This window comes from Urocampus carinirostris, chromosome 17, assembly GCF_059441175.1.
Source record: "Urocampus carinirostris isolate Australia breed hairy pipefish chromosome 17, RoL_Ucar_1.0, whole genome shotgun sequence".
Taxonomy (NCBI): Eukaryota; Metazoa; Chordata; class Actinopteri; order Syngnathiformes; family Syngnathidae; genus Urocampus; species Urocampus carinirostris.
The window spans coordinates 2,934,900-3,150,588 of NC_142365.1; the positions used below are offsets into that span (position 1 = coordinate 2,934,900).

The 215,689-nt window shown below is 41.5% G+C and overlaps 5 protein-coding genes across 12 annotated transcripts; 2 read left to right on the top strand and 3 right to left on the bottom strand.

Moving 5' to 3' along the window:
- Window positions 1-2,843: 2,843 nt before the first annotated feature.
- sar1b (secretion associated, Ras related GTPase 1B) lies at window positions 2,844-14,161 on the top strand. Its single transcript, XM_088321287.1, has 7 exons — window positions 2,844-3,047; window positions 7,111-7,186; window positions 10,180-10,299; window positions 10,373-10,438; window positions 10,499-10,602; window positions 11,724-11,855; window positions 13,544-14,161. Exons 2-7 carry the CDS (start codon window positions 7,129-7,131, stop codon window positions 13,658-13,660), a joined length of 597 nt encoding a protein of 198 aa, XP_088177413.1. The 5' UTR covers window positions 2,844-3,047; window positions 7,111-7,128; the 3' UTR covers window positions 13,661-14,161.
- Window positions 14,162-16,834: 2,673 nt separating this feature from the next.
- On the bottom strand, window positions 16,835-49,877 carry emsy (EMSY transcriptional repressor, BRCA2 interacting). Of its 3 annotated transcripts, none has more exons than XM_088320568.1 (19): window positions 49,634-49,877; window positions 48,194-48,302; window positions 48,019-48,118; window positions 46,923-46,997; window positions 46,671-46,846; window positions 45,588-45,743; window positions 43,532-43,791; window positions 41,733-41,961; window positions 37,297-37,488; window positions 35,193-35,342; window positions 33,924-34,097; window positions 32,149-32,285; window positions 30,414-30,587; window positions 28,740-28,932; window positions 27,058-27,228; window positions 25,360-25,601; window positions 20,946-21,353; window positions 18,377-18,694; window positions 16,835-17,101 (listed from the first exon to the last, which is right to left on the bottom strand). In XM_088320568.1, exons 2-19 carry the CDS (start codon window positions 48,297-48,299, stop codon window positions 16,949-16,951), a joined length of 3,414 nt encoding a protein of 1,137 aa, XP_088176694.1. In that variant the 5' UTR covers window positions 48,300-48,302; window positions 49,634-49,877; the 3' UTR covers window positions 16,835-16,948. The 3 variants fall into 3 exon arrangements, with proteins under 3 accessions (XP_088176694.1, XP_088176692.1, XP_088176691.1); XM_088320566.1 differs by having other exon boundaries at window positions 18,377-18,697; window positions 27,058-27,225; window positions 49,634-49,876; XM_088320565.1 differs by having other exon boundaries at window positions 18,377-18,697; window positions 49,634-49,876.
- A 317-nt stretch (window positions 49,878-50,194) lies between these two features.
- arhgef12b (Rho guanine nucleotide exchange factor 12b) lies at window positions 50,195-135,064 on the top strand. 6 transcript variants are annotated; one of them, XM_088320564.1, is made up of 35 exons: window positions 50,195-50,728; window positions 66,085-66,176; window positions 69,094-69,192; window positions 72,179-72,228; window positions 74,178-74,235; window positions 74,310-74,518; window positions 76,539-76,634; window positions 81,795-81,893; window positions 83,075-83,185; window positions 84,732-84,830; window positions 86,925-86,967; window positions 88,471-88,576; window positions 88,665-88,796; window positions 93,022-93,054; window positions 93,117-93,231; window positions 93,307-93,412; window positions 97,836-98,039; window positions 102,739-102,892; window positions 113,557-113,723; window positions 113,808-113,954; window positions 115,576-115,661; window positions 119,375-119,500; window positions 119,568-119,682; window positions 121,688-121,788; window positions 121,854-121,931; window positions 123,421-123,496; window positions 125,319-125,471; window positions 125,547-125,634; window positions 125,705-125,779; window positions 127,279-127,346; window positions 128,896-129,177; window positions 129,238-129,357; window positions 130,835-130,995; window positions 134,256-134,319; window positions 134,388-135,064. In XM_088320564.1, the coding sequence occupies exons 1-35, from the start codon at window positions 50,697-50,699 to the stop codon at window positions 134,399-134,401; spliced, it is 3,759 nt and encodes a 1,252-aa protein (XP_088176690.1). In that variant the 5' UTR covers window positions 50,195-50,696; the 3' UTR covers window positions 134,402-135,064. The 6 variants fall into 6 exon arrangements, with proteins under 6 accessions (XP_088176690.1, XP_088176685.1, XP_088176687.1 ...); XM_088320559.1 differs by having other exon boundaries at window positions 134,256-135,064; XM_088320561.1 differs by having other exon boundaries at window positions 130,841-130,995; window positions 134,256-135,064.
- Window positions 135,065-147,305: 12,241 nt separating this feature from the next.
- Window positions 147,306-165,661, bottom strand: mpzl1l (myelin protein zero-like 1 like). Its single transcript, XM_088320947.1, has 6 exons — window positions 165,500-165,661; window positions 158,473-158,654; window positions 155,161-155,371; window positions 152,292-152,421; window positions 150,005-150,110; window positions 147,306-148,139 (listed from the first exon to the last, which is right to left on the bottom strand). Exons 1-6 carry the CDS (start codon window positions 165,561-165,563, stop codon window positions 148,044-148,046), a joined length of 789 nt encoding a protein of 262 aa, XP_088177073.1. The 5' UTR covers window positions 165,564-165,661; the 3' UTR covers window positions 147,306-148,043.
- Window positions 165,662-171,829: 6,168 nt separating this feature from the next.
- rabep1 (rabaptin, RAB GTPase binding effector protein 1) lies at window positions 171,830-206,559 on the bottom strand. Its single transcript, XM_088321449.1, has 17 exons — window positions 206,499-206,559; window positions 200,811-200,939; window positions 199,756-199,959; window positions 197,659-197,939; window positions 195,859-195,994; window positions 194,501-194,679; window positions 193,535-193,645; window positions 190,207-190,659; window positions 188,917-189,021; window positions 188,720-188,836; window positions 186,588-186,686; window positions 186,380-186,520; window positions 180,981-181,170; window positions 179,482-179,537; window positions 177,972-178,070; window positions 177,017-177,133; window positions 171,830-173,594 (listed from the first exon to the last, which is right to left on the bottom strand). Exons 1-17 carry the CDS (start codon window positions 206,542-206,544, stop codon window positions 173,493-173,495), a joined length of 2,565 nt encoding a protein of 854 aa, XP_088177575.1. The 5' UTR covers window positions 206,545-206,559; the 3' UTR covers window positions 171,830-173,492.
- Between the last annotated feature and the right edge of the window lie 9,130 nt (window positions 206,560-215,689).

Sequence of the window (215,689 nt, forward strand, 5' to 3'; positions counted from 1 at the left end):
ATGGCTCAGGAACTGAGTAACATTAGCAAAGTCATACTTATTGTTTTTTTTAACAACCATTAATCAAAGTCTATCCAATCAACACAACATTCTATGTAATTTAGAAATACATTAAAATAATCACAGTAAATTCTAGTACTTTAAGGTACAAAAAGTGATAATAGTATAAAAAAGAAATTTAAAAATAGCACAACTAAAGCCGGGCAGCACGGCGCCATGGTTAGCGCATGTGCGGCACACAAATGAGGTCGTGGGAACCTCCTAAGTGGGTTCAAATCCAGCTCGGCCTTACTGTGCGGAGTTTGTATGTTCTCCCCCGTGCTTGCGTGGGTTTCCTCCGGGCACTCCGGTTTCCTCCCACATTCCAAAAACATGCATTTCAGGTGAATTGGCCGGTCCAAATTGTCCCTAGGTGTGACTGAGCGAGTGAGTTGTCTGTCCCTGTGTGCCCTGCAATTGGCTGGCAACCAGTTCAGGGTGTCCCCTGCCCACTGCCTGATGATTGCTGGGATGGGCTCCAGCATCCCCGCGACCCTACTGAGGACAAGCGGTGCAGCTGATGAGATGAGACATCTAAAGCCCCAGTACATTTTTAACAAGCTCTACAGGCAAAACAACAAGCTAGTCCTGTGGTTAGCTGAAAGAACAATTCGTTTTCAAATATTTTTTGCTTTTAAGGCTCTTTGGGTCAAAAAAAGTTCTGGACCCCCGATCTAAATCATTCCATAAATCACAGGCGGCCCGCGGGCCAGATCAGGCCCGCTAGGGGATTGAATCCGGCCCGCGGGACAACACTCAGAGAAGCGCAAGAGAAAAACAAGCCGCAGGTTGAAATATGTCCACTTGATGTTACCAAAGCCAGGTGCCTCGAACAAAGACACTGTACTTGTATTGATTTCTCTCTCTCTCTCTCTCTCTTTCTTTTACACCCCTTTTCTCCCACTCTGTCTCTGTCTCTTTCACTTTCTGTGTCTCTCTTTTTCTCTTCCTTTGTTGCTCTTTGTCTCTTTCTCTCTCTGTGTCTTTTAACCTATTTTGCTCTAACTTCCTTTTTTCCTCTTCACTTTCTCTCTTCAAACCCTTCGCGCTTTCTTTTCTCTTTTCTCTCCTTCTCTTTCAATTTCTCTTTAGATTTCTTTCTTCCTCTCCCTTTCTTTTCCCCCTCTCTCACAACTTTTTATCTTTTGTTTCTCATGCTCTCTCCCTCTTTCTCTTTTCTTTCTTTGTCCCGTCCTCTTCTTTTCCCTCCCTCTTTCTCTTATTTCTTTATCCTTTTCTTTCTTTTTAATCTACTAGTCCGGCCCCCGACGGAATGTTTGTTCTATCGTGCGGCCCCTGAATTAAAATGAGTTTGACACCCCTGCCATGAATGAATACCTTTTCGGGTGGAACAATGGACCTCCTATATTGAACTTTGAAGTTATGGATTCCCCTGAGATAATGCGCATCTTCTCTGTGCACAAAGATCCATCCATTTCTTTTCAACAATAGGGTCACTGGAGCCCATCCCGGCTCTCTTCAGACAGTGGGCAGCGGAAATCCTCCCCTGATCTAGGCACACAGAGACAGACACTCATCCATACCTAGGGACACTTTGGAGCCAGCAATCCACCTGCCATGCACATCAATGAATTGTGGGACGAAGCCGGAGTGCCCGAAGGAAACCCGGACCGGCACGAGGAGAACATTCAAACTCCGTACAGGGAAGTTGGTAGCCCAATTTGAACCTGAGACATTTGAATCGTGGAACTGAAGCACGAACAGTTGTGCCGCCTTGTGGTAAAACAAATGTTCAATAGTTGGTGGGAGTTGGTGCTTGCTCGATTTGTATATTAATTATAGGAGTTTAGGTTTCATTCCATCTTCAAATTGTAACATGTTGGATTTTACAAACAGTGTGTGTGCGTATGTTCTTTAGATTGAAGGATTTTATACATTTGACTAGAAAGGATTTTATACAATACTCATAATGCAATGAAGATTTTCACTGAGTAGGCTTTAGTTCAATGACAGGTCAGGCTGTTCCAAATGCAAAATATTTTGTCTAGTTCTGATGATAACAGGACTCTGACGGAGGACGGCAGGCGTTGTTTTGAGAAACGCTTGCCGTTGTTTAGAGGAATTTAAAAAAAGTAGAAAAAAACACGGAAAAAAGAGGAAAAAGTTTGTGTTGCATTCAAATAATTTCCAATTATATCAAGTGAATCTTGTTGCTAACATTGTACTTCCACTAAAAAATGTGATCAAGTACAGTTCTGTATCTTACAACCGACTCAATAAGCCCGAAAAAATGTTAATATTATGCGACAAAATATATCAGGAAATAAAAAGAAATTGATATCTTGTGAAAGAATTTTAAGAACAAACAACGTTTGTAGGCCGTACTACCTTTGCAATCGTACATGAGTCAATTCATTCAAAAGAGAAAAATAATTTTGCATTGCCGGAAACTCAGCAAAATGTAATTTGATGTCAAATTTTGGACATGTTTGATAATTAATTATCTTGCCACACTTGGGATAATGGTTGCTCACTGTTGTTTCAAGCGTTGCTCACTGACTTTGTGTGAATGCTCAGACCCGTGGAAAATTAGGTTGTGAGTCATCATTTTATTCATATTTAGTTTCTTTTGTCTTTTATTAGCATATTTTGTATTGGAGTCATCCAAAAGTAATTGAAAGTAATCAAGTTAAAGTAACCCTAGCCAACCCTGCCCGTGTGCTAAAAAGTTTGGACACCCATGATAAACGCGACTGGACTACCATACGTCCTACATTTGAAACTTAATCAACAGATGGCGCTAGTCAGCTTTTGGAGTCTGTAAAAGTCCTTTCGAATTCACAGAAGAAGATCCAGAAGGAGCCATTGCGGTGTCGTGGCTCACTTAACAAAACACGAAAAAAAACGGGGGGGAGACGGGCGAGCGATCGGAAGAACCAGAGGGCGAGCTGGCTGTCAGCGGAATCTTTTCCATTTTACCCCAAGCAACATTTACATGAGCAGACGAGCCATCGTATCCGGCCAACCGAACCACGCCTGAAGACCGAGTAAGTTTCCCGGCGGCTGACGCGCACTTCGTCGGCTGTTTGAACGGCAAATTCCGCCATGGCGGTCGCTAATCATGCTAGGCTAGCAAAGCTAACGTCAAGTTTGGCTAACTTCGTTCTTTTTCATGTCACCGTAACTCGTTAAAAATGAAGGACCGTCCCCGAAAAAGCGCTTAGTTTGTTCAATATTCTCACCATGTCGATTTCTATCGTGTTAACTCGAGGCTAAGCGGGTTTTTTGGCGTCTTGAGGAATGGTCACCGTTGAAGAAAATGACACGTAACTAGTTAGCTTAATTGCTAGCTCGTATGACAGCAAATCTGCTTTATGTTGTTCTCCGATGCTCCTCTTTTTTTGTTTGTATATTTCATTTTATGATCATTCGTCTTGAAAACAGACTTTCCTACGCGTGACGTGGCGTGGATTACGTTCTACAACAACTATCGTAGATGGATTTATCCGGTTAAGCATTTTTCCCACACAGATGAAATCCGTTTCAGCCACTTGACGTGTTTATTGCTTTAAAAATGTCCTATTGAGTTTTTAAATGTACTTCTAAATGATGTCGTCTCAGTGCCGAAATGATTCAAGTTAAGTCAAATTTATCTATAAAGCCCTTGATCACAAAAATGTCTCTAAGGACTGCACAGGATTACAATGACACAATGACCTGATCTTAAACCAACATGCGGGTAAGGAGCAACTCAAAACCTCAGTGTGAGGATAGAGAAACCTTAAGAAGGGATCTCACAAGTGGTGTCCCCCTTTCAGGATGACCAGGGTGAATTACATTTAGCATTACAGTACACAAACATAGTAAAAAAAGATCTATCAACATGTCCAAGATATGCTAATTTTGTCGACATGGACAGTGTTGCATTTAAGTGATGTCCAGATTGAATTCACCAGTTTGATTTAGATTTGCTTACATTTCCTTGTAAACTACTATTGACGCTCCCACGTTTTTCCCACTTCCAGGCCATCATAATTTCGGCTCAGCATTGTGAAGAATCTTTTCCCAATTGTCTTACTTTGTTTAATAAGAAGAGCTTCAGCAAAGCAAATACCTGTACATGTTTTACCTGTCTCAATTAGACTGTATAACCACTTACCTTATAAATAAATACAAGTATCTGTTAAAGATTGCTCCACGTTTGCACTGCTGTGGTCCCTTATTTATGAATTGCAACTATAACTTTATCGAGTGCGGTACTTAATCCTTTAGATTTTTCTATTTTTCCAAGTCCATCCCGAAATGAACACAGCTGTTTACGGTTTGTGTGCATCGTAGATCCTTGCGTCACACACCGAACCCAAGCTGCCTTGGGTTCTCTATTTCTATCTTCTGTAATTGAACTCGTTTCTCTTTAAGCAATTACAGGCGCACGAATGAACTTGGGTTTACCTGTTTGTCACGGTTTATTGTGGTTATGTGATTAAGTGTGATACAAATAGAAATCAATATCCACCTCTTAGTCATTTGAAAAGCATGCTTGTCGTCAACTTTTAATTTAGATATGTACGGTAACAGCTGAATGGAATGGTACAATACACCAAACGGGCGGCGCAACAGCCTTTTTTTGTTCTGGATATACAATTTGTTCATAAATAGTTCCAGAAGCTGTTGAACATTCAAACTACTAAATCTGATTAAAAACCAAAAGCTAAGACATTACTTCAAACTTAAATCACAGTCTGTCACCATTGCCTAAACATGTGTCGGTACAACCAAACAATTTGATGTTGAATTTTGAGGATATTTTTATTCAAGCTTTAAATATCGCTAAAAACTATAGTGAGAAACTGTATATACAAGGGAGAGAAAAGTAATGAATCCCTCAGCTTTTTGCGCAACAACAAACTCTTCTTTTACGTTTTGGGATTAATTTGTTCTTTCTCCACAGCATTTATGTTCACTCTTGAAGTAGATACGAACTTTCTGTTTGGATTCATATGAGCTGTGACTGGCCTTATCACATTGCAAGCAATATTTAATCTTCTAGTGGATAACATTCGTTTTATAGTGAACTGTAGGCAGTCGTGTGGTTCTCCTATTACTCTTTTTGTGCCCAGAGATCAACCGCTGACCCGGTCAGTGTGTGGCACCGGGGGAAGCAAAAAAAAAAAGCCGTCCAGCATGGAATATTTGTTTTGTTTGTCCGGTCATTTAAGGAGTCGTCTCATTTGTTGCTCAGGCAGTTGAGTATTCACATTACGACATTCCATAGTTCTATTAAAACACCTATTAAACGTTTCTCTGCCCTTGATCCAAAAGCATTCAATTACATCTGGGAAGGACTCGTGAATCATATTTGTGATAGTCTTTTGTGCGAAAAATCGATGCGGTCGACCGAACGTCTCGACACCAAAATGACCGCCCGTATGCGTATCGTTTAAAGATCGACGGCGTGCAAATCCAAGTCATAGTATCTGCTGATCCTTTTTTTTTTTTTTTTTTTTCAACGCTTCCCCAAATAGAGCTCGGAGGCTTTCTCCTTGGCAGTCGTAAGCACACGTGATGTGACGCCGACTCCTCTTTGCGCCAATAACGAGAGCGAAAACGCTGAACGATGTGTAGCTCAGCTGGCGTTGACGTGGTGGCGACCTTTGGCTCTGTTGTACTTTAACCCCGGGATGTTACGTCACTGGGTAGAGGAGAGGTTGATGCTGGTTAAGCCGCCCGATGCTCCAGAACGGGATTCGTTAAGTCGCCCTGTCGCAGTGTTTTTGTGTGTTAAATATTTCCGATTCATATTTCGGACGTTCTTTAGTTAAACGGTGCGCGTGGTTTGAGGTGTCCTTAAAAAAGTTTAATACGTTTTCAATTGCTCTTCCCCCTGAGATCCGATCTGCAACCTCAGTGGAAATGTTTAAATCTAAGCTTAAAACACACTTCTACTTTATAGTATATGAATAACCTATATTTTTTGTTAACAAAATCTCTGTATTATTTGTAATTGCAACATCCATTGCAGCCTGGTCATCCTGAAAGGGGGATTACCACATGTGCGGTCCCTTCTCGAGGTTTCTTCATTTTCCTCATGTTGAGGTTTTTGAGTTTTTCCTTGCCCTCATGTTGGTTTCAGATCAGGGGATGGTGTAATCATAGTCTGAAATAATAGTCTGTGCAATAACCTGTGCAGCCCTTTGATACTCTTTGTGATTAAGGGTGTCACAAACAAAAATGACTTGACTTGACTATTAAGTATCAATGCCAGTCTGAGTTCAAAGAGCCCTTAGGCGTTTTCCCGCACTGCGCCTATCTGCTTTTATCTTACTTTTGGTAAAGCTGTTCGAGGAATGGAGTTTAGGGGAGTGCTCTGTAGTAACATCATGTTCGTTTTTGTCTGCATTTGTTAGCGTAGCGTTAAAATATTGAAAGTAAGAAAAGGCCTGTTTAAAGAGGAGTCGAAACCCCAATAAAGATGAAAAAGAAAGAGCGTAAGCATGTCTAAGAAATGCATGAGCATCATGAACGAGTTGACTAAGTCTGCCATGGTGACTTTTAGCCAGAAGATGGCGGCAGAGAGTTAAGAGTTCCAAATGATGTACCGCTCCTTTAACACTATTTCCCGTGTTTTTTTTTTTGCGCATAAGTCCGGTTTAAATGACACTTTGACTTTTTTATTTATATCAATAATCTCGATTAATTAATCGTTTCTGTATCACAAATTGGTTTCAAATATTGTCACATTTTTCAATTTTGATTTTACTTTTGTTTAGTAACATTGTTACCGGAGTGTCCTAAAACAAGCTTAACTTCAGATTCTATACTGACATAAAGCCTTGATTATTGCCACGCTTCCCGATCCAATATCACTAGAGAATTATATATTCTTTTGTTCGAAGTGTTAATTTATTTTTTGAACATGAACTGGGCACAACATTGTGTGGATTTGAAAACCGATAATGCTGTCAATTGGATCGGAACACCCCCTAAACTGTTAACTTCCAGGGACATTGTGTATTATTTTGCTACTCCTAGTGGTGAAAAATCCTCATTAAAAAAAAACAATATTGATTTATCTGTCCTTCTAATTTCCCAATGTGTTGCTTTTGACAGGATTGAACAGCTCCAGATATGTCATTCATATTTGACTGGATTTACAACGGGTTCAGTAGCGTACTACAGTTTTTAGGTGAGTAATTCGACACGCAGAAAAAGTTTCAAAGGTATTCCCAAATTTTTAAACATGCAAAAGGTTTGACCATAAAATGGATATAGTTTTAAACGATTCTACCAGATTTTGAAGACTGCGTGTCTCGTCTTCGTCATCCTGATTTGCGACGCAATATGAGGAAACCCAGCACCCTAGCAAGCGAGTTGCCATATCTTTTTACATATCATTTAGTCAAAGTGGTGACAAGTTTAAGTGAAGTTTGGGACCGATCGACGTAGGGTCTCGGCGGTCAAACGCGGTTAGGTCGTGTTACCGGGAACCGACGGCAAAAAGTGTCGACGGACGTAAAGCCGGTGTTATGCCGAGAAATGCACCCCTGCCGAAATTTGCGTCCTGTGACATTGGATCATTTGTACTAGAAAAAAATGACACCGTTGCTGTGACAATGTTTGGCACAGGGTGATCTGCTTATTCAAGTAAAATACAAAATACAATTATTGACGTGTTACGTCTCGTTTGGTGATGAGAAGAAATCAAACGCGTTCGTCTCCCGTTTATCTGTTGATTTGACAGTTCATTTCAGCATAATGTGAATGTGTTTAATTGCTGTTGAAAATGTAGACAACACATTTTTCGAACCTCATTGTTACAAAATGATATAATGAAATTGTGAATATGTTTAATTGCGGTTAAAAGTGTTGAGAAAAATTGTTCAAACCTCACATTGTTTATTTGCTGTTAAAAGTGTCAATAAAAATTGTTCAAACTAAAAATAAGCTTCATGGTAGAGTGCCTAACAGTTTCAATACGAGCGATTTGAGTAGAAAAAGGCAAAATAAACATGTTACCTGCTCAAAAGTGATTTATATACGGTGAGCATTACCGTTCGATTACATTCACAACAAATACAAAGAAGGAATGGTTTAAGTTGTATTACATTCACAACAAATGCAAGAAGTGGATCGGTTATATGTTCGCCATTACATTCTCGAAAAGTGATATAAAAGTGAGATAAAACGAGGTAAAAGTGGTTACAGTAGCTACGGGATGCAAATCTCGGCAGGGGTGCATTTCTCGGCATAACACCGGCCGGGAATGAACCCACCGCAGAAAACATAGAGACCGGTGCTAACGCCAGGCTAGCCGATCAAAAAATCCACCATGAGCCATCGGGCTAGCCGGGAACTAACAACGAAAAGTGGCAACAGCTATAGCGACAAATGCAAAGCCGGTCGGGAATACACCAAGGGACGGGACGATACAGGCGCCAAACAACAAATCCCTCGACAGCCCAGATGCTAACGGGGGAGCTAGCCTGACAAATTTAAATCGACCGCAACACACGCCTTGAAAAACACAAACGAAAAGCCGCAATTGCCTACATTTTAGGACCGGATTGTATGACAAAAAAAAGTATCACGATGAAACATTCGAACCTGACGTGTCCCTTCAATGATATCACAGCCCAGATCGGTTCGTTTCGAGACTCCGTTTGTGGAGTCCCCCAGGGCGTGGAATATTTTCCGATCTATTTGCAAAATTTTGGGGAGGAACACAACACGTTTTGCACTTCATTTAGAAAAAAAATTATCGTTCCAGAAAATGTCGAATGATTTGTTTATGCCGCTGCCGCACATGATGCTTCAACGCTAATCGACGGCGCGAAAGGGTCCGGCGTCCTCCGGCGAGTCGGCCAGAGGGCGATCCAGGTCGAGGATTCGGCGGTCCGTCCTGTTTTCCCGGTCACGCAAGTCGACTCGGCGCGGCGCTCGCCGCGCCGACTTAGAAACCGCGACGTGCTGACTCACAAGTCAAACACAAAAGGGTTTTTTCAGTGCAGCGTGCACACTGTCATCCCTCACCCCCCTTCCGACGTTACGCTCAAGGGAAAGTTTGTAAAGATTGTTGGAACATTGACGTCACCTTCATGCTTCTTGTTGTCCACGAAGTGGAACATGTCATTGGATTTTGGCTTAACGCCTTGAGGAATGTGCAGCTCTTCTTAATATCGTTGTTTTGTCTCTACTATAAAACGAAAAGGTCTTGCTTCCTCCGTCACGCTTTATTTGGTCTGGATACGTTCTGACGGAGGGCAGCGGTGGTTAGCGCGTGTGCGGCACAGTTCAGAGGTCATGAGATCGAACCTCCTGTGTGGAGTTTGCATGTTCTCCCTGTGCTTGCGTGGGTTTCCTCCAGGCACTACGGTTTCCTCCCACATTCCAAAAACATGCATTTCAGGTTAATTGGCCTAACCAAATTGTCCCAAGGTGGGAATGAGCAAGTGAGTTGTCTGTTCCTGTGTTCCCTGAGACCAGTTGAGGGTGTCCCCTGCCCACTGCCCCAAGATAGCTGGGATGGGCTCCAGCACTCCCGCGACCCTACTGAGGATAAGCGGTGCAGGTAATTAATGGATGGATGGATGGAGGTTGACGGTGAGCGAAAATATCCTGGTACATTGATGTCAAAAGGACCTTTTGAAAGATTAAGTCAAGTAAAAACAATAATATAAAGTTGTTTTTATTTTTGTATATTTCAGTGAATATCGTGAACTTTTATATTTTTGCTTCTGTCATGTTCCAAAGAGAGTTTGTGAAAAGTATAACATTTAAGAAAAATTCTACATTGAAACCAAAGAATAAACCTTTTTTTTTTTTTTACAGTTTCACAAACAATTGTACTCTGGTACAATGGTGTTGGATTTTCTCCAATCAATTCCTCCCTAAAATGCGACTCGTTCTGAAAAATTCTCTTTATCGGGCTACTAAAGCAAAATTCTGCCAAACTTAAATTGTTTTGGATACGCGTACTCTGCTCTGGATGTTACTGCTCGAGACACTCTGCAGAGATGGTATTCGCGTAAGATGCCTCACTCTGTCGGAAAAAACACGTCCGGCGACAATATACTGTCGACCGGTTCTACTATGGATTTTGTGGACCGACGGTTTCGGCCGCAGTCGAGCTGCGATTGGACGAAGCGGCCGAATCTTACATTCCGTCCTCTTCTTTTTTAGGACTGTACAAGAAGTCGGGCAAGCTGGTGTTCTTAGGCCTGGACAATGCCGGCAAAACCACGCTACTGCACATGCTCAAAGACGACAGACTGGGACAGCACGTGCCCACTTTACATCCCAGTCAGTAACGCACAAAATGACCAAAGTTCAAGTTGTCGCCTTAACCGACTCGGTTTTTGTCTCTTTCGCCCAGCCTCTGAAGAGTTGACGATCGCCGGCATGACCTTCACCACGTTCGACCTTGGAGGCCACGCGCAAGGTAGGTGGCGCCCGTTCTAAAAAGTGTCGCCGTGAAGCAATTTTGCGTGTATTTCGGCAGCGCGCCGAGTGTGGAAGCACTACCTCCCCGCCATCAACGGCATCGTTTTCCTGGTGGACTGCGCCGACGGCCTCCGACTGGCCGAATCCAAAGCCGAACTCGACGTGAGTCCCTGTATTCAAAGCGACCATCTCATTTTGCTTGAAAAGTAAATGTTAGCTTGATGCTAACCATCCAAGCTAAACTCTCCAGGCATGCTAACAAATTTGGCAACGGTGCTGCAGCAGTTGTTGTTTTTCTTTAGTTTTTTGTTTTTGTTTTTAATAAAAAGGGACAGTGGGTATTATTAAGCGCCTCCTATTGGTTAAAAAAATGCTTCATCTGTTTAATCAAGAAGACAACGCTTCCATCCATGCCAAATCCATGCTAGCATGTCACGGGCAGGGTTGGCTAGGGTTACTTTAACTGGATTACTTTCAATGACTTTTGGATTACTCCAAAACCAAATATGCTAATAAAGGACAAAAGAAATTAAATATGAATGACTAAATTTTGCGCATGCTTGGGGAGTAACGGAATACATGGAACGGCAAAAACGATGTCGGCAAGCTGTTCGGATTGATTTTCATTTTGTTTCTGTGGCATTTGATGTTCGTTTTGCCGGAGATCAAAGAGATCAAAGCCAGGAGAGAAAACTTACCACGTGTTGTGACTCATCATTTTATTCATATTTAGTTTCTTTTGTCTTTTATTAGCATATTTGGTATTGGAGTCATCCACAAGTAATCAAGTTAAAGTAACCCTACCCAACCCTGGTCACGGGAGGCGAAAATTGATATGAAAGATAATTGTGTGTGCAGCTGAAGAGGGAAGATAGAAAGAAAAAGAGAATGAGGGAAATAGAGAGAGATAAGAGACTGGGCATGAAAGTAAAAGCGAGAGGGAGAAAAAGATAGAAAGGCAAAGAGAAAGAAATCGCTGACAGTTGTCTATGGCGACATCAAGTGGACGTATTTAAAACAGCAGGTGGCTAGGTCCTGGAGAGGCGCACGTCCTGCATGTTTGAGGTTTCTCCGCTCCAATGCAGAAGATTCTGATCACCTGGATCGTTATCAAGCTCCCACAAAAAAAATGGCAAAACCTGTGTCGGAGCAGAGAAAGCTCCAAAACATGCGGGACCGGGTCGTTTACCCCCGGGCTATCCTATCGTGTCCCGTACCCCCGCCACCATCGCCGAACGGCATTTCCGGCTTTGAGTGAAACGTGCCGAATTTTGTCCGGGCAGGGTCTGATGACGGACGAAACCATCGGGAACGTTCCCATCCTCATCCTGGGCAACAAGATCGACCGGCCGGAGGCCATCAGCGAGGAGCGGCTCAGGGAAATGTTCGGATTGTACGGCCAGACCACGGGAAAGGTGAGACATGAAGCCGTCCCGGACGCTTTTCCTTTTTTCTTTGCGTTTTCCACAAAAACGAAACCGATTCGAAATAATAAAGTGGGCAGGACACGGAAACTGATTTGATGGTTCCAAAATAGGATTGGCGCCGGGGTAAAAAAAAAAAAAAAGAATCGTTGACCAAATTGTTCGAATGAGTTATCTGACCCCATTAACCAAACACAAGCTACAATCTCCCAACAATGCGCGCTTGTTTCTTGATGGAAAAGATGAACAAGAAAAGCCGACATTTTCACACGGGGGCGGATTTAATTTCATTAACAATTGAACTAAGTGAACTCCATCGAATACTGCCGAATTAGTCGAATTAGTGTTGTTGGAGTCTCTGGGAAACCCTCTCTTCGAGTTCTCTAGCTTTTCCTCTCGGCCCACGTCTTTCCGCAAGATGGTGTGCCGGCTCCTCCCATGGGTGTGCCCAACGTGAGCTCCACCACCTCGCCGCGATATCTGGAAAACTCAAATAGCACCGAGCGTTTCTCAAAACAATGCCTGCCGTCCTCCGTCAGAGTCCTGTTAAAATGTCAAAATATTCTGCATTCCGAACGGCGTGACCGGTTATCGGACTAAGGCCTACTGGGTGAAAATCTTCATTGCAGGCAATAAACGGAACTTGTATTCAATCGTATAAAATCCTTTATAGTCAAACGTATAAAATCCTTCATCTGGATTTAGGGTTCAAAAATAGGGTTTTGGTTCGTACTACAGTGGGAGTTAGGTGTAGGTTTAGGAACAAGGGTTTGAGCTCAACAATAGGGTTTGAAACGGAACGGAGGCTTCCAAAATAGCTTTATGAACAAGGGTCGGGCGAAACCTAGTTATGGCTAGGGGTTGGATGAAGTGAGAATAAGGTTGGGGCTTGAAGCAAAAGTTTAGATTTTTCTTCTTTTGATTCGTGTTCCTTGTCTTCTTTTTACGGTATTGGGTGAAAAAAAATGGAAAATTGCCTTTGAAAGTCCCTTTGAGGGTGTTCTTCAAAAGTTGAAAGTGAATGAATGAAAACTTTATTCGAACATCAAAATAAAAACAAAAACCCTAACTCAACCACAAATAATGTTACATAATATGTTCAAAAAGGGGTAGTCAGAAGCAAATGCTAATATTCCCTGCCCTTTCACCTTCCCTATTAAATACACCAATGATATAACAACAATTGTAATGATATTAATTATAACAGTTATGATATAAGAATAGCAACAATAACACAAAGTTAACTAAACGTGCTGTTCCCAATCTCTCATATAACTCATACCCCATTTTATTCGTCTCTGTATTTCCCCAGTCATGTTTTTTCTATTTAACATTGTTTGATCTCGTCTTGTAAATTGTTCCAAAGTTTGACTCTGCACACAGACACACACATCGTTTTCCTGGTGGCTCTCACCTTTGGGATTATGAATTCACTACAGCCCCTTAAGTTATTTTTTTTTCTCTATTGTATGTGTTAACGATACCTCGAGTTCCTTTTATTAGGGCGGGACAAATTCCCCAAAATCTTTTTTTTTTAAAGAGTTTCAGAGTCTAAGAAACGCACACACCTTTTGTGCTACTCTGCTGCCATCTACTGGCTTCGAGTCAGGATCGCAGCCTCGGCTTTTCCCGTGCTAGAATTTGACCATGAAAATGGTGTTTTTGTTTCGGCGCCACAGGGCAGCATCCCCATGAAGGAACTGAACACGAGACCCTTGGAGGTCTACATGTGCAGCGTGCTGAAGCGCCAAGGCTACGGCGAAGGCTTCCGCTGGCTTTCCCAGTACATCGACTGAAGGCGGCGCCCCCCAGCGCCACTTCACCGCAACTACAACAAACAGGAAGCGCGGCAGCAGGAAGACGACGACGACGACGACAACTCGGTCCCAATAGACTCCCAATTGGTTCTTTGGGTTCCGCACTTCCACACACACACACGCGGTTGTTTGTACCATCTTCTAGAGCGCAAAAAAAAACGGACCCGTTGCTTTCTTTTCCCCGTCCGTCCGCATCACCACCGAATCATGGCATTTCTATTCCATCATCCGCAGTTTTTTTGTTTTGTTTACTTTTAGGGCAATAAATTGAAAGGACCGCCTGCCTCAACCTGATATTTTGATACGGTCCTCAAGTAGCCCAAGAGCTTCTGGCGATGGCAAATGTATGAAATGTAGGCAAAAGACGCTACATGGATGTTGTTTCCTTCCCGTCTCACTATTATGCATGCTTTCTTCTGTTTCTGCGCTGACCACGCCCCCTTTTTAATCAATCACTGCGATTATAAAAGTAGAAAGGAACGTGTCTTTTTTTTTGGGGTTTGATTTTGAGGGGGGGGATACGGCGCACCCAATCTCAAAAGCAAGAATGAGAAAGAAATGTTTGCGATGGATAATGGCCTTTAAGATGAATTACAACCCATGAGGCTGCTGCTTTCTTTTGAGCAAATTTGACTTTTTGTGGGTTTTTTTTCAACTGGCATTAAAGGGACAGCGTGTATTTCCTAGAAAGAGAACTGCGCTATATATTATGGGAAGACTGAATTCTTAAAGACATTTCTCTGTGTGGTGCCAAATCAAGTTTTCCATTCATATCAAAATCCCTCTATTAGTAATAAAGGCATCCAAGGTTGAACTTAAAGCGCAGGTGGCCCGCGGGCCAGATCAGGCCCGCCAATGGTTTGAATCTGGGCCACAAGACAACAGTGGGAGAAGCGCAAGAGGAAAATGAGCTGTAGTTTTAAATATTACAGGATGTCACCAAAGCCAGTTAGCACTTACAATTGTGGTAGTATTTCTCTGACTCACTTTTTTATTTATTCCTCTATTTTTCTTTCCTCTGTTCACTCTCTATTTTCTCTTTCTCTCTAACTCTTTTTCTCTAAATTCTCTTTCTATTTTTCCCCCCTTTCTTTCCCTTTTTTGACCTGTAGTTTCACTTCTCTTATTCTTTTTCTCTCTATATTCATTTCCCCCTTCTACTCCATTCATATCTCTATTCTGCTCTCTTTTTCTCTCACTGTTACTCTGTCTCCCTATCTGTTTATCGCTCTCTTTACCTCTCTTTTTCTCCCCCTCTTTCTCTTAAACTTACTAGTCCGGCCCCCATGAGATTTTCTTTATAGCATTTGTGGCCCCCAGCTAAAACCAGTTTGACACCCTTGACTTAAAGGGATGGCGTGTAAAAAAATAAAAAAAAAATAGCAAAAAAAATACATGAACTATCCTAAAAAATTATTTTTGAAATGGTATAACATGAGCCTATCTCAAAGGGAACTTAAGTCGTTCGGTTCATTTTAGCTTGATGCTATCAAGCAAAGTTAGGGTGATGCTTTTCAATAGCTTAACAGTCATTTTTTTGAGTTTTTTCCTTGCCCTCATGTAGGTTTTAGATCAGGGGATGGTGAAATAGTCTGTAGTTTGTAATAATCTGTGGTCTGTGCAGCCCTTTGAGACTCCTTGTGATTAAGGGCGTCACAAATAAACATGACTTGACGTAATTTTAAAGGGACAATCTGTAGTATTAGCATGTCATTGAAAAAAAAACGGGACAAACTTTCTAATGAATATGAATTTTTCAAATACTTGTATCATTGGCATTTCTTTGACATAGTATGACTGACACTAAAAAAAACGAGAATCTGTAATTGACGATAAGAACAAAAAGGGCGTCGTGTATTCAGCGTGTTAAAAGCGTCGAATAAGCAAAAAAACATGATCTAAAGAGGTTTCTTTAAAAACATGCTCTTAAGTCAAGACATTTGTATTCGAAATGGACCTCACCTGCTGCTCAGAAGACCTTAAAAATGCCCGGCAAAAAGGATGAGGCGAAAGGCTTCCGTTTGCTCACAGAGTCCCCGATGTTTGTGGTGTTGGTTTAAGGTTGCGCAATGCAGCACCATCTAGTGGTCAAATATTTTGGTGACCCTTTAAATCCAACAGGAAAAAGAAAAGATCCAAAGTGAGGCAAAACACACTAGGTACATTTTCCTAGTACAGCGGTGAGTAACCAGATCTAAAGTAGTCTTGTTAGCACATATATATTGAAGGCTTTTATACATTTGACTATAAAGGATTTTATACAATCAAATACAAATTACATTTACAGGGACATTGCTTATCATTTAGCGTTTACTAGTGGTTAAAAATCTATTTTAATAACATGAATTTGAATAATAAGCAAAATGACATGAACTATCATATAAACGGGGCAGTACGGCGGCGCAGTGGTTAGCGCGTGTGCGGCACAGTTCTGAGGTCGTGAGATCAAACCTCCTGTGTGGAGTTTGCATGTTCCCTCTGTACTTGCGTTTCCGCAGGGCACTCTGGTTTCCTTCCACGTTCCAGAAACATAGATATCCACTAACTGGGCTGTGGTACGATGTCAGGGCAACCTGGTGGAAAATGTTTGCAGGAACGGCTGATAAGATAATCAGCACATCCGGACGCAGAAAGGCCCTGATGACGTAGAAACGCTCGCTGTTTTGAGTATTTCAGACATTGCGACGCCCAGGGGGGGACTTCCTTGGCACGCCCATGGGAGGAGTCGGCACGCCATTATGCTGGGAGAAGATGGCTAATAGGAGAGAGCTAAAGGACTTGAGAAGAGAGCTTCCCACAGACTCCAACGACACTAATTTGTCCGTTTTCAATGGAGTACACTTAGTTAAATTGTTAATTAAATCTGCCCCCATGTGGAAATGTCGGCTTTCCTGTTCATCTTTTCCCTCAAGAAACGAGCACTCATTGTTAGGTGAATGTAGCTTGTGTTTGGTTAATGAAGTCAGATAACTCATTCGAACAATTTGGTCAACGCTACATTTTGATATTTAATTCCCAACAATATATCTTTGTGTCCACATAGATACAAAAAAAAAATTCAATATCAGTCAGAACAGGAATAGAAATGTGTACATATACAGTTGCCGGTACGGCGAGGCGGACGAGCGTTTCCAACGACAAACGTCTTCAGAAGACTTTTCCAGCCGTTTATTTTGGGACATGAATTTTGTGGACAACTTGCAAAAAGGTAGAAAAATGAAGAGGACTTCCCGCCATTACAAAAAAAGTACACCGTCTCCCGCGCCGCTATTCGGGCGCGGGGGATCCGGCGCCGTCCGCGTCGGGCTCGCCGGGGACGCCGTCTCGGCCGCCGTAGTCGCCGATCTCCAGGAAGCCACTGGGCTCCACCACCGCGTCGGAGCGACTGGAGTCCGGCACGATGGAGTACTGGGGGATCACCTGAGGAGACCGCCAAAGTCACGCCAGCAAATAGCCGAGGAATATCGACACTCGTTAACGTCAATTCTGGGTGTTGAAGGATCTTATACAATTGACTATAAAGGATTTTATACAATTGAATACAAGTTACATTCATTGAGTTTAATGCAAGATTTTCACCGAGTGGGTTTTGGTTCAATGACAGGTCACGCTGTTCCAAATGCAGAATATTTAGACTAGGGAATTTTGATAAGAGGACTCTGACGGAGGACGGCAGGCGTTGTTTTGGGAACTAGGCCCCGATGACGTAGAAACGCTCGGCGTTGTCTTAAGAAGCCCCACGTTGGGCCTCCTTGGCACGCCCATGGGAGGAGCCGGCACACCATTATGCGGGGAGGAGATAGCCAAGAGGAGAGAGCTAATGGACTTGAGGAAAAAGGCTTCCCCGGGACTCCAACGTCACTAATTTGGCCGTTTTCGATGGAGTACACTTAGTTAAATTTTTAGGGAAATTAAATCCGCCCCCGTGTGAAAATGCACTCTCTCTCACCTCACTTTGTCTCTTTCTCCTGCTGACTCTTTCTGTCATTTCACTTCTCTTATTCTTTTTATCTTTCTTTTTTTTCCACTTTCTTTTTCTATCTATATCATTTTCCCCCTTTTCCATTCATATCTCTATTCTGCTCTCTCTTGTACTTGTATTAATTTCTCTCTCTCTCTCTCTCTCTCTCTCTCACCCTCTCTCTTTTTTCCACCCGTTTTCTCCCACTCTGTCTCTTTCACTCTCTGTGTCTCTCTTTTTCTCTTCCTTTGTTGCTTTTTGTCTTTCTCTCTGTCTTTTTAGCTTCTTTTGCTCTAACTTCCTTTTCTCTCTTTTCTCTTTTCTCTCTACCCTTCGTGCTTTCTTTTTTTTATCTCTTTTGTTTCTCACGCTCTCTTTTTCTTTCTCTTGAATCTACTCGTCCGGCCCCCGACAGAATGTTGGTTCTATCGTGTGGCCCCCGAGTTCAAATGAGTTGGACACCCCTGCTCTATAATCAACTCGTCCGTCCCCTTTGAGAGTTATTTTTCTACCGTGTGGCCCCCAGAGCCTGAATGAGTCCCCCGCTTTAGGGCCTGGTGGTGGCGCAAATCGGGGCCTTTTTGGCTCCTTACGCTCGTTGACAAATTTTCAAGGACCCCTCGGACGACGCGAGCCACCTTTCAGCGAACCCCTCGAGAAATGCGGAGATTTCCGTCTTTGAAAACAGGACATTGAAACTGGACCTAGCCATTTAGAAGAGGGCGCACGGGTACCTGGATGAGTTCCAGTCGCTCTTTGGCAAAGCGTCGGGCCGGCGCGCCGCCCCGCTCGCCCTCCAGGACCCGCGCCGGCTCGCCCGAAGACTCCACCAGCACGGCTTCGGCGCCGGCCTCGATCTGGGCCTCCATCATGGAGATCTTCAGGATGTCCGACACGGAAGCCTCCCGCTCCGCCGCCCCCGAGTCCGATCGGCCCGCCGGCTCGCCCTCGCCCCTCGGGATCGGCGAGGCGCGGGCAGCCCGCGCGGGAGGGAGGTGGTGGGCGCCGCCGAAGGTGATCTTGGTCACGGTGGCGCTCTGCGTGATGATTGGCTGCTGCAAAAAAAACAGGTTGCAGGGTTTGTAGGCAATGTTCCCTCCAAGAATTCTCAGCGCACAAGAAAATCTAGCCGACTCACAAAAATCAGGGCTCCAAATTGCTCATTAACAAGCGAATTAAGTCAAAGTTACAGTGCATGAAGATAAAAATACACGGGTTCCCCTGACGCTGTGTTCTAAATGCGGTATTTTGAAGTCGAGTCGAAGTAGAACGAAGTTGAGTAAAGTTAGTAGAGTTTGTCGAGAACCGGCTTCTTCGGCTCGGCTCACTAACAGGAACTGGCTCTTTTGGGTCCTAAACGGCTCTTCAGGTTGTTTTTTGCTTCTTTCATCCCTACACGACCAAATATTATGTCAAATTATGCACAAAATGACTTAAAGGAACGGGGGGGGAAATAGAACAAAAAATAAAAAAATACCAAAATGAAAAAAGTAGTGAAAAGCTGAGAAAAAAAACAAAGAGAAAAAGAAAGAAGCAAAAGAAAAAAGTAAATAGAGAACAAAAAGAAAAAAGTAACAGCTAGGAAAAATACATACTTTTTCCTATCTACGGTCTTTGTGTCAATGGGCTGCTATAAACTGACATGAATTCTGCCGTTCTGCTTGAACAATTGGCCACAGAAAAAACTCTAGGGTGCTGGGTCATCATGAAGTTCGACTACTGTCTGTATAAAAAGCCAAATGAAGACTCGTTTTAATGCTCCTAAATGTTATCGAACCATCTAACGTCACACAGCTTAAGAGTAATTGGGTCGTTTTCTTGTCTTTAAATTAATGGGGTGGCGTTCTCTCTCTCTCTCTCTCTCTGTCTCGACATCTATCTCTCTCTCTCTCGACATCAATCTCTCGACATCTCTCTCTCTCTCTCTCGACATCTATCTCTCGACATCTATCTCTCTCTCGACATCTATCTCTCGACATCTATCTCTCTCTCTCTCGACATCCATCTCTCAACATCTATCTCTCTCGACATCCATCTCTCTCGACATCCATCTCTCTCTCTCTCTGCATCTCTCTTGACATCTATCCCTCGACATCGATTTCTCTCTCCCTTTCTCGACATCTATCTCTCTCTCTCTCGACATCTCTCTCTCTCGACATCTAATTCTCTCTCTCTCGACATCTCTCTTTCTCTCTTGACATCTATCCCTCGACATCTATTTCTTTCTCCCTTTCTCGACATCTATCTCTCTCTCTCTCTCTCTCTCTCTCTCTCTCTCTCTCTCAACATCTCTCTCTCTCTCTCGACATCCATCTCTCAACATCTATCTCTCTCTCTCGACATCTATCTCTCTTGACATCCATCTCTCAACATCTATCTCTCTCTCTCTCTCGACATCTATCTCTCTTGACATCCATCTCTCAACATCTATCTCTCTCTCTCTCTCGACATCTATCTCTCTCTCGGCATCTCTCTCTCGACATCTATCCCTCGACATCGATTTCTCTCTCCCTTTCTCGACATCTATCTCTCTCTCTCTCGACATCTCTCTCTCTCGACATCTAATTCTCTCTCTCTCGACATCTCTCTTTCTCTCTTGACATCTATCCCTCGACATCTATTTCTTTCTCCCTTTCTCGACATCTATCTCTCTCTCTCTCTCTCTCTCTCTCTCTCTCTCTCTCAACATCTCTCTCTCTCTCTCGACATCCATCTCTCAACATCTATCTCTCTCTCTCGACATCTATCTCTCTTGACATCCATCTCTCAACATCTATCTCTCTCTCTCTCTCGACATCTATCTCTCTTGACATCCATCTCTCAACATCTATCTCTCTCTCTCTCTCGACATCTATCTCTCTCTCGGCATCTCTCTCTCGACATCTCTTTCTCTCTTGACATCTATCCCTCGACATCGATTTCTCTCTCCCTTTCTCGACATCTATCTCTCTCTCTCTCGACATCTCTCTTTCTCTCTTGACATCTATCCCTCGACATCTATTTCTCTCTCCCTTTCTCGACATCCATCTTTCTTGACATCTATCTCTCTCTCGACATCTCTCTCTCTTGACATCTATCCCTCGACATCGATTTCTCTCTCCCTTTCTCGACATCTCTCTCCCTCTCTTGACATCTCTCTCTCTCTCGACATCTATCCCTCGACATCTCTCCTTCTCTCGACATCTCTCTCTCTCTCTCGACATCTATCCCTCGACAACTCTCTCTCTCTCGACATCCCTCTCTCCCGCTCGACATCTCTCTCTCCCTTCTCTCTCGCTTGTATTGGGAAAGCGGAGGTTTCACCTGCGCCAGGGAGGTTTTGTCAGCGGCAGCGGAGACCGGGTGATGCGCCTGGAGCGGCGGCGGTTGGGAGGTGGGTGCGTGAAGCGGCCGGTGGTGCGAGGTGGGCGCCTGCTGCAGTTTGGGAAGCTGCGGCGTGACAGGCGAGGTGGCGCCCGCTTGAGGCTTGGCCGGACTCTGCTCCCGCAGTTTGGGGAGCTTCTTGGCCGGCGAGGACGAGAGCGGAGGAGGAGGAGGCTGAGCTTTGGTCCTCGGCGGAGGGGGCGGAGGCGCTCCATCGGTGCGCACCGGGGCTTGTTTGGGGGCGTCCGCCCGGCTGCCGGAGCGATAAAACAAGCCCGTCTGAGGGTCCAGCGTGTCTCCGTCCGGCTCGCTCGCCTCCGACCTGGACTCGCCTTTGCCTTCGGGAGGCTGCGAAACAAAAGAAGAAAAACCGTCTCTGAGGGATCCCGAATACGTCGGCTCGTTCGATCGTCCGCGTTCCAGTGTTTTCGTTTGCCTGCGTCCCTGCGTCCTAGACGCATCATTTTTGCTGGGGACGCATCGTCTCAAATCAACGTGCATCCCCAGGACGCAACCTTTTTTGACACCAAATTGTCATTATTACCCGATTACTTTTTTTAAACAGTGATTTACCGCACTCCAAACTTTTCGTCAGGCAGATCCGCCATTGTTGTTTTGGTCTCGCGGTTCCAGTTTTCTTCTGCACGCCGATCTCGGCCAATGAGATCTCGTTGTGTAGGGAAAGGAAGTGCGTCTTTTTTTAGAGAACCGGCTTTTTCGGCTCAACTCATCAAAGAGAGCTGGCTCTCCAACGGCTCACTTGCTTTGATGATTGATATTACGAGTTATGTTGTATAAAGAAGTTAAGAAAAAAAGGTAGAAGGAGAAAAAAAAAAACAGGTTTGTGGTTATCCCTTTAAATCGGTATACAGTAATCCCTCGGTTATCGCGGTTAATGGGGACCAAAACCACCCGCGAAAAGTAAAATTTCGCGAAGTAGAATATATATATATATATTTTTTTAAAATTTTATTATTATTATTTTTTAGATCCGTGAAGCTCTGAATGCGCGAACGTGGAACAGTTAAGTAGCGATGCCCCTTCAAAAATGCCTAAAATTTGTTTTTGTTTTTTTTCAATTATTTTATTTTTTTATTAGTATTTTTTAGACCCGCAAAGCTTTTAACCCGCGAACGTCGAACCGCGAGGTCCCACTGTATTACCAACAATAATTTGATGCAGAAAATGAATTAATGATTTGATGATTAAAACTGAATGAATATAAAGATTTTTATTATATATTTGTCGCCGATTTACAATTTCAACTTCGATAACACTCAATTTTGGGGACCCATAGATTTTTGAGCATGCGAGTCCCCGGGACCCATCACTTTTCACAGCTCAAATGAACATTTTCCGATGACCGATACGAGCAGGCCGACGACTGACTCCTTTGCTTCGAAATTGGGGTAAGAAAGCTTTAATCGTGCAAAAAACTTAAGTAGGGCCCTGAAACCTCTACCGTCATGTGGTATTCCTCTGTCGCTTCCAGAAGGCACAAACATTTGAAGTTTGTCTTCCTTTACAATAAACAGATGATCAGATTTGAAATTCACATGGGGAAATCCGATAAACCGGGTTCTCATTCGCAATGCTTCTCCGGTTACAGCCGTCCAGTCAACGAGCACGTACAATAAACAATAAGGCTACTATAGCACGCTATATAAAGCCTACTTGTGTACAAGTCGTCGTGCTCATGAATATGATAGCCTTTAGCGTTTTTTTTCGTCCTTACATTTTTCCTTTTTGCGTTTTATCATTATTTTTTTTCCCTTTTTTCTCTTTTTTAAAAACAAAATCTGCGTTTTTTACCTCTTTTTTACTTTGCAATAAATAGATCATCAGATTTGTCGTTTTAGTACCGTTTTTCTTTCATTTTTTTCTGTTTTATTTCCTCGTCCTTACGTTTTTCCTTTTGGCATTTATTTTATTATTATTATTTTAATTTTGTCCCTTTGAATCTATTTTCTTTCATTTTTTTCTTGTTTCTTTTGTTTTCTTTTGTTATCCTTTTTATACATTTTTTCCCTTTCTGTCTTCTTGGAAAAAAAAAATCTGCCTTTTTTCCCCCTCTACTTTCTTCCCTTTTGGATTATTTTTTTTCTTATTTCTTTCTTTTCTTTCTCTATAACTTTTTATTTTTTAAGAAAAATGCAGGCATAACATATTCCTCTGAATACAGTCAACCAAAGAACTCGGCCTGCACTGCGTTTTGAAGCGGTGCCCTCTCGGGACAGCCAGGGTGCCCGTGGGCTGCTTTCTGAAAATTGCTCATCAGTACTGGGTCAATGTGATTTTCTAGTACAATATTTTTTTTGTGAGGCCTACTTCCATTGATTAACCTGGATCTAACCTAGTAACAACACAAGATTAACATGATGAATTGTTATTTTCTAAAATGCATCTCTAACTGGATGTCCTTTGCTCTCTTTACTAACAAAAAGAAAAAGGTTGGAGACTCCTGCTTGAGATCCTTTCAATGGATTTCATCTTGTGGTTGAACACAACAAAAACGTAAATAGATCCCTTTGTTGGATTGAGAGGCCGCATACAAACTAAAGTATCTAAAAGCATTTCAATATTTAATAAAGGCAAATTCCTTTTAAACTACAATGCATTGTATTTATGATATTGTTCTCTAGTTCTGCCATACTTAACATATTGTGCAGAAGTCTAGGGGAATCATTACAAAGTTCACTACAGCCCCTTTTTTATCCTCCAAAAACGTGCATAGAACCATACACAGGGTAGGATATCAAGATCATACTCATATTTTATTCCTGCAGTCCAAATGATTAAAATTGGATGATTTTTCACTGCACAATTGTTATTTAAGGTCAACAAAAACATAGTGCCAGAAAACTTTAATAAATTATTCATTCGGAAAACAGAGAAATTATAATTTAAGGGGCTGTAGTGAATTCCTAATTCCAAAGGTGAGAACCACCAGGAAAAGCATGTGTGTTTCTGTGTGCGGAGTCAAACTTTGGAACGATTTACAAGACGAGATCAAATAATGTCCAACTACTCACGTGTTCGAATTAAAAAAAAAAAAAAAACCTTACTGGCGGAATACAGAGATGAAGAAAATGGGGTATGAGTGATTCGAGAGTAGTGCGTCTAGAACTATGGTTAACTTTGTGTTATTGTTGCTGTTGTTATATCATAACTGTTATTATTAATATCATTACAATTGTTGTTATATCATTGGTGTATTTGGTGGGGAAGATGAAGGGGTAGGGAATATAAGATCAAAGCGGCGCTGCCACGAGCGGCTGCCTTTTCCAGCAGCTGCCCTATTGTTTTATTGTCTGCTCCTATCTTCGGTGTTTTTCTTCCCGTTTTGACAACTACACTATGGATTACTTCTATCCTATGGACATGGGTTTTAGCGCACAAAAATGCGTTAATTCAAGGAATCAACTCCTTGCCCTGAAGAATTCTCGTACCGGCGTGATGATGGGGCCTATCGTGGAAGAAGAGCCGGAGCTAGCTAAGCGGCTAGCGGCGTTATAAGTCTTCGGTACTGTCCGTAATCATGGTAAATGCGAACTCACGACCAAATAAGATCATCGAGTGCTGGTGGAAAACATCGAAGCGCACGGGGAGCGCAGTTGCTGTGTTTTGCGGAAACGTGGCTCACGTTTAGCATTCCGGACGCTAACGTGTAGCCACCCGGAGCTACCCGGAGCTATCCGGCTTCAACGCCGCTATACAGAGACACGAAAGCCGGGGGGAATCGGGGAGGAGGCGGACTTGCTAACACGAGGTGGTGTATCCCTGGATTTTCACAAAGAAAAGATTTCCATCTGCCGCAGGGATGTCGAACTTTTGGACTAGCGTGACGTCATCCACTCCGCTACAAGCACCCCTAGGGCATCATGTTCATCTGTTAATAAACAACGGGGTAGACTGCTGGAAGTGTGAATTTCCCTACGGGGATGAATAAAGTATCTATCTATCTATAAGCATATGTTTCTTACTACCCCTTTTCAATCATATTATGTGATATTATTTTGTTGTTGAGTTATTGTTTTTGTTCTGTTTTTATTTTAATGTCCGAATAAAGTTTTCATTCAGATTCATTCAGGAGCCATAAAATAAGAACAAATGAAACATTTTTTTCACAGTGCGCCTTTTTCTCGACTTGCCTTGAATTTTGTGCTGATCGTTTAACCCCCTCGTTCCTGTCAAACGGTCTTTCAATCGCAATCCACCGAGTCGGAACGCAAACAAACAGGAGGGATTTATTCTGGCCCCAATTTGATTGTTTTTGCAGACGAGTGTATTGCGTCCGGTCAGCGAACGAGACAATAGCCGGTACCCGCGTCGGATTTGAAGGAGTCGTCCTCACCTTAACGTCGGTGTGCGTCACGGGGGTCGGAGGCGCGGCGGCGACAGTTTTGGGGGCGGAGGCCACGCGGCCGACGCTTTCCGGAGGAGTCGAGGAGGACGAAGACGTACCCGCCGCCGCCGCGTGGGACTCGGACGACGCCGGGCCGCTCTTTTTGTCCTGCGCCATCTGGATGGGGACAGCCATTTGGCTCAGGTCGATGTGGGGGTGCTGCCTGGGTTTGGACTCGCCCTTTTCCTTCGCTATATGAAAGCAGAGATTCGTTAATACATCAAATGGAGTGCATCTGAGTCGAATCCTGTTTATTTGTTTGGCCCTTCATCACAAAAACTGAACAGACCGCGAGTCGAGTCAAGTCGAGTCCTATTTATTTGTGACGCCCTTAATCACAAAGAGTCTCAAAAGGGCTGCACAGGTTATTGCAAACCACAGACTATTACAGACTATGATAACAGCATCCCCTGATCTAAAACCTACATAAGGGCAAGGAAAAACTCAAAAACCTCAACATGAGGAAAATGAAGAAACCTTGAGAAGGGACAGTCTCAAAGAGCTGCACAGACCAAAGAATATTGCAAACCACAGACTATTATTACAGACTTTGAACTCGGGGGCCACACGATAGAACAAACATTCTGTCGGGGGCCGGACTAGTCAATTAAAGAGAAGGAAAAAGAGAGATAAAGAAACAAGAGAAGGAGGGAAGGAAAAGGAGAGAGGGCGAGACAAAGAAAGAAAAAGAGAGAGGGAGAGAGCGTGAGAAACAAGAGATAAGACAGAAGAGGTGAGAGAGGGGGAAAGAAAGGAGATGAAGAAAGAAATCTAAAGAGAAATAGAAAGACAGAAAGAGAAAAGAAAGCGTGAAGGGTAGGAAGAGAGAAAGAGAAAAGAGAGAAAAGAGAAAAGAAAGCGTGAAGGGTAGGAAGAGAGAAAGGGAAAAGAGAGAAAAGGAAAAAAGGAAGTTGGAGCAAAAGAGGTTGAAAGACAGAGACAGAGACACAGAGAGAGACAGGGAGAGAGGGAGTGAAAAGGAGAGAGGGTGGGACAAAGAAAGAAAAAGAGAGGGAGGGAGAGAGCGTGAGAAACAAAAGATAAAAAGTCGTGAGAGAGGGAAAAGAAAGACAGAGGAAGAAAGAAATCTAAAGAGAAAGCGTGAAGGGTAGGAAGAGAGAAAGACAGAAGGAGAGAAAAGAAAACACAAAGGGTATGAAGAGAGAAAGAGAAAAGAGAGAAAAGGAAAAAAGGAAGTTAGAGCAAAAGAGGTTAAAAGACAGAGAGAGAAATAAATACAAGTACAGTGTCTTTGTCAGAGGCACCTGGCTTTGGCAACATCAAGTTGACATATTTTCTCTTGCGCTTCTCTGAGTGTTGTCTGGCGGGCCAGATTCAATCCCTTAGCGGGCCTGATCTGCCCCGCGGGCCACCTGTTTGACACCTGTGCCTTAGGGGGCGCCAAAATCGGAGACCCCCGATCGAGTGGAGTCTTAATCAGAAGGCAGGTCACATTCAAATTACACTGGTGTGGCCCTTACTCAAGGCTTCTTCTTTTCCTCAACCTCAGGGTTTGCAACTTTTTCCTCGCTTGCATGCGGGTGTCAGATCAGGGGGTGTTGCCCTTGCGGCCTGTGCAGTCTTCTGAGACTTTCTGTGATGGAGGGCGTCGCGGATAAAAATAAACGTGAGGCGTTTCGGGCTTACCCGAGGTCTGCTGCAGCTCGAGCAAGGCCTTCATGGTGGACGCCGCCGACGGAGTATCGGCCGGGCTGGCTTCCTGGTAAACGAGTGTCGGGGTTAACTCCGCCCCCATCTCCTGCTCCGTCCACTCCTGCTCTCGGGAGGACAGCGAATGCGGCACGGCCTGCGTGTCTGCTGAGGGAAACCCACATTCCAGGATTAAGACTTAAAGAGGTGACGCGGGACTCGAGAAATTTAGTCTCAAAGTCGAGACGTTGCTGGATGACGACAAAGCCTCATGACGATTGTCGTAAACAGCGAATGCATCGCGCTCATCTTCGCTCGGAGTAATCGCAACTTTGCTTACTGAGTTGTTTATGGAATTCTGAGACTCTGCTAAGTAAAACATGCCGTTGTGCACAGCGTGCGATTGTTTTTGGTCTTCCTTTCATGTTTTTCACCGCGTGTCTTGCGAGTCTATATTGTCCAGAGAGTTCCCCCGTCAGCACGCAGGCTTGCATCCCACGATTCCGCGGCGATCATTTGGCGTCGTTACGGCTGGGTTATCCCGGCCACTTACCGCACGCTTTTGGTCTCCCGTTTTTTCCACCGACGCGCCCCAGTGAACTCCTTTTAGCGGCCGGCTAGCCTGCAGTGTCCTAGCTGGGTTTCTTTTAACAGTTGGCCCCGATTCGGCTGCTCGCCATTTGTTGTACCATTGCTACACCTGCCTGCGATGCAATGCCTTCTCCACAAAAACTCGTAAAACTTAAAATGGCAATGGTGACTGGCTTACTAGAGCGCTGGTCTTCTTCACATGACATCACGACGAGACGGACTGTCTTCAAAACGCATTATCACAAAAAAAATTGGAATATACCAATGACGTATTAGATAGATAGATGTCTAGATAGATAGATGTCTAGATAGATAGATGTCTAGATAGAGATAGAGAGAGAGAGAGATATAGAGATCGATAGATGGATAGATGCTTTATTCATCCCCGCACTTCCGGCAGTATCCTTTGTTGTTTATTAACAGATTAAAAGGATGGCCTTGGGGCGGAGTGGATGACGTCACACGCTAGTCCAAAAGTTCGACGTCCCTGCAGCAGATGGAAATTTTTGTGCCCAGGGTTACACCACCTCGTGTTCACGGAGATAGCGTGTCCCCCTCTTCTCCTTTTCCCACAGGTTTTCGTGTCTCTGTCTGACAGCGCTGAAGCCGGGGAGCGCCGGGTAGCTCCGAAAAGCGCCAGGTAGCTGCACGTTAGCTAGACGTGAGCCACGTTTCCGTAAAACACAGCTAACAGCACTCCCTGTACGCTTTGAGGTTTTTCACCAGCACAGCCAGTTCGTCGGTCTTATTTGGTAGAGAGTTCACATTTACCCTGATTATGGACGGTACCGAAGGCTTATAACCCCGCTAGCCGCTTAGCCTTCACCTTAGCTCTGGCTCTGCAGCCACGATAGGGCCCCCTCATCACGCCGGCACGAGAATTCTTCAGGGCAAGGAGTTGATTTCTCGATTAAACGTCACAAAAAGTGCGAAATAACACGGAGCTGCTGGAAAGGCTGCCACTTGCGGCGCCGCCGCTTTGATCTTATACGATATACGATGAAAAAAAAAAAAGCCTAGTATTTTCTCACATTTTGTACGTCTTAGTATTCGTGTATTCCTTTAAAAGTAAGCAATTTCCTCCCCACCTTGCAATGTTTCCCCAGCTGAGCTGCCGGCTTCCGCGGCAGCGACCGACTCCTCCTTCGCCGAGCCGTCTTGAGCAGTCGGTGGACTGGTGTCGGCGGCCCGCGAGACCTGTTGCAGGGTCTCGCTGACCAGCTGCCGGGTCTGTTCGCTCAAGACCGCCGACTGGAAAACCGGCTTGGGCTTGATGAGAACCTGAACGGGGCACAGACGACATAGACGAGAAATTACTGGGGTTCGACCGAACCGGGGCCGATACCGACTATTAGCACTAAGAGGAGGCCGATAACTGGAATTAGGAGCAGATATTAATTTGCTGTCGCAGCTTGAAAATACATTTTCAATATTGCAAAAAGAAACAAAGACTACTAATTATAAATTCAAATGAAACGTTAATTGCTCTCTGAAACCTTTTACAGTACAATACAACTAACATAACTCATCTTCACTTAAACCGAAACCTAACACTGATAATAAATTAGGCTTTGCAGCAACTGGGATAAAAAGGTACATGCAAAATAGCTACCCGATTTTTTTCCCTAACAAAACTGTCAGTGCAACCAACGTGACTGAAATGTACTTAAAACAAAATGTCAGTCGACATTTCAACGGAGCTAGCAATTGAAAAGTGTGGGCGCTTCTGTTAGAGCCAGATTGACATATGTAATGGTACAAGCTAATAACTCCGCCTTCCACTTTAGCATGCTTTTCATATTCTCAATCAAAAACACACATGCCTGATTGACGACCTAATCTGCAAACACCAGAGCGGTGGTAGGGAAGGCCCAGCAGCGACTCCATTTCCTGAGAGTGCTCAGGAAAAATCATCTGAATTGTTTTAGCCCCTAACTATGCCTCTGAAGAAGGTCGGTACAAGCAGGACAGGTGAAAAAAATCGAACGCCGGTAATGCGTCAGTGGGTACGCTAGGGTGCCATGCTGAGCGGCGTACGGGTGTAGCTCGCTCTTTTCTTGACCAACTGTTATCGCATGCGGACGTGCTTCGTTTTGCTTTCGCTTTTAATATAGGTGTACGAAGTGTTTTAGCCCCTAATTATGCCTCCGAAGAAAGTCAGTGCAAGCAACAAAGTTGCTACAGGTGAAAAAAGAAAAGTAGTGCGTACAACTATTGCATTTAAGAAAGAAATAATAGCAAAATATGAAGGTGTGCGAGTGTCTGATCTTGCTAGGGAATACCCCACCGTCCACCCGCGCCTTCTGCTGACCACCACAAAGGTAAGAAATCCTATTCATAATTCTTTTCTTTATGCTTTTTCTTTTATTTTTACACGTTCGTGTTAGCGTAATCTTTCTTACAGAAGATTACGATAACACGAACGTATGATTAGCCCGGGTTAGCTTTGTTTACGTTAAACATTCAAGTTAAACATTCAGGGTGTTGGAACGGAGCCCAACATTGAGGGTGTTGGAATGGAGCCCCCTGTCCAATGAAGCGCTAGCCACTTGTTGTAGAGACCCAGGTGCTAAATGTCAAGAACCGAGGTTCCACTGTACTTGGCGGGTATGAATCCACGACGTCACGACAGGGTAAAATGATCAGAGTGTTGAAAGAATGCCAGGCTGAACAGTCATCCCACACACATTTTCACCAAATAGTCGATTCAGCCAAGACGGGTCAAGCGCTCCAAAAAACGGTTGCCCAAGCGAAAGACTGACCTGTGTCTTGCCCTGCTGGCCATAAACAATCTTGGTGGGGATGATCTTTGTGGCGGCAGACGGCGTTCCGGCGCTCAAGCCTTTGGGCTGCGTGACGATCATCTTGGTGATGGGCCTGCCCGTGGTAATGATGGCCGGTTTTGTTCCCTGGACGGCCTGCAGGCTCTTCTCGCCCTGATCGCACCAAAAAAAAGGCTTGTTGAAATGTCGCTAAAGATAATAGCACGCCCTTTTCGTGGCCAAAATCAAGCGCTTTCAAGGACAATTTTTCCAGTACCTTCGAATGAAGAAGCCCAGCGCCGATGACTCAAATAAAGTCACCGTCTTGCTGCTAGCACATACTTCTGAGCTGTTCCGATCTATGATCTTTTTGTGTCAACGGGCTGCTATAAACTGACATGAATTCTGCCGCTCTGCTTTAACACTGCACATGCAGCTTGAGTACGCCACATGGAAAGGGCTCTTTATAGGTGTTGGGTCATAATGATAGTCAATACAGAAGACAAAAAAAGACTGAATGGGGAAAAAAAAAGCAAAAAATTTAGGCAAATTTGGACTCATTTGAATGATGTTGATTGCTCCGTACCAGATAGAATTCAATCTTGGAGACTATTGATCTTTTGCGTTTTTTCCAGAGGATCCGTGTCTAAATTGGTTATAACGGAATTGTAAATAGTTTTTTGTTTTTGCATTTTATCATTTGTTTATAGCACTGAAGAGTTCATATTTTTCACTTGTATTCGATTGTTTTGCATTTTTAGGGCTTTCGTGCTGTTGTTCAACTCTAAATTTGTTCAGTGTGTAAAAAGATAAAATGGTTTTGGATTTGACAATGTTTTTGTAGAGTTGTGAATATTTCAATTTCATATATTTTAAGGGATCCCGTGCAAAACGTTTGAAATGCCTAATTACGAAATAATTGAGTGCTAATGTTTACTTATTATTGATATAACGTCATTAATAAATTTGAAATTTGAGGAGCCGTTCGAGAGCTGAGGGCGCACAAAGCCAAAAAAGCCGCATTTCTAAATAGAGCTGTGCTATTGGGTACGACCAGTAGGGGGCGGTGACACATAAAATAACAACACCATGAGGACAAGCCACCGGAGCAGGCGTGCCGGCGCCATTTTCCTCAGGGTTGGGTAGGGTTACTTTAACTGGATTACTTTCAATTACTTTTGGATGACTCCAATACCAAATATGCTAATAAAAGACAAAAGAAACTAAATATGAATCAAATGATGACTCACAACACGTGGTAAGCTTTCTCTCCTGGCTTTGATCTCTTTGATCTCCGGCAAAACTAACATCAAATGCGACAGAAACAAAATGAAAATCAATCCAAACAGCTTGCCAACATCATTTTTGCCGTTCCATGTATTCAGTTACCCCCCAGGCCTGCACAAAATTTAGTAATTTTATTCATATTTAGTTTCTTTTGTCTTTTATTAGCATATTTGGTATTGGAGTAATCCAAAAGTCATTGAAAGTAATCAAGTTAAAGTAACCCTACCCAACCCTGATTTTCATGCACATTTTCTTAATTTTTCTTCAATTAATGCTCGGTTTGACTGCCAAGAATCATGACAATGGCAACAATCTTAAGCATTTTCCTGTCCTTGAAAACACAACATTAAAATTCAAGCATTTTCAAGGATTTCAAGCACCCGTTGAGGCAATTTTTGTTCGTTTGGCGAGAAACGTTGAGAAAAGCTCTCCACGGCAATGGACTGACCGCCGCGTTGAGCAGTGTGGTGACCACGTTCTTGCCGGGCAGCCCTTGGATTGTGGCCCCTTTGCCGCTGGTTTTCTGGACCACGATCACGTTGGGTTTAGATGACATTGGGATCGTGGTGATCTTGGTTGTGGTGCCTGTGAACGAAACGCAAAAGGGTCCATTTATTGAGAAATATATATCCAAAAAACACCGGCGTCATGAACTATATCACTCGAGAAATCTTGAAAAATACAATATTTTGAATTGGTTTCTTTGGAATATTGTAACGCAGCTAGATAGACATTGGATATAGATTTTACGACGTTTTTCTTCTCAAAAAGCCATTGTTTTGTGGAGAAAGGGATTTGTGTATTTATGTATTGTTCTATGGGTTTGTTGTGGTTTCTCTTAACATTTAAAGAATCATTGCTATTTACAATGTTGTGTTTACGTTTGTTCGTGTTCTAAGGAAAACTACAAATAAAACATTGGAAATTTCAAGGACTATTTATGATGTTTGAAAACAATAACATACACACACTTTTTTCAATTAAAATACATTCAAGGCACACAGTCTTGGCATATATAAAATATTTTTAGCTGTTTCAAATGTCACTATATTTTTAGTTAGTTTTCTCTAGAAATAAAAAAAAAACTATCTTGAAATGAGCACAAAAGATCTGCCAGTAGAAGACATTTGTTTTTACTAGGTTCTGATTTTTCAGTCAAATCATAAATACATCAAATTAGCCAGAAGACTTTTCCTTTATAGGATTTCTTTTATCAATATTTTTACAGAGTAATCTTAAGAAGATTCATCAAACAAAATACGTTATCAAACATACTACATCATGAGCATAAACATATAACATACCTGTCAACCTGTACGTTTTTGCCGTACAAAGTACGTTTATTATGCATTTTAAGACGTGTACGACGTACAAGAAAATCCGTACGGAAAAAAAAAAAAGATGGGTACCATCCGGTATACACCGACTATCACGAAACGGCAAATCAATAAAGTCAAACGAGTTCGCCGCGGTAGCCTCTATCTCGGTATCGTTTTTTTTCGTTGCAAACAAAGCGAGCGGTTTGATGCTATTGTGCGCATGCGTCTGCATCATGCATCATTCTGTGGTAGTTGTGAAGTGAAAGGAAGTCTGTCTCTTTTTAGAGAACCAGCTTTTTTGGCTCCACTCATTAAAGAGAGACGGCTCTCCAACGGCTCACTTGCTTTAATGCATTATATTACGAATGATGATGTTGTATAAAGAAGTTAAGAAAAAAAGGAAGTATAAAAGGAGAAAATGAAAAAAGACAGGTTTGTGGTTATCCCTTGAATCAGTTTATTACCAACAATAATTTAATGCAGAAAACGAATTCATAATTTGAATAAGAAATATATTATTCAACGTAATTCTATTTGCATGTATTTTTTCCTTCCACAGTGAACGTCCAAGCTACTTAATTTTTGCATTTTTTTTAATAATAAACCTCATTCATGTCGAGCAACGCAGGATCTCACAACAAAATGTTAATGAACAATATATATATTGAAACACATGTACAATATAACATGTTAAATGACATAAATAAACACGTTTGAAAAAAAAAAAATGGTATAAGATGATTTTGTATTTTGTAAGGGAAAATACGACATTTTGTAAGGGCATGGAGCCCTGGAGCGCGACAGGTATGATATAATATAAAAAGACAAACAAATAGTAATCTGCAGCCAAATACTGTTCTGTATGTCTGATCATTGGAAGAAAGCAAATGCCCTTAAAACCTACCAGACACAATATTGCTGGTGATGATTTTGCCTCCTAACGTGGCCAAAGATTTGGGCACCACCGTGATGATGCTTCCGCTCGTGGTCTTGACGTAGGTGGCGCCGCCGGCCGAGGTGGAGATGCGAGCGCCGAGGTTGGGTGTGACGGCGGGCCGCGTGTACGTGGCCTGAGAGGCTGCGGGATGAGGGGAAGAAGCGCATTCCAATTAATACAGTGGAACCTCGGTTTTCGAACGCCTCTCAGTTCGAACAAATCTGAGTCCGACCAAAAATTGAGAAATTCTTGCTTCGCTGTTCGGTCAAAAGAATCGGAGTTCGAACGCCGGTAATGCGCGAGTGCGTACGCTAGGATGTGATGCTGAGCGGCGTACGGGTGTAGATGGCTCTTTTCGTTACCAACTGTTATCGCGTGCGGACGTGCTTCGTTTTGCTTTCGCTTTTAATATAGGTGTACCAAGTGTTTTAGCTCCTAATTATGCCTCTGAAGAAAGTCAGTGCAAGCAGCAAAGTTGCTACAGGTGAAAAAAGAAAAGTAGTGCGTACAACTATTGCATTTAAGAAAGAAATAATAGCCAAATATGAAGGAGGTGTGCGAGTGTCTGATCTTGCCTGCGCCTTCTGCTGACCACCACAAAGGTAAGAAATCCTATTCATAATTATTTTCTTTATCCTTTTTATTTTTTTATTTTTACACTTCCGTACGAAAGTACGCCAACACGAACGTACGATTAGCCTGGGTTAGCTTTGTTTACGTTAAACATTCAAGTTAAACATTCAAGGTGTTGGAACGGAGCCCCCTTTCCAATGAGACCCGGGTGCTAAATGACTTGTAAACGACCTGATTTTTTTATTTTTACACGTTCAGGTTAGCGTAATCTTTCGTACGGAAGATTACGATAACACGAACGTAAGATTAGCCTGGGTTAGCTTTAGTTTACGTTAAACATTCATGGTAAACATTCAGGGTGTTGGAACGGATTAAAACGATTTACATTATTTTTAATGGGAAAAATGATTTCGGTGATCGAACAAATCGTTTTTTTGAACAGGGTTCGGGAACGGATTATGGTAGAGAACAGAAGTTCCACTGTATAGTCAAAGCGTTAGCTTTCACAAAAGATACGTGGATTCGAGTCTTCCGAGAAGCATTTTCCACCAGGGAGGTGCCTACCCTCCCGACGGCAGAACAAATTCGTCTTACTTCCAGGCCTAATAGCGCAACTGTAATATTCCCCGAAGGATTTGTTGAGAAGCTATCGAGTGGCCAAACCTGTGGGCTGAGTGACCAGCTTGGTGGTCATGATGGCCCCGTTGCTGCTGACCACCATAATGGGTGAGGAGCTGCTGCTGGACAAAGCCACTGATGACGGCTTGGGCAAGATTTTGCTGGGCTGGACCTGCTGCGTGATGATCTTTACACCTGCAGACAAAATTCAAGTGAAAGGTTTATAATATCTCCTTTGGAAATTCACTTTTTTTTAAAAGGCTGTAAAAAATTATATATTGCCAGTTCTAATAAAAAACGTCTATTCATTTTTTTTGGACTTCATTGGAAATGTTGTCGCTGTTAAATGTCATTGCACTTGAGTTGCAGTTCACTACTTTTCATTGCATTATTGCACGACCTTGTATATAAGTTGGCTCATTCATCCTGTCATTCTTTTTATCTCGTTTTCCTTTTTTTAAAGGCGCAGTGCGTCATTTCGAGGGTCCCTAAAAACTTCAAAGTAGGATATTTTCTCTCTTAAATATGTGCCAATGATCCTCCCGAGTGCTTTTATCTTACTTTAAGCAAAGCTAATTGGGGTAGAACACATTTGGTAGGAGGAATGAGGGGTGGGAGGGGGCCGTCCCTGCAGGTTTGTTTTCGTATCCATTTGTTTGTGTAGCATGAAAATAGAGTAGGTAAAAACGAGAACTCTTCAAATACGGGCAGCGCGGCGGCGCAGTGGTGAGCGCGTGTGCGGCACAGTTCTGAGGTCATGAGATCTGACCTCCTGTGTGGAGTTTGCATGTTCTCCACGTGCTTGCGCGGGTTTCCTCCGGGCACTCCGGTTTCCTCCCACTTTCCAAAAACATGCATTTCAGGTGAATTGGCCGGTCCAAATTGTCCCTAGGTGTGAATGAGCGAGCGAGTTGTCTGTCCCTGTGTGCCCTGCGACTGGCTGGCAACCAGTTCAGGGTGTCCCCTGCCCACTGCCCGAAGATAGCTGGGATGGGCTCCAGCACCCCCGTGACCCTACTGAGGATAAGCGGTACAGATAATGGATGGATGGATGCTTCAAATACAGTCCAAATGCCAACCCAAACCAAGCACCTCTAAGAGACGCACGTCCTTTTTTTTATTTTTACGAGTCGTTAGGTGACCGACCCCCCCGAATTCCAACCCCTAATGCCGAGTGCCAAATAGCATAGCAGTAGGTACTAATGTTGTATGTCTTAGATCAGGGGTAGGGAACCTATGGCTCTTTTCATGAGTACATATGGCTCCGAAATAAACTGTAACTATTGCACATCTCTCTGTGGCGTTCCAAAGTCAAGTGATTTCATCCCGATTTTGGTCCATATAAAGCCGAAGCAACTTCATGCAGAAGTTCGATAGGAAACCATTCAAACTGATAAATAAAAACGCTGGCTTTGATTGGGTGAGCAGTACAGGTGGGCGGATCCCTGCACACAGCGCAAGGCATTTCCTTCTCTCTCTCTCGCTCGGTACATTCTACACCCAAAGTGAATATGACGATATGCTTATCGTTTGCAGTCATTTGTGACATTTTTACAAAAGAACTTTGCATGCGCATTGTTTTGAAACCGCTATTAAGGACAAATTTCATGGAAAAAAATTGCCTCAACACTCTTAACTGAAGGTGGAAGACAAATTGTAAATAGCATATTTACATTGATTTGGGACACAGGATTTGGTATTATTATTTCATAAATTTGATTAAATCATCAAACGACACACAGTGAAATAAAATGTGCTGAAGAATTAGCTTTTGTCTAGAGAGCGTGTTTGGCAGTTTTTTCAATTTTGTCTGAAAATATATGATGTGGCTCTCTCAATTTCTTTTGAAAACATTTTTTGCTTTTATGGCTCTTTGGGTCAAAAAGGTTCCTGACCCCTGTCTTAGAAAGAACTTTATCCAAGGATTGAACCTGTGACATAGGCTGCAATGGCGACACGAGCCAGGAGACGGCTGACGCGGGTTAAAATAAAACTCCAAATTCTGTACAGCTCCCTCAAGCCTTTATTGCCTGTTTATTTCGGAGTTCCATGTCTAATCTCGTTGCAAAGAATGTTCACTACGCTGTTATCAATGACAATTGGAAATGAAATGCTGAACTTTTAAAAACGGAAGAATAAAACACCTTACCAGACTCTTGCTTTATCTGAATAGTCGGTTTGGGTCCCGGCGAAGAGGCGGCCTGGCCGACGCCCGAAGCCCCCGCGGCCGACCCTTGCGGCTGCTTGGGGAAGGTGCCGAGGATCTGCGCGGGAGAGCCCAGCAGGGTTTTCGGCGAGGGCAACCGAGTCGAGGCCACCTTTACTCCCGCTGAGCCGCTGCCTGGATCACAAAATGATCGACGGTGGGATCGTTTCATGGTTTCCAGGTATTTTAAAGGTACAGTGGAACCTCGCTAGTTCGCGGTTCCACTTTTGCGGGTTCAGAGCTTCGCGGGTCTAAAAAATTATACCTTACCTTCTCAATAAAAGCATTTATTGACCTGACGCCATTGAGCGCGAGCTTATGTCAACTGAGGACACTGTGTGGACACTCTTATTGTGAAGGGGAGGGGGAGGCCCTGACACAATGCTTAGTCATGGTGAGTTACCGCTTCGTTGACCCCCCCCTTTAACTCCTCCCACCTCACCCCCTTCTTATGTGGCGCTCAGTTTATCATGGAGGAACTCGGCGACGCGACGTAAGTATATTCTCTTCTGTCACATTCCATCTCAAGTTTGACTTCATTATACCAAAAGCGAGTGGTTGTTTGTACTACCTAAACACGGCTAATTGTGTGCAGTTTCGTGTATTTGTTGTAAAAGCCGTTCGATGCCGCTAGCTAAAGTATGTCGTTATTGTCAGAAGGTAGCTCTTTCACTTTCATTAAAATGAACACAGACTATTTTTTTAACTGTTGTTTCCCAAAACGCTTCACACTCATCAAATGTCACATTTTCACTGTTTTTATTTTCAATATGTAACCGGTAGTGTTAACAAGCGAAATAAACTGCGATGGCTGCATGTGGTTGAGAGCGGTTAATACAATCATACTGAATGGTTCGTAGTGGTTTCGCCTCAGTCCTATTCAGTGTACATACAACATATTTTAGTTTTTTTTGTTATAACATGAATTTCACTCTCTCCAACCGTATTCTATATGGTGTACTGTATACAGGGGGGGTATACTGTATACGTTTTTTTAAGCATTTTTGAAGGGGCGCCGCTACTTCGCAGATTTTCAGTTTTCGCGGGTGGTCTTGGTCCCCATTAACTGCGATAACCGAGGGATTACTGTATTCCCAAAAATATATCTATTATTTCAATTAGGCACAGAACATGAAGTGTTCCTCCCCACAATTATGCAAGCGTGTTGCAAAATCTTCCATGCGTTGGCAGGACTCCAGAAAATGAGTCTCAAAGTAACCCCTCCGTCTTGTCTCCTGTAGAACTGTGACATCATTGAATGCACCCTACACTTTCAAAATGGCGGATCCAATGAACACAACACGTGAGGCCAGTATTTTCCAGACTTAAAGTTGCAGTTTTTTTCATGGTCTGGCGCTTGGTGAGACTTATATGTGAAATTATTAACACATTATGACATCATCCAGTTTTACCTTTTTGTTACCGGTACTGTATAATTTCACATGTTATTTTCACACTAAACCACAAGAGGGCGTTCTAAGCCTGTGTTGACAATTTCAACCTTGCCCCGGTGTGACTGGACATTTTAAGAACTGAAAGAAGTGCCTTACTGTCTTGAGTTGGAGGAGTTGTTCACCGGTAAGTGTCACAGAGGATGAAGATTTAATTGGATTTCGTGATTAGGGGTGAAGCTGATAATTTGGTAAGCAAGCTCTTTATGTTATCAGAATGTTATGAGTTATAAGAATAATATGAAACGTTACCGACGTACTGTATCCCAGAATATATGAGATATACACGTACGTTCTCTATTTTAGTTTTATTGTAAATTGCCTTTCTAAATGACACGGATGTTTTAGGTGTCGGCTTTTATCAAATTCACCCCCCCGCCCCAAAATGTGACTTATACTCCAGATGCGACTTACTGGATGCATGTTTTTTCCTTGTTAATGATCCATTCTTTGCCTGGTACGACTTACATACTCCTAAGAGACTTAAGTCCGGAAAATACGGCATATGGATTTGATCCAAAAATCATGTACAGTCATACCTCTACTTATGAATTAAATTCGTAAGTAGAGGGGCCTTTTCAATGTAAATTCGCAAATCCGTTCCAAGAAATAAAAAAGTATTTCTTTTTTTCTAATAAATCATCAAGAAGCATCAGAATATGAAACGAGTATTTGTTAAAATTACAATACCACACAAAAAAAACTAAAACAAGAGCCACACAATGTTAAAAAAAAAAAGAAAGAATAAAGGAAATAATACAAATATTCTCTTACTTTTTAACTGTTTACTGGTCCTCAGCAGTGTTTTTTGCGTCCCGTTTCTGTCTGCTTTTCCAGACTTTTGACAATCCCACGGCAATGCGCGAAGCAGACATCATAATGACCAATAGCCCGACCAGTCAAAACTTTTTCTGGGTGTTGAAGTTCCAGTTCCCTGAATCCTCAGAACAACCTCTTCATCTCATCGTTTGCAGGCGAGGCCTTTGGAAGGAGCCGTACATTTTAGCGCTTCCTTCTGTTTAATAATCGTGGCGATCGTAGATTTATTACGGCCATATATTTTGGCCACATCCCGAATACGCATCCCCTTTTCATTTTGTTCAATCATTTCCTGCTTGGTTGCAATGCCCCAAAAAACCCTTTTCAGTTTATTTTCTGCGCGGCTCACTTTTCCGAATGTCGTTCGTGGGGTCCATGGTGAATGCTTCGCATCGATAGCATATAGTAGAGTACGGTGCCGTTTACAGAGCGGGAATGGGACCGAGAGTGGCCACAAAGAATAAGCGGTAGACACAAGAGCACGACGGCGCTCACGCATAGAAATCGGGCTGCCAAGTGCGCCGAAAAGCAGCGCGCACGGTACTGGTCTGTTTATTTGTATCCTGAAAAAAAATGTGTTCCTCCAGGTCAGGGATCGGGAACCTATGGCTCGCGAGCTATATATGGCTCTTTCTAAGAGTACCTATGACTCAGACACAAATTTGATTCCATGAAAATTTTCTCCATTTCGTTCAAAACTTGAGCTACTAATCCTCTTCAATTACACGCAAAGCCAAACCAAAGCTGATTTATAAAGAAGTACTTCGCAGAATATATATGGCACGTTTTTCACTACAATTTACACTCAAGGTGTCACAAAAAAAAAAAAAAAACTCGTTTTGGCTGTACAACACTAAAGAATCCTTTATATAAAAGCTCACTATATAATCCGTGTTCAGTGTTCAGATATCTTATGATGAAATTCCACAGAACAAACTGTAAATACGCCAAAACACTGGAAGAGAATTTAAAGTTATTTGATTGGGTGAGTGGGAAGGATGGGTGAAGCTATCCCTCCCATCTCTCGCCCTACTCCGTCTGCGCCAAAGGTAAGCACATCAGGCTCCCCGTTTGGAGAATGTTGTGACGTTTTTACAAAATAACTGCTTGCATCTGGTTTTGAAACCAATATGTATGAAAAAAAAAAATGAGTTCAACCGATCTTGAGTAATTGCAAGAAAGAGACAAGTTTAAAGAGGTATGTTTGTTGATTTTGGGACACGGACTCTGGCATCATTCTCTTTTCATAAATGTTATCAAATCATCAAAAATAAATGTCCTGAAGACTAAGCTTTTGTCTGGGGCGCGGGTTTAGCAATTTAGTAAGTTTGTCTCATAATATATGATGTGGCTCTTTCCCAAAATAAAATTAAGACATTTTGCTTTTATGGCTCTTTGAGTCAAAAAGGTTCCCGACGCCTGCTCTAGGTCAATTTTTTACGCCCATTTTGCTCGCAACCTGAAAAATTCATAGACATGTGAAGTAGAAATATGGCTGTACTACTTTCTCACATTTAGCATGTTTGGGAGGACTTTAAGCATGAAATCTTAGCGCTGCGCCGAGCAAAGAACGTAACAGGTCTTTATTTGGAGCGTTAACTCTCTAAAGCGAAGCCAAATAAGGCCAGCCACATGGTTTTAGTGGCCCGCAAAATATCTGATGGTGATCCCAAGAGCCAAGAAGTGTTCCGCTGGTTCAAAAGCGTTCTCTATCCGGGCACCGGTGCTGTGGAATGCTCTCCCCCCTGAGATCCGATCTGCAACCTCAGTGGAAATGTTTAAATCTAAGCTTAAAACACACGTCTACTCTATAGTATATGAAAAACCTACACTTTTCGTGGACAATATATCTGTATTATTTGTGATTGCAACATCCTTTGCTGTCTGCTAATCCTGAAAGAGGGATGCTACATGTGTGGTCCCTTCTCAAGGTTTCTTCATTTTCCTCATGTTGAGGTTTTTGAGTTTTTCCTTGCCCTCATGTTGGTTCCAGATCAGGGGATGATGTCATAATAGTCTGAAAAATAGTCTGTGTAATAACCTGTGCAGCCCTTTGAGACTCTTTGTGATTAAGGGCTATACAAATAAAAATGACTTGACGGCACTTACACGTGGATGCGGTGGACATGACGGCAGACTGAGTGGAGGAGACCACGGTGGTGACAGCCGGCGCTGCCAAAGGGTTAGGGGTGGCCGCCGTAAAGACAACCGTCTGCTTCTGGGTTGGTGTGGCCAAGATGGCACTGGAGGTCAGCTTGGACACGCCTGGATTGTTGTGGGACTTGGACAGGATGTTGGGGACAAAATTGGAGCTTGGCGACGTTGTCACGATGATCACCTGACGAGGGGTCAACGGGAGGGGGTTCGATTAGATGTGTGAATATGTCAGGAGGAAGACTGTAAGGGTCGCTAGCTAGCCTGCTATCCTGAGTTTCTTTAAAGAGCGCTGTTTGTGCTTTTCGACCTCAGCTGCACAATATTGGTTTGACAGTCATTAGCAATGGTGTCGCATGGTATAGCTCCAGTGTTCTCGTTTGCCCGCGTCCCCGCGTCCTTGATGCATCATTTTTGCTGGGGACGCATAGTCTCAAATCAACGTGCGTCCCCGGGATGCAACCTTTTTGCCACAAAATTGTCATTATTACCCGATTACTTTTTTTAACAAAGATTTACTGCACTCCAAACTTTTCGTCAGGCAGATCCGCCATTGTTGTTTTGGTCTCGCGGTTCGAGTTTTCGTCTGCATGCCGATCTCGGCCAACGAGATCTCGTTCTGTAGTGAAAGGAATTCCGTCTTTTTTTAGAGAACCGGCTTTTTGGCTCAACTCATTAAAAAGAGCCGGCTCTCCAACGGCTCACTTGCTTTGATGATTGATAATACGAATTATGTTGTATAAAGAAGTTAAGAGCCCAATCAAATTTCAGTATATTGAATTCTGTGTCACCCCGACATTGTATGAGGAAATGTTGCCACGACTCAAGTGATTTGAAAATAAAAGTACGCTTTAAGAATCAATAAGTGAAGTGTACATACTATCTTAAACTTAAAATACGTAAACTATGGAAAAAGTGAAAGTGAAAAAGTCGGAATTCCGACTATAGTCGGAAAAATCACATCCCTGATTAATCTTGGTGTGGCACACTGATTTACAAGGACATTTGAAAGTGGCACCCCGCACCGAAAAGGCTGCTGACCCCTGGTATAGCTCTTTTTGTTCGCTTTCAACTGATTACTGGTCTCGTTCACTGTTTTTTTACGGTTTACTGCTATCCATAAAGGCTTCGTCACATGGTTAGGTCACGCGTGTGCAAAGGTTCAACTTCCTTTTAAATCTATCTATGTATCGACCTTGGTCATATCCTTCAAGTGGGGTGACCGACAGCAAGACAAACACATAAAATAACAAATAAAATAAAAGGGGGGAAAAAAATAGCAAAAAAAACACACAACATTTTTTGGACCATGGCCAACCCAATTGCCCAAACACCCAAACAAGTTAGGCACCTCGGCACCTAAGTTGGTCATGCTTTCGTCCCTCCAAATGAAACGGGACACCAAAAAGTGGCCATGTCACTCAGGTCAGGGTGACATAACACACTCTTCTGTCCGACAGCTTTCACTGGTTTACCCCTGCCGCATCATACGGGTGCCCAGCCCATCCTTAAGAACGCGTCTACAATCCCACTATCCTTTCACAACACCTTTTCACTCCTTTCTATCACCAACAAGAGCTCTAGCTTCCATTATATTATTTCGACCTCTTTCCTGCAGTGCACTCATAACACCATCCATCCACGTCAATGGCGGCCTTCCTCTTGGTCTCCTTCCATTTCCTTCTGCTTTGTAGATCCTAAATGAAATCTACCGTGTTCATATAAAGCGCAAGTTGGACAAACTAAACAAGGACCTTTTGCGTGGTGGTGCTGGTGGTCTGGATGGCGGGCTTGGTGAAAGTGATCTTGACGGGCGACAGATGCGGCGGGAGCGAGTTGGCGATGCTCTGCATGATGTTGCTCATCTTTGGGCTGCTCACCACCGGCGCCGCCACGTGCTTGACCACCGGGGGCGACGCCTTGGCCACTTCCTTCAGCGTCACCGGAGACGAGCCTGACGAGTTGGTGCGGCGCCTCTTGCGCGGCTTCTCGTCTTCGTCCGAGCAACTCACGCCTAAAGGAAGAAAAAGTGCATGGTACGCATACCTTCAACATATAATGGTCGCTTCGAGCCAAGTCCCGTATCTTCCGGTATAGAGGGCGCACCTAAAACCCCAATTTGTAAATAAATGCGCCTTACATACTGCAGAATACAGTGGGTAAGATTGGAAAACCCTTACCAAACTGTATGTAACATCCTACATGCTGACATTTCTTGTGTAAATTATAACTATAACCTTATCCTCCTTATTTTATAACCTTATCTTCTCTGTTCCTTTATCTTCTTGTTTTTTTTTACCTCACTGTGAATGTGTGACACTGGAGTGTCATACCCAATTTTGTTGTCACAATATGTTAACCCATTTTGTAACAATGAAAATAAAGGTATATTCTATTCTATTCTGAAATGCATACTGCAATTGTAAGAATACGTTACCGAAACATCACTAAAGTGCAAAACCTTGTATGCGGGAATCAAACCAGAGTCGCGGCAGTGAGAGTGCTGACACTTTATCAAAAAAGCCACTAGCGGTACAAATGACATGCGACAAGGCAGTAGACCAGGGGTCTGGAATTTTTTTTGACTCAAAGAGCCGTAAGAGCAAAATACTTTGATTTTTTTTTTCTTTTTTTTTCTTTAAAAAAATAAAAATAAAAAATAAAATAAACTTGTTCTTCGGTAAGTTTTATTTCACTGTGTGATGTTTGACAATTTAATAAAATGTAGGAAATAAGAAAAATGCAAGGGCCTGTGTCCCAATTGTCCACAAATATACCACTTCAAACTTGTCTCGCTTCCGCATTTACATAGGATATTTGAGGCTCATTTTGACCTCTTCCAGGTGCAAGCAGTTGTTTTGTGAAAGTGTCACAAAATCCTGCAAACAAAAATCCTGATGTATTTACTTTCGGTGCAGGCGGCGCAGGGTAAGTAACAGGAGGGCGTGCTTGCATAGCTCCACCTATCCCTACCGCTCACCCAGTCAAACTGCTTTTTGGGGTATTTACATTTTGTTGTATTCTACATGAACTTCCATATAAAAGGATTTCTGAGCAAATTACAGCCAAAACACATTTTTTTTTTGGTGTGACAACTTGACTGTAAACGGTAAATCTGCCCTATATATACACTGGACAGTCACATTTGTTTGGTAGTGCATTTTAATAAGCTTCGATCATTTCAGTTAGGGACAACAATTTTGTCTCCGGGCCCTAGGTACTCATGAAAAGAACCGTCGATGGCCCGCGAGCCATTGATGGCTGGTGTCAGACCCACATATTTGCTAGTGCATTTTGGTAGATTAAACAGTCTCTCCTCTTCTTCAGCAATGAATGTTAAGAGAATGGACACAACAGAAAGTCTTATACAAGCTCTTTTTAAAAATTTCATCTAAATATAGTCTTACACAAACTACTTTATGACTCCCGATTCAAGTGTGTGCGGTGCATGTTTGTATGTGACGCATAGGCTCCGAAACAGCCGAACTGATTTTCGTGAAAATAAACACAGTTGTACTTTAGGCCTCAGCGAGTGTCTTTATCTAGATTCGGTGTCATGCCCCCATTTTGTGTGTCATCTGTACCACCGGTGGCCTCATGGTAATGGGTTCGATTCCCATTGTTTTGCGATTTTAGTATGTACCTGTGTACAAGGAAGCTCTTAGCGTCATCTGGATTTCAGGCACCTTACGTATGAAAGGTATATGACAAAAGACTGTTTTTTGGGGGGTTTGCGCCTTGTGACCCGGTGCACCCAATATGCAGAAAGTACAGTTTACAAGTAGTTTTGGGTGAAATGGTTTGACTGACTTTTGACGTAGACGGTACTCCCGCTGGGAAGCACCACCACGCTAGACGAGGGGCTGGGCGGGCGCTGGGACTTTGTGGCCGTTCCCGTGGCGGCGCTGGTTGCCGTGGAAACGCTGGAGGTGCCCGTCGTGCTCGTGTAGGAATAACACACCACCACTGGAGGGAAGAGAGCCGTGTCACCACAAAAGACATTGGAGATTTGCTACTGGCTGCAGTCTTTGCAATGGAAACACTCTGGAGCCATGTGATGAAAACACAAAGGCTGAGCATAAAATAGAATTGGCAGGGGGATTTTTGAACGATAGAAACTCTACGAAACGACCTGGGAAATGCTTTATTTTTTTTAACTTTATTTGTCGCTTTAAGTAGACTGTGATACTGTACTTACTCTCTTCGGGAAGTGTTAAACAATCAGAAAGAGGAACACATTAAATGACGACAATCCGTGAAGCAGAGGTGAACTTTGTTATAGCGAGGGAGTACTGTACTACCAAACAGGGTTGGGTAGGGTTACTTTAACTTGATTACTTTCAGTTACTTTTGGATTACTCCAATACCAAATATGCTAAATCTGAATGAAATGATGACTCACAACACGTGGTAAGCTTTCTCTCCTGGCTTTGATCTCTTTGATCTCCGGCAAAACTAACATCAAATGCGCCAGAAACAAAATGAAAATAAATCCAAACAGCTTGCCAACATCATTTTTGCCGTTCCATGTGTTCCGTTACTCCCCAAGCCTGCGCAAAATTTAGTCATTTTATTCATATTTAGTTTCTTTTGTCTTTTATTAGCATATTTGGTATTGGAGTAATCCAAAAGTAATTGAAAGTAATCCAGTTAAAGTAACCCAACCCAACCCTGCTACCAAATTAAGGCAGATTGATTCCTTTTTTTAGAATCAAATATTCAAAATATGATCAGACTTTGCAAAAACATGTTTTCCCATTTTTCTCGTGTGACGGAGCGAACCAGTGAGTCCTAATTTCTGTTTCTTCACTGCCAATTTGACTTTGCCAAGCAGTCCCCTGGTCAGGACTTAATTCAGTACCTAGCATTTCCACGAGAAGGCGCCAAACTCACCCTCTTTATTCCCCGTCTCAGCCGGCAACGGCATGGACGCGTTTTGAGAAGCAGCCGCGCTGGCGACCGCGTTGGCCGTGGCGGTGAACGCCGTCTGTGGGATCAGCCTGGGCAAGAGCGGCACCAGCCGGCGGCCTTCGATAGACCACTCCGACGAGCTGTTCTGACCCGCCATGCTGCGGAGAGGGCACAGGTGAGCAGGACTCAAAGAGTTTAAGTGGAGAAGCTGCCTGCAATCGCTTAGTCACTCACTGGTACGCGATGGTGCAAAGACGCTCGTCATTGACGGCCCGCCTCACTTCGGCGCGGTGCCGCTCCGTTGAGATGCTGAGAGGAGGAAATCGAGTTACAGAATAAAATGGTGGTAAAATGTTGCGGGAGTGATATTTGCCCCATGCGTTCGTCACACAGGTGCAAATGTTTGAGAAGTTTGGTATAGGACGGAGTTCCGCGAGCCGCATGCTCCCTGCCGCTTTTCCAAAAATGTTTACAAATTGATTAAGATTGGGGAGTGTCATCTATTTTTGCGTGCTATGGTCTCTGTAATAAGACAAATGACCCAAACACCTAACCATTTCCAATGTTGTAAAAATGTGTAAATTACAAATGACATTTCTTCTAGGGCTGTCACTATGACACGAGAGGGAAGATCGGCTTGTAGGAGTTCTCAGGTGGGAAGTGACGGGTTTGACTGCAGCATTCTCACCGGTATCTCGTAAAAAACACAGGATAAAGGTTGTCACCTCGAACTCAGCTGAGGAGAACATTGTGACATGCAGTCGCAGCTCTCAGGCTTGCCTGGAAAACTTAGCTGCGATGCAACACATTTATCCTTCGCTTGTTTTTTCTCTGGAGCTGTGTAGGCCAAAGCCCCGCCAATTATTTAGGTTGCCGACCCCCGGTGTGGGAGAATCATCTCATCTCATTAGCTGCACCGCTTATCCTCAGTTGGGTTGCGGGGGTTCTGGAGCCCATCCCAGCAATCATCGGGCAGTGGGCAGGGGACACCATGAACTGGTTGCCAGTCAATCGCAGGGCACACAGGGACAGACAATTTGCTCGCTCATTCACACCTAGGGACAATTTGGACCGGCCAATCCACCTGAAATGCATGTCTTTGGAATGTGGGAGGAAACCAGAGTGCCCGGAGGAAACCCATGCAAGCACGGGGGGAACATACAAACTCCGCACAGTAAGTCCGGTAGCTGGATTTGAACCCACACAGGAGGTTCCCAAGACCTTAGAACTGTGCCGCACACGCGCTAACCACCCACCCCGCCGCCATGCTGCCCCCATAGGAGAATCAGTTCGCGTAAAAAGTTTTTTTTTAAAAATGAAATCAAAATACCCGAGCATTTTGCTAAGCTCTGCAAGCAGATCCTTCTTGTCCTTTGTTAGGTCTCCTTGAGCTCGGAGAGCACTGATAACGCCAGCGTACGCCTCCAACTCTGGATAGAGGGGAAGTTGAGTTGGATATTTTTTTTTACACATTTGATCATAGACCACAGGCGATTATCATTTACCCAGTTTGCGCAGTATCCTTCTGCATTCATCCCTACCCAGATCAAGGATGGTGGGCCAAACCACTGGCATGGTCCCAGTCAGCACTGGTTTCTCCAGCTGAATCATGAGCTTAAAACAAAACATGCATGTAAAACGGACAGAAATGGCAACATGGTCTTCTCCAAAATAAGATTTGATATCCGACTGCACACTCTAGCCTGCTTCTGCAGGACAAACTACATCAACGACGCTTTTATTAAAATAGTGCACATATGATGAGAGGTAAAAATACCGAGAAACAGAGCCACATTTATTCTCAAGTCACCAATGACACGACGGTCATATTGTTTTCTACATGTGTTTCTTGACTGTGTTCAAATATCAATTGCTTGGCAGCAGTGATGTTTATTGACCCTATTGACAAATTTGTCATTCTAAACCAGGCTGCATTTCCTACTTCTGTTTGATTTGGCAGGACACTTCGATTTGGTGCCATTACTACGGTACTCATGTCTATGTTTCTTGCACAATGTTTACTGCTCACCTTGCACAATGTTGACTATCTTTTTTTGCACTATGATGACTATTTTTGAACCAAATGCATATGTTGACTATTTCTTGCACTATGATGACTATTTTTGCACCATATGCATATTGCTCAAACCCTTACGATACCAAACTGTATGTAACATCCTACATGCCGACATTTCTTGCGTAAATTTTGTATAAATTATAACTATAGCCTTATCCTCCTTGTTTTATAACCTTATCTTCTCTGTTCCTTTATCTTCTTGTTTTTTTTAACTCACTGTGAATGTGTGAGACTGGAGTGTCATGCCCAATTTCGTTGTCACGATATGTTAACCCATTTTGTAACAACGACAATAAAGGTATATTCTATTCTATTAATCGTTTTTTACATTGATTTTAAGTCTGACAAGGTTAGAATTTTGCTGAACTGTTTCTTTATTAGGTAGTGACTTGCGTTCACAACCTCTGCACATCATTTGCATCCCGTTTGTCATCACGCAGCGAAACACGACTCGCCAATTGAGAAACCCTGCTGCATGACTTTAAATGGATACGTGTGTATTGAAATGTTCTCTCTAAAGGTGATCGCCTCCCTGCAGGCTCAAAATGATCTATCGTTTGACTCTATTCTATACTCCATCACCTACAGCGGCGACGCAAACACACCATAAGCGACATTTCAAACGTCTGTTTGCTTCTAAAACGAACTCGCAGAGAATAGCAGAAAATGGCTGTGGGTGATGGGTGTGTGCAGGCTGTCATTTTCTGACCATTTCCAGCCACAGAGGACACTTAAAACTCGCACAAAGGACAATGCATGGATATTATTGCAATAACGTAACTTTACATCATATGCACACAAAAACAGAGCTAAAATGACGGACGCTGGCTAAGCCAGTTCGCCGGTGTATAAGGGATTGTTATTTTACCTTCAGCAAGCCAACTCAAGGCCTCGGCAGCATTAAAAATGCGCAAATCCAAACACCCATAGTTGACGGCGACATTTTAACCAATCTATAACATAGCTGTGATAAACACAAATAAATAAAAGCGGAAAAACGTCCGGAAAATAAATTTAAAAGTCAAAACTGACGCCAATGTTTACGTTGTCTGCTAGCTGAGATTAGCCAAAAATGGAGAAGACTTGCTTCTTCGCGGGATTTTTTGTTTGATTTTGCCGGATGTGTTCTTCTCGGTTTTACTCGGTGCTGCCACCCAACGAAGAAATACAGCATTGCAAGTCTCATCGAAATCAAACACATGCGACCTTCAAATACATGGGCAAAACAACACCTGGAAACGTTTTTATTATGACTTACTGTGACTATTAAACTGTTTTGGATTATTTTAGTATTACTTCAATGTATCTTGACATCACAGGGCAACCTAAACGCAGTTTCGACTTATACATTGAGATTGTATCAATGCGTCCGCTGATTTACGATCAGCAATTGAACGCAGCATTTTCCCCAGCCGACGGGAAAGGAGCAGAGGGGAAAGAAAGCATTTCCTCCAAATTCGCCCCATGTCAAGTTTTTTTCAGGAAAAAAACACAGCACAGGAGATAGGACGCCAATTGCACGGGACGCGAAGGATAGTAACAAAATCGGAGATATTTGACACGGTTAAAGTTGAGCACAACTCTCCTCTTCACCCTTCCATCCATGACACCAGGGTGTCATGTCGGAACACTTTCCCACGGAAACTTAAAAAAAAGACAAACTACCCTTTCGGAGTAACAAGTGTTTTTTTTCGTCTTTTTCACCGAACAAAGTTTGTGTAAAATGGAACCCACTGCGAGGAAAAAGTTTCAAGAGGAGCGGCATTTGTGATTTTCCTCCCTTCTTCTTTCACCAGGAAACACTCCCTGAAAAGAATATAACGGAGTTTGGTCGGGTGCTTGAAAAAAGGCCCGATGATAGAAATGTTCTTTTAAAGTGATTTGTGAACATGTTCGGTTGAAAAGGAATTGGACAAAACACGGGAATCCCGATGAGTGGGACGCAGACGACGCTCACTGATAGGTAAGGTTCCGATTGACCGTCGTTGCATAATAATGAGCGAACTTTTATTTTTTTAAAATTGACCAATCGCGTTTTGATCCGTGACTGTAAGAAATCTATCTGGTTGAGATGCAGTTAATCCTGGAGTGTCAAACTCATTTTAACTCGGGGGGGCCACACCATAGAACAAACATTCTGTCGGGGGCCGGACTAGTAGATTAAATAGGGATAAAGAAATAAGAGAAAGAGGGAAAGAAAGGGAGAGAGGGCGGGACAAAGAAAGAAAAAGAGAGAGTGGGAGAGTGCCTGAGAAACAAAAGATAAAAAGTCGTGAAGAGGGGGAAAAGAAAGAGAGAGGAAGAAAGAAATCCAAAGAGAAATAGAAAGACAGAAGGAGAGAAAAGAGAAAAGAAAGTGCGAAGGGTATGAAGAGAGAAAAGGAAAAAAGGTAGTTAGAGCAAAAGAGGTTAAAAGACAGAGAGAGAGAGAAAGAGACAAAGGAAGAGAAAAAGAGAGAGTGAAAGAGACAGAGTAGGAGAAAAGGGATGGAAAAGAAAGAGAGAGAGAGAGAGAGAAATAAAAACAAGTACAGTGTCTTTGTGAGAGGCACCTGGCTTTGGCAACATCAAGTGGACCTATTTCAACCTGTAGCTTGTTTTTCTCTTGGGCTTCTCTGAGTGTTGTCTCGCGGGCCACCTCTTTGACACCTGCGAGTTAATCGATCGATCAATCGACGACTAAAAAGTTTAAAGTTCCGATATTTCTCTCTTAGGATGCCCAAATGAGTTCAAAGAACCCTTATGCCTTCTTTTCCACAGCGCCTATGTCCTATTATCTTACTTTTATCAGAGCTGTTCGGGGTGGAATACATTAGGTTCGAGGAACGGGGATGCTGGAGATTGACGTCACCCCCCCTTACCAGTGTAGCACATAAATGGTGAAACTAAGCAGATTCTAGTCGAGTCCAAACGCAAACCCAAGCCCCCCCGAAAGGATAAAAACAAGTTTATTTGGGCGTGTCTAAGACATGTACGTTCTCGCACGCGCATCACGTATGAGTCGACTGAGGCGACGATCGTGACTTCTTGTCATGACGATGACTGATGTTAGGAATGAAATATTAAAATGTACCGTTTACACAATTTTTCGAATGATTTATCTGACTCCATCAACCAAACACAACCTACATTCACCGAACAATGCGCGCTCGTTTCTTGATGGAAAAGATGGACGAGAGACCGGCATTTCCACACAGGGGGCAGATTTAATTTCTTAAACAATTTAACTAGTGAACTCCATCGAATATGGCCAAATCAGTGTCGCTCGAGTCTCTGTCAAGCCTCCTCTCTCGATTTACGCTTCCTTCTCTCGGCCCACGTTTTTCCCGCAAGCTGGTGTGCCGGCTCCTCCCACGGGCGTGCCAGGGAAGCGCCCACGCGGGCTCCATCACCTCGCCTCGATGTCTGGAAAAACTCAAAACAGCAGAGCGTTTATCAAAACAATGCCTGCCGTCCTTCGTCAGAGTCCTGTTATCAACAGAACTAAACAAAACAGTCCGCATTCGGATCAGCGGGACCTGTCATTGAACTTAGGCCTACTCGGTGAAAATCTTCATTGCACTCAATAAATATAACTTGTATTTAATCGTATAAAATCTTTTATAGTCCAATGTATGAAATCCTTCACTGATGACGCACATTCTTTGTTCCTCTTTGTCTCTTTCTCTTTTTGTCTTTCACCTTCTTTTGCTCTCTCTTCCTATTTTCCTTTTCTCTCCCTCTTTTCTCTCTCTCCCTCTCTTTCTCCCTCTCTCTCTCTCTCTCACTCTCTTTCTCATTCTTGCTTTCCCCTTCTCTCTTTCCCCCTTTTCTTTTCTCTCCTCTTTTCTATTTCTCTTTCGATGTCATTCTTTCTATTTCTTTCTCAGGGTTGGGTAGGGTTACTTTAACTGGATTACTTTCAATTACTTTTGGATTACTCCAATACCAAATATGTTAATAAAAGACAAAATAAACTAAATATGATATTTGTTTCTGTCGCATTTGATGTTAGTTTTGCCGGAGATCAAAGAGATCAAAGCCAGGAGAGAAAGCTTACCACGTGTTGTGAGTCATCATTTGATCCATATTTACTTTCTTTTGTCTTTTATTAGCATATTTGGTATTGGAGTCATCCAAAAGTCATTGAAAGTAATCCAGTTAAAGTAACCCTACCCAAATTATAATACTGGAGCAAAAATGTGTATAAAATATAGGTTGACACGTATGATTTGAATCGCTTATCAAAATGTTCGTTTACCAATTCCTACAGGAAGTATTAGAGCAGTGTTAAAATACCAGTAGCGTTGTTCCTGTTTTCTGGCAAATTTGGCGCGGTTTGGTTTGTAGCCCTTGAGCATGTTGGGAATTAAAATCAAAATGTACCGTTGACCAAATTGTTCGAATGAGTTATCTGACTCCATTAACAAAACACAACCAATCTATGCGCGCTCGTTTCTTGGGGGAAAAGATGAACAGGAAGTCGACATTTTCACACGGGGGCAGATTTAATTTCATTAACAATTTAACTAAGTGTACTCCATCGAAAACGGCCGAATTAGCGATGTTGGCGTCTGAGGGAAGCCTTTTTCTCAAGTCCTGTAGATTTCTCCTATTGGCCATCTTCTCTCCGCATAATGGCGTGCCGACTCCTCCCATGGGCGTGCCAAGAAAGCCCCCCCTGGGCTTCACCATCTCGTAGAAGAGTGTCGCAATGTCTGGAATACTCAAAACAACACAGAGCGTTTCTACCTCATCAGGGCCTTTCTGCGTCTGGATGTGCTGATTATCTTATCAGCCGTACGTCCCGTTCCCGCCGTTCCTGTAAACAATATTTTTGTACTAGGGTGCCCCGACCTCGCACCACAGCCCAGCCAGTGAATATCTTTTTCATCAAATGTACGGTAATTTGTATTCGATCATATAAAATCCTTTTATAGTACATACATTCATCCATCCATTATCTGCACCACTTATCCTCAGAAAGGTTGCGGAGGTGCTGGAGCCCAACCCAGCCATCCTCGGGCAGTGGGCAGGGGACACCCTCAACTGCTTGCCAGCCAGTCGCAGAGCACACAGGGACAGACAATTCGCTCGCTTACTCACACCTAGGGACAATTTGGACCGGCCAATTCACCTGACATGCATGTTTTTGTAATGTGGGAGGAAACCCACGCAAGCACAGGGAGAACATGCAAACTCCGCACAGGAAGGTTGGTAGCTGGATTTGAACCCATGACCTCAGAACTGTGCCGCACACGTGCTAACCACCGCGCCACCGTGCTGCCCCCCTTTTTATAGTCAAATGAATAAAATCCTTCAAGGACCAGAGCCATTTCCTATGGTGTGTCTTGGGCAATTACAGCCTGGTGGCCAGGTAAAAAAGTTTTGATCCAGAAAACCTGGCCCTTAAATTGGTGTGTGCCAAAAGCTCCTCGAAAGCTAATTTTCTGGTTTGTTCCCTACCAGGCTGAGAACTTTTTTTCCATGTGGAAAAAAAGACCGAATTAAAATCACACATGATGCGGCGAAGCATCAGAAACAATCGTCTTACTTCATTTCCTGAACTTATGCAACGATGGGTAACTTTTTCCTGCAAGTTCACACTGGAAATCACAAAAGAGCCTCGTGAATAGGAAAATATCACACAAGGAGGAATGGTTTTCTGTGTTTGCTAGATTTTTAGCATATCGGGATTCTCTCTATTACAGTAATCCCCCGCTTTTCGCGGTTAATAGGTACCAAGACCACCCGCGAAAACTGAAAATCCGCGAAGTAGCGGCGGCCCTTCAAAAATGCTTAAAAAAACGTATACAGGTATACAGTATACCCCCCTGTATACAGTACACCATATAGAATATGGGTAAAGAGAGAGAGAGTGAAATTCATGTTATAACCAAAAAAAAAACCTGAAAAATATTTTGTATGTACACGGAATAGGACTGAGGCGAAACCACTAAGAACCATTCAGTATGATTGTATGAACCGCTCTCAACCACATGCAGCCATCGCCGTTTATTTCGCTTGTTAACACTACCGGTTACATATTGAAAATAAAAACGGTGAAAATGTGACATTTGATGAGTGTTTGTGAAGCGTTTTGGGAAACAAGAGTTCAAAAAATGCTCTGTGTTCATTTTAATGAAAGTGAAAGAGCTACCTTCTGACAATAACGACATACTTTAGCTAGCGGCATCGAACGGCTTTTACAACAAATACACGAAACTGCACACAATTAGCTGTGTTTAGGTAATACAAACAACCACTCGCTTTTGGTATAATGAAGTCAAACTTGAGATGAAATGTGACAGAAGAGAATATACTTACGTCGCGTCGCCGAGTTCCTCCATGATAAACTGAGCGCCACATAAGAAGGGGGTGAGGTGGGAGGAGTTGAAGGAGAGGGAGGGGTGAGCGAAGCGGCAATGAATAAGCATTGTGTCAGGGCCTCCCCCTCCCCTTCACAATAAGAGTGTCCACACCGTGTCCTCAGTTGACATAAGCTCACGCTCAATGGCGTCAAGTCAATAAATGCTTTTATTGAGAAGGTAAGATATTTTATAGACCCGCGAAGCTCTGAACCCGCAAAAGTGGAACCGCCAACTAGCGAGGTTCCACTGTATACATCTGAATTAATAGATCTGACTGAGAGCGCTAAGCTACGCCCACCATAGTTACGGTATCCATGTATTACACGGCGAGCAAATAGGGCGGCCAAAACAACAGTCGCTATTCCTGATAGTATAGCTGTATAATTTCTTCCTTATTATGCAAACCTAAAAGATAGTAGAAAAGGGTCTCAATCAATGTTCCCTCTAAGCTGCGCGCGTGCGCAATCGCGCACTGCCCGCACATTCTCAAGAAAATCTAGCCAGCTCACAAAAATCAGGGCTCGAAATTGCTAATTAAGAAGCGAATTAAGTCAAAGTTACAGTGCATGAAGGTAAAAATACACAGGTTCCCCTGACGTTGTGTCCTAAATGCGGTATTTTGAAGTCGAGTCCAAGTACAACGAAGTTGAGTAACGTTAGTAGAGTTCGTCGAGAACCGTCTTCTTCGGCGCGGCTCACTGAAAGGAAACCGGCTCTTTCTGGTCCTAAACGGCTCTTCAGGTTATTTTTGCTTCTTTCATCCTTATATGACGAAATATTAAGTAAAATTGTGCACAAAATGACTTAAAGAAAGGGGAGGAAATAGAACAAAAAAAGAAAAAAAATACAAAAATGAAAAAGTAGTGCAAAGCTGCAAAAAAAGAAACAAAAGGAAGAGAAAGAAGAAGGAAAAATTCAGAAAAAAAGCCAGAAAAAAAAGAAAAGAAAGAAACAAAGGAAAAAAGTTAAGAGAGAACAAAAAGAAAAAAGGAACAGCTAGGAAAAAATAAACGCGATGAGATTTTTTTTAAAGGAATTAAAAAAAAATAGAAAAAAAACTGAAAAAAAGAAAAAGTTTGTGTTGCATTCAAATCATTTCCAATGATACCAAGTCAATCTTGTTGCCAAAATTGTACTTCCACTAAAAAAATGTGATTAAATACAGTTGTGTATCTTGCAACCAACTAAATAAGCCCCCAAAAATGTTAATATTATGCGACAAAAGATACCAGAAAAAAAAAATGAAAATCTTGTCAAATAGTTGTTGTAAAAACGTTTGTAGGCCGTAAAACTTTTGCAATAATACATGAGTCAATTCATTCAAAAGTGATTTTTTTTGCATTGCTGGAAACTCAGCAAAATGTAATGTAATGTCAAGTTTTGGACATGTTTGATCATGACTCAGTTGCCACACTTGGGATTGCTGTTGCTCACTGTTGTTTCAAGCGTTGCTCACTGACTTTGTGTGAACGCTCAGACCCGTTAGGAAAATTACAGGGAACAATTGGTCTCAATTATTATATACAGAGTTCTATTCATGTCATCAAGGTGTCCATAGACGCTAATAACCTTTTAAGGGTGGATACAAAATGTTGGCCATCTAGGACACAGGTGTCAAAGAGGCGCCCGCGGGCCGGATCAGGCCCGCTAAGGGATTGAATCCGGCCCGCGAGACAAAGCCGAGGGAAGCGCAAGAGAAAAACAAGCTGCAGGTTGGAATATGTCCACTTGATCTTGCCAAAGCCAGGTGCCTCAAACAAAGACACTCTACTTGTATTTCTTTATTTCTCTCTCTTTCACTCTCTCTCTCGTCCTCCCTTTTCTCTCACCTTCTATCCCTCTCTCTTTCACTCGCTCTGTCTCTCTTTTTCTTTCTTTCTTCCTCTTCTTCTCTTTCTCTATCTGTTTCTTTTTACCTTATTTGGCTCTCCCTTCCTTTTATTCCCCCTTTTCTGTCTTTTCTCTCCCTCTCTTGCATCAACCTCCTCTTTCTCCCCTTCTCTCTTACCTCCTTCTCTCTTTCTCTCTTTCTATTTCTGTTTGGATTTCTTTTTCTCTCTCTTTCTTTTCCCCTTTCTCACTATTTCTCTTTTTATCTCTTCTTTAACGTTCTCTGTTTCTCGCTCTCCTTTATCCCTCTCTCTCTTTCTCCCTTTCTCTCTTGCTTTGTCCCACCCTCTCTCTTGTTCTCTCCCTCTCTTTCTCTTATTTCGTTCTCTCTTTTTCTTTCTCCTCAATCTACTAGTCTTTCTTTCTTTAGTTGTTTCCTTTTTCTTTCTTTGTTTCTGTATGTCTTTCTTTCTTTCTTTACATCTTTTCTTTTCATTCTTCCAATTTTCTTTCTTTCTTTCTTTCTTTCTTTCTTTCTTTCTTTCTTTCTTTCTTTCTTTCTTTCTTTCTTTCTTTCTTTCTTTCTTTCTTTCTTTCTTTCTTTCTTTCTTTCTTTCTTTCTTTCTTTCTTTCTTTCTTTCTTTCTTTCCTTTTCATTCTTCCTACCTCATTAGTCTGGCGCCTGAGAGAATGTTTGTTCTACCTTGTGGCCCCCGAGTAAAAATGAGTTTGACACCCCTGCCATACATTGTGTGTGATACAAAAAGCGGCAGGGCTGTTGTCTTCCTCACGTTCTGATTGGCTGAAAACAGCGCTGTTGAATCTATTCATTGATTGCTACTTATTAGGGGGGTGCGATACTGGAAGTTTTGGTATCGATCCATTGCAAATCAATACAGGGTAGTATCGATTGTGTTGGGAATTAAGTATCCAAATGTACCGTTTACCAAATCGTTCGAATGAGTTATCAGACTCCATTAACCAAACACAACCTACGTTCACACATCAATTTATGCGCGCTCGTTTCTTGAGGGAAAAGATGGACAAGAATAGCCGACATTTTCACATGGGGGCAGATTTCATTTCATAAACAATTTAACTAAGTGTACTCCATTGAAAACGGCCGAATTAGCGACGTTTGAGTCTCTGGGAAGCCTTTTTCTCAAGTCCTTTAGCTTTCTCCTATTGGCCATCTTCTCCCCGCATAATGGAATGCCGACTCCTCCCATGGGCGTGCCAAGGAAGCCCCCCCTGGGCGTCGCAATGTCTGGAATACTCAAAACAACACCGAAAGTTTCTACGTCATCTGGATGTGCTGATTATCTTATCAGCCCTACGTCCCGTTCCCGCCATTCCTGTAAACAACATTTTCCACCAGGGTGCCCTGACCTGGCACCACAGCCCAGCCAGTGAATATCTTCTGCTTCCTTCTCTCACGTCTTTCCGCAAGATGGTGTGCCGGCTCCTCCCATGGGCGTCCCAACGAAGCCCCCTGGGCTCCACCATCTCGAAGAAGAGCGTCCCTATGTCTGTGGTTCCTCAAAACAATGGAGCGCGTTTATCAAAACAATGCCTGCCGTCCTCCGTCATCTGGGCCCCTCCGCTTCTGGATGCGCTGATTATCTTATCAGCCCCACGTCAGCTCCCGCCATTCCTGTAAAACAACATTTCCTATCAGGCCAGGGCGCCCTGAACTTTCACTGCTCATTGAACTTAAGCCTATTCGGTGAAAATCTTCATTGCACTCAATAAATGTACCGTATTTTCGGCACTATAAGGCGCACCGGGTTATAGGGCGCACCCCCAAAAAATAGTTTTTGGTCCTATATTTTCCATACATAAGGCGCACCGGATTATAAGGCGCTACAATGGGAACGTCGACAAAACAGTAGTTCAGTCAAATTTATTACCCCCTTAACATTCCGAAAGCTTGCAAAGAAGCAAATACTTGTCGTAGACACGTGCGGATGCGGTGTCCGTACGATGTCACCAAACAAACATTTCTTAGTTTCCATTTTATTTTTTGCTGGCAACTGTGTGGACAGCAAAGTAAGAATTTGATTGTGCAGGGAAACGGGGTTCTTTACTGTGCATATGACAATAAACACTTTCAATTGAATTGAGTTTCAAAATAGACTCATCACAGAAACATCAAGATCGTTCCAAAACAAGATGCCGGGAAAATATAAAGCCGCAGTAGCTCACCTAAGTTCTCTTGCAGCCGTCACGTTCAATAATGATACGTAACCATGGTCTTCTTACAACCGTGAGTGTAGTAAATCCAGGAGAGTCAAATATTTACAAATACAGAATAGTAAAAAATGTTTTCTCTATGCCGTTTAGTGCAACCCAACATGTTTTTCGGCCAATAGCAGGCTTTGTTTTGCCCCTTTAGCCTATGCGAGCTTGTAAATGATAAAAAAGATCCGCCCCCTTTACCTCCGAATAACTTTAGCCAATAGTGACTGATTCAAATGATGATTGACACATTGGTTAGGAAATGAAACGCCGGTATATAAATCCGAGCATACACCGCGGACGACTTCGCTTTCGGGGGAAAATCGAGTCGGCGGCTGCTTGCCTTAGTTGCAAGACTTTGCGACTTAATATTGATCCGTATATAAGGCGCACTGTATTATAAGGCGCATGGTCAGCTTTTGAAAAAAATAAAGGCTTTTAGGTGCGCCTTATAGTGCGGGAAATACGGTAACTTGTATTCAATCGTATAAAATCTTTTATAGTCAAATGTATAAAATCCTTCAGGCCTTAAAGTGTTTTGCAAGGATAAGAGTGAGAGCTTTTTTCTGAACAGTGCGCTTTGCAGCCATGACAGATGTCGATTTAGCCTTTTGGTTGAATTTCCTGTCTTGGCATTGCCCCCCAAAACACCAAGTACGCAGTTCATTCTTTCGTTGGCAAAAGCAGATCCATGAACACACCGTTCCATGTTTTTCCCACCTCAACTCTTTCTACTCTGTGTGCATTTCACGCGGACATTCTTTTTTTTTCCACATGATTCTGAAGTTTGGCCTCATTTGGTGTTCTATTATCTGAAGCAGGAAGAACAGGAAAAGGTTGAGTTGCCCGGCAACGCCACTGCCAACTTCTCTCTCCCCCACTTCCGAACGTTTCTCAGAGAGAAGAATCCACTCCGGGGAATGCTGCTGCGCATTACTAACATCTGGGCATGGGGAGGAAAGTCACCCATTACAATTACTTTCTCATCATAAAAACAAAATTATTTACCGTAAATTCCGGACTATAAGCCGCTATTTTTTTCCCCAAACTTTCAACCCTGCGGCTTATTCAGTGATGTGGCCAATTTATGTCATTTTTCCAACGGCCGGCGGCGGCGCTCGAGTACAAAAGTTAAGATTTAGACCGGTGGAATATATGCGCTGAGGAAGACTGCAACTTCTTGGCTTGTGCATACAGTGGAACCTGGGTTCTCGACCATAATCCGTTCCAGAACCCTGTTCGAAAACCGATTTGTTCGATCACTGAAGTCATTTTTCCCATTAAAAATAATGTAAATTGTTTTAATCCGTTCCAACACCCTGAATGTTTACCATGAATGTAAACATGAAGCTAACCCCGGCTAATTGTACGTTCGTGTTATTGCAATCTTCCGTACGAAAGATTACGCTAACATGAACGTGTAAAAATAAAACAAAGGGCTAAAACACTTCGTACACCTATATTAAAAGCGAAAGCAAAATGAAGCACGTTGTATTATTATCATTAAAGCTTTGAAAACTCTCTCGGTGTACCGTCTTTCTTTGTAAATATGTGTAACCATGTATGATATGTATTTGCAACTGTATATTTTTGTAATGTATTTATTTCAGACACTTATTCTGATATATTTTGCACGGGCAAATGAAAAAAAAGGGGCGAAACAAACGAGGGGTGACGGGAAGTGGGGTAAAGGTGAGACCTGTTTGTGGACGCGGCGGACAATAGTGGATATATATTCTACCCACCCTTACCTTTGGAAATATACACTTTTTTCCTTGGATTACTTTCAACGGGACCCGGACTCTACAGGTCTGCATCAAACCTTAAGTACCGGCATCATTTTCTGCTCATTTTGCCGGCTGTGATTTTTGGACTGTGTACTTTAATGAAGGACATTCAGTTTCAATCGCGGGACTTAAAGTCGGGTTTGGGTTGATTTTGTGTTTGTGTTACATTTTTTTTAATGTGGGCGCATGCGGCTTATATACAGGTGCGGCTTGTGTAAGTACAAAATCGGTTTTCCTCATAAAATTTGGTGGGTGCTAGCAATACACAAGGGGACCAGAGGGCGCAAGCCTGCCAAAGTTTGGGAACCATTGGGCTAAAGCAGGGATGTCAAAGTCAATTGCACAAGGGGCCAAAATTCAAAACACACTTAAGGTCGCGGGCCAACCAGGATAAACATTTATTGAACACACTTAAATTGAATGTTTTTGGAACATAAATATGAATAAAAACAGACAAGAATATTACATTTAAACCTTAAATCACTTATACAGTATTTATTATTTCGCTGTAAATAAAAATATCTTGTTAAATTACAACTTAGAACTTAAACAACTTAACATTAAAAAAACATTCAAATTCCTTTGCTCCTATGTCAATGTATATATTAAAAAAAACTTCAATATCCCAAAAGATTTTGCTCTCCTTAATATATCTCCTATCAAAAGTAGAAATATGAAAATGCTACACAAATTATTTTGTAAAAATGTCACAAGATTCTGAGAACTGGGAGCCTGATGTGCTTACCTTTGGCGCAGACGGAGTAGGGCGAGGGATGGGAGGGAGTGCTTGCACTTTCTGCATAGCTCCACCCATCCCTCCCACTCACCCAATCAAATAACTTGAAGTTCTCTTCTGGTGTTTTGGCGTATTTACAATTTGTTCCGGTGGATTCATCAAAAAGTATCTGAACACTGAACACGGATTATATAGTGAGCTTTTATATAAAGGATTCTTTAGCCAAAACGAGTTTTTTATGTGTGACACCTTGACTGTAAATTGTAGTGAAAACGTGCCCGATATACTCTGAAAAGTACTGCTTTGACAATAAGATTGGTTTGGCTTTGCGTGTATCTGAACAGGAATAAAAACACATGTTTTGAACGAAATGGAGAAAATTTGCATGCAATTAAATTTGTCTCTGAGCCACAGGTACTCTTAGAAAGAGCCATATCTGGCTCGCGAGCCATAGGTTCCCCACCCCTGGTATATAGTATAGTATACGTCATATATGAAGGAATAGGTACAGTGACTAAAACGTCAGGATATGATGTCCAGGGATGAGACGGCGTTGTTCATATTGACGGGCCATTAATAACAATAATGTCTAATGGTCTTGCGGGCCGGAAGTGGCCCGCGGGCCGGGAGTTTGACACATGTGGGCTAAAGCAACAGCTTTATTGACACTTATTTGATGCTACAAGGGCTGCAAAACTTATAATAGAGTTATAATTGACATGCTAACAACGGTCAGTGGTGCCAATTTCTAACACATGAGGGTTAAATATGAATTTTGACTTTTCTACCAATAGAAGATTTCACAATGTTTTGAAGTTAAGTCAAACCTTTGGTTTTTTTCACTGCACAATATAATTCCTCGTACTTATTTTTGTCCGAGTGGGAACCGGTCACGTGGGAGTGGAGCGCAGACCCCCTTGCCTTCTTATCATCGAAACGCTGCACGCTGCCGAGTAATTGACGAGATTTGGCGAACGTGACGTACCTTCTAAAAATAGTACGCGCAAAAGCAGAATAAACAAATGCTCAGCCCAGGGTCCTTGTTCTTGTTTGATGGAGAGTTGGGATAGAAAGTCAAGTCAAGTCATTTTTATTTGTGACGCCCTTAATCACAAAGAGTCTCAAAGGGCTGCACAGGTTATTACACAGACTATTATTTCAGACTATTATTACACCATGCCCTGATCTGAAACCAACATGAGGGCAAGGAAAAACTTAAAAACCTCAACATGAGGCAAATGAAGAAACCTTGAGAAGGGACAGTCTCGAAGGGCTGCACAGACCACAGATTATTACAAACTATGGACTATTATGAGACCATCCCCTGATCTGGAACCAACATGAGGGCAAGGAGAAACTCAAAAACCTCAACATGAGGAAAATGACGAAACCTTGAGAAGGGAGCGCACATGTGGTCATCCCCCTTTCAGGATGACCAGCCCAAAATGGATGTTGCAATTACAAACAGTACAGAGATATTGTCAACCAAAAATATAGTTTATTCATGAGCTATAGAGTAGAAGTGTGTTTTAAGCTTAGATTTAAACATTTGAATCCGGCCCGCGAGACAACACTCAGAGAAGCGCAAGAGAAAAACAAGCTGCAGGTTGAAATATGTCAACTTGATGTTGCCAAAGCCACAAAGACACTGTACTTGTATTTCTCTCTCTCTCTCTCTCTCTCTCTCTCTCTCTCTCTCTCTCTCTCTCTCTCTCTCTCTCTCTCTCTCTCTCTCTCTCTCTCTCTCTCTCTCTCTCTCTCTCTCTCTCTCTCTCTCTCTCTCTCTCTCTCTCTCTCTTTTCCACCCCTTTTCTCCCACTCTGTCTCCGTCTCCTTCACTCTCTGTGTCTCTCTTTTTCTCTTCCTTTGTTGCTCTTTGTCTCTTTCTCTCTCTGTGTCTTTTCACCTCTTTTGCTCTAACTTTCCTTTTCTCTCTTTTCTCTTTCTCTCTCCCTACCCTTTGCGGTTTCTTTTCTCTTTTCTCTCCTTCTGTCTTTCTATTTCTCTTTGGATTTCTTTCTTCCTCTCCCTTCCTTTTCCCGCTCTCTCACGACTTTTTATTTTTTGTTTCTCACGCTCCCTCCCTCTCTCTCTTTTTCTTTCTTTGTTCCGCCCTCTCTCCTTTTCCCTCCCTCTTTCTCTTATTTCTTTATCTCTTTTTCTTACTTTTAAATCTACTAGTCCGGCCCCCGACAGAATGTTTGTTCTATGGTGTGGCCCCCGAGTTAAAATGAGTTTGACACCCCTGTCTTAGATCATAAATAGGACCAAGTATGTGCTAGCAGCAAAATAGGGACTTTATTTTAATTATCAAAGCCAGCAACAACAAAAACGTTGTTATGATAGGTGCTGGATTCTTTCATTTGAAGGTACTGGAAAGATAGAAAGATTGGCCTTGAAAGAGTTTGCAAAGCGCTTGAATTTGGCCTTGAAAAGGGTGTACAGACCCTGAGCTAAGCGAAATGGGCAGGGTTGGGTAGGGTTACTTTAATTGGATTACTTTCAATGACTTTTGGATTACTCCAATACCAAATATGCTAATAAAAGACAAAAGAAACTCTCATCTCATCTCATTAGCTGCACCGCTTATCCTCAGTAGGGTCGCGGGGGTGCTGGAGCCCATCCCAGCAATCATCGGGCAGTGGGCAGGGGACCGAAAAGAAACTAAATATGAATAAAATGACTCAATTTCGTGCAGGCTTGGGGAGTAACGGAATACACGGAACAGCAAAAATGATGTCGGCAAGCTGTTTGGATTTATTTTCATTTTGTTTCTGTCGCATTTGATATTCGTTTTGCCGGAGATCAAAGAGATCAAAGCCAGGAGAGAAAGCTTACCACGTGTTGTGAGTCATCATTTTATTCATATTTAGTTCCTTTTGTCTTTTATTAGCATATTTGGTATTGGAGTCATCCAAAAGTCATTGAAAGTAAATCCAGTTAAAGTAACCCTACCCAACCCTGCGAGTCTTTCTTCCCTCTCTATTACTATTTCTCTTTTTATATCTTGTTTCTCACGTTCTCTCTCTCTTTTTTTCTCTCTCTCCCTCCCTTTTCCTCTCACTCTCTATCTCTGTCTCTTTCACTCTCTCTGTCTCTTCTTTTTCTCTTTGTTCCTCTTTGTCTCTTTCTCTTTTTGTCTTTTACCTTCTTTTGCTGTCTCTTCCTATTCTCCTTTTCTCTCTCTCTTTTCTCTCTCTCGCTCTCTCTCTCACTCTCTTTTTCACACTTTCCCCTTCTCTCTTTCCCCTTTTCTTTTCTCTTTTTCTCTTTTCTATTTCTCTTTCGGTGTCATTCTTTCTAGTTCTTTCTCAGGGTTGGGTTGGGTTACTTTAACTGGATTACTTTCATTGACTTTTGGATTACTCCAATACCAAATATGCTAATAAAAGACAAAAGGAACTAAATATGAGTAAGATTACTCAATTTTGTGCAGGCTCGGGGAGTAATGGAATACACGGAACGGCAAAAACGATGTCGGCAAGCTGTTTGGATTGATTTTCATTTTGTTTCTGTCGCATTTGATGTTCGTTTTGCCAGAGATCAAAGCCAGGAGAGAAAGCTTACCACGTGTTGTGAGTCATCATTGTATTCCTATTGAGTTTCTTTTGTCTTTTATTAGCATATTTGGTATTGGAGTCATCCAAAAGTCATTGAAAGTAATCCAGTTAAAGTAACCCTACCCAACCCTGGAAATGGGTAATCTGTTTCTTAAGCACTTGTGCACCTCCTCCACTTCTTTCCCAGCCTTGTTTTGCATTCAGGACCGTTGCCCAAAAAGCTTCCTCCTCCCGCTGTCCCTGGCTTTTCCGGGAATGCGGCCCCCTTTCGAGACCCCCGCCTCTTCCCCTGTGACGTGGTGACCATTGTTAAAAAGGTCGGGCCCCCATTGTCTCTGCGGTCCAAACAAAGCCCCCCGATGGTGGTCAACGCTTACTATTCATACGCAAAACGTTTTTGTCATTAAAGGGACATTGTGTATTGTGTTGCGCCCCCTGGTGGCCAATGTTCCCTGTAATTTTGCAGGGGTCTGAGCGTTCACACAAAGTCGGTGAGCTTGAAACAACAATGAGCAACGGCAATCCCAAGTGTGGCAACTAAGTCATTATCAAACATGTCCGAAACTTGACATCAAGTTACATTTTGCCGATTTTTTTTCTTTTACCTTTTTTTGAATGTATTTTTTTTTCTTTCATGTTCCATTTTTTTCTCCGTTATTCTTCCCGTTTTCCCTTTCATGACTTTCCTTTTTTTTCTCTCTTTTTTTCCTTCATTTTTTATTTTTGAATCCTTAGTTCCCTTTACTTTTTCAAAGAATGAATATAATGAACCTTGTATGATGTATTTCTGAGATTTCCCAATGCTTTTACGTCCCCAGGACCCCAAATTTTCTCAACAAGGAGCCTCCGGACAGGAAGCCGAAGAGCGACAAATGCCTTGCGGAGCTCCAAAACGAGTTCGACCCCACTGGTGAGAAAGCTGCAAGCCAAATCTACTCTCCTCTCCCTGCTTTCGACTCGTTTCCGATCCCGACCACGTTTTTTGCTCTCCTGTCCCGGTTACTGACCCGTTTTCCATTCCCGACACCGCCATTGCTCGCCATGGAAGTCCCACTTCCGTGTTCAGCGATCACCGGATCGTGGGGGTAACCTTTTCCTTTTCCTCCAATAAAACAAGTGGGTCCTGTCTCCGTTCTGGTCCTGACATAAACAATATCATAAGATAACAATCAGATTGTACATAAACACTCAAAAAAAATCTACGTAAACACGCACAAAATCGTATGTAAATACATACAAAAACGTACGTAAACATGCACGAAAACGTACAATAATACACGGGAAAACGTACGTAAACACGGACAAAAACGTACGTAAGTACACAGGAAGACATACGTAAACACGCACCAAAACGTATGTGTATACACACAAAAACGTTCGTAAACATGCACAAAAATGTACATTAATACACGGGAAAACGTACGTAAACACGGACAAAAACGTACGTAAACACGGACAAAAACGTACGTAAGTACACAGGGAGACGTACATAAACATGCACAAAAACGTATGTATATACACACGAAATCGTACAAAAACATGCACGAAAACATGCATGAAAACGTACAATAATACACAGGAAAACGTATGTAAACACAGACAAAAACGTACGTAAGAACACAGGAAGACGTAGGTAAACATGTACGAAAACGTATGTATATACACACAAAAACGTTCGTAAACATGCACAAAAACGTACGTAAGAACACAGGAAAACGTTCGGAAACACGGACAAAAATGTATGTAAGTACACAGGAAGACGTACAAAAACATGCACGAAAACGTATGTATATACACACGAAATCGTACGTAAACATGCACGAAAACATGCACGAAAACGTACAATAATACATGGGGAAACGTACGTAAACACGGACAAAAACGTACGTAAGTACACAGGAAGACCTACGTAAACATCCACGAAAACGTATGTATGTACACACGAAAACGTACGTAAACATGCACGAAAACGTACAATAATACACGGGAAAACGTACGTAAACACGGACAAAAACGTACGTAAGAACACAGGAAGACGTGCGTAAACATGCACAAAAACGTACAATAATACACGGGAAAACGTACGTAAGCACGGACAAAAATGTATGTAAGTACACAGTAAGACGTACATAAACATGCACGAAAACGTATGTATATACACACAAAATCGTACGTAAACATGCACGAAAACGTACAATAATACACAGGAAAACGTACGTAAACACAGACAAAAACGTACGTAAGTACACAGGAAGACGTACGTAATCATCCACGAAAACGTATGTATATACACACAAAAACGTACATAAACATGCACAAAAACGTACAATAATACACGGGAAAACATACGTAAACACGGACAAAAACGTATGTAAGTACACAGGGAGACGTACATAAACATGCACGAAAACGTATGTATATACACACGAAATCGTACGTAAACATGCACAAAAACGTACAATAATACACGGGAAAACGTACGTAAACACGGACAAAAACGTACGTGAGTACACAGGAAGACGTACGTAAACATTCACGAAAACGTATGTATATACACACAAAAACGTACGTAAACATGCACAAAAACGTACAATAATACACGGGAAAACGTACGTAAACTCGGACCGTGTGCCCTGCTGGCAACCAGTTCAGGGTGTCCCCTGCCCACTGCCCGATGATTGCTGGGATGGCCTCCAGCACCCCCGCGACCCTACTGAGGATAAGCGGTGCAGCTAATGAGATGAGATGAGATATTTTTTGCACACTAAAAAGAAAACAAGTTCTGTGATTTTTGCATCGATCCAAGGAGAACCCAATTATAAGGCGCACCTTCGAATTTCTGATGGATTTGTTTTTTTTTTTAAGCGTGGCTTACTGTATAGGAAATACAGTAAAGTCCTTTTTAACCTGTATTTATGGGGTTGTTTTTTTCTTGTTTTATTATACAATAAAAATATGACTCTAGAAAAATGAAAAAATAGAACAATTCAAGAACTTGTGATGATTTATATTCAAGGTTCGATCGTTCGATTGTTTGCGAGTCGGACAAGATTTTTCCTTTTATAAAATGTTCAAAATAATAATGATAATACTATATATACGGTATACATCCATCCATCCATCCATTATCTGGACTGCTTATCCTCAGTAGGGTCGCGGGGGTGCTGGAGCCCATCCCAGCCATCTCCGGGCAATGGGCAGGGGACACCCTGAACTGGTCTCAGGGCACACAGGGACAGACAATTCGCTCGCTCATTCACACCTAGGGAGAATTTGATTTTGGTTAGGCCAATCAACCTGACATGCATGTTTTTGGAACGTGGGAGTAAACCGGAGTGCCTGGAGGAAACCCACGCAAGCACGGGAAGAACATGCAAACCCCGCACAGAAAGGTTTGATTTGAACCCATGACCTCAGAATTGTGCCGCACACGCGCTATATATTGTAGGCAGAAAAGAAGCAAGTCTCGTAATTTTGGCAGTGATCCACTTTTAAAGGAACATTTACAAATTTACTTAACCACTGCATTGAAGTACTAACACACCCAAAGGGCTTAATACAGAGCCTTGTGGAACGCCATCACCCCCATGATAAATGTTGCTACTTTCGGAAGTCCATTTCGCCGTAGGGTACGCTTAGAGAGGAACTTTATCGCAACACTCAAAAAAGGGAACCTGCTAATTTTCGAAACCCTTTCTGTCGCAAACTCTCGATCCGCCGCTTCCCGTGTCCACAATGTTGCGGCCAAATGTGAAATATTAGCGCGCTTATCAAGGCCGGCATTCGGTGGTGCTCAAGATTGTCTGCCGTGTGTGCGTTCATGCTAGGCCTGGTCCAGCGCTGCGTGATCATCCAGAGGGATGAAAACGGATTCGGGCTGACGGTGAGCGGAGACAACCCCGTGTTTGTGCAGCTGGTCAAGGAAGGTGAGGGTCTTCGAAGAGCAATGTTCCCTGTAATTTTCCTTGGGTCTGAGCGTTCACACAAAGTCGGTGAGCAACGCTTGAAACAACAGTGAGCAACGGCAATCCCAAGTGTGGCAACCAAGTCATTATCAAACATGTCCAAAACTTGACATCATGTTACATTTTGCTGAGTTTCCGGGAATGCAAAAAAAAAATTTCACTTTTGAATGAATTGACTCATGTACGATTGCAAAGGTTGTACGTCCTACAAACTTCTTCTTCACAAGATTTTCATTTCTTTTTTTTCTTGGTATCTTGGTATCATAATACTAACATTTTGGGGGGCTTATTGAGTCGGTTGCACGATACAGAACTGTGTTTTATCACATTTTTGAGTGGAAGTACAATGTTGGCAACAAGATTCACTTGATATAATTGGAAATGATTTGAATGCAACACAAACTTTTTCTTCTTTTTCCCTGTGTTTTTCAATTTTTTTGAATTCCTTTAAAAAAAATCTCATTGTGTTTATTTTTTCCTAGCTGTTACTTTTTTCTTTTTGTTCTCTATTTACTTTTTTTCCCTTGTTTTTTTCTTTTCTTTTTTTCTTTTTTTTCTGAATTTTTCCTTCTTTTTTCTCTCCCTTTTGTTTCTTTTTTTCTCAGCTTTTCACGACTTTTTCATTTTGGTATTTTTTTCTTTTTTGTTCTTTCTTTAAGTCATTTTGTGCACAATTTTACATAATATTTGGTCGTGTAGGGATTAAAGAAGCAAAAACAACCTGATGAGCCGTTCGGGACCCGAAAGAGCCGGTTCTTTTTAGTGAGCCAAGCCGGTTCTCGAAAAACTCTACTGACTTTACTCAACTTCGTTCTACTTTGACCTTGACTTCCAAATACCGCATTTAGAACACAGCGTCAGGGGAACCCGTGTATTTTGACCTTCATGCACTGTAACTTTGACTTAATTCGCTTCTTAATTAGTAATTTCGAGCCCTGATTTTTGTGAGCTGGCTAGATTTTCTTGTGCGCTGAGAATGTGCGGGAATGTGCTTAGAGGGAACATTGCCGATGACACACGTGCAACGTCGCCGAAACTCGCAACTAACGATTTTCTTCATCGGCCACGGATCGCTCGATTATTTCTTCCAATCATCGACGAATCGGATACCTTGAAGACATTTCATTTCTACCTCCTTATTCAAATATTGAAGTTTTGAACGGATAGAAAAACAGTGCACAAAACAACAGGAGATACCATAATATAAAACAATTATATAAAATACCATTCATTTGACTTCATCTGTAGTATTTTTTCATCCACAACAAAGATATCAAAATGTTGTTAGGAATTAAATATATTAAAAATGTAGCGTTTACCAAATTGTTCGAGTTAGTTATCTGACGCCATTAACCAAACATAACCAACCTTCAACAATGCACGCTCGTTTCTTGATGGAAATTATGGACAAGAGACCGGCATTTCCACACGGGGGCAGATTTAATTTCTTAAACAATTTAACCTCTCTTGATCTCCCGCTTCTCCTCTCTCGGCCCACGTTTTTTCCGCAAGCTGGTGTGCCGGCTTCTCCCATGGGCGTGCCAGGAAAGCCCCCACGTGGGCTCCACAGCTCCACCACCTCGCCTCGATGTCTGGAAAAACTCAAAACAACTTCTCCAAACAATGCCTGCCGTCCTGCCTCAGTCTTGTTATCAACAGAACTAGACAAAACAATCCGCATTCGGATCAGCGTGACCTGTCATTCAACTTAAGCCTACTCGGTGAAAATCTTCATTGCGCTGAATAAATGTAACTTGTATTTAATCGCATAAAATCCTTTATAGTAAAATGTATAAAATCCTTCATTACACACAAAAATGTACGTAAACATGCACAATAATGTACGCAAACACGTACAAAAACATACGTAACTCCACAAAATGTACGTAAACATATAAAACATGTAATTACACACAAAAGTGTACATTAACACACTCAATAATGTACTTAAACAGATACAACTTATGTTTCTTTTTGTGAAAAGACAGACAAGAGACCGGCATTTCCACACGGGGGCAGATTTAATTTCTTAAACCAATTAACTAAGTGAATTCCATCGAATTAGCCGAATTATCGTCGCCCGATTCTTCGTCGAGCCTCTCTCTCGATTGTCCCTCTCGATCGATTTTCTCCGATCTTCTGAAGTTCTTCTCTCGACCCACGTCTCTCTCCCAAGCTGGCGTGTCGGCTCCTCCCATGAGCGGGCCAGGAACGTCCATGTGGGCTCTACTTCGTCGCCTCGATGTCTGGACCCCTGCGTCACGAAGGCCCCTCTTGCGCTGTAAAGCCCTGATTATCATATCAGCCCTTGTCCCAGTTCCCAATGACCTGCCCCACTGCTCAGCCAGTGAATATCTTTTGCATTAAATGTAATTTGTATTTGATCGTACAAAATCCTTTGTAGTCAAATGTATGAAATCCTTCAATGTAAACCCACTTTTTTGAGTATGATACACATTCTGAATATGAAAATGATGTATAATATACTTAACAATCTGAACCCTGAGTCAAACATGTCTTCATTATTATTTTTCTTTTATTCTCTTGACTTATTTTATGTTATGTTAGGTTAGGTTCTAGCACTTTCTGTTCTGTTCTGTCGCCTTAAAAATGGTTAACTTTGTTTCATGATGAAACGGTCAAACAATACAAAGTTAAAACTTTCATGCCTATTTTGATTGTAATGATGCAATGTTCAATAAAAAAATTATAAATGGTCTTGGCGCCCTCTGCTGGACCCAAGTAGTGCTACAACTCTCAGCTTCATAACGGAATTGTGTGCACTTTAATGTTACATATTTAGGGGCTCATAAATCACTTCATACATCAAATCAGCGATGTCATTTGTTGTCAACGCTTTTAATAATCAAAATGGATTTTATTGATGAGTTGTTGCAGCCCTACTTGCAGGCGTAAAGAGTCTTTCATACTTATTGTCCTGTCGTAGATGGAGCCGCAATGCGAGCAGGCGTCCAAAGTGGTGACAGGATCATTAAGGTAAGTAAGTGTTTGGTAACGCTCGCAAAAAGAAATTCTTACCTCTTCGGAAGAAAATTCTGTTATTTTAAAGGGACACTGTGAAACTTTGGAGCATTAAATGCCGCTGTAGCCTGTTGTGCTGCCAAAAACGAAGAAAAATAGAAAGAGATTATTTTTCTTGTCATTTTTTTCTTCCCGGCCCTTTTGAAGGTTTTCAGGTTTTGGGACACTATTTGTGACTCTGCAAAAAAAAGATTCACATTGGATTTTTTCTTTTGATGGTACTGGATAAATTGGAAAATTGGCTTTAAATTTCTTAAAGTGCTTGATTTTTGCCATGAAAAAGGTATGCCAACCCGGATTTATGTTCAGGGTTGGGTAGGGTTACTTTAACTGGATTACTTTCAATGACTTTTGGATGACTCCAATACCAAATATGCTAAGAAAAGACAAAAGAAACTCAATATGAATAAAATGACTCAATTTTGTGCAGGCTTGGGGAGTAACGGCAAAAATGATGTTGGCAAGCTATTTGGATTGATTTTCATTTTGTTTCTGTCGCATTTGATGTTCGTTTTGCCGGAGATCAAAGAGATCAAAGCCAGGAGAGAAAGCTTACCACGTGTTGTGAGTCATCATTTTATTCATATTTAGTTTCTTTTGTATTTTATTAGCATATTTGGTATTGGAGTCATCCAAAAGTCATTGAAAGTAATCTAGTTAAAGTAACCCTACCCAACCCTGCTGAATAGCTATAAATATTGCCCGACTCACAATTATTTGAGAAGTGAAAGGGCCTAGAATGGAGCCCTGTGTTACTCCATAATACCGCTATGTGCAAATTCAATTTACCAAATTTTCTGTGCTATAATGTAAACCAGAAATGTGGTCAATAAAATGGGAAATACATAAATACAACAAAATAAGATTCAGATTCAGATTTACTTTATTGTCATTCTTGTACAGATGTATACAGAACGAAATGTCGATACATCTGACCCGCACAGTTTCCTTGAATGTACAGATATAAATAAAATGTTGTATTGAGTTGGAGTATTGAAGTACTAATAATATACTAAATAATTATAGCTATGTATAGTATGATACAGTAGTGCAAAGAGTGCGAGAGGAGCAGCTCACCAGATGTGCAAAATGGGCAGTCAGGTAAACAAATATGCAAAATGTTTAACTTTTTTTATAGGAATCAATTCATTTTGGTTGTGAAACAGTATTTTTCTATTTTTTACGTTTTTTTTTAATATATTTTATTTTATATTTTCTTATTTTATAGTTTTTTTTTTCATCCAAACTCACTCTTACTGTAGTTTTAATTCCATGCGCATTATAGTCCGCTGAGATTTTATTTTATTTTTATTTTTTTTCGAAAATGATGTTAAGAAGTTTTTAGTTGCGTAGACACTCAAAATGGCAGACCGGCGGTGCAGTGGTCAGCGCGTGTGCGGCACAGTTCTAAGGTCTTGGGAACCTCCTGTGTGGGTTCAAATCCAGCTACCGGACTTCCTGTGCGGAGTTTGTATGTTCTCCCCGTGCTTGCGTGGGTTTCCTCCGGGTACTCCGGTTTCCTCCCACATTCCAAAAAACATGCAGGTTAATTGGCCGGTCCAAATTGTCCCTGTGTGAATGAGCGAGTTGTCTGTCCCTGTGTGCCCTGCAATTGGCTGGCAACCAGTTCAGGGTGTCCCCTGCCCACTGCCCGATGATTGCTGGGATGGGCTCCAGCACCCCCGCGACCCTACTGAGGATAAGCGGTGCAGCTAATCAGATGAGAGGCACTCAAAATAAGGAGTCAAAACATCAATGGATTCCAAAGTGGCAAGGAAAACGGTTTAATGAAATCTCCTAGGTTAGAAAAGCAGATCCGTCCGAAAGGATGTAGATATCAAAGAACAGCGACACGAATGGGCACTATAGTTGACGCATCCTATGCGATCTCCTATTTCTTTTAGGTGAACGGGACGTTAGTCACGCATTCAAACCACACGGAGGTCGTAAAGCTGATCAAATGTAAGTACTTGCGTGTGTCGCGTTCCAACTGTTCCGTCATTTCCTTTTGATATCCAACGGATGTCCGATCTCAGCCGGGTCCTACGTGGCACTCACCGTGCTGGGCAGACCCCCGGGTCTTCCTCACGTCCACTTGGAGGAAGATGACGACGAAGACACGGTAGACGAAGAAGAAGAAGACGGCGACAGTGACCGATCTCTGCGAAATTCCCCGGGCGGAAAGCGACGCGGCAGCGCCCCCTGGATCCCTGAAACGCACTCACCTGCTTCTCAGCTCGACAGGGTAAGCGCACGATGTTGGGAATAAAGCGCTGTGTTACTGTGTTTAATTTTGTGTCACTTGCAAGTGAAACCATCACATACAACTGTAAAAATGAGTAAACGATGTAAACACTGATGCATTATAGGTCATGTAGTCTTTTTGTTATGACGCACAAGACATTACATAGAGAGAGGGACCGGATATATGACTTCATATTGTTTTACTGTTGACTTTTGTTGTGGGTAAAATATTTGAAGTGCAGTTGCCTATTTCTACTTGACCAGTTGTCTCAGGTCGTGAGAGTTATTTTTTACACCGTAGTATGAAATGCATTCAGGTATTTACTCGGTTACCTTTTGGAAAAAGTATTGAGTCACTAAAACTTAATACTTTTTGAAAGTAACGTGCCCAACACTGGTGATGACCAATCGGTCGAATTATTTAATGTCTTAGGACAATGCTTGTACATAACACAACCCTACGCTACTGTTCAAAAGTTATGGGTCACTTTGAAATGTCCTCCTTACATTGCAACTGTCATACATGACGATTTTGTCATGCAATATCTACTCGGGTGTACGGAAGCCCAAGTGTGCCATCATTGACATTTGACATATTTTCCATTATTCTTTCTACATGGTTCGTTTGGGTGCTTGAAATCCTTGAAAATGTTTGAATTTTAATGTTGTGTTTTCAATGATTGGAAAGTGCTTGAATTTTGTGTGAGGTGCTTGTAAGTGCTTGAAATTAGTGCCATATTTCACAAGAAGTCTGCTTAAAAATCACGCCGACACTGCTCTCTGGGGGCCATCGCGTTTCTTCCATCGTGAATAACGGCTGCTGGCATTTGTATGTCTGGCATTGTCATGCTAAGCATCATCACCCCCACATCCCCTTCACGTGGCGGAATTCATGTCAGTTCATAAAAATGAACTTTTAATTATTATAAACTCTTTATAATTTTTATTAACAAAGTCAGTGTTCTGGTTTGCCCGCGTCCCTGCGTCCTAGACGAATCATTTTTACTGGGGACAGATAGTGTCGAATCAACCTGCGTCCCCGGTACGCAACTTTATTGACAGAAAATTGTCATTATTACCCGATTTTTTTTTAACAAAGATTTACCGCACTCCAAACTTTTCGTCAGGTAGATCCGGCAGATGTTGTTTTGGTCTCGCGGTCCGAGGTTTCGTCTGCACGCGGATCTCCAGTTGTGTGGTGAAAAGTCCGTCTCTTTTTAGAGACCCGGCTTTTTCGGCTCAACTCATTCAAGAGAGCCGGCTCTCAAATGGCTCACTTGCTTTGATGCATTATATTACGAATGATGATGTTGTATCAAGAAGTTAAGAAAAAGAGGAAGTATAAAAGGAGAACATGAAAAAAGACAGGTTTGTGGTTATCCCTTTAATCAATAATTGAATGCAGAAAATGAATTCATAATTTGAATAAGAAAATTCTACTTAATTCTATTTGCATGTATTTTTTCCTTCTACAGTGAACGTCCAAGCGACTTCATTTTTGAACTTTTTTATAATAAACCTCATTCATGTCGAGCAACTCAGTATCTCACAACAAAATGTTCATTAACAATATGCCCTGCGATTGGCTGGCAACCAGTTCAGGGTGTCCCCTGCCCACTGCACGGAGATGGCTGGGATGGGCTCCAGCCCCCCCGCGACCCTAATGAGGATAAGCGGTACAGCTAATGAGATGAGATGAGATAACAAAACACATGTACAATATAACGTGTTAAACTACATAAATAAACACGTTGAAAAAAAAATATGGTGTAAGATTTGCTCAGGTATGCTCGGGTCAACATTTGAACTTAAATGCGCTGAAACATTTGATTTTGTCTGGAGAGCGGGTTTGGCGCTTTTGTCAAATATTCTCAATAGAAATCAATCTTTTGAAGGTATCGTCTCGGCAACCCATGCGTAACAATCAACTCTCGATTGAAAATTTGATCCGTATGTACTGATGAAAAGAGGTTACAACCCCTATATACTCTGAAATACGAGTTAACAATACTACTTTACAGGATGAATCAACAAACACTGAAACTGAAGAAGTGGACGGAACCATTTCATCACCCGCTGATGACAACAGTGAGGGGCTAAGTTGCAACAGGACTCAGGTTAGCATTTAGATTTATTTTTTCACCGTTTTTTTTTTTTTTAGTTCAATAAGAAAAAAAAATCGAATTGGGCACTGTCAGGTATGTTAAAAATCTTTTTTTTTTCTCCTAACATGAGAAAACCTTTGAACTTACTTAAAATTCATTTTCTTATTTTAGCATAAAAACATTCTGAAATCAGAGTGAAATAACAAAACCAATACTTAAAATAACCAAAAATGTTTGTGATGATTTTTAAGATTTTTCATCTTGCTGTGCTCTTATTATTTTAACGTACAGAATTTATTTTTTCTTACGTCAAATTATTTCCGGTGGGAAAATCTATGAATTCCCAAATATTTAAAAAAAGAAAACATTATTATATTATATTTATTTGTATAGACAGATGTGAATGGCGAAGGATAGTTAATAATGACTGATGGATGCATATGATACGGAAGGGGTAAACCAGCCCTTGTTATGCTGTAGGCTCAATGTTCGGTGTCAGGTTGGGAAGAGCGAAGTGGAACGAATGTAATGTAATAGTGTGTGTGAGAGTGTATAGTAGTGTGTGTGTGTGTGTTGGAGTATAGTAGTATATCTGTATATCATTTTCGTATTTTACCATAAAACACTCTGAAATCAGAGTGAAATAACAAAACCAATACTTAAAATAAGCAAAAATGTTTGTGATGATTTTTAAGATTTTTCATCTTGCTATGCTCTTATTATTCTAACGTACAGAATTTATTTTTTCTTACGTCAAATTATTTTTGGTGGGAAAATCTATGAATTCCCGAATATTAAAAAAAAAGATTATTAATTTTTTACTTATTTGTATAGACATATGTTAATGCCGAAGGATAGTTAATAATGACTGATGGATGCATATGATACGGAAGGGGTAAACCAGCCCTTGATATGCTGTAGGCTTAATGTTCGGTGTCAGGTTGGGAATAGCGAAGTGGAACGAATGTAATGTAATAGCGTGTGTGAGAGTGTATAGTAGTGTGTGTGTGTGTGTGTGTGTGTGTGTGTTGGAGTATAGTAGTATATCTGTATATCATTTGCGTATTTTACCATAAAACACTCTGAAATCAGAATGAAATAACAAAACCAATACTTAAAATAAGCAAAAATGTTTGTGATGATTTTTAAGATTTTTCATCTCACTGTGCTCTTATTATTTTAACGTACAGAATTTATTTTTTCTTACGTCAAATTATTTTCGCTGGGAAAATCTATGAATTCCCAAATATTAAAAAAATATATATTATATGAGCGAGAGAATGTCATTTTATTTATTTGTATAGACAGATGTGAATGTTAACATCCATGAGTACTTCCGCGAATATGAGTGCGTCGCGTGTCAACCTTTGTCTACCATCACGATATAAAAAAGAGGAAGTGAGCGTGTACCTGCTGCTCTTTAGTAACAATGTCCCGAGTACTCTAGATCACTGGTGTCAAACAGGCGGCCCGCGGGCCAGATCAGGCCCGCTGAGGGATTGAATCCGGCCCGCGAAACAACACTCAGAGAAGCGCAAGAGAAAAACAAGCTGCAGGTTGAAATATGTCAACTCACAAAGACACTGTACTTGTATTTATTTCTGTCTCTCTCTGTCTCTCTCTCTCTCTCTCTTTTCCACCCCTTTCTCCCACTCTTTCTCTGTCTCTTTCACTCTCTGTGTCTCTCGTTTTCTCTTCCTTTGTTGCTCTTTGTCTCTTTCGCTCTCTGTCTTTTAACCTCTTTTGCTCTAACTTCCTTTTTTCCTTTTCTCTCTTTTCTCTTTCTCTCTTCCTACCCTTTGCGCTTTCTTTTCTCTTTTCTCTCCTGTCTTTCTATTTCTCTCTGGATTTCTTTCTTCCTCTCCCTTTCTTTTCCCCCCTCTCACAACCTTTTATCTCTTTTTTATCTCACGCTCTCTCCCTCTTTCTCTTATTCCTTTATCTCTCTATTTCTTTTTTTCGGCCCCCGACAGAATGTTTGTTGTATCGTGTGGCCCCTGAGTTCAAATGAGTTTGACACCCCTGCTCTAGATGGTCTTGAAATAAGCATGCTTCTGCTTTGAAAAATCCCCCAGAATTCCCCCAAACTAGACTAAACAATCCACTTAGCTTAATTGTTGCGTCCCGTCTGTGTTTGGATTAGCCGAGGAGGGCCGAGACCGCACCCGTCCTAGTATTTTATTTCCCTAGTACTACTATTCCATAGTCGCATTTTCTTTGTATTTCGGTCGTATTTCCGTAGTTTGTTTGAAGTATTTCTATAGTAATTTTGTTGTATATCTATAGTTTTTTATTGCTGTAGTTTTATTTCTGTAGTATTTCCAATGTTTGTATCATCTTAGTATTTCTGTAGTATTTCCGTAGTATGTTTGTAGTTATTTATTCCCCCAAAAAAAAGTGTTTATCTGTAGACGTCCCATCTGTGTTTGGATTAGCCAAGGAGGGCCGAGACCGCACTCGTCCTAGTATTTTAGGTAGTATCGCTGTAGATTTATTTCAAAAGTATATCCCTAGTACTACTATTCCATAGTTACATTTTCTTTGTATTTCTGTCGTAAATCCATAGTTTGTTTGAAGTATTTCTATAGTAATTTTTTTGTATATCTTTAGCTTTTTATTGCTGTAGTTTTATTTCTGTAGTATTTCCAATGTTTGTATCATCTTAGTATTTCTGTAGTATTTCCTTAGTATGTTTGTAGTTATTTATTCTAAAAAAAAAAAGTGTTTATCTGTAGACGTCCCATCTGTGTTTGGATTAGCCGAGGAGGGCCGAGACCGCACCCGTCCTAGTATTTTAGGTAGTATCGCTGTAGCTTTATTTCAAAAGCATTTGCCTAGTACTACTATTCCTTAGTCGCATTTTCTTTGTATTTCGGTCGTATTTCCGTAGTTTGTTTGAAGTATTTCTATAGTATTTGTGTTGTATATCTATAGTTTTTTATTGCTGTAGTTTTATTTCTGTAGTATTTCCAATGTTTGCATTATTTTGTATCTTGTTTGTATCAAGTAATATTTCCGTAGTATGTTTGTAGTTATTTATGCTAAAAAAAAAGTGTTTATCTGTAGTATTTGGATAGATAGATAGATAGATAGATAGATACTTTATTCATCCCAGCAGGGGAATTCACATTTCCAGCAGCATCCCTGTGCTAAGAAACAATACAATAATAAAGCAAAAAGAATACAATATACAAATACCCAATGTGACGTGCTAATACCCACTGTAGCGTGTTCTATAAAGTATCTAGATAGTGCTACACAGAATACATATTGTAATAAAATTCGGTAATATGCAATGTAGGGGGTGTGGTTTAATGTGGGCCTTTACTCCGCCGGGTGGAGTTAAAGAGCCTCATGGCATGAGGAAGAAAAGATCTCTTCAGTCTGTCCGTAATACAAGACTGTGACAGCAGTCTGTCGCTGAAGCTGCTCTTCTGTAGCAGTATTTTTAGTAGTATTACTGTAGTTTTATTTCTTTTTATAAATGAAAAAAAGTAAAAACATGCAAAAGATCAGCAGCCTCTACGATTAAAAGATTGAAGGCACTCTACTTTGGAGCAATCGATGTCATTAAAATGAGTCCATATTCATTTTTCTACTTTTATACATACAGTACTTTCTTTCTTTATTTTGTCTTCCGAATGAAACTCCGTGATTACACCTCTAGAGTCCTTTTCAGGTTTGTAAACGAGTGTGACATTGAGGCGGAATGGCAGAATTCATGTCAGTTTCTAGCAGCCCATTGACACCAAAAGATCATAGATTGTCATGTCCTGCACGGTTGTCATGGCGCCCAGCTGGCCCCGCCCCTTGACACCGACTGACCTGCATTTCCTGCCAGATCGTTGTTTACCTTTGTTGAAAACTTGTTAATACCTGTTTATTCTTGTTGTGCTTGCTGGACTTTGTTGCACTTCGGTGTAACATTCTGAGAGATTCCTGCAAGTTCTGTTTAATCCTGTTAAATGCCTAGTCTGTAATTTTGCCTGCATTGGAGCCTGCTTTGTTTTGTTTTTGGTCCGTTTGTGTGTTGGACAACTTTTCTTTCTCAATTAAAGTGACAGATCGTCTACGTAAATGAGTTCCAACTTCCTGCTCCCCGACCCGTTTCAAGACAGTCCCGTTCCGTGACATAGATAGGACCAGCGCAAAATAGCAAAAGGCATTCGCTAGCAGCAAAATAGACTTTGTGTTAGTCATCAAAGTCAACACCAAAAAAACCTTTCTTTTCATCAATGCTAGATTTCTCCCTTTGAACGGACTGGAAAATGGACAAACTGGCATTTAAGACGGTGTACGAACCATGTATATTCCATACCTGTCTACCTGTACATTTTTGCCGTAAAAAGTAGGTTTATTATGCATTTTAAGACGTGTACGACGTACAAAAAAATCCGTACGGAAAAAAAAAATGATGGGTACCATCCGGTATACACCGACTATCACCAAACGGCAAATCAATCAATTCAAATGAGTTTGCCGCGGTAGCCTCTATCTCATCAATTCAGACGAGTTTGCCGCGGTAGCCTCTATCTCATCAAGTCAAACCAGTTCGCCGCGGTAGCCTCTATCTCGGTACCGTTTTTTTTCGTTGCAAACGAAGCGAGCGGTTTGATGCTACTGTGCGCATGCGTCAGCCGCCTGGGGATTTCCCATCATGCATCATTCCGTGGTAGTTGTGTAGTGAAAGGAAGTCCGTCTCTTTTTAGAGAACCGGCTTTTTCGGCTCAACTCATTCGAGAGAGCCGGCTCTCAAATGGCTCACTTGCTTTGATGGATTATATGACGAATTATGATGTTGTATAAAGAAGTTAAGAAAAAAGGAAGTATAAAAGGAGAAAATGAAAAAAGACAGGTTTGTGGTAATCCCTTTAATCAGTATATTACCAACAATAATTGAATGCAGAAAATGAATTCATAATTTGAATAAGAAAATGTATTATTCTACTTGATTCTATTTGCATGTATTTTTTCCTACTACAGTGAACGTCCAAGCGACTTCATTTTTGAACTTTTTTGATAATAAACCTCATTCATGTCGAGCAACTCCGTATCTCACAACAAAATATGAATTAACAATATATATGATTTAACGAAACACATGTACAACATAAGATGTTAAACGACATAAATAAACTCTTAAATGGAGCAATCTTTTCAATGTACACTCAGGAGCCGGGCGGTGTGTCTGTTGCGGGTAGCCCGCCGTACCTTTTAAACCCTCAGATTATCGGCGCGGAAGACGATTACTTTGACTCTCAGCAGGAGCAGGTACAGTACTTCATTACCAAGGTTGGGTAGGGTTACTTTAACTGGATTACTTTCAATGACTTTTGGATTACTCCAATACCAAATATGCTAATAAAAGACAAAATTTAGTGCAGGCTTGGGGAGTAACGGAGTACATGGAACGGCAAAAATGATGTCGGCAAGCTGTTTGGATTTATTTTCATTTTGTTTCTGTTGCATTTTATATTCGTTTTGCCGGAGATCAAAGAGATCAAAGCCAGGAGAGAAAGCTTACCACGTGTTGTGAGTCATCATTTGATTCATATTTAATTTATTTTGTCTTCTATTAGCATATTTGGTATTGGAGTAATCCAAAAGCAATTGAAAGTAATCAAGTTAAAGTAACCCTACCTAACCCTGCGAGTCTTTCTTCCCTCTCTATTACTATTTCTCTTTTTATATCTTGTTTCTCACGTTCTCTCTCTCTCTTTTTCTCTCTCTCCCTCCCTTTTTCTCCCACTCTGTCTCTGTCTCTTTCACTCTCTCTGTCTCTTCTTTTTCTCTTTGTTCCTCTTTGTCTCTTTCTCTTTTAGTCTTTTACCTTCTTTTGCTCTCTCTTCCTATTTTCCTTCTCTCTCTCTTTTCTCTCTCTCTCTCTCTCTCTCTCTCTCTCTCACTCTCTCTCACTCTCTTTCTCATTCTTGCTTTCCCCTTCTCTCTTTCCCCCTTTTCTTTTCTCTCCTTCTCTTTTCTATTTCTCTTTCGACGTCATTCTTTCTAGTTCTTTCTCAGGGTTGGGTAGGGTTACTTTAACTGGATTACTTTCAATGACTTTTGGATTACTCCAATACAAAATATGCAAATACAAGACAAAAGAAACTAAATATAAATAAAATGACTCGATTTTGTGCAGGCTTGGGGAGTAACGGAATACATGGAACGTCAAAAATGATGTTGGCAAACTGTTTGGATTGATTTTCATTTTGTTTCTGTCGCATTTAATGTTCGTTTTGCCGGAGATCAAAGCCAGTAGAGGAAGCTTACCACGTGTTGTGAGTCATCATTTGATTCCTATTTACTTTCTTTTGTCTTTTATCAGCATATTTGGTATTGGAGTCATCCAAAAGTCATCGAAAGTAATCAAGTTAAAGTAACCCTACCCAACCCTGTTCATGGCATTGTGTATATATATATATTTTTTAAACACGACTGTCTTTTTTTAGATCAACGGTCAGTGCAGCTGCTTCCAGAGCATGGACTCTCTCAAGTGTCGGCCCGCCCACCTCGCCGTCTTTCTTCATCACGTGGTTTCCCAGTTCGATCCCGCTCCTCTGGTACCGACGCCGGGATCGACCGTGGAATCGTTCATTGCCGTAGACCTGTTTTCACGTCATTTAGGTTTTTTGCGCGTTGCAGAAAAACATTCTTAGCCCAGTGTTCTGGTTTGCCGGCGTCCCTGCGTCCTAGACGCATGATTTTTGCTGGGGACGCATAGTCTCAAATCAACGTGCGTCCCCGGGACGCAAATTTTTTGACACCAAATTGTCATTATCATTTTTTAACAAAGATTTTCCGCACTCTACTAAACTTTTCGTCAGGCAGATCAGACCATTGTTGTTTTGGTCTCGCGGTTCGAGTTTTCATCTGCACGCCGATCTCGAGTTGTGTAGTGAAAAGTCAGTCTCTTTTTAGAGAACCGGCTTTTTCGGCTCAACTCATTAAAGAGCCGGCTCTCCAACGGCTCACTTGCTTTAATGCATTATATTAAGAATGATGATGTTGTATAAAGAAGTTAAGAAAAAAAGGAAGTATAAAAGGAGAAAATGAAAAAAGGTGATCCCTTTAATCAGTATATTACCAACAATAATTTGATGCGGAAAATGAATTAATAATTTGATGATTAAAACTGAATGAATATATAGATCTTTATTATATATTTGTCACCGATTTACAATTTCAACCTCGATAAGACTAAATTTTGGGGAGCCATATATCTCTGTTGGGACCCATAGATTTTTGAGCATGCGAGTCCCCGGGACCCATCACTTTTCAGAGGCAAAATGAACACTGTTAGCCCCTTGCAAATGCTAAGCGGTCTGCATTTCTGTAGCGCTTTTCAAGTCACCGAAGGCGCCTCGGGACCGAGAGATCCCAGGTTGGATTCCCGGCTCCTCTGAGACACTGAACCCCTACTGCCCTCGATAAGCTGCCGTCGCTATCTGTTTGTGAGCGTGTGAATAGTGTTGGGAATTAAATATTAAAATGTATCGTTTACCAAATTGTTCGAATGAGTTATCTGACTCCATTAACCAAACGCAACCTGCATTCACCCAACAATGCGCGCTCATTTCTTGATGGAAAAGATGGACAGGAAAAGCCGACATTTTCACACGGGGGCAGATTTAATTTCATAATTAATTTAAGTGTACTCCATCGAAATTAGTCGAATTTTGGCTCCACCACTTCGCCTCGATGTCTGGAAAACTCATAACAGCATAGCGTTTATCAAAACAATGCCTGCCGTCCTCCGTCATCAGAGCCTTTTCTGCGTCTGGATGCGCTGTTATCTTATCAGTCTTACTTATAACCCCGCCAGTGAATATCTTTGGGATTAAAGGTAATTTGTATTCGACCGTACAAAATCCTTTATAGTCAAATGTATAAAATCCTTCAATGGGTAAATGTGAAGCACATTGAAAAGCGCTTTAGGAGCTCTTAGGTGACTTGAAAAGCACTCTCTAAATGCAGACCATTTTCCAGTTTAGCATTTAATAACATTTCTGAATGCAGGCGGGAAAAAACGTCCGTCTTTTGCTCCGAACGAGTTCAAAAATCCCGAAAAGTCAATGTTACTTTCCCATTTTTCTCATTTGTTTTTAGCTTTGTTTTTTGTACGCGGATATTCACAAACAAAGCAGCTCCAAAGAAAGCCGGCGATTCTTCATGGAATTTCACTCTCTGTTTGTGGAGCGAACGGCGGTGAGATATTTTTATTTGATTCATATCTTATTTCTTTTATCGTTTTCGTTCTTAAAGGGGCAGTGTGGGGCAGGACCCGTCATTCTACCCTAATAACAAGCTGTGGCCCAAGTCAAGAAACAAATTAATCAATAAGGGGAATGTGTTGTTTAAACCAGTGATATATATACCTTATATATATATATATATATGTAAATATATATTCACCTTTTTTCCACCTTTAAAAAATAAAGACTAGTGTTAGAATTAAATATCAAAATGTACCGTTTACCAAATTGTTCGAATTATTTGTCTGACTTCATTAACCAAGCACAACTTACAACTTATTTATGCACGCTCGTTTCTTGAGGGAAAAGATGAACAGGAAAGCCGACATTTCCACACGGGGGCAGATTTCCCTAACAATTGAACTAAGTGTACTCCATCAAAAACGGCCGAATTGGTGACGTTGGAGTCGCTGGGAAGCCTTCTTCTCAAGTCCTTTAGCTTTCTCCTATTGGCCAACTTCTCCCCGCATAATGGCATGCCGACTCCTCCCATGGGCGTGCCAAGGAAGCCCCCTGGGCTTCACCCAGATGTCTGGGGTACTCAAAACAACACTGAGCGTTTCTACGTCATCAGGGCCTTTCTGCGTCAATAGCGTCTGGATGTGCTGATTATCTTATCACCCCATACGTCCCGTTCCCGCCGTTCCTGTAAACAACATTTTCCACCAGGGTGCCCTGACCTCGCACCACAACCCAGTCAGTGAATATCTTTTGCATTAAATGCAATTTGTATTCAATCGTATAAAATCCTTTATAGTCAAATGTATAAAATCCTTCACTAGCAAAACCGACTTCAATCACCTTAGATACTCTCATATAAGCCTACATCAAGCATTGGCGGCCCCCTAAAACTGCTTTGAAATAGCCAGAAATTCTATATATTGGTAGAGCATGGACCTAAACACAGATAATTATTCAAATAAGGATGAATATACTAGTCAAAGCCAAAAATATGACCTTTCCAACCATAAGTTTTATTCTTTGATACAATCGTTATAGTCACAGTTTTCCATTTTACCTTCCCTTTTTCACAAATGTTCTGGGAAAAAAGAAAAATAAACAACAAAATCACAATAAAATGAGATGCGGTCCCTCTCAAATGCGCCGCTTGACTGAACTGGTGGAAGAGATCGGGCAAGACATTATCACCGTCTGCTGTTAAGGATTGTAATCGACCCTCTGTTTTTTTTCTTCTTCTTAGCATTATTTTGCGAAGAAAAAGGCCCGTCGTCCATTAAAAATGGGTCTGCGACCTACTTTTGGGTCTTGACCCACCAATTAAGAACAGGGTTGGGTAGGGTTACTTGAACTGGATTACTTTCAATGACTTTAGGATTACTCCAATACCAAATATGCTCATAAAAGACAAAATAAACTCAATAGGAATCAAATGATGACTCACAACACGTGGTAAGCTTTCTCTCCTGGCTTTGATCTCTTTGATCTCCGGCAAAACTCCCCAAGCCTGCACAAAATGGAGTCATTTTATTCCTATTTAGTTTCTTTTGTCTTTTATTAGCATATTTGGTATTGGAGTCATCCAAAAGTCATTGAAAGTAATCCAGTTCAAGTAACCTTACCCAACCCTGATTAAGAAACACCTATGTCATACAACCAAAAACAAGTGCCTAAAAAGGAATAATACAAACTACGGAAACTCAAAGTAACCAAATTTCTTTATTTTGCTTCTTATTTCTCATCTCATCTCATCAGCCGTACCGCTTATCCTCATTAGGGTCGCGGGGGGGCTGGAGCCCATCCCAGCCATCTCCGGGCAGTGGGCAGGGGACACCCTGAACTGGTTGCCAGCCATTTGACCTCGCCTTTTCAGGACTTTTGGGTTCCCGTAGCAGCAAGCTGGCGAACAATTATGTCGGATCCCTTGACTTGAGGCTCTTGTTATGGATCTTGTTTTGGATCGAATGAATCCAATTTCTGCTATTTGCGTTTTTGTTTCGGCATTTTTCTGACGATGGTCACAAAAGGATTTTTCTCATCGTTTTTTGTCTTGAAATTTGAATTTTGTTTTGGTACGCTTGTTTTTCAGAATCTGAAAGTTCCTGTGCCAGAAACGATGGCGGCCGAACTCGGTAAGAACGTTTTCGACGGTCATTTTGTGTTGTTTGGTTCGACGCAGATAAGCTTCAAAATGAAGCCGATGGACGAATCCACTCCGTGTTATGGCCTTTCAAACGTCAGCCAAAAAGTGGGAAAGAATGGATACATTTGGGCAGTGTGCCCTCTAAACTGCGCACAAGAAAATCTAGCCGACTCACAAAAATCAGGGCTCCAAATTGCTAATTAAGAAGTGACTTAAGTCAAAGGTACAGTGCATGAAGGTCAAAATACACGGGTTCCCCTGACGCTGTGTTGTAAATGCGGTATTTGGAAGTCAAGGTCGAAGTCGAACGAAGTTGAGTAAAGTCAGTAGAGTTTTTCGAGAACCGGCTTCTTCGGCCCAGCTCACTAAAAAGAACCGGCTCTTTCGGTTGTTTTTGCTTCTTTCATCCCTACATGACCAAATATTATGTAAAATTGGGCACAAAGTGACTAAAAGGAAGGGGGGAAATAGAACAAAAAAGAAAAAAATACCAAAAATGTAAAAGAAATGAAAAGCTGGGAAAAAAAGAAACAAAAGGAAGAGAAAAAAGAAGGAAAAATTCAGAAAAAAGTCAGAAAAAAAAAGAAAGAGACAAAGGAAAAAAAGTAAATAGAGAACAAAAAGAAAAAAGTAACAGCTCGGAAAAAATAAACACAATGGGATCTTTTTAAAGGAATTAAAAGAAAACGGAAAAAAACTGGGAAAAATAAGAAAAAGTTTGTGTTGCATTCAAATCATTTCCATCTATACCAAGTCAATCTTGTTGCCAACATTGTACTTCCACTAAAAAATGTGATTAAATACCGTTGTGTATCGTGCAACCGACTAAATAAGTCTCTGGGAAGCCTTCTCTGAAATCCTCTCGCTTCTCCTCTCGGCCCACTTCTTTCCGCAAGATGGTGTTCCGGCTCCTCCCATGAGCGTGCCAATGAAGCCCAACGTGAGCTCCACCACCTCGCCACAATGTCTGGAAAACTCAAAACAGCACTGAGCGTTTCTCAAAACAATGCCTGCTGTCCTCCGTCATCAGGGCCTTTCTGCGTCTTCGGATGTGCTGATTATCTTATCAGCCTTACGTCCCGTTTCCACCTTTCCTGTAAACAATATTTCCTACCAGGGTGCCCTGAACCTTCACTGCTCATTGAATAAAGGCACATTCAGTAAATAACTACAGCATTGCACTCAATAAATGTAACTTGTATTCAATCGTATGAAATCCTTTATAGTCAAATGTATAAAATCCTTCAACACTTACAGTAAAATCAGGTTTAATAAGCGATTTTCTACATTGTCTGAAAATTCTAAAAAACATTTTGTACTGTTCGGCATCTCCGGCGTCAACAGTTCCCTAAAACCTAATGTTTTCGCTTCCATCCGGAGCGGACGGCGACATTTCGTGCACATTCGTAATCCTTTTCCTAGGGTTTCGCGGGCGTTCTCCGGCCAAACCTATTTTGAGACGACGTCGCAGACGTGTTTGTGTCCCGTGCAGAGAAACGGCGGCTGGAGTTGATCCCGGAAGAGGTCTGCAAGCGGTACGCGCAAACCTTACAGGACTGGCTGATGCCGGACCTGCACAGGAACCTGGAGGACTTCAGGTAAAGAAACAAACGTAACACGTTACCACGGTGGCATCACCGCCCCCTTGTGGTAACGCCCCTCTGGTTTTGTCTCGGGCCTCGGCAGACAGAAGCGCAGCATGGGCCTGACCCTGGCTGAGGACGAGCTGTCCAAACTGGACCCAGGGAAAGACACGCTGGCCTGGGAGAGGGAATGCTCCTGCGCAGAACCCATTCTCTCCAAGATCGAGGACATCCTGTGAGACTTTTTTGTCCCTCCTCCTAATGAATGACACTCTATCCCGTTACTTCCCTTTCCTCTTCATTCGCTCCTTACTCTAGCGAGGAGATCAAGACCTTCCCGAGTATTTTCTTGTGTGCGTGCGCTCCAACGAGGGTCTATTGCCGGGGGCGTTGCGTTTTTCAGGATAAAAGCCCTCATTTTAAAAATCCTTTTTTTATACAAAACAAGCTCTAAAAATGAAAAATATCGAGAATTCATATGAACTTCAATCGATCAGAAGACTATGAATGAATGAAAATAAAAAACAGAACAAAAACAATAACTCAACACCAAAAATATTACATAATATTTTCGAAAAAGGGGTAGTAAGAAGTAAGTGCTTATATTCCTTACCCCTTCATCTTCCCCACCTAATACACCAATGATATAACAGCAATAGTAATAATAATAACAGGTATGATATAAGAATAGCAACAATAACACAAAGTTAACTAGATGCATTACAGTATTCCCAATCTCTCGTATCACTCATACCCCATTTTCTTCATCTCTGTATTCCGCCAGGAATGTTTTTTTTTTGTATTTAAATTAGAACATGTGAATTCCAAAATTTGACTCCGCACACAGACACACACACACTTTTCCTGGTGGTTCTCACCTTTGGGATTATACATTTACGACAACCCTTTAAGTCAGGGGTGTCAACCTCATTTTAACTCGGGGGCCACATGATAGAACAAACATTCTCTCGGGGGCCGGACTAGTAAATCAGAGAGAAAGGAAAAAAACAGAAAGAAATAAGAGAAAGAGAGGGAGAGAAAAAGACAGAGGGTGGCACAAAGAAAGAATGAAAGGGAGAGAAAAAGGGAGAAAAGAGAGAAAGCGAACAAGAGTGAACGTGAGAACAAGAGATAAAAAGAGAAATAGTGAGAGAGGGGGGAAGAAAGAGAGGTAGAAAGAAAGAAATCCAAAGACAAAAAGAAAGAGAGAAGGAGAGAAAAATATAGAAGGAGGGAAAGAGAGAAGGGAAAAGCAAGAGAGAGGGAGAGAGAGAAATGGAAAGCAGGGAGAGCAAAAGAATGTAGCAAGACACAGGAAGAGACAAAGAGGAACAAAGAAAGAGAAAAGGAGAGACATAGCGTGAAAGAGTGAGAGAAAAAGGTAGGAAAAGAGAGAGAGAGACAGAGAGAGAGAGAGAGAAAGAGAGAGAGAGACAAAGACAGACCGAGAGAGAGACAGAGACAGACAGACCGAGAGAGAGACTGAGACAGAGAGACCGAGACAGAGAGACAGACCGAGAGACAGAGAGAGAGACAGTCAGAGAGACAGAGAGACCGAGACACAGAGACAGAGACAGACCGAGAGAGAGACCGAGACAGAGAGACCGAGAGACAGACCGAGACAGACAGACAGACAGACCGAGACATAGAGACAGAGATAGAGAGAGAAAAAAAATACAAGTACAGCATCTTTATGAGAGGCACCTGGCTTTGGCACCATCAAGTGGACATATTTCAACCTGCAGCTCCTTTTTCTCTTGCACTTCCCTCAGCGTTGCCTCGCAGGCCGGATTCAATCCCTCAGTGGGCCTGATGCGGCCCGCGGGCCGCCTCTTTGACACCCCTGCTTTAAGTTATGGAGTGCACCTGGTCTACAGTTTAAATGAGTTTATAGTTGAATTTTACAGTGAATAGGATAACACTTCTGTCACCGAAATGATTCATTTAAAAAAAAAAAATCCTCGCTTCTACCTAGCCACGCCCCCTCGACAGGACTGACTCGCATGAATCTATTATGGGAAGGAAAAAAATAATTTGAGAAATTTAAGAGACAGAAAAAGGTGAGAGAGACAGAAAACATGAACAAAAAGTGAGAGAAATATAGAGAGAACGCAATTGACAGAAAGTGAGAAAAAAGGAGAGAGAAACACACAGAGAGAAAAAAGAGTAAAAAAGAGACCGAAAAAGAAAATTAAAGAAAGAAAGAAAGTGAGAAAGAGAGAGAAAGATCAAAAGAACTAGACAGAAGAAAAAGAGAGAACAAGAGTGAGCATTAAAAAGAGAGTGAGGAAGAGTGAGACAAAGTGAGAAAAAAAGAAGGAAAGAGCAAAAGAGAGATAGAAATAGTAAAAAATGAGAAAAAGCGGGAGAGAGAGAGGGTAAGAAGGAAAGAGAAAGAAAGAGAAAGTGAGAGAGAGAGAGAAAGAGAAAAACAAAGAGACCAAGACAGAGAAAGAAATCAATAGAGAAAAAAATGAAAGAGAGAGAGAGAAGATAACGAGGGAAAGAAAAAGTATGAGAAGGAAAGAGAAAAAAGAGAAAGCGAGAAAAGAAAAAGAGAGCAAAAAAGAGAAGGAAAAAAATGAGAAAAATGAAAGAGAGAGAGGGAGAGAAATACTACTACAGATGCTTTGCTATTTAAACTACTGCTCATTTTTCTTTTGCGCTTTGCTCAGTGTTGTGTAGCGGGCCGGATTAAAATCCTCGCCGGGCCTGATTCGGCCCACGGGCCTCCTGTTTGACACATGTGGTGTAGGGCGACCGAAAACGAGCGCTTCGACGCGCACAGGAGAATACAAACTACGGAGAATCAAAGTGACCAAACTGCACCATTTTGTTTGCCTAGCCTTTCACAAGTTTTTTTGTGTTTTGGGGTTACCCATAGCTTTGGAAGGTTAATGTTATCTAAAATATATGCACATTTTCAACCTATGAGTATTAATTAAAAAATGTATAATTATCTGATAATTCGTGTATTTTTGCTTAATGCTAAAATGAATATATATATATATATTTTTTTTTAATATATAAGGTTGTTTTTACCACTAGAAGGTGCTTACATACCTAATTGGTATAATGGCGGCGCCCTCTGTTGGCTGCGGCTGCATCGACTCGCTACAACGGGTCAGGTGTATCCACATTTCGTTCTGTGTACATTGTTACAAAGAATGACAATACAAAGGAAATTATTATTATTATTATTATTATTATTAATAATACACAATGTCCCTTTAAATGACTATAGAGGGCGCTATGTCAATGAAAAGGCAGGAGTGAGAGGTGGTTGAGGGAGGGAAGAATAAACGAGAGTTAAGTGCAGTACTCTTCCGACAGCATACTCCTTTCTTCTGCAAGTTAAACCCTACAGTATGTTCTTACGAGGTTATCGTTTTGAGCTCATCTAAATCAAAAAGGTTTGATGCAGACCTGCACAGTCCGGATCCCGTTGAAAATAATCCAAGGAAAAAAAAAGTATATTTCCAAAGGTAAGGGCGGGAAAAAAATATATCCACTATTGTCAGCTGTGTCCACAAACACGTCTCACCTTTACTCCACTTCCCGTCAGCCCCCGTTGTTTTCGCCCCTTCTTTTTGATTCGCCCGTGGAAAACATATCAGAATAAGTCTCTAAAATAAATACATTACAAAAATATACAGTTGGAAATACATAGTATACATGGTTACACATATTGACAAAGAAAGACGGTACACCGAGAGAGTTTTCAAAGCTTTAATAATAATATTATAACTTTCATCCCAAACCGTGCCTGTGAAGGGTAGCAAAACGCTACTAGCAACACGCTCGCAGAACAGTAAACGGGTCTGTTAAAATACATACCGTACTTGTAGAAATCACGGTAAACCGTGCTCATCTTCCTCCTTATAACTGACGTCATCAAAGTCGTCTTCCCCAGTATGGAAAAGAGATTTTGTCATATAGACGTCGTCCCACGCTCCCTTATTCAAAAACACGCTAGCAACACGCTCGCAAAGTAAAGTTTACGTGCAGTAGCTCTGTTTCCTTCTTTATCGGACTGCTCGATTGCTTTTAGCTTGAAAGCTGCGTCATGTGCCTTTCTTTTTGCAATTTGCATGGTGAGGATGTGTCTACGCTAATTTAATTTGTGCACAAGCTAAGAAGTTGCAGTCTTCCTCGACGCATATATTCCACCGGTCTAAATCTTTCCTTTTGTACTCGAGCGCCGCTGGCAGTCGTTTGAAAGATGACATAAATTGGCCGCATCACCGAATAAGCCGCAGGGTTGAAGGTTTGGGAAAAAAGTAGCGGCTTATAGTCCGGAATTTACGGTACATTCCCGATTCAGAGGCCAAAAAAGTAAAAGACAGAAGAGGAAGAAAAAAAACACAAAGTGGGAAGTAATGGGATTTGGCCTTCGTTCTAGCAAAGCAAAAAAATACCTCATCCCAAATCCAAATGTCAACACGAATGTTCCATTGCAGATTAACATCTCAACCCTTTGAGGAGGAAAAATGGTAAGGCCTTCTCTCCACACGGTACGCGTCTACTCTAGGATTCCATGTTTTTGTACACGTAGCCAAGCCATGCAGTACGTCATCCTCACGTACATGAAGCACCTCGGCGTCCGAGTGAAGGAACCTCGCGGCCTGGAGCAGAAACGAGCACGGATCAACTTCTTGCCTAAGATGAAGGTGCGTTGGAGATCTCCGCACCCGACGCGGAAGCTCTGAACCTAAACCGGGTTTTTCCATTGTTCTTGCAAGTAGAAGACCACCAAGGCCGACAAGGACGGCGAGGAGAAGGTTAAAAAACCTCGTTTTCCAAACATCTTGGTCCCTCCTCGCCGACTGAGCCGAGTGGACTCCACTTCAGGTCCAAATTAGTTGTATTTATTTGTATTCAGCCAGTACAAACCATGAACATGATATATACAAGAAATCATTTGACACGCGAACTCTCAATAAAGATACCGTATTTTCCGCACTATAAGGCGCACCCCGAAAAAATAGTTTTTGGTCCTATATTTGACATACATAAGACGCACCGGATTATAAGGCGCTACAATGGGAACGTGGACAAAACAGTCAGATGGTTCAGTCCAACTTATTACCCCCTTAACATTCCCAAAGCTTGCAAAGACGTGTCGAGAACACATGCGGATGCGGTGTCCGTACTATGTCACTCAAATGCATCGTTCCAAATATCATTCGGAAGGTTAAAGTCTTGGGATTCAAGAAATGCCAACCATTCCTTCGTTTCTATTTTCTTTTTCGCTCGCAACTTTGCTGCATATATGACAATAAATGCTTGGTATTGAGTTTAATTTAAAAATAGACACTCCATTCCATCCATTATCTGCACCGCTAATCACAGAAACATCAATTTCAGTCTGAAACAAGATACAGGGATAATATATATAGCCGGAGTAGCTCACCGAAGTCGTTGTGTTCATAATAATGTGCAGCCGTGGCCCTCTTACATCTGTGAGTTTAGTAAATCCAGGAGAATAAAATATTTACAAATACAAAATAGTAAAAAAGGCTTTCTGTATGCCGTCAGCCACGTGCTATACGCATTCATCTTTTTCAGCCAATTGCAGGCTTTGTTTTGCCGTTTAAGCCAATGCCAGCCTGTAAATGATAAAAAGGATCCGCCCCTTGACCTCCGAATAACTTTAGCCAATAGTGATCCATTCAAATGATGATTGACACATTGGTTAGCCAATGAAACGCCGGTAAATAAATCCCAGCATACACCGCGGACTACTTGGCGTTCGGGGGAAAATCTAGTCGGCGGCTGCAAGTTGGAAGACTTTGCGACTTAATATTGATTTATAAATAAGGCGCACTGTATTATAAGGCGCATGGTCAGCTTTTGAAAAAAATTAAGGCTTTCAGGTGCGCCTTATAGTGCGGAAAATACGGTAATATAATTGTCATGAAACGGAACGGGACTGTCTTGAAACGGGTCGGGAAGCAGGAAGTTGGAACTCATTTGCGTAGACGATCTGTCACTTTAATTGAGAAAGAAAAGTTGTCCGACACACAACCGGACCAAAAACAAAACAAAGCAGGCTCCAATGCAGGCAAAACTACAGACTAGGCATTTAACGGGATCAAACAGAACTTGCAGGAATCTCTCAGAAGTGCAACAAAGTCCAACAAGCACAACAAGAATAAACAGGTATCAAACAGGCATGAACAGGTTTTCAACAAGGGTAAACAACGATCTGGCCAAGGGCAGTTCCAAAAGGCGCGCTTAAGTACTCATAGGAGTAATCAGGAAATGCAGGTCAGCCGGTGTCAAGGGGCGGGGCCAGCTGGGCGCCATGACAACCGTGCAGGACATGACAATAATAGATGTAAAAGAATAGAGTAATAAAGATATTGCAGTATATAATACAAGGTAATTATATAGAATAGTTTAAAAAGAAAGAATATGTAAATAACAAGACTAGAGTAGAATAGGTCGGAGGAACGCCGTTGGCATATTAATACTATACATAATAACCTAATCATTTCTCGTTGAACATGCGAAGGCGGAAGGGTAAAAACTCTCTTTAAGACGTGTCGTCTTGCTCCTAATGGAGCGAAGACGGCGACCTGACGGCAGGTCATCAAAGTTCCTGTGAGCAGGGTGACTGTGATCGTCTATAATTTTTAGTGTCCGTTTTCTCGTTCGTTCGATGTAGATACTATGCAGGGATGGGAGGCCAGTACCTATTATTTCCTCTGCCGTCCTCACTTTGACAAATCTTTCTGATTGACGCGACCAAACCAAACTGTGATTGACGTCGTTAAAACGGATTCCATGATAGCACGATAAAAAATGACTAGAATGAATTGCCTGACATCGAATGATTTGAGTTGACGAAGGAAGTAGAGCTTTTGTCTGGCTGACTTTAGAATAGCAATAGAATTGACAGTCCATGTGAGGTCAGCTGACAAGTAAGTACCCAGAAACTTGAATGAATGGACCAGTTCCACCTCACTACCATTAATTGACAGTGGCACATGCGGGGGAGGCTTAGTACGGAAATCTATTATCATCTTAGTTTTACCTACATTCAATAACAGATTACTCTCATGACACCAGGTGGAAAGTGAATCAATTTCTGCTCGGTATTCAGTTTCGTCTCCATTTGAAATGAAAGGAAATTTAATGAAATGAAAATGATCTGCATTTCTATAGCGCTTTTCAAGTCAAGACTTCCCAAAGCGCTTTACAATGTGCTCCACATTTCCCAATAGCGGCCTTGCAGCCATGTAAGGCGCTAACCTGCTTATTGGGGATATTAGGGGTTCAGTGTCTTACCCAAGGACACTTCGACATGTAACACGGGCGAGCCGGGATTCAAACTGGGATCCCTTGATCCCAAGACGAGCGCTCTACCTCCTGAGCTACTGCCGCCCCAAAATATTGAAATAAAGCCAGTAACCGACTCCACTTCAGGTCCAAATTTGGCCTCTTAACACACTTAGACCTAGCGGTCTTAGGTCCACCCATATTACACATAGTAATTTCTGACAGGGACATTGTGTTTTCTTTTGTCGACTTCAAATAATAATAATAATAATAATTTCCTTTGTATTGTCATTCTTTGTAAGAACGAAATGTCGATACACCTGACCCGTTGTAGCGAGCCGATGTAGCCGCAGCCAACAGAGGGCGCCGCCATTTTTACCAATGTTATAAGTCTTAGGTATGACTCGGCCGAGGCGCGAACCAGCGACGGCATTAAAAAGTCTTGAATTGAACTTGTTGTAAGCTGTAGGAACCCTGCTGTGGTTCCCTTATACAAAGGGAAAGGTGGCTGGCAGGATTTTGATTGGAAGATAAGCGATAAGACAGAAAGCAGTATTTGGGGAGGAACAGTGTAGCTTTTGTTGGGAATTAATATCAAAATGTACCATTTACCAAATTGTTCGAATGAGTTATCTGACTCCATTAACCAAACACAACCTACATTCCTCCACCAATTTATGCGCGCTCGTTTCTGGAGGGAAAAGATGAACAAGACAGCCGACATTTTCACACGGGGGCAGATTTAATTTCTTTAACAATTTAACTAAGTGTACTACATCGAAAACGGCCAAATTAGTGTCCTTCGAGTCTCTGGGAAGCTCTCTTCTGAAGTCCTTTAGCTCTCTTCTTATTGGCCATCTTCTCCCTGCATAATGGCGTGCCGACTCCTCCCATGGGCGTGCCAAGGAAGCCCCCTGGGCTTCATCATCTCGTCGAAAAGCGTTGCGACGCCTGGAACAACCAAAACAACACCGAGCGTTTCTACGTCATCAGGGCCTTTCTTCCGCCTGGATGTGCTGATTATCTTATCAGCTTCCCGCTGTTCCTGTAAACAACATTTTCTACCAGGGTGCCCTGAATATCTTTTGCATTAAATGTAATTTGTATTCGATCGTATAAGATCCTTTATAGTCAAATGTATAAAATCATTCACTGTGAAACAAAATTGTGTGATGAGCAGGGTTGGGTAGGGTTACTTTAACTTGATTACTTTCCATTACTTTTTGGATTACTCCAATACCAAATATGCTAATAAAAGACAAAAGAAACTAAATATGAATAAAATGAGTAGATTTTGTGCAGGCTTGGGGAGTAACGGAATACATGGAACGGCAAAAATGATGTTGGCAAGCTGTTTGGATTGATTCTCACTTTGTTTCTGTCGCATTTGATGTTCGTTTTGCCGGAGATCAAAGAGATCAAAGCCAGGAGAGAAAGCTTACCACGTGTTGTGAGTCATTTTATTCCTATTTAGTTTCTTTTGTCTTTTTTGAGCATATTTGGTATTGGAGTCATCCAAAAGTAATTGAAAGTAATCAAGTTAAAGTAACCCTACCCAACCCTGGTGATGAGTAAATAAACTCGAGTGCCTTTTCATACGTCTTCTGCACCACTGACGGTATAGTAGTAATGTGAAGGCCTTTTCACGGCCATTACTCGGGTTCGATTCCCACCGCGTACAATGTTTCGCCACTTTATGTACTGTACACACTTCTAGTCAGGTACGCCTCATGTGCGATACAGGCCGAGTCATACCTAATTGCTAAAATGGCGGCGCCCTCTGTTGGCTGCGGCTGCATCGGCTCGCTACAACGGGTCAGGTGTATCGACATTTCGTTCTGTGTACATTGTTACAAAGAATGACAATACAAAGGAAATTATTATTATTATTATTATTATATATAACAAAATCATTGGATTTTTTTGGGGGGTGCGCCTTATAACCCAGTGTACTTTACAGTGCGGAAATACCTTTTAACTATGTCCACAGTCGGCAAAGCCACGGAGTGCAACAAGCAGCGATCCCCGAAGCCGCTCTCCCAATCCAGCCCCCCCGAGGTACACGACCCATCCTCTTCCAATTTCGGGCGCGGCCGTGGAAATCATCCCAGCGAGAGTTCGGATGTTACCAACGCCGTGCACGGCTTGCCCACCGTCACCGCGTGGGACGCCGGCGGGCACGACTCAGACAGCAGTAAGAAACGTCCGCCGTCCATGCCCGTTAACAGCGATAAACACCGTGGCGTCTTCACCGTGTAGACCAGGAGTCGGCAACCTCAGTGTTCCCTCTAAGCTGCGTGCGTGCGCAATCGCGCACTGCTCGTACATTCTTAGCGCACAAGAAAATCGAGCCAGCGCACAAAAATCAGGGCTCGAAATTACTAATTAAGAAGCGACTTAAGTCAAACTTACAGTGCATGAAGGTCAAAATACACGGGTTCCCCTGACGTTGTGTCCCAAATGCAATATTTTGAAGTCGAGTCCAAGTAGAACGAAGTTGAGTAAAGTTAGTAGAGTTTGTCGAGAACCGGCTTCTTCGGCTCGGCTCACTAAAAGGAACCGGCTCTTTTGGGTCCTCAACGGCTCTTCAGGTTGTTTTTGCTTCTTTCATCCCTATATGACCAAATGTTATGTAAAATTATGCACAACATGACTTAAAGGAAGGAGGGAATAGAACAAAAAAGAAAAAAATACCAAAATGAAAAAGTAGTGAAAAGCTGAGAAACAAAGAAACAAAAGGAAGAGAAAAAAAGAAGTAAAAATTTAGACAAAAAAAGCCAGAAAAAAAGAAAAGAAAGAAATGTAGGAAAAAAGTAAATAGAGAACAAAAAGAAAAAAGTAACAAAAAATAGAAAAAAAACACGGGAAAAAGAAGAAAGAGTTTGTGTTGCATTCAAATAAATTTAACAATTATATCAGGTGAATCTTGTTGCCAACATTGTACTTCCACTCAAAAATGTGATAAAACACAGTTCTGTATCTTACAACTGACTAAATAAGCCCCCCAAAATGTTATTATGATGCTACAAAATATATCTGGAAATAAAAAGAAATGGATATCTTGTGAAAGAATTGTAAGAACAAACGATGTTTGTAGGCCGTACAACCTTTGCAATCGTACATGAGTCAATTCATTCAAAAGAGAAAAATCATTTTGCATTGCCGGAAACTCAGAGAAATGTAACGTGATGTCAAGTTTTAGACATGTTTGATAATGACTTAGTTGCCACACTTGGGATTGCCGTTGCTCACTGTTGCTTCAAGCGTTGCTCACCGACTTGGACATTGGTCCCAACAGAGATCAATGGGTCCCCAAAATTTAGTGTCATCGCGGTTGAAATTGTAAATTGGTGATAAATATATAATCTAAATCTATATATTCATTCAGTTTTAATCATCAAATTATGAATTCATTTTCTGCAACAAATTATTGTTGGTGATATACCGATTAATGGGATAACCACAAACCTGTCTTCTTTTCATTTTCTCCTTTTATACTTCCCTTTTTTCTTAACTTCTTTATACAACATAATTCGTAATATCAATCATCAAAGCAAGTGAGCCGTTGGAGAGCCGGCTCTCTTTAACGAGTTGAGCCAAAAAAGCCGCTCATCTAAAAAGAGACGGACTTCCTTTCACTACGCAACTTGAATGCGTTTGACTTGATTGATTTGCCATTTGGTGATAGTCGGTGTATACCGGATGGTACCCATCATTGACAAATTTTTGTTTTTCCGTACAGATTTTCTCGTACGTCGTACACGTCTTAAAATGCATAATAAACGTACTTTGTACGGCAAAAACGTACAGCTTGACAGGTATGAATTTCTCCGCCGTTTTTTGTGCCGGAATTATTGCCGTCGTTATCACTTTCTGCATTAAGTTTCGACTTATTACTGACACCGATAAATGACCAATTTTGTGTTGATTTTCACCTAATACTAACAGTTTTTTCGGAGGCATACTTAACTTTCGCTCGACGACAAGCGCCACAACAATGACGTCATCTCGAAGCAACGAGATCTCGTTGGCCGAGATTGGCGAAAACTCGAACCGCGAGACCAAAACAACAATGGCGGATCTGCCTGACGAAAAGTTTGGAGTGCGGTAAATCTTTGTTAAAAAAAAAAAAATCGGGTAATAATGACAATTTTGTGGCAAAAAGGTTGCGTCCCGGGGACGCACGTTGATTTGAGACGATGCATCTGTCAGGTTTTCAATGTAAATCTCTTGATTTTCTGTCTCAAGGTAATTAGCTTGTTTTTATATTACTAAATATAAAAACAATGTTTCTCATACAAACACACACATAAAATAACGTTTCAACAATGAGTGTAATTATATCTCTTGTACTTTTATCAATCTTGTATTCTTTTATTTTGAAATCGTGTTCTTGTCTGTACTGATTTCCATGACGAAAATAAACCACTCCCCCTCTCTCTGTTCGGGACCTCAGCCAAGAACACAGGTGTCAAGCAGGCGGCCCGCGGGCCAGATCAGGCCCGCTAAGGGATTGAATCCGGCCCGCGAGACAACACTGAAAGAAGCGCAAGAGAAAAATGAGCTGCAGGTTGAAATATGTCAACTTGATGTTGCCAAAGCCAGGTGCCTCGAACAAAGACACTGTACTTGTATTTATTTCTCTCTCTCTTTCTCTCTTTTGCTCTCTCTCTCTCTCTTTTCCATCCCTTTTCTCCCACTCTCTGTCTCTGTCTCTTTCACTCTCTGTGTCTCTCTTTTTCTCTTCCTTTGTTGTTCTTCTCTCGCTGTGTCTTTTTCACTTATTTTGTTTTAACTTCCTTTTTTCCTTTTCTCTTTTTTCTTTTTCTCTCTTCCTACCCTTTGCGCTTTCTTTTCTCTTTTCTCTCCTTCTGTCTTTCTATTTCTCATTGGATTTCTTTACTCCTCACCCTTTCTTTTGCCCCTCTCTCACGACTTTTTATCTCTTGTTTCTCACGCTCTCTCCCTCTCTCTCTTTTTCTTTCTTTGTCCCGCCCTCTCTCCTTTCCCTTCCCTCTTTCTCTTATTTCTTTATCTCTCTTTTTCTTTCTCTTTAATCTACTAGTCCGGCCCCCGACAGAATGTTTGTTCTATCGTGTGGCCCCCGAGTTAAAATGAGTTTGACACCCCTGGCCAAGAAGGTCGTGAGTTTTTGCTGCCACCATCTTGTCGAATTAAACTATATATATGTATTTGATTTGGGGAAATCTGGCCACGAAATAGTCATAATAATGATTGACTTTAACAGCATCCCCAGCAAAAATGATGCGTCTTGGACGCAGGCAAACCAGAACACTGTAATAATGATTTTTCTAAAGTGCATTTTTACCTGAAATGTAGAAATTTTCAGTTGTGCGCCGTGTTATTTAGAGCAGTGGTGTCAAACTCATTTGAACTCGGGGGCCACACGATAGAACAAAAATTCTGTTGGGGCCCGGACTAGTAGATTCAAGAGAAGGGAAGAGAAAAGAAAGAAAGAGAGAGAATGAGAAAGAGAAAAAGAAAGAGAAAAAGAAAAAGATAGAGAAAGAGAGGAAGAAAGAAGAGAAAGAAAGAAAGAAAGAAGAGAAAGAAAGAAGCGAAAGAAAGAAAAGAAAGAAAAAGGAGAAAGAAAGAAGATAAAGAAAAGAAAAAAGAGAAAGAAAAGAAAGAAGAGAAAGAAAGAAGCGAAAGAAAGAGAAAGAAGAGAAAGAAAAGAAGAGAAAGAAAGAAAGAAAAGAATGAAAGAAGAGAAAGAAAGAAAAGAAAGAAAGAAGAGAAAGAAAAAGGAGAAAGAAAGAAGCGAAAGAAGAGAAAGAAAAGAAAAAACAAAGAGAAAGAAAGAAGAGAAAGAAAGTAGAGAAAGAAAGAAGAGAAAGAAAGTAGAGAAAGAAAGAAGAGAGAGACGAGAAAGAGAGAAAGAAAGAAGAGAAAGAAAGAGAAAGAAGAGAAAGAAAAGAAAGAAAAGAAGAGAAAGAAAGAAAATAACGAAAGAAGAGAAAGAAAGAAAAGAAAGAAAGAAGAGGAAGAAAGAAGATAAAGAATATAAAGAGAAGAAAAAGGAGAAAGAAAAGAAAGAAGAGAAAGAAAGAAGCGAAAGAAGAGAAAGAAAAGAAAAAACAAAGAGAAAGAAAGAAGAAAAAGAAAGAAGAGAAAGAAAGAAGACAGAGAAGAGAAAGAGAGAAAGAAAGAAGAGAAAGAAAGAGAAAGAAGAGAAAGAAAAGAAGAGAAAGAATGAAAGAAAAGAAAGAAAGAAGAGAAAGAAAAAGGAGAAAGAACGAAGATAAAGAAGATAAAGAAAAGAAAAAAGAGAAAGAAAAGAAAGAAGAGAAAGAAAGAAGAGAAAGAAAAGAAAAAACAAAGAGAAAGAAAGAAGAGAAAGAAAGAAGAGAAAGAAGAGAAAGAAAGAAGAGAAAGAAGAGAAAGGAAGAGAAAGAAGAGAAAGAAGAAAAAGGAAAGAGAAAGAAAGAAGAGAAAGAAAGAAAAGAAAGAAGAGAAAGAAAAGAAAGAAAAGAAAGAAAGAAGAGAAAGGAAGAAGAGAAAGGAAGAGAGAGAGAAATAAATACAAGTACAGTGCCTTTGTGAGAGGCACCTGGCTTTGTCAACATCATGTTGACATATTTCAACCTGCAGCTTGTTTTTCTCTTGCGCTTCTCTGAGTCTTTGACACCTGTGATTTAGAGGCTTTACGTTAGCGCTCCTCCTCCCTGCTTCGTGTGTCAGTGTGTGTTTGCGCAACGCCTCGCAAAGGAGAGATCCGTGTTTGAACCCAGCCAACGAAACACGAATGAACAATCGTGACAGCTCCTCGAGCTAAAACATCTGGTTCTTTCCAGCCAGCGTGGACAGACGAATGAAGCTTTGTGGTGAAGCTGATTTCCGCCTTCATGTTTTGTTTCTGATCCCTCCCGCAGACCTCTCACCGTTTTGCATGCGACCCGGACTCGGTGAAACGCCGGTGTCCGGAGAGCAGCAAGATGGCGTCTGCAGCCCCACTGTTACGCAGTTTGACTTCAGTCCTTCCGACGTGGAACACTTGCAGGAGGACGGAGATCACGACGCCTTCAGGTAGAAATCTGACATCTGGAGTGACCGCCGGTTTTGAGAAATCGCTCCAACCTTTTTCAAGAGTCAAGCTAGCACCTTTTCTTTTCTAATGAGCAATTTTGTTTCACGGTGAATGATTTTATACATTTGACTATAAAGGATCTTATACGATCGAATACAAATTACATTTAATGCAAAAGATATTCACTGTCAGGGCACCCAGGTAGTGGAGTTCGGCTTCCTAATTAGCTAAAAAGTAGCTTGATAGTTAGCTAGAAAAGTAAACGAGTTAAAAAAAAGAACTAGAAATGGAGCCCCCTAGCTAAAAGAGTAAAAAGCCATCTCGATAGCCTGATAAAATGCTAAAAAGGGCTACCTAGCTGGAAAGGAGGTCATCATTTAGCTTAATGACTAGCAAAAAGTCAAATATTGGCTAGATAGCATGCAAAACATGTCAAAAGCTAGCTATATAGCCTGTTAAAAAGGTTGGAAAATAGCTAGCTACAAAGCTAAAGAGGTAGCCTCACTGGCTGGGCTGTGGTGCGATGTCAGGGCACCCTTGTAGTGGAGTTCGGCTTCCTAATTAGCTAAAAAGTAGCTAGATAGTTAGCTAGAAAAGTAAACGAGTTAAAAAAAAGAACTAGAAATGGAGCCCCCTAGCTAAAAGAGTAAAAAGCCATCTCGATAGCCTGATAAAATGCTAAAAAGGGCTACCTAGCTGGAAAGGAGGTCATCATTTAGCTTAATGACTAGCAAAAAAGTCAAATATTGGCTAGATAGCATGCAAAACATGTCAAAAGCTAGCTATATAGCCTGTTAAAAAGGTTGGAAAATAGCTAGCTACAAAGCTAAAGAGGTAGCCTCACTGGCTGGGCTGTGGTGCGATGTCAGGGCACCCTTGTAGTGGAGTTCGGCTTCCTAATTAGCTAAAAAGTAGCTTGATAGTTAGCTAGAAAAGTAAACGAGTTAAAAAAAGAACTAGAAATGGAGCCCCCTAGCTAAAAGAGTAAAAAGCCATCTCGATAGCCTGATAAAATGCTAAAAAGGGCTACCTAGCTGGAAAGGAGGTCATCATTTAGCTTAATGACTAGCAAAAAAGTCAAATATTGGCTAGATAGCATGCAAAACATGTAAAAAGTTAGCTATATAGCCTGTTAAAAAGGTTGGAAAATAGCTAGCTACAAAGCTAAAGAGGTAGCCTCACTGGCTGGGCTGTGGTGCGATGTCAGGGCACCCTTGTAGTGGAGTTCGGCTTCCTAATTAGCTAAAAAGTAGCTAGATAGTTAGCTAGAAAAGTAAACGAGTTAAAAAAAAGAACTAGAAATGGAGCCCCCTAGCTAAAAGAGTAAAAAGTCATCTCGATAGCCTGATAAAATGCTAAAAAGGGCTACCTAGCTGGAAAGGAGGTCATCATTTAGCTTAATGACTAGCAAAAAAGTCAAATATTGGCTAGATAGCATGCAAAACATGTCAAAAGCTAGCTATATAGCCTGTTAAAAAGGTTGGAAAATAGCTAGCTACAAAGCTAAAGAGGTAGCCTCACTGGCTGGGCTGTGGTGCGATGTCAGGGCACCCTTGTAGTGGAGTTCGGCTTCCTAATTAGCTAAAAAGTAGCTTGATAGTTAGCTAGAAAAGTAAACGAGTTAAAAAAAAGAACTAGAAATGGAGCCCCCTAGCTAAAAGAGTAAAAAGCCATCTCGATAGCCTGATAAAATGCTAAAAAGGGCTACCTAGCTGGAAAGGAGGTCATCATTTAGCTTAATGACTAGCAAAAAAGTCAAATATTGGCTAGATAGCATGCAAAACATGTAAAAAGCTAGCTATATAGCCTGTTAAAAAGGTTGGAAAATAGCTAGCTACAAAGCTAAAGAGGTAGCCTCACTGGCTGGGCTGTGGTGCGATGTCAGGGCACCCTTGTAGTGGAGTTCGGCTTCCTAATTAGCTAAAAAGTAGCTAGATAGTTAGCTAGAAAAGTAAACGAGTTAAAAAAAAGAACTAGAAATGGAGCCCCCTAGCTAAAAGAGTAAAAAGCCATCTCGATAGCCTGATAAAATGCTAAAAAGGGCTACCTAGCTGGAAAGGAGGTCATCATTTAGCTTAATGACTAGCAAAAAAGTCAAATATTGGCTAGATAGCATGCAAAACATGTCAAAAGCTAGCTATATAGCCTGTTAAAAAGGTTGGAAAATAGCTAGCTACAAAGCTAAAGAGGTAGCCTCACTGGCTGGGCTGTGGTGCGATATCAGGGCACCCTTGTAGTGGAGTTCGGCTTCCTAATTAGCTAAAAAGTAGCTTGATAGTTAGCTAGAAAAGTAAACGAGTTAAAAAAAAGAACTAGAAATGGAGCCCCCTAGCTAAAAGAGTAAAAAGCCATCTCGATAGCCTGATAAAATGCTAAAAAGGGCTACCTAGCTGGAAAGGAGGTCATCATTTAGCTTAATGACTAGCAAAAAGTCAAATATTGGCTAGATAGCATGCAAAACATGTAAAAAGCTAGCTATATAGCCTGTTAAAAAGGTTGGAAAATAGCTAGCTACAAAGCTAAAGAGGTAGCCTCACTGGCTGGGCTGTGGTGCGATGTCAGGGCACCCTTGTAGTGGAGTTCGGCTTCCTAATTAGCTAAAAAGTAGCTTGATAGTTAGCTAGAAAAGTAAACGAGTTAAAAAAAAGAACTAGAAATGGAGCCCCCTAGCTAAAAGAGTAAAAAGCCATCTCGATAGCCTGATAAAATGCTAAAAAGGGCTACCTAGCTGGAAAGGAGGTCATAATTTAGCTTAATGACTAGCAAAAAAGTCAAATATTGGCTAGATAGCATGCAAAACATGTAAAAAGCTAGCTATATAGCCTGTTAAAAAGGTTGGAAAATAGCTAGCTACAAAGCTAAAGAGGTAGCCTCACTGGCTGGGCTGTGGTGCGATGTCAGGGCACCCTTGTAGTGGAGTTCGGCTTCCTAATTAGCTAAAAAGTAGCTAGATAGTTAGCTAGAAAAGTAAACGAGTTAAAAAAAAGAACTAGAAATGGAGCCCCCTAGCTAAAAGAGTAAAAAGCCATCTCGATAGCCTGATAAAATGCTAAAAAGGGCTACCTAGCTGGAAAGGAGGTCATCATTTAGCTTAATGACTAGCAAAAAAGTCAAATATTGGCTAGATAGCATGCAAAACATGTCAAAAGCTAGCTATATAGCCTGTTAAAAAGGTTGGAAAATAGCTAGCTACAAAGCTAAAGAGGTAGCCTCACTGGCTGGGCTGTGGTGCGATGTCAGGGCACCCTTGTAGTGGAGTTCGGCTTCCTAATTAGCTAAAAAGTAGCTTGATAGTTAGCTAGAAAAGTAAACGAGTTAAAAAAAAGAACTAGAAATGGAGCCCCCTAGCTAAAAGAGTAAAAAGCCATCTCGATAGCCTGATAAAATGCTAAAAAGGGCTACCTAGCTGGAAAGGAGGTCATCATTTAGCTTAATGACTAGCAAAAAGTCAAATATTGGCTAGATAGCATGCAAAACATGTAAAAAGCTAGCTATATAGCCTGTTAAAAAGGTTGGAAAATAGCTAGCTACAAAGCTAAAGAGGTAGCCTCACTGGCTGGGCTGTGGTGCGATGTCAGGGCACCCTTGTAGTGGAGTTCGGCTTCCTAATTAGCTAAAAAGTAGCTTGATAGTTAGCTAGAAAAGTAAACGAGTTAAAAAAAGAACTAGAAATGGAGCCCCCTAGCTAAAAGAGTAAAAAGCCATCTCGATAGCCTGATAAAATGCTAAAAAGGGCTACCTAGCTGGAAAGGAGGTCATCATTTAGCTTAATGACTAGCAAAAAAGTCAAATATTGGCTAGATAGCATGCAAAACATGTAAAAAGTTAGCTATATAGCCTGTTAAAAAGGTTGGAAAATAGCTAGCTACAAAGCTAAAGAGGTAGCCTCACTGGCTGGGCTGTGGTGCGATGTCAGGGCACCCTTGTAGTGGAGTTCGGCTTCCTAATTAGCTAAAAAGTAGCTAGATAGTTAGCTAGAAAAGTAAACGAGTTAAAAAAAAGAACTAGAAATGGAGCCCCCTAGCTAAAAGAGTAAAAAGTCATCTCGATAGCCTGATAAAATGCTAAAAAGGGCTACCTAGCTGGAAAGGAGGTCATCATTTAGCTTAATGACTAGCAAAAAAGTCAAATATTGGCTAGATAGCATGCAAAACATGTCAAAAGCTAGCTATATAGCCTGTTAAAAAGGTTGGAAAATAGCTAGCTACAAAGCTAAAGAGGTAGCCTCACTGGCTGGGCTGTGGTGCGATGTCAGGGCACCCTTGTAGTGGAGTTCGGCTTCCTAATTAGCTAAAAAGTAGCTTGATAGTTAGCTAGAAAAGTAAACGAGTTAAAAAAAAGAACTAGAAATGGAGCCCCCTAGCTAAAAGAGTAAAAAGCCATCTCGATAGCCTGATAAAATGCTAAAAAGGGCTACCTAGCTGGAAAGGAGGTCATCATTTAGCTTAATGACTAGCAAAAAAGTCAAATATTGGCTAGATAGCATGCAAAACATGTAAAAAGCTAGCTATATAGCCTGTTAAAAAGGTTGGAAAATAGCTAGCTACAAAGCTAAAGAGGTAGCCTCACTGGCTGGGCTGTGGTGCGATGTCAGGGCACCCTTGTAGTGGAGTTCGGCTTCCTAATTAGCTAAAAAGTAGCTAGATAGTTAGCTAGAAAAGTAAACGAGTTAAAAAAAAGAACTAGAAATGGAGCCCCCTAGCTAAAAGAGTAAAAAGCCATCTCGATAGCCTGATAAAATGCTAAAAAGGGCTACCTAGCTGGAAAGGAGGTCATCATTTAGCTTAATGACTAGCAAAAAAGTCAAATATTGGCTAGATAGCATGCAAAACATGTCAAAAGCTAGCTATATAGCCTGTTAAAAAGGTTGGAAAATAGCTAGCTACAAAGCTAAAGAGGTAGCCTCACTGGCTGGGCTGTGGTGCGATATCAGGGCACCCTTGTAGTGGAGTTCGGCTTCCTAATTAGCTAAAAAGTAGCTTGATAGTTAGCTAGAAAAGTAAACGAGTTAAAAAAAAGAACTAGAAATGGAGCCCCCTAGCTAAAAGAGTAAAAAGCCATCTCGATAGCCTGATAAAATGCTAAAAAGGGCTACCTAGCTGGAAAGGAGGTCATCATTTAGCTTAATGACTAGCAAAAAGTCAAATATTGGCTAGATAGCATGCAAAACATGTAAAAAGCTAGCTATATAGCCTGTTAAAAAGGTTGGAAAATAGCTAGCTACAAAGCTAAAGAGGTAGCCTCACTGGCTGGGCTGTGGTGCGATGTCAGGGCACCCTTGTAGTGGAGTTCGGCTTCCTAATTAGCTAAAAAGTAGCTTGATAGTTAGCTAGAAAAGTAAACGAGTTAAAAAAAAGAACTAGAAATGGAGCCCCCTAGCTAAAAGAGTAAAAAGCCATCTCGATAGCCTGATAAAATGCTAAAAAGGGCTACCTAGCTGGAAAGGAGGTCATAATTTAGCTTAATGACTAGCAAAAAAGTCAAATATTGGCTAGATAGCATGCAAAACATGTAAAAAGCTAGCTATATAGCCTGTTAAAAAGGTTGGAAAATAGCTAGCTACAAAGCTAAAGAGGTAGCCTCACTGGCTGGGCTGTGGTGCGATGTCAGGGCACCCTTGTAGTGGAGTTCGGCTTCCTAATTAGCTAAAAAGTAGCTAGATAGTTAGCTAGAAAAGTAAACGAGTTAAAAAAAAGAACTAGAAATGGAGCCCCCTAGCTAAAAGAGTAAAAAGCCATCTCGATAGCCTGATAAAATGCTAAAAAGGGCTACCTAGCTGGAAAGGAGGTCATCATTTAGCTTAATGACTAGCAAAAAAGTCAAATATTGGCTAGATAGCATGCAAAACATGTCAAAAGCTAGCTATATAGCCTGTTAAAAAGGTTGGAAAATAGCTAGCTACAAAGCTAAAGAGGTAGCCTCACTGGCTGGGCTGTGGTGCGATGTCAGGGCACCCTTGTAGTGGAGTTCGGCTTCCTAATTAGCTAAAAAGTAGCTTGATAGTTAGCTAGAAAAGTAAACGAGTTAAAAAAAAGAACTAGAAATGGAGCCCCCTAGCTAAAAGAGTAAAAAGCCATCTCGATAGCCTGATAAAATGCTAAAAAGGGCTACCTAGCTGGAAAGGAGGTCATCATTTAGCTTAATGACTAGCAAAAAAGTCAAATATTGGCTAGATAGCATGCAAAACATGTCAAAAGCTAGCTATATAGCCTGTTAAAAAGGTTGGAAAATAGCTAGCTACAAAGCTAAAGAGGTAGCCTCACTGGCTGGGCTGTGGTGCGATGTCAGGGCACCCTTGTAGTGGAGTTCGGCTTCCTAATTAGCTAAAAAGTAGCTTGATAGTTAGCTAGAAAAGTAAACGAGTTAAAAAAAAGAACTAGAAATGGAGCCCCCTAGCTAAAAGAGTAAAAAGCCATCTCGATAGCCTGATAAAATGCTAAAAAGGGCTACCTAGCTGGAAAGGAGGTCATCATTTAGCTTAATGACTAGCAAAAAAGTCAAATATTGGCTAGATAGCATGCAAAACATGTAAAAAGCTAGCTATATAGCCTGTTAAAAAGGTTGGAAAATAGCTAGCTACAAAGCTAAAGAGGTAGCCTCACTGGCTGGGCTGTGGTGCGATGTCAGGGCACCCTTGTAGTGGAGTTCGGCTTCCTAATTAGCTAAAAAGTAGCTAGATAGTTAGCTAGAAAAGTAAACGAGTTAAAAAAAAGAACTAGAAATGGAGCCCCCTAGCTAAAAGAGTAAAAAGTCATCTCGATAGCCTGATAAAATGCTAAAAAGGGCTACCTAGCTGGAAAGGAGGTCATCATTTAGCTTAATGACTAGCAAAAAAGTCAAATATTGGCTAGATAGCATGCAAAACATGTCAAAAGCTAGCTATATAGCCTGTTAAAAAGGTTGGAAAATAGCTAGCTACAAAGCTAAAGAGGTAGCCTCACTGGCTGGGCTGTGGTGCGATGTCAGGGCACCCTTGTAGTGGAGTTCGGCTTCCTAATTAGCTAAAAAGTAGCTTGATAGTTAGCTAGAAAAGTAAACGAGTTAAAAAAAAGAACTAGAAATGGAGCCCCCTAGCTAAAAGAGTAAAAAGCCATCTCGATAGCCTGATAAAATGCTAAAAAGGGCTACCTAGCTGGAAAGGAGGTCATCATTTAGCTTAATGACTAGCAAAAAAGTCAAATATTGGCTAGATAGCATGCAAAACATGTAAAAAGCTAGCTATATAGCCTGTTAAAAAGGTTGGAAAATAGCTAGCTACAAAGCTAAAGAGGTAGCCTCACTGGCTGGGCTGTGGTGCGATGTCAGGGCACCCTTGTAGTGGAGTTCGGCTTCCTAATTAGCTAAAAAGTAGCTAGATAGTTAGCTAGAAAAGTAAACGAGTTAAAAAAAAGAACTAGAAATGGAGCCCCCTAGCTAAAAGAGTAAAAAGCCATCTCGATAGCCTGATAAAATGCTAAAAAGGGCTACCTAGCTGGAAAGGAGGTCATCATTTAGCTTAATGACTAGCAAAAAAGTCAAATATTGGCTAGATAGCATGCAAAACATGTCAAAAGCTAGCTATATAGCCTGTTAAAAAGGTTGGAAAATAGCTAGCTACAAAGCTAAAGAGGTAGCCTCACTGGCTGGGCTGTGGTGCGATATCAGGGCACCCTTGTAGTGGAGTTCGGCTTCCTAATTAGCTAAAAAGTAGCTTGATAGTTAGCTAGAAAAGTAAACGAGTTAAAAAAAAGAACTAGAAATGGAGCCCCCTAGCTAAAAGAGTAAAAAGCCATCTCGATAGCCTGATAAAATGCTAAAAAGGGCTACCTAGCTGGAAAGGAGGTCATCATTTAGCTTAATGACTAGCAAAAAGTCAAATATTGGCTAGATAGCATGCAAAACATGTAAAAAGCTAGCTATATAGCCTGTTAAAAAGGTTGGAAAATAGCTAGCTACAAAGCTAAAGAGGTAGCCTCACTGGCTGGGCTGTGGTGCGATGTCAGGGCACCCTTGTAGTGGAGTTCGGCTTCCTAATTAGCTAAAAAGTAGCTTGATAGTTAGCTAGAAAAGTAAACGAGTTAAAAAAAAGAACTAGAAATGGAGCCCCCTAGCTAAAAGAGTAAAAAGCCATCTCGATAGCCTGATAAAATGCTAAAAAGGGCTACCTAGCTGGAAAGGAGGTCATAATTTAGCTTAATGACTAGCAAAAAAGTCAAATATTGGCTAGATAGCATGCAAAACATGTCAAAAGCTAGCTATATAGCCTGTTAAAAAGGTTGGAAAATAGCTAGCTACAAAGCTAAAGAGGTAGCCTCACTGGCTGGGCTGTGGTGCGATGTCAGGGCACCCTTGTAGTGGAGTTCGGCTTCCTAATTAGCTAAAAAGTAGCTTGATAGTTAGCTAGAAAAGTAAACGAGTTAAAAAAAAGAACTAGAAATGGAGCCCCCTAGCTAAAAGAGTAAAAAGCCATCTCGATAGCCTGATAAAATGCTAAAAAGGGCTACCTAGCTGGAAAGGAGGTCATAATTTAGCTTAATGACTAGCAAAAAAGTCAAATATTGGCTAGATAGCATGCAAAACATGTCAAAAGCTAGCTATATAGCCTGTTAAAAAGGTTGGAAAATAGCTAGCTACAAAGCTAAAGAGGTAGCCTCACTGGCTGGGCTGTGGTGCGATGTCAGGGCACCCTTGTAGTGGAGTTCGGCTTCCTAATTAGCTAAAAAGTAGCTTGATAGTTAGCTAGAAAAGTAAACGAGTTAAAAAAAAGAACTAGAAATGGAGCCCCCTAGCTAAAAGAGTAAAAAGCCATCTCGATAGCCTGATAAAATGCTAAAAAGGGCTACCTAGCTGGAAAGGAGGTCATCATTTAGCTTAATGACTAGCAAAAAAGTCAAATATTGGCTAGATAGCATGCAAAACATGTCAAAAGCTAGCTATATAGCCTGTTAAAAAGGTTGGAAAATAGCTAGCTACAAAGCTAAAGAGGTAGCCGGATAGTTAGCTTAAAAAAAAAACTGCCCTTTTTATGCTTGTTAGCTTAATAAAACCCATAGATTGAATTTAGTTTGTTTTATTTCCTGTCAAATAAATCCATAAAAAACTTTAATAAATACTGTTTAATACACAAATACATTCTCATTCTACTCTCTTAATTATCAATACTTGAATAGATTTTTGTGGGAGAATTTATTAAAATGGATTTCTAAAATAAGAGATGATCATGTTATCACTATGTTGTTACGAAGAAAAAAATGGTTTTACTCGAAAATCACAATGACCCAGCGCTGGTAAGCTATTTTCAGAACAGGTCTCAATGCATTTGACTCAGGTGCTTGAAATACTTGAAAATGCTTGAATTTTGATGTTGTGTTTGTAAGGTCAGGAAATTTCCGGGGGAAGTGCTTGAAAATGGTTTTAAATTCTTTCCGTTGCCGTTTTTCTCGGCAGTCTCTCGGGATAGACCGCACTTTTAATTGAAAACATTTTAAAAAGCTCGTAAAAATGACGCCGATGGTGGCTCCAGTCAAGGTTTATCAGAATTCTCGTCAGTTTATAACAGCGTTGACGCAAAAAGATCCGAGATCATAAATAGGAACTGCGCAAAATATGTGCTAGCAGCAAGATAGCGACTTCATTTTCGTCATCAAAGCCAACAAACAAAAACTTCTTTTGATTGGCTGTGGAGTTTTTCCTTTGAAGGTACTGCAAAAAAAGGAAGACTGGCCTTGAAAGTGCTTGAAAAGTTCTTGAAAATTGGCAGTTAAAAATGCGTACGGACCCTGTACAAAATAGCGACTCCATTTTCATCAAAGCCAACAAAAAATGAACTTTTGATCGGCTCTGGATTTTTTCCTTTGAAGGTACTGTAAAAATTGGAAAACTGGCCTTGAAAGTGCTTGAAAATTTCTTGAAAATTGGCAGTTAAAAATGCGTACAGAATCTCAGTCACCTGGGAGGACCGCTTCTCCTACGCGTTGAGAGGAAAGGGCTGAGGTGGTTTCAGAGCAGACCTTATCGCCTCGCCCCAGAAATATAAAAACAAGATGCAGAGGGAGAAGCCGTTTATTTCGTTAGTCAGTGTCCAAAACAGAGTTCTCATTTGTCTAAGAGACAATCAGCGTTTTTATACCCTCTTGAGCAAAAACATTCTTAGTGCGTCCCCTCGCAATGATGCACTTGTTTATCTCAAAATGCACGCTACCAGGAATTGACAATGTTTTTCCCCAGAATGTTTTTGTCCTCTTTCGATTCTCCAAAGTTATACAATTTACAAGAAAATCGTTGGCCTGACTTGACCGCTTTTTCTAAGCCAAGCAGAATGGTATTACTTGGCAAGCCTAAGGCGAGTGTTATTACATTTAAACTTGGGAGAAACAAGCCTGGAATTTCCCGTCTTTAAACAGATGTGTCCTCTATATGTCAAGCTCTGACTCCAATAAACCACTACAGTGGCTTGGGCCTCTTTGACGCATGTCCACCGTGAGTCGACCTAGGACATGCTAGGCAGAATCGGTCTCTCGGGACCGCCCGGAGAGCCCGACGGTTAAGAAAGCCGGGGACAGAGAGGTCCGGGCTTCCCCGTTGCGGCTGCCACCCACACGACCCGATCCCGGTTAAGCGGAAGATAATGGATGGATGCATTTGACTTATGAAAGATCCCGGTCGGGATTTTACATTTCAATAGGACGGAAGCGACCTGCACAACCAACGCCGCAGACGTCCCCAGCGAGGACGAGCGGGCGGGCGAGGCGACGAGCGAGGACGATCCGCTCAACTGGCGGAGCTCGGTCGGCCACGAGGTTCTGGCCTCCCTGGCGCCGCAGGAGATCAAGAGGCAAGAAGTCATCCACGGTGAGCCGGCCGCAAACGGAACTTTGACGCGGGGACATTGGCGCGATGGCGCGATTTGACGCGGGACGCTTTTGTCTTTCGCAGAGCTCTTCTATACCGAACGCGCCCACTTGCGCACGCTGAAGGTCCTGGACGGCGTGTTCTACCAGCGGCTCAGCAGGGATGCCGTTTTGCCACCGGAGGACGTCAAGAGCATCTTCGCCAACCTGGAGGACGTCGTTCAGCTGCACGGTCAGTCCCGGGCTTTCGCCTTCAAATTTAAAGGAACGATGGAAACAGAAATTCACTTTGTGACTCTTCTTCACGAGTCAATGCAGGTTAGCTAAAATCGGGGTCATGTCATCAAACTTTCTTGTCTTAGTTAACCTGCTTATTGGGGGTATTAGGGGTTCAGTGTCTTACCCAAGGACACTTTGACATGTAACACGGCTGAGCCGGGATTCGAACAGGGATCCTTTGATCCCAAGACGATCGCTCTACCTCCTGAGCTACTGTTGTCCCAACTCTGGTTGATATTACATTTGTCAATGTTCAGGGCAGTTTTTGAGAGCAAGTCAAGGCATTTAGATGGACCAATAACTAGCATTTTGGTCTTTTCAGGGTTAAGGCGCAAGAATTTGAGTAACATCCATCTTTTATCTCAGTGAGGCAGGCCTCCAAATTTCCACAGATTCCTCCATCGGAAGATATAGTTGAGTGTCATCTGCGTAGCAATGGAAACTGATATACTTAATATCACCTCATGGAAGCATATAAATGCTAAAAAGAAGGGGGCCAAGTACTGAACCCTGCGGAACACCACAGGTAACACTAAAGGGCTCAGATGTCATTTCACCATATTTAACTCAGTGCGTCCTATCTGAGAGGTAAGATCTGAACCATAAGAGGACGGTTCCTGAGAGACCAATCCATTTTTCCAACCGTTCTACGAAGATATTATGGTCCACATAATATGTGATGTATTAACACTGTCTTTAGAAATTTCTTCCCGTATGCTTTGAATCTTCTTCTTAAAGAAGACCATAAAGTCATGGGTTCCTCTCTTTCACTTTGTCGTGGTCGCAAGGGATGGGAGAGTTTAAGATCAGTTGTGATTTTGAGTTTTTGTTTCTGCGAAAATGTTCATGCCAATGAAACGAATATCAACCGCTGCGGACTGGAGCGTCTCGATTGCGGCACAATGTGTTACTTTTCTCTTTAAACATCCATTATCTGCACCGCTTATCCTCAGTAGGGTTGCGGGGGTGCAGGAGCCCATCCAAGCTATCCTTGGGCAGTGGGCAGGGGACACCCTCAACTGCTTGCCAGCCAGTCGCAGGGCACACAGGGACAGACAATTCGCTCGCTCATTCACACCTAGGGAGAATTTGATTTTGGTTAGGCCAATCAACCTGACATGCATGTTTTTGGAATGTGGGGGGGAAACCGGAGTGCCCGGTGGAAACCCACGCAAGCCCGGGGAGAACATGCAAACTCCGCACAGGAAGGTTGGTCGCTGGATTTGGACCCATGACCTCAGAACTGTGCCGCAGACGCGCTAACCACTGCTCCGCCGTGCTGCCCCTGTTTAAACATTTACCCGCTATTTTTTTTTTTTTTTTAAATCTAAAAAATGGACATGAACCAGTTCATATTTTAAACGGATTTTTAAGCCTGAGGCTCAAAATCTGGTGTACAAAAAGTTGACTTTCTTCCTTAAATTTGCGCATGCGGCTTTTAATTCGGCGCAATTTGTATTCCAGTATTCCAGTAAATATATATATATTTTTTAATAAAAACGAGGTTTATGTGATGTTTTTACTTCTTATTTGATCTGTTGTTTTATAATCCAAACCGGGGCTTTTTCCCTTAGTTTCCCTCACGGAGCAAATGGCGGCCATCAGGAAGAGGAGCGAGACATCTGTCATCGGCCACATCGGAGAGGATCTTTTGGCTTGGGTAGGAGAGCCGAAATCGAGCTAACATAGCATAGAATAGAATAGAATATAACGTTATTGTCATTGTTACAACATGGTTTGAATATATTGTGACAACAAAATTGGACGTGGCACTCCAGTATCACATTTTACAGTGAGGATAAAGAAAACAAAGAAGATAAAGGAACAAAGAAGATGTTTGTACTGTCCTTGTTGCAGGCTGTGTTTTCCTCTGGAGGGGGGTGTATGAGGGGGTGAGGGACAGACAGAGATGGTCGGATCCAACTAGATGCTTCATCTTACTGTACACACGGTCCAGTGTTTTTTTCCCCTGGTTGCTCAGTCCACGTATTGAATGAATTTGGGAAGTATAGTCCTTAAGCATGCCTGATTAAAGTCGCCGGCAACGATAAAAGCTCCGTCGGGGGGTGTAAGCTGCTGTTTATTGATAGAAGCGAGCAGGAGATTTAGCGCTATGCTAACGTTAGCATCCAGTGGAACGTTAGCATCCGACGGAACATAAACAGCAACCGCAATGACCACAGTTAGCTCTCTCGGTAGATACAAGGGTCTACACGATACTGTTAGAAACTCTATATCGAGTGAGCAGTGTGTGTCAATGATTCGGCTGTTATTGCATCGCATAGTCCCCCACCTTGAAAATGCTTGAAATGATTTCTAATGGAGTGGTCCTGGGAAGCCTTACTTCCCCCTATTGTTGCATCCACAAGAGGACAGCTTTATCAGACTCGTCGTGGGAATTCCAGCTCTTTTTCGAGAAGCGGCTTTTAGCGCCCGGCTCGGTGAAAAGAGCTGGCTCTTTTGCCTCCCAAACGGCTCTTCAAATGATATTATTTATTTATAATAATAAAACTTTATGCACCAAATGATTTAGTAATTAGCCATTTCAAATGAACACATGAAATATTAATTCAAATATTCTCAGATCTACCCAAGAACTAGGTAAAATACAACAATTTTAATTGATATGAAGTGGAACAACGAAACAAACTCCCTGAAAATGCAAAACAATTACAGATCAATGAAAAAATATGAATTCTTCAATGCTGTAAATGAATGATAAAATGCAAATGAACTTTACAATTATTTTTGTACCGATTTGGACACGGATCCTCAGAAAAACATGCAAAAAAAAAAAAAATTCAAAGAAAAAAGTAAAAGATGGAAAGATTAAATGCAATTTACTTCGAATCAATCAATATTATTCAAATAAATCGTTTTTCGGCCTCTGTATTGAACTCCGTGATTACGCAACACCTATAGAGCTTTTTCCGTGTTTGTCATGCCGATTGTAGAAGTGGAACGGCAGAATTCATGTCAGTTTATAGCAAAAGATGGAAAGATTAAATGCAATTTTGCTTCAAAGCAATCAATATTATTAAAATAAATCGTTTTTCCGCATACAGTACTTTCTTTTTTCGTCCTCTGCATCGAACTTTATGATTACGCAACACCTATAGAGCTTTTTCCGTGTTTGTCACACCGATTGTAGAAGTAGAACGGCAGAATTCATGTCAGTTTATAGCAAAAGATGGAAAGATTAAATGCAATTTTGCTTCAAAGCAATCAATATTATTAAAATAAAAATACAAATAAATCGTTTTTCCGCATACAGTACTTTCTTTTTTCGTCTTCTGTCTTGAACTCCGTTTTTACGCAACACCTATAGAGCTTTTTCCGTGTTTGTCACGCCGATTGTAGAAGTAGAACGGCAGAATTCCTGTCAGTTTATAGCAAAAGATGGAAAGATTAAATGCAATTTGCTTCAAATCAATCAATATTATTAAAATAAATCGTTTTTCCGCATACAGTACTTTCTTTTTTCGTCCTCTGTATCGAACTCTATGATTACGCAACACCTATAGAGCTTTTTCCGTGTTTGTCACGCCGATTGTAGAAGTAGAACGGCAGAATTCATGTCAGTTTATAGCAAAAGATGGAAAGATTAAATGCAATTTGCTTAAAGCAATCAATATTATTAAAATAAATCGTTTTTCCGCATACAGTACTTTCTTTTTTCGTCCTCTGCATCGAACTTTATGATTACGCAACACCTATAGAGCTTTTTCCGTGTTTGTCACACCGATTGTAGAAGTGGAACGGCAGAATTCATGTCAGTTTATAGCAAAAGATGGAAAAATTAAATGCAATTTGGTTCAAAGCAATCAATATTATTAAAATAAAAATACAAATAAATCGTTTTTCCGCATACAGTACTTTCTTTTTTCGTCTTCTGTCTTGAACTCCGTTTTTACGCACCTCCTACAGAGCTTTTTCCGTGTTTGTCCCGCCGATTGTAGAAGTAGAACGGCAGAATTCATGTCAGTTTAGAGCAGCCCGTTTAAACAAAAAAATCATAGATAGGACGAGTGCAAAATAGTATGCGCTAGCAGCAAGATAGTAACTTTATTTCCGTCAACAAACACGTCTTCCTTTGAAGGTACTGGGAAAAAAAGGCCTGGAGAGTGCTTGAATTTGGTCAGGGAAAAGGTGTAGGAACCTTGGAATCAAGTCCTTTTGAATTCGATTGGGTCAAACTTATTTGACTAGTATAAACCATAAACATGATATATACAATGAATCATTTGACTCTCAGTAATGATAATATAATAGATGTAAAAGAATAGAGTAATAAAGATATTGTAGTGTATAATACAAGGTAATTATATAGAAAAGTTTAAAAAGAAAGAATATGTAAATAACAAGACTAGAGTAGAATTGTCGTGTCCTGCATGGTCGCCGTGGCAACCGGCTGGCCCCGCCCCCTGGGCAACAGCTGAAGCAGATCGCCTAATTTGCGCGTTTGCTTCTTAAGGGGATTTTGGGGTTTTGCGGGTGCTGGCTCATTGCATTTTCTGTCTGCATTTCCCGTTCTGTTTTGCTCTGTCCTGTTCTGTTTGATTCGGAGGAAACCTGTGTTTTCACGTTTTGAGTAAAAGCCTGTTTTTGTTCTGTTTTGTCCCTGAGTTATGGACAACTTTTATTTTGCTAAATAAAAGTTTGGATCGTCAACGCAATTGAGTTCTCCCTTCCTGCCTCCTGCCTCCGTTCTGGTCCGGTCCCCCGTGACAAGAATAGGTCGGAGGAACGCCGTTGGCATAATAATACTATACATAATAACCTAATCATTTCTCGTTGAACATGCGAATAGCGGTACGGTAAAAACTCTCTTTAAGACGTGTAATCTTGCTCACAATGGAGCGAAGACGGCGACCTGACGGCAGGTCATCAAAGTACCTGTGAGCAGGGTGACTGGGATCGTCCCTAAATTTTTGGGTCTGTTTTCTCATCCGTTCGATACTATGCAGGGACGGGAGGCCAGTACCTATTATTTCCTCTGCCGTCCTCACTTTGACAAATCTTTCTGATTGACGCGACCAAACCAAACTTTGATTGACCTCGTTAAAACGGATTCAATGATAGCACGATAAAAATTGACTAGAATTAATTGCCTGACATCGAATGATTTGAGTTGACGAAGGAAGTAGAGCCTTTGTCTGGCTGACTTTAGAATAGCAATAGAATTGACAGTCCATGTGAGGTCAGCTGACAAGTAAGTACCTAGAAACTTGAATGAATGGACCAGTTCGACCTCACTACCATCAATTGACAGTGGCACATGCGGGGGAGGCTTAGTACGGAAATCTATTATCATATCTCCTTAGTTTTACCTACATTCGATAACAGATTACTCTCATGACACCGTTCTTGCAGTTCGGCGGCGAGGAAGAAGAGAAGTTGAGAGGCGCCATGGCGACGTTCTGCAGCAACCAACCCTCGGCGCTGGAGTTCATCAAGAGCAAGAAGAAGAAGGATCAGAGGTTCACCTCATTCGTGCAGGTCGTAGCAGGGAGCCGGACCGGAGGAAACGGCGGCGGGACTTAAACTCTTCCGCTTTGTTGCGCAGGAAGCGGAGAGCAACCGTCTGTGCAGGAGACTGCAGTTGAAGGACATCATTCCCATGGAAATGCAGAGAGCCACCAAGTACCCGCTTCTCTTGGACAAGATTGCAAAGTACACCGGTAAGTTTTTGCTTCTTTCTCTGAAGCTTCCAAAAATAGATATATATATATATTGCGTGCTGGACAACAGTATAAGGCGCATGGAATCGAAATGACTGTTAAAAGTAGAGTTGCATTCAAAGACCACTTCAAAATTCAAACCATAACCTGTACGGTTTTGCCGTACAAAGTATGTTTATGATGCAATCCGTACGGAAAAACGCAAATTTGTCAATTATGGATACCATCCGGTATACACCGACGATCACCAAACGGCAAATCAATCGAGTCAAACGAGTTGGCCGCGGTAGCCTCTATCTCTGTATCGATTTTTTCGTTGCAAACGAAGCGAGCGGTTTGATGCTACTGTGCGTATGCGTCTGCCGCCTGGGGATTTCCCATCATGCATCATTCCGAAGAAAGAAAATATGGTGTACAATTATTTTGTATTTCGTACAGAAAAATACGACAGTTTGTACGGAGCCGTGGAGGTTGACAGGTATGCAAAATACAAAAAAAAAAATCTTACACCGTATTTTTTTTTTCTAATGTTTTATTTATGTAGATTAACATGTTATATTGTACACATGTTTTGTGTGGTAGTTGTGTAGTGAAAGGAAGTCCGTCTCTTTTTAGAGAACCGGCTTTTTTGGCTCAACTCTTTCAAGAGAGCCGGCTCTCCAACGGCTCATTCGCTTTGATGCATTATATTACGAATCATTATTGTTGTTTAAAGAAGTTAAGGAAAAAAAGGAAGTATAGAGTGAGAAAATGAAAAAAGACAGGTTTGTGGTTATCCCTCTAATCACCAACCTTACGGGTCTGAGCGTTCACACAAAGTCGGTGAGCAACGCTTGAAAACAACAGTGGCAACTAAGTCATGATGAAACATGTCCAAAACTTGACATCACGTTATATTTTGCTGAGTTTCCGGCAATGCAAAATGTTTTTTCACTTTTGAAAGAATTGACTCATGTATTATTGCAAACGTCATTTGTTTTTACAACAATTCTTTCACGAGATTTTCATTTCTTTTTTTTTCCTGGTATCTTTTGTCGCATAGTACTAACATTTTTGGGGGCTTATTGAGTCGGTTGCACGATACAGAATAGAATATAGAAAATAGAATAGAATATACCTTTATTGTCATTGTTACAACATGGGATATATTGTAACAACGAAATTGGACGACTCCAGTTCCACATTTTACAGTAAGGATAAGGAAAACAAAGAAGTAAAGAAACAAAGAAGATGTTTTAACTGTCTTTGTCGTATAGGCTTTGTTGCTTCCGGAGGGGGGGGGGTGTATGAGGTGGGTGAGGGACAGACAGAGATGGGGGGATCCAACTGGATGTTTATCTTACTGTACACACGGTCCAGTGTTTTTTTCCCTAATTGCAGAACTGTATACAATTACATTTTTTAGTGGGAGTTCAATTTTGGCAACAAGATTGACTTGGTATCATTGGAAATTATTGGAATGCAACACAAACTTTTTCTTCTTCTTTTTTTTTTTTAATTCCTTTAAAAAAATCTCATTGTGAATTTTTCCTTCTTTTTTCTCTTCCTTTTGTTTCTTTTTACTCAGCTTTTCACTACTTTTTCATTTTGGTATTTCTCTTTTTTGTTCTATTCCCCCCTTCCTTTAAGTCATTTTGTGCACAATTTTACATCATATTTGGTCATGTTGAGATTAAAGAAGCAAAAACAACCTGAAGAGCCGTTTGGGGCCCAAAAGAGCCGGTTCTTTTTAGTGAGCCGAGCCGAAGAAGCCGGTTCTCGACAAATTCTACTGACTTTACTCAACTTCGTTCTACTTCGACCTTGACTTCAAAATACCGCATTTAGAGCACAGCGTCAGGGGAACCCGTGTATTTTGACCTTCATGCACTGTAACTTTGACTTAATTCGCTTCTTAATGAGCAATTTTGAGCCCTGATTTTTGTGAGCTGGCTAGATTTTCTTGTACGCTGAGAATGTTAGCTTAGAGGGAACATTGCTGACCGGCCCGGTGTATTCCTGGCAGGGGACGCGGAGGAAGCGACCAGGGTGAAGAAAGCGGCCCAATGCTGCCGGCAGATCCTCCAGCACGTGGACCGGGCGGTCAAAGATGCCGAGAACCAGCAGGTAAGAAGCGAAGGCTCCCGACCTCCGAACGTCCGCCAACCTCAGCTTTTCTGCCTCCACCCAAGAGGCTGCTGGACTATCAGAGAAGGTTGGACGTCGCCTCGCTAAAAGCCATCGAGAACCCTCTGGTCGTCGAGCTGCGGGTAGGAAACCGGCAGGGTTGGGTAGGGTTCCTTTAACTGGATTACTTTCGATGACTTTTGGATGACTCCAATACCAAATATGCTCATAAAAGACAATGATGATGTTGGATTTATTTTCATTTTGTTTTTGTCGCATTTGATGTTCGTTTTGCCGGAGATCAAAGAGATCAAAGCCAGGAGAGAAAGCTTACCACGTGCTGTGAGTCAACAATTTATTCCTATTTAGTTTCTTTTGTCTTTTATGAGCATATTTGGTAGTGGAGTCATCCAAAAGTCATTGAAAGTAATCCAGTTCAAGTAACCCTACCCAACCCTGCGAGTCTTTCTTCCCTCTCTATTACTATTTCTCTTTTTATATCTTGTTTCTCACGTTCTCTCTTTTTTTCTCTCTCTCCCTCCCTTTTTCTCTCACTCTCTAGCTCTCTCTCTTTTACTCTCTCTGTCTCTTATTTTTCTCTTTGTCCCTCTTTGTCTCTTTCTCTTTTTGTCTTTTACCTTCTTTTGCTCTCTCTTCCTATTTTCCTTCTCTCTCTCTTTTCTCTCTCTCTCACTCTCTTTCTCACTCTTGCTTTCCCCTTCTCTTTCCCCTTTTCTTTTCTCTCCTTCTCTTTTCTATTTCTCTTTCGATGTCATTCTTTCTAGTTCTTTCTCAGGGTTGGGTAGGGTTACTTTAACTTGATTACTTTCAATGACTTTTGGATGACTCCAATACCAAATATGCAAATAAAGGACAAAAGAAACTAAATATGAATAAAATTACTAAATAGAAGATTGGACTATTATTGAAAATGAGTAGGCGACTATTGCAAGGACATCTTATGAGCGCATTAACTCAAGTCAAGTCATGTTTATTTGTATAGCGGAAGTGGAAGTTTGAAAAAAAAGTTTCATTTCTGACCCGTCACAGCCGTCTTTTCCCCCCCTCTGCATCCACCCGCTACTCCACTCAACCGGCTCAAGTCACGTCACGCCTACGCAGTGTTGGGACGCGTTACATAAGGAACGCAATTACTTTTCTCGGTGACGAGGACTCTAATACGTTATTAGCAGGGTTGGGTAGGGTTACTTTAACAGGATTACTTTCAATGACTTTTGGATTACTCCAATACTAAACATGCTAATAAAAGACAAAAGAAACGAAATATGAATAAAAGTACTCAATTTTGTGCAGGCTTGGGGAGTAACGGAATACATGGAACGGCAAAAATGATGTTGGCAAGCTGTTTGGATTGATTTTCATTTTGTTTCTGTCGCTTTTGATGTTCGTTTTGCCGGAGATCAAAGCCAGTAGAGGAAGCTTACCACGTGTTGTGAGTCATCATTTGATCCTATTTAGTTTCTTTTGTCTTTTATTAGCATATTTGGTATTGGAGTCATCCAAAAGTCATTGAAAGTAATCCAGTTAAAGTAACCCTACCCAACCCTGGAAACCGGCGCCTTGAAGGTTTCTCTCTCATCCGACTGACGAAATGGTTCGTTCCCTCTCCAGAATTTGGACCTAACCTTGAGGAAGATGATCCACGAAGGGCCGCTCTCCTGGAAAGTCAACAAAGAGAAAAGAATTGGTAAACAACAACGTACCGTCTCCCCCTGATTTTTAAAAGGAACCGTGTGTCAATATTCACAAAGTAGGGACCATGTATCTGTATCAGGGGTGTCAAACTCATTTTAAATCGGGGGCCAAGTAGATTAAAGAGAAAGAAAAAGAGTGAAAGAAATAAGAGAAGGAGGGGGAAAGAAAAAGAGAGAGGGTGGGACAAAGAAAGAGAGTTAGGGAGAAAGAGAGAGAATGTGAGAAAGAAAAGAGATAAAAAGAGAAATAGTGAGAGAGAGGGAAAGAAAGAAATCCAAAGAGAAGGAGAAAGACAGAAAGAGAGATGGAGAGAGGAGAAGAGAAAAGAGAGAAGGGGAGAAAGAAAGAAGGGTAAAGTGAGAGAGAGAAAAGGAGAAAAAGGGAGAGGGAGCAAAATAGGGTAAAAAGACACACAGAGAAAAAGACAAAGAGGAACAAAGAAAGAAAAAAGAGACACAGAGAGTGAAAGAGAGGGAGACAGAGAGTGAGAGAAAAGGGGAGGAAAAGAGAGAGAGAAAGAAATACAAGTATGGTGTCTTTGTGCGAGGCACCTAGCTTTGGCAACATCAAGCGGACATATTTCAACCTGCAGCTCGTTTTTCTCTCGCGCTTCTCTGAGCGTTGTCTCTCAGGCCAGATTCAATCCCTTAGCAGGCCTGATATGGCCCGCGGGCAGCCCGTTTGACACCCCTGATCCATATAGCGCGAGATAAGGATTCTTCAAAGAGGTTTTAACATTTATTAAACTGAAATCAGACTCCTAATTCCTTACAGTTGGAGCGTATTCAGAAGTTATCGAGCCGAGTATAGGCCACATATTAATTTATTTAGCCGAATCAAATAGTTGAACAAATCAGGTCTCTGCCTGTGCCAAATACAATTGTGTGCAGGAGACATGACTGGGGCTTCCGGGTTGCCCACTTTTATGCTACATGGGATGAACTGTCCACGCCCCATGATCAAGCCTCTGGCTGATTGGTTCGCGCCATCCTTGATGCAAATATCCCAATCGTCCTTTCAAGCATTGGAAGAAGGGTGATAGGTCATCGCCCTTGAGCCGAGTAGAGTCCACATATGAATTTATTAGCCGAATCCAAGAGTTGAACACCTCTTTCTTCCTCACTAATTACAATCGTGTGTGAAGAAAGAGAGCGAGCGATGGGGGCTTCCTGGTTGCCCACTTTTATGACACATGGCGATCAAATGTCCAGCCCCATGACCAAGCCTCTGGCTGATTGATCCGCGCCGTCCTTGATGCAAATTTCCCAATCGTCCTTTGAAGCATCGCCCTTGTCCCCAGGCGAGGTGATTAAGTCATTGTTATCTACACGAACAGAATTACAAAGAACCATTCCAAATAAAATGAGCTTTCGACACTTTTCTAGAGAAATGTACTCAAGGCTGAGGTGACACAAAGAAGTATTTTTGATTATAAGTGGAATAAAACAGTGTATAATAGAGAATGGTCTCTGGCACAGTCTTTAAAAAAAAAACAACCTTCCTGTGTGGAGTTTGCATGTTCTCCCCGTGCTTGCGTGGGTTTCCTCCGGGCACTCCGGTTTCCTCCCACATTCCAAAAACATGCATTTCAGGTGAATTGGCCGGTCCAAATTGTCCCTAGGTGTGAATGAGCGAGCGAATTGTTTGTCCCTGTGTGCCCTGCGACTGGCTGGCAAGCAGTTCAGGGTGTCCCCTGCCCACTGCCCAGAGGTGGCTGGGATGGGCACCAGCACCCCCGCGACCCTATTGTGGATAAGCAATACGGAAAATGGATGGCTGGGTGAGTTCCGATTCATGACGGTGTGTTCCAATAGATGTTTACACCCTCTTGCTGGAGGACATCCTGGTGCTTCTGCAGAAGCAGGACGAGCGCCTGCTCCTGAAGTTCCACAGCGCCGCCGACTCCAAACTGGTCTTCAGCCCCGTGGTCAAGCTCAAGACCGCCCTCGTCAGGCCGGTGGCCACAAGTGAGGCGTCGCGCCCCCCTGCCTCCTTCCTTTTTCCGAGACTCTCCCAATCCACCTTCTCTCGCTCGTCCCCAGACAAGAAGTCCTTCTTCGTGCTGTCCATGTCGGAAAACGGGGCGCAGATCTACGAGCTGACGGCCCGGAGCGCGTCCGAACAGAGGACGTGAGTCGGATTCGTCCGGGGTACCGCCGCCACCGCGTACCCCGCTAGCATTTTGTCCTCCCGCCTGCAGGTGGCAGTGTCTCATCACGCAGTGTGCGGACTCCGCCAAGGCCAAGTCCTGCGGCGAAGGAAACGTGTCCTCTCAGTGAGTAGCGATCCTAGATCGACTTTTTTTGCTTGTTTTTGGGGTACTATGTGGGCTGCAACAACATATCGATTAAAGGTCGTCGATTTATGCAGCAACGACGAGTTTATGCTTGTAGTAACCCCTTCGTTCGGCAGAGGGCGCTCCGAGACTGTATTTTGACCAGGGTTGGGTAGGGTTACTTTAACTGGATTACTTTCAATGACTTTTGGATTACTCCAATAAGTGAGCGGAGATTGTTGAATTTGTTGGGGTTCACATTTTTTTTTTTCAAAACGGCCGTGCGCTCGTTGTTTCGGTCGAACGTGTCCGCCATTCAATAGACTTTGGATTGGGGATTTCGAAGCCGGTTTGAAAGCATCGTTAAAGGGTTAAGCCACAGGTGTCAAGCAGGCGGCCCGCGGGCCAGATCAGGCCCGCTAAGGGGTTGAATCCGGCCCGCGAGACAACAACCAGAGAAGCGCAAGAGAAAAACAAGCTGCAGGAGGTTGAAATATGTCACCTTGATGTTGCCGAAGCCAGGTGCCTCAAACAAAGACACTGTACTTGTATTTATTTCTCTCTCTCTCTCTCTCTCTCTCTCTCTCTCTCTCTCTCTCTCTCTCTCTCTCATTCTTGCTTTCTGTCACTGTTTCTTTCACTCTCTGTGTCTCTCTTTTTCTCTTCCTTTGTTGCTCTTTGTCTCTTTCTCTGTGTCTTTTAACCTCTTTTGCTCTAACTTCCTTTTTTTCTTTTTCTCTTTCTCTCTTCCTACCCTTTGCGCTTTCTTTTCTCTTTTCTCTCCTTCTGTCCTTCTATTTCTCTTTGGATTTATTTCTTCCTCTCCCTTTCTTTTACCCCTCTCTCACGACTTTTTATCTTTTGTTTCTCACGCTCTCTCCCTCTCTCTCTTTTTCATTCTTTGTCCCGCCCTCTCTCCTTTTCCCTCCCTCTTTCTCTTATTTCTTTAACTCTCTTTTTCTTTCTCTTGAATCTACTAGTCCGGCCCCCCACAGAATGTTTGTTCTATCGTGTGGCCCCCCGAGTTCAAATGAGTTTGACACCCCTGATTTAGAGGTATACTGATTTCTGGCACAAATTCTGGGGGATTTGACGGCCAATTAAATATATTTGAAACTGGGTTATTTAGGTTCAGATACAGCAGAGCCTCTCTTCCTCCTTACTTCCTCAGACGCTACCCATTTCTTTATCTCTCTTTTTCTTTCTCTTGAATCTACGAGTCCGGCCCCCGACAGAATGTTTGTTCTATGGTGTGGCCCCCGAGTTCAAATGAGTTTGACACCCCTGATCTAAGTATTCATCACGCAGAATACCGTCGCTGCATAAAATTCTCCTCACAAAATTCACTTTTCCCGACCTAAAATTTTTCCTGAACATTGCATTTATCAAATATTATTTTCAAGTTTGTCGGTACCGATACTTTAAAAACAATACCTGATACCAGTACTCGTCCATTCTTCTGATTTTTTTTTCTTTTTCTCCATTTTTTCTCTCCTCAGAAGTCAGCAAGATGCCATTGAGATCATCGATATCAAAGACAGCTCCGACGCACCAGGTAGTGGACACGGTTGGTATTACGTCCCAAGTCGTACGGGTGCTTGAAATCCTTAAAAATTCTCGCATTTTAATGTTGCTTTTCCGAGGTTTGAAAAGTGCTTGCGTTTTAGATGAAGTGCTTGTCAATGCTTGACATTGTTGCCATGTTTCTTAGGTGAGGTGCTCCCATAAGGGTTTTGAATGTATTTTATGGTTCCTTATTAGGGTATTAAACTGAATTTAGAGTCCCAAACAGGGCGGGGCTTAGTTTTAGAGTACGAGTGTAGGGTTGAGAGTTAAGAACTAGTGTGTTAGGGTTCAAAACAGAATGTGGGATTCCAAAATATGTGTGAGAGCTAGGGGGGTTAGGGTTTGAAACAGCTAGGGTTAGGGCTGGGGTTTGAACTCCATGTTAGGGTTTTTAACTGAACGTAGAGTTTGAAAATATGTTTCGAGCTAGGGTTCTTTTTCTGAAACAGTTAGCGTGAGGACCTAAGGTTCACAGGCATGTCGGGTACTGAGGAGTTAGCAGTGCCCTAACTTTATCCTTTTTCGGGGAGTTTGCTTATCCAATCAGAAGGCGTGGGATGAGTAGCGTCTGAGGCAGTAAGGAGGAAGAGAGGCTCTGCTGCATCTGAACCTGAATTTGTGCCAGTTATCAGTTTACCTTATTTACCTTAGTTATTTGGATAGGAGGCTAATGTAGGGACGTGCAGCATGTGTTTGCCAGAGAAAGAAAAAGAGAAAGAAAAAGAGAAAGAAAAAGAGAAAGAAAAAGAGAAAGAAAAAGAGAAAAAAAAGAAATAAGGGAAAAAAAAGAGAGGGCGGTACAATGAAAGAGAGCAAAAGAGAGAGAGAGAGAGGGAGAATGTGAGAAACAATAGAGATAAAAAGAGAAATAGTGAGAGACGGAAAGCAAGAGAGAGAGAGAGAGAGAGAAAGAAATCCAAAGACAAATGGAAAGAGAGCAGGACGGAAAGAGAGATGAAGAGAGAAAAGGAAAAAAGGAAGTTAGCGCAAACAAAGATAAAAAGACACAGAGAGAGAAAGAGACAAAGAGGAACAAATGAAGAGAAAAAGAGAAACTGAGAGTGAAAGAGAGAAAGACAGAGAGCAAGAGAAAAAGGGTGGAAAATAGAGAGAGCGAGAGAGAATGTGAGAAGCAATAGAGATAAAAGAGAAATAGTGAGAGAGGGAAAGAGAGAGAGCAAAAGAAATCCAAAGGGTAATAGAAAGAAAGAAGAGAGGGGAAAAAAAGAAGTAGGAGCAAAAGAGGGTAAAAAGACACAGAAAGAGAAAGAGACAAGAAGGAACAAAGTAAGAGAAAAAGAGAGACACCGAGAGTGAAAGAGAGTGAGAGTAAAAGGGAGGAAAAGAGAGAGAGAATGTGAGAAGCAATAGAGATAAAAGAGAAATAGTGAGACAGGGGAAAAGAAAGAGAGAAAAAGAAATCCAAAGAGAAATAGAAAGAGTGAAGGAGAGAAAAGAGAAGGAAGGAAAGAGAGAATGGGAGAAAGAGATTTCTTCTTTGAATTTTCTTCTTAAGTCCTTCAAAAGTTCTTCTCATAAACGTTCTTCAGAGTCATCAGAGATTCCGGCTGTCCCCGCACCTTTTGACGGCGTCAAGTCGGAGGACGAGGACGAGCCTGAGGACGAGGAGAAGGGACGGGAGGCCAGAGAGGTGTCTTCTTCTGCGGGTGACACGGAGGAAAGCCGGGAGAAAGAAGAAGAACAGGACCAGGTAGACGAAGAAGAGCTGGCGGCCTTCCTGGACGCCCATCTGGAGGAGGACCAAGAGGCGGAAGCTCCGTCCTTCCCTCTGGGTTCTCCGTCCTCCAAAGCCGAAGAAGCTCTGAGGATACGTGAGTGAAGTGTTATTCCTCCGATGGACAGAAGACCTTTCAATGCCGTTATTGTTTCAGTGGCGCTGCTGAAAGAGCTCCTCTTCAGTCAGATGTTGAAGGACCACCCTGAGGAGAAGATGCCCGACGGGAGGTCGCCTCAAAGTGTCCGAAAAAATGCCAGCCAGAACGAATGGAACGGTGCGCTCCTCTTCTTCTGCTTTGAGACAATGTTCCCTGTCATTTTCCTTACAAGATTGACTTGCGACACAAACTTTTTCTTCTTTTTCCCTGTTTTTTTCTACTTTTTTTTAAAAAAAATCTCATTGTCTTTATTTTTTCCTAGCTGTTACTTTTTTTCTTTTTGTTCTCTATTTACTTTTTTTCCTTTGTTCTTTCTTTTCTTTTTTTCTGGCTTTTTTCTGAATTTCTCTTTCTTTTTTCTCTTCCTTTTGTTTATTTTTTTCTTAGCTTTTCACTACTTTTTCATTTTGGTATTTTTTTTTTGTTCTATTCCCCCTTCCTTTAAGTCATTTTGTGCATCATTTTACATCATATTTGGTCATGTTGGGATGAAAGAAACAAAAACAACCTGAAGAGCCGTTTAGGACCCGAAAGAGCCGGTTCTTTTTAGTGAGCCGAGCCGAAGAAGCCGGTTCTCCAAAAACTCTACTGACTTTACTCAACTTTGTTCTCCTTCGACATTGACTTTCAAATACCTTGTTTGGAACACAGCGTCAGGGGAACCCGTGTATTTTGACCTTCATGCACTGTAACTTTGACTTCATTCGCTTCTTAATGAGCAATTTCGAGCCCTGATTTTTGTCTTTTTTGTTGTTGTGAGAGAGGGAGAAAACAAAGGGAGAGGAAGAAAGAAATCCAAAGAGAAATAGAAAGACAGAAGAGAAAAGAGAAAAGAAAGCGCGAAGGGTAGGAAGAAAGAAAGAGAAAAGAGAGAAAAGGAAAAAGAAGTTAGAGCAAAAGAGGTTAAAAGACACAGAGAGAGAAAGAGACAAAGAGCAACAAAGGAAGAGAAAAAGAGAGACAGAGACAGAGTGGGAGAAAATGGGTGGAAAAGAAAGAGAGGGAGAGAGATACAGAAAGAGAGAGAGATAGAGAGAGATGGATACAGAGAGATAGATACAGAGAGAGAGAGAGACAAAGAGCAACAAAGGGAGAGAAAAAGAGACACAGAGAGTGAAAGAGAGAGACAGAGTGGGAGAAAAGGGGTGAAGAGGAAAGAGAGAGAGAGAGATAAATACAGAGAGAGAAAAAGAGCAACAAAGGGAGAGAAAAAGAGAAACAGAGAGTAAAAGAGACAGAGAGGGAGAAAAGGGGTGGAAGAGAGAGAGAAATAAATACAAGTACAGTGTCTTTGTTCGAGGCACCTTTCTTTGGCCACATCAAGTGGACATATTTCAACCTGCAGCTTGTTTTTCTCTTGTGCTTCTCTGAGTCTTGTCTGGCGGGCCGGATTCAATCCCTTAGCGGGCCTGATCTGGCCCGCGGGCCGCCTGTTGACACCTGTGCTCTAAACAGAGACGCTATTGCACATGTGCGACTCTGAACAGGGATAATAATCATGTGGAGATTCTTCCGGGAAAAACAACAGAATCCATTTTTATCGAATTGTTGCCATAAAGCAAAATTCGGGTTTAAGATCTCACCTCTGCCGTAGGCGCAGCGGATCTGGAGGACGGAGAGGACGAAGAGGACGAGGACGTCCCCTCGATGGACATGAGTAAACTTCTGTCTTCGGAGAACGGCGGGAGACCCGAGCTCAGCAGACGCCTCGTCACGCACTTGCGCCTCCTGCAGGCCGACTTGCAGTACCTCAAGGTAGAGAAAACACCATTCCCTTGTCTCTCACGAGAGCAAAAATATCCAGACAAAAGCTCATTCTCTTTGATGATTTCCATCATCTGGTTTTCATTCGAAATATCCATCCATTATCTCCACTGCTTATCCACAGTAGGGTCACGGGGGTGCTAGAGCCCATCCCAGCTGTCTTCGGGCAGTGGGCAAGGGACACCCTCAACTGCTTGCCAGCCAGTCACAGGGCACACAGATATAGACAACTGTTCACTCCATCCATCCATTATCTGCACCGCTTATCCACAGTAGGGTCACGGGGGTCCTCTAGCCCATCCCAGCTGTCTTCGGGCAGTGGGCAGGGGACACCCTGAACTGGTTGCCAGCCAATCGCAGGGCACACAGGGACAGACAACTCGCTCATTCACACCTAGGGACAATTTGGACCAGCCAATTAACCTAACATGCATGTTTTTGGAATGTGGGAGGAAACCCAAGCAAGCACGGGGAGAACATGCAAACTCCGCACAGGAGGTTTGATCTCATGACCTCAGAAATGTGCCGCACACGTGCTAACCACTGCGCCGCCGTGCTGCCCAACTGTTCACTCGTTAGGGACAATTTGGACCGGCCAATTAACCAAACATGCATGTTTTTGGAATGAGGGAGGAAACCCACGCAAGCACGGGGAGAACATGCAAACTCCACACAGGAGGTTTGATCTCATGACCTCAGAAATGTGCCGCACACGTTCTAAACCACTGCACCGCTGTATTGGCCTCATTCGTAACAATGGTCTGAAGATACAGCGCCAGCAAAGTTCTTTTCTAAAAATGTCCCAAAATACTGCAAACCAGGATAGCGACAACGCCGGGCAAGAAGAACTTGCACGTTCATTACTGTAACGCCGTTATTCCCAACATTGCTCGTTGAAGTTCTTGCATCGAAGAACTCCGTTTTTGTTCCAAGTTAGCACGGAGGGCTACAACTTTTCAATGCATTTCCACAAAAACGTCCGGTGCGATTCGGGGGTTTCGAACGCGCGACCCTCGGGATGTTTGATACCCCCCCGCCTTCATGTGAAATAAGTGATATTTTTGCATCTTTGTGGGGAAGAACATAACGCATTCTGCCTAATTCAGAAAAAGTCAAGTCCTGTGTATTTGTGACGCCCTTCATCACAAAGAGTCTCAAAGGGCTGCACAGATCAAAGACTATTGCAAACTACAGACTATTATGGCACCATCCCCTGATCTAAAACCGACATGAGGGCAAGGAAAAACTCAAAAACCTCAACATGAGGAAAGTCAAGTCAAGTCCTGTGTATTTGTGACGCCCTTCATCACAAGAGGTCTCAAAGGGCCGCACAGATCAAAGACTATTGCAAACTACAGACTATTATGACACCATCCCCTGATCTAAAACCAACATGAGGGCAAGGAAAAACTCAAAACCTCAGTCAAGTCATGTTTATTTGTGACGCCCTTAATCACAAAGAGTCTCAAAGGGCTGCACAGACCACAAATTATTGCAAACTACAGACTATTATGACACCATCCCCTGATCTAAAACCGACATGAGGGCAAGGAAAAACTCAAAACCTCTGTCAAATCAAGTCATGTTTGTTTGTGACACCCTTAATCACAAAGAGTCTCAAAGGGCTGCACAGACTGCAGACTATTGCACACTACAGACTATTATGACAGCATCCCCTGATCTAAAACCGACATGAGGGCAAGGAAAAACTCAAAAACCTCAACATGGGGAAAATGAAGAAACCTTGAGAAGGGACAGTCTCAAAGAGCTGCACAGACCACAGATTATTGCAAACCCCAGACATTGTTTTTCCCTTTATTTTTCTTCTTCTTGGGTTTCACTTTTTTTTCATCATTTTTTTGTTTCTCTTTCTTCTATTTCTATTTTTCTCTCCTCTTCAAAAGTCATCAGTTGCGTTTCATTCGCTTCAAGTCTCCTACCGTCGGCGCTCAAATAACACACACCGTCCCTTTAAGGTTGGCATCTCCCACGCCAAAGGGACCCCGGAGCAATAACAGGTTGTTGTAATTTTCTAGAACAGGGGTGTCAAACTCATTTTAACTCGGGGGGCCACACGATAGATCAAACATTATGTCGGGGGCCGGACTCGTAGATTCAAGAGAAAGAAAAAGAGAGATAAAGAAATAAGAGAAAGAGGGAGGGAAAAGGAGAGAGGGCGAGACAAAGAAAGAAAAAGAGAGGGGGAGAGAGTGTGAGAAACAAAAGATAAAAAGATGTGAGAGAGGGGTAAAAGAAATGGAGAGGAAGAAAGAAATCCAAAGAGAAATAGAAAGACAGAAGCAGAGAAAAGAGAAAAAAAAGCGCGAAAGGTAGGAAGAGAGAAAGAGAAAAGAGAGAAAAGGAAAAAAGGAAGAGCAAAAGAAGTTAAAAAAGACACAGAGAGAGAAAGAGACAAAGAGCAACAAAGGATGAGAAAAGAGATAAAGAAATAAGAGAAAGAGGGAGGGAAAAGGAAAGAGGACAGGACAAAGAAAGAAAAAGAGAGAGAGGAAGAGAGAGAAAGACAAAACATAATAAAGTCGTGAAAGAGGGAAAAGAAAGGGAGAGGAAGAAAGAAATCCAAAGAGAAATAGAAAGACAGAAGCAGAGAAAAGAGAAAAAAAAGCGCGAAAGGTAGGAAGAGAGAAAGAGAAAAGAGAGAAAAGGAAAAAAGGAAGAGCAAAAGAAGTTAAAAAAGACAGAGAGAGAGAGAGAGACAAAGAGCAACAAAGGATGAGAAAAGAGAGATAAAGAAATAAGAGAAAGAGGGAGGGAAAAGGAAAGAGGGCGGGACAAAGAAAGAAAAAGAGAGAGAGGGAGAGAGAGAAAGACAAAAGATAATAAAGTCGTGAGAGAGGGAAAAGAAAGGGAGAGGAAGAAAGAAATCCAAAGAGAAATAGAAAGACAGAAGCAGAGAAAAGAGAAAAAAAAGCGTGAAAGGTAGGAAGAGAGAAAGAGAAAAGAGAGAAAAGGAAAAAAGGAAGAGCAAAAGAAGTTAAAAAAGACACAGAGAGAGAAAGAGACAAAGAGCAACAAAGGAAGAGAAAAAAAGAGACACAGAGAGTGAAAGAGACAGAGAGTGGGAGAAAAGGGGTGGAAAAGAGAGAGAGAGAGAGAAATAAATACAAGTACAGTGTCTTTGTTCGAGGCACCTTCCTTTGGCAACATCAAGTTGACATATTTCAACCTGCAGCTCGTTTTTCTCTTGCGCTTCTCTGAGTGTTGTCGACCGTTTGACACCTGTGTTCTAGGAAGTGGAGCTGAAGTACACGCAGATGCTCAGGACGCCCGCCGACACGCCGGGCGACTCGGACGGTAGCGCACTCCACACCGAATCCTTTCGTATACATACCGTCTGAACTCCGACGGCCATTTCTTTGCAGACGGGATTCACTGAAGATGCTGTGTTTTGGGGGTCCTGAAGGGGGCGCTTTTTCCTTTTGAAGCCCGCTCCCAGTCGACATGGTTCCGCTGCCGCCCTCTTTGAGGATCTCCCGCTTGCCACCGGAGTACATCACCATGACTGTTAAAGGGACAGTGTGTATTATGTAGCACCTCTAGTGGTTGAAAAAAAATATTGTTGCTGAAAGGAAAGAAAGAGGTTTGATTTCAAAGGCGGGGTGCGTAGGAGGAAGTTTTCTTCAAAAGTATGTGGTAACCAATGTTCCCTGTAATTTTCCTTACGGGTCTGAGCATTGACACAAAGTCGGTGAGCAACGCTTGAAACAACAGTGAGCAACGGCAATCCCAAGTGTGGCGACTAAGTCATTAGCAAACATGTCCAAAACGTGACAACAAGGTTGACTTGGTATAATTGGAAATTATTTGAAGGCAACACAAACTTTTTCTTCTTTTTCCCTGTTTTTTTCTTTTTTTTTTAAATTTCTTTAAAAAAATCTCATTGTGTTTATTTTTTCATAGCTGTTACTTTTTTCTTTTTGTTCTCTGTCTACTTTTTTCCTTTGTTTCTTTCTTTTCTTTTTTTCTGCCTTTTTTTCTGAATTCTTCCTATTTTTTTTCCTCAGCTTTTCACTACTTTTTCATTTTGGTATTTTTTTTCTTTTTTTGTTCTATTCCCCCTTCCTTTCCTTTAAGTCATTTTGTGCACAATTTTACATAATATTTGGTCGTGTAGGGATGAAAGAAGCAAAAACAACCTGAAGAGCCGTTTAGGACTCGAAAGAGCCGGTTCTCTTTAGTGAGCCGAGCCGAAGAAGCCGGTTCTCAAAAAACTCTACTGACTTTACTCAACTTCGTTCTACTTTGACCTTGACTTCAAAATACCGCATTTAGAACACAGCGTCAGGGGAACCCGTGTATTTTTACCTTCATGCACAGTAACTTTGACTTAATTTGCTTCTCATCTCATCTGATCTCATTAGCTGCACCGCTTATCCTCAGTAGGGTCGCGGGGGTGCTGGAGCCCATCCCAGCAATCATCGGATAGTGGGCAGGGGACACCCTGAACTGGTTGCCAGCCAATCGCAGGGCACACGGGGACAGACAACTCGCTCGCTCATTCACACCTAGGGACAATTTGGACCGGACAATCCACCTTGGAATGTGGGAGGAAACCGGAGTGCCTGGAGAAAACCCACGCAAGCACGGGGAGAACATACAAACTCTGCACAGGAAGTCTGGAGCTGGTTTTGAACCCACGCAGGAGGTTCCCAAGACATGAACTGTGCCGCACATGCGCTAATTAGCAATTTGGAGCCCTGATTTTTGTGCGCTGGCTAGATTTTCTTGTGCGCGGAAAAGCTCTGGGTAGAGGGAACATTGGTGGTAACAATGCCAAACTGAGTTCAAAGAGCCCTTATGTTTTTTTTCCACTCAGCTTTTTTAGGCCTGTTTGGGGCGGAACAAACCCCCAAAAGCGTGTCTAATAAGAGAGGCACACACATGATGAGTTACTCTGCTGCCATCTTCTGGCTTCAATCGCGATCGCAGTTTTCAAATGCCGCACCCCACCTTTAGAGTACATGCAAAAATACACGAACTGCATTCCAAAAAATACTCCTAGGCCAAGAAATTTCCTTTTAGCTTGACACGAGCCTCATCTAGAGGGAACTGACACGATTGTCGGCCATCTTGTCACAACCGGTACCCGGAATGACCAAAAACCTCGTGAAATGGACAAAAATCTCCGTGCCGTGTATTTTTCCTTGTGCCTTTTAGCACTCCGTTTGGGTTGCCCAATACAGTAAACCGGAATGGAGCAAATAATACGCACTGTCCCTTCAAGAAAAGCAATTCACCAGCCGCGAGACTGCAGCTCGATATTATGTTTTTTTTTCTCCACCTTTTATTTTGAAAAGTCATCGAAGTTCTGATTTTGTCGTTCACGCGTTGTGTACTCACCGGTTAGTCGTCCGCTTTTAATATTTTTGAAACGAGATATATTTATTGGTGTATCGTCTCCTGTTGAATAAAACCCATGTTTAAAAACGATTCTGGGTATCTTATTTTGAAAGGACGTTTTATTTCGAAGGTAAAAATCACTTTCCGAAAAATGCCTCCGCCATTACAAATTGGAAAATGAGATCAAAATGATGAAATTTGTCCACGATCCAAAATAAGATTGCTACAGAAACTAGCTTTTCTTTTATTCTGAAAAAAATATATACTAAATACAAATATATACTACTACAGAAATCCCACTAGAGAAATATTACTGTAAAAATTACAAAACTAAATATCACATTTTGCGTTTAAAAGGGGGACAATACTGCTTCTATACGACACAGTACTACTAAAGAAATACAACTACAGAAATACTACAGTAAAAGTACTGCAAAACTAAATAACAACCGCTTATAAAAACAGGGACCAAATATTTAACTCTTATTCTGAAAAGGAAAAACATACTACATACTGTAAATACTAGTAAGATTACAACAAAAGCAAAAAAATATCTCAAAAGTTCTACTACAGAAAAAGAAGTACATAAATATATCAAAAATACTACTAAAGTAATCCTAAAAATCAAGATATTACATTTGGTGCATAAAACAGCGTCCAAACATATTATTTTGCTTTCATGCTGAAAAAATAATACACTTCAAAAATATTTCTATCGGATACAAAATTACTATCAAACCACTTATCAAATTTAGTACTTACCAAAAAAAAGTAGTTTGAAAAGAGGCATCCTGCTTTTATTCTGAAAAGAAAAAAACAGTTCAGAAATACAAATCGTTCCTCGAGTCAACACTAGAGAGCGCCATTTGCGAGCGGAAAGCGCTAAACGGGCATAAAAACTGCCTTTACGCAAGTGACCAGCAGATGGCACTAATGCACCACAGCCAAAACGTAAACATTGTTCTCGTCGTTTTCCTACAAAACGCGTATTTCGTCATCTGAATTTTAATCGATATTTGATCAATTATACATTGCGAAAACAATCAGAAAAGGCTTTCAAACAACACTTGAATATTTTATTTTATTATTGTTGAAGAAAAAACGCCACTTTAGAAAATGACAAAATCGAATGGATTTGTGCCAATATCAGCAGAAAATGTGGACATTTTTCGGTCAAGTATTATTCATAAGCAGCGTTGGGTAGGGTTACTTTAACTTGATTACTTTCAATGACTTTTGGATGACTCCAATACCAAATATGCTAATAAAAGACAAAAGAAACTAAATATGAATCAAATGACTCACAACACGTGGTAAGCTTTCTCTCCTGGCTTTGATCCGTTTGATCTCCGGCAAAACGGACATAAAATGCGACAGAAACAAAATGAAAAGAAATCCAAACAGCTTGCCAACATCATTTTTGCCGTTGCATGTGTTCCGTTACTCCCCAAGCCTGCACAAAATTGAGTCATTTGATTCATATTTAGTTTCTTTTGTCTTTTGTTAGCATATTTGCTATTGGAGTAATCCATAAGTCATTGAAAGTAATCCAGTTAAAGTAACCCTACCCAACCCTGTTCATAAGGGTAGTGTTTTCCTTTTATTGTGGTGTCACGAGATGAGTATCGGAAATGCAAAAACGTAGTCTCCTGTCGGGATTTTTTTTGTTGGAATGATTTAAAAAAAAAAAAAAAAAAAAGGAAAACTAGAATAGCTAGACACATTTCTCTTTTCGCCACGTGAGAACAGAAAACCCAAAGGCTGACACCGAGTCCAGATGAAAACTAATCTAAAAAGAAAAGAGTCGGCAAAACGTAAAGTGCCGAGTCAGCTTTTTGGAGCAGTTTTCACATCTAGGGTAACCAACCTGACTGCCTGTAGAATAGGGTGTTGTTAGCGCTCCTCTCGAATTCGCCAAAATCCCAATCCGAGAATGTTGTCCTCGAACCTTTTGGAGAATATGGACACTTTTGGAAAGGGAACACTCTCAATATTTGCTAGCAAATACTACTAACATTGAGATATCTGAACACACAGGGGTCCTCCCGTCTCAGCTGTTTTCCAGCTGATAGCTTGAAGCCTTACCTGGTCCCACGTCAAATTTGATCACAACCTGAAAAACTAAATATTGTTTATGACACGCTTTTCACATGATAGGATCGAGCCCTTTCCATAAGTGGGCGTTTGGAGATGACCCGTTTACAGCTCTAAAACTTCTGCGATGGTGTATTTTACCTCAATTTTGAGACATTGTGAAAGAGTTGTAAATGTTTGACTTCTCTTTCTAGAAGTCCCTCCGTAATTGTGCATAAAAATGAATGACAAGTGGCTTTGTGCTCTGATTTCCATACAGATGGTAAAATTAGGTGGGAATTTTAACAAATGTGTCAAGCTACATCTGAATCAGTCACTGTTGGCTAAAGATTTTTTTTTTCATGACAGGCCCTCGTAGGTGGTCATAGGCTAAGGAGACTCGAAAAATGCTTGCATTGGGCTGAGAGCGGCGTCAATCGAAATGTCATATCGGAAATCGTTTCACGAGTCTATTTGTGAAAAGGAACGACGTAGCGGAACAGACAGATTCCAACAAGAAACATTTTTATCCGGTGTGTTTTGGACGCTCCTGAATGTGACCCGAGAACGTTTGCGGGGAATCCGATCGAGAGCCGAGTCCTCGGAGACATCATAGGTGTGCTGTGCCAGCTTTATAGTTTTGGGGCAAGAGACCGATGGTCCCGTTTCTGCAATGAGTCCATTTTGAATCCCAAAAGTGAGCGCTTTGCAAGGATACGTGGCACGACAGATTTTAGCGACATCCTACGGACACCGCTTTGGTCATCGTTGCTACGTTTTAGAGCAGGGGTGTCAAACTCATTTGAACTCGGGGGCCACACCATAGAACAAACATTCTGTCGGGGGCCGGACTAGTAGATTCAAGAGAAAGAAATAAGAGAAAGAGGGAGGGAAAAGGAGAGGGTGGGACAAAGAAAGAAAGAGAGAGAGAGCGAGCGTGAGAAACAAAAGATAAAAAGTCGTGAGAGAGGAGGGAAAGAGAGGGAGAGGAAGAAAGAAATCCAAAGAGAAATAGAAAGACAGAGGGAGAGAAAAGAGAAAAGAAAACGCGAAGGGTAGGAAGAGAGGAAGAGCAACGAAGGAATAGAATAGAATATACCTTTATTGTCAGTTACAAAATGGGTTAACATATTGTGACAACGAAATGGGGCATGACACTCCAGTTTCACACATCCACAGTGAGGTAAAAAAAGCTAAGAAGATAAGGTTATAAAACAAGGAGGATAAGGTTATAGTTTACACAATATTTACGCAAGAAATTTCGGCATGTAGGATGTTACATACAGTTTGGTATCGTAATACAGTTGGTATGGTAAGGGTTTGTGCAATTATGCATTTGGTGCCATAAAAGAGTGAAAGAAAGCGTGAAAGAGAAAGAAAGAGTGAAAGAGAAAGAAAGAGTGAAAGAGAAAGAAAGAGTGAAAGAGAAAGAGAAAGAAAGAGTGAAAGAGAAAGAGAAAGAAAGAGTGAAAGAGAAAGAAAGAGTGAAAGAGAGTGAAAGAGAAAGATAGAGAAAGAGAAAGAAAGAGTGAAAGAGAAAGAAAGAGTGAAAGAGAAAGAAAGAGTGAAAGAGAAAGAAAGAGTGAAAGAGAAAGAAAGAGTGAAAGAAAGAGTGAAAGAGAAAGAAAGAAACAGTGAAAGAGAAAAAGAGAGACACAGAGAGTGAAAGAGACAGAGACAGAGAGTGGGAGAAAAGGGATGGAAAAGAGAGAGAGAGAGAGCAAAAGAGAGAAAGAGAGAGAGAAATAAATACAAGTACAGTGTCTTTGTTCGAGGCACCTGGCTTTGGCAACATCAAGTTGACATATTTCAACCTGCAGCTCATTTTTCTCTTGCGCTTCTTTCAGTGTTGTCTCGCGGGCCGGATTCAATCCCTTAGCGGGCCTGTGTTTTAGACATTGCGTCACGATCCAATGACCTGGCCCAGAAGAGGGAAATGCATTCCCGGAAAAACCGCCGCGTCAGCAAAACCAAAAGTGCAGAGAGAAAATTTTCACCTCTAGTGTGACCCACCTGATGGTGAAAGTTTGTGATCCCGGCCAAGATTTCTCCAACTCAACAGAACATATTTTTCAGGAAAGCTGCAGAGTCAACAAAACCAAAAGCGCCACGGGGCATTTTTTACGTTTACTGCCTGCGAAAGATGGCGGTGGTATCTCCCGCGTACACGACCTCACAAAAAAGGAATTTCACCCCCCTGAAACCAAAGGATTTTTAGCATTTTCAGGGCTTCAAATGCAGCTAAGAAGTAACACATTTTTACATTATTTTCACAATCACAACCTCAAGTTTACTGTCAATTTACCTTAACTGTACTGATGGAAATGATCAATAATCAAGAAAGTTCTTTAAAGCTCAATAATTATTATAACAAAGTCATAGAAAACCCTCATAGTTTTCTTTTCAGTATTTGATACAATAAGAAACATAACATTACATTTTTTTATCATTGAAGTACCGTAAATTCCGGACTATAAGCCGCTACTTTTTTCCCCAAACGTTCAACCCTGCATCTTATTCAGCGATGCGGCCAATTTATGGAATTTTTCTAACGGCCGACAGAGGCGCTCGAGTACAAAAGGTAAGATTTAGACCGGTGGAATATATGCGCCGAGGAAGACTGCAACTTCTTGGCTTGTGCACAAATTAAATTAGCGTAAACATACGCTCATGCAAAATGCAAAAAGAAAGGCACATGACGCAGCTTTCGAGCTAAACGCAATTGAGCAATCCGATAAAGAAGGAAACAGAGCTACTGCACGTAACCTTTACCAGACCCATTTACTGTGTTGCGAGCGTGTTTTGGAATAAGGGAGCGTGGGATGACGTCTATATGACAAAGTTTCCTTCCGACACTTGATGGCTTCAGTTCTAAGGAGGAAGATGAGGACGGTTTACCGTGATTTTTACAAGTATGGTACGTTTTTTTTTTTTAACAGACCCATTTACTGTGTTGCGAGCGTGTTGCTAGCATGTTGCTACCATTAACTGCCCTGTCACAGGCACCGTTTGGGATAAAAGTTATATTATTATTATTAAAGCTTTGAAAACTCTCTCAGTGTACCGTCTTTCTTTGTAAATATGTGTAACAATGTATAATATGTATTTGCAACTGTATATTTTTGTAATGTATTTATTTTAGACACTTATACTGATATGTTTTGCACGGGCGAATGAGAAAGAAGGGGCGGAGCAAACACGGGCTGACGGGAAGTGGAGTAAAGGTGAGACGTGTTTGTGGACGCGGCGGACAATAGTGGATATATATTTTTCCCACCCTTACCTTTGGAAATATACAATTTTTTCCTTGAATTACTTTCAACGGGACCCGGACTCTGCAGGTCTGCATCAAACCTTTAGTACCGGTATCATTTTACTTTCATTTTGCCGGCTGTGATTTTTGGACTGTGTACTTTAATGAAGGACATTCAGTTTCGATCGCGGGACTTAAAAGTCGGGTTTGGGTTAATTTTGTGTTGCATTTTTTCAATGTGGGCGCATGCGGCTTATATACAGGTGCGGCTTGTGTAAGTACAAAATCGGTTTTCCTCTTAAAATGTGGTGGGTAAAGTAACCCTACCCAACCCTGCTTGTCGGCAGCAAAACACTAAATTATCCCAAGAAAAGTTGTTCCGAGTTCATTTCTTTTTCAATAATCTTCAAAATGTTCTCGCCCGTCGATGCCGTGTTCTCTCAACGAAAGCAGCAGTGACAGAACTTTTCCAGTTTTGTTATCGAAGAATCGTACACAAATTGGATACAAGTTTTACGTCGTCGTCGTCCGTACTTCCATCAGTAGACATGCTAAAAGGCAAAGATTTGACGATGCTTTGTGATGAAAAGCTTTGAAATATTCTTCACGAAAGCACTGTCATTTTCGTTTCGGTTCCACAATTTTCTGCACTTTTTCTCCGGTAGGTTCCAAAATCTATTCAAAGCACCGTGACCTACATCTCGGTTCCTTCTCGCTGCCAATGAAACAATGGCGGTGCTCCAATTGAGATCATCTGAAACGGTACTTCGCCATCTCGCGGTGGAATGTTTTTCCTTCTTTATTTGCGATTTTAATTTTTTTTAAGGGGAAAACCGTAGTTTTTGTAATGCAACCGTAACACCGTAGTGGGTTGAAGAAAACCGTACTCGTTACGGCAGAACCGTAGTAGTTGGCAGGCAGGGTTGGGTAGGGTTACTTTAACTGGATTACTTTCAATGACTTTTGGATGACTCCAATACCAAATATGCGAATAAAAGACGAAAGAAACTAAATATGAATAAAATGACTCACAACACGTGGTAAGCTTTCTCTCCTGGCTTTGATCTCTGGCAAAACAAACAAAATGCGACAGAAACAAAATGAAAATAAATCCAAACAGCTTGCCGACATCATTTTTGCCGTTCCATGTGTTCCGTTACTCCCCAAGCCTGCACAAAATTTAGTCATTTAATTCATATTTACTTTCTTTCATCTTTTATTAGATTATTTGGTATCGGAGTCATCCAAAAGTCATTGAAAGTCATCCAGTTAAAGTAACCCTACCCAACCCTGTTGGCAGGTATGAATACGCCAATGGATTTTTTTGTCTTTCGTCCCAAATATTGACCTCATCAAAACATATCAAAAAAGGAAACCGGACGTGACGAGCGAATCCCAAGAAAACCAAGAGACGTTTGGCCACAAGTACATTTTTTTATACAAAATTTCAACAAGTGGAAAGAGAACAGGCTATGACGCGTATCAAAAAATACAATCAAGGAAACAAAAATAAATGAACTTTCTCTTTTTCTATCCGGAGCAAACCATGAAATGTAAAAGGCACTAAATGTACAACGTTCCAGTCGCTTTTCCAACGAGAGTCTTTCCGAGATGAGAATACAAAAATAAAAATCACAGGGCAGGTTGTTCTCTCTTTTTTTGGTGTCTCATTTACAACAAAGACGCTATCCAACGACTATTTAAGCACACAGAGTCGGAAAAAGCCTTTCATAATTTATACTTTACAAGACGCCACGCGGACCAGCACAAAACGGCCACCGGCAGATCCGAAGAGGACGACGAAAAGCGGGAGGAAAAGGGCGGCGAGCTATTCTACGAAACGTGGGGGAAAAGACCTTTCACGGAAACGACAGCAAAAACACAAAGCGGCCGCGCCCGCCACAGGGAATCGAACGCTAACGTGCAAAGGACGCTACGATTACCATCGACGTTCTCTGCTAACGTAGCGAAAGTTGTTCACGACTTATGCTAATCGCCAGGGCCTTCACGCTCGTCTTTGACTTTAAAACGGGGTCCGGCGTTTGAAAAAAAATGGCAGCAGGGTAACACACGCTCCGATAAACTCTTCTTTTTTCATCTATTTGGGGGTTTGTTCCGCCTCAAACAGGCCTGATAAAGGGAAAAAAGCACATCGGCAAATAAACCATAAAGGCTCTTTGAACTCACTTCGGCACTGTTGTGAGAAACGATGTCACCTTCAACTTTTTAAGATCACCCTCAAACTATGCGCTCCACCTTTAAACATTTTTCAGGCATGTTAAATTCAAATTTGTGGTCAAAATGTGTGTAATCGACACTTGCTTAAGGATCGCATGGGTATTTTTGCGCTCGTAATGGTTGCTAAAATGTCAAAATTTTGAACTAAAAATGGCATTTTTTTGTCATGAATTAAATATCTCGATAGAATGCATCACCAGTTAGAGGTGGGGAGCCTAATTTGAGGTTTTCTTGTTGAAAGTGAAGTCTTTTCTAAATCAAGAATGCGTTAACAATGACCAACAGAGTTCAAGGAGCCCTTATGCTTTAGTTGCCATGGCGCCCATCGGATTTTATTTTCCTTTTACCAGGCCTGTTCGGGGCAGAACAAACCCCCAAAAGATGGGAAAAGAAGAGTCAGTTTGAGCGTGTCTAAAATGCACCCAAATATGTGTTACCCTTCTGCCATATTCTAACTTCGAGTCATAATTGGAGCTTTACGTTTTCAAATGCCGCACCCCACCTTTAAGATTTGGCGGCGTTTTTGGGGTCTCTGGTATGGAGGAGCCATGCTGCCTTCTGTAGAAATCCATGTAGAAAAAAATATGCCTGTAATGAATGAATGAGCCCGTAATAATCACACAATGCCTAGATAGGACATTAAGGCAATTTAGATATTTATGCATTTTGTCTTTAAGCGATTTCCTTATTGATGATATGGTTTGTTTTCAATTTTCTCGTGTATCTTGTCATGCATTTTAACGTTTTTCATGCATTTGGTTGTTTTGGCGAGTGTTTCCGTGCACATTCTTTTGTTTTCTCCTTATTTTGTAGATGGTTTTCCGCGTATCGTGTCGTTTGTTTCCGTGTATTTTTAATTGTCTTTGGTCATTGACTTGGTTATGTATTTAGTCACAAAAGTTATTCAAATTCCCCCCTACAGCTGATTTGTTCATCACCGATCGACCGATAGGTGAGAAAGCTCATGCAACGAGGCGACGAGTGACAAAATACTATATACGGAGACTACAAAATGAATCTATGTCATCCATTTAGCTATGATGTATTCATGGCATTTCTACATAAGGCAGGAACAGAGTTCTGCTGAACGTCTCCTGGAGACATCCTACCAATGCTTGGTGCGCATGAGGCCGATTTCGATATTCCCCCTTCAAATTTTTGTTTTTGATTCAGTCTGGTGTGACCCTTTGCTTCCCGAAATACGGGTATTCTGACGTAGCTTTCAAGCCTGGTTTAAAGCTCTTCGTTTCATTAGAGAAAGAAAGAAAAGTAGGACGTCTCCACGAGGCAGGATCTTTCGGCAAAACGCGGCTCCCAGTCCGGTGCGGTAGATTCTGCAGGCGCGGCTTTTGACTGAGGGGGGCGGGGCTCAAAAGGGGCGGGGCTCACGACACCGGAACGCATTCGGGACAATAAAACAGCAAAAACATGGGCACGAAAGCCGTCCCCTCAAGTGCCTTGAAAAACAACGCGGGCCCTCAGGAATGACTGTTTCGGCACGGACAAAAGAAAACATTTTAAAGCGGCAAGACCGATGATCACGATAATCACATTTGGCCCGTTTTGGTTTTTTTTTTCCCAGTAAAAGTGAATTCTTACACATCAACGAGCATTTTAGTACAAGATCGTCACGTTAATCCGCATGCAAGGAAGCATTTACGCCTTTTCTTTTAACAACATGCACATCGGATGAAGTGTAGGGGTTGGAGCAGGACCGGCCCGCACCTTCACGGGGCCCTAAGCAAAAGGAGATTCAGGGGCACCCCAATGACTCGATCGTTTGCATACCTACTATACTATGTTCTACTCCAGGGGTGGGCAACTATTTGGAGTCGGGGGCCGCATCTGTTATACTTCCTTTGAAATCGATTCGTTTCATCCATTTGGTTTTGAAACGACCACAATTACAGCAAAATAAATAATAAATGAGGTCCCTGTGTTAAGCACTTTTTTAATACTGTAGGCTTTTTTTGTATTTCTGAAGTCAGATTTTTATTGAAGTTTTTGTAGTGTTACAATAGTTTTATTTTGTACTAAGTTTTTTTATGTATTATTTCCATAGCAGTATTTTTTTTTTATTATTTCTTTATTACTTTGTTGTATTTTGAAAGTAGATTTTTATTTGTAGATCTGTAGTGTTTTCTTAGTATTTTTGTAGTATTACAGTCGTTTTATGATGGTATTTTTCTAGTATTATTTCTTTTTAGTATTTTTGTACAATCTCTTTTGTATTTTGTAGTATTTCCATATAAGAATGTTGGTTGTATATCTGTAGTATTTTTGTAGTACAGCGTTATTGCAGTTTTAATTTTGTAGTATTTTTGTGATCTTTCCATAGAATTTTTGTAATACCGCTATAGGAGTATTATGTATACGTATTTTTTTTTAGAATTTTAGTAGAAGTATAACTAATGTATTTGCAAAGCAGTATTTAAGTAGTATTTTTGTAGTATCTTGTCACATTTCTGAAGTGTTTTTGCAATATCACTGTAGTCTTTTTGAAGTAAATCATTTTGTAGTATTTTGTAATATAGTATTACTATCGTATTTTTGTTGTACTTCTATACTATTTTTGGATGTTCAGAAGGTAAGCAAACGATTTTATATGTGGTCCCTGTCTTGAAGCACTATATTATATATATTCACATCTTGTATTTCTGTAAAAGTATTTTTGCAGTGGACACACAAGGGGACAATGTTGGCACCCAAAAAGTGAACCACTCTTGGGGGCCCCCTAGTGGCTGCACTTAGCTCGCTCATGCCTTGGGCCGGTTCTGGGTTGGAGGGACCAACGGCATGCTTTCACAGTAACGTTATATGGCCGACACGACGGTGAGCGGCTAGGTTACATGCAAAGTGCTTCACGTCGCGCGGGGAAAAACTAAACAGTGAAACCTCCCTCCCAAAAAATGGCAACCGACATTATTTACGTTGACGAGGAAAAGACCCGGAAGTTATGTTGGTGCTTGGTGAAAATCATCATCTGAATGTTTTTGTAAACATTCTAGGGATTGTTTATGGAGGAGCGATCCTGTCGTTAGAAATAAATGCATGGATAAATAAATACCACAAAAACATATCCCATATAAATAAACCATCGCCTAAATAAATCAGGCAATACCTAAATATGTGCAATTGATTCATTTATTGATGCATTTCGGGATTTATTTTGTCGTGTGTTTCGACGTGACGAAATGTTATACAAATGAGGGGGCGGGTCAAACTGGCGGAGCTTATTACCTATTGGTTGCTCAGTCGATAAACGAAACCAATTCACTAACGTTTTGTTGCGACAGATTACACGACAAAACACATCACAAAATAAATAGTGACTCGATTGCATTTATGTGATATAAACAGTATTATATAGTTTATCGTTTCTTTTATCTCTAGGTATTGATTTTTTTATATTCCTATATGTGGCAGGATCGGTTCTCCATTGTTTCACATTTACTGGTAGTTCATCAAAGCAGTTCCTGTTTTTTTGCGGTTGTGTCGGCACAAAAAGCAATTCAATTTCTGTTTTTAGTTTAGCTCATTAGAGGTTCTAGCGTGTCGTTGATAACGATATTCGAAGAATAACAAATCGTGTGCCGTGCCTACGACAGTCCCCGCGACTTCATTTCGGAGGAAACACGACTGAAATGGGGCAAACCGCAGTGGCCATTTCATACAGTGAGCATCGAGTACTGTCAGAATATCGTCATCTGCTATTCCTAAAATCGTTTTGTTTTACTGGTTTTCTATTTCCCTACTTTGTAAAATGTTCTGTATTTTCCGGCGTAAATATTGTTAGTGATTGGAGTCGATGCGGAGAAGGGAAAAAAAAACAATCTTTCGGGCTGAGGAAGGAATGTCGAAAGCTTTTGGAAGTTGCTGTCCGTGTGTCAAAATGGCAGCTGTATTTCTTTGATGCGAGGTAATTGCAAAACAAGCCAAAGGATGAGATCAAGGGAGTGTCAATATGGAGGTAAAGGCGGCGGATAAGAAAAATCAAATGAAAAGCATCCCTGTACAATGAAGCGAGCGTTCCCGAGAGCAGCGGATTCTCATACTTGACAGTGAGTGTTTTGGACTTTTGTTGCACGCGGCTCCCTTCCCCCTTCAGTCTTTCTCAGTTTTTTCGAATGTCGGCGTAGACCACCGGCTCCATCTTGTGGAAGGAGTTTTTGCTGCCCGAGTGGTCCAACTGGACGTATATCACCGGGCCCTGCCGCAAAAACAACACCAGTTGTCATTTAAATTAGTAAAAAAAAATGTTACTGCACAAGTGCTATTTAAGGTCAACAAAAACATAGTACCAGAAAACATCCATAAATGATTCATTCGGAAAGAGGGAAATTATAAAATAAGGGCCTGTGGTGAATTCATAATCCCAAAGGTGAGAACCACCAGGAAAAGTATGTGTGTGTCTGTGTGCGGAGTCAAACTTTGGAACAATTTACATGACAAGATCAAACAATGTCCAACTATTCACTTGTTCAGGTTTAGATACAAAGGAACATTCCTGGCGGAATACAGAGATGAAGAGGGAGGGGTATAAGTGATGCGGGAGATTGGGAATAGTGCGTCTAGTTAAATTTGTGTTATTGTTGCTGTTGTTATATCATAACTGTTATTAATATTCTTTATATTTTTGTTATCATCATTGGTGTATTTCATAGGGAAAATGAAGGGGTAAGGAATATAAGAATCTGCTTCTTACTACCCCTTTTTGAACATATTATGTAACATTATTTGTTGTTGAGTTATTGTTTTTGTTCTGTTTTTATTTTGATGTTCGAATAAAGTTTTCATTCATTTTCACTGCCGTCCATGCTTACAATCAGAGGTAAGATCTTAAGCCCGAGGCCAAATTTGGGGCCGGGTCGGCCTTAAAATGTCAACCGTGACGTCCGGGTCATACTGGGCTTCTCATTTGTTGCCTTTTTTTTTTTATTATCCACCAGTTATTGTTCTTCTCTTTTCTTTCTTAAAATGCCAAATCTTAAGGATGTACTCCTAATGTGGTTTGTGGCCTAATTTCAAACACATTAAAATTAAAATGTTCCCGACAAATCTTGAAAAAAACTAAATCTGTCAATGAGCGTAACCTCTGCAGATACAGAAATATAAAAAAGGTACATTTTTATAACAAGGATGTCAAACAAACAGCCCTTAAGCCAGATCCGATCTGTTAGACAATATCATCCAGCCCGACATAAATTTGTGTGGAAAAAAAAGATGGGGGGGTCTCTAGATCATTTGGATGAAAAGTTACAATTTAAAAAAAATGAATGCAAACCAATTGCTCACTCCAACCGCTAGAGGGCTGTGAGTTGGTTCAGGCGTAACACTGCATTCACTCAACTGTAATGATAAACCAGTTAACACATTTAATGACAAAATCAAAAATCTTTTTCCCCATTCTTTGACATTAAAAAGCAATCGATTTGATCAACCAATCTCCAGGATATTAAAAGAACAACAATAAAATGTACCCGTTCAAAACCGGAAGTGGCAAACTTTTACAAAACCGTAGCTGTAGACTAAAATACTAGGCGTGTCAAAACGATTGTTGATGTTTACTTTTGACAATGCGGTAGAGTTCTTAATTAATAAACGTTTAAAGGGACGAAAAGCCGTCGTCTAAAGAGGTAGTGTCGGCAGGTATGTATCAGTCGTGTTTGGAAAAGATCCCTTGTTATCCGTAATTTAATATGTAGGGTAGGTTACTCATGCAGGCTGAATGAAACATGATACTGAAAAATAAAGGCTAAAAAATTTGGAGTTGACCTTCTTTTTAAAGTCTGGATCTGGCCCCAGAGCCAGACATCCCTGGTTTATACAGTCTTGTCCAACTTTACTAAAGACATGCTTTAATATGTTACCATCAATCACCTCTCCTCCTCCCGAGTCCTCACAAAAAGAAAAATCAATGTTGGGTTTGCTTCAATTTCCGGCGAGGCTACGTCGAGATTTCCTTAGGCCCGATCTTACCTCTGACTACAATACTTACAACGACCTTTGCTTTTTACAACCCTTCCCCTCTAAATTGCATGGCTGGGGTGGACACGGGGTCCCGTGATCTCCTACCTGAACTTGGCCCGTGGGGGTGGTACTCGCGGGGCTCTCAAGCTTCGGCTCCGTCTTCTTGATGGGCTGCGGAGGTGGAGCGCGAGCGCTTTCCAAGTTTATACAGCTAGTTTGGGGTTGCGGTTTTGCCATGGTGTGGTTGTTGCACGAAGGAGACAACAAAATGGAACATAAAGAAGAATGGCGACAAAAAAAGGGGCAGAAAAATGATTATGAGTGGTGAGCAGGTGGGGGGGTGCTAATCTCCACAAAGTATCGCATTTCCGGTGTTCTGAAATCCCTTCCTACCCGTCGAGATGTCCTACACCAGTGGGCTGATAGCGATTTGTGGCTTTGAAAGCGGCGAGTACTTGCGAATTTCATTTTTCTGTGTTTTATTTGACTCAAAAAACTGTTTTCTGAGGGTCGCCTGATTTTCTGTGCTAACCTTCTTGCATGGTGTTGTTGCAATACACGTATGCATGCCAACTTACATTTCATCAATAAAAGTTCCGTTTACACTCATCATTTGGAGTTTCAGGGTTGCTGGTTGGATTTGATTCGAAAGAAAACAAAATTGCTGCTTTCAGGTCAGCCTACGGTCAAACATCTCAACAAGGTAGGACGTTTTGGCAGAACAGGACTATAAAGCGCACCCAAAAAACCCAAATTGACCAGAAATTTGAATGTGCACCCAGCAGTATAATACAGTACAGTGTGGAAGTGCGTTACCATATTTGTGCAATTATCGACAAGTCCATTAATGTCATCGCTGACCGAGATTGCATAACAATGGGAGAAGCGGATTTGAACCAAATAGCGATGGTGAGAGCACCGCAGTCCACCAGACTGCTAAGGATATGGGTGATTGTTCACAATTGCATAACTTTGGAAGCAACAGGAAGCACATACATCAAAGTTTAGGCCTGTGGGCCAATCCGGCCCGCGAGAAGGTTTTGAGATGATTTTGATTACTGTACGTATGTTTTTACTTAAAGTGTTGCTTTTGGCTGATACATTTTTGCATATGTTTGTATTTTAATCCAAAAACTTTCTAAAATATTTCAGCTGAGTGATTGACAGAAAACCACTACTATGTTTATTTTTGGAGGTAATTCAGCCCACTTTTGCTAAAATAGAAAATAAAGGCTACTAATAGTGCCTGAATGACACTGGGCCCTTATTTTCATGTTACGAGGATTTTTATCCAACAAAATCTATGTTACAGTTGAATATTACTGAAAAGGGTATAAGAAAATATTGCTCGATGTATCTGATCATATAAGAATATATTTGTTAGGTCAACAATCGATCAGTCCGGCCATTTTTTTTAATTTGGCCCCGTGCCGGTTTGGCTTTGACAGCCCTGATTTAAATAGACATTTAAAGCGACAGTAAAGCAGCTTCAATTGTCTTCTTTGTATTCAATAATCCAATCTGAATGCATTGAAGCTTAGAGCTGCCTCATGGTACAGCATCACACTTCGTTCCGCACATTCACCTCTAGTTTATCGAGTGTATAGCACTCACAATAAGAGCTCGGAGAACATTTGCAGAACAAGTACGCATGAAATCTGCTCAATGAACCTCGAGGAGTTAAAAGCGACAATGATCAAGCCGAGTAGGCGTGAAGTGGGTTAGTCCAGCATAAACAAGGGGACGAACAATGTTGTGAGGCGACAGGAAGTCGGCAAACAAGCGGCACCGAAGCAAACAGCAACCCCAAAGTGCAACAAGAGTCACGGCCAAACTGTCGCGACACACTTTTTCTTGCGGTAAGAAAGATTTTCATTTATTTCAAGAAATTGCAGACGGTCTTTCAAAAGACGATCAAGATCATCGAGCGGTTTAGTCGGATTCAGTTTTCGTCTGGTGTTCAGACAGAGTGAGGGAAAAAGTTAATGGTCAAAAGGAGAAACCCAGCAGCCATGCAATGTGTTAAGAGCCCCTCGATTATTATTAGTCGCACATTGAGTAGTCACAATTTTCACAGCCCACTTAAAAAGCACTCAAATCTCTGCAATATTGAAACACGTCCAATTTTTCAATATTTGAATCGTTATTCGCAAATCTCCAATCAGAGGTTGATGGACCAGATCTTAAATTTAGATGGCCTGTTGGTCACCAAACAAACGGGAACAGTAAATGAGGTAGCGATCGAGGTTTTTGTCAAGATTAGCTGTGAAGGTTTTAGTCATTTTCCCCAGATGAGTGCTCTTCAAGTACATGCAGTAAAATAGCAGCTAATCCATCAAAACCCAGCGAAAAACAGAGTGACAAGAAAAAAGAAAACGGAAACGTTGCCTACCCTTCGTAGTCGTTGCGCTTGTGAAGCACCTTCATGACCACACAGACGACCACAAGGATGAGCACCAGCAGGGCCAAAACGCCGCACACCGAGCCCACAATGACCGCCGTTTTGGCCCGAGGAAGAGATTCTGCACAAATACACCAAAAACATCGGGTCTTTCTGATGGACTTCTTTTAAGATCATCTACTGGGCAAATTCAAGCAATTTCCAGGCCAATTTCTCCATTACCTTCAAAGGAAGAAATTTAGCGCCAATCAAATGATTTTTTTTTTACTTTGATGACTGCAATAAAGTCGCTATCTTACTGCTAGCATATAATTTGTGCTTATTTGAAATGTTACCTTATATGATCTTTTTGTGTCAATGGTCTGCTAAAAAGTGACATGAATTCTGTCATTTAATTCCTACCTCACACTTGTTTACAAAGACGGAATAGGATTTATAGGTCTTGTGTTTTAATTGAGTTCAATACAAAAGACCAGAAAAAAAAAGACAGTACTGTATGTGTATAATGCAGAAAAATCACCCAAATTTGGACTCATTTTAATGATATTGATTGCGTACATTCAATCTTTCACTTTTAGATACTGTTGAGCTTTGATTTTTGTTTTACCTAGTTTAATCTATATTTTGTGCATGTTTTTCAGAGGATCTGTGTCTGAACTTGTTGACATAGAATTTTTTTTTCAGCACTCAAGAGTTAATATTTGAAATTTTAATTTTGTTTTGCATTTTTAGAGATTAGGTGTTGTTCTTTGACCCTAAACCCGTTCAATGTGTAAAAAGCTAGAATTGGTTTTGTATTTTGCATTTATTTGTAGATCTTTGAATATTTTAATTCATATTTCACGTGTTTTTTAGGGAAACATGAAATGACTAATTACTTAATATTTTGGTGCATAATGTTTTAATATTATTTATTTTTTTATTATTATCATCTGGGAGCCGTTTGGGAGCCGAATCAAAAAAGACGGTTTTCTAAATCGAGCTGTGCTCTTGGGTGTAACCAGTAGGGGGCGGTGACGCTTCACATGACAACGCCATTATGACAAGCCACCAGGGCACGAGAGTCTGCGTCCATTTCACGCACACAAAAATGTTTCATTTATTGTGCGGTCCGTAGAGTCAGACTGCCAAGAAATATGACAATGACAACAATTTCAAGCATTTTCAAGAACTTCACCCCAAAAAACATTACAATTTAAGCTTTTTCAAGGATTCCAATCACCCTTAGAAACCCTGTACTGTCATCCTCTAGTGAGCGTTGAATAAGTCAACGGGGTTACATAGATTTAGTGGTGGACATGCTAGAAATTATGAGCTTTTTGTTTGAAATCGTGCTGCCATCTTGTGGAATAAATACCAAATCACAACTCCCCTTTAAACGCTGTTTTTAGGCATAGTTGTCTCTTTGTATGACCGTGGCTCACATACACACATAAACAAAGCCAAGTGTGATTCAACATCAGTTTTGCACGGAGAGGCCAAACGACCGACGACGGGTTTTCTGTTCGGCCATTTCTCGCATTTTGCAGGGAATGTTCTCAATGGGACAAGCAAGCCACCACACGCAGATGCACGCTTTCCATGAGCTGATAACAAAAACACACAAGAATGTAGACCTGCAGGACAGTGGCAAGACGCACTAATGTCTGAAATGTTAGATGAACTCTTCCCAAGATTTCGAGGTATCAAATCTAAATGGAATAAAAAAACTGTACTAGGGCAGTTCAACATACCAGTAAAGGGAGCCCACACTCACTCATCACTGAGAACATGAAATATGTAGTAACTCAGGGGTCAGGAACCTATGGCCATATATCGCTCTTTTCATGAGTACATATGGCTTGTGCAACCTTTCAATTTGTTGCTCCTCGGAGTTCCGACTATCCAATATGTGAAGCAAAGACAATACTGATGAATATTGTCCATTTTATATGGGACACCATTTTAACTACAGTTTAGAGTCAAAGTGTCACACCAAGAGACTGTTGTGGCTATAAATCGCAAAATAATCCTTTATATGGAAGCTCATTTAACAATCTACGTTCACTGTTGAGCCACTATATGATGAAAAGCCACAGAACAAGCTAAACCCAAACACAAATGTGACAAAACAAATGTATTTCTCAGAGGCTCTAGCAAAGCTCCTAGAGGAATTTGATTGGGCGAGCGGTAGAGATGGGCGTATCTCTGCACACAGCGAAAAGCACTCTCTTGCACAGACGTCTGTGCCAAAGGGAAATACAACGATATCCTTAATGTTTAAGTATTTTGTGACATTTTTCAAAAATAACTTTGCTTGCACCTTGTCTTGAAACTGTTATTTCGGAAAAAAATGAGCTTTAACACTCTTAAGTAACTGCGGGAAAAGGCGTTTTTAAAGTTGTATATTGATTTTGATATGGGACACAGGCTATGATATAATTATTAATTCATAGTTTTTTCCCCTCCAAATCATTGAACTTCACACAGCGAAATAAAATGCGCCGAAGAATTAGCTTTCGTCTGGAGAGCGGGTTTGGCTGTTTTCTTGCATTATGTCTTCAAATACATGGCGTGGCTCTCTCAAGAAAAAAATTCAAAATAATTTTGCTTTTCCTTTGGTCTTCAGTGTGGCGTACTAAACTTGAAGAATCAATGTGTGCTTTTATCACATACCCATGGATTTGGGATACCCTAAATTGGAGAACATCAAAGTTTTGTTTATTTTTGCTTATTTGCTAAACCCTCTTGTCATTCATCTGAATTGAATTCGTGCAATAAGATTCTGTACAGCCCTCTGAGACTTCTTGTGGTTTAGGGCGTCACAAATAAACAAAAAACACGACTCCGGTGGTATTTTGTGACTCGCAAGACTTATCACCTCTGGAGACCACGCGCAGCTCAGTTCGAGCTGGCGTGCCCGTGAAGTCGGGCGGGTTCTTCACGTCGCAGGAGTAGGTGCCGTTGTCGCTGAATTGTGCCGGGTTCAGCCGTATGGAGACGTCCCTCTTGTTGATGTCGCCGATAAACTGTACCCGGTCTGTAAACTCCTTCGGTACGGGGGCCGCCTCGCCGTTGTAAAAGTAAAAGATCTGTCACAACGGAAAGGAAGGTTAAAATCAGGATATTTCATCGTGCAGGGGTGTCACGGATGTCACCTCATCAGAGCTATTTATAGTATCGATGACTTCTTTTCCCATCAGTCTTTTCATTTTTGACCCGGTCCATTTTTCCTCATCTAATTTTAATCAAAAATTTCGCATAGCATAACAAATAATACTAATGCGTTTAGAATCCCGCAACCTAGACAGTAAAAGCACTTATCGGTGGAATGAGTGCTCTTTGCAAACACAACGTGTCTCGATGCGTCTTTCAAGGTTATCCACCAGCCATGGGTTAGCATAAATAGTGTACATCCTGTTCCTCATTCACCTACAATAACAAATGTCACGTGCCCATCATTTTGGCGAGGCAAAATTATTGGGTTGCGGGGGAAAAGCCAAGAAGCTGTAAAAAATAAGATGCTATAACACCCACCAAAAATCCCTGGTTGAAAAGACTTTAAAAAGATGATGAAAATATATTACTAGGAAGTCAAAAAAGACATTATTATTTGGTTGAAAAGCAAAAGTTGTATGACTACCCCATTTGAAATGATTAAAAAGACGACTCCTGTGACGATACATTTGGACCACTTTAGACGAGGTAAACACAGGAACGGCCATTTTTTGGACTAAATTGTGTCCACTTTTGAAATGCCACCCACAATATTAGACATCCATATTTGGACTAAGTCATGTTTAAGTCAAAAAGACATCCAGTACTGGGTCGGATTCTTCTTATTGTGAAAGCGTTGCCTGCTGAAGAAAGCCAACAGTTAACAGTGACTCATTTGTGTTATTCCTCGACACTGGAACTAGGACCCAATGTGCTCCAACCACAGCTGTTGGTTGCGTTGCCAAAAATCGGGCAAGTTGAGGCTCTGATTATTGCTCTCATGGGAGTCCCCAAATGTGGAGACACAGAGCCTTAAGAACAAAAAAGCCAAGTCATATCCCTTTTACTCAATGTACAAAACTTTATTTTTTTAACCCATTCCCTCCCTTTCGAAGTGCCTGCTAAATGTCCTACTTCCAACATTATTTAACTCGCTCAGCTTTGTCAGTAAAGGTAATCCTAAACAGATTGTTTTTCCAATTAGGCACAGAACGTTTAGTGTTCCTCCCCACAATTATGAAAATATGTTGCAAGATATTTTAAGCCCGAGGACTCCAGAAATGTTAGTTTTAAAGTTGAGCCATTTGGCTTGTTTTACACAACACTTTCAAAATGGCGACCCATTAACACAACATATAGGGCCAGCTCCGAAACAGGTAATTGAAGTGAACAGCGATTGCATATCACTCATTCCTGCTTAGAGATAAGCGATTGAGGCTTTTCGTTTGTGTTTTTCGCTGAATGTTGTAATTAGTATAATATCGTCCGGCTAGCTCCCTGTTAGCGTCGAGGTTGCTAAGGGCTTTCCCAATTTGTCTGCACCCGGTTGGCGCTCGTTGGCTGCACACTGTTGTTTGCCGCATCCCATGGTTTGTTCCAGACACACTTTGCGTTTGTCGCATTAGCTGTTGGCACTTTTCTTTGTTGGTTTCCGGTTAGCCAGGTTGTTTACTGCGAGTTCGAGATAGCCTGGCGTTAGGGCCGGTTTGCCGTGTTCCTTGGTTTGTCTACTCTTGATAGCTTCGCGTTTGTTGCCATCGCCGTTTCGTTGTTGGTTGCCAATTAGCCTGGCTGCGGACGCATTTTGTTGACCGGTCCCTTTTAGTGTATTATTTTTGCCAGTGAGCCCCTTTTCATCTGCTCACCCTTTGTTTTACCATTACTGCATCCACCTGTATAACGACACCTTGGCATTCCTCATAAAATACACCAAAACTCGCCTCACAACATTCATAACCAATGTTCCCTGTAATATTCCAGCGTTCACACAAAGTCGGTGAGCAACGCTTGAAACAACAGTGAGCAACCACAATCCCAAGTGTGGCAAGATAATTATCACACATGTCCAAAACTTGACATCAAGTTACATTTTGCTGAGTTTCCAGGAATGCAAAATTATTTTTCTCTTTTGAATGAATTGACTCATGTACTATTGCAAAGGTTGTACGGCCTACAAACGTCGTTTGTTCTTACAATTCTTTCACAAGATATCCTATTCTTTTTACTTCCTGATATATTTTGTGGCATAATATTAACATTTTTGGGGGCTTATTGAGTCGGTTGTAAGATACAGAACGGTACTTAATCACATTTTTTAGTGGAAGTACAATGTTGGCAACAAGATTCACTTGATATCATTGGAAATTATTTGAATGCAACACAAACTTTTTCTTCCCCTTTCCCCGTTTTTTCGTTACTTTTTTCTTTTTGTTCTCTATTTACTTTTTTCCTACATTTCTTTCATTTCTTTTTTTCTGGCTTTTTTTTCAAAATTTTTCCTTCTTTTTTCCCTCTTCCTTTTGTTTCTTTTTTTCCTCAGCTTTTCACGACTTTTTCATTTCGGTATTTTTTTCTTTTTTGTTCTATTCCCCCCTTCCTTCAAGTCATGTTGTGCATAATTTTACAAAATATTTGGTCATGCTGGGATTAAAGAAGCAAAAACAACCTGAAGAGCCGTTTAGGACCCGAAAGATCCGGTTCCTTTTAGTGAGCCGAGCCGAAGAAGCCGGTTCTCTACTAACTTTACTCAACTTCGTTCTACTTTGACTCGACTTCAAAATACCGCATATAGGACAACGTCAGGGGAACCCGTGTATTTTGACCTTCATGCACTGTAACTTTGACTTGAGTCGCTTCTTAATTAGTAATTTTGAGCCCTGATTTTTGTGCGCTGGCTAGATTTTCTTGTGCGCTGAGAATGTGCGAGCAGTGCGCAGCTTAGAGGGAACACTGCCCATAACCTGTGACAAATAACTCGTTAAAACAATAAAAAACTGGTGTTGGTGTTCTTCTGATGACAAAGACATGACGTCTTTAGAATGAAAATGAATTGGAATATATCGATGAAATATATATATTATGCAAAAGCCGTGTACTATTTCCTCACATTACGCATGTTTAAGAATATGGGAATACCTCTAATAACAAAAGGCATCCTTTTGTACAGTAGTTAGGTCATGCAGGTATTTCGACTCACCGCGTATGGCGCCTTGGAGAACTGGCTATCGGGCTGACTGGACTGAAAGTACCAAGTGACTGTGACGTGGTGGCTGACCACCTCGCTGGACTTGAAGGTGCAGCGGAGGATGCACGCCGTACCGTTCTCTACTATTACTTCGGGCTCCGTGAAGATGACGATGGCCAGCGTCGGCACCGATGCTGAAAGACACAGCAAGCGCCATCGGGTTATTTCAATTTGTGCTGTGCGTCGCACTAAGCCCCAGGGTACTATTTTCTCAGTTCAGAATCCACTTTCAGTTTTCAACAATTTATTGAGGTCATTTAACTAACTGTTGACATATTACATTTCAACACAACCACCTCTGAAACATTATCCTTCAGTAGACATTCAAGTAAAAAAAAAAAAAAAAAGCAACAGCAATGTGAACTAGCAAGAACTGTGTGAAGAGTAGCCACGTTTCACAACACAAAATAGGGAAGCAAGCCTTAGTCAGCGGTCCCGCCTGACTGCTGCTAATGCGCACGTCAAACACTCTGAAGAAGTGACAGCAGGCAAAAAGTGGACTGGTTCCATATTTGTTTGCTGCTCGCCCCGGGGCGACAAACAGTTGAACTAAGAATGTGCTGCCCTGAATAGCTTCCAAGTAGTGCTATGACAACACCAGAATAACCGAGATGGGCTTTGTTTCAAAATCGATTTGTCGGATGGATTAAACATGACTAAAACTGGTTTGTCTGGCTTGATACGCTTGATTGATTGCGGGTAGAGATGATCACAGTAGATGTGGAGAAAGATGAGAGTGAAGCAGATCCAAGTGTTGCTTCACTTGCCTGTTTACTCTGAAAGTTTGCGTACGGCAGACACGTCATGTGACGTCACGCATGCCCTACACTTGACATTTCGGACCAAGTGATGAAAACAGAACAAATCCTTCCTATTTCATGACTATATAGATAGATAGAGATAGATAGATACTTTATTCATCCCCGTAGGGAAATTCACACTTCCAGCAGTCTACCCCGTTGTTTATTAACAGATGAACATGATGCCCTAGGGGTGCTTGTTGCGGAATGGATGATGTCACGCCAGTCCAAAAGTTCGACATCCCTGCGGCAGATGGAAAACTTTTCTTTGTGAAAATCCAGGGATACACCACCTCGTGTTAGCAAGTCCGTCTCCTCTCCGATTCCCCCGGCTTTCGTGTCTCTGTTTAGCGGCGTCGAAGCCGGATTGCTCCGGGTGGCTACACGTTAGCGTCCGGAATGCTAAATGTGAGCCACGTTTCCGCAAAACACAGCAACTGCAATCCCCGTGCGCTTCGATATTTTCCACCAGCACTCGATGATCTTATTTGGTCGTGAGTTCGCATTTACCATGCTTACGGATGGTACCGAAGACGTCGCTAGCCGCTTTGCTAGCTCCGGCTCCTCTTCCACGATAGGCCCCTTCATCACGCCGGCACGAGAATTCTTCAGGGCAAGGAGTTGAAATTCCTTGAATACACGCATTTTTTGTGCGCTAAAACCCATGTCCATAGGATAGAAGTAATCCATAGTGTAGTTGTCAAAACGGGAAGAAAAACACTGAAGATAGGAGCAGACAATAAAACAATAGGGCAGCTGCTGCTGGAAACAAGAATGGCCGGAAGGATTTGATTGGTTTTGTACTTAAGCGACAGTAGCTCAGGAGGTAGCGCGCTCGTCTTGGGATCAAGGGATCCCAGTTCGAATCCCGGCTCGTCCGTGTTACATGTCGAAGTGTCCTTGGGTAAGACACTGAACCCCTGATACTCCCAATAAGCAGGTTAGCGTCTTACATGGCTGCAATACAAGGCCGCTATTGGGAAATGTGAAGCACACTGTAAAGCGCTTTGGGAAGTCATTGACTTGAAAAGCGCTATATAAATGCAGATCATTTCATTTCATTTTAAGCCAGCTAAAGCCCTTTGAAAGTGATGTATGAATAAACATTTATTTCTAGCGAACTAGTCAATTCAAATCATGTTTATTTGTATAACTAAACTGAAAGGACAAATTTCAAACTAGTTAAGGTGGGAAAAAAGCTTGTTTAAGAAGCAATTTAGTTGCAATTAGAATGCATACAACAATACAAAAACATTATAAAGGAGCCCTCTAACCCTGGCTACCACCTCTTTGACTTGCTGCCCTCTGGTAGGCAATACAGATCCCTTAAGACAAGGACAAACAGGCTCGGAGAAAGTTTAATCCCCAGGGCCATCCCCATCCCAAAGAAAGCACACAACGCTGTGAAAAATAAAAAAGGAAAATAATAATAATATAATAATAATAATAATTTCCTTGTATTGTCATTCTGTGTAACAATGTACACAGAACGAAATGTCGATTGCACCTGACCCGTTGTAGCGAGCCGATGCAGCCGCAGCCAACAGAGGGCGCCGCCGACCACTTTTTAAGTCTTGGGAATGACTCGGCTGGGGCGCGAACCACCGACCTCCCAGTCTCAAAGCGGGCGCCTTACCATCTAGGCTACTGAGCTGGTAATATATATCTATATAAAATATTGCTTGTGTATAGAAGAATGGGTATTCAATTATTTAGACGTATCGATTTATTATGGAATTATGTAGCTGCTCCATGTTATTGCAATATTTTTCATTGCCGATGCACTTACAACTCAAGCCAGTCTACAAGCACTACCTTGTAAATATTTCTGCCTATTTATCCTGACCTTGCATCTTATTTTTCTCTTTTAAGTCATCCTTCCGATCTCCTCTTTCTTCCACTCAGTCGCTTTACTTCCACATCCTCTCACAGATAAGATAATAGGATGTTCAAACGCGTTCTAAGGGATGGGCAGGGCACCTGTATGATGCCGCAGGGGTAAACCAGTGAAAGCTGTCGGGCCCTGCTGTTGAACAAAAGAGTGTGTTGTGTCACCTTGACCCGAGTGACATGGCTGCTTTCTTGTGTCCCGTTTCATCTGGAGTGACGAAAGCATGACCAACTTAGGTGCTGAGGTGCCCAACTTGTTTGGGTGTTTGGGCAATTGGGTTGGCCATGGTCCAAAAATGTTTGGGTGTGTTTTTTGCCATTTTGTTCCCTTTTTATTTTTTTTGTTATTGTGTGTGTTTGTCTTGCTGTCGGTCACCCCTCTCGAAGGATATGACCAAGGCAGATAGATAGATAGAAGTCTTTAGTACGTGTTTGGAATGCCATGTCTAATCTTGTTGTAAACAAGGTCTTCTACGTGCATATCAATGACAATAAACACAATTCTGTAACATCAAAACAGCTAGTTAAATAAGGTTCCCATAGATTAGAATTTGATTTTAAATCAGTGAGTAAACCTTAAGGATCATTGTGTCATATGTAGTTCTAATTGTTATCAAGTCGTGCTGATGGATGTCTGCAGTAATGGCGTAAATACTGCCTTACAGATGTTAATGCCAGTTTGAACAGGAGAGGAGACATAGCTGAGAGATTGACCAAAAAAATTTAGACTTAGTAATCATGCTGGGTAGCATGTCAGCTGAGTGGACGGAACGTCTGCCCGCAGATCAGAGGTTAACGGTTCAATTCCAGCTACGGGCTTCTCACGTTCTCCCTCGCTTGCGTGGGTTTCCTCTGAGCACTCCGGTTTCCTCCCGCAAACATGCATGTCAGGTGAATTGGCGGCTCCAAATTGTCCCTAGGTGTGAATGAGCCAATGACTTGTCTGTCTCTATGATTAGGTGTCCCCTGCCCACTGCCCGAAGACACCTGGGTTAGGCTCCAGCACCCCCGTGACCTTAGTGAGGACAAGCGGTGGAGAAAATAGAGGAATAGATATACGTTACTTTGATCATCGTTTAAAGCAATGGTCAGCAAACACCGGGTTGGACAGAAACAAATAAAAGATCCGTTGTTTAAGAAAAAAAATGCCTTATGTATTGCTTATCATATCTATCCATCTCTCTCTCTCTCTCTCTAGAGATATATATCACATATTTTTTAACTTGTGGTAGTAGATTACTGTCTTTGAGCAACGATTGATCGGTCAAAAACTATTGCTGACTACATTTGCACAACATAGGATGCAATTGGCTGGCAACCAGTTCAGGGTGTCCCCTGCCCACTGATTGCTGGCATGGGCTCCAGCACCCCCGCGACCCTACTGAGGATAAGCGGTGCAGCTAATGAGATGAGATGATGCAACTGGAATCGAACCCGGATTGCAGCAGTGAAAGAAGCGCTGAATCCTAACCACTGGACAACTAGGGATGTAGATGACACAGGAAAAGGCATTCGATATTCTCACGTCAAGTTAAGTCATGTTTATTGGTATAGCCCTTAGTCACAAAGAGTATCAAAGGGCAGTACAGATCAAAGACTATTGCAAACTATTAAAGATTATTAACCTACATTAGGGCAGATGATAAACATATTATCAACATAAAGTATGGGTTATTCATATGCTATAGAGTAGAAGTGTGTTTTAAGCTTAGATTTCAACATTTCCACTGAGGTTGCAGATCCAATCTCAGGGGGAAGAGCATTCCACAGCACCGGGGCCCTCATCATCACACAATTTTACTCACGCATGGTTGGATACATTGGGCCATGATAAAAATAATCTATTGAAAACAAAACATGATAATAAAATAGAATGTACAATGTATTTCTCCAAAGTCCTTCAATTGGATACACCAAAGAGTTGTTTTTTTGATGTTTATATCTTTCCGGCCAACTTTTTTCTCTGTTCTCGAACAGCTTGTACCGAGAGTAAAAATAGTGTGATGATGAGATACAATCCGATGCCTTTTCCTTTGTCATCTACATCCCTAATGGTGTAGTGATTACAGCGTGGATTTAAGCTCATTATATTGTCAGAAAATTGTCAGGCACAGATTTTATACCTCTTATACATGACAAGTGACTTCTTAACTCCCTTTAGTGATCTAAGGTTTCTCAGTGGTCCGTGTCTGTGAAGCTTTATTCTACTAACTTTAAAAGAACAACCTATGCACCCACATAAGACTTTCAACATTTATTTATGATGGTATTTTCACGCATGTGTAATAAGATCAATGCTTTGCCATGAAAACGGAAATAAAAAACCAAAGTATTACAATTTATTTTGTAACTTAACTAAAAAACGAATTAAATGAAAAAAATAAATTTTATGACTGCATTGATGGCAGCACGGCGGGGCTGTGCGGCACAGTTCTGAGGTCATGGGTTAAAATCCAGCTACCAACCTTTCTGTGTGGAGTTTGCATGTTCTCCCCGTGCTTGCGTGGGTTTCCTGCGGGCACTCCTGCATGTCAGGTTAATTGGCCGGTCGAAATTGTCCCTAGGTGTGAATGACCGAGCGAATTGTCTGTCCCTGTGTGCCCTGCGACTGGCTGGCAACCGGTTCACTACCACTACTCTCCGGCCTCCCGAAGTCCAGAATCAAGAGTCTTCAGCTGGCACAAAATGCTGCAGCGAGGCTTTTAACTAGGACAAGAAAGTCCGATCACATCAGGCCGATTTTGGCTAACCTGCATTGGCTCCCTGTTAGCCTAAGATGTGATTTCAAGGTTCTCTTGGTATTATACAAAATCATACATGGACTTGCTCCCTCATATCTTTCAGATTTGATTTCCCCCTATGTTCCGGTCCGAAGCCTTCGTTCTGAAAGCGCCGGTCTACTGGTGATCCCAAGAGCCACAAAGTGTTCCGCAGGTTCGAGAGCGTTCTCCATCCGGGCACCGGTGCTGTGGAATGCTCTTCCCCCTGAGAACCGATCTGCAACCTCAGTGGAAATGTTTAAATCTTAGCTTAAAACACACTTCTACTCTATAGCATATGAATAACCGATATTTTTGTTGACAATATCTCTGTACTATTTCTAATTGCAACAACCATTGCAGCCTGGTCATCCTGAAAGGGGGATTACCACATGTGCGCTTCCTTCTCAAGGTTTCCTCATTTTCCTCATGTTGAGGTTTTTGAGTTTTTCCTTGCCCTCATGTTGGTTTCAGATCAGGGGATGGTGCCATAATAGTCCATAGTTTTTAATAATCTGTGGTCTGTGCAGCCCTTTGAGACTGTCCCCTCTCAAGATGTCTTCATTTTCCTCATGTTAAGGTATTTCAGGTTTTCCTTGCCCTCATGTAGGTTTTAGATCAGGCGGTGGTGTCATAATAGTCTGTAATGTGCAATAGTCTGTGCAGCCCTTCGAGACTGTCCCTTCTCAAGGTTTCTTCATAATAATAATAATAATAATAATAATAATAATAATAATAATTTCCTTGTATTGTCATTCTGTGTAACAATGTACACAGAACGAAATGTCGATTGCACCTGACCCGTTGTAGCGAGCCGATGCAGCCGCAGCCAACAGAGGGCGCCGCCGACCACTTTTTAAGTCTTAGGAATGACTCGGCCGGGGCGTGAACCACCGACCTCCCAGTCTCAAAGCGGGCGCCTTACCATCTAGGCTACTGAGCTGGTCATGTTGAGGTTTTTGAGTTTTTCCTTGCCCTCATGTTGTTTTCAGATCAGGGGATAGTGTAATAATAATCTGAAATAATAGTAAGTGCAATAACCTGTGCAGCCCTTTGAGACTCTTTGTGATTAAAGGCTATACAAATAAATGACTTGACATCCATGTGAACTTCCAAAAAATAAACACAGGATACACACACACAAGAAACCCCACAAACCCATTTTATCATTAAGTGTTGCAAGACTCTGTATTATTAAAAATACAACATTTATCAAGACAAAAGGCAAATGTTATGAAAGAATTGCACGGCCCCAAAGGCCGACGAGGCTTCCTTCCCTATGTTGTGATGAGCTCCTATCTGAAAGCTCCAACTGGCGCACTCCCTTTGAGGGCGTCGTGACCAGATGATGCGTCGTCTAAAACAAAACCGAACCGCGGACCAGTTCGGCCCAATTCACCACACAACAACGCGACATTAACGATAACCTAACGCGTTAACGCGTCTCCTTTACGGGATTATTTAGGGCAACGTCGTCGAGTGAACCCAAATCACAGCCCACCCGGGAAAAACACACATTACAGCACTCACCTTTAAGAAGGACTAGCACGAATCCAGTCAACCAAAGACGCGTTGAAAGCCATTGATACGCCATTGTTTTGTTAGCAAAACGGGGAGTTTACAGAGATTTTGTCCCCCGCCCTCGAGAAGGGAAGAAGCAGCAGCGCCGTTGTCGTCTTCGTCGTTCTCTTCTTCGTGGGCGGATTTCAGGAGGTAGAAGCAGCGCCCACGGAAGCGCCGCGACCAAAAGGACAAAGCACTCTACCGCTGACAGTCGGCTGGGCGGTGTATTGCATGAACTCTGGAATAAGAATCGTCTTCATGCAGGGGTCTCCAACTCAATTCATACCTGTCAAGCTGTACGTTTTTGCCGTACAAAGTACGTTTGTTATGCATTTTAAGACGTGTATGACGTACGAGAAAATCTGTACGGAAAAACGCAAATGTGTCAATGATGGGTACCATCCGGTATACACCGACTATCACGAAACGGCAAGTCAATCGAGTCAAACGAGTTCACCGCGGACGCCTCTATCTCGGTATCTTTTTTTTCGTTGCAAACGAAGCCAGCGGTTTTATGTAGTGAAAGGAAGTCCGTCTCTTTTTAGAGAACCGGCTTTTTCGGCTCAACTCATTACAGAGAGCCGGGTCTCAAACGGCTCACTTGCTTTGATGCAATATACAGTGTTCTGGTTTGCCCGCGTCCCTGCGTCCTAGAGGCATCATTTTTGCTGGGGACGCATAGTCTCAAATCAACTTTTTTGACACAAAATTGTCATTATTACCCGATAACATTTTTTTTAAACAAAGATTTACCGCACTCAAGTTTTCGTCAGGCAGATCCGGCAGATGTTTTGGTCTCGCGGTTCGAGTTTTCGTCTGCACGCCGATCTCGGCCAACGAGATCTCCTTGTGTAGTGAAAGGAAGTCCGTCTCTTTTTAGAGAACCGACTTTTTCGCCTCCACTCATTTAAGAGAGCCGGCTCTCCAACGGCTCACTTGCTTTGATGCATTATATTACGAATTCTGATGTTGTACCGAGAAGTTGAGAAAAAAAGGAAGTATAAAATGAGAAAATGAAAAAGACCGGTTTGTGGTCATCCCTTTGATCAGTATATTACCAACAATAATTTAATGCAGAAAATGAATTCATAATTTGAATAAGAAAATTCTACTTAATTCTATTTGCATGTATTTTTTCCTTCTACAGTGAACGTCCAAGCGACTTCATTTTTGAACTTTTTTTTATAATAAACCTCATTCATGTCGAGCAACTCAGTATCTCACAACAAAATGTTTATTAAACATATATGATATAAGGAAACACATGCACAATATAACATGTTAAACTACATAAATAAACATGTTTCAAAAATGAAAAATTTTGGTGTAAGATGATTTTGTATTTTGTAAGGGAAAATATGACAGTTTGTCAGGGCATGGAGCCCTGGAGCACGATTGAGTCGAGGGGCTGCCGGCGCTAGGGTCTAGATGAGGTCGGGCCAAATTGGGGTTTCCACAAGAAAACTTCCGATTAAAAAAAATCCACTCTTCTCAAATATCTTTAAGAAAAAAAAGCCAAACAAAATAAGAAAAATCAATGTGAAAATAAATCGGAGTAATAAATGAAGGCTGGGCTGTAATTACATCAAAGGTACAGTGTGTTTTATTGGTCCACTAGATGTCGCTTTATTGTGCCCTGCAACCTGTTAGGAATTGATATTAACAATGTCAAGTCAAGTCCAAATTGTTCGAATTAGTTATCTGGCTCCATTAACCAAACACCACCTAACAATGCGCGCTCGTTTCTTTTGGGGAAAAGATTGACAAGAATATTTTCACACGGGGTCAGATTGAATTTCTTAAAGTATTTAACTAAGTGAATTAGTCGAATTAGTGTCGCTCGAGTCTCTGTCAAGCCCTCTCTCTCGATTCTCCCTCGATCTTCACAAGTTCTTCCGACCCACGTCTCTCCGCCAGCTGGTGTGCCGGCTCCTCCCATGGGCGGGCCAGAGAATCCCCACGTGGCCCCACCACCTCGGAAAAGAGCGTCCCGATGTCTGAAAAAACTCATAACAGCAGAGCGCTTATCAAAACAACTTCTCACAACAATGCCTGCCGTTCTGCGTCAGAGTTCTGTTATCAAAATTCCCCAGCCGAAACATTCCGAATTTGGATCAGCGTGACCTGTCATTGAACTTCAGCCTACCCGGTAAAAATCTTCATTGCACTTGATAAATGCAACCTGTATTCAATCGTATAACATCCCCCATAGTAAAATGTATAAAATTCTTCAAACCGTAAACCTGTGCTCAAAAGAAGACAAACTACACTATTCTTAAAGTGACCAAACCACAATTGCCGCCCCCACCCCCCCTTTTTTTTTTGCACATCTCCCTCCAGACCATTTTTTTGATTGGGTTTTTTTGCTCCCATATGAAACACTTGTTTCCATGATTACCAGTAGCAAGAGAAGCCTCCTGATCTGCAAAATATTGCTTCATAAATATCACTACAAAAATACTCCCACTGAAATATTACGACCGAAATACTACAAAGGTACTACAGGTATACTGCAAAATTGTACCATGCAAATACTACAACATATTACTGAAGAAATACTACAAAAACCATCAAAATAAGAGTACGATTAAACTATAAAAAAAACCTACAGAAATACGACAAATATAAAAATTCTATTATAAAAATACTACAAAAATACTATTGCAAAAAATACCGCAGAAATACTATGCTGCAATGCTAAGAATTTAATGGACTTTTTTTTTGGGTTTCTTTTTATTTTAATCTAGAATTTTTTATGATATTTAAGCCAATTGTGTCCATTATTGAAGAAAACATGTGTTTTAAAAATGCATTTTGTGGAGTTCTTGGATTGGCGGTGGTTGAACACCCCCAAAAACACGCTGGTTACGCCAATGTCATTGTTTTTAAGAACATTAGAGGTAGTACTCCTGGGGAGAAAACACAATAAAATCTTAAAAAGAAACAAATAAGAATGTTAGCATAAATTGTGAAAATATTTGCAAGTTAGCCACTGCAAGACACGTGGGGACATTCGCCATATTGGATGTGGCACACGTAAGATTTAACGACGAGTGTAACCCCAAAAAGAGACCTTGTTATGAATATGATAAACCATCAAAATAAAAAAAATACTCCACTTTTATTTCTTACATTGTACAAAGCTGTATATTTTAGCTTATCACATATAAAAATTTGATTAACTCTCCACTTTGTAATTTGTTCAAATTTAGCAGTTTTATAAAATACAGTACGTAGTAAGTAAAATTAAAGCCTTAAGTGGAAAAGTTGGTGTATTATTTGGCGCCTACCAATGGTAAAAAAAGTGACTGCAAATCATTAAACAAAATCAATGTTGATTAAAAATACAAAACAAAAAAATCATATACCCACGAACTTACATTTATTTAACACAACATGAGCTCTACCTAGCGGTAGCTGACACAATTGGCGAAAATGGATGAGTTTGGTCACTTTGAGTCTCCATCATTTGTATTTTACTTTGTGCTTTGTTGCATTCGTTTCTGGTTGCTCGACACAATACAGTGACATCTAGTGGTCGAAAAATACACACCGTCCTTTGAAGGAAATATCTCTGAGGCCTCAGGGCTAAAATAACAAGGAACAATTTTGTACTCCTAGTTTATAATGAATAGATCCAGTATTTATTTTTTTTAAAAGCATTAATTTTTGAGCAGAGAATGCATTAAAAAGAGATGTTTCAATCCAGGCTTGAACACACTTCAATTCTATAGCTTAGGAACAGGGTTGGGTAGGGTTACTTTAACTTGATTACTTTCCAATTACTATATGAATAAAATGATGACTCACAACACGTGGTAAGCTTTCTCTCCTGGCTTTGATCTCCGGCAAAACTAACTTAAAATGTGACAGAAACAAAATGAAAATCAATCCAAACAGCTTGCCAACATCATTTTTGCCGTTCCATGTGTTCCGTTACTCCCCAAGCCTGCACAAAATTTAGTAATTTTATTCATATTTTGTCTTTTATTAGCATATTTGGTATTGGAGTAATCCAAAAGTAATTGAAAGTAATCAAGATAAAGTAACCCTACCCAACCCTGCTTATGAATGACCTTTATTTCATGTCGACTGTGTCCGTTTATTGCAATATCCATTGCAGCCTGGTCATCCTGGAAGGGGGATGACCTCATGTGTGGCGCCTTCTGAGGTTTTCCTTGCCCTCGTGTAGGATTTAGATCAAGGGATGGTGTCATAATAGTCTGTAGTTTACAATAATCTGTGATCTGTGCAGCCCTTGAAGACTGTCCCTTCTCAAGGTTTCTTCATTTTCCTCATGTTGAGGTTTTTGAGTTTTTCCTTCTCCTCATGTAGGTTTTAGATCAGGGGATGATGTCATAATAGTCTGTAGTGTGCAATAGTCCGTGCAGCCTTTTGAGACTGTCCCTTCGCAAGGTTTCTTCATTCTCCTCATTCTGAGGTTTTCCTTGCCCTCATGTAGGATTTAGATCAGGGGATGTCATAACGTTAGTCCGTAGTCTCCAATAGTCTGATCTGTGCAGCCCTTTTGGACGTCTTGTGATTAAAAGCCACACCATATATATATTTTTTAGACTGTGTGAGATTTGATGAAATTTATGAAGTAGTAAGAATAATGCTAGCGTCTCGTATAAATAAACCACTTAAAGTCGGTCTCTCTCCCACAGTTACTTACGTTTGTTAAGGCTTATTTTGACTGTCATGTCATAAATGGTTTATAAACAAGGTGCATGCAAAGGTACTTTGTAAAAATATCACAAAATTCAGCAACCGAGGATCCTGACGTATTTTCGGCGCAGATGGTGCGGGGCGAAAGACGGGAGGAGGTGCTTGCGATCTCTACCGCCTACGCAATCAAATTGCTCTGGGTGCTGATCATACAGTTTTTTAGGTGGCTTTTCATCTTAGTGTCTCAATAATGAACTTAGATTGTTAAATGAGCTTCTGTATATAGGATTCCTAAGCAATGTACATCCAAAACTAGTTTTCTTTGAAATAAAATGAAATGGCATTGAAGAATTTTATACATTTGAATATAAAGGATTTTATACGATTGAATACAAGTTACATTTATTGAGTGCAATAAAGATTTTCACCGAGTAGGTTATTGTTCAATGACAGGTCACGCCGTTCCAAATGCAGAATATTTTGACAAGGGAATTCTGATAACAGGACTCTGACGGAGGACGGCAGGCGATGTTTGAGAACAAGGCCCTGATGAAGTAGAAACGCTCGGTGTTGTTTTGAGTTTTTCCAGACGTCGAAGCGAGGTGGTGGAGCCGTGGAGCCCGCGTGGGGCTTCCCTGGCACGCCCATGGGAGGAGCCGGCACACCATCTTGCAGAAAGACGTGGGCGGAGAGGAGAAGCGAGAGGACTTGAAAAAAAGGCTTGAAAGAGACTCGAGCGACACTAATTCAGCCATTTTTCGATGGAGTACTCAGTTAAATTGGTAATGAAATTAAATCTGCCCCCGTGTGAAAATGTCGGCCATTCTTGTCCATTTTTTCCATCAAGAAACAAGCGAGTAAATTTTTAGGTGAACGTAGGTTGTGTTTGGTTAATGGAGTCAGATAACTAATTCGAACAATTTGGTAAACGCTACATTTTAATATTTCATTCCTAACAGCGTGACACCTTGACTGTAGACTTAAGTTAATAATGTGCCCTATATCTACTAGACCAGGGGTGTCAAACTCATTTTAACTCGGGGGGCCAAACGATAGAGCAAACATTCTGTCGGGGGCCGGAGTAGGAGATTAAAGACAAAGAAAAAGAGAGATAAAGAAAGGGGTGGGGAAGGCGGGACAAAGAAAGAAAAAGAGAGAGAGGGGGAGAGCGTGAGAAACATAAGATAATAAGTCGTGAGAGAGGGGGAAAAGAAAGGGAGAGGAGGAAAGAAATCCAAAGAGAAATAGACAGAAAGAGAGAAAAGCGCGAAGGGTATGAAGAGAGAAAGATAAAAGAGAAAAAAGGAAGTTAGAGCAAAAGAGGTTGAGACAGACAGAGAGAGAGACAGAGACAGAGAGACAAAGAGACAGAGAGAGAGTGACAGACACAGAGAGAGAGACAGAGAGAGAGTGACAGACACAGAGAGAGAGAGAGAGAGAGAGAGAGAGAGAGAGAGAGAGAGAGAGAGAGAGAGAAATAAATACAAGTACAGTGTCTTTGTTGGAGGCACCTGGCTTTGGCAACACCAAGTTGACATATTTCAACCGGCAGCTTGTTTTTCTCTCGCGCTTCTCTGAGTGTTGTCTCGCGGGCCGGATTCAATCCCTTAGCGGGCCTGATCTGGCCCGCGGGCCGCCCGTTTGACACCAGTGTACTAGACAGTAACGCCAGTCCTCTCAGCGTCGGGTTCGGCTCCTCCGGCACTTCATTGGGCTTCGCTGATGCACATTCAAAACAAAGCGGAAAAACATTTGTACGGAATCTTTTTGGTACTCACGAAAAGAACCGTAGGTTCCCCGACCCCTGCTGTAAAATATACAAGAAAAAGACTGAATTATCAAAATAATTTATTTGCAGCTGTACAGAACTAAAACATGCAGAGTGGGCAACGCTGACTCACTGCATGAATCGGGTGGAATTGGAGCGGCATTCTTTTTACATGCGGTGCGCCCTTCACCCCATTAACTAGGTCATTCCTTTCATCTGTTACAAGAACTTTCCACGGCTTTACAATATTCTAGTTATAGCATGTGTATTATACAAACTCTCGGTTGACTGAGAGGAACCCAAAGTTGTCTGATTTCCTAAAGAATTCATCAAGCAGAGCGTTGTCCCCTAATTTTTCTCTTCCACTTAAAAGTTGTGCTCATAACCAGACACGATTCCCACCATTAACAGACGTGCCATGACATTTATGTACAAGCGTTGAACTTCACGGAGCGATTTTCTGTACCGACCCGTCAAAATCGACTTTGGGGAAAAACACACACACACAGAGCCTGAATAATCACCTTGGGTCTGAAAACTAAAAACTCGTTTTGCTCAAGTTTCTCGTATTCGTACATATTGGGAAAAAAAATGTGAGGTAACAGCAGTGTTGCCTTCTGGAGTGGATTCTAGTCCGACGATATCATTTATTCCTTCATCTTGTGTTTTTGCTGTCGAACGTTTAAAAAAAAAAAAATATCAAAAACGGGTTTTCGAACCTTTTGAGTTTGGGGGACGAACTGAGAAAAACTATATGGTAGTCCGGATAAGTAATCCATCAATTTTGTTGTAAGATTCCGAGATTAGAGCTGCAGTTTAGTGAGAAAGGGGGGAAAAAATTGATTTGTACTATTTAGCATTTTATTCTGGAAAAGACAAAAGCGCATGAAAAAAATACCTTGATGAAAGGTATAGGTGTCATGTCATACATATGAATAGATATATCTTGATATATCTATAAATTGATATATATAGATATATATAGAGATATATCTCCATATAGATACATCTATATAATTAGATTTTTTTGAATATTCTGAGTACTCACAAAGTCTGAGCCCCAGTTTGAGACCCCTGCCATTAAAAAACAAATCAATCTACTGCAAAAAAAAACAAAAAGAAACAACAACATCCAAGAGTTTGGACTAGCGACGAGTGGGATGTACAGTTATAAACATATTTGGTGGGAAAACAAACGCCCCCTCCATCCGAGTCGTTTCCTGATAAGGGGAAAAAGAAAAGCTCTTCTTCTGTTGTTTGAAGTTCATCGGACGTTTGCTTGACATGGAATCACAACGGTCAAATCTACGAGGAACGGGCCGACTCCACCCTCATCCATCCGTACGCTCGCTGCTAAAGTTTTGAGTCGTGTTCTTCGTCACCATTCGACTTAAGACGAAAAAGGCCTTGGCTTCCTCCTACCTCTCTTCACTTTCAGACGGTTACCGGGAGAAGGAGCGGTAGGATGACGAGGGGATTGTCGTGGAAAGAAGGAAGGAGGCACTTTTCCCCACCGGCTGGCTATCATGTATCCGGGAGCTGGTTGATGTCCGTCAAGTTGGTGTCGTTGAGAATCAGTCGGATGCGTTCCAAGGAGTCCGCCTGTCGTATCCGCTCCAGCTGCACCTGTTGAGGAAACACCGGGCACCTGATCTGAAACCCACGTCATGGCCAGGAAAAACTCAAAAGCTCAATATGAGGAAAATAAAAATAATAATATCCTTCCTGGATGACCATTACATTGGGTAATAATTCACCAAACATAGTCAAAATACCCCTCCCCCCTAACACACACAATAATTATAAGGAATTCTTGGGAGAATTTCAAGGGAGTTTTCACTGGCTTAATAGACAATGAAAATGTCACTCACCAGGGAAAAGAGAGGTTAACAAAAGCTTTTTATTTAGTTTGTAGTATTTATTAGTATTTTGCGGTTGAGTGAAATATGATCTTATTTTGGAAAAGTTTTTTCTTGAAGGAGATCAGAAATTGCGCTTGCAATAACTCCCTTGAGCTTAACATTGCTAGAGAGATGTCACAATTACATACCTGTCAACAGTGTTCTCGTTTGCCGGTGTCCCTGCATCCTAGACGCATTATTTTTGCTCGGGACGCATCGTTTCAAATCAACGTGCGTCCCCGGGACGCAACTTTTTTTACACCAAATTGTCATTATCATTTTTAACCAAGTTTTACCGCGCTCCAAACTTTTCGTCAGGCAGATCCGGCAGATGTTGTTTTGGTCTCGGGGTTCGAGTTTTAGTCTGCACACCGATCTACATTTCAAGTTGTGTAGTGAAAGTCCGTTTCTTTTTAGAGAACCGGCTTTTTCGGCTCAACTCATTTAAGAGAGCCGGCTCTCAAACGGCTCATTTGCTTTGATGCATTATATTACGAATGATGATGTATAAAGAAGTTAAGAAAAAAAGGAAGTATAAAAGGAGAAAATGAAAAAAAGTTTGTGGTGATCCCTTTTAACCAGTATATTACCAACAATAACTCAATGCAGAAAATGAATTCATTATTTGAATAAGAAAATGTATTATTCTACTCAATCATATTTGTATGTATTTTTTCCTTCAGTGAACGTCCAAGCGACTTCATTTTTGAACTTTTTTTTTATAATAAACCTCATTCATGTCAAGCAACTCGGTATCTCACAACAAAATGTTCATTAACAATATATATGATATAAGGAAACACATGTACAATATAACATGTTAAACTACATAAATAAACATGTTTGAAAAAAAAAAAAAAAAAGATGTTTTTGTATTTTGTGAGGGAAAATACAACAGTTCGTAAGGGCATGGAGCACACTAAATTTTGGGGAGCCATAGATCTCTGTTGGGACCCATACATTTTTGAACATGCGAGTCCCCGGGACCCATCACTTTTCACAGCTAAAATGAACACTGCCGTCAACCTCCACAGCTCCATGCCCGTACAACTGGCGTATTTTCCCGTACAAAATAATCGTACACCATATATTATTTTTTTTCCCGGAATGATGCATGATGGGAAATCCCCAGGCGGCAGGCGCATGCGCACAGTAGCATCAAACCGCTCGCTTCGTTTGCGACGAAAAAAAACGATACAGAGATAGAGGCTACCGCGTCGAACTCGTTTGATTGATTTGCCGTTTCGTAATAGTCGGTGTATACCGGATGGTACCCATAATTGACAAATTTGCAATTTTCCGCACAGATTTTCTTGTACGTCGTACACGTCTTAAAATGCATAATAAACGTACTTTGTACGGCAAAAACGTACAGCTTGACAGGTATGCAATTAGAGGTAAAATCATGGGCCCGGACACTAATTTTGGCCATTAAATTTCATTCAAGTAGTCGGGCCGGACCAGGCTTTCTCCCGCTGATGTTCTTCAAAAAACTTTATCCGCTCGTTATTTGTTTTAGGTTTCTTTTCCTTTGTTGAGGATCTCCACAGCATGCTCGCTATCCTGACGACAATGGAAGGGTGATTTTTGCCGTTGTCGGTAACAGCAAATGTCAGGTTTTCCAGGTCGCCAGGGTAGTATGCATGCTGCACACTTTAGCTCCATGCTTTTTCGTTGTTGGACACTGTTAAAATCACCTTTTCTCCCCACAAATAAAATTCGGGTTTTTGTCGGGCTCGGTCGCTCAAATCAAGTTCATCTGTCAGGTTCGGGCTTCTATAACCGCAGCCCGGGTCGGCTTGGATTTTTGAGGTCCATCTTAGCTCCAATTCAGTGGCTAAATAGACAATGAAAGTGTAACCCACGTGAAAAAGGGGGTTAACTAAAGATTATAATTTGTATTTTGCATTTGAGTGAAATATCTTATTTTGGAAACTGGAAGTTTTATTTTGTAGGAGATCGGAAATTGCGCTTGCGATAACTCACACGGGCTTAACAATGATCGAGAAATATCAAAATCCTCACATCTCCATGAGCAGTGTTGGGAATAACAGCGTTATAAATAACAGCGTTACGTAACGGTGCAATTTTTTCCAGTCACGGTGTCTTTTAACTCATTATTTTTTTCCGCCGTTACTGTTGGGCTCTTAAACTCCACCCGGGGGAGTAAAAGACCACATAAAACCCCACCCCCACATTTGCATATTTTTATGACAGTGTGTATTTTATGTAGCACTATTCAAATACTCTATATCAACACGTTATGTTGGGTATTTATGTATTCAAGTCATGTTTATTTGCCCTTAATCACAAGAGTCTCAAAGGGCTGCACAGATCAAAGACTATTGCAAACTATTATTACAGACTACAGTAATCCCTCGATTATCGCGGTTAATGGGGACCAAAACCACCCGCCAAAAGTGAAAATCCACAAAGTAGCGACGCCCCTTCAAAAATGCTTAAAAAAAAAAATCTCATTATCTCATCTCATTAGCTGCACCGCTTATCCTCAGTAGGGTCGCGGGGGTGCTGGAGCCCATCCCAGCAGTGGGCAGAGGACATATATTTTTTCATTTTTAAAATTTTTAAAATTTTATTATTATTATTATTAAGACCCGGTTAATGGGGACCAAAACCACCTGCGAAAAGTGAAAATCTGCGTAACGACGCCCCTTCAAAAATGCTTAATTTTTTTATTTTTTATTTTATTTTATTATTTTTTTTTTAGACCTGCTCTGAACCCGCGAACGTTGGACCGCGAAGTAGCGAGGTCCCACTGTATTATGACACATTATTTTTCTTTTCTTTTATTATTATTTTATTTTCAACACAAGGATACTGCTGGAAATGTGAATTTCCCTACGGGGATGAATAAAGTATCTAGCTATCTACCGACGGTCAAAAGCGCTGCGTCGCTTAACATTAAAATTTAAGCATTTTCAAGGATTTCAAGCACCCGTACAAACCCTGATTTTAGGTGCTGGAAAGACTTCAATAAGTCAAGACATTTGGTAGAAATTGAGTTGACACATGTGTGCACAGAATTTGAAAACAAACACACAAAAAGAGAAGGAAATCAGCTTGTTTTTCAGATATTTAGGATTCATAATAACATTTGAATAGGTCCACCTCATAGTCAGTGGTTACCTGAAGTGTCTGCGAAAGCTTGACGAAATCCTTCTGGACCTGCTCGCTGACATCCAGCTCTGTTTGTAAGCGCTGTGCTTTGTCTTTCTCCTCAAACACCTGACATTCTAGTGCATTCTATAAACACACAAACACACCACGCAAAGAATGGACGTTACACTAAATGAGAGTGCATCGTATGAGCCAACCAAACTCCAAATCAAATTCTACAGAGGGCTGCCAGGCTGAAGGTCTACTTATCTTCTTAACTTAGCACTTTACTGCATACTTCAGTGCACCATAAGGAGCTTTGTGGCTTTAAACAACAGTGAATGATATGCTGATGAGGATTCTTTATTATTTACCAAGAAAGAGGGTGTAATACAGAGGTCTCAAAGTCAATTGAAATGGGGGCCGCCGAAGCTAGGTTTCAGGTGAGGTTGGGCCAAAATGGGCTTTTCCACAAAAACATTCCACAGTTCCTAAAGGGGTAGTGTTTTATGTTTGTCCACTAGATGTCACTCTCATGTGTAGTCCAAGGAAGACTACAAACTACGGAGAGAGAAAGTGAGCAAAAAGCAGCCTTATTCTTCTTATTCTTTTTACCCAGTTTTTTTCAAGAATAAAGAATAGGGAAAAAGAAAAAAAAGAGGAAAAAAGGAAAACGGGAATGAAAAGAAAAGTAGGGGTAACAGCAAAAAAAGGAAAAATGGTCTTATTTTTTTTTTTTCATTCTTTCTCTATTCTTTTTTTTTGTCCTTTTTTTCTTTCTCATTCATCTTCTTTTCAAATGTAATAAGGTGTGTTTTGGTCAATTGGATTCTCCATATTTTGTCTTCTTCTTTAACCTTCATATCGAGGCGTGGGCCGAGTTTGAGACCCCCTGGTGTTATACATCCAGCGAGAGCATGGCATGAAAGTGTACAGTATGCTCCTGCAATGCATCAAATAGGATTGTATTTTTGTGTTTAGGAACCTTAGCCGTGTTGAGCTCCTTCAGCTTGTGTTCCAAACCCGTCCTCAAGGCCTGGATGCTTTCCAGTGTCTCCGTCTTTTGGGATAAACTGCTCCGCAACTGCTCACACAGATGTCCAGCACAACATGGAAGGCAGGCGGATTTAGAGTTTAAAAAAAAGGTCCTGAGAAATGGTTCCACTTTTAAGACAGTACACGATTTCATCTACATACTCCAATATTCACAGAATTAATTTGCATAATAACTGCAACGTATTTTCCACTACTGGTATTGCACTTTAGAATATTAGTAGCACAACAAGTGTTCATTTTACCTCTGAAAAGTGATGGGTCCCAGGGACTCGCATGCTCAAAAATCTATGGGGCCCAACAGAGATCTATGGCTCCCCAAAATTTTGTGTTATCCAGGTTGAAATTGTAAATCGGCGACAAATATATAAATAAATATATAAATCTATAAATTCGTTAAGTTTTAATCATCACAGTTTATTGGTAATACAAATCAGTTATCACTTCAAGATTTTTCAGTTCACAACAATATTGTACATTATACAAAATATTATTGCTGAAATAATTATATTAATCTATATTTTCATTCAGTTTTAATCATCACAGTTAATTGGTAACTCAAAGCAGTTATCACTTCAGATTTTTCAGTTCATATATTCTTCGTGGTTTGCTGTCCCGCCGTAGTTGTAATGCCTTCTCAAGGTCCAATCCATTATCCTCCTCCTCATAGCGTAACCAGGAATATAATTTAGTCCATTTGGGCAGAAAAGTCTTTTTCTTGCTAGTATTCTTTTGTTTATTTTCTTTCGGCGAATCGTTCGCTTCAAAACACGTGTTTTCCTTGCCTTCGCGGTTTTCTGAAGAATTTCTCCGCCGTTTTTTCATGCCGGAATTATTGCCGTTGGTACCACTTTCTGTGTTATGTTTCCACTTATTACCGACACTGAAGAAATGACCAATTTTTTGTTGATTTGCACCTAGTACCAACTGTTTTTTCGGAGGCATACTTCTCTTTCACTCGACAACCACCAAAACAATGACGTCATCTCGAAACAACGAGATCTCGTTTGCCGAGATCGGCGCGAGACCAAAACAACAATGGCGGATCTGCCAGACGAAAAGTTTGGAGTGCGGTAAATCTTTGTTAAAAAAAAAAAAAAAAAAGGTAATCGGGTAATAATGACAATTTGGTGTCAAAAACGTTGCGTCCCGGGGACACACGTTGATTTGACCCGATGCGTCCCCAGCAAAAATGATGCAGGGACACGGGCAAACCAGAACACTGCAACAACTACCGGTACTCGTTCCTAGTGAGCAATCGTCTACAACTGTGTGCTACACATAAGCAAAATAATACACAAGGATGAAGTACTTTTAGCCTTCACCTAAAGCTTCAGTAGTTGTACCAGTAGTAAGTATATGGTCATTAAACTGGATGTCTAGAATACAGTAGAAGCTGAAATAGCTATCAATTAATTTAAATATTTAATAATAAACCTAACCTTCTCCTTCTCCGCCTTTATCCGCTCTAGCTCAGTCTTCACATTGGAGAGGGAAGCTGTTAGGAAGAGACACCATGTCAGAATCGCAGGAATTTAAAAAACAAACTAAGTAAAATAATGACTCATCCTGATCTCAACAAGCTGATGTGATTTATACCAAAATTGTCTTCTCTCAAGAGTGGCACCGTTCTTAAATTAAAATACAAGGTCAGTCTCCAAAACAGATAAAAAAAATAAACTGAGTTTGTACACCTTTTCTGATGTGCTTTTCATGCACTTTTAAAGCCAAGCTTCCCATTTTTCCAGTACCTTCAAGGGAAGAAATCCAGTGCTGATCAAAATAGTGTTTTTTGTTGGCTTTGATAACCAAAATGAGGTCATTATTTCGCTGCTAGCACATCGTGCTTATTTGAGATGTAACCTTATACGATCTTTCGTGTCGATGGGCTGCTATAAACTGACATGAATTCTGTCCATTTTTTTCCATGTTACACTTGTTCACAAAGACGAAAAGGGATCTATAGGAGTCATTGAAATCATTACAAAAGACCAAAAAGAATATGTACTGCATGCATAAAAACAGAATAATTAGGACAAATTTGGACTCATTTTAAGGATATTGACAGCTCCGAAGCAGAGTGCAATCTTTCATTCGACTGCTGATCTTTTGCTTTTTGTTTTACTCTATATTGTTTGTGTGTTGTCAGAGGATCCATGTCTGAATTGGTAAAAATAGAATTCTAAACAGCTAATTGTTTTGCATTTTGTCATTTTCTTATAGCACTGAAAAGGTAATATATTTTATCGTTTTGCATTTTCAAGCAGTTTGTGTTGTTGTTCGACTTTAAATCGGTTCAGAGTGTGAAAATGTAAAATGGTTTTGTAATTTACTCTATTTTGTAGATCTGTGAATATTTAAATGTATTTGTTACGTGTTTTGCAGGGATCCCTTGCAACAAGTATAAAATTATTCATTATTAAATAATTTGGTGCATCATGTTTTATTATTGTTGATATTAAATCATTAAAAACAAAGAACATCTGAGGAGCAGTTTGGGAGCCGAAAGTGAGCTGTGCCAAAAGAGCCGGTTATCTAAATAGAGCTGTCCTCTTTAATGCGACCAGTAGGGGGTGAAGATGCTTCACATGACAACGCCATAACGACAAGCCACCAGAGCAGGCATGTCGGCCTCCTTATCACGCACTTAAAAAAAAAAAAAATTCATTTAAAAGTGTGGTCTATCGAGTCAGACTTCCAGGCAACACGGCAATGGAAATATTTATAAGCCTTTTCAAGCACTTCACCCGAAATTCAAGCATCTCCTTGACCCTCGAAAACGCAACATTCAAATTTAAGCATTTTCAAAGGTTTCAAGCACCCGTACAAACCCTGAACCAACTTAAATATATTTGTATTGAAAGGAACATTTCACTTGACCAAGAAAATCCTTGGCGTTGTCGCCTAGCAACGAAAAAATGGTGCGGTGTAATAGTCTCACCAAGTTCCTCCTTGCAGCCCTCGATTTCCATCTGCAGAGTATCCTCCAGGTTCTCCTTTAGGCACTGCTCTGCTTGGATCTGCTCCTTGAGGAAAAGGATTTCCGCCTTTAGCTTCTCCTCTACGTGTTCGGCAGAGGTCCGCAGCGCCACCGTGTCCTCGCGCAACTGCAGCACTGTTGATTGGAGTTCCTGAACTCACCATGACAAAAAAAGCTTGAGCATATCTGGGAAACATTTCTTGAATGGATACAGCAGAAGTAGATTTGGCATTGTAGTTCATTTGTCCCATATTTCTTTATATTTATACAGAAGAGCTTGACCGATTAATCCGCACCTAAATTTGGGAATTGGACAGATATCGCGATACCGGCATTTTTATTAAGCGGGCCGACTAAATATTTTTCAAAGTGGGTTATTAAGCCTCAGATGCAGCCAAGCCTCACTCTCCCTTTCTTAGAATGGTACTAATGTCTATGTTCTTGCACATGTCGACTGCACTACGTCTACTGCTCACCTTGCACAATGTCTGACCATTTCCTTTTTTCTGCACTATGTTGTCTATGTTTGCACCAATGCATATGCTGACTATTTTTTGCACTATGATGACTTTGCACCAAATGCAATATTGCACAACCCTTACGATACCAACGGTATCACGACAACACTGTATGTAACATCCCACATGCCGACATTTCTTGTGTAAATACCATGTAAATTATAACTATAGCCTTATCTCCCTTGTTTTATAACCTTATCTTCTCTGTTCCTTTATCTTCTTGGCTCATACCTCACTGTGAATGTGTAAAACTGGAGTGTCATGCCCAATTTCGTTGTCACAATATGTTAACCCATTTTGTAACAATGACAATAAAGGTATATTCTATTCTATTCTATTCTATTCTGCTCCTTTCTCTCCTTGCACACAACCCAACCTGCGCCTTCTGATTGGGTAAGCGACAGGGGGCGGAACCACTGACGCAGGAAGAATAACGTTACAGCAGCAACTCGTTCTGACATGCCTCTGATCAAGACCGCCGATGACATCGAGATTTTCAAAAGTCTGTGGTAGAAAAGTGTGTTTGTGATAAAGAGATGGCGTAAAAAGTGTAGCTAACATTCAAGTGGAGACTGATAGATAAGCTCTTCTTATAACATTAGCTTGTCAATTGAGAGTGTATGTTTGTTATTGAGAGAGAGCATTCAAAGCACGCTAAAGTAAATGGCTGAGTGATTAGCTGTTACCATAACATGAGTTGGTCAGTCTCTAAATCAGAAGTCCCCACACTTTTCAATTTGCGAACTTCGTTAAAATTGATACTTTTTTTAATGTTCTTTAAGTCATGTTGGTCCTTATGACTTTTTCATTTATTTATTGTACCTTTACTAATTTAAATCCCTACACTGCTAGTTTTGGATTAGTCATGTTAGATGTATTAAAACTCAAATGTATTTAAAGTCAAGGGTTTCAGAGAGCTATTTAAGTTTAATTTGAATTTATAAGAAATATTCTGGGCAGCATGGTGACGCAGTGGTTAGCGCGTGTGCGGCATAGTTCTGAGGTCGTAAGATCAAACCTCCTGTGTGGAGTCTGCATGTTCTTCCCGTGCTTGCGTGGGCACTCCAGTTTCCTCCCACATTCCAAAAAAACCCATGCAGGTTAATTGGCCGGACCAAATTGTCCCTAAGTGTGAATAAGCGAGTGAATGTCTCTGTGTGCCCTGTGATTGGCTGGCAACCAGTTGAGGGTGTCCCCTGCCCACTGCCCGAAGATAACTGGGATGGGCTCCAGCACCCCCGCGACCCTACTGAGGATAAGCGGTGCAGATAATGTTTCTTTTTGCATTATTTAAAAAAATCTTACGCCAATTTTTAAGCTTTTACAGCCAATGAATATCGACTCGAAAATCTGTTATCGGCCCCCCTCTTAATATTGGGTATCGGCCCTGAAAAACGCAAATAGGGAACCTTTTGGTTGGAGATGGAACGGGATGCCCAGAAATATTCTGTTGAAATCGCGTTGAACGAACACCGTCGACAACCTCCGCTTTTAGTAGCAGTTTCACGTTGCTATTAATGGTTGCCTTAGCAACAAGACATGGTAACGGACAAAGCTATGTCCATAAAATCCAAAATATTGAAGAAAGTGTGTAGGCAGATTGAAACGATATGAACAAATATTTAGCCGGTTGTTTTTCGCTGATTCATATGAAAGCAGAGGCTAAACGCTACGACTGCAACCGACGATTACTTTCATAATTGATGAATTGGTCGATGACTTTTTCGCTGAATCGATGAATCAGATTTCTTGAAGACATTTTTAATTTTCTCCTCTTTTTTTATTATAATAAAAAGTGTTTGCCAATTGACTTGACAATCAACAAAAATACCGTATTTTCCGCACTATAGGGCGCACCGGGTTATAGGGCGCACCCCCCAAAAATAGTTTTTGGTCCTATATCTTCCATAGATAAGGCGCACCGGATTATAAGGCGCTACAATGGGAACGTCGACAAAACAGTCAGATAGTTCAGTCCAACTTTTTACCCTCTTAACATTCCCAAATCTTGCAAAGAAGCAAATACGTGTCGCAGACACGTGCGGATGCGGTGTCCGTACGACGTCACTCAAATGCATCGTTTCAAATATAATTTGGAACGTTAAAGTCTTGGGATTCAAGAAATGCCAACCATTCCTTAGTTTCTATTTTCTTTTTCGCTCGCAACTTTACTGTGCATATGACAATAAACACTTGGAATTGAGTTTAATTTAAAAATAGACATTCCATTCCATCCATTATCTGCACCGCTTATCACAGAAACATCGAGTTCAGTCTGAAACAAGATACAGGGAAAATATATAGCCGGAGTAGCTCACCGAAGTCATTGTGTTCATAATAATGTGCAGCCGTGGTCCTCTTATATCCGTGAGTTTAGTAAATCCAGGAGAATAAAATATTTACAAATACAGAATAGTAAAAAAATGCTTTCTGTCAAACCACGTGCTATACGCATTCATCTTTTTCGGCCAATTGCAGGCTTTGTTTTGCCGCTTCAGCCAATGCCAGCCTGTAAATGATAAAAAGGATCCGCCCCTTGACCTCCGAATAACTTTAGCCAATAGTGATCGATTCAACTGATGATTGACACATCTTTTTCGGCCAATTGCAGGCTTTGTTTTACAGTTTAAGCCAATGCCAGCCTGTAAATGATAAAAAGAATCCGCCCCTTGACCTCCGAATAACTTTAGCCAATAGTGATCGATTCAAATGATGATTGACACATTGGTTAGCCAATGAAACGCCGGGAAATAAATCCCAGCATACACCGCGGACTACTTGGCGTTCGGGGGAAAATCTAGTTGGCGGCTGCAAGTTAGTTGCAAGACTTTGCGACTTAATATTGATCCATAAATAAGGCGCACTGTATTATGGCGCATGGTCAGCTTTTGAAAAAAATTAAGACTTTTAGGTGCGCCTTATAGTGCGGAAAATACGGTACATACAAAAAAATGCTATACAACTGCAAATACGAGAGGTACTCTTTTTCCTACCGCCCTATCCAAAGATCATATTATCGTAAAAGATTTCAAGCCTGCAGCTTATGCAATGATGCGGCCAATGGATGCATTTTTACTAACAGCCGCCAGGGGGCGCATGAGCAGTAAAGGTAAGGTGGAATCTATGTGTCGAGGAAGACGCAAGTTGAATTCAACTTCGAATATATAATAAAACTAGCAAGGACAGACCCTCATCATGGAAAAGGTATCAATGCAAAGGGGAGCGCTAACTAGCATATTGGGAATCATTTTATGGGTAAACTGAAATAACGTGGACAAACCAAACCATTACAAGAAGCGACGTCCAACGATGTAGACACGCAGCATTTTTTTTTTTTTAAATCTGTGGAAATTATGGTGTGTTTTGGAATAAATATTTGACACGGTTGGATTCTATGATTTGTCCTGGATGTAACAAAGCCATTTTCGCGGACATTCAAAGAAGTTGAAAACGGCCAGGGGATGTACCGGTGAGCAATGTTCCCTCTAAGCTGCGCGTGTGCGCAATCGCGCACTGCCCGCACATTCTCAGCGCACAAGAAAATCTAGCCAGCTCACAAAAATCAGGGCTCGAAATTGCTAATCAGAAGCGAATTAAGTCAAAGTTACAGCGCATGAAGGTCAAAATACACGGGTTCCCCTAACGCTAAGTTCTAAATGCGGTATTTTGAAGTCAAGGTCGAAGTAGAACGAAGTTGAGTTAAGTCACTAGAGTTTTTCGAGAACCGGCTTCTTCGGCTCGGCTCACTAAAAAGAACCGGCACTTTCGGGTCCCAAACGGCTCTTCAGGTTGTTTTTGCTTCTTTCATCCCTACACGACCAAATATGATGTAAAATTGTGCACAAAATAACTTAAAGGAAGGGGGGAAATAGAACAAAAAAGAAAAAAATACCAAAATGAAAAAGCAGTGAAAAGCGGTGGAAAAAAAACATCAGGAAGAGAAAAAAGAAGGAAAACATTTTTAAAAAGCCAGAAAAAAAGAAAAGTAAAAAAGTAAATAGAGAACAAATAGAAAAAAAGTAAAGCTTGGAAAAAATAAAAACAATGAGATTTTTTTTAAAGGAATTTAAAAAATAGAAAAAAAAACAGGGAAAAAGAAAAAGTTTGTGTTGCATTCAAATAATTTCCAATTATACCAAGTCAATCTTGTTGCCGACATTGTACTTCCACTGAAAATGTGATTAAATACAGTTCTGTGTCGTGCAACCGACTCAATAAGCCCCCAAAAATGTTAGTATAATGCGACAAAAGATACCACGAAAAAAAAAAGAAATGGAAATCTTGTGAAAAAATTGTAAAAACAAATGACGTTTGTAGACCGTACAACCTTTGCAATAATACATGATTCAATTCCTTCAAAAGTGAAAAATAATTTTGCATTGCCAGAAACTCAGCAAAATGTAACGTGATGTCAGGTTTTGGACATGTTTGATAATGACTTAGTTGCCACAGTTGGGATTGCCGTTGCTCACTGTTGTTTCAAGCGTTGCTCTCTGACTTTGTGTGAACGCTCAGACCCGTGGAAAATTACAGGGAACATTGCCGGTGAGTCACCTAAGCTTTAACGTTTTGGGGTATCTTGTTTCAGACTGATAGTGATGTTTCTCTGATGAGTATAATTTAAAACGGTCCTCATATCTTGAAACAAAAGAGTTTGCACTTTCCAATCATATGCGGCATGACCGATTTAAGTGACCGGTGACATCGTACAGACACGTTTTTGTTCATCAAAAGTTATTGCCCCAGACTTCTGCACTTCTTTAGTTCATTTTGTGATGCGACGTTTATTGCAACACGATTGAAACGAAATATGCTCGACAAGAAAATCCAAAATAGACATACCGGCACCGTTTCGGGCATAACGAAGCCGTCCTGTCGCAGCAGCTCCGAGTGCAGTCGGTGTTTTCCCTGCAGGCTCTCGTTGTCCCGCTGGAGTCGGCTCAGCTCGTCCGCCACTCGCTCCCTCGACTGAGCCAGCGCGACCTCCGAAGCGAAAAAAGAGACGAGATTAGGGGGGCTCTCGGGGCTCCTCGCCGTCACTGACATTCACCATCTGCCCTTGAGTGCTCCTCTTAGCTTCACTGAAGGCCTCCTGAAGCGTGACCAGCAACGTTTCAGACTCCTTGACTCGTTGTATGAGGGCGGACACCTGGCAAAGGAAACCATTTTAATGTTACTTCAGGCAAAATATGAGAAGGAACGTGCCAAATATCCCACCCGCCTTGCTTTGTGAGCAGCAGAAATATTCGTTGACCGGGATTCATGGCTAAATTCAAGCACTTTTATGGCCAACGTCTCATTTTTCCAGTACCTCAAAGGAAGGAGGTCGACTTTGAAGGCTAATACAAAGTCACTATTTCATACGTGTCAATGTCAACCTGTGCGTTTTTGCCGTAAAAAGTACGTTTATTATGGATTTTAAGACGTGTACGACGTACAAGAAAATCTGTACGGAAAAATGCAAATTTGTCAATTATGGGTACCATCCGGTATACACAGACTATCACGAAACGGCAAATCAATCAAGTCAAACAAGTTCGCCGCGGTAGCCTCTATCTTGGTATCGTTTTTTCCGTTGCAAACGAAGCGAACGGTTTGATGCTACTGTGCGCATGCTGCCTGGGGATTTCCCATCATGCATCATTCCGTGGTAGTTGTGTAGTAAAAGGAAGTCCGTCTCTTTTTAGAGAACCGGCTTTTTCGGCTCAACTCATTAAAGAGAGCCGGCTCTCCAACGGCTCACTTGCTTTAAAGCATTAAATTACGAATTATAATGTTGTATTAAAAAAAAAAAGTTAAGAAAAAAAGGAGGTATAAAAGTGAGAAAATGAAAAAAGACAGGTTTGTGGTTATCCCTTTATTCAGTATATTACCAACAATAATTTAGTGCAGAAAACGAATTCATAATTTGAATAAGAAAATTCTACTGAATTCTATTTGCATGTATTTTTTCCTTCTACAGTGAACATCCAAGCGACTTCATTTTTGAACCTCTTTTATAATAAATTCATGTCGAACAACTCAGTATCTCACAACAAAATGTCAATTAACAATATATATGATATAACGAAACACATGTACAACATAACATGTTAAACGACATAAATAAACAGGTTTGAAAAAAAAATGGTGTAAGATTATTTTGTATTTTGTAAGGGAAAATACGACAGTTTGTAAGGGCATGGAGCTCTGGAGCGCGACAGGTATCCTATTTTGAGTTCCTTACTATTAACTATTTGTTTCAATGGGCTGCGATAAACTGACATGACTTCTGCTTAACAATACACGCGCAGCTTGGCTACGTCACACTTGTTTGCAAACATGGAAAGGGCTCAATGGGTGTTTCATAATAACGGAGTGAAATACAGAAGAGCAAAATAGAAAAAGTACTATATGTATAAAAAGAAGAAAAAGGAGCCAAATTTGGACTCATTCAAATGCTATCGATTGCTCCGAATTGACTGCTGATCTTTTGCCTTCGTTTTACTTATTTGAATTTATATTCTTTTGTCTTTTTCTGAGAATCTGTTTCTAAACTGGTTAAAACGGAATTATAAATAGTTGTTTTTTTTGCATTTCAATGTTTATTTATAGCACCGAAGAGTTAATATTTGTCATTTTTATTTCGTTTTGTATTTTCACAAATGTTTTGATGTTGTTCGACTTAAATCTGTTCAATGTGTTAAAGGTCAAATTTTTTGGTATTTTACAATTTTTTGTAGACCTGTGAATATTTAAATTTAGATTTCATGTGTTTCAGAGATCCCTGCAAAACATACAAAATGAGTATTTAATATATTTTTTGTTGCATTGTTTTATTATTATTGATAAAATTAAAAAAAATAATTTGAGGAGCCGTTTGGAAACAGAAAGTCGGGGCTCTTCTCGGTAAGCCGAGGCCGAAGAGTCGGTTTTCTAAATTGAGCTGTCCTCTTGGGTGCGACCAGTAGGGGGCAGTGACGCTTCACATGACAACGGCATCGTGACAAGCGAGTCATTCTCCTGCACTTTTTCTAAATGTATTTATTGCGTGGACTTTAGAGTCAGACTGCCTGAAACAATGGCAACAATTTCAAGCATTTTCAAGCACTTCACCCAAAACTCAAGCATTTTCTTGACCTTGAAAACACTACGTTAAAATTCAAGCGTTTCGAGCACCCGTACGCACCCCGATCGATCTACCTTAGTGGCGGTTTCCTCATTCCCCGACTTGACGGAGTCTTCGAGACTTTGTTTCTCGGCCATGCTTCTCTCCAAGTGGTCGTTGGCCTGACGCAGCATGGCCTGCAGTTTTTTCATCTGCGGTTTGAGTGGAAAAACGCTTTCGTCAGCGCGGCGCGTTTCAAATCGGTACGTTTAAAAGTCGACGAGCGGGAGACCTGATCTCGAGTGTCGGCTTCGTGGATTTGGATGGCCTGAAGCTGCTTCTCGTAGTTGGAGCACATGTCGCAGCGACGACCGAGCTTCTTGCCTGCGTTCTTTACCTAAGGTGGGAAAAAAAATGACATGAAAACACGCTCACAATATGAGGTACAAGTGCAGTTTGTTTTAGGCAGGAATACAAAAGTGCGGCGGGCAGCACGGCGGCGCAGTGGTTAGCGCTTGTGCGGCACAGTTCATGTCATGGGAACCTGTCGTGGGTTCAAATCCAGCTCCAGACTTTCTGTGCGGAGTTTGTATGTTCTCCCCGTGCTTGCGTGGGTTTCCTCCGGGCACTCCGGTTTCCTCCCACATTCCAAAGACATGCATTTCAGGTGAATTGGCCGGTCCAAATTGTCCCTAGGTGTGACTGAGCGAGTGAGTTGTCTGTCCCCGTGTGCCCTGCGATTGGCTGGCAACCAGTTCAGGGTGTCCCCTGCCCACTGCCCGATGATTGCTGGGATGGGCTCCAGCCCCCCGTGACCCTACTGAGGATAAGCGGTACGGCTAATGAGATGAGATGAGATGAGACAAAAGTGCGGCCTTCTGGTCTTCCATACCTGTCGCGCTCCAGGCCCTTACAAACTGTCGTATTTTCCCTTATAAAATAATCTTACACCATATATTTATATATATTTTTTTTTAAACGTGTTTATTGATGTAGCTTAACGGCAGTGGCTCAGGCGGTAGAGCGCTCATCTTGGGATCTGCCGCCTGGGGATTTCCCATCATGCATCATTCCGTGGTATTTGTGTAGTGAAAGGAAGTCTGTCTCTTTTTAGAGAACCGGCTTTTTCGGCTCAACTCATTAAAGAGAGCCGGCTCTCCAACGGCTCACTTGCTTTGATGCATTATATTACAAATCATGTTGTATAAAGAAGTTAAGAAAAAAAGGAAGTATAAAAAGAGAAAATGAAAAAAGACTGATTTGTGATTATCCCTTTAATCAGTATATTACCAACAATAATTGAATGCAGAAAATGAATTCATAATTTGAATAAGAAAATTCTACTTAATTCTATTTGCATGTATTTTTTCCTTCTACAGTAAACGTCCAAGCGACTTCATTTTAGAACTTTTTTTATAATAAACCTCATTAATGTCGAGCAACTCAGTATCTCACAACAAACTGTTGATTAACAATATATATGGTATAACGAAACACATGTGCAATATAACATGTTAAACTACATAAATAAAATGAAATGAAATGATCTGCATTTCAATCGCTTTTGTAGCATGCACGGTACCTCCTGCTGGAGCAGGTTCCATTCGCTGTCGCTGACCAGGCGGTATCCCGCAGGTGGTAAGTAGGCAGTCTCGGGGGCTTGCGAGATACTGGACAGCAACGAAGCGGTTTCTTCCTGCTCGGGCGTCATGGCTTTGATAGCCTTTTCCTGGTCTTTAGTGAGCAGGAACTGGCTGGTCGTCAACTTGACCGAGCTGACGGACCAGGCGTCTCCGAAGCTGTTATCCGCCGCACCGCAGTCCGCCCCCACCAAAGGCCCGAAGTCCGACTCGTCCAAGTGGCCCGCCGACTTGGCTTTGTGGTTCAGGCTCTGTGTCACAGACAGGGAAGAGCCTAGACTGTCGGTGGACTGGACCCTCCGCAGGTTTTCCTTGTAGGGATCCGACGGGCCGCCTGCCACCGAGTCAGCGTCGAGAGAGTGCATGGAGCCGTGGCCGCTGTGAATGCTCGGTGGCTGGGCAGGAAAAGGCCAAACATTAATTAATAAAAAGATAAAGACTTTATTTTTTTAATGTTATTACCGTGGTACCTCTTCAAACGAGCCTAATTTGTTCCATGGTTGTGCTGGAATTGCTCGCGTTTTAATTTCATTCATCGCTTTCTTTAGCCAATGTAGCTAGAATCACTTTCTACAGATCTTTGGAACAGAAACTTATCCAATTAGCCTCTACCTTCACTTCGAAATGTTATAGAAAAGCAAAAGGCAAGTGTCATTAAAGAGAGCCGGTGACCCCTTGTCAGGATGTTTTTTTTTTAACAAAGGCAGCAACTTGACAGGCAAGCATTATGTAAAAATGGGAGAGTTGTCATCTGAATACTTGGACATCTGTTGTGGAGTACCACAGGGTTCTATCCTGGGTCCAAAGTTATTTTATTTATATATTAACGACATCTTGAATGTTTCAAAACTATTGAAACTAGTAATATTAGCAGACGACACTGATATTTTCTATTCAAATGATAACTATATTGATTTGGTAGCCTGTATTAACCGTGAATTAATTAACCTAAAAGTATGGATAGATATAAATAAATTATCTTTAAATTTAAATAAAATCAAAATAAAATTATTTGGTAATCGCAAGGCATATCAAGATTTAGAAGTACAAATGGATGGTGGTGCAATAGACACTAAGATTTTAGGGGTCATAATAGAGAATAAATTAAGCTGGAAAATACATCAGACACATACAAACTAAAGTATCTAAAAGCATTGGTTATGAGTGATAAGAGTACGTCTAGAACCATGATTAACTTTGTGTTATTGTTGCTGTTTTTATACCATAACTGTTATCGTTAATAGTATTACAATTGTTGTTATAGAATTGGTGTGTTTAATAGGGAAGATGAAGGGGTAGGAAATATAAGCATTTGCTTCTGACTATTATGTAATATTATTTTGTTGAGTTATTGTTTTTGTTCTGTTTTTATTTTAATGTTCGAATAAAGTTTTTCATTCAACTTCCTAACACTTAACCGGCACCTCACTCATCTCCGTTGCAGACGCCAGCTTCCACCTCTAAGCTGTTTTTCTCCAACAGGAATATAAAATTGCGTAACACTGCTTAATTATTCTGCGGTTTCGTGAAAGGCCCTCTCGCTGCTTCCTGATTGTACTGCTCGGTTTGGGCACTCAGACAAACACTGCATGATGCAATAAAATGCGACTCAAGAGATGCGTTCTTCTGTGTTCTTCAGGTACTCTTCAGGTAGGTATAACCAAGGGTGTGGAATCAAGTGCCTGATGGAGGAGGCGCATGTGCAAACAGGACCGAGCTGACGCTGGTGGGAGGCAGTCACAAGCTTTCGACGCTTTTAAGCGGTTTCTAGTGGTAGCCTTTGGGACTGTTTGGGAACTCGATTTACCTTCCTGAAGCAAGTAGGATCATTGCTCCAAAACAGCTCGTATATCAAAGTTCTTAATTTTAGAGGTGCTTGTATAAAGAGGTACCACTGTATATTACAGGGGTCGGGAACCTATGGCTAGCGCTTTTTATGAGCTTTGAAGATGTTGGCGGCGCGCACGGACGCAGCGGCTCGTAGCTCTTCAGCTCATTTTCTATTTATTACCGTTCTCTTATCTTTTTTGCTTTCTTTTCTGGAGACTTGCGTGGCCAATAATACCTATAGTCGGGAGGAATTTATACAATAGGGTCTGCGTCTAAATTTAGACTTTTTATACCACCTTTGATATCCTACGAGATACAAAGGGATCCGGGATCTCCGTGGGTGGCCAACCCACTTACGAAGCGACAGAGACAAAAGCGGGGCTGTCGATCGGGCAAGTGTGCTAAGCTAAGGGAGCTACATCGGCTAAACGGCAGAGAAGGACACGAAGATGATGGCATTGTGCCTAATTACACCAATATTTCTTCATCGATCTTGCCTGTCAACCGACGTCTGAGACCCAACACGCCCGAACGGCGACCTCTAGTGACGATCCCCACAAAGACTTCGGCTAAGTTCAAAGATTCTGCGAAGCTAAAATTTGGTCTTTTAAATATTAGATTGCTTGCTCCTAAAGCCCTACTTGTTGATTATATTATTTGTGATTACAAACTTAACCTGATTGGTCTGTGAGAAACTTGGTTGAGACCGGATGAGTTTTTATCGTTAAATGAGGCTTCTCCTCAAGACTACGTGAGCTGTCATGTAGCACGCTCTTTGAAGAAGGGTGGTGGTGTTGCGCTAATTTCTGAAAAAATACTCAAACTCATACTCCCCGTACCTCTAATAAATATAAGGCGTTCGAGACTCTTTTTATGCAGTCCTCCCTCGTGTAAGTTTTAGATCAAGGGATGGTGTAATAATAGTCTGTGTGTGTCTAAAGTAACTCCGGAAGGGGGCCAAGTTTAAGTACTTTATTTATATTGAGGTCAAGTCATGTTTATTTGTGACGCCCTTAATCACAAAGAGTCTCAAAGGGCTGCACATGTGGGACAAAGGCTGTAGCATTATTATTGTTTTACGATTTGATCAAATCATCAAAAATCGCACAGTGAAATAAAATGCGCTGAAGAGCTTTTGTCCGAAGAACAGGTTTTGTTGAATTTTGCCTTCTCTTTCGAAAAAAAAATGAAAATATTTTGGCTTTTATGGCTCTTTGGGTCAAAAAGGTTCCCGACCCAGTTATTTTAGGTTCCAGTGAGATAAACATGATACAATGTCATGGACTTATGAATCATTGCAACTTCATAGAGGAAGTGAGCAAAAGGAAGAAGCCACAGTGTTTAAGGATCAAGTTATTCCAAAAGACGATTCAATGAGCTCAGGCTAGAATGGCCGGCCGTTCTCGGAGAAGGCCGCATCCCATTATGAAGTTGGCGTACCTCTTCAATGCTTAGGCCCAGGAAGACGTCCTCCAAGGGTTCAGTGTTGTCTGCGCCGTCTTCATCATGCAGATCCTTGACTTGGCTCAATCTCTCCTTCTCGTCCTCCTCCTAAAAGTGATAACGGAAACATTTGGACTATTTCATGAAACCATAATGAATACCGTATATCAGGGGTAGGGGAACCTATTGCTCGCCAGCCCTATATTGCTCTTTTTGTTAGTACAAATAGCTCGGAGTTCAAATTTTGCTGTAGTATTTTTCTCTGCTGCGTTCCAAAGTCATGTGATTAGCCTGGGTGATGGTACTTGTGACCACTAAAGTGATGCGCGGTTCAGTCCATTATATTTAGGGCACATTCTTAACTATAGTTTACAATCAGGGTGTCACACCGACATTCCCAGTTTTGGCAGTCGGTCGCTTAGAAAGCCTTTAAATGGAAGCGCATTAAACTGTATGTTCACTGATGAAACCCTAAATGATAAAACCCTACAAAAACACTCAAAAACACCCAAAACACGAGCAAACCACTCAGAGCTATTTGATTGGGGAAATACTGTATGGCTGAGAATTTTCTGTTTGCAGTATTTTGTGACATTTTTAGAAAAGAACTTTGCTCGCACCTGTTTGAAAACCGTTATTTACGACAGAAATGAGGGCCGAAATGAACCTCAACACTCTTAGGTAACTGAGGGAGGGAGAAACATTTAAGGGGTATAAATATTGATATGAGACATTATTTTTCATAGATTTGATCAAATCATCAAAAGAAACACTGATAACTAAAACGTGCTGAAGCTTTTGTCTAGAGAGCGTGTTTGTTGAATCTTGTCTTAAAATATATGGGTTGGCTCTCTTAAGTTTTTTTTTGCTTTAATGGCTCTTTCCCGACCCCTGCTGTATATTACGGACACCCGAAGTGACTCGATTTGATTTTCTTTGAGTGGACTTTTGTAAATATTGTACCTGGTCTTTCTTCTTGATCTCCTCCACCTGCCGCAGCTGCTCAGAAGACAGCACGCTCTCGATCCGCTGCATGTCCCTCATGAGGAGACGCTGGGACTCGAGGAATTGGTCGTTGGCTCGCTGCCAAGTGTGCTTGAGCTGGTTGTGCTGCTGCCGTTCCAGCTCCAGCTTGCGGCACACTGAATCCAACCGTTGCAAAGACAAACATGGACGAAATCGAGAAAAGTGAGGAAAAAAAACGGCGGGCTGGCCGACTGCTAAATGGGCTAACTTGCACCAAACAAAACTGGAATTGTAATTGTAAAATGAATGTTTTTTTCATTTGTTCTATTATTGAATGAAAATGAATGAAAACTTTATTCGACCATCAAAATTGTTTCAAAGTTTGACTCCGCACACAGACACACACATTCTTTTCCTGGTAGTTCTCACCTTTGGGATTATGATTTCACTATAGCCCCTTAAATTAAAATTTCCCTCTTTCCGAATCAATAATTCATGGATGTTTTCTGGCACTATGTTTTTGTTGACCATAAATAGCAGTTGTGCAGTGAAAAGTTTTACTAAATCCTCTAATTTTAATAATTCGGACTGCAGGAATAAATTATTAGTATGATCTCGATATCCTACCCTGTGTATGGTTGCAATTGCACGTTTTTGGAAGATAAAAAGAGGCTGTAGTGAACCTTTGGGATGATTGCCCCAGACCTCTGCACAATATGTTAAATATGGCAGAACTAGAGAACAATATAATAAATACAATGCATTATAGTTTAAAAGGAATTTGTCTTTATTATTTTTACATTATTATTACAACTATGTATTAATTTGACAACTCCTTTCTTGGAATATGAGGAAAGTTAATGAACATTTTAACCATAATGTTGTTATTCAGAATAGAATAGTCTTAATTGTTTTTGAAAACAACGTTGTGAACATTGTTTACAACAAAATGAAACGTGGGACTCCTGGACAAACATGCAATGAAAATGTTTACAGAAAAAAATACGATGAAAAGAAATGAAAAATGTCTTTTGTAATCCCTGTAAGACACCACAGAGCCAGAGGGCAGCAGGTCAAATAGGGGTGAGAAGAATCCTTTATAATTCTAGCTCCGCAGGGGTAAGTGACCTATTGATGTTACAACTTTTTGGAGACAAAATTCCCATGATTTTTTGGGTGATATGTTGATCATTTCATTTGTAAAGTCATGACTATTCTACAGGTAGGATTGTTACTTGGAAGGGAACAAATCCCCTACATCAAATGGTCTTGCTGCTTGATGAGACATGAACATTTTCAAAAAAGATCTCATTCGTACTGAAGAATATCCAACATGAAATCGAACGGGCCGATACCTTCGTGAAGTTCCCGCCGGAGTTTCTCGGCGTCTTCCTGCAGGACAGATTTCTGCGTGTTGAGCACTGCCACGTACATCTCCAAGTCGGTGCGCGACGACTTTTCCGCCTCCAGGACGTGATTAAGCTCTTTAACCTGACCAGACAAAAAAGGTGGATCTTTCTCAAATGATCTTATTTGATCACAATTCTTGTTTTCTTGTAACAATGCGGACTAGAGGAACCCGGCCCCAATTTGGCTTAAAATGTAAATCATTAACTAGGGCCGGTCGGGCTTCTTTTCCCTCCGTGGAGGATCTATCTACACAGCATGCACTTACTTTTACTGATTAGTGATTATTTAGATAAGAATATGTTTACCATATTATCAGTTTCATTCAAAGTCACTAAATCCAAATGACATTTTTCTCCTTTGTGTTGGGGTAAAAGACGAGCAGCTTCCTCCTTCCACCTCCCTCAAGTCCATACCTGTCAACCTGTACGGTTTTGCCGTACAAAGTACGTTTCTGATGCATTTTAAGACGTGTACGACGTACGAGAAAATCTGTACGGAAAAATGCAAATTTGTCAATTATGGGTACCATCCGGTATACACTGACTATCACCAAACGGCAAATCGATCAAGTCAAATGAGTTCGCCGCGGTACCCTCTATCTCGGTATCGTTTTTTTCATTGCAAACGAAGCGAGCTGTTTGAAACTACTTTTTGCATGCGTCTGCCGCCTGGGGATTTCCCATCATGCATCATTCCGTGGTAGTTATGTAGTGAAAGGACGGCCGTCTCTTCCTAGAGAAACGGCTTTTTCGGCTCAACTCACTCAAGAGAGCCGCCTCTCAAACGGCTCACTTGCTTTGATGCATTATATTAGAATTATTATGTTGTATAAAGAAGTTAAGAAAAAAGGGAAGCATAAAAGGAGAAAATGAAAAAAAAACAGGTTTTTAGTTATCCCTTTAATCAGTATATTACCAACAATAATTTCATGCAGAAAATGAATAATTTGAATAAGAAAATTCTACTTAATTTGCATGTATTTTTTCCTTCTACAGTGAATGTCCAAGCGACTTAATTTTTGAACTTTTTGATAATAAAGCTCATTCATGTCGATCAACTCCGTATCTCACAACAAAATGTTAATTAACAATATATATGATATAAGGAAATACATGTACAATATCACATGCTACAACGGGTCAGGTGTATCGACATTTCGTTCTGTGTACATTGTTACAAAGAATGACAATACAAAGGAAATTATTATTATTATTATTATGTTAAACTAAATAAATAAACACGTTTGAAAAAAAATATGGTGTAAGATTATTTGGTATTTTGTAAGGGAAAATACGACAGTTTGTAAGGGCATGGAGCCCTGGAACGCGACAGGTATGCAAGTCAGATGTTATTTCTGCTTCTTGCCAATAGCTTAAGAGCTTTACAAACTTTCTTTCTGGTTTTTGGCCAAATATTTAATTATTTACAGCTTGTAATCTGCAGAATTATTTTATTTTCCATGCCGTTTTGTTTAGTTTCACTTTTGTTGGCTGCGTGTCCCCGAAATACACACTATGGCGCCAAACCGTTCGTTTTAGTGCACTCGATTTGAAGGACCCGGCCCCAAAAAAACCCCAAGCAGTGTAGTTCATCCAAAATACACAGTTTAGCGCTGAAGTACGCACAGCCGGAGTAAAGTTTTGTGTTTACTTTGATGGCAAACGAAAACTTTATTTCAGGCTCGCTTATCAAATCAAGTTCATCCGTCGGGTTCGGGCTTATTGTGTAGACCAGAGATAATTCACCTTTGAAGCCTCCAGTTCCTTGATCCTGTCCTCGGCTGCAGTCAACTTGGCTTTGAGCGTCCCGATCTCCTGTTCCATGGGCATCACCACCGAGCGGAGCTTTTCCGCATCCTCCTGAGCCTTCTTCATATCGTCCTCCAGGTTTTGCTCTTCCTGACCTTCCGTTAGCCGTCGCCTGAGGTCTTCTGCCTCTCTTTCCATGGCCTCACGGTACTGGCTCCACTGAGCTCTCTCCTGCTCCAGACGCTGGTGAAACTGGACCTCGTACTCGGAAACCGTATCTGTTGAAGAACAATTATAATCTACTGAATACATTTGTGTATCTCCAAAATGATTACTATTCATTTTAAGGTTGGATGTAGTGTTGTAGTGCTGCACAAAATAAGTTATGATAGTAAACCAACAAGGAAGTACCGTATTTTCTGCAATACAAGGGACACCAGTTTATAAGGCAATTTTCTTTTTTCCATGTATTTCATACAAAAGGCGCATGAAGTTGAGAATACAATTAAAGTTAGTGAGACTACAGTAAGAGCTTCCGTGTGCCTCGGACCAAAGCTGCAAAAGATTGTTTACAATGAGAATTAAACCGGAGTAGTGACCGGGCTCACCAACACTTTACCACTAAACCACCACTGGTATGGATTACCTATCAAATGCCATTAGAGCAGAGGTCTCCAACCTTTTGCAAGCTGAGAGATACTTTTTGTTACTAATTTGCGCCTTTTCCAGCAGCTGCCCTATTTTTTTATTGTCTGCTCTTATCTTCGGTGTTTTTTCTTCCCGTTTTGACAACTACACTATGGATTACTTCTATCCTATGGACATGGGTTTTAGCGCACAAAAATGCGTCTAATCAAGGAATCAACTCTTTGCCCTGAAGAATTCTCGTGCCGGCGTGATGAAGGGGCCTGTCGTGGAAGAAGAGCCGGATCTAGCGAAGCGGCTAGCGGCGTTATAAGTCTTCGGTACCATCCGTAATCATGGTAAATGCGAACTCACGACCAAATAAGATCATCGAGTGCTGGTGGAAAACATCGAAGCGCACAGGGAGCGCAGTTGCTGTGTTTTGCGGAAACGTGGCTTACGTTTAGCATTCCGGACGCTAACGTGTAGCCACCCGGAGCTACCCGGAGCTATACGGCTTCAACGCCGCTAAACAGAGACACGAAAGCCGGGGGGAATCGGAGAGGAGGCGGACTTGCTAACGCGAGGTGGTGTATCCCTGGATTTTCACAAAGAAAAGATTTCCATCTGCCGCAGGGATGTCGAACTTTTGGACTAGCGTGACGTCATCCACTCCGCTACAAGCACCCCTAGGGCATCATGTTAATCTGTTAATAAACAACGGGGTAGACTGCTGGAAGTGTGAATTTCCCTACGGGGATGGATAAAGTATCTATCTATCTATCATTTCTATAAAACAATTTATCGTGTCATTAATATGTTGTTACTATGTTATTATCAGGTTAATTATTGGAGGTAGGGTTAAATAGACTGCTGACCACTAAGAAATTATTGCACTAGAAAATCACAATGACCTAGCACTGTTAAGCTATTTTCAGAAAAGGTCCGCAGGCACCTAAGTTGTCCTTAGGGGGCACCCTGGTGCATTAGATTTGATATCCTGAAAGGGGGATTACCACATGTGCGGTCCCTTCTCAAGGTTTCTTCATTTTCCTCATGTTGAGGTTTTTGAGTTTTTCCTTGCCCTCATGTTGGTTTCAGATCAGGGGATGGTGTAATAATTGTCTGTGATAATAGTCTGTGCAATAACCTGTGCAGCCCTTTGATACTCCTTGTGATTAAGTGCTATACAGATAAAAATGACTTGACCTGACTTGACATGAGGCAACCAGGTTATAAGGCACACTTTCTAATTTCTAGCCAAATTGAGGATTTTAGGTGTGACTTATAGTCCGGAAAGTACGGTACATGGTATTTCAGGATTGCATCTTTTCCTGGCAACATGATGCATTTTGTTGAGAGTAGCATGATGTAAGTGTGGAATTCGATCTGTAAACGGAATCCCCTCATATATGAATTAAGTGTCACGGGGAACTAAATTCTAGATCGGGAATAAACAGATCAACATACCTTTCATGATGGCCTGCAGCGAAGCCACTTCCTCCTGCCACTGGCTTCGGATTTGGTCGATGGCCTCCTGCTTGGTGTTCTCCGACACGGTGGCTACCGCTTTGATGGTCTCGATCTCGGAGCGGGCCTGGTCCAGTTGGGACTGCATTGAGCTCAGCTCATTCCGGCATGACTCCAGAGCTGCCGTCTGCCTTTTAAGATCCTCTGAATAATAGAAAAAGTCAGTAAATGATTTTAATTTAAGGAAAAAAGCTTCTGGTTAAAGTTGCACAAAAAGATAACGTAGCAACGAATGGATCTATTTGTCAATTGGATGTCATTATCTTAGAGTCAGCATTAAATTGCAGCAGCCGCAAGAACTGTGACTGGGTAACGTTAAAAGCCTGTGCATAAAAAGAATGTATCAAGCCCATCATTCACATTTAACAAATAAAATAAAATGTGTAAGAATTAAGAAGAAATGACATTTTTAACAAAAAAAAGCAGCACTAAAAAAGAAAGATGTCAATCTACAAAAGCAAAAAAAGCACAATCTGTGTATGTAAAATTAAAAACATGATGTTGTGTTTTGCACAAAACAATGCTGTTATTTTCCATTGTTTGCGCTTGTTTTTGTGATTCAATGCCTCTACCGAATTTGGAGTTTTATTCATTTATGTTGATAAGGGCCAAATGTCATGATTGCTGATTCGGGATACCTGCGACTGCCCCGTTGGCGCCAACAGCCCTGGGCGCTGATTGGTTCCCTGACCCTTTTTAAACCCCCGGCTTCCAAGAAGAAGCTGTCAGAACGTCTGCGAACCTATGCTTTCAGCTAGGCAAGCTCTGCACTATTTGACATTCTCCTGCCCTGTTTTCTCCTGCCTGATACCTGTTACCGACCTGTTTCTGGACCCGTTTCTGCCTTGCGCCTCCGTCCCGGCCATCGACCTATTTTGCCCTGTTTCCTGCCTGATACCTGTTACTAACCTCTTTTCTTTCATAGATTTTTGAGCATGCGAGTCCCCGGGACCCATCACTTTTCAGAGGTAAAATGAACACTGGTAGTGTCTTACCCTCTTGGCCCAAATAGAGATCTTTCAACTTGGCTCTTTTCTGGTTGAACTCGGCTTCCAGCTGCCGTTTGACTTTGCCGAATTCTTCCCGCTCCCGGTCAATAGAGTCCATTAGCTGGGGGAGCTCGTCTGAAAGCACAAGATGGCCTTTACAGTGGGGATCAAGTATCATAACGCGCTAATCCCTTGTTAGAACACGTTTCACTTTTCGCATCTGCAGAGTTCGTGGAATTGGGTTGGAGTGGTGCTTCATTTTGAGGTACAGTCACATCCAGTTTGAATAACCTTGAATGAATAAATGAAAACTTTATTCGAACATCAAAATAAAAACAGAACAAAAACAATAACTCAACAACAAAATAATGTTCCATAATATGTTCGAAAGGGGGTAGTAAGAAGCAGATGCTTTTTTTTCCCTAACCCTTCATCTTCCCTATTAAATACACCAATGATAATAACAACAATTGTAATGATATTAATAATAACAGTTATGATATAAGAATAGCAACAATAACACAAAGTTAACTAGACGCACTATTCCCAATCTCCCGCACCACTCATACCCAACCCTCCTCATCTCTGTATTCCGCCAGGAATGTTCCTTTGTATCTAAACCTGAACAAGTGAATAGTTTGACACCGTTTGATCTCGTCTTGCAAACCGTTCCAAAGCTTGACTCCACACACGGACACACACATACTTTTCCTGGTGGTTCTCACCTTTGGGATTATGAATTCACCACAGCCCCTTAAATTATAATTTTCCTCTTTCGGAATGAATAATTTATGGATGTTTTCTGGCACTATGTTTTTGTGGACCTTAAATAGCAGTTGTGCAGTGAAATATTTTACTTAATCATCTCATTTTAATAATTTGGACTGCAGGAATGAAATATTAGTCTGATCCCGGTATCCTACCCTATGTATAGTTCTAATTGCACGTTTTTGGAGGAGAAAAAGGGGTTGTGGTGAACTTTTGTAATTATTGCCCCAGACTTCTGCACAATATGTTAAGTATGGCAGAACTAGAGAACAATATCATAAATACAATGCATTATAGTTTAAAAGGAATTTGGCTTTATGAATTATTGAAATGCTTTTAGATACTTTAGTTTGTATATGTCTGATGTGTGTTTTCCAGCTTCATTTATTGTCTATTATGTCCCCTAAAAACTGAATTTCTGATACAGCGTCTATTGCAGCACCATCCATTTTTACTTTCAAACTTATTTATTTTATCAAGATTCTTCATTGAACAGAATTGTGCTAACCTGTTCCAAGATTCCCAAGATTTCAAGAATGACTTTAATGCCGTTTTACCCGTTCTTTATGCATCTGTTTGCTTCTTTCAAGGAAAACCAGAGACTGCTTTCTGTGCGCCAACTGATTCTTCTTCTTTTGCCGGAGGTTTCTCTCATCGGTGGATTTAGCCTCCTCTTCGGTCACCGACATTTTTAACTTATGACTTGTGCGAATTTAATTATCTTTAGATTAGAGGTTTATATCCACCTACAAGATATAGAATTTAAAATGAAATACTGAGTACAGTTACTGTTGCGCAGTGTACTGGGGCATGTGATTTTCCCCTACTGATAATTTTCCGACCGTATTTAATCGCATCCAAGCTGTATTTACAACTATAAAATAATTGGGTCAGTTTACATGTGCACAAGCATTTGGCTGTGTGTCACCAGTAGCAAATTGGAGGTATCACGTGGGGAGGGGGCGTGGCTTATGCAAAAATAACAACGAAAGCAATGTGGCAAACGTCAACACGGAGTTGACAGTAAGACTGCTGAATTTTAGTCTTCTTATTTGTAAAATGATTTCGAACATTATGCAGAAATCCAGAGACAAACATTTGAGGCTTTGAAGACAAAATAGAAAATGGATATTGAGTATCTCAATTGTTAGTTAGCAAGCGCTCGAGACTACACAAGTCAAGAAATATGCAGGCTTCACCGCTTCTACAGGTTGGTGTACATGATTTCTCCCAATTCCTTAATTCCACCTATCTTCCTGCTCAGAGCTTTCGCTTGGAGAATGCTAATTGACCCCAAGAGCTAAGAAGAAATCCGCAGGTTTGAAAGCATTCTTCATTTAAGTGTCTGTAATGCTCAATGAAGCTTCTTGGGATTCAGGGTTAAGTAAATAAACACGACTTGATTATGTGACTATTTTTTAAAAATGCAATCATTTTCAAGATAAAATCTGTAACTAATTATTTGTTTTTTTCCAGTTACGTGCACAACGTTGATTCTCGATGAGCAGAATACTTTGAAATAACTGTAATTTTAATTTGCAAAATGTGTGCGTCGCGTTATGAATGTGATGATGCGAAACGCGGACTTGTTGAAAATGAAACTATTTACAAGACGCAATCATTTGCATTATTCTAAGAAATTGGCTGCAGAAACAGCATGAGGGCGGCAGTAGCTCAGGAGGTAGAGCGCTCGTCTTGGGATCAAGGGATCCCAGTTCGAATCCATCCAGACATCTGTCTATCTATCCAGCTATCTATACATCTAGACATCTATCTAGGTCATATCCCTCAAGAGGGGTGACTGACAGCAAGACAAAACACTCTTTTGTTCTATTGTCCGTGTTACATGTCGAAGTGTCCTTGGGTAAGACACTGAACCCCTAATACCCCCAATAAGCAGGTTAGCGTCTTACATGGCTGCAATACAAGGCCGCTATTGGGAAATGTGAAGCACACTGTAAAGCGCTTTGGGAAGTCATTGACTTGAAAAGCGCTATATAAATGCAGATCATTTCATTTCATCAGCTTTAATAGTAATGAGCCTCTATGTCAGGGGTAGAGAACCTATGGCTCACAAGCCAAATATGGCTCCTAACAAAATGACATTAAGCCTGGAGACAAATCAGAACTCAAGAAATTATGGATAGGTTGTTAAGTGAGGGGCCACCTACAGCACATGAGAAGTTTAACTATTGCTGATGTGCCTGGGTCCAGTTTGTACATAGGACATAATTTAAACTACAGGTTACGGTCAAGGAGTCACCGAAACAGACCCCATTTTGGCTGTATATCGCCAAAAAATTCTTAATAAAGAAGCTCATAAAACAATCTATATTTATTGTTGAGACACTTTATCATGAAAAGGCACAGAATAAACCTTAACGCAAGACGAATCTTTCACCCAGAAGCTCTAGCAAAGCACCTAGAGCATTTTCATTGAGTGATTGGTAAGACTAGGCGGAGCTATACACAGGGAGCGCCCATTCCTTTGCCCGGTGCTGTCTGCTTTCTATCTATCTATCTATCTATCCATCTACCTTGGTCATATCCCTCAAGAGGGGTAACCGACAGCAAGACAAACACATGCAATAACAAAGAAAATAAAAAAGGGGAAAAAAATGCAAAAACACACACAAAATATTTTGGACCATGGCCAACCCAAATGCCCAAACACCCAAAAAAGTTAGGCACCTCGGTACCAAAGTTGGTCATGCTTTCATCCCTCCAGATGAAACGGGACATGAGAAAGCGGCCATGTCACTCGGGTCAGGGTGACAACACACTCTTTTGTTCAACAGCAGGGCCCGACAGCTTTCACTGGTTTACCCCTACCGCATCATACAAGTGCCCTGCCCATCCCTTTGAACGCGTCCAAACATCACACTATCCTTTTACAACACCTCTCCACTCATTCCTATTACCAACAAGAGCTCGAGCTTCCACTATATTTAGACCTCTTTCCTGCAGTGCACTCTTAACACCATACATCCACGTCAATTGCGGCCCGTATGCGGCAGGGGTAAACCAGTGAAAGCTGTCGGGCCCTGCAGTTGAACAAAAGTGTTTTGTCTCGCTGTCGGTCACCCCTCTTGAGGGATATGACCAAGATAGATGTTTAGATAGATAGATAGATAGAGATAGATGTCTAGATAGATGTCTAGCTAGCTAGCTAGATAGATAGGAGATAGATGTCTAGATAGAGATAGATGTCTAGATGGATAGATGTCTAGATGGATAGATAGATGGAGAGATGTCTAGATGGATAGATGTCTAGATGGATAGATAGATAGAGAGATGTCTAGATGGATAGATGTCTAGACAGATAGATGTCTAAATAGATAGATAGATGTCTAGATGGATAGATGTCTAAATAGATACATAGATATAGATAGGATAGATAGGATAGATCGATAGAGATAGATGTCTAGATAGACGTCTAGATAGATGTCTAGATAGAGATAGATGTCTAGATAGATGTCTAGATGGATAGATGTCTAAATAGATAGATAGTTAGAGAGATGCCTAGATGGATAGATGTCTAAATAGATAGATAAATAGATTTCTAGATTGATAGATAGATAGATATATGTCGAGATTGATAGATAGATGTCTAGTTAGATGGTAAGATAGATGTCTAGATAGAGATAGATGTCTAGATAGATGTCTAGATGGATAGATGTCTAAATAGATAGATAGATAGATAGATAGATAGAGAGATGTCTAGATGGATAGATGTCTAGATGGATAGATAGATAGAGAGATGTCTAGATGGATAGATGTCTAGATGGATAGATAGATAGAGAGATGTCTAGATGGATAGATGTCTAGATGGATAGATGTCTAAATAGATAGATAGTTGTCTAGATGTCTAGATGGATAGATGTCTAAATAGATAGATAGATATAGATAGGATAGATCGATAGAGATAGATGTCTAGATAGACGTCTAGATAGACGTCTAGGTAGATGTCTAGATAGAGATAGATGTCTAGATAGATGTCTAGATGGATAGATGTCTAAATAGATAGATAGTTAGAGAGATGTCTAGATGGATAGATGTCTAAATAGATAGATAAATAGATTTCTAGATTGATAGATAGATAGATATATGTCGAGATTGATAGATAGATGTCTAGTTAGATGTTAAGATAGATGTCTAGATAGATGGATATTATTTATATGAATATGGGACACGGGCTCTGGCATTATTATCGTTTAAGAGATGTGATCAAATCATCAAATGCCACACAGGGACATAAAATGTGCAGAATAACGAGCGTTTGTCTGGAGATTGGGATTAGCCCTTTGGTCTTCATATATATGGTGTGGCTCTCAAGAAATTCTTTTTTAAATAGGTTCCTGACCCCTGCTAGCTAGCATATGAATAACCTATATTTTCTGTTGACATTTCTGTGTATTATTTGTGGTTCCCCTCTCAAGGTTTCTTCGTTTTCCTCATGTTGAGGTTTTTGAGTTTTTCCTTGCCCTCGTGTCGGTTTCAGATCAGGGGATGCTGTCATAATAATCTGTAATAATAGCCTGTGGTTTGCAATAACCTTTGAGACTCTTTGTCATTAAGGGCTTTACAAATAAACATGACTTGACTAGCTTCATTTCGCTCTGTTTTAGACACTTAGCAAGTTAGCCCAGCATGCTAGCTTGAGCCCCAACTGCTAGCTAAATTCAACCTATATTAAGGTGTCATTGAAGGCTATCTTTTATGACTAATAAGCAATTTGTGGACGCTAGCGTGATGTTTGCCCCGCATGTGTGACACGTAGCCCGGGGAGGTGGCTGTCAAGATGGGGGCTGCTGCTAACAACCGAATGCGGTCAAACGATGCCCAGGCCGCTAAGCAAGCGCTAGCTCCAGGCAGCCCGACGCTCACTAACGCGTCAAATAACAGGGAAGACACGGAAAGCGTTACCGTCATGCCGGGACGACGGAGAGGCTCCCGCGGCCTGCTCGGCCATGGTTGCTGAGGAAGGGGATCCGGGCTAGGAGTGTCCCGCTAGCCGAACTCACAACATGACAGGCGTCGTCAAGGCAGCCGAGCGGAGGACACGGCCGTTTCCGCCAAAGGCTTCAGAGTAAAGGCATAGCCAGCCTATTTGGCAATATTGTGTGCCACTAAAGTACGGCAAACTAGAATAAAGTGACACGAATGGTGGTCAAATTGCCACATAGGTCTTTTATTCTAGTCATCCAAGCACTCTTTTTGTGCCAAACGGTGCTTTCGACTAGGCATTCTACAGAGTTCCGGGTTGTCCTTTCAAAATACAAATTTAGAGGAGCACTGATCATTTGTGTGTTTTTATTGAACTGTTGAAACAAATACGGAGGCCATCATTGATATACAGTGAAGCCTCAGTTATCACGGTTAATGGGGACCGAGACCACCCGCGAAAACTGAAAATCCGCGAAATAGCGGCGCCCCTTCAAAAATGCTTAAAAAACTTATACAGGTATACAGTATACCCCCCCTGTATACAGTACACCATAAAGAATACGGGTAGAGAGAGAGAGTGAAATTCATCTTATAACAAAAAAAAACTAAAATATGTTTTCTGTTAACAATAACAAATGAGGGTCTAGAACACTTTTATACGGAACAATTTACTTACGAACAACCAATTATCGTTATCAGCTTTCAAAAACAAGCAGAACTACAATTAGCTAAGATAAATAGTCCATTGTTTTGCGCAACAAATTAACATTTATAATTTCTATTTCTGGGGGTTTAAGATTAAGTAATACCTGTACATGAATAAAATTGTACCATACCATATAGAAAATGGGTGGAGAGAGAGAGAGAGAGAGAGAGAGAGAGAGAGAGAGAGAGAGAGAGAGATATGCAATTACTAATACTAATTGAATATTTTGCTTTCAAATTTTGTAAAATAATGTAATTTCTAATTTTAATGTAATATTTTTCATTATTATTAATTTTTAAATATATTTTGATATTTTTAATTTTTGAATATTTTTTAGACCCGCGAAGCTCTGAACCCTCGAAAGTGGAACCGCGAATTAGCGAGGTTCCACTGTACTTTTGTTGGGAATTGATATCAAAATGTACCGTTTACCAAATTGTTCGAATTAGTTATTCGACTCCATTAACGATTCACTCAACAATTTATGCGCGCTCGTTTATTGACGGAAAAGATGAACAGGAAAGCCGACATTTCCACACGGGGGCAGATTTAATTTCATTGATAATTTAACTAAGTGTACTCCATCGAAAATGGCCGAATTAGTGTTGTTGGAGTCTCTGGGAAGCCCTCTTCTCAAGTCCTTTAGCTCTCTCCTATTCACCATCTTCTCCCCGCATGATGGCATGCCGACTCCTCCCATGGGCGTGCCAAGGAAGCCCCCCCGGCGTCGCGATGTCTGGAATACTCAAATCAACACCGAGCGTTTCTACGTCATCAGGGCCTTCCTGCGTCTGGATTTGCTGAATATCTTATCAGCCTTACGTCCTGTTCCCGCTGTTCCCGTAAACAACATTTTCCACCAGGGTGCCTTGACATTGAACTGCAGTACAGTCATTGAATATCTTTTGCATTAAATGTAATTTGTAGTCCATTATATAAAATCCTTTATAGTCAAATGTATAAAATCCTTCACTTTCCACATTCTTGGACGTGTTTTTGGTGCATCCTTGTTAATATTCATCAGAATTTCACAAGATATAATAGCTCATGCTAAACTAGTTACCATGCTTTACACGAGACGGGGATTGTGTGTGGCTATTGACAAGCGATAATTTTGGTATTTTAGCCATTGTTAGGAATTAAAATATTAAAATGTATCGTTTACCAAATTGTTCAAATTAGCTATCTGACTCCATTAACCAAACACAACCTGCATTCTCCCAATAATGCATGCTCATTTCTTGATGTGAAAAGATGGACAAGAGACTGGCATTTCCATACGGGGGCAGATTTCCCCATCTCATCTCATTAGCCGTACCGCTTATCCTCGTTAGGGTCGCGGGGGGGCTGGAGCCCATCCCAGCCATCTCCGGGCAGTGGGCAGGGGACACCCTCAACTGGTTGCCAGCCAATCGCAGGGCACACAGGGACAGACAACTCATTCGCTCATTCACACCTAGGGACAATTTGGACCGGCCAATTCACCTGAAATGCATGTTTTTGGAATGTGGGAGGAAACCAGAGTGCCCGGAGGAAACCCACGCAAGCACGGGGAGAACATACAAACTCCGCACAGGAAGTCTGGAGCTGGATTTGAACCCACAACAGGTTCCCATGACATGAACTGTGCCGCACAAGCGCTAACCACTGCGCCGCTGTGCTGCGGGGGCAAATTTAATTTCTTAAAAAATTTAACCAAGTGAACTCCATCAAATTAGCCGAATTAGTGTCGCTCGAGTCTCTGTCAAGCCTCCTCTCTCGATGTTCCCTCTCGATCTTCCGAAGTTCTTCTCCCGGCCTGCGTTTTTTCCACAAGCTGTTGTGCCGGCTCCTCCCATGGGCGTGCCAGGAAAACCCCCACGTGGCCCCACCACCTCGGAGAACAGCATCCCGATGTCTGAAAAAACTCATAACAACAGAGCGCTTATCAAAACAACTTCTCCAAACAATGCCTGCCGTTCTGAGTTCTGTTATCAAAATTCCCCAGACAAAACATTCCGAATTTGGATCAGCGTGACCTGTCATTGAACTTCAGCCTACCCAGTGAAAATCTTCATTGCACTCGATAAATGTAACCTGTATTCAATCGTATAAAATCCCTGATAGCAAAATGTATAAAATCCTTCACCATCCATCCATTATCTGCACCGCTTATCATCAGTAGGGTCGCGGGGGTGCTGGAGCCCATCCCAGCTATCTTCGGGCAGTGGACAGGGTACACCCGGGACAATTTCGACCGGCCAATTAACCTGACATGCATGTTTTTGGAATGTGGGAGGAAACCGGAGTGCCCGGAGGAAACCCGCGTGAGCATGGGAGAACGTGCAAACTCCATGCATGATCTCAGAACAGTTCCGCAGACGCGCTGACTACTCAGCCGCCGTGCTGCCCTGTGGTTTTTTATCTATATGTAAATGATCTTGCACTTCAGGATGCTCCTATTTATTCCCATTGTGCATAGAACATCTTTCAATAACAATAAACTCCATTCCGTTCCGTTCCGTTCTGTTCCGTTCTGTTCCGTTATAGTCTATATTTTGTTAATTATGTGTTAATCATAATTAGTATTTCCAATCATTCATGTTTTTTGTTCTGTTTGTAGCTTTCTACCTAGGCACGGCACAAAAAAACGCACCAATTGTTAATTAACAAAAGGAAACGGTTAGGGCCGCAACAACTAATCGATAACATTGATTGTTAAAAACGTTAGCAACTCATCAGATCATCGATTGGTTGTATCGATGGATTAATGACCCACTAAGTACGATAAATCCATGCGAATAAGCGCAAACGATTCCATTGTGATGCTGAGAGTTGTAGTACCACTTTTGTTCAGCAGATTGCGCCAAAACCATTCTTAAAAAAAGTCAGCTTTCATTTTTTCAAATATTTTTTATTCAACACTGCATCGTTACAAAAAGATCATCATGTAAGTTCCGACTTTGAAACAACGTTAAACATTTTCAAGGGAACAGAAAATGTTTCAGAAAATAGAACTTTAAATAAGTAACTAAAATACAAAAAGGTAAAAAGAAAAATAATAGTAATGGCCTTAACCTTAAAAAGGGGGCAGATTCTTAAGCAAATTCATATGAGGAATTTTCATCGTATTCAAATATTTCACCAACAAAACAAATTTGTGTTTGAAATATTTACATTTTAGATATATTTTTGGCGGATAAAAAAACTTTACTGTACATAAAATGAAATGTATTGCTCTTTCTTTGTTTTTGTTTTGTACGATAAGTCCAAATATGATAGGATTATTTTGATATGATGGTAAAAAAAGTTTATCTTACTTATTTGTGTCATGATTTGCAAACTGCCCTCACCTGCGCTCACTCCTCAGCCCCAGCTGCCACTCGTTCCCCAATTCGTCCTCGTCATTGTCGTTCACACTTTGTCAGTCCGTCAGCGAACCTCAGCGCATGATTGGCAAGTACTTTTGACTCCGGCTCCCGTTTTGATCCCGACCTGTTTCCTGTATCGGGCCCCGATCCAAGCTGCGTTCTCCTGTCCTTGCTACCTGTATCCTGATTCTGTTTCCTGTATCGATCCAAGCTCCGTTCTCCTGTCCCTGCTACCCGTACCCTGATTCTGTTTCCTGTATCGATCCAAGCTCCGTTTCTCCTGTCCCTGCTACCGGTATCCTGACTCTGTTTCCTGTATCGATCCCCAATCTGAGTTCCATTCTCCTGTCAAGTCAAGTCAAGTCAAGTCAAGTCATTTTTATTTGTATAGCCCTAAATCACGAAGAGTCTCAAAGGGCTTCACAGATTGTTACACTATATTACACAAACTATTTTCAACCGACAAGAGGAGTAGGTTATTCGTATGCAATGGAGTAGAAGTGAGTTTTAAGTTTAGATTTAAACATTTCCACTGAGGTTGCAGATCGAATCTCAGGGGGAAGAGCATTCCACAGCACCGGTGCCCGGATGGAGAACGCTCTCGAACCAGCAGAAGACTTCTTTGCTCTCGGGATCACCAGAAGACCAGCACTCTCAGATCGTAGGCTTCGGACCGGGACATAGGGGCAAATCAGATCTGAAAGATAAGAGGGAGCAAGTCCATGTATGATTTTGTACAATACTAAGAGAACTTTGAAGTCACATCTTTGGCTAACTGGGAGCCAATGCAGGTTAGCCATAATCGGTGTTATGTGATCGTACTTTTTTGTCCTAGTTAAAAGCCTCGCTGCGGCATTTTGTACTAGCTGAAGAGACTTGATTCTGGACTTCGGGAGACCGGAGAGTAGTGCATTGCAGTAATCGAGACGGGAGGTAACAAATGCATGAATTATTGTTTCCGCATCAGACTGAGACAGTATTGAACGGATTTTAGCAATGTTGCGAAGATGGAAGAAGGCAGTTCTAGTAATTTGCTTTACATGCATCTCAAAGGATAGATCAGGGTCAAATATGACACCTAAATTTTTAACTGAGTCACTCTGTGTGATGTGACATTTGTCAATGTTCACAGCAGTTTTTGCGAATAAGTCCCGGCATTTAGAAGGACCAATGACTAACATTTCGGTCTTTTCAGAGTTAAGACGCAAGAAATTGAGTGACATCCACTCTTTTATCTCAGTGAGACAGGCCTCCAAATTTCCACAGTTTAGTGTGGAAGATTCCTCCAACGGAAGATAGAGTTGAGTGTCGTCTGCGTAGCAGTGGAAGCTGATATTGTACTTGCGAATAATATCACCTAATGGAAGCATGTAAATGTTGAAAAGTAGGGGGCCGAGCACTGAACCCTGCGGAACACCGCAGGTAACATTAAAGGGCTCAGATGTCGTTTCACCATATTTAACACAGTGCGTCCTATCCGAGAGGTAAGATTTGAACCACGAGAGGACGGCTCCTGAGAGACCAATCCATTTTTCCAACCGTTCTAGTAGGATATTGTGGCGCACTGTGTCAAAAGCAGCACTAAGATCCAGTAGTAGCAAAAGTGATGAAGCGCCAGAATCCATTGACATTAGGAGATCATTTGTTACCTTGATCAGAGCTGTCTCAGTAGAGTGGTTAGCCCTGAATCCAGTTCCAATCTCCTGTCCCAGCTACCCGTATCCTGATTCTGTTTCCTGTATCGATCCAAGCTTCGTTCTCCTGTCCCTGCTACCCGTATCCTGACTCTGTTTCCTATATTGATCCCCGATCCAAGTTCCAATCTCCTGTCCCGGCTACCCGTATCCTGATTCTGTTTTCTGCATCGATCCAAGCTCCGTTCTCCTGTCCCTGCTACCCGTATCCTGACTCTGTTTCCTGTATCGATCCCTGATCCGAGTTCCAATCTCCTGTCCCGGCTACTTGTACCCTGATTCTGTTTCCTGTATCGATCCAAGCTCCGTTCTCCTGTCCCGGCTACCTGTACCCTGATTCTGTTTCCTGTATCGATCCAAGCTCCGTTTCTCCTCTCCCTGCTACCCGTATCCTGACTCTGTTTCCTGTATCGATCCCCAATCTGAGTTCCATTCTCCTGTCCCGGCTACCCGTATCCTGATTCTGTTTCCTGTATCGATCCAAGCTCCGTCCTCCTGTCCCTGCTACCCGTATCCTGACTCTGTTTCCTGTATCGATCCCTGATCCGAGTTCCAATCTCCTGTCCCTGCTACCCGTATCCTGATTCTGTTTCCTGTATCGATCCAAGCTCCGTTTCTCCTGTCCCAGCTACCCGTATCCTGATTCTGTTTCCTGTATTGATCCAAGCTCCGTTCTCCTGTCCCTGCTACCCGTATCCTGACTCTGTTTCCTGTATCGATCCCCGATCCGAGTTCCATTCTCCTGTCCCAGCTACCCATATTCCGCTTCTGTTTCCTGTATCGATCCAAGCTCCGTTCTCCTGTCCCAGCTACCCGTATCCTGATTCTGTTTCCTGTATCGATCCAAGCTCCATTTCTCCTGTCTCTGCTACCCGTATCCTGACTCTGTTTCCTGTATCGATCCAAGCTCTGTTTCTCCTGTCCCTGCTACCCGTATCCTGACTCTGTTTCCTGTATCGATCCCCGATCCGAGTTCCAATCTCCTGTCCCGGCTACCCGTATCCTGATTCTGTTTCCTGTATCGATCCAAGCTCCGTTCTCCTGTCCCTGCTACCCGTATCCCGACTCTGTTTCCTGTATCGATCCCCGATCCGAGTTCCATTCTCCTGTCCCGGCTACCCGTACCCTGATTCTGTTTCCTGTATCGATCCAAGCTCCGTTTCTCCTGTCCCTGCTACCCGTATCCTGACTCTGTTTCCTGTATCGATCCCTGATCCGAGTTCCAATCTCCTGTCCCTGCTACCCGTATCCCGACTCTGTTTCCTGTATCGATCCCCGATCCAAATTCCATTCTCCTGTCCCGGCTACCCGTACCCTGATTCTGTTTCCTGTATCGATCCAAGCTCCGTTTCTCCTGTCCCTGCTACCCGTATCCTGACTCTGTTTCCTGTATCGATCCCTGATCCGAGTTCCAATCTCCTGTCCCGGCTACCCGTATCCTGATTCTGTTTCCTGTATCGATCCCCGATCCGAGTTCCAATCTCCTGTCCCAGCTACCCGTATCCCGATTCTGTTTCCTGTATTGATCCAAGCTCCGTTCTCCTGTCCCGGCTACCATATCCTGCCTGGTCCCTGTTTCCTGTATCGATCCCTGACCACGCTTTGTCATTGGAAACCACTTGCATTTTTTTTTGTAATATAGAATAGTCTGTTTTCTATCCGTCCGAAACGTCAATATTTGATTAATGTTTTGTTTTTTGTTTTCCCGTTTTCTATTCATTCGTAACGTTTATTGTTTTGTCGACCAAAATCGAAAAACCGTCAAATATATTAAAAAATGTGAACATTTCACACCCGAGCTCTTTATTTCCGTCCGAATGTGAATGACACACAAAGCCAGAATTATCCAATGAGTCATGATGAGAAGGAAGCCGAAGCGGAACTGCAAACTGGAGAGGACGCAGATAAGAGAAACCGTGGAGATTAGGGGTCTCCGACTCATCGGAGCTGGGCCCGACTCGTCGATCGAAGAGAGAGAGAAACAAAAGAGAGAGGAGAGTCAGAGAAAGAATGAGAGACAGAGAGAACGATGGAGAGAGACATTGATATAGAAAAAGAATGAAAAAGAGAGAGAAAGAGACAGAAAAAAAGAGGCAAGAGAAGGAATGAGAGAGAAAAGGAGAAACGTGGAGATAGAGAGAGAGAGAGATAAGAGGAAAAGAAGGAAGAAGGAAAAGAGATAAAGAGAAAAAGGGAAAACGAAAGAGAGTCAGCAAGAGAAAGAAATACAGAAAGAAATAGAGGGATAACAAGAGAAAGAAAAAGAGCAAATTTGAGGGAGGGAACAACGGAGAGAGAACAAGAAAGAAAGCAAGAACAAGAGGGAGAGTAAAGGTGAGAAAAAAGTAAAAGTGAAATGGGAAAAAGACAAAGAGAAAGAGAGAGAGAGAGAGAACAAGAGAGACAGTGATACAGAAAAAGAAAAAAAAGAGATATAGACAGAAAGAGAAAGAGTAAGAGAGGAGCAAAAAAAAAGAGAGGGATAAAAAGAGAAAATGAGAGACAGAGATAGAAAAAAGGAGAGAGTGAAAAGAGAAAAAGAAGAGATTCTGAAAAAGAAAGACAATAAAGTGGAGTAAAGAAAGAGAATGACTAAGAGAGCGAGAGAAAAAAAAAGAGAGAGAGTCATACGGCTCCAGTGGCTTTGCGAGTGGAGCCTGGCTTTGTCAACATCAAGTGGACATGTTCCGAATTGCAGCTGATTTTTCTCTTGCTCTTCTCCGTGTGCCGAATGATTTGACACCCGTGATGTAGAAAAACCAAAACAGATATCGGTATCAGGTTTTTTTTTTTGGTGCCAATTATTATGAAGTCACCGATGAAGCCGCCTGAGACGTTATCTCTCTTGTTCCTACAAACCCTCTTCCCTCCCCTTCTCCTTGCTACCCACCCCACGCATTCTGATTGGACAAGCAACGGGGGCGGAGCCACTAAAGCAGGAACATTAGGGCAAAAGCTCCCGCTAACTCGTCCAGACACGCCTATATAAAAGCGTGTTTGCGATGAAGACAAAAGTGGAGTCAACTTGTTTCAGAGAGGAACCGATAGATGAGCTCTTATCATAACATGAGTCAGTCAATATGGGGTCTAGATCGGGAGAGCTATTTTCAAGTTGCTGACGCTCGAAAAATACACCAGGCATTTTGACTTTTTACAACTGTGGGCAGCAGTGGTTAGCGCTTGTGCGGCACAGTTCTGAGGTCATGGGTTCAAATCCAGCTACCGGACTTCCTGTGCGGAGTTTGCATGTTCTCCCCGTGCTTGCGTGGGTTTGTGCGAATGAGCGAGCGAATTGTCAGTCCCTGTGTGCCCTGCGACTGGCTGGAAAACCAATTGAGAGTGTCCCCTGCTCACTGCCCGAAGATGGCTGGGATGGGCTCCAGCACCCCCGCGACCCTACTGATGATAAGCAGTGCAGAT

What these genes read in the sequence shown, in the direction of transcription:
- sar1b (XM_088321287.1), top strand. Translation starts at nt 7,129, where the DNA reads ATGTCATTCATATTTGACTGGATTTACAACGGGTTCAGTAGCGTACTA. An exon ending in TAGCGTACTACAGTTTTTAG is followed by an intron (nt 7,187 to 10,179) that starts GTGAGTAATTCG and finishes CTTCTTTTTTAG; the next exon opens with GACTGTACAAGAAGTCGGGC. An exon ending in CCTTGGAGGCCACGCGCAAG is followed by an intron (nt 10,439 to 10,498) that starts GTAGGTGGCGCC and finishes GTATTTCGGCAG; the next exon opens with CGCGCCGAGTGTGGAAGCAC.
- emsy (XM_088320565.1), bottom strand. Translation starts at nt 48,299, where the DNA reads ATGATTCAGCTGGAGAAACCAGTGCTGACTGGGACCATGCCAGTGGTT. An exon ending in GAGTACCGTCTACGTCAAAA is followed by an intron (nt 43,792 to 45,587) that starts GTCAGTCAAACC and finishes TTCTTCCTTTAG; the next exon opens with GCGTGAGTTGCTCGGACGAA. An exon ending in GCTGGTCACTCAGCCCACAG is followed by an intron (nt 34,098 to 35,192) that starts GTTTGGCCACTC and finishes CTCATCCCGCAG; the next exon opens with CCTCTCAGGCCACGTACACG.
- arhgef12b (XM_088320559.1), top strand. Translation starts at nt 50,697, where the DNA reads ATGAGTGGGACGCAGACGACGCTCACTGATAG. An exon ending in TGTTTGTGGAGCGAACGGCG is followed by an intron (nt 84,831 to 86,924) that starts GTGAGATATTTT and finishes CTTGTTTTTCAG; the next exon opens with AATCTGAAAGTTCCTGTGCC. An exon ending in AGCGCGTCCGAACAGAGGAC is followed by an intron (nt 125,635 to 125,704) that starts GTGAGTCGGATT and finishes TCCCGCCTGCAG; the next exon opens with GTGGCAGTGTCTCATCACGC.
- mpzl1l (XM_088320947.1), bottom strand. Translation starts at nt 165,563, where the DNA reads ATGGCGTATCAATGGCTTTCAACGCGTCTTTGGTTGACTGGATTCGTG. An exon ending in GCTGCGCGTGGTCTCCAGAG is followed by an intron (nt 152,422 to 155,160) that starts GTGATAAGTCTT and finishes GTATTTGTGCAG; the next exon opens with AATCTCTTCCTCGGGCCAAA. An exon ending in CCCCCACGGGCCAAGTTCAG is followed by an intron (nt 148,140 to 150,004) that starts GTAGGAGATCAC and finishes TTTTTGCGGCAG; the next exon opens with GGCCCGGTGATATACGTCCA.
- rabep1 (XM_088321449.1), bottom strand. Translation starts at nt 206,544, where the DNA reads ATGGCCGAGCAGGCCGCGGGAGCCTCTCCGTCGTCCCGGCATGACG. An exon ending in GGAGCACTCAAGGGCAGATG is followed by an intron (nt 186,521 to 186,587) that starts GTGAATGTCAGT and finishes TTCGCTTCGGAG; the next exon opens with GTCGCGCTGGCTCAGTCGAG. An exon ending in AGCTTTCGCAGACACTTCAG is followed by an intron (nt 173,595 to 177,016) that starts GTAACCACTGAC and finishes TTTCCTCAACAG; the next exon opens with GTGCAGCTGGAGCGGATACG.